The 253937-nt window shown below is 43.6% G+C and overlaps 11 protein-coding genes and 1 long non-coding RNA gene across 17 annotated transcripts; 5 read left to right on the forward strand and 7 right to left on the reverse strand.

Moving 5' to 3' along the window:
- Positions 1-13307: 13307 nt before the first annotated feature.
- ca7 (carbonic anhydrase VII) lies at positions 13308-21070 on the reverse strand. The gene is made up of 7 exons (XM_062381932.1): positions 20935-21070; positions 19965-20162; positions 17940-18058; positions 17398-17493; positions 16659-16721; positions 16411-16566; positions 13308-14742 (listed from the first exon to the last, which is right to left on the reverse strand). Exons 1-7 carry the CDS (start codon positions 20969-20971, stop codon positions 14623-14625), a joined length of 789 nt encoding a protein of 262 aa, XP_062237916.1. The 5' UTR covers positions 20972-21070; the 3' UTR covers positions 13308-14622.
- A 7238-nt stretch (positions 21071-28308) lies between these two features.
- nae1 (nedd8 activating enzyme E1 subunit 1) lies at positions 28309-34702 on the forward strand. Its single transcript, XM_062381946.1, has 20 exons — positions 28309-28404; positions 28834-28937; positions 29026-29086; positions 29176-29206; positions 29317-29388; positions 29630-29709; positions 30013-30122; positions 30350-30459; positions 30560-30622; positions 30740-30803; positions 30897-30988; positions 31136-31195; positions 31789-31922; positions 32398-32473; positions 32660-32699; positions 33319-33405; positions 33522-33614; positions 33931-34045; positions 34140-34189; positions 34291-34702. Exons 1-20 carry the CDS (start codon positions 28355-28357, stop codon positions 34398-34400), a joined length of 1602 nt encoding a protein of 533 aa, XP_062237930.1. The 5' UTR covers positions 28309-28354; the 3' UTR covers positions 34401-34702.
- Positions 34703-57210: 22508 nt separating this feature from the next.
- si:dkey-56m19.5 (calphotin) lies at positions 57211-62157 on the reverse strand. The gene is made up of 2 exons (XM_062381957.1): positions 61966-62157; positions 57211-59502 (listed from the first exon to the last, which is right to left on the reverse strand). The coding sequence occupies exon 2, from the start codon at positions 59490-59492 to the stop codon at positions 57819-57821; it is 1674 nt and encodes a 557-aa protein (XP_062237941.1). The 5' UTR covers positions 59493-59502; positions 61966-62157; the 3' UTR covers positions 57211-57818.
- A 7061-nt stretch (positions 62158-69218) lies between these two features.
- On the forward strand, positions 69219-83159 carry dync1li2 (dynein, cytoplasmic 1, light intermediate chain 2). Of its 2 annotated transcripts, none has more exons than XM_062381980.1 (13): positions 69219-69408; positions 70189-70262; positions 70719-70835; positions 70939-71169; positions 74413-74576; positions 75967-76060; positions 76215-76350; positions 76498-76609; positions 76734-76793; positions 77354-77398; positions 77535-77652; positions 78734-78880; positions 79735-83159. In XM_062381980.1, exons 1-13 carry the CDS (start codon positions 69332-69334, stop codon positions 79749-79751), a joined length of 1392 nt encoding a protein of 463 aa, XP_062237964.1. In that variant the 5' UTR covers positions 69219-69331; the 3' UTR covers positions 79752-83159. The 2 variants fall into 2 exon arrangements, with proteins under 2 accessions (XP_062237964.1, XP_062237955.1); XM_062381971.1 differs by having other exon boundaries at positions 69223-69408; positions 79730-83159.
- Positions 83160-84310: 1151 nt separating this feature from the next.
- Positions 84311-99943, forward strand: cmtm4 (CKLF-like MARVEL transmembrane domain containing 4). The gene is made up of 4 exons (XM_062381990.1): positions 84311-85175; positions 91108-91284; positions 96928-97026; positions 97894-99943. Exons 1-4 carry the CDS (start codon positions 84990-84992, stop codon positions 98056-98058), a joined length of 627 nt encoding a protein of 208 aa, XP_062237974.1. The 5' UTR covers positions 84311-84989; the 3' UTR covers positions 98059-99943.
- A 944-nt stretch (positions 99944-100887) lies between these two features.
- Positions 100888-108145, reverse strand: cmtm3 (CKLF-like MARVEL transmembrane domain containing 3). Of its 2 annotated transcripts, XM_062382002.1 has the most exons (6): positions 107912-108145; positions 104102-104257; positions 103894-103989; positions 103681-103798; positions 103082-103150; positions 100888-102898 (listed from the first exon to the last, which is right to left on the reverse strand). In XM_062382002.1, the coding sequence occupies exons 1-6, from the start codon at positions 108029-108031 to the stop codon at positions 102870-102872; spliced, it is 588 nt and encodes a 195-aa protein (XP_062237986.1). In that variant the 5' UTR covers positions 108032-108145; the 3' UTR covers positions 100888-102869. The 2 variants fall into 2 exon arrangements, with proteins under 2 accessions (XP_062237986.1, XP_062237993.1); XM_062382009.1 differs by lacking the exon at positions 103082-103150 and having other exon boundaries at positions 107912-108137.
- Positions 108146-108391: 246 nt separating this feature from the next.
- On the reverse strand, positions 108392-117781 carry LOC133945260 (chemokine-like factor). Its single transcript, XM_062382022.1, has 5 exons — positions 117631-117781; positions 117131-117195; positions 109375-109465; positions 109164-109259; positions 108392-108750 (listed from the first exon to the last, which is right to left on the reverse strand). Exons 1-5 carry the CDS (start codon positions 117718-117720, stop codon positions 108640-108642), a joined length of 453 nt encoding a protein of 150 aa, XP_062238006.1. The 5' UTR covers positions 117721-117781; the 3' UTR covers positions 108392-108639.
- LOC133945419 (uncharacterized) lies at positions 109477-117093 on the forward strand. Its single transcript, XR_009917208.1, has 2 exons — positions 109477-110090; positions 117000-117093. It is a non-coding gene; the product is annotated as an uncharacterized LOC133945419 (long non-coding RNA).
- A 376-nt stretch (positions 117782-118157) lies between the features above and the next one.
- Positions 118158-138675, reverse strand: galns (galactosamine (N-acetyl)-6-sulfatase). 2 transcript variants are annotated; one of them, XM_062382043.1, is made up of 14 exons: positions 138544-138675; positions 138269-138392; positions 137291-137365; positions 137059-137161; positions 135596-135739; positions 134787-134853; positions 133318-133445; positions 133050-133189; positions 132471-132574; positions 129117-129259; positions 128665-128767; positions 124144-124265; positions 119482-119599; positions 118158-118529 (listed from the first exon to the last, which is right to left on the reverse strand). In XM_062382043.1, exons 1-14 carry the CDS (start codon positions 138646-138648, stop codon positions 118443-118445), a joined length of 1563 nt encoding a protein of 520 aa, XP_062238027.1. In that variant the 5' UTR covers positions 138649-138675; the 3' UTR covers positions 118158-118442. The 2 variants fall into 2 exon arrangements, with proteins under 2 accessions (XP_062238027.1, XP_062238036.1); XM_062382052.1 differs by lacking the exons at positions 118158-118529; positions 119482-119599 and adding an exon at positions 122800-122934.
- A 423-nt stretch (positions 138676-139098) lies between these two features.
- On the forward strand, positions 139099-141300 carry trappc2l (trafficking protein particle complex subunit 2L). The gene is made up of 5 exons (XM_062382077.1): positions 139099-139186; positions 139495-139667; positions 140461-140548; positions 140986-141065; positions 141146-141300. The coding sequence occupies exons 1-5, from the start codon at positions 139154-139156 to the stop codon at positions 141189-141191; spliced, it is 420 nt and encodes a 139-aa protein (XP_062238061.1). The 5' UTR covers positions 139099-139153; the 3' UTR covers positions 141192-141300.
- A 31-nt stretch (positions 141301-141331) lies between these two features.
- On the reverse strand, positions 141332-144833 carry pabpn1l (PABPN1 like, cytoplasmic). Its single transcript, XM_062382065.1, has 6 exons — positions 144639-144833; positions 143310-143433; positions 142731-142798; positions 142545-142651; positions 142349-142436; positions 141332-142033 (listed from the first exon to the last, which is right to left on the reverse strand). The coding sequence occupies exons 1-6, from the start codon at positions 144711-144713 to the stop codon at positions 141704-141706; spliced, it is 792 nt and encodes a 263-aa protein (XP_062238049.1). The 5' UTR covers positions 144714-144833; the 3' UTR covers positions 141332-141703.
- Positions 144834-149810: 4977 nt separating this feature from the next.
- cbfa2t3 (CBFA2/RUNX1 partner transcriptional co-repressor 3) lies at positions 149811-188227 on the reverse strand. 3 transcript variants are annotated; one of them, XM_062382096.1, is made up of 12 exons: positions 187299-188227; positions 164853-165008; positions 162276-162517; positions 162096-162185; positions 161098-161279; positions 158256-158539; positions 157321-157406; positions 156115-156250; positions 155442-155510; positions 154641-154694; positions 152801-152991; positions 149811-152324 (listed from the first exon to the last, which is right to left on the reverse strand). In XM_062382096.1, exons 1-12 carry the CDS (start codon positions 187498-187500, stop codon positions 151941-151943), a joined length of 2076 nt encoding a protein of 691 aa, XP_062238080.1. In that variant the 5' UTR covers positions 187501-188227; the 3' UTR covers positions 149811-151940. The 3 variants fall into 3 exon arrangements, with proteins under 3 accessions (XP_062238080.1, XP_062238073.1, XP_062238089.1); XM_062382089.1 differs by having other exon boundaries at positions 155965-156250; XM_062382105.1 differs by lacking the exon at positions 187299-188227 and adding an exon at positions 179520-187217 and having other exon boundaries at positions 155965-156250.
- Positions 188228-253937: the final 65710 nt, after the last annotated feature.

Here is a 253937-nt window from a genome sequence, read left to right on the forward strand (position 1 = left end):
CCTTCAAAAAATGAAAAACTGCATTTTTCCAACAGCTATTTTTACTTGTCATAGCCGGAGAATGCAGGAGTTTGACTAAGGATATTGATGTTGACTCTTTTCTTTCCAAGTGTCCCAGTAATGACAGTGGGACAGTGAGGGAGGCAAGAACAGGACCCTGAACCTGAAGGAGCCACATGGAAAAAAAAGCCTGTTGTACACATCTTAAGACATCAATTAAAAAATTAGGACACTGACTGTAGAAAGAGCCAAAGTGTGTGTTTTTTCTGTGATTTACACAGTATTCAATCAGGCAGATTTGGAAATAGAGTCATGAATCAGAGATTGGAAAAGATGACGTCCACACTTCCACAGAAGCATCCTCATCTGTGTGGTGCTGAAACTACCACATGTTAGCTGCTCGTGTTAAAGCAGACGTGAAATGGAGGAGCATTACTGCAACAATAGTCGATAAATCTGAAAAGAACTACATTTACATATTCAATATTAAATGTGAGTTTGTCGAGACTAGATATCCCTTTAACTGGACATTCCAAGTGATATGACTCACCAACTACAGACAATGCTGCTGATAGCCTACGCACCCACTGCCCATTTATATTAGGTTATTTATATCTCCGCTAACTGTTCCAATCAAAGCAGAACATGTATTTCCAAGTAGAAGGAAAATACACTGACAAGGACCCTGAGGGAGATGAGAGAGCATAGGGGAAGGGATTAGCTTGGGACCTAAGGTCAAGCGTTACATTTGGGAGTTAATGAGCCTCCAACTTTAGCCCTGATGTGTTCCAACAGATCCTCCGAGGACAGAGATGGTTCAGCTGGCCGACTTGGGATGCAGGGCCACAGAGAGAAATGGGATTGAGATTTCCAATCACACCAGGCAGCTTGGGAAATGAGAGATAATTCGCCACATATAGAAGGACGCTAAGGGACGGACACATGGAGCAGTAGCCGGTCCCCCACCACCCCCCCCCCCCAAGTGCCCGGCTGGTTTTCCACTGCTCGGTTACCGGCAGACACAAGTGTTTTTTCCAATCTGTCGTCCCTCTGTACTGAGTTTCCCCACAGCTTTGGCTATTTTAAGCTTGCTTTAAGATGGAGTACTTTCACTTTGGCTCCAAACTTGACAGTTTCTCCATCTCTAGCAGTTGGAGGGTTGTTGTGTATCAGTCCTACTGCGAATCAGTCTTCGATTATAAATACAAGACATAACTAATTCCTGGATGAAATACCCACAATAGCCATTTGTGCACCTGAATCTCATAAGACAATTGAAGCAGCTAGAATCAACAATAATATTGAATAAATGACTTATTGAAATTGATTGATCATTCAATTAAACTTACAAACAACTGGAGCCTCTGCTGTTCCCATCTGCTTAACTGAGCCTTTTCGAGTGTTGTTTTTGTTCACTCTCACAACTCAAACCATCTCACATTAAAAAGGCTCAAGAAATCCACTGCAGTCTACTTGCTCGGCAACAAATGACTGATGGTTTTAGCAACTAGCAAGTGGAGCTATTGTTGAGAAATGGAGGAGACCAAAATTGGAGCTAAAAAAACAGATAGCATTTAACTCAGATGTTTGAGGTGCACAAAGTTTGCCTCATCCACTACAGAACATAATAATGTCAGTGTCACGTTTCGAGTTTTTTAGACAAAATATCCTTCAAGAATCATCAAAAAATGTCTCACAACATATTCGTCTCCCTGAATGAAAAAACCGTTGGTTCCTGCTGCAAAATCAAAGCAGAGATATCCCCTATTTCACAGTTGTGATCACAAGTGACAAAGTATTTGTGAAAGTCAGTCCAGTGAGACCCCCCTCCCCCCAACAAGATATTTTCCCCTCTTTCCGCTGTTTGTTTCCATCCATGTAATATTTGAGAGTTTAAGCTTGAAATCCAATTTGCATTTGTTGTGATACAAACATGCTCAGAGACTGAGGGAGACGTATTGTATTTGTGATCAGTACTTTGTCTCATCTCCGTATATTAGAGATGTCGTGACGCGGCACATATGCAGTTCTCATTTGCATTTTGATTGCAGTATGTTTAATTACATTTCATCCGGAGGTAAACACATCTGTATCACCTTATGCATTGCTGCGAGCAAACAGGCCAATTTGAATATCAATAGAATATAAGCCCCCACAAAGAAAGGTACGATTGTGTCTGCTTCCTGTTTTAATGGAAACTTAAATAGACAAACGCTCACCCTTTGAAATGACCTCAAGGCATGCTGCAACAAACGCCCTGCAGAGTGTGGGAATAAGCTTAGCTCTTCCAGCATCTCCTGCTCTTTCAGTAAATTCTGTTTGACTGATATAAATTGCCTCCAATTACTGGCAGTGGAGAAACGTCAGGGGCTGTTAGGGTTTTCCATTTGCGTGATAAATTGATTCGCTGACAGGAGTGGTGCGACGTGGCAGCGGCACAGCTCACTGGTGCGTTACGCTGCGTCACTGTGACCGACGTGCTCCAGCCGTCCACTTTTTACAGTAACCGCACTTTGACGGTCGGCCGGGCAGAAACCACGACATTCGCTGCGGACGTTTGACTAGCAGCGCTCGTCTTAGCGGGGCAATTGTGAATGAAAGCGCTGAAGTATAAGCAGTTTGCATGCACCGCCCGACCTCTTTATTTAAAACCGGGCTGCGTCAAGTTGACCTGTGGTTTGTGGGAGTTTGCGAGGCTGTGTTGTTTCACATAACACTGTCAGTGGCAGCGTGAGAAGCTGTTAATCCTGTGTGCTACAGCTCCGCTCCAGCAGTGCTGGAATGTAAACAAGTACTTTTACTCAAGTACTGTACTTCTGCAAAAAAGTCCCTTAAGTACTTGTTCAGAGGGTAATAATTAACTTTTTACTTTGACAACTTTAACAAGCAGTTGCTTCATAGATATAGAGTTATATAATGCACTTTTGGAGATTTAAATGAGAGGGTAGAAGATTTGTAAAGAAGGATTCAATTTTTTGTTATTCTTACAAGTCAAAAGTTGATTTCTCAGCAAAGTAGAGGGGGACTGCCCCCTTATGATACCTCATTTAAATTCACAGGTTCCAGTTTTTATAGCGGTGGTGGTGGTGGTGGTGGTGGTGGTGGTGGTGGAGATGAGCAGACACACCATGCTCATCTCATTTTACCACATTTGCTTATGTTGGCTAATGTTAGGCATAAATTAGATAACTCACAATACAGAGTCACTGCTCTTATGAGTCTTTTCTAATCGCGACACACAGGCGGATGATTTCTGCCTTTGTTGGACAGTTTGTGGAGTGAGACAGAAAACATGCAGAGTGAAGGAGCGAGGGACAACATGCTGCAGGGGCCACTGTCTGGAGTCATATGTTGTGGTTACATGGAATACAACACTAGTTTGACATTTAGCCTTATCTTAAAATTGTCCCTCGCTGCCACAGCCGCGGCTGCTCAGAAAAGTTACAGTTTAACATTCAAACGTCATCACTTATGTAATGTGAAGGTTGGATATGTGCTGGTCGGATCATTGTAGATGAGAATAAACAGATGGATGGAGACAGACAACTTCACTGTTGTCCATCATGGCAGCTCGGCAACGGATTTGGACTCAGGCAAATTCATCATTTTAACATTTTTAAAGACGCTGATATATATAATCAAATATGTTAACATGTAAGTAACAACGTTGAGAACATGAAATTGTAAATATTTAACTTTGTTTTTGATGCATTAACTCAATATTTTATATTAACTCAATTTACCTCACTACTAACCCCAAAAAAATATAAACCAAAAGTCTAATACAGTATAGAATGGTTACTCTCACAGGCATACTGGGTTTTTACTCTGAACTTGGTGATAAATTGATTTATGATATTTAAATACTTTTAACCTGCATAAGTACAATATTTCCTGCGTGACTTGTACTTTTAAAAGGAACTGGTAGCAGGGTGTTCTATTCCAGTAATCCTGTTTTTTACAAGAGCAGATGATCTGAAAACTTGATCCACAAATGGGCTTCAGATTGAAGACAAAGGCAGATTTTTGTATTAATTTAAAAACCCTTGAGAGGTCACCTGCTCTATTGATAATTGCCTGTAAAAAGCACATTTCAACCTCCGCATGAAGAGGATGACGGTCTGATGTGAAGCAAAATCTCTCATTTAAACACATTAGACCTAAAATGTTCACAGAAAAAAAACACTAAAAGCCAAGAAGGTCATGGCTCTGCTCTCTTTTTATTCCACATTCAACACAGTAATTTGATGTTCGGAACAGGAAAACAACCTAAATTGCTTGTCACATGAAATGGACATTTGACAGAGTCTGTGCGTCACTCCTCTATTTCTGGCATTTCAGAGACCGTAATCACTCGCACATCTCAGACTATCAAGACAGGAAGCTGGAAATCAACAATTTGATTTTGCAAGCAGCTGGAATATATGCACATGGAGGAAAACAGACCCTGCTGCCCTGCACTGCGAAGATGTTACCCTCGTTATCTGTGGAGGGGGTTGTATTTTAAGTGTTCAGAGATAAATCCATTCGGAATTGGTATTCATGCAATTCTCGGTTGGATTTATTTATAAAATTCATATATTGGGGAGGGACTAGGTTAAGATGTTATCATTGGTTTATCGATGAGATATTTTGATGAGACAATTTGAGTTTGAATCATTATTCCAAAATATAAAATGTAAAGATTAAATTGATATAAGGACAAACTACTCAATGAACAATTAAGCCCTATCTGAACAACATGGTGCAATCCTAAACAATATTAATAAAATATATATATAAACTTTGCAAAATGATTCACCATCCAAAGCGGATGCACCTCTTTGTGCAGGTGCATGTTCATACATTCGATTCCTTTAGTCCCTCCCAACATGTAGAAATCCAGACATCTCCAGCTCTGATGCAAACATGAGACATGATCATTCTCCCTCCTCCCCTGCACTGTGACGTCTCTCCGAGTGAACCAATGCTGAAAACACACCTGTCACCGGCCCACCTAAGTGTTATTTAAGCAGATACTTACCAGTTACACTTCATTTGGGCTACACACAGTACGGAGATGCTAAAGAGGCTAGACAAGGCGTCGCACACGGAGCTGCAAGAGCACACGCCATAACCCGACAGTGTGTCTCCCACAGACTGGAACCCACCAAGAGGACTAGACACAACACGTTCATTTTACCAGTCTGCATGGCGGCTAAATGGATTGTGGTTTTTTGGTTGTGATTTTGTCCGATCTGAAACTGAAATGTATTTATGGCCACAAGGGAGGCACAGAGGAATAGGCAGCATTAGACCTAGGCAACAGATATAACACTGATTATGACCAATTCAGTTTTTGTCTTGCCATTCGTTGACAATGAGAAAAACGTAGACTACAACCAGACTCATCCATTAATTCATTAAAAATTGCCACACAATTCCTCAAACTGGGGAACAACAGAAAAAAACCCATCACGTAAGATTTTAACTGTGAAAAAGGGTGAAGTGTGTGAATCCACAAAAACACTTCTGGAGTCTTAACTTGAGCATTTGTGTATATGCCACTTAATATGTCCACGTCAAAACATTTCAAGAGCCAATATATTTGTTTTACTTCACCACACTTATTACTAATTGTTGATACAATCAATAATTGTCATATTATTCCAGTCAAGCTGCACCACATTGCACACACTCAGAGATATAAATCCCCCAAATAGGCCAGATTTTTTTCACAGAGATACAGGAATTATTCCAGAGGTGACAAAAGTCTGGTTCTGCCCGCCTGATCCAGATCAGAACCAAGATTTACTGGGTTCTTCCCTGACACATACCTGCACCACATTCATACAGGTAGAGGTAAATATATGATGAATATAATAAAATTTGATAAACTATCATATTTGTTGTTAGATCATCTTGACCGGTAGCGATAATTCAGCTGCAGCAGACAAAGTATTCTCATAATAATTGTGTTGACTTTTTCACGTATTGGACCTTAACGAGGGAACCGTTGTCGCACAAAAATAATCACAGCAAAATAATCACACCAAAATGCTCCAATCGTTCATTTCTCTCAGACTCACTCATCCCACACACAACATCTCAAAGCGCTGACACATTTCCATCTTGGCACAGACATTTGCATGATTGCGCTCCTCAGACTCGACGCGGATCAATGCATGGCTCAATAAGGGATATAAATAGAAGAGACGATCGCCTTTCCACCGGGCGCTTGACAATTCACGGAGACACTGGAGGAGCAACAGGCGCTCGTAAATGAAGACATGGCGGCCCCCGCGTTTGGACGCTCTAGTGCTTTGGTGTAACAATGCTTCTGCTCTTGAGAACAGAATAACAAGCCCACAGATGCAGACGCGCACACAATCACACAAACACACACACACACACACACACACACACACACACTGTCCACCTACACCATCTCTGTTCACTGTGAATCCGGCCTCTGCCATCAGTCATGAACTGCAGCTCGAGTGGGATGAGACCTCTCTGTCCTTGTGTGGGCAAACTTGCTCTGAAACAGTTGCAGCGCAGTTATAAAGGAGAGAAGAAGAATGAAAATGACAGAGGAGGACTCACTTTTTCCACTGGGAGGGATGAAGACACATTGACCTCCTCCCCGGAGCTTCCTTTAATGTGAAGTATTCACGGCTGATTAAGAAGAGTTTCAGCAGTTTAAAACTAACTCACAGTCATTAGGCACATGTACTGGTCTACAACATCTCAGTTTGATCGGTCACTCTGTAACTTCAGTGTGTTTCAACGTGTGTTGACATGTTTGTTTAGCAGGTTACTTGAGCTGACCAGGTCATTGACACAATTAAATAAAACATCAAAGCAACATCAACAAAAAGTTAAATCAAATTCAATAAACAAGACTTTATCATTTCTGGACAACGTCTCACAGATATTTAGGATTTAATCTTGAGATTTAGTGCAACAATAGAAAAAACTGACTGATCTCAATTATTTATTTTATGTCTTATTAAAATGTAATGAACGAAGACTGTTCCACAAGAAAAAAAAGGACAACAGTTTTATTATGTAACAATTTTTCGTTATGTTTCACTAACCAAAGAAATAGAAAAGAGAGTTGTTGTTGTAGGTTTGGTGTTGTGCACCTGGAGGTCAGACAATGATGCTACAAGCAAAAGTTCAGTCAGAAAAGACTTGCCCAGTTCATGCCCTCTTGTCATCCAATCACAGCCCGGAACACATGCTTTGAGCCAATCCCCTGTAAATGGTCAGTGTTTGAAAATGCTCTCCCTCCCTCGTGTCACTCAGCTGTTCACTACAGTACCACAATCTATGAGTGACCCACCCTCAGGACTGCTGCAGGGCATATTCCTCTGTTCACATTAAAATAAAATGTATTCTAATTCACACATTCTCCTTTGTTTCAATGGAGAAATTCACACTTCCTACTTTGACTTTTATACTATGGAAAAGAGTCCCATTTAGCTGGATTGGAAAAATGATGTATGCATCTTGGGCAAATTGACTTACCGGCAGAGGACTCTCTGTGACTCGACAGAAACAAATATTGTAAATTGAACCTTTCAGTCCGATCACAATTATATTTTTGGCAAACAAATCAAACCTCCGCCTATCCAGACGCAAACAAGATGGAAAATCTATTTCCTTTAACCAGGTGTGATGAAGAAAAACACTGAGACGCACTGAATGACTCATCAAACCGTTTCTATATTTCCATACCATTCTTTTTAAATGCGCTCTGCCTATTTGTACTCTGCCTATATTCATCTGTTTCATCTTTGTCTGTATTGATCCTGCTCTCATCCATTACTCTTTTCATATCTGGTCTTATCATAGAAACCAAGGATACTGATAATGCTTCCTGTTATTGTGAACTCCGGTTGCATTCTTCAACGGTAAAAGCCGGAGGGGCCGAGGCGCTCGCTGCTAAAAGCCGGGGATGAGCATTTCGTGAAGAAGTTAGGGAAGATACAGTGAAGTGTGACCTACATTGCCCGAATAAAGCCACAGATATGGGTCTATTTTATGGGTCTGGTGTAACAATAGTTCCTGTAATGTGACGGTTGTAATAATGCCAATTATCATTTGACAATAGTGGACATGCTTATCTGTCAACAGAGGCGAGCTCCATAAACACTAAGTGGATGGAAAGAATCTGAGGGCAGGAATCATCAAGCGGTTAACTCGGCAGCTGTTAGGCGCTTGGTTTCTGAAAGGGGCGCAGGCTGTCCGGCACAGTGGGCCCACTGATTACTGCTTTTACGCGACGGTGCTTTCCAGCAGTGGGCCGAGGCCTGAGCACACATGTGACCTATTGAACGGTGACTGGAAAGCTTTGCAAGTGGTGCTGTCAACACCAGGACATAAATAAAGCTAAAGATAGGGTGATGTGGCTTCAGCCCAGGTCTCTGCTCAGCCAAGGGCTTTTAATAGAAACTATCTGATTTATAAAAGGCTAACGGGGACTATTTTTGAACCAGTGGGCTTGGGGGGGAGGGGGATCTCGGAAACTTGTGACGCTTCTGGGTGCATGACTGACCCCTCTGACTTGAACGTGTCCGTGGTGGTTGGTTGTGGGAGTTGCAGCAGATAGCAGATGCGGCGGGGATCAAACTGGCCAAAGGCCTGTGATGTTTTTGGAGACGATCCAGGGAGGCAGACTGATGATCACATGGGTCTTTCCCAGTCAGACCCATTAGGTTATCGGATCACTCTGTAATGGTTCTGTCTGGGGATGGACTTTAAGTAAGCTTTTGTTCAGTCCAACCCATTTGAATTAAAGGTATAATATGGGACGCTTTATTATACTGACTAAAAAAACAACTAGACCTCAGTTGGGTTGATGTATTTGCTTATTTAACGTTTCTGACAGACATTAGTTTTTAATTGCATCATATCTGCTTTCGCTTTGGCTTTTCCTGTTTAAACTTCTGGGACAAATGATGTATGTCGATGGACAAACACAGGACTAGCTAGTTAGCCAGTCGGCTGTTTGTTCCTTACACTGTTTGTGTCGGTCATTTGTGATTTAGATAATTTGTTTATTCTTTTCGGTATGCTGCGTAACTTGAGCAAAACCGTAATACATTACCTCATCCATGAACAAATCTTATTTGTATAGCCCATATTCACAAATCACAATTGTCCCATAGGGCTTAACAACATCCTCTGTGCTTAACCCTCGACAAGAGTAAGGAAAAAAAACATGTAGTACATTTAAAATTCAATTCATGATTTGTCCCTAATTTCAATAATAATCACTCTATATACCTCAGTGTATTAATCATAACTGTTTTAGGCTGTGGATCATTAGGGTTATTACTTAATAGTCAGTTAGTAGACCACACTACATGTCTAATGAGACAGTCGTTGCAAATAAACGGTATTATTCTGGAACCCCTTAAAAACTGAGAAGATAGTGTTACAGGATTTGGCAATAAAACAATATCAAGAATTAGTGCAATATGCTTTTTTATCAAAAGCAATATAACAAAAGTCCAATACAATGCTCATACATTGTGCAAATACGGTGAGGAGGTTTTAGACATCATCAATTTACCACAACCCTCTATCAATCAAAAATCAGTCCCTATACATTTTTAAGAAATAAAGATTTGACACTTTTGGTCACATTATCCAGTCCTAGGTTCTCATACATGCATGGATGCCACAGATCAAAACACTTAATGTGACTCCTTTGTTCTGCACTGTGGTTTGGTCTCACATCCAATTATAACCCATGTTTATTATGATAATGGTCTTCTGGAACCACCGGTTTAGATCAACTCCCCTCAACCTTGACTGAAATCGGTCCAAATGTAAATCTCTTGATTGTTACGCCTTCGGGATTCTGCGAGGCCAAACGTCTCTGACGCTGATTTTAAACAGACAGTCTGAAGGAAACGAATAGGGTCTGACCGAGCTGTGATGCAGTGCTGACCGTGCGTTGCTATAGACATCCAGTGCAAACAGAGGATCTTGGGTTGACTCAGAGGAGCTTAAAGAGTCCCTCAGTAAAGTCAAGACGACTTCCCTGAGGAGCGTGTCTGTTGCCCACTCATGGTTCAATGCTCTGTAACCAAGCTCCGATTTCAAGGATCAGGATGTTACTGTCACACTGTGTCTCCATCAACTTTTACTGTAGGTAGACAGAGTAACTTAACCATGAGGCTAAAAATAGAACATCAAGGCCACGGGGGAAGCTAACGCATAGTTAGAGGAAAAATAGCCGATAGATCAACGTGTGTATAGTGTTTGAGTTGACGGCCAAGTGTAGGATTACGGATCGTGACCTCTCCCATGACGGGGAAGCACTGTTTTATTAAATTATCATAATAGACCACCAACAGTGAGCCCAAGGCCAAAGAGACAGAACCTCATCTCTTCCTCTGCTTTGATTTATAACCCACTCAGTGAGTCAAGGCCAGCGCCTGACAACCTTAATATTATTTGCTGTGTATAACCTGTAAAAGCTGTATATTGTCTAGCAAGTTGTTCTGGTCGATCCCGAGGCCCCTGAACCTGGGTGAAGGCCAGACGTCCACATCCGGGGAAGGACAGGTGGCGGGTGAGTGGACGGTTTGGCCGGACTAAGTCAGAGATCACTTCGTGTTTGCCGAGCCTCCACAGAAAATAGATAACGCGGCTAAATAAAGCGCCGTAATAAATACCCGACCGTCCACGTGTCACCGTACGAGAAAGACACATCAGATATTTCGGCGGTACGGTTTTATTTTCTGACAGCGTGATGCCGATGGATCACTGGCTCATAGACAAGTAGGTGGGGGGGGGAGATATGAGCCGGCCAAGCGTTTGTGTTGTGTTACATGTGCTGTTTGTCTCCATGGCAACTGCACATGGCCGTGTCCCCTGATTGCCAGATAGAGTCGCTGTCCTTGACAATATGGAGCAACCCAAAGTGATTTAGGAGCGGAGCGTCCTGTTTCTTGGCCGTTACCGATGAGCCTCTGCGTGGTGTCTTCAAAACTGTGAGATCAGAAGATTAAATGCACTGGTGTGGTCGAGCGTAAACGGTGACTGTGTGGTTTAACGGCACATTTGGTTCGAGCCGCGGCAGCTTCACGACTGTCAAATAAAGTCCTGTGAATTGTGTAAGAATTAGATTAGACGATGTAGCTTCACTTACAGAGGCTCTGAGCAGTTTAGGAGAGTCACAAGGGACATATTGGACGAGTCCAAGCACAGCAGAGGAGAAGTTACTCTGACTTTTCATCTCTCGAGGCTCCAGCAACACAAAGTCCCACACCTCCCATCATGCAAATTGACAGAATTGTTTATGTCAATTCCTTTTTGTCTGGTAAACTCTTACACCAGGCATAAATATTTCTGGTTTATGCAGCTTCACGCTTCAAATGTACCAACTATCAGAGGGATATATCGTCCTCCAACTACATTCAACAGTTGTTGTTGCTATTTACTTTTCAGATTCAGTAATTAAATACAAAACCTTTTGAGTTTATAAAATACAGTGCTATAAAAATGTAAATCTTAATAGTATATGAAGCAACATTAATTTGTCGGGTCACATACATATGCATTAATGCATCACTTACCGTAATCCAATAATAAGTAGATGTACTGATTAAACACTGTCCCTGTGTTAACCCGAGTACTTTTACGTATAACAGAATGCTTTTGTAGTATTTACAGTTTGATTCTGGGCTTTTACTTCAACCTGGAGAATTTTTACACCATGGGACATTTTCTCGACCTTGAGTCAAAGAGGACATTTGTGAGACGGCTGATAGTTACTCCTCATGATAAGTTGACTTTCACATAATTAATGTAGTGCCCCTTTGAAGCAATACACCATATATGTGCATTTGATTGTAGAAAAAGGTTACTCAAAAAAACAAATTTGTTTTACATTCGTAATTTAAAACAAATCAGGCTTGTGATATTTGCTTTATCATGTCATTCTTTAAGCTGCATAAAGGTTCTGGAGTCTCCATCCAGTAACTCATACATGTCTCTGTGGTGTCATCATTAATCAGACCTCCACTGTAGCCTGCATCATTCCCCATGTTCCCTCAAAGAGACAACATGATATGTGTGACCAACGACTTCCTCTGCTGCAGGTTTACGTTTCAAAAGTTGCTCAGATGTTGCTGTGTCTGGAAAAAATACACTACAACAAGCAAGTAGATCTCCTGATGCTAAAAATACATGTGACTGACTCTATTTCTGAAGCCTGACTGTGATATCTGATTACATGGCACATCGATCGTGGCTGAGGGTGATGTGCCTCGCTCAGGTATTCTCAGTCTCAATGAAGCTCCCAGGATGCTATGTTGGAAGGCTTATTTGGTACACTTTAAATATAATTCTTACACACACACATATAAAAATACACACACGCCTACGCAGAAATCATTCCATTCATAACCATCAGAAGTTCGATGGAAATTAAACCAGTCAGGGTGACACAACCTCTTGATACAAATTACATTTACACCTTCCACACTGGACAAGGCGGGCGATCAGAGGCAAGGTCAAGTGTAATTGATAGTAAAAAGAAGAAGCTCGGATGTATGACGCGTTGTGCTGAAGTCTGCCATTATATATGATATAGATCCATACATAACACTCCTGTAGGTGGTTCAGTTTTACTGTACGACTAAATCCTAAAAAGACATGGATTTTGTCGTACAGTACAATTGTGTGTGATTCAAAAGAAAGTAGATGCCGCCACCTACAGGATGACCCAAAAGCTGCATGTATGGTGCACATGATTTGAATTAAAGTGAAAATATTAGTCAATTTCATAAAAGGTGTAAAGTGCTTTGAGTTTGAAAATAATTATTATTCTGCTTGGTGTACATGAAAGTTTTGTGATTTACTAATATGTCTGTATTTTCTTTTCTTATCACCTGAAATTAATGTGGTGACCTTTTTTTTCTCTAAATTCTTTATTCACTACCCTGATATGTTAAATCCTATTATTGTTAATAGTTATTGATATGATGTTGATGCTTAATTTGATCATTGTTCTTTCATTTGACCCAGTCAGAATTGAGGGAAACTCCTTTCAAAAAGAGGCTGTGGTTACCTTGTACAAGGTTCAGGCAAAGAAGCTTAATGTGCTTGGGAGAGATTCAGCTGACTGAAGGAATATTACACAAATGTAAGCGTTCATGCTCATGTATTCAAACACAGACAATAATAATAAATATGAGACAAATGTGCAGTGTTGGATTATTTGCAAAATCTTAGAAAACCAAATGATTGATGAAAGAAACACAGAAAAAAATATTGACCTTTAAATTTGATGAGACCACCTCAATGTGTAGGGAAAACAGACTAGAAATATTTTATTTATTATTTAATTCGGCAGCAATGGCAAGATTCTGAATGCATTACAAAAATATTCAAACCACCCATAAAATACATCTGTTTCATGTTTTTTTTCCACATCAACAACATCAAACAATCACATCTGAGGCGTCTGTATTCATGTGCGTGTTTCGTTGTATGGGAACAACATAAGTTTATCCCCTTCCAAGCCTCTGTATTAGTAAAATCCGAGCCCATCTAAATAAGGAGCAGCATTACACAAAGCTGCCATAAGTCACCCAAGAGAGACACCGGGGCCTCTGTCAGGCATTTACATACTGGACTGTGCATATATTGTTTTTACACAAATGCAGCTTCAGGGCTGAGCTGTTAATAACAGCGTGCATCACCTCCTGTAGAGACATTAGACCAGGACCCGGGACACTTCAGGCAGGACGCAGTTTCAGATCAGAATCAAGATGATGAAAACAAAGACTTTGATTAAGAAAACCAAAACCTGCGCTCGTTATTGCTGCTGGTGTTTAATAAATCCTGTATGGGAAATAATGTGTGGACGCAGTTTTTGTTGAACCTGAAGACCAGCCTAAAAATAATAAATCTCCCTGCTGGGGGGCAGGGGGGGATCTGAAGTCTGAGTTCTAAAGGATCTGAGCCTTTCACGCCACCCAACCCTCCTCCTCCTCCTCATGGTTAGAGCAAATGCAGCTCTAATCCAATCCCACCTCCAGTTGGCATTGCTGGACTGGAAGGGCTCTGGGGCCAAGAGGACTGAGAATCCACCAGCGATAGGCTGGATCAACGGGGGATCACTGTGGATCAGCAAGGAAGCCGAGGACGTGAATCTGCAGAGGGCACGGTGGTGAGATACCAGCCTGCAAACAGCCCACTGTACTGCTGAATGAATTTGCCTGTTGCATAGAACTGCATGTTACAGGATTATGTTAGCTGATGGATAGCACCTTGTTGCCTCAGCAACTCTTGTCCTTGAACAGTCTACGGAGATAAAAACACACCTTTGAATCTTCAGTATCGCTCAGGATAACAATCACTAAACAGCACATAGCAATAATAGTAATCAAATAACACGATTTTAGCTAATCGCTGATGTGCTTTTCCATTTCCATGAGCTCCTTCTATGCTTCCTACTCTGCATCTGAATGTGCTGGCAGTGGTGAGAATTGCTCCTTGAACTTATTCTGTACATATCAAACTTCCTCCTCAGGACAAGCTACCATGAGGTAAAATACAAGTACACTCAAATTAATGCATTCACTGTCATCTAGAAGAGCTTTAGTTTCGGTCCCGTTAATTAGAGGAGCGCACTTTCCTTCCCTGGAGAGGCTGGGGAGGCCTGAAGTTGTTTTCCATGCGTTTCCTCTGATCCTCTTCCTCTCCAGAGAACAGGAGCAATCGAAACTTGCCCATCTGCAAGTGAGAGAGTAAAAAAGAAAAGATGTGTTCACAAGAAAAACAATCATAACCACACATCATACCTTCTTTGTGCTGCAGCATTTTTTTCTTTTAGCCCCTTGTTATTATGTGGAGAAATGAAAAACAAATATCCTGTTACATAAGGGCTTTTCCCTGTTGGGTCTCCATGCATGCATTTCTCAGTTGAATCCTTGAACCCATGCAGTTATCCATCCATCAGGATAATCAGCTGCAGGCGCTCAAAGGCTTCAGGACCTGGAGTCATGAGTAGCAGGGCCCGGTTGCGTGGCTTACACCGCACCCCCAGCTAAGCTACAGCCAGACACCCTTCCTGACTGCACATCGCCATCAATGCAACTTCTGTTTTCTCTGACTTCAAAAAGACCAACAAAGTGCGAGGGTCTAATCCGAACACTGGCAGCAGCCGCCACGGGTCCAGCTCATGGGGAGACCAGGAGGGAATCTGCTGCAGACGCCCAGTTGAGTCAGCTCAACTTGTCACAGCAACCTGGAGTTATTAGACCTAAACGTTCAGTTCAGTTCTTAGGGCGGTGCATTAAAAACATGTCAATCCACAATGAATGATGAGCTGCTCTTTGTTGTGGCCTCTAAATATAGTGTCACACGTTGGTCACACACTAAGAAGTTCCTGAACCCCAACCTTCCACGGCTAAACCCGCCGTACTGATCCGTTGATGCTGAACTTTTGGTTTGTAAAAAAGAAGGCAATAGATCCTCACAGGCCAGCGGAGCACAGCCATTAACATTATGCAGGCCAGGAAACAGGAGTTTCACAATTGACTGATCCACTGCTGCATCAGTGCCTTAAGCTCCACTTAAAAAACATGTTATTCCTTTCCCCAAGTGCCGAGGGCAACCGTGAAAACAAAGGGATAGACAAAACATCACACCTGGGATTAGAGATCTGCAGATCACTGGAAATGTATGAAACAAGCAATGTGCAGTCTGATAACAGCTTACTTGTTATTTCAGATACATATGCTAACCCGAACCCCTCTTACAATGTTAAATTAAGTGGTAAAACAAATCCTGGATCTGCACCAAACTTGTATGAGTTCCTCCCTGACCCAAAACACATCTTTCCACCAAGTTTCACAGTATTCTGTCCTGGTGATTTTGCGTAATCTTGCTTATAAATAAGCAAACAACATTCGTGGTGTATACATCATGACCAAGGGAAGTTCGGTTTACACACTTTTGATGCATTTGTCACAAGATCTTGTTTATCTTTTCATTGATTTAACTAGAAGATCTACTGCTTTAAAACAATCATTGACATTTCTCATTACTGGTTTGTGGCTAAGAAAGCTGGACTTTGGTCAAGGTTTTGTTTTACTGACTGGGCCAAGTGGTTTCACACAATGATCTCTACATGCAAGTAAATAAAAAAAAAAAGAAGAAAATATATAATTTTGTTGTAGATCAGTCCCTCACAAAAATGTAAATATACCACTACCAAAAAAGTGTTTGTCTTGATTAGCCATCGTTAAAGTGAGTGATCTTCTTCATGATGCAGAAGATCACTAACATTAACCCTGACTACGGCCCTGAAACCAAAATATTCCCAATGCTTCAAAAAGTCTTAAAGTTTTAAGCAATATGAAAAATGGCAACTGTGCTACGAAACGCTGCAACATGCACCTGTTTATCAGACACGATGATTGGCTCCTTCAGGACGATCCAGGTGACGCTCTCGTGTAGAGGGGGCGTGGTCAGTGAGCCCAGGTAGGTCCAGTACTGGAGGCTGCTGGGTAACAGGCACTTGGGGTTGAAACGTTTGAAATCGGTGACGCTGCCCTGCGATGGAAACACAGCAGACAACAGAGTTTACATCAGTGCAACAAGGTGTGTCGTAAAAACAACACACAATAACAATCAATAGTACTTGCCTTAAACTTCACCATGTACAGAGCGTCTGTTATCGTGTGGAGCCATCTGTGGTCGTCACCTGTCTTTCATAACACACACACACAGTTTTGTGAATTAGTCAGATATGAACTCCAGAAGATTGGGTCTGCACATTTTCCAGAAGTTCGCCTTTCCTTGAAAAAGGAACACTGCAGGAGATTGTCTGAGTCAGACGAGTTCACAGTTAAATGTGCGGAATATGAATAGAGCCTTCAGCAGGACATGAAAAATATTAATTTCGCTGCAGATATCAAATCAACCCTGGGATCAGCTCCAGAATCCGGTTGTCTTTCCAAGTTGACACCTTCGTCGGCATCTTCTGCGTGTACGACACCTGGTTTTCATCCGGAAATATATTAGTATTATTTTTGCTCCCTCCGATATTTCCTGCTGTATTCTATCTCTAACTTTTTCACGGGGAGGAAAGGTTGTGGAAAAAGTCAGGGAAAAACTGGCCTCGGACAATTGTGTTCTCATACAGAGCCGCTCGCAGCTTTGTGACCAAAATAACTCAACGTCTCTCACAACCTCTACACACAAATATTATGTAATTGGTGGTTTGAGGGGGGAGGGAACCGGAAATGAAATCCTGGGTTACAGTCTACAAACAACAACAAATGATACACTTAATGCAGAATGCAAAACTAATGCAATACAAAATGGAGAGGAGAGGGGGCACGGGGACAGAAAACTGGACTGCACTTAAGTAAGACATCGTACCTCTAGGAAGATGCCGAGGACAGCGAGGCCGTCGGGAGCTGCTGCCGCTTCACCAAACGTCCTGTACTTCACAGCGTTCCAGTGAACTAAATGAAGCTAGAGGACGGAAACAAGAGGAAAGACAGGACAAAATAATAAGAGGTTTTTTGTAGATAATAAACTAAAGGTCATGCATGCTACTGTACATTATCGCCATCTCAGTGAGCTGAGGACAACATCCGGAATTTCCCTTATCCTGCTCTAAGCTATCGCATATAATGCATATCATCTTTAACTGGTGGTTTTTAAGTTTAGAAAGTTGGGATGAACAAACTCAAATATCTATCGTTATATTTCATATATCGTTATTTTGCAGTCATATACAAATTTTATGCACACCCAAATGTTGGGTAATCTTTTCAGCAATTAATGAGTATTTTGACTGTATCCAAGGACAAAAAATACACAAACTAGTATTATTTTACTACACACCTGAGATAAACTGTTATGGTCTGTGTTTTGTTTATCAAACGATATCAATATTCTAAATCCCAAACACTGACCTCAGAAGCGTAGCTATTTCCTGCTACAGTGTGCTCAGAGCCGTGGCAGCCCTTTCCGCCCCAGTGGAAATGAAACTGTTTCAGTCTGTAGGGGTTGTCGAGAGGGCCCCCCTGGATCACTGCAGAGGAGGAGAGGAGGAGATGTCAAACCAAAAAGACAAGAACATTTTGGCTCATGCATTCACCGCCCTGTGGGTGTTATGATACACAGGGCAGCTAGTGTGCAACACCCAAACTACTTTTATTAAATTTTTCTCTCTGAGCTTGAGAACCTGCTTCACCAACAAATCTGTTGAAGATCAGCTTTTGGTTCGAGATGCAAAAAGCGAACAATCTGCCGTGAAGCTGAGATAAAGACGCACTTAATTTCTATTCCAGGAAAACACAGATCCACAGTCAAATCCAGCCCCTTGTCATTAAGTGAGTACAGACTGTTTTCTGAGCCGGTGATCTGCACTGCTGCCTGGGTTTAGTCCTCTACTCCAGTCTACTCTGATCGTGATTCATTGTGATGCTGCTGACATCTTTCTGACAAACAGGCTACAGCACTCCAGGTCAGATTAAATAGGCAGACAAGGCACCATATAAAGCGCTCATCTTATTCATGGCACAGAGTTAGGACAACTACTATGTTATCTTTTTGGGGAAATAATTACTTAAAAAAATCTATGCAAAAAATGTGATAGTATATTTCAATAATGCTATATTTAGACATGCTATACTATTGAATGTCAATAAGGTGATTAATAGAAAGCCACTTCTGTACATTTATTTCAATTAGGATTTATTAATAACCCAGTTCTAAACTTCCCAAGTAGTTTAATGGTCTCATATTATGTTTTTAGTGTAATTTGTCTTTAGTCCCCTCATCTGTTTAGATTTGTGCTCTAATGTTTTCTAATGCTGTGTGATCTTCAAATTGCTTAAATTCTTAATTTTGATCTACAGCACCTTGTAGCTTTCTATTGAAAGGTGCCATATAAATAAATTGTGTATTAATATTGTTATTAATTCAAAGCCAAACTATTGATATATCATAAAATTGAAATATTATTAATAGTTAAAAAAAATCTATTGCATACTGTACGTTGGTCTGCTTTGTTTTACTCTGCCCTGCTCTTCTTAACAAAACAACAGTGACACAGAACACCGGCATCTGGGATTATAACCAGGAGTATTCCCAGACCGAGCCGCACACACTGAAAACTGACAACAGCAGGTTTCAGGGGAATTGTGCACTCACTGTGAACTATGGAAGAAAAACACTAATTAAGTGCATTCCTACGGGTCTCCTCGTTAATTAATTGTTTTTTTTACCGATAACCACTTGCCTGCCCACGGAAACTGTCTGAGCCAAACTGCCCAGCATCTCTGAGCTGATCATTCATGGTAATGATGGGGTGGTAAACATGGATCCACCCAGTGATAAAAACCAAATAGGATCATAATAACCATTGAGATCACCTAAGGTTATTATCCCTCTTGTCCTGCAGACAGATGCTCACACACATAACTGCTGGATGCACTTTTCCCGCAGCATAATCACAGGTTTATCTGCAGCCTCCGATTATGGGCAGTTATGCACATGGTTTGCACTTTCTGGAAAATGAAGGTGATTTCACCGTTCTTGTCATACGTCTGTTCTTGTTCACAGACTTACAGTGCAATGTGGCCGACAGCAAATACCACAACCATGATGATCAATGAACAGTGAGCTGTGTAGATAATTGCATGGCAGTAAATATGTTTAATATGTTTAGATATCATAGGTCATGTAGCATCAATGGACACAGTCACTGCTAATACAGCTCCGAGGCTCAGGAACATCCTGCCTGAGGAAAGACGACGGACTGAGTCTGTAGTTAATCAAAGCTCTATTGTACCGCAATGACCTGATTTGACCCAAATCTACATTTCTGTAACACATTTGGTGTTTTTATTTGTTAATTTTAATGTGTTTTTACTCGTGTGTTTTATTTTCATGGCACTATGTGCTACACACGTAAAGATATTATAGTTCCTCACCTGAACGGTCATCCGAGTCGTCGAACTCCACAACCACAGAGTGTCCGTTATTGGAGATGTTGGTGGAGGTACACTGATCATAGTTGAGGATGATCGGGCCCAGACTGGGGTCATGTGAAGCCTGCTGGGGTATGATGTCGATGGGAGACTGCCGCTTGCCCTGGGCCACAGGGTAGTTGTTGTGCCATACAGAGGGACCTAGTCATATAAGCAAGTGAGCAATAAAAGACAACATTTTGTCTGTGTGATATACTAATTTGTCCTTGTGTCTCGTGAGAGTTCAAACAAAAACAAGATCTCACTGCAGGGAAAGTTCTCTCAAAAAGGTAAAGCTTTATATTTTTTTAATATAATAAATAACATTCCTTCGGAGGCAACATTCAGGTTAATTTAAAAATGATTAAATATAAAAAAAGGAAATCAGTGAGAAGACCCTCTTGTTTCTTGATCACAATGAACAATGGAACAAAGCACTTGATTTATTATTTACCATTCCTTGGAGGTTCCTCCCTTTTCTCTCAAGCAGCATTGATTCTATATGGCACGCATTACACAGCGTGTTGACATAATCACGTTAACTGAGGCGTCTGACCTGCATCTGGGACATTTCCACGCATTGCTCAGCTGATTGGCTGGCTGATTGAAAAATTGAATGGAGTGAAAAAGCAGGTGCACTGAGGCGCCTGATAAAACAGCTCAGTGAGGAAACTGACACAAAGCCACGTTTTCTCTCTGAGGGACAAATCAGGGCAAAAAGCCATGTTGAGGTTACAGCGGTCATCCCTTTAAGCTCGGGGCTAATCTCGCATTAACAGCCATTTTAACATCTAGGTTGCTCCTCTGGATAAAACACGCAATGCAATAAACCCCCCTCCAGCAAAACCAAGGAGCAGCAAGAATCCATTGTGCAGCCTATACACACAGAGGGGATGCATGCCTGGAGCTGCGGGATGCATGTGTGAGACCTTACCGTCCTCCTTTCCATATCCCCAGTGGTTCCCTGTCATTGTCCCTGCTTGTGGAGACAAGTGTGACCGAGCTGACCGTCGCTGCTTGACTCGTGCACTCCGCTGCGCACTCCGAGGACGGACACGAGCATCAGCCGGTGGAGCTGTTGATGAAGTTTATGTAGTGAGCAAAGGGGAGGGCAATTATCCCCGTTCTGACACGCCCCCTACACACACACACACACACACACACATACACACGCACACGCACGAGACATGCACGTCTCTCTACGATTGTGAGGACACTCATTGACAAAATGCATTTCCTGGCCCCTAACCTTAAAGGTCCAGTGTGTACGATTTAGGTGAAATGGATATATTGGCAGAAATTGAATATAAAATAATCCTAGTGATGTTTTTGATATCGTGATTTTTTTTAAATTGCACAAATTGTTTTTTCTCTACCCTAGAATGGGCCTTTATATTTAAATATTTGATATGTACATCTGGAGTGGGTTCTATATACATGTTTTTTACAGTAGCCTGAACTGGACAAATGCAACATCTTTTGAGTTTTTATAAAACTGAAGGCTACCACAGGTTCTCCTTTCACGTTTGGAAGGGGAGGGTGAGGTGAGGGGTATTCAGCTGCAGCATGCAATTTCACCACTAGATGTCAACAAATTCTACACAATGAACTTTTAACCATGACAACTAAATGCCTAACGAGAACAGCAGCACAGCACCGTGGTGTTCTCACGTGATTAGCTCCAAAAGCACAAAGATCCCTGGGGAGCGGAGAGTTAGGAGACAAGGATCACAAGCAGCAAGGATGGTGAGGAAATATGAGGATAGACATAAGATGGAGATACAAGTCCCGTCTCGTATGGATGAACAGTATCTGTAGTTTTCAGCCGCCATCGTATTTACTGTCACCTCCCCCAGTCTGTCCCCCACCACGCCCCAAACTACCCCTGAAAATCAAGACCAGCCAGGTGAGATGACAGCTCACCAAAACCAGGATGAATAAGACTAGAGGTCCCGACAACATGGACACCAAGGTCTTCAAGGTGTGTGAGAAGCAGCTGTCAGGTGTGTTTATACATCTATACCAGCCTCTCAATGAGGCTGGTATAGATAGAAAGATATCCTGCATCGTCCCTGTGCCCAAGTCGGAGCGTCCCGTTCTGTGAACAACTTCGGACCGGTGTTTTTAATGTGACCTATAAGAGGATCATTCCTGCGCACCTCCGACCCAAAGAATGGACAAATCGCACATGAACACAACTCTGATCCCATCTCTTTATTGCCTTTTTTTGCTAACTAGCCTTATGTATATATGAAATTATCCCTACTTTTGTATATATTTCTATATTTACTCATATTTTTGGTCTTACTATATTTTCCACTTGAGCTGCTAATTTCTTTATTAACATCTACCTGCAGGGATGGAGAGCCTCAGTTCTCCACCATTTTAGACCTACGCATGCACAAGTTCCAAATCCACGAGAAGTAAACTGAACATCTAGTATTCATTCTAACATCATCAAGGCAGAATATTAATTCCAGCACTCTATCGCAGACATATAAATATACTGGTGGCATAGTGAACAGCTTTAAGTAGCACTCTATATCTCCACTCAGATTTCCATGGCTGTGCCCAAATAAAGGTCTACAAAAGCTCTTCAGGTTTATGTTTCCTTGAAAAAACACACAGGATCTGTATAAATAAAAATAGAAAGCGCTATCTATATCTATATCTACATAGATATAGATATCAGTGTCTATATATTTGTTTTTGCATGTGTGCAGGCATACAGCTGATAAATGTTTATTTAGTAGGAATATGGCTGTGTTAACTTAATAAATGTTTATATTGAAAATAAAATCTTTATCCATGAACATTTTATAGAAGAGATTAAAATGTGATATATATATAGAGTCTGACATATGCATACCTGGAAAACCACGCAAACCAAACTGGTGGTGCTCGCACAGGCCTAAACTGTGGTTCCATGACTCTTGCATGTGTCCATCTGGAACCGTTCTCCGGCTCTGCAGGAGGATGTATCTGATACACTTTCTTGTGCTGCTGTGTCATATGTGAATTTCCTCTACAGAGGACAAATTAAGGTACATCTTATCTCATCTTATCTTAAATACATCCACACATGCAAGACATTTAGTTTTTTATTGTTTTATTTGGTGTGCAATACTATCATTGTGAGGACATTATTATTTTTCATGATGTTTTGAAATCAAATTGTAAATCCCTCCATTAGACTTGACAGTCCTCAAGGCAGGTGAAGAAGGTAAAGTCAGCTCAGATGCTGGGGGATGTTGGCGCCGCTGACTTCTTCAGCCTCTTTCACAACCCCACAAGTTGGCGGACTCTCTTCAACGATGAAGCATTCTTTGGTTTCTCTGTCTTCTCCAACCCCTTCTCAGGCAGCCCTGTCTCCTTGGGTTTGGGATCAGGCACAGACTCGTCCTCAGTGAGCTCAGTTCTGGAAACAGGAGGTTTATATCTTTGGAAGACCTCATCAGAAGTAACACTGGGAGGCTGGACTGATCTACTGCGCTGTCTCAGGGGTTTGGTGGCATCTCGGCTAAGGATTGAACATGCTTAGTTTACACTGACGGACAATTTGGAGGGCTTCAGGGCTGTGTGGGGTGTTGGACAGGTCCTGTGCTCACTGAGGGACAACCAGTCTCTTGTTTTAATTGTTTGGCAGAACATTTGTTACTTTAGGGTAGGTGTATGATGTGAGTGTGCTAGGAATGTTTCATCCTTTCTTTTCCACATAATTGAATAATTAAGATTTATTTTGACAATGTGTCATAAATGAGGTTATGTAAAAATCAAAAGTCTTCAATTGCTCCTGTAGCTTGATTTTTAACATCTCCTGGTTGTTTGAATGACTTTGGCAGGCCTCCTGATAGGAAGCTTTGAGCTTCTCCAGCTCTTCTTGGAGAATGTTCTTCTTCGTCTTCTCCTCCTGGAGCTCGGTTTTCAACTTCTCCTGGTTGGTTGTATGACTTTGAGAGACCTCGTGATGAGAAGCTTTGAGATTTTTCAACTCTTCTTGGAGACCTTTGTTCTTCTTCTTCTCCTCCTGGAGCACGGTTATTGCCTTCTCCAGATCGATTGAATGACTTTGGCAGACTTTGTGAAAAGAAGATTCGAGCTTCCCTACCTCTTCTTGGAGAATACTCTTCCTCTTATTCAATTCCACCTGTAGCTTGATTTTTAACTTCTCCTGGTTGTTTGAATGACTTAGGCAGGCCTCCCGATAAGAAGCTTTGTGCTTCTCCAGCTCTTCTTGGAGAATGTTCTTCTTCCTCTTCTCCTCATGGAGCTCGATGTTTAACTCCTCCTGGTTGTTAGCATGACCTAGACAGACCTTGTGATAAGATGCTTTGAGCTTGTCCAGCTCTTCTTGGAGAATGTTCTTTTTCATCTTCTCCTCCTGGAGATCGCAGTTGAACTTTTCCTGGTTGGTTGTATGACTTTGGCAGACCTTGTGATAAGAAGAATTTAGTTTCTTCAGCTCTTCTTGGAGAACGTTCTTCTTCTTCTTCTCCTCCTGGAGCTCGGTTTTCAACTTATCCTGGTTGGTTGTATGACTTTGGCAGACCTTGTGATTCGAAGAATTTAGTCTCTTCAGCTCTTCTTGGAGAACTTTCTTCTTCTTCTTCTCCTCCTGGAGCTCGCTGTTGAACTTCCCCTGGTCGGTTGTGCGACTTTGGCAGACATTATGATAAGAAGCTTTGAGCTTCTTCAACTCTTCTTGGAGAGCGTTCTTCTTCCTTTTTTCCTCCTGGAGCTCACTGTTGAACTTCTCCTGGTTGATTGAATGAGTTTGGCAGACCTTGTGAAAAGAAGATTTGAGCTTCTCCACCTCTTCTTGGAGAACTTTCTTCCTCTTCTTCTCCTCCTGGAGCTCACTGTTGAACTTCTCCTTGTCGGTTGTGCGACTTTGGCAGACCTTGTGATAAGAAGCTTTGAGCTTCTTCAGCTCTTCTGGGAGAACGTTCTTCTTCCTCTTCTCCTCCTGGAGCTCACTTTTGAACTTCTCCTGGTTGATTGAATGAGTTTGGCAGACCTTGTGAAAAGAAGATTTTAGCTTCTTCAGCTCTTCTTGGAGAACGTTTTTCTTCCTTTTTTCCTCCTGGAGCTCACTGTTGAACTTCTCCTGGTTGGTTGTATGATTTTGGCAGACCTTGTGATGAGAAGCTTTGAGCTTCTCTAGCTCTTCTTTGAGATCGTTCTTCTTCTTCTTCTCCTCCTGGAAGCCAGTGTTGAATTTCTCCTGGGTTGTTGCATGACTTTGGCAGACCTTGTGAAAAGAAGATTTTAGCTTCTTCAGCTCTTCTTGGAGAACGCTCTTCTTCCTTATTTCCTCCTGGAGCTCACTGTTGAACTTCTCCTGGTTGGTTGTATGATTTTGGCAGACCTTGTGATGAGAAGCTTTGAGCTTCTCTAGCTCTTCTTTGAGATCGTTCTTCTTCTTCTTCTCCTCCTGGAAGCCAGTGTTGAATTTCTCCTGGGTTGTTGCGTGACTTTGGCAGACCTCGTGATGAGAAGGTTTGTGCTTCTCCAGCTCTTCCTGGAGAACGTTCTTCTTGCTCTTCTCCTCCTGGAGCTCACTGTTGAACTTCTCCTGGTTGATTGAATGAGTTTGGCAGACCTTGTGAAAAGAAGATTTGAGCTTCTCCAGCTCTTCTTGGAGAAGGTTCTTGTTCATCTTTTCATCCTGGAGATCGCTGTTGAACTTCTCTTGATTGGTTGCATGACTTTGGCAAACCTCGTGATAAGAAGCTTTGAGCTCTTTCAGCTCTTCTTGGAGAATGTTGTTCTTGTTCTTCTCCTCCTGGAGCTCGCTGTTGAACTTCTCCTGGTTTGTTGTATGACTTTGGCAGTCCTCGTGATGAGAAGGTTTGAGCTTCTCCAGCTCTTCTTGGAGAAGCTTCTTGTTCATCTTCTCATCCTGGAGATCGCTGTTGAACTTCTCTTGATTGGTTGCATGACTTTGGCAAACCTCGTGATAAGAAGCTTTGAGCTCTTTCAGCTCTTCTTGGAGAATGTTGTTCTTGTTCTTCTCCTCCTGGAGCTCGCTGTTGAACTTCTCCTGGTTTGTTGTATGACTTTGGTAGACATCTTCTAAGGACGCTATGTGCTCCTCCAACTCTCGGCTCAGTTGGATCCTCCAGTGGTACTCTGTACTAAGGTTTGCATTCTCCTTGGCCAGCAGGTTTTTGAGGTGGCTTATTTGTTGAGACATACAAATAGAGCTCTGCAGAATCGTTGCTGGGTCTTGACTAGCCCCCAAGTTTTGGTAAAAAAAACCTTCCATCACTGGTTTAATCTTTTAGTTTGAAATAGAGAGTTAGAATTATACTGGACAGATTTCTGCGTCAGTAGAAGTTTTCTCTCAATCTCAGTGGGTTGTCACTTTCTGTAATCAATATCACATTATCCTTTGTACGGATGGGTGTATAACCTTCCTCTGATAGTTGCTATGAAAGACCTATCAAGGGAACATTTAAGATTGAAGAGCATGAGCCTTTGATATATAGAACATTGAACGTGTCTTTAATCTTTAACATTAAATGTGTTTGTGATCTTAAACAGTCTTTTTTTTATAACCTTTATTTATTTGCTTTTATAGGACAGAGGCTTAGTAATGAAAGGGGGACAGAGAGGAGGGGGGGGGGCGATGGGGACATGCATTAATGGCCGCTGTTTGGAATCTAATGGGCGTCTACAGGTTGAAGGCTTTCCTATTTGGGGCAGCAGCTCTACCAGGTTGCTGAACGCCATCCCCAAACAGTTCGCTTCTTCCTAAATATTCCATTTATTCCTTGATTTCTTCATTTTTACACGTTTACTTTCAATAATCATATTTCATCACAAAATGTAAAAATCTAGATTAATAATCGTGGATTCCACCAGTCCCCTAAAAGTTTTATTATTCTCATCAAGATCAATGAATTATTCTCTGTGAAATCATTGAAAATGTAAAATAAATCTTTTATCTCACATTGTTTAAGACAATGAAATATAACTGTGAATCCGCAATTACTGCTGGTTGGACAAGTCCTAAATACGCAAAAATATTACATAGAAAGTCTTAATTATGTTTAGCTATCTCTGAATTATTTTACTGTTCATATATATATATATATATATATATATTTGCCAATATATTGGTATTGGATTTTTTACTTCCCACTATCATCTTCACTACAAGTCCACATAGGACGGGCTCTCAGGTTTGAGTTTTTGCGGACAGGACAGGGCAGGTAAATGAGTCGGTTTGGGCCTTAACCTAAAGCTAAATCTATTCCTAACCTTAAAACCAATTCTCAACCTTCACACAGGCCTTTGAATTTGTGAGGAACAGCCATAATGTCCTCATAATTATCGTATCTGAGAATAAATTTCGCCTCAAAACTATAGGTAGACAGGCACACGTTTATCATAATGATGAATCTAACCCGGGACAAACAACATCCCTTGAAATTTCCACACGGGAGGAGGCAGAGCAAGATTTGAGGCTCCATCATTGCCCTGTTTTTCAAATAATCAGTTTTCTCTCTAAAATCTGTTTTATTTTTTTTTGTGTCAGAAATCATGTCTTGCCTCTTTTGGTCCACGATTAGTGTTTATGCTGGAAAAGGTCTTGAATAGGAAACAAAAACCAAAACACAAACAAGCTAAAGATAATATTTACTCCAGTGTTACTATATAGGACACATTTTTGAAAAATAATTAGAAACATGATAGAGTCACACAACTAGTTTTCTCTTTTGAAATTATGTGTTATATTTGTAACACATAATATATTTGTACAACCAACGTACACATCTGATAGTCCCATAAACAAAACAAATAAACAACTGAGACATTATTGGTTGTAATACTTTAAAAGTATGACATTTAGATGTTTCTCTTTATCTCTTCCTGTTTTATTGTCCCATATTACATTTAAGCTATTTTATTTTTACTGTCGATACTTTTCAATATATTTTCAGTGTACGTTATGTAAATATTATGTTACATTAAATACATTATGCAGAGACACTATTATTTATTGTTCTTAATTTGTAAATTGTATATTTTTTTATCTACACATTGGACTATCCACAATTATCAACTAAATGTAGGCCTGGTTGGGTAAAAACAGCAGCATTCGCCTCATTTGTAGTTGATGTGAAGTTATGGGGAAATAATTAAGCCGATTGTTAATCTGTACTGAAGTGTTGTTTTTTATTAAAAACAAAATAAATCATAATATTTCAGTTTATCATCCTCTGTTTTATTTCGGTGAGAATTTGTGTAGAAAGTGCTAGTCTTGACATCCGTTCTGGACCTTTTTGCGTCGAATCTGCTATCGAGGAAGTTCAAATGCGTCCATAGATCTCAGTCGTAAAGAAACCATGGCAGCAACACAAGCCTCCAAAGAGCAGAAATACGACAGACAGCTGAGGTACGTTGGAAACCACGCCGCAGCTCCCTTGAAGAACTGGTTTAATCCCCTGGTAAACTGCTGCAAATGGTTTCATTCCAGTGCTGAGAACACCGAGGCGGTGAAGCTAACAACAGTGTTAGCTAGCGTTAGCTTGTTCCGTGTGTGTCATTTAGATGGAAGACGTATACGGTTAAAGGAGAGGGTTTCTCTGTTGCTCCCTTCGCTGTTCGCTTGTCCATATAAATGCCACGGGTGGGCCTGATGTTATATTTACACGAGCACAGCGTGTGGGGGTTAAACTGCTGCTGCAACCGGACAGCGGATGCTATAGAGGCTGTCACAGCACCAGCTATGGGGCTGTGTATGTGTGTGTTTACAGCGGCTGAGGGTGGGATTGTGTCACTAGATGGCAACACGTGTCCATGTTGTGATGTGTGCTGCTTCCAGGTTGTGGGGAGACCATGGTCAGGAGTCACTGGAGAACGCTCACGTCTGCCTCATCAACGCCACAGCAACTGGGACCGAGATCCTGAAGAACCTGGTGCTGCCAGGTATAAGCGATGTGCCTCCGTACTGGTGACAATGCTGCAGGAGCTACTGAAAGCATCTCCCTGTTGGATTCATTTCTGTGTTTTTCAGGTATCGGCGCATTCACCATAGTCGATGGGCACACAGTGTCTGGAGAAGATGTTGGAAACAAGTGAGACAGCGATTGTAACTGTGAAAGTTGAGAATAATATATGTTGGTTTTGCTTGTGCACTCATGAACCTCGTCATCTTGTCCTGCAGCTTTTTCCTGAGCAACAACAGCATTGGAAAGGTATTCTTTGCCCAAATAAATAAATGTATAGCTTTTAATCTTGTGCTTTTTTGTTTAGGAATAAACGTGTGATATTTGTATGGGTCCTGATCTTAGCTCTCATGTTGCAGAACCGAGCACAGGCCGCCACTGAGCTGCTCCAAGAACTGAACAGCGATGTCTCTGGGAACTTTGTGGAGGAGGTTGGTTTTGTTTAGCTTGTGTTCGTTGTCACAACAGGTTTACAAATATCTAGTAATGTTGTAACAATAACAATACGTCACACGAAAATGCCCGAAAACTGTTACAATTCTTCATAAGCTAAAAGAGACCAGGCCATGTGCAGACTTATTACGTGTCTATAAGTCAAATGGGTACAGCATAATCAATTTAAATTTGTAAATGCAACAATCAGTATTTGTCTATTTTCTGTTTGTCCTGCAGAGTCCAGACAAACTTCTTGACAACGATCCAGAGTTTTTCCACAGGTTTACCATAGTCATCGGTGTCCATTTGCCAGAAAGGTATGAGACATACACTTTGAAAACAAATAGCTTAACTCCAAATGGATGGTCTTTTAGACTTTTTTTTTATTTAACAAATAAAATTAAGCATTTTGTGTTTGAGGAAAAATTGTATGCACATTCTGCAAGTGCAAGAGCTTTAATCTGCCTTTTCGTTTAAGGGGGTTGTTGGTTCCAATCCAGCCAAAGATAACAAAACATTTTGTTACTGTTTACATCTTGTGCAGAACGTGTTTTTGCCTGATTTGTTATCGTTTCTTTTCTGTCCAACTAAACTATCAAATTATCTCAATAACTCAACAGCACGTGTTTGAGGCTAGGCTCAGCTCTGTGGAGCGCCTCGGTACCTTTCCTCGTCTGTAGAACATACGGCCTCATCGGCTACATGAGACTAGCGGTGCAGGAGCATACAGGTTAGTTCTGATACTATAAAATATTGACTAAAGTTTATTTTGTAACTTTTAATTGGTATTATATTTTTACATATATAAGGCTTTCAGTGAACCCAACAACAATGTTGCTCTGGGATATATACATGGTATATGGATTTTTCATTGTGGCTTGTTTCTTATACATGTTATTAATGTTTTTAATGTAAAATAATAAATATTCTACAGCATATTTGACTGTCTCTCTTCAGTGATTGAATCTCACCCAGACAATGCGTTGGAGGACCTGAGGTTAGATCAGCCTTTTAGTGAATTGAAGAAACACATTCAGTCCTATGACCTTGACAAAATGGACAAGAAGGTATCTATTTTGGTTTCAGCACATTAGCAAGTTTGAATAAGTTTAATCCCGTAAAGATTTACGAAAAGTGATAATGTCTAAATCTTCATTTATTCTGTAGGATCACAGTCACACACCATGGGTCATCATTGTTGCGAAATATCTGGAGAAATGGCTCAGTGAGGTACAGTACATTTGTCTGTTTAGTATTTGTCTGATAAAGACAACGTTACTCAATGTTTACTCATGTGGTTTGTTAATGTTGCTGAACGATAAATGTCCTCTTCCTCTGTCCTTGTAGCACAACTGCCAGCCGCCAAAAAATTACAATGAGAAAGAGGAATTCAGACAAATCATTCGGGAAGGTACCGGTGGACCTCTAGATTGCAGTTCAGTCAGTGACTTGTCTGTGCAACTCAACCCCGTCTGTGATCGATTATTATCTTGTGTCTCTTCAGGGCTCCTGAAGAATGAGAACGGTTTCCCAGAGGATGAAGAAAACTTTGAGGAAGCTATAAAAAATGTCAATACGGCTTTAAATCCAACCAAGGTGCCAGACCTCAAATACTCATTTTGTTTTTCAAGAGATCTCTGTCCCATGCAAAATATCTAATCTTCTAAACGCTCACACAGTCTGTTATGTTTAGATGCAAAGTTCGTAGTTAGAGTGTTCATGTCACTTCTCTTTTTCCTGCAGATTCATAGTGCTCTTGAAGACCTCTTCAACAGTGAGCAGTGTAACAACATCACCTCACAGGTTCGGGACTTCTTCATAAAAACTATTTTATCAAAACTGCATCTGTCCCTGTCTTTCGGAGGTGCTCTGGGACACACATGGACACACATTCTTTTAAATTGGTGAGCACAAGGGATTCCTGGGTCTCATTGAAGGACTCTGACCTGCTGCGGGTCAATATTCCTAAAGATTCTCTGTGTTTCCCATACACTATCAGCGTCGGTGGCCACATATTGATTTTTCATATCGATTTTTTCCTATTTTAAATGGGTAGAGTTTGATTTCATTGTGGAACTGTTCACAGCACATTGATTTGCTCAGCCCCCCCCCCCCCCCCCCCCCGCCTGGCTCTCCCTGTGTTTCTCACTGTTCCTCTCCCACTCACACAAATACACATTGACAGTGGACTCGTCTGCCGTAGCCCGACTGGCCAAAAACAACTGCAGATTTGGTTTCTGCAAACAGCAATCATGTATGCGTTTATTTGGAGATTCGTTCTGATGTTCCTTGTGAACTGAGAGATTTGGGTCTGACTTAGGGCTACAGTTATATCCCACTTTCATATAGGAAGTAATTTGGATGATTGCTTACTGTGCTGTGTGTCTGTGCTGCAGACTCCGACCTTCTGGGTGATGCTGCGAGCGGTCAAGGAGTTTGTTCACAGTGAAGGCAATGGAAGCCTCCCTGTGAGGGGAACCATTCCAGACATGATCGCAGATTCTCAGAAGTTTATCAACCTTCAAAATGTGTAAGTGTGGAATATGGGTCTGTTTGTTGTTTAGAATTTGTCGAGAGGAACTTCCATGAAAAGTGTCCCTGTCAAACAGTAGTTGTTCTTTACTGTATGTCGACACTATATTGATATTCACTTCAAATATTCCACAAACATTCCATTGGATCCAAAGATTCTCTGAGTAAGGGTTTAGTGGTCAACGGTCATGGTCACTGTTATCACTCAAGACCAATTTTGACCATAATTCAAGAATGAATGCACTTATGGCAACATTTCACACAAATGTCTTATTATTACAAAATGAGTCATGACATTTTATATCCCAAAGTCAACTTTATTGTGACATCATCATTTTTCCACGAAAACACTTTTCCTACCATAACCTCACATCATAACTGAGGAGGACAAAGGGGTTTTGTGACCATGTTTCCTGAAGCTCAACTGGTTGTCTGAGGCAAAGAGATAATTTTAGGTTTCTGTTTAATTTCAGTTACAGGGAAAAGGCCCTGCAGGATGCAGCTGCTGTTTCGAAGCACGTAGAACGTCTGCTGCAGTCCGTTGCAAAGGTACGGTATAAAAACTTTGTACTCACTAAATAAGAGTGTTTAGGGTCAAACCTGTGCTCAAGAGTGTCCAGTGGCCCCAAAATAAGTGTTTGCTCAATCAGATGAATTAGCTGAGACTTGGAAAGTCTTGATGGAACGGGTCCCAGCATGCACTCTGACACAGAGATTCCCTTTCCTTTCCCCCAGCCACCAGAGAGCATCTGTGAAAAGGACATCAAGCTATTCTGTAAGTAAACTTTCCCTTGAACAACAATCCATCACATTTTATATTCACCTATATTTTGCTTTCCCCACGAATTTGATTAAAGCCAAACACTGTCCATACCACAGTGTTTTCTTTTTTTAGTTTTAATGTTTATTTTATATTGAGATGTGGAATTTGAGTTTTACTTTTGTTGCAGTTCTGTAAGAACATTCTCAAATATGAACCGTCACGGCCAGAAATTGATTTAAACATCTTTTACTTGAAATAACACATCCTTTAGTTACACTGCCTGATCTGATTATTCTTGGTAATTATTATATTATCCATGTAATCATAACCACTGAGGTTCAATTTAGATATACACTACTCTACATGCATGTAAATATATAGGAACATTGTGTAAATTGGAACCGTCTCATGCTATTCATTCATCAGTTACAATTTTTTGCCGTCATGAAGTAGTGCTGCCTTTTCCGAAGTCACAAGTTTTTATTTCTTTGTTGCTGTTCAGATTTGTGACGTTGTCACTGCTGCTCCTGGACTGAACATAACTCTGACTAGTCTACATGCAGGAATCACATAATCTAATCTGTGGCTCATCCAATTATTCCTAACTGTAGTCATCTGTGTGGACATCTAGGTAAGAATGCCTCCTTTCTGCGGGTGGTGCGCTGCAGATCTCTGGCTGAAGAATATAGTGTGGAGTCCGTGAATAAAGATGAAATCAGTGAGTTGGAGGTTCATTTTGTTTCTGTTGTCGTTGGTTATGTTTAAGCTAACTCTAATAGTGGTTAGCAATGTATTCGTCACCTAACGACCAGATTGTCTTTTCGTGTCTCTCAGCCTCGAGCATGGACAGTCCAGACAGCGAGATGGTCTTCTACCTCATGCTTCGCGCTGTTGATCGCTTCTATCAGCAGCACTCCCGCTACCCAGGTCCGGGCACACTTCATACATCATTCTTTTTCAAGAATTGAACCAAACTCAAAACAATTCCATGGAACCAAGTCATATTTGCGCTATCTAGTTTTCTGCGTTGTTGTTTTTGCAAGTTGCAGATTTTCTTTTGTTATTAACAGGACAGACTTGCTAAGTCATTGACAGACTTTGCATTCAACATTTTTATCACTTGATGGGTCTTTGAATTAGATGTGATGAGCTGCCTGCTGCAATACTGCACACTTCATAGTATGATTTTTAAGAATCATGTTGATAATTCCTCCCTATGCTTCTGTATTTCATCTCTTACCAGGAGTTTACAACTACCAAGTTGAGGATGACATCAGCAAACTGAAGCTGTGTGTAAACAGCCTTCTGCAGGAGTACAGCCTCAACGTCAATATCAAAGACGACTATATCCACGAGTTGTAAGTAATGGTCACTGCTGAATTTGACATTTAGAGCGGACGTTAAAAACTGTGCCAAATAATGATCCAATCCCTTTTCTTTCATAACCTGCAGCTGTCGATATGGTGCAGCAGAGCCACACACAGTTGCAGCATTTTTGGGAGGTAATGCTTTATCACTCATTCTAATGCGCAGCATGTCTATCCCAAACAGTGCTAATAAATCAGAAATGTCTCTTAACCTCTGTTAATATGTTTCCCTTCAGGATGTGCTGCTCAAGAGGCCATCAAGATTGTGAGCCACCAATTTGTGCCCTTTAGCAACACGTTCATTTACAACGCAATGTCACAGACCTCTGCCACCCTGAATTTGTAAAGAGTTTGCTCACAAATATATCAGAGAAAATAGGGTCATATTGGAAAAAGCATTCCTTGTACCAACTTGCTGAACAAACAAAATGGAAACTGGGGGTTTGATAGAAGACAGAATTGCATTTTCCATCACTTTTGAATGGGGTTATGACACTAATGTGTGCACTTAAAGCTTTAAGTGATTCCCAGGGTTACCTGGACTTTTAAGACTAAATATTACGTTGATCATAAAACCTTGTCCTGTGGTTTGAAGTCTTTAAGGGGAGAACTGGTGTCAACAAACATTAAACGAAGCTGAAATCAAAATCCGTGTAGTATTTTCATGTGAGAAACTCGATTCAACTCAACGTAGCAGCACTTTGTGAACTTTAGTTTGTGTTTGGAACAACGAGGTCAGATATTTTGGGTTAGAACGAAAACTTTACACACTCATTGATATCATTCCCCTAAATGGGCATGACTTTGTTGATCAAGATCCATTAACTATATTTTGGGAAATCAGTGAAAATGTCGAAAGAACTTACTATGTTAAAGAAAGTGGGGAAAAAAGAGACATTTGACCTTTTGCCCATGTTTTTATTTTTATACACCAAAGGTAGGACATGTGTTTGTGGTTAAACGTCTGCTCTGCCTCCTTTTGGGCTTTCAACTGTTTCCCCCCCACAGTCCAGATACAGTCTGGTAAAACCCACAGAGCAAATTGTCGACTTGTTCAGAAGTTGAAACAAGGATGACACAGTTATTAAGCCGAATAAATGTGAGCTGACAAACATGTGAGCTTCTTGATCGGCCTGTAGTGTGACTCGCCCCCTGGCAGGACTCACCCGCAAACCAGGTTTAGAGGAATCTTTACTGAGAGCTGAGGACAGTTTTTTTTATCCAACACAAGAGGGCACCCTTCCATGTGTCGCCCTCCACAGGTGAACACACAGTGTGTCGTGCATACCTGCTCGGTGACCTATTCCTGGAAGCCGACCCTTGGACACAGACGTTTTTTCGTTGCAGGATGTGAACAAAAACTTACTGCAGCGTTACTCATTGACCAAAATGTTTCTCAATAGCCGTGTCTCAGATGCACGAAGAAGACACTGGTGTTGGTGGTGGGTTTGATCTAACATGCAGCACAGAGCCCTGTCGGAGAATCATGCTGTGAGGCTCATTGTGATGTAACTGTCGGGCAGAGGGGAGAGATTTTTCATTTGCTGTCTCCTCCCAGACTTGGCAGAATGAAAATTTGCCCTCAGCAGATGTTTTTTCCTTCCTTGTAAGACTCTACCCACCCCCCCATACAGATATCTGTCCCACAGTCTAACACAAACACACACTTATACCCCCCCCCCCCCGTCTGAGAGTGATGGAGCGGCTTGCCAACGAGTCATCTGGCCATTTCCTAAATGAAGATTTTGTCCTCTGAGTCTCAGAGATTATCATGTGTCCATCCATCCACCCGCTAACTCTTCAGACTGCCGTAGAGCAGTGCCAGGGTTTATCAGTCCAAACCAGACAGTGTCTTCTCTTTTTATTTGAGAAGTTCCTCTTGGCAATTTCTACAACCCCACCTTAACAGCGAGGAACAAGAGAGAAATCATTACTCTAATGCTCAGAGCACGGTGTACGCGACACAGGTTGGTTTGTAACATGCACACCGATGGGGAAAAAGTTACAAAGGGTTGTTACAAAGTCAAATGTTGGGATCTTCTGATCACATGAAAACAACAATGCCTTAGTTAAAGCATCAGGCCAGGATTCATTCAGTAGCCCAGAATACAGCATGATCAAGGTTCACATTGTATGGGATTCAGTCATGATCAATGAAAGGGGAAATAAACATGATTATATTGTGGTGGATATGTTACATTTCCATTACAAGTTAAAGTGACAATCCACTGACTACAGTAAGAAAAAAATTATATAATATTAATATTATATAATTATACGTGTGAATGTAGCTCACATTGTTATTATAGTTATTGTTCTTGTTTCTGAGTGAAGACATATAATCCACGCTAGTGACTGCAGCCCTAAGACAAATCATCTGGTCCTCTGGAATATGACACATTGTTGAGTTAATGTTGGTTCCACAGTGTAGAGTCTGGTGGATGAATGTGCTCAACTTAGTGAATTGATTTGAGTTGAGGTCGACTTTAGGGAGACCACTTCTTTGCTGGACCCCTAATACTGATCCTTCACACACTAAATGGTCCGATTGATATGATCTTTGGGTCCTTTAGGGTTTTATAACATCAGAATCAGTGTGTCTAAAATATGAATTGGTCATGCTTAAATACATTTTATCAGAACTCCAAATAATTTGATACTGAACAGATCTATCAATTTCGAACCAAACCATTATATATCTTGTGTCTCTGACTTTTCTCCTCTAGTTTACTTCATGTTGTGCCAACATACGTCTTATTTATCTTTATGTGTCGTGGAACATACACACACCCTCATGGTTGCTGCATGAATGCAGGTCATAACATGGACATGTCAGGGCTCATGCTGTGCACATGTACCACACAGAACATTGAGTACTTTGTCATGTTCCTCTTCAGGTCTCACAATCTCCTCAATCAGCATCACAGTCTGGGGCACACTAGGGAAGTTTGGATGTATTGAAAGATTTAAATAACGGTGAAGTTTTATTGTGTAATAACTGTCACTGTTTTTTTGGCCACCTGGGGGCAGTGTTCTGAAAACAACACTCATATCATTCCCTTTCTAAGTTAAGTTGACTTAATTGTGCATCCATCTGTTGCAGAGGAACTGTATCATTCATTTGAAGTTGTTTTGGCTGATTTATTCTCCTCTATGCTCATCAGTGAATCAGTGAATCATTGTCTTTCTTGCTGTTGTTTGTTGCTGAGCAGGTATACAGTGGGTTCTTAGAGTTTTAATGCTGAAAACAGCTGCCTGCTGCGGACAGAGACCAAGTGAGAGTGAACCAAGTGCAGAGCTGCAGGCCGGACATTTAAATAATGAGCTAGAATGTAATATCATGCCCCATAGTACTGAGAGGAGCCACAGATTTTGGTGATAATTCTCTGTCGCGTCTTTGTTTGATGCAAATTAATTGTTAAATATCAATAATAGTCAATTAAAGGAGATATTATCATCCACCCCTCTGCTGTGTACACCTTCAGATTTTAGATTCTATCAAATTTTACATAAGAAAAAAATGTAGACACACTTTCACACACACACACACACACATCTGTACTCTCTGTTGCTTCCCTGCATTATCTAGAGTTCAGTGTCCAGACCCATGCTTGGATCTGTGTTATCTTGGAGCCACAGGAGAGGCCTGACAATGGACAGAGTTGTGTGTGTGTGTGTGTGTGCGCGTGTGTGTGTGTGTGTTTGCTCGGGAGAGCTTGGAGGAGGGGCCGGTCGTAACTGCTAAAATCAATCACTAAATCAGAAGCACAGCCTGCAGAAAGGCCACAGTGCCAACGATGACGCTCACTGGGAGCTTCAAGCAATAAAGGGAGAAGGGAGGAGGGGTGTGGGGGGGGGGGGGGATAAGGGGGTATTGGATGACTCAGCTTTGGGAAACGAAGGAAACTGCAAAGTAAAAAGCGGCAGATTGGTTTGTCACAGCGTCCCCACCCCCACCCCCAGAGGTCGAGGGCTGCATGTGCCCCCTGTCACAGCCCTCTCACAGGATCTACGGCTGCGTTTTGCTGAGCACATCAGCAGCGAGAGGTTAAGGCACGAGGAGGTCGTGGGTGATGTCTTTCTGATGGCTCATGGCTGTTCGCTTTGAGCCGTATTCCTGGCTGCCGTCCAACTAGTTCACCTCCACATGAGGCCCGGGCTGAATTAAAGTCGGCCTCTGCCAGAGAGGAGCGGAGTGGAGTTTTCAGCATGTTTGCCGGGGAGACTGCAGGAGGCCGGCATACTTTAAACCTCTCAGGGGTCTGCCGAGGGCCTCTCCATTCTTCCTACAAACAGATGGAGCTGTGACTGATGAAGGCACATGTACAATACATGCAGACTCTTGTGGGGATAGAGGGAAAACCCACAGCAACAGTGGGATCAGTCCTCATCAATCTGAAACCATAATAAATGAAAGACAGTGGAACTACTCATCTGTTAAAAAAACAATCTGTCTTTGGGAGTTAATGCCATGGAATTAGTTGATGATGTGTTATCAATAAACCCAAATATGTTTCAAGGGTAAACTCCAGTATTTAACAACTTGTTTATTGCAATCTGTGATTTTAACACTCAGTCTAGTTCAAACCAGCCAGAGTATGTGAGGGTGGAGCTGCCTCGGCTTCCAGAGCCTTAATGGTTGTATGTGTTTCAGATGCATCATTAATGAGTTCATGTAACACACGGAGGCACATGACAGTCGGCCTCCAATCCGCTGGCGGAGGAGGTGCTGTGCCTAAAGTGCAAGGTGTCCATTCGGATGTATCAGCACACCTCATTACCTTGGGTATGAATACTCTTCAGTGTAGTATACGCACGTGCAAACAGGAAGGGGGGGGGGACTGAGGGGTGTGTCTGCAAATAAGTCCCCTATACCCTCAAAGCAAAAATAAGATTAGTTGAGATAGAAGTTCTCAAGGAGATGCAAATGGTTCCATAAGAGTTTCTGTTTTTCTGTTTTTGTTAATAAACAGGATTGTGCAAAAAATATTGGACGGATTACCACCACACTCAGGGAAGGTATGGATCAGGAACGGAGCCATTACATTTTGGGGCAAATCCAGGAATCCTTTTTATTTTTCACTTTCTTTTCCATTTGCGAGACAGGCTGTTTGTCATTGTTTTTGTTGATAACTCAGAGAGTCATGTGTGAATCTTGTTTAAAAGAGTCGGATTTAGGCAGCTGCTATTTCCTGTTTAAGCCTTATGGTAACAAATGGGACCAGAAAGCTGTAACAATCACCATTAGTTTAATGTAATGTAATGTAGCCTTAGCTACAAGGCTTGTTTTAGTGGAATTTTCTATTTATTTCTTAGTTTATTATTATCTAAACATTCCCCTTTACTTCCAATGATACAAAAATAACCCCGCTATATTATTTTCATGTCGCACACATGCTACTCTGGCGTTGCGGTGTTAAATTGCTAATTGTCTTGCATGCATCCGCCAACTATTCATTTGGATCCTTCTTCCATTTGCAGCCAGGCCCTCGGAGAGTCTGGACGTCTGCATCTCCAGATGGGTCAGAGGCTCGGCACCCCCCACCTCCGGGACCTAGGTGTCACATTACACTCCTCAAAGCACCCCCGTGTACGCACAAAACACACCATCAGGCACATTTGTACATACTGTACACACACACACACACACACATACAGAAACACACACAGAGACAGGTGAACTGTCCATATGTACCTTTAAGAGGAAGGTGGATGAGAGTAGTCTTTGTGAAAGTATGTTTGCTCATTTCTGGCATATCACTTCCGTCAGTACATTCTGCAGGTGCCATTCTTATCTCAGTCGTCGCTCTCTGACATTCTCCTCATCGCTCAGATCAGTCGGAAACCAGGCGGCTGGAATTCCATTGTGGAGCGAGAGAACAGCCTTTTTTTGCTCTGAGGCGGCCATGTCTGTGTACGTCCCGTGCTTTCTGTCAGATACACAGCCACCCCCAGTTGAGACATGGACGGGTCACCTCCGTACCTCCACACATCGTATGAATCCGGAGCCGAGCGGAGATGGGTCGCAGCGGGAGAGGAGGAGGTTTTTGAAACTGCTCCGTAAAAAGAGTTTCTCCTGATCTGATGTCTTTCTCATGACTCGGAGAGTAGAGTAAAAAAAAAACAACACAACCCTCCACCATTAAAAACCCATTGTGAGAGGAGCTTGCATGTGTGCACCCCGTCTCCACTCGTTTCCTTTTTTTTCTTCTTTTCAAGGCAAGCATTAATGAGGACCACCTGTTTGCCGAAGCCATGACATTAAAAACATGAAGACGGGGGGGTGGGGGGGGGGACTATGTCCGCTATGTGAGCGCTTTTATGGAGGTTCCAGGTGGCGTTTGTGGGCCGTGCAGGATTGTCATGATGGATATTGTTTTAGTTACACAACTTCTTGTGTACATTGTGGTCTCTGCTCTTCGCGAAGCTAAACTCTCGGGCACACCGTGGAGATCCAGAGGGCCCAGAGTGCATGTGTGTGTGTGAGAGAAGAGAGAGAGGCAGAGATGTGCTCCACAGGGGAGTGTTTATGAAGAGGAGATGTCCAGGGTGAATTCCTCAGATAAGTGACATGACCTCTATCTGTTCTGGATGAAGCAGAGCACAGCACACCCTGAGCCCAACAGGCTAGACCTCAGAAACACACATGCACACTCGTGAGCTCGGAGCGCACGGCGAGAGAGGGAGTTATAGAGGGTTCTTTTCTTTTGGGCTCTGCAGGATCAGCCTCCAATAATTATCCTGATAATAAGCAACTTCAGTGCTCTGCGGCCTGTTTTGTTACATTACAGGAGGTTATAGACATGTGGAAAATGTGTCATTTACACACAAACACACACACACACACACATACACACACACACACACATACTGGGAGAGGGTAAATCAGCTGCATGGGGCCCTATACATGGTGTCAGACTCAGTCCAGATCACAGCATTCCTCAGATTCCTGCCTGTAATTATACTGCCAGGTCTGATTCAGCTTTATATTTTTTTATCCACGAGCTGGGAAGATGGTGCTGATCACCCTCTGATCCGTCTCTGTTCACACACACACACACAAAACACACACTCGCATCAACACTAGGCAGAACAATCAACTTTTCATTGCAAAACCGAGGCTGCTCCATTTGCCGCCCCGTGGTCATTTAAAAAGCAGTTTTGAGTGGGTGTAAATATTTCCTCTTCTGCGTGTAGCCTTGTAGCCTTGTTTTGTGTGTGTGTGTGTCTGTTTGGACAACGTGAGTTTCTGTGTCCTCATGTGTGGTGTGTGTTGCAGGCGTTTGGAGGTTGTGTTTGTGCTTTGTGTGTGTCAGCAGGGCAGGAGATGCACTTAAACGGCAGAAACCCATAAACGCAGCACTCTGCCCGGCCGGAGTGGAGGAGGAGACAGGCAGAGGGAGAGGAAAGGGTAACCTCAACAAGGGATCGTAACAAATATGTGGAGTCTAATCCTCTCATTAGACAGCAGGGGGTGCGTGGTGCAATCAGACTCGAGTGGAGCGCTGTGCCGCCGATGTGGGGAGACTGAGGCCTGGCAGAGCACCGGGGGAAGATGGCTGTGGCTGTAAGAATATTATCTGCTGCGGACACACACACGCACACACACGCACACACACACACACACACACACACACACACACATCAAATCAGTACAAAATCCTCTGTGAAAACATCGGATACACATTTGCAGACACACACAACAAGAGAATCTGAGCCGCTGATGCAACAGTTATCATGTTTTCACAGCAGCCTCTCCATCGTGATTTTCCGTAAATTCTGTAAAACTCCACACAGCGAGGATTCGAACCCAAAAACCTTCTTGCTGTGAGGCGCTAATTACTGCGCCACTATGCCGCCCTATTAAACTAACCTGATGAAATATATGAATTAAAGAACTTAAGGTGTTCTGGGTTAATGTGTCTGTCTTCATGTCAACCATAATGAGTTGTGCCCTCCTAAAATCTCTGCAGGAGAGCAAGTGGAGTTTATCTCTCCCACAACTCGAAGCCCTTCCTGTGTGGGGATCATTTTCTGTTGGGGTCAGGGCTTAGATTAAGTTATGGTTAGGCATTGCAGCAGCTGGTTTGGGTCAAGGCTCGGTTCAGCCTAGGTTCAGGTAACTGTGTCCCCTTCACTCCCGAGCGACAGACCTCCCCCACCCCGACCCTTCCTTCCGTCTCACAGGCACGCTTTGAAGAAAAAACATCAGACTCCTCACCTCAAAGGAGTGTTTTACATTCCACGTTGGGCAGCAGGCCGCATCCGCCGCTCGCAAACAATAGAACATTGTTTGTCGAGTTCCTTACAGTAGGATCCTATTAGCGGTTAAGACGCTTCATTAGCCGTAAGCTCATATTTGAATGGACTTTAACAATGTGTGTGAATGTGGAGGTCGAAGCTGCACGGCCGGTTCTTTGCACACACGCATGAGCAGAATAACATCATCCTCCTCTGTGTTCAACAGGAGATGCAGCAAGGGTCAGGAGGAAGTCAGCAGCTTCTCCTTGTGGCTGTAGAAGTCAAATTAGGAAGGATAACTCACTGTTGTTTTTTTGGAATGAAATTTATTGGGAATCTTTCTGGGAGGTTACCTCTTAGGAGCTCCATGCACCCACACACACACGCACACACACACACACACACAAACAGTGCTGCCCCCCTCCCACCTCGCTCCCTCTCTGCTTTCCCTGGAGCCTAAGCAGGTTGACTTTCTCGCTAAGGTAGTGCCAAGGAGGTATTCACGAATACTTTGGATGGATGTTGGGCCCAGACCTGTTTTGCCGGCCACTTGTCCATCAGAAATGCACAGCAGTACTGGATCTGGGCCACGTCACCGTGCTGAGTCACTCTGCTGGCTCTACCTGTTCCAGCCGCTCACCAGGCTGGTTTTGGGTGAAACCATAGAGGCCCAGTGTAATAGAGAAAAAAAAACATGGATCACTGAATCCATCCTTTTCCCTTCTGTGTGTCAATCATCTGAATAAAATATCTTTATTTGTCACTGACAGTTGAGGTGCAAAACTAGTTTTCAATTTCAGATGTGTCTGTATTCAAGCACGTTGTTAAAAAGCTCACGTCACTCTTTCACACACAAGTAACTCCCATATTGTTGAACAGGGTTCTACAAGAGGTTCACAGCAACATTATATAATATATTTGAAATCCCTCCAAGCTAAGGAAGGTGAACTACAGCTGATACCTAACAACTAAGGCGAAATGTGCAACAACACTTTCGCCGACATGAGATGTGAAATGAAATCCAGAAGCTATATTGTTTTGAGTTGTCCTCTCAGAGTCACTGTGGAACCAGGCAGCTTCCTGCACCTTTCACAGACATCTCCAGCAAGCGAACAGGACAACCTGACGTACAGTGGGTGGAGCATGAAAGGACGGAGGTGCTCAGAGTACAGCTGTACCTCTGCTGACTGAAATGTCCCAGAAATGCCTGGAAACTCCCTGATAAAGAAAAAGGCGAATGCTCAACTCATCTGACTGATCTTTGGAGTCTTCTACTTTCAGGAGGCAGCACGGATACGTGTGCCTGACTAGGCCATCAAAACGTTAACAGCTTGTCAGTTCTCATCTGAAGCAGATTCAGTGAACACAGAGCTACGAGTCCTTTCTCACCACTTTATTTCTCCCCTCTTCTTTTCTTCACACTTCACAAATCCTCCTTGACATCTCATTGGTTCATTAAAGAGCACAACTTTATCTTATTCATGAAAAGATGGTGATTTTCTATCACTATGCTGTTTAATAATATTATAGAATTGGGGCTAGTTTCCCAATTTTTAAAACACGCAATGTAGGAAGTGCTTTACCTGCAAGCTGTGCATGCATCACACAGGTATCTGCAGTTTCCCATGTTACAATCATTCCTGAAATAAGACACTGTGACCACTTGCGTAAGACCCGCTGCAGCTAACCATTAACATTCTGAACTGATCACAAGGTGTAAAGTAGAGTAACATTACTGAGAAAACAAAAAAAAACGACTTCATCCTACTTTAAAGCCGGATCCCGAGTCTTAAGGCTACATATACCGGACCCGTGTCAATGTTTACCCTGACCTAGATGATAGAGAACCAACAGTCAAATGATTACCTGCTGTACTAAGTAACCCAACCCACACTGCAGCGATTCTCACTGTCATGTTACAGAGCAGTAGAACTGGCTCAGTGAGGGGCTTACACACTACACCAACACCGAAGGCTGTCAAGACCCAAGTCATCACATGTCAGTGTGAGGACTTCTCTGTGCAGGGAAACACATTTTTTGCAGCAGATACAGTGTTAACGACAAAGACATCTTGTTGCTGTCAGGTAAAGGAATCTTTGTCAAAAGCTATTTCAGGTACTCTATTGAATATAATAAAGAACGTAAGAGCCAGTAGATATGTCCCTAACCATAAAAACGGAACATAATAACATTTAAACAACGGAAATAAACTAATTCAATATGTTGGGGAGTTCTCACTGGACAACTGCGTTACTTCACTTTTATGCGTGGACCCATTTTAGGACCGTGAAGTAACAGTGAGAACATCTGAATCAGCATCTTCTCGAAGGCCTAGGGCGTATGTTAGTCGCCTGCATGTGTTTCTGCAGGGTCTTTTTCACATGTTGCAGTAGGTTGAAGTGTGTGTGTTTGTGTGTGTGTGTGTGTGTGCCGAGTACAAAGCATGGAGGAGCTGCCAGTGTCTGTGTGGTGGACATATGGCAATGCCGTGGGCCAGGGGCACAATGGGGAGGGGGGGGGGGGTTGGAGGCACAGGGCACAGTGTGCATTATATATGTGTGTGTGTGTGTCTGAGTGTGTATGTTGCGGTGAATCTGTGACAAAGTTAAAGGATTTAATGAGGCGTGCGGGGGGGGGGGGTCAGCAACAGAAGGAGGGTCCTGACACTTGCCTGGCGATTCTCCGTAAGTGCATCTGAAGGAGGGAGGGGCCAGTTGGAACTCCTTGTTATTCTAATACAATAAGAATCCCCCCCATCCCCCCACCCTTCTTCCTCCACCCACCCTTTATGTAACCCACACTTCCTATCTCGGCTCTTTTGTCGACTAGCTTCTCTTCACTCTCTCTTCAGTGGACACACGTGCACACAGTGCAACACATTTTATGAGCCGGCGAATGCACAATATGATACCACGACTCTGTGATTAATATCCACAACCGAGCAACGTGGGGCTGGAAAAGACTGCGGTTGTGTTTGTCGGGGGTTGGGTGTGTTTTTTGTGTGTATCTGCTGTGTGTATCCAGGCTGGACAGATTCCCTTTTTTTTTTTATGAGCCCTGCTTGCCTCATTGTGAAAACATCAGCTGGAATTTAGTCGTGTGCACAAAACGAGCCTTGCGCAGAATGCCCATCCTCTGCAGACGGTGGAGCAAATTGATGGTGTATGGTCGAACGTGGGGAAATTGCATTGCCGTAAAACACGGCGTAATTCATATGGAGGCGAGCTGCATAGGGGCGCATGTGTTACTTTACAAAGGAGCGCTGTGTCCTATAGAAAGAAAAATGTCCGCAATGTTCCCCGTCCGCGGTTATGCTGCAGAAATATGTAACCTTCCAAAAAAATGCAGACATTGTTAATGGATGTGATCGGTTTTTAAATGCACTCGAATGGAGTGGAATCCAATCTCTCTCTTCCCTTTCCCAGTCTCCCTCTGCGTTGACGTGACTGGTCGTGAAAAGCTGGTACGACGATCTGTCAGGGCACTTTATGGTCCTCCGCCGTTAAACAAATGCTGACAGGCCAAGACAAAAGAAACACAAAGAGTGCAGCGTGATGCGAAACAACATCGGTGTTCATCGCGACACGCATGTATTCAGTCTGAGGGATATTACATCGTGTGTTTTTCCCAGACGTTACGGAAATTCACCTTCCGATTAGAAAGCTGGTATTTCTCAGCCATTGTGCAACAGTGTGAAATCCGAGACTTTGGGGAGAAAACTGATCACAGAGCAAACACGACCACGGCATCCTGAACAAAGAATAGCCGTTCCTCCGTCTAACCCTCGTCGTGTGTTCACATGACTGCCGTCCATGTGCCTGAAGCAGCTGGGCAGTAGGTGACAGATGCTTCATGTTGCTATTTCCAGTTGGCGGCTGAAAGGCACCTTTTCACATCTGCCTGCCACCGAACGACCATCGGCGTCCGATACATGAAACTCAACTGGAGGGACGGGGGGGGGGGGAGTGCACTGGCTCTGATTTGCACCTGAGGTCGCTCTGTAATACCTCTACTTTTCCACATTGTGAATATGTGTATTTCTAACCCGCCTAATGTGCGTGTGAGATGGGAGAGGGGAGCCGAGGTGGGTGGGAGAGGAATGTGACATTTCAGGCTACCATACCTGTCAGTCACTACCCCCTGTCAGCTGACCTATAATAACGTTGTCCCCCGCCGCATCATTACATTTCGGTTCACGGTCGGCTTCCTGTTGTGTTTCTTGCCCGTTGTCCTCATCATGCGACCTGCCAGACTGTTTACCTGTCGAGTTCACATCTCGACCCAGAGTGAAAATGCTTTTTTTTGACACGTTCCTGTGTCAGGCTCAGTTTGTCTGCGCGGAAACAAAATGAAAGATGTGGGCAGCTCTTTATATTCAGCCTGTCATTCAAGTAGGTTAAACAAACACTGACAAGCCAGCCGCTATACTTAGCTGTCAGTTCATTCAGGAGGTTTGCAGGTTTTGGAAATGATGGATGGAGAAACAAAGATCGTTCTTCCCGTCAAGCACTTTATCAACTTTGAATCTCCATAGTGTTAGTAGTGACATTCAGGTGGTGTCTGCAAAGACACATCTGCCAGGGCCCATCCCAGTGTGACTCTGTATTTTGAATTAAAATTTGAATTAACAATTTATTTCCATTTTCAGCAGCAAACAGAACCCTTAGTTTGACCATTTTCAAATATGTCCTATTTTGATATGTTTTTGTTGGACCACTGGCCATTTATTCATTTTTTTTTTTTTATAATAATTTAAACATTATTACGCAAAAACCCCTCCTCTTGATGAATTATCACGAAACTAAGATATGGATCAGGGAAGAACCCTATTCAAATTTAGCCGGGGGTCCAGATCAGGGGGCAGATCCAGGAACTGTTTTGGTCGAGGTAAGTGCTCTACAGAGTTCTATTGTAGTTTGCAAAATACTGAGTAAACATTGTGCTTCCTGGTTGATCTCTTTCACTTTTCTGTACTAGACAGACCTCTTCTCTAATATGTCCTTATTTGTTTCTCACGCCCTTATTGACCAGTGACAGTGCAACATGAGATGACATGAGACATGACATGTTGGTCTCTGCTCACACGCAAGCTGGTAATTTATAATCTGTGCCTGAGCCCTGAAGCTCCATATGCCCTCCCAGTTATTTTTGTATATATATATATACGTGAATTATTACAGTGTAGAGTACACAAAACACCGACCAGAATGAGACCCAAACACAGGAATCTAGAGCCAAAGGCAGAGGACTCCCCCCCCCCATCCATCTCCCTGACCTGTCAGTATATTTCACTGAACTGCATGAACCTCCTGCTCCGCTACTGACCGAACACTGACTCTCGAGGTTAATCACCAATGCATGATTGTGTATGAGTTGAATTTGCAGAAGGCAGGACTGGTCTGTATTTTCTGAAAGCATGTATGTGTTCCTGTGTTGCATAACAGAATATCTTGCTCGAATAGCTCTCAGGTGGATGTTATCATAGTTGACAAGCCAACACAGGCATGTTTGTACTGCTGTAACTGCAGGACACTCATTAACGTAATGTATTCTCTACCTAATCCCTCGCTTTAAACTTTACCTAAAACAAATCTTAACCTTGAACTTAAAACTAAGTCTTGAACTTCAAATGTTCCTGTGAAGAAGTGAGACTTTCCATAAACATCCTTTTTCCTGGCTTCAAATTCATATCGGTCCTCACAAAGACGCATTCGAGATGACAGAAACATACAGAGGGAGAGAGAGAGAGAGAGAGAGAGAGAGAGAGAGAGAGAGGGAGAACGTGTGGCTGCTCCAACAGGTCGGGAAAAACCCTCAAACATGAACCCCTGCAGGCTCCTACCAGAGCTGACCTATCTGTTTCCATCTCTCCATCCGTCTCCATCTTCCCACCTTACTGCACGTCTCTCTCCAGCTACTCCCTCCACCCTTTACTCCATCCATTTTGTCCTTGTCCTTCCCATTACGTCTTCAAAGTGCCAGAGGTCATTTCATTTCATGTATAAATAATTCACCAGGGGCCGTGCAGCCAGTGCACAGTGGCTGTCTTAAACAAGCAGCAGCTTTGATTTAGCTCTGTCACCAGAGGCACAGTGAAGGTCACCTCTCCCCAATGGACACTCCTCTGCAGCCATGGTGTCTAGAGCTGAAACCATTTACAACAGTAACTAAATTATGAAGGCACAAAGGCACTTTGGTATTTTATTTTTGATAAAAAGAGAAGGTGCTCTGTGTTTTTTCAATATATGAATAACTAGAAATAACACACTGCGGTTGTGTGCCTCTGCCAACGTGTGCAGTTTCAATCTACACACATTCTTTTCCAGATTCATAAGGGCTCACTAGAATCTAATCAGTTCATCTTTAAACCCAAGTGACAACTGGTGAGATTTCTGAGGGCAGATCTGAGATATCATGTTCAAGAGGCCAGAAACATGTTTTATGAGATCCACCATCCCCTTGATATCTGATGACGCAATTTGAATCAGTTAAGCCGTGTCTAAGTAAACATTTGAGCCAAATTTGAGAGGATTCTCTCCAGGTAGTCTTAAGATAACACGTTCACAAGACAAACTTTTTTTTCGTTAGGTCACAGTGACCTTGCTGTTTGACCTCCTGTCAGCGGACAACACGGAAATCGAATGCTTCCAACCACTGGCTATAGCTGACGAAGAAGCATAGACATTTAGGTTACTCTAGCTCAACCAAAAGAAGACAGCACCTACAGTGATTTCCAAAAGTAAGACACCACTGTCAATGTGCATGCTTTTAATCAGTCCCTGTTTTGGGTCTAAATAGTTTATTCTTGATGGAATGATTTTGCAGTTTATGGGACATTGTGACATGCTATTTGCCAACTTTTCTAATGGTGTAGGAGGAGAGTAGAAGATTCTGACAGAACTGCTTAGGTACACAGAGAAAGGAAAGACATCTAAAGGGTTCAACACTCCAGCAAATTACTGTGTAAGGCAACATTTTATTGTTAGACCAACGGGTTTTGGCTTCATCGGGGTCATCAAACTTCATTAGGGTCGTCAAACTTTCCCGAATGGTCCCAATTAATCTTCAAGTAAAAAAAACATAAAAACCCAGTATATTGCTGAACTGTGTATGGACATCCTAACTGAACATCCAACCCTTCATTTCCTCTTTTACATATCGACAGAAAGTTGGCGTCTGGGTCACAGCACGGTTATGAAATCCTCCCGCTCCGTTGAAAGTGTCTCCTGCTGACAACATTGTCAGCTGGTATTAATTTGGCATCACACCGGTAGTTTCCACTTTGGCTGCACGTGTTCCCACAACAAGGATGCAGTTCTCCGCGAGCAGGCAAAACCCAGCGTACACATGGCACCGGGGGTGAGAGTATCGGGGCGGCCGGGAGGAACGAGTCGCACTCCCTTATGACATAATAGCACTCACAAAATCATATTGAAGGAGCAATGACCAATGGGAGAAGGCCAACAGGCGGCCGGCGGACCAATGGCGTAAACATTGTCAGCCGATCGGTTAGTCAGTGACAGACTCTGCTGTCGAGGTCCAGCCAAGAAGGTTAAACATTTGAAGGAACAACAAGTGTGCCCTGTTCCCTTGAGTTTGCTCCTTACATCGTTCCTTTGTTCACCGAAATGAAATGACAAGTGCTGAGTTCAGTGCATGAGCTAATAAGATACGCTCAGCATCATTTCCAACATAATGGAGTGTATCTTTCACTATGGGATGGAATGAGCTTAACCCTGCATGTTACCGTGGAGCCTACAGGGCCTGGAGGCTGGATGAAGGTGGCAGCGCACAGAATGAGTTTACTTCTCTAATCTTAAACACACACTGAGATTATTCCCTTCATGTGAGCAGCCATTCTTTCACCGACCAGGCTGAGATAACAAGTAGACGAGTCGCTCGTTCAGTGGGAAACTATGTACGTGGAATTATATGTCTTTGCTGTGAGGATGGGTTTGAAGACTTCTTATAGATTGTTAAAGATCGTAGCCGCACTCCTGCGCTCCTATACGATCCTATAACTGCATCATAGATTGTGAATAAAGACGAGTCTCCACTTCCTCCCACTATCTGGAAAAATATCCGTAAATGTTTATACTTGAGTACGTTAGCCGCTATAACAAGAGGGTGAAAAGCCAAGAGATCACAGCGAGTGATGAGACGTGACTCTTCTTCTTCTGTTTGGTTTATTGGCGGGTGGCGACCAACGTCTAGGTGCATTACTGCCCCCCCACCCCACCCCATCGTGTGATGATGGTAGGCCTATGCACCTATGACAATTACAGCAAACATTTTCTCTCCTCAAAGAGATTCATAGCGTCATAGCGTTGGACTTGCTTGTTTGTTTGCGTTGGACTTGTTCATAGCTTCAGTTTAAGGTTCTCCCCCCCCCCACACACACACAGTATATTTCAGAAGTTGTTGGGCAAACATTTCTTTCTACTGCACAAGGGTTGTCTATTGTATCCAGATTTTAAAGAATGATGGATGCAGTGGGAGTTGGCTGAACTTTCCTTTTGGTGCCAGCAGACACTGCGACATTGAAGAGTTGCTGATCCAACTGCCTGGCCACTGGAAATCTCAGCAGGTGTCGAGCCAAAGTGAAAACTGAGATGAAATCAGCTCTGCTACCTGCTGCTACTTTTAGTGTACACCACACCAGGTATGCTACCACAGCAGCTTGTTTCCTTGTCTAGGAATTCATGTGGGGACCTGCATCAGTGTACAGAGTTACATTTTAAAGACTCGGCTTCTTCATCGGGTGTCTCAACAACGAAATCATTAACAACGAAGACATGTTATAAGATTAGTTTAAGTTAGGGTTTCCCAAGTAGTGTGTGTGTGTGTCTGTGTGTGTGTGTGGCTGTTAATCCCTTAATCTTCTGATTGTTGTCGTTTTACTAGCCTGAAATGATTGGTAAAGAGAAATACATGTAGATAGTACAACATAAATAATAATGCTCAGCATTACGCCTCTCTTTCACACACACATACATACACGGAGAAAATGCGCAACTGTAAAGTGCTCACTCAGCTCAGCAGCTGCATCAGCAGACTGAGACAGAATAGAAAGCAGTTTCTTTGTTTGTGCGTGTGTGTGTGTGTGTGTACGTTTGTGAGTGACTTGGAGAGGCATGTGCGCATGTGTGAGGAGTTAAGGGAGATGGGATCTTTGAGCAGACAAAGGGGATTCAGTGCCACTCTCAGCGTCCATTAGACCAACCGTGCAGATCAATATTGATCCTCACTACCACCGAGCTCGCTCTAATAGGCTCCTGCCTGCCCCGATACAATGACAGCATTAGCGTACATGACCAGATGGATGGATTCAGGGGTGGGAGGGTACACCACAGACCGAACAAGAGAATAGAGAGAGAGAGAGAGAGAGAGAGAGAGAGTGATAAATAGAGGCTAAAAAAGATTTACTGGTCCAGAGGAGAAAAGAATGGAGGCAGTAATTCTGATAATGTTTGCAAGACAGACACCGAGAGCGAGAGGCAGAGAGAGATCTCAGACAAGAAAAGCAGAACACTCCTAGTTTGCTGATGCAAGCAGAGTTTGATCCGAGCAGGAGATGAATCCATACAACACTCACCTCCTTTTACTTAATGCATCTTAGTCGGTTACTTAGTGCATCTTCTCCTGAGCGACCACTTTAGAGCATGGGGAGGCAAAGAGAGGAAGTCTTTGTCCAGCAATCATAATAAAAGCATTGGACATTAGTGAGTGTGTTTGACTCGCTCTGTCTGGGGCGAGGGGAGAGTGAAAAAAGGAGGTTGTTTGTGCTCGGCCGAGTCTTGTGTGTATTTCCCTGTCTGTACATGCTCCGACACCCTCTTGCTTGAATAATAAATAGTGATCAGCTGTTGCTGTAATTTGGCCACCTGACTCCTATTATCCACTCCGTCAGCTGAAAGGATGGAGCGGGGGAGTGATCTCCTCCATCAGAAAGCATTGCAGAGCTCTGAGCTGTCTCACACACTCACGTCCTCCATGTGTGTTTATCTCAGCGGCGACCAAGAAGGAGCCAAAGTCGTTTTCAGCATAAACGCCAGAAAATGATCCAGAGATTTTTCCTTTCAAGTGTGAACAACACAGCAGGAGATGGTCGGGATCAGACGTTGTTCGAAACATCAGGAAAATGCAGAAATCATGTTTTTGTATAGAGCTCACATCTCATTGTCTTTCCAAGTTTACAGCTTCGTCGGTGCCTTCTACATGAATGACACATCTTTTTTTATCCTAAGATATTTGCATTTCTTCTGTTTTTTTTTCTATTTTGCATCAACAGCATGATAGAAACGTCCTGAACTCTCCCAGAGGGGCCTCGCAGGAAGAGTTCCCAAAAAATGTCCAGAGCAACTGACCATGCTGAACATTTGACAAACAGCCCCCTCTGCGAAAATTCACAAAAAATGTCCAGAGTGTGGTACACGTCTGAAACCAGCCTTTCAAAGATTCCTTTTGAGAAGCTCACAGGGCTTTGGAGCCATTTAATATGACTGAGCTCTAAATAGGGAAAAGGAATGTAAATACACACTGAAGTTAAACATTGCGTCAGGCGAGTGTGTCAAGAGGAACAGTCGGTTCAGTGCAGGGTGAGAAGCCTCGTTCGTCTGTGTAACAAAACTTTAAAGGGGCTGAAAACACATCTATCAGCTTCTTTCCATAAGTCACAGAGTCACACATGAAAAGAGGAACCTCCTGCCAAAGTTGCCTTTCACATGAGTGTGTTTTTAATCTTCTACTGGTTTGAACTGGGGAAGTTTCACTGTGCTTCCTGTTCACCAGACCGAATTAGGATCATTATTTCATCCAAATCTGATGACAGATGTTTTTGCTTATGTTTCCAGGCCACTGTCATTAGTCCTGATGATGGAGTTTTTGAGTCTTAAACTCTTAATAATAACATTATTTATTTAAATCATGAAACTGTATTGTTACTACCTCCACCAAGATGCTTAGTCAGTTTAAAAGATAAGACACACAACTTACAGGACGGATTACCACAAAACTTGTTGGAAGGATCTGATATGGGTGAGACATATCTGGATCAGGGGCAGAAATTTATTAAACTTTCTTGAACATTTCAATATTTTGAGAATAATTAATCAATTGATTGATTAATTGATGGAAAAAAATTCAGGCAGGTTAAAGGGACTGATATTCATAAGTTTGTGCAATTTTGCTGAGGTCCAAACAAATCAAGTGCATTAAAATGTGGTCCAGAGTGCCGCTCTAGTTTTGTCATAATTGTGGTCAGGTCACTCTCTCGTTCATACTTTTCCTACTTCTACATATGGTGCACCATCAGGGGTGGAATTTAACTATTTACCGATAAGTGTATTTTGGTGTAAGCCTGTCTATAAGACAGGCCGTGGCTCGGAAGGAGGGGGAGTAGAGCGGACTGAAGGCTGTGCCAACACTGCATGAATGGTGTGTGATAAAAAAAAAAGCTCTGCAAATAGAAGTGCTCTATGAATAGTTTAATTCTACCGCCGATATTCTGTGAATCGGTGAATGTGACTTGTGCTCTATAGCACTTTGAGTGGTTGATAAGACTAGAAAAGCTCTATACAGTCAATTTACTGTCCACTAACTGGACATTTCAGAGCTGACTTTTCACTTTTTACTTTTCCGACAGTTTGTAGTTTCTGATTAATTTACGGATTACACAGAAATGATAAGTTGACACGATGCACTGTCAAACACAAGTGGCTCCCTTCTTTTTGCTTCCTGATCCTCTGCAAACAAGCAGCCTTCTTGTTCTTCCTCCTGTTCATGACTCTATGACTTTCTAGTGAACAGTTTCACTGCCAGTGTTCTCAGATGGATCCATTTAAATAACTGCTCCAGGCAGAAAGATTAGAAAGATTAGACTGTAATGGAGAATTTTTGAATTATTGTATTAAGAAGAGGATGTGAAAACGCCGCCGTGCAATCCACAGTAAATAGTGAGAGTGACTCCTGACACCTAGCAACCGATAAATTAAAACCAAGTTTCAAAGAGGCTTTATCAATGAAGAAAAATTATTGAAGCAGTAATAATAAAACCCTTTCCCTACATTTAACTAGAAATAAATAAACATGTCGGTGCATTCTATGTTAAGATTTCGGATGATTTTATAAGTGTTAGAAATGTAATGAGGGATTATACAGAATCACTTGTTGATATTCTGCAGGATATTGGCTTCATTTGTTCATGCCGCTCTTGTCTCTTTCCCCATCCTCTTCTCATTCATGCCCAAACGTACTTATTGACAATAAATCCATTTACCGTTTCTGAGTATATGAGCTCGTTGAAAAGACACAGCACCGATCTCCAGACCTGTGTCTTGGAGACGGAACTTGAAAACCCGATCTGATATGTTGGTGCCTCACACATTTCCTCGTAATATACCCTCTGGATTTCGTTCCTCGTAATATACCCTCTGGATTTCGTTCACGTTTTCGCTCTGCTTCTCACAGGCATCAGTTGCGGACAGCTAAAGCCTGCAGGCAAGTCATCACGCAGGGAGAAAAAGGAGCCGAAACACAGTCTGAGCTTTGTGCAGGGGCCTTGCATATAGAGCACATAGTGTCAGGGTAACCAGGCAGTGCAGCTGGCTTTTCACAACTATGCAACATTAAGGCAGTGTTTAAATCAAAATCCAAAAGACAAGGACCCTGTTCTCCCACAACGACACATAAAAGGGGAAAGAGAGTGAAGTAGAGTGAAAACAGGGGGGATGTGGAAAAGATGAGCCGTCGGGAGGGACTAAATGTTAATGTTGGCTAACTTTTAAAAACGTTCATTGCGGAAGTGCTCTATAGAACTGCTCCTGGCACTGCCATTCAGATCGGTCTGTATGTGTCCCCTTTACCGACAACACCCCCTTATAGCTTCTATTCTGCGACGTTGGCAACGAGTCGGTCATGTAGCTGCCAAACTGACTTTTTCAGAGATACAGTCCTGCAGATGAAGACAACATCCCTTAGATTAAAACTGTTCTCCATTTGCATAGGTCAGCTGTCGGTTACAAATAATGAAGGGCATGCAGTGTAATTTTGGCGTTTAGTGGGTAAATACTATACAAAGCTTGGTGTGTTGTCTAACTGTCTCCAAATGTTGGTCTGGGTCAGCAGATCTGGATCAGTAGATCTGGATGATAGGGGGGGTTTTTTCAACAGTTTCACAGATTTCTGAGAATAATTGATGGATCTGTATGAAAATATCAAAAAAATTGGGACTGGTATTTATGAGTGTGTGCAATAAAATGCGGATCTAGTCAATTTTTGAAGCCCAACATCCCCCTTAGGAAATGACATTTAAATTCTCTCTCCGAGCCTTATCACGCAATTTCAAATAAAAGTGAAATAAAATACTGGATCTGCAATTAAATTCTGTGAGTTCTCTCTTGACATGAATCGCATCCTTCCACCAAGAACCTAAACAATTTCACCGTTTTCCGCGGAAATAAGTCATGAATCATTCAGGCTAATGAAACTGATATGAATGAGTGTGTATAATTTGGTGCAGTTTGAGACTGCCTTGGCAGAGATGTGTGTGTGTGTTTCTAGTTTTTCAATCAAATGGTTTTTAATAACCAACAGCCGGTGGCAGCGACTCACAGTATTAGCGACTGAGCTCTGCAGAGATAAAGAGGAAAGACTTCATGTGCGTGTTCATCCTCCTGGCCCCCCTGAAAACCCCTCTCCACAACATTCCTTTCATAAAAGTGCAGCGCTGGAGTATTTTCCTTTAAGAAACCGGAGAGAGCTGGTATGTGGATGGGCCCATTATGGAGCTACTTCTGCTGGAGGTTTCTGTTATCTCGATCAGATCTCCTCTCATGATCTGACCCATGGTCCAGTAGGTATGTCGAGGTTGGATGACTGTACTCTTACAAAAAACGCCAGCCCCTCCACCTCTCTCTCGCTCTCTCATACGCCCGCACACCTCCCCACTGTCCATATATATACGTAGATGCACAGTCACGTTCATTTATCACTTTGCTGCCTCCTGTTAATGTTCGCACGCTGGCACCTGCACGACAAAGACCCTCCGGTTTCTGACATGAGTGTCAGCAGCAGGCGTGGCAGCATTCTACAAGGAGGCATCAGGTAGGTGTCAAAACATGTTTGTCCCCGTTCGGCCACCATCCAGCTCCACTCATCCCCACCGTGCATCTAATTTCAGTCTGTAAGATGTCTGTCGCCAGAAGAGAAAATATGCTTGACATCTTCTTTTTTTTTTCCTCCTGCGCGGCATCGTAGCAGTCGCTTTCATCCCAGGCCGCTCCCCTCCCCTAGCCCCCTCTTCTTCTTTCCTTTTCTACGCCTAATGGAAGCATTCCTGCCCCCACCCCCCCCCCCCCCACCCCCCTTCCTATAGGTCCCCCTCTGCCGGTATGGATCTGTGAAATGTTGGCAGGGGGTGCTGCTATGGCACAGAGGCTCGGCAATAGGCACTGCGATGTGAGGGAGAGGAGGAGGCGAGGAGAGAAAGCAGATTGATTCCTCTGTGTACAGTGAGATCCTTTTCATTTGCCCCATCCTACACTAGCCGGTCGTGTTGCACCAACCAAAATATTTGTCAGGTGGCCGGTGACCAACAGGACATTGCTCTTTGCAGATATCAATAATCAGCCAAAACTCTGACCCGTGGGAGCTGATAGGAGCAGTGGTGCCAGTGGATGTCAACAAGAGGTTTTGAAATTAACAGACACGTGATGTTCTGATGTTTCTCCTGCAACTGCAGAAGGGAAACTGTGACTTTTTATGGATTTTATGTTTAGAAAAAATGAGTTCCCTTCGAAATGCAAAGCCTTAAGCAACGAGCAATAAATCTTGTAGTGAGTGACCCAATGCCTGCAACTATTGTGACATGCTTGATGCTGCGTGGACGCATGAACAGAAAAAGGAAATAAGATCACTGTGGGCTATAACAATCTCTCTTTATTCTCTATTCTGAACAATCAGCTTGAAATTAACAGTTCTCACAGGTACCATTATTATAAAAGGCCAAAAACATTTGTTGTCAGGTCTCTCCGCGTAGTAATAGAAAGGATATATGAAATTCTAAATCAGATAATATACTAATAATAATAATGAATGCTGTTCCGATAAAACCACTTTGTAATATTCACTTGGCTCACACACAAACACAGATTTATTCATGTCATTCATTAATATCGTCGTTACTGTCCAGTATCTTCACTCTCCTGTCAAAGTTCCCCTGTCTGTCTGCACTCATCGTTCAAATCCAAACCTCAGTCTGCATGCCATCTCAACCGCTATCTCCCCCTCTGTCTCTCTATCACTCTCTACCTCCCTCCCTCCCTCTCTTTTAACCTTAAAGTGGTTGCATTTCATTTTTGGTCACTCAAAGGAAACCTCCTTTTGCCTGAGTTACCACTATAGACATTGCGGTGGTTTACGGCATTTCAGAAAAGCCTAGCTGTGTTTGTGATACCTTGATGACTCTGCCGCGCCATCGGAGGATTAAAACTGAATTCACATTGACTTGAATGGCGGCGTCCCCTCAGACCGCCTGGGTGACCTCGGTGCAGAGACCATCCACCATGTCGGGCACTGCGTCGGGAACTCCCTGGACATCCCCGCTCAGGCTCATGTCCTTTTTGAGTTCAAAGTCACTCTTCTCCTTAATAGGCATCTCCTCAGGCTCGTCACTTCCGTTAACACACTCCTCCTTCAGCGTGACAGTAGTGGCAGCGGAATCTGTGCACTCTCCATTCACAGCTGGAGTTGCAGGGACAGAGGGGCTCTCTAGATCTCCGTTCTCCATCTTGGTTTCGACCTCGGGCTCAGGGGCAGGAAACTCATCCACAGAGGCTTCAGCGACCTTTTCAGACTCAACGGTGATATCGCTGGCAGATACAGACTCGGAGATTAAGATCTCAGGGATGGCTTCTGCTGCGTGTGGCTGAGCTGCGGGAATCTCCTCTGCTGCAGTCTCCAAGATCTCAGGTACTTCTACCTCCACAGTCTGAGAGGCTACGATCGGTTCTGGCTCAGCGTCTTCTACTTGTTCCTCTGCTGCTGGTTCCACTGGGAGAGCCTTTTGCTCAGGCTCTGATTTTAGTACTTTCTCTGGTTCTGCGGGCTCTGGTGATTGTTCTACCTCTTGCTCTGATACTTTCTCTGGAGCTGGGGCTTGCTCTGGTTCTGGTTCCAGCTTGGGAGCTTTCACTGGCTCCTGCTGGAGTTCTGGTACTGGCTCTGGGGCTTGCTCCTCCGGGACAGGGGCAGCAGCAGGCACCACTGTCTCCTCCACAGTCACTTCAGGCTCAGTAACAGTCTCTGGGATGGCCTCTGGCTCTTGTTCCTTTGGTGCTTCCTCTGTGATGGCAGGAACAACCTCTATTTCTGGCACAGATTCCACAACTGCAGCGGGTACTTCTACAGGGAGGACTTCAGGTGCAGGTGCAGCTGCAGGCTCAGGTTCAACTTCACTTTGCACAGGTTCCTCTGGTGCTACTGCGACGGCCTCTGGTAGCTCTACTGGGGCAGACTCTTGCACTGCCAGAACCATTTTTTCTGATGCTGGAACAGCTATTACAACAGGTTCTTCAACTACTGGAGCTGTTTCCACTGCTGCTGCAGCAGGTTCTTCTGCAACTGGAGCCACTTCCACAGCTACTAATGCGGGTTCTTCTATGACTGGAGCTGTTACCACTGCTGCTGCAGCTGGTTCTTCTGCAACTGGAGCCACTTCCACAGCTACTAATGCGGGTTCTTCTATGACTGGAGCTGTTACCACTGCTGCTGCAGCTGGTTCTTCTGCAACTGGAGCAGATTCCACTGCTACCAAAGCGGGTTCTTCTATGACTGGAGCTGCTACCTCTACTGCAGCGGCAGGTTCTTTTGCAACTGGAGCTGCTTCCTCTGCTGCAGCGACTACTTCCTGTACTGCAGCAGCCTCCTCTTGCGCTGCAGCAGCTGGTTCTTCTGGAGGTGCAGTTTTGGGCTCTTCTGGAGCCGCTGCAGCTTCAGTTACTGCTGCCACAGCCGACGCCGCAGTTTCCTTCACCACATTGTTGGCCTCAGTTATCACCTCGGCTCCTGTGGCCAGGGCTCCATCCTTCACTTTAGCCGATTCCTCTGCACGAGCAGCCAACGCCGCGATCTCATCCTTCGCTTCTTTCGGGTCGCTCACGTCATATCCCTTCTTCTTCCGGCTAATTTTGTTTCCCATGATGTGTCTCCTGTAGGAACAAGTAGAAGAAGATGTGATTTAATATGAGGAGTGCCACTTTGTTTAATGTTGGCCTGACATTAATCATCGATGTTTAAAGATGTTTAAACATTCTCCAAGAAGAATGCAATATCTCTTTAAGACACAGTCAGACAAACACATTCATTCCTTTCATTCCTGGCCAGTGTGTCTCTGGAGTGTGGTACAAAACCCATGCCACAAGGAATCTCCTCACAGAGAGACCCCTGGAACGTGTGCTAACCACTGAGCCACTCTGTCCCCCATGTTTGCTGGTGATTTACACATGTGTATGTTTACTCAAGCAGTTGTTGCAAAGAAACTCTCTTACTACAGATTATATATGTAACATCTAAACTACATTCCTTGAGTCATGGAAATAATTAAGTATTTGTTACATGTTATCTAAATGTCCAAAATGCAGCATGGGTCCATGCAGATCCTTCAAATGTAAATTCTTCAGAAAGGAGAACTGAGAGAAGTCTATTGTCGAGACGTGAACCATAAGTTCAATTAGGAGAGTGTTCTGTGCCAAACACTTTTTGGCAGGAAAAACAAATGTAAATGCATGGGAACCTCGGTGAGAACAACTCCACAGCCTCTCGGGCCATTCAGAAGTGTCTGGTTCGGCTTGGTGCCAAATGAACCCACAGCTGAGTTGAACATATATAGTTTCAGAACTAAAGCTAAGTCAGCGTTTTAACCCTAACCCGGGAACTGTGAGCGGCTCTCACAAGACACATATAGCAATCACAAGGGGAAGTGTCATTACCATAAAAAATCTAAATGACATATCTGGATCGTATGCACCGCAAATCAGTATAAAACCACAGATATCTCACTGACACGATCAGTGAATGGAGGAAACGCTGCAGACATGTAATTATTTGTGTTATTGCCACAAAATTTAGAGGAAGATTGCAACACATGTTAACTTCCCTTCAGGGGCAAAAAAGAGAACTGGAAGTTTATCTTGCTGATTGTGTTTCACGCCACCAAGAACAAATCCACCTGTTTGCCATTTTCGCAACTGGTGATAGTTTCGGGTTTATATGTATTTGATTAGTCTAATCCACATTGCCCGGGGATATTCAACACAAAAGCAAAGAAATCTTACGTAACGTGTTTTATTTTTCTACGGGGGGAGGGCAGTTACCCTGCAGGGCAGCATGTGGTTACAGGTATACGATCAATCCGGGAACTGTCCATAGTGCTGCAATGGAGCAATTAAGACCGGATGCAGCACACACCAGGCATGCTGGGATATTCTGCTTCACCATGACACAGATTTACACACCATGCATGTGCTATCCGTTGGCATGAAGAAGAAGAAGAAGAAAAAAAAAGCAAGATGTCGACTGTTACAGCCAATTCTGCTATTAGATCCACTTCCACATCGTTGTAATTGGTTTTTATTGCGGGTGACATCTTTTTTTTTTTTTTTATGCCAAACGCATGCACATGTCCCCGACCACCAATTCAGACGAAGCCAAATCTACAGTTTCAGGAGGAAAAAACTCATATTTTCATATCTAATTATTGTTCGTCGGTTTCATCAATTTGTCAGAGAATTCGAATGGACGGTGGACGTGATGCGTAATGCTGATATTTCACGAGACACCGGCAGCAGCAGCAGCCGCAGCAGCAGATACCGGGTAGCATGTGCCGACCGGTAACAAAGGATGGTGCCTCCTCTCCAGCGGCTTCTCACTGACCACAGGGTAAAACGGGTTGAGGGGCTGCGTTGGCTGCAGACACCGATGCCAAGCTGCGGTCTATAGTGGACTATAGGCTACCACATATGGTAATTACACCAAGCCCATACAGTCATTCAGCGGCCACGAACACTTGAGATAAAAAAGCTGCCTCCATCCCCCACCCACCCACCCACCACCCACTGCTGCTGCTGCTGCTGCTCAGCCCTTTTTGTTTCAACGAGCCTTTTTCCAAAATGTCCAACTGACACAGGCACAGGGAGACAAAAGACACGACATCCAGGACAAAATGAGTGGAGACACAACTTCGGAACTTTGTCGTTGCTCCTCTAAAAAAAAAAATGAAATGTGAGGTTGCTTTTAATCGCCGAGTATTTGCAATTATAAATAATAATAAAAAAACCTTGCATGCGCTGAAAACCCAAGAAAAAAACGCACAGGGCTTCATTACATTGAGAACACTGAACCCTGTCTTTATTAAGGGAGACCTGGTAATTAGCATATTTACGTAATAGGATCAAAAAAGAGAAAAGACGGAGAGAACAATAGCTACAGATTAAAGGCATTTTTTTCTGACTCAATCACTTCACGTCTCTCTCTCTCTCTCTCTCTCTCGCTCTCTCTCTCTCTTTCCCCTTCCTTCTTTCTTTCTCACACAAAACCCCAAATCGTGCACATGTTTCAGCTGAAATACAACAGGCTGTGATAAATAAAATATACAAATCTGTGATGTAACCGACCTGTTTGTCTATGTAGTGATCAGCAGGACTTGTTCTCCAGGCTCCCTCTCTCCCTCTCTCTCCCTCTCTCTTCAGGCAGGCTGGATGTGATAATGGAGGTAAACCTTGAGAGTGACAGCTGCAGATTCCGCCCCTGCTCTCTCTCTCTCGCTCTCTCTCTCTCTCTCTCGCTCTCTCTGCTCGAGGTGCAGTCTGGGAGGTTGTTGCAGCCGTGGAGCGCCCCTCGCAGTTTTCTCGACATCTGTCGCTATCTGAATGCAGCCTATACCCCACCACTGCTCGGGCTGCAGCCCACACCCTCCCGGGCTGTGACCCCTCCCCTGCTGCACACACCCACTCCTCTGCATACGTCTCTGCTGTTGACTATACACAACTGGGGATGTATATATACAAACTAAGCTCCGTAGACAATTACAATGGTTCCTTGGTGGGTTTGTCTGTGACACCTTATAAGTTATCCTAGCAATCATTGGTTAGGGCAGGAGGATGTGGCTAAACATCACAGCAAGATTTAAAAAAAATTAAAATCATGTCAATCGATATCGATAATTATCACAATAAATGTCTCTACGTTTAAAGATTTATTTTTATCCTGACTGAAGGTGGTTGGTTTTAAACTCTTCTAATCAGAGAATTTACAAACACTCTCTAAAAAGGAAAACATTTTTTAAACATGAAGTCAATCATTTGTGTGTTTTACCTCCTCGCTGCATTCAATTTATATGAATTCCTATTGTACTTTTGTTTTATTGATATTGATGAAGAATGGACTTCAGTGTTTGGACTCTGCTCGTCTGTATAAGTCATTTTAATCATGTGATGTTACAAGTTTCCTTAATGATGTTAGTGTTTTTGTTATAGATACAAAACAGTGTTTGTATGGGACCAGCTAGTTTTGGGTGAGACTAGATGAGACTTGATGTAATTCAACAGTTGACTCTTTCAAGGCACAAATCATCTCAAGGGACAAAAAGATCAGATGTAGTGTATCAGCTCAATTGTATCCACTTGTAGAGTCTGTGAAAAGAAAGGTGGGACTGGGTGTTTCCCTGACAGATTCCCTTACAATCACATCCATTTTTCATCCAGTACCTCAACAGCTTGGAATATAAAAACCATCTAAAAAATATAAAAAGCAAAAAACAAGTAAAACTGTTCCAAAAATGTTTCCTTACAAACACAATGAGGGCTGGAATTCCCAGTATCAGTGCATTTGCATTCACTTGTAGAGTCTGTGAAATGAGAGGTGAGAGTGGGTGTTTCCCTGACAATCACATCTTCTTAACAGTTTCTCTCAGTGAAACTGGAGGAAAGAAAATCACAAAGAAATCACTGATAATCTGATTACATCACTCAAAACTAACCAGCCTGGTATTTAATAACAAACGATCCTGACAAGCAACCAAACCGGTTATTTTCTCCTGGTTTACGCATATTTGAAATTTAGCTTAGATGGAAGGAAGAGGTATAGGCGCATGTAAGAAATACATTTTGTAAAAAGATCTTTATATATTTATAATATATTATATAGGCCTAATTATACATTTTGATTTAGTGTACCAATGGAACAAAGTCCCCCTTTGTTGGATTAACAAAGGATTATCTTATTTTATTTGGAGTGTTACAGATTCAGTGCTGGACGTCAAATCATGGTCCAAATGGTTTTGGTAGTTAAAGAGTTGTGTTTCTTTACTTTTCTTCATTGTACTTTGCTTAAGTCTTCTTTCTTTTCCTTTGTATTCTTTTCTTTTTTCCAGATGGGGATCTTAAAAAATATTATCATTCTTCTCAGAAGAATTAAATACTCGAGTATTAATTGGGGAGACAGCGCCCTCTCCTGTTACTAATACTGATAGCACAACATAGTATCTCAGTGACACTTTGTTAGATATTAATTTGATACTCAACCAAATTTATGCTAATATTGCTTATAGTACTTATTTGTTTTTGGTGATTTTTTAATGACTTTTGGATAAAATCGAGCTACATATTTTACCACAAAAAAATTACCCCTTTCCGTTGTTTTGAGCCCTATATGTCATGATTTATTTGAATGCTCTGTTTACGTTTCTGTGTCCAATATATCTGTTAGAGAAGAGGGGGGCCATAAAACAATCTTTGTTGTTTGTTTTCCTTGCTGACAGCACAGCTACATAGTGACAAATGATCAGCACAGGCGGAGTTTCACATGATGTAAAATCTCTGGAATGCATTCCCAGGAGTCCGACCTCCATCCCAGCCAACCACCCTGCTCCACACAGACAGACGACTCACAAACGTGAAGGGAGGCCTTGGAAAAACCCTCCAGAGTTCTGATCCGGCTGATGTCCAAAGCTCATTTGTCTGCGGCTCTGACTCAAAGGCTGTGGAGATGGAGAAGTACAGAAACAGGCGCTGGTGCTACAACAACCTATGGGCTAATTGCTCTCCATCAAAGTGCAGGAATGTCTCCAACTGCTTTGGCCAGGCTTTTATTCCTATATAGAGAGAAGAAGGGTAAACACTGGGCAGGTTAATATGTTTCATGGATATATAAATGAAATGATGATAATCCGGTTTCAAACAAAGCAATGTGATTGATATTTGAGGTTCACTTTTACATTTAAATTGGTTAACTCAACTATCAAAAAGGGCCTGAAACCCAGTCTGTCCTGAAATAAAAAGTACCTGCACACCAACAAAAATAAAGTATCACGTTGAAACTCTGTCTCCTAATGAATAAAAAATCTTCACTACATTATGTAAGGGAGATGTAACATTTTGACCTCAATATAATCATGTTATTTCCCCTTTGATTGATCATGATTGAATCTCATACAATGTAACCTAGATCATGCTGTATCCTGTACTACTGAATGAATCTTGGCCTGTTTGCTTTAACTAAGGCATTGTTATTTCATGTCAACCTTTGACCTTGTAACAACCCCAACCAGAGTGGCAGGGGTGAGCCAAATGTATAAAGACAAAGAACTGTTTCCCATCGGTGTGCATATTACAAACTAACCTTTGTCGTATGAACCATTCTATGAGCATTAAAGTGTGACAATACTTAATGAAGAGAATTGTGTCTCGTTCCACGTTGGTAGAGTGGGATTGTATAAATTGCCACGACAGTTACCATCTCTTTGTTATCATATTTCAAACTTGTGTGGTATAAACAGATAGTTTACAATGTTACAATTCAGTGAATGCATTGTATCAGAGTTGAGGAATAAGTTAATGGAATGAAACCATGATCAGTGGTCGTGTCAGAAATGCCTGCAGTGAGAAGGCTTTGATTACATCATGGTATCACTATAACACGTTCATATTGTAGCGTCCTCGCGTATAGACAACAGGAAACCGTTCTTTATGTGTAACTTTGTTAAAGTCCAGCGAACACGACACACTTCTTGTTCGTAACTCCGACACTCCTATCATCCACCACTGTATTCTTCACTCCCCTTCCTCATTCACCCTTGATACGCCATCTCATCAGCAAATGAGAGCCTGCCATCCCACAAAACCCTACAGCCATTGGCCAAGAACTGTCACGTGCCCCACCTCTACCTGTTCACTAAGGGTTAGGGTTTGGACATTTCAAAACTTTCTCCTCAGGAGAGACGCTGTCTAAATCAAATGCTTTCCCCATGTCGTTGCTCAGTGCCCGTAAAATGTCCGCGATGTAGCCTAACCGAAACCAACTAACTCGACTTCGCACTACGTTACCCATCACTCATGGCACACATATGCAGACCAATCAAGAAAACACTTGGAAAACACTTTTCCAAGTGCTTTCTTCTCTGGCCAGTGTATTGGCTCCGAACCGTAGTTGGAACTCAGCTCACTGCAATGTTGGCGCCCTAGGCGAGATTTAAAATGAATCTAAGATTCCAGATTCATTCACTAGACTGGCACTCAGTAGAGCTCAACAGAGCCGTATAGGTTCATCTCTGATCCATGCAGCAACAAGTTGTGTGGTTATTGGTCCAGCAGTTTATTACATAAACCTGTTGACTGACAAATCAGAGATGAAAACATAACTTCCTTAGCAGAGGTAATAAAACTCCACCCATTTATCAAGGAAATGTCACCAACATTAATAATCATTAGAATCCCAACAGGAAATTAAAAGTAGAATGAAATGTTTCGAGAATATCTAAATAGTTGATGGGTAATTTTCTGTAGGTCGACTTATCAATTCATTTATTAAAAGCTAATTTCCCCCTGCTACTTAGTCTATAGTGTCTTTATATTGTGTTTTATTTACATTGTTTGTATTAGTTTATTTTTGTTGTGCACTGATTGCTGGTTGTACATCAAATTGCCCTTGAAGGATATTAAACATTTTCTTTTATGGACAACTTTAGTTAGTCACAAGCTGCACAAACCAAGCTAGAGCAGCAGAGGAACCCAGCAGCCAGCAGGGGGCAGCCTGAGGACATCACAAGCAGACTGTGATTCTTGTAAGGCGTTCAAAGACAAGGTTGGAAAACTTACTGGGTTATTCTCTAACAATCATCCAGTATCTAAAAGGCAAAAATATAAAAGTAACTTTTAAGTAAGGCTGTCAAATGTATGTAGTAAGTACAAAATATTTTCTCTGAAGTGTTTATCAAAAGCAGCATAACATGACACACATGATAATTTGGCCATTTTCTTAATGTGTTTAGTTCTTCACGGAAATCATCAGGCGGTATGGCCTAGTGGATAGAGTGTTGGTTTCACAACCAGAGGGACCCGGGTTCGAATCCCTGTCCTGCCCACCTTTAAATTGGAAAGATAGTGATATCGTAGAATTTCACTTATTGATTGCAAAATATATTGTGCTATGTAAATTAAACTTAATTAAATATAATAAAAGGGGAAAAATTTAATTGAAAAAAAAAAAAAAAAAAAAAACTGCGCGCGCAATTTCTGCGCAATAGGCTACTGCGCAGGATGTGCGCAATGGGTTTCTGCGCAGATGTGCGCATATGTGCGCAGTAGGCTCCTGCGCAGCATGTGCGCAATGGGCTTCTGCGCAGATGTGCGCAGTGGGCTTCTGCGCAGCATGTGCGCAATGGGCTTCTGCGCAGATGTGCGCAGTGGGCTTCTGCGCATATGTGCGCAGTAGGCTCCTGCGCAGCATGTGCGCAATGGGCTTCTGCGCAGATGTGCGCAGTGGGCTTCTGCGCAGCATGTGCGCAATGGGCTTCTGCGCAGATGTGCGCAGTGGGCTTCTGCGCAGCATGTGCGCAATGGGCTTCTGCGCAGATGTGCGCAATGGGCTTCTGCGCATATGTGCGCAGTAGGCTCCTGCGCAGCATGTGCGCAATGGGCTTCTGCGCAGATGTGCGCAGTGGGCTTCTGCGCAGATGTGCGCAATGGGCTTCTGCGCAGATGTGCGCAATGGGCTTCTGCGCATATGTGCGCAGTAGGCTCCTGCGCAGCATGTGCGCAATGGGCTTCTGCGCAGGATGTGCGCGCGCAGTTTTTTTTTTTTTTAATTTAATTTAATTGTTAATATAATTTTTTTTATATTTAATTTTATAAATTTTTTTTTTTTATATATATTTTTTCATCATCATATCTCCGTGCCGGTTCAGGGGTAAATGATGCTGGTCTTCACAGGAGATTATGTGTGTGTGTGTGGCCACGGAGCCTCCCGGCTCTTCCCGGTACTACGCTGCCGGAGCGAACAGCCCACGTATTTAACATGGGCGAGGAAAGGAAGCGGAACGCTATTCGCAGCGCTTCTACCTCCGGTGAGTCCCCCGGGTTAAGAGAATGATGGCGTGCATGTGTCACGTCATGATAAATCCGTCTCCTAAATCGCCTGTTCCAGGAGCCGCCCCTGTCACTGGTTATCTTGGCTCGCTGTCTGGCCGGTAACCAGCCGCCCGGACCGCTCTGTGAGTAAGGAGGACGACATGTTTCTTTACTTGGAATACTGCCACTTTTTTTTCGGATATACAGCAGGAGCAACACTCGCATAACCTCCAGTTGGTCCGTCACTTCTCGTTATACACACATAAACACACTGTTAGCATCTTTACCCACAATACCCTGGTGCACTACGTCACTCACTACAAACTTTCCTTAAAGGGGCAGGCCACACCTGCGACACAACAGCTCTCGGTCTCATACACAGATGCCAAGAGAAAGCCAGAAAGCAGAGAGGGATTTTTACACACGGTCTGATAAAGATTCCGACAGTAAAGGCAAGGGGTAGTGATGGATAAGGTTTTCTTTAACAAGTTAAGACTTTCATTCTCACTTTCCACCATAAAACTATGACATGAACTGAACTATGAAATAGTTTAGAATTTAAATGGTGAACTATGAACGTGAACTATTCATGTTTACTTGTATGAACTGAACTTTGAACTAGTTCTTGAGAGGTGTGAACTTGCACAACACTGAATATCCCTTTAAGGAAAATTATATATCTCAGAATTAAATTTCAATCAGTTGATGCGTTAGAATGCCAGATGCACAAGAGTTATTAAAAATATTACGACAGTGAAGTAAAATTGTTGCTTACAGATTTTACTAAAAGAAATTTTGTTTTTCCCTTTCAGTTTTCAGCCAGAAACCTCACCATCTACTGGACACTTTAATCATAAACTGGTATAAGAAACATCAGAGTCGCATCTGAATGAATTGGCTTAAATGGACCAAAAAAATTGTAAAACAAATAAATAAATACATATTACATGTTTCTGACCATAATAAATAAATAACAATTACAGGTTTGAGCCTCTCCAAAAGACATAAAGTGCTTGTATTCTCGGTGGAAGTATGTTGAACTTCTGACCACAATTAATAAATAAAAATCACAGGTTTGATCCCCTCTAAAAGTCAGACGGTGTTTATACTGTTCGTGTACGTTTGTTGAACTTCTGACCACAATAAATGAACAAATTAATTAATTAATAAATATATAAATTTAATAAATAAATAAAGGTTTGATCTTCCCTGAGAGTCTGAATGTGGGTTTATTCTCTGGTTGTGAGTGTGTTGAACCTCTGACCAAAGGTAATTTGTTATCATCTTCTTCTTCGTCATCATCAGCTGTTAAAGGAAAAACTGCCATGATGTCATGTAGTGGCATGTGGCGAGAGGGGCGGCTCGATTATTTGGTGAACAAATTGAACCCACTCTTACACCACAGTCCAATACTATATTCTACACGTGTATAGATTAGTACATAACTTTGTACAAGAAGCTGATCAACTCCTGAAAAGTGATCAATAGCGGTCGCGAGCGCAGAGGGTCGCTGTGTGCCCGGCGCGGCGTGGCGGTGATCGAATGTAGCGCACCCCGCTGGCTACTTGAGGGAGGGCGGTGCTAGCGGTGCCCAGGCAGCAGCAGGGCCTCGCCTTTGTGGTTGTAGGAAGAGAAGATGGCTCCCGTTCTGGAGAAGCAGCTCCCGGGCGCAGGCGACAACAGCAACGAAGACGAAGAAGGACAAACCCTCTGGTGAGTCCCGCTCTTCTCGCAACAGCCTCGTGCTCCCCTGGGCGTCTCGTGTCCGAGCCCAGCCGCCACGGTTCTGCTTTGTCACTGCCGGGTTGGTCAGACGCCGGCCCGGCTAGCTGCAGCGCTAGCATCGCGCTCAGGCTGGGGCGGTCAGTGTGTTAGCTCCTCTGCTAACGTCAGCTAGCCGGACTACTCCTGGTTAACAACACCGCGCCACTGTTAGCGGGGTTTACTGATACAAGAAGTGTTGTTGAATTGACTTGTCAGGTGTGAGAGGAGCCGTTCGTGGTGTCAGGGACATTGACAGTGTCACTGCAGTAGCCGGTTAGCTCCTTTTTATGCTGATAAAGCTAGTTAACATAAACATGAACGTAAATGGGAACAAGCTAGCACCAAATCTGACAAACCGAAGCATGCAGAGGAGGAACAGTGGCTCCAGTCAATGTCTATCCATGAGGCTCGAACTGTGACGAAGCTTCAACTTTTAATATCAGGATTCAGATCGTCCGCTTGGTTTTACTGCTTAACTCTAACGTACCACAGATGACCTGTCATTTCCTGTTTTTGTGATACCGTGGACCCATCGACGGGATAAGAAAAAGAATAATAATCCTTGTTCAGATCTTAAGTTATTGCCATGAAACGCCAGCTGACAAGTTAGTGTTATAGTAGCAACCTGAACCTACAGTATGATCCTAGCTGTCAATGAACCACTCGACTGTGAAGCTAACCTCTGTAGCCGGGGTTTGTCTAACTGTACGTCCTGTTATTTTCTTGCAGGACCTCGATACTGAGTGAAGTTTCCACCCAATCGACCTCAAAGTTGCCATCGGGAAAACACATCCTGGTGTTTGGTATGTATTTTCTCAAGCCACACGTATGGAAGCCTGTGCTTCTGCAGGGGGTTTCAGTGCACTTGTATTAGTCAAGCTTAAATCAGGTGGAGGGCCCGCAAACTGCAGAATAACAGTGAAGTTACTAAAGCTTGTGACTCCACATTTATAAAACTGCCTGCTCTCTTATGTGGCTTTCTCCCAAGGGTATATAATTTATTCTGGGTCATTTTGATTTGTGTGTACCCTGTGAAACACTGCTTTTAACCCAGAAAGATGTGTGTGAGGTGTTATTGCCTTAAACTGTTATGAGTAGATGAGTATTGTGAAGTTTAGATGTGTTTTTTATAATAGAGAGCACAATTATTTATTGGTACATTTGCACAGCATATTCTGCAATAATCTAAACTATCATATTAGCATGCATGTGTCAATACTGCTACAACTGACATACGACTGACATAAAATATCTGTCAGGTGAGGATGGATCAGGAAAAACATCGCTTATGGCCAAACTTCAAGGAGCTGATCACAACAAGAAAGGGAGGGGGCTTGAGTATCTGTACTTAAGTGTCCATGATGAGGACCGAGACGGTGAGTCTACCTGCTCTGTTGTTGTTTTACATCAGTAACCTTTAGTAAATAACATCCATAAAAAAATTATGTATGTAAACTGGATTTGGCTTCTCTTTTACAGACCTTTCCCGTTGCAATGTGTGGATCCTGGATGGGGATATATACCACAAAGGCCTACTCAAGTTCGCTGTTTCAGCTCAGTCGCTACCTGACTGTCTAGCTATATTTGTTGTGGACATGTCACGGCCCTGGACCATTATGGATTCTCTACAGAAGTGGGCCAGTGTGCTGCGTGACCACGTAGACAAGCTCAGGATCCCTCCTGAGAACCTGAGAGAAATGGAGCAGAGAAGTAAGTACTACATGACGTTCTCCACCCACACGTGTCTCTCATTTTGGAAGGTTTTGGATATGAAACATTCAATGGGTTTAACCTTTCCCCAAATCCTTGTTTCGGTTCAGACCTAGTTTTTCTGTTTGAGCCCTATATATATATATAACTGAAATATGTATGCACTGTGGACATGAATGTTCTCTGGGGGTCTGCAGTCTCAGGGTTATTATCCATCATAAGCCAACTGAACTAGCCTGTTGCTAACTACAGACATGTACAAAATATCTAGCTTACTCCTACTTAATAATGATTAAGTGTTTAATGTGCTACCCTGGTAATTGTAAAATGAGAAATGATTCTTGCTTCACAAGTTAATTACATAGTAACAGCCAGACTCATTGCCGACCAGCTGGTGGGATAAAGAAGAGCTGGCTCGCTGCTCTGTGAAGGCGAAGCACTGTACAACATTACAGCCTGTCATGGATTGTTTCTTGCTCATCAGCAGAGAGGCCCATGATCCTCAGCTGTGTGTTCTGGCTGCAGGCAATAACTGCAAATCAATGCGTGTGATGCACTCAGATGTTGTTCTCCTGTTAATTTTAGAATTGGTTATCTCTCTTATGAACAGATCTTTTATGTTGGCTGAGATTGTTGCTTTAAAGACGAGCTAGGTCAGCCTGCAGGATTGTACAGTGGGTCCTTTTTCTGCTTCTAAAGTTTGCTTGCTGCTGCTGCTCTAGAAGTCTGAAATGATTTATCATTAAGTTAACTTGCCGTTTTCATTTTAAGTGTTTTGAATGTGACATATTAATACAGTGACAAGTGGTAACACGTAGCTGTGTGAGATGGCAAGTATATGGAGGAAAAAAAAGTGGAGCTTGTGGCCAAGTGATGACTAAAGCACATTGTTAACTGAAAACACTTAATGATTTTAAATGAGTGCACATTAAAGTTTCCCTTCCTGACATTACAGAAAGTACTGCCTGGAATCTATACAATCCAGTGTCTTTTGAAGATGTTTGTGTTCATCAAGTTGTAGTTGTACTTCAAATTTTGGACCATTTGTGAGGCTTCATTTCATTTCAGACCTGTTTGTCGGATCTCTTGAGCGCCTGTCCTCCTTCTTCTCTTTGACCAAACCCCCGCCCCCCACTGACACAGTCAGATTTCCAGTTTAGCTGAGACACAACATCCAGATAAAGCATCTCCCAGCATATCCTGTGATTTCAGTAGCGCATTGGTGAGACCGAGTCAGACTATGTATTTGTGGATGTGTGCATGTGTGAGGGAAACAGACAGACTGGTTGTGTTGGCTAGAGACTTTTGTCCAGAGAGTCTTGCAGTCGTATTGCATCATTGTTCCCTCCCCTCCAACAGCAGCGTAAGGAAGGGACGTAAACTGAGTCTGAATCAGTGGGCTGGACGTTCTGACTGCTTTGCTGTAACTGAAGTAGGCTGGCTGCTGAGCGGTCTCAAGTCAAATTACAGATTCAGCATGCTGCTGCCAGCACCACAAGTTGAAATGAGAGACATTTCACTCAGTGTCCCCGGTGGTAGTGACGGGATGAGGATTGTTTTTAGCTGCAGTGTTTAGGAGTAGTGTGTAAGCAAACAACTTTGATATTTTGTTTTCACTTGTCTTTTTCACCTAAATTAGAGGAAGCAAGTAATGTGACAGCTGTCAGTGTTTTAACCACAAGACAGCAGCAACCACTGGACAGTTAAACACTGGTGTACAACCTGGGTTTGTCTTGAAATGCTCACTGAGACCATATTTGTTTTATTGGTGTTAGTCAAAGATGTATTTGTTTGTAGCTAAAGATTTGTTTTAGCTTGTTCAGGCATCTTTGCAGAAATTAATGTAAATAGTTCAGCAAAATCACTATCTTTGGTTTTAAATATATAATTGTTCAGTTTAAGCACTTGAGAAAAATGCAGTAAAATTTGCATAAGGCCAAGCCATCATATAAATTTTGACCTCACCTTTGTTTGTGGAGCAGATAATAAGGTGTTATAGGGCAAAGTCTGTCTGTCTAAAGCACTTTCACTTTGTATTTTAAAGTTTCTCACCACCCAAATATTATTTTGCATCACTTGAAATCACATGAAATCAGAGACTCATGTTTTCATGTCAAAAACCAATCATCCGAATAAACCTATCCTACTTTGTCAAACACCCTTGTGATAGATACAGGGCCCAATGAACAATGGATGACAGTGAAAGTAGTGGTTGAGTGATGTTTTTCACCATAAGTCACTTTCAATACATTACAATACAATACATCTTGAGAAAATATTAGTAAAGTAAACATTGTCAGGTTTGGATGCATTTTTCATTGTTATGGTCTGTTGTCTGTGTTTTCCGTCAGTAGATCTCAGATGCCTGCCTATTAAGTCTACTGTAAGGGATTAGATGTCCTCTTGTATATATTTCAGTGAGGGCAGAAAAAGGCCAGAGATGTTCCCAAATCTAGCTTGTGGAAGGTGTCAGCACGTCAAACTCCTGTCCTTGTGTTGAAAATGTACATATTTGTGCATATGCCCTGGATTTGTGTAATCCTGTATCCAAGGAGGGCTGCGTTTTGGATTGCTTGTAACACCAGTTCTCGGCCCATATCTTAAATCCCATGTCTGAAAGTAAAGGGCTTGGCTCTAAGCAGCAAGTCTGTCTGGCTTTGTGGGCTGTCCCCTATTGCATTCCCGAAGCTCCTGAGGAAGTAGGCCAGGGCTTCCTGCCTATAACCCCCTTGCATCTCCCCCGCAGCTTTGCAAATGTCTGGTAAGCGGCAGTAGCACAGGAAAGCAAAGGATGCCACGTATTTGTCTTATAGCTTTCACTTATGGCCTGTTATAGAAACTGTCAACATTTTTTAATAACTGTTAACAATTTCCAATGATACTAAAATATTACTATGATAGAAATGACTTGTTAAGTGTGTAGCATGTTACAAGAAGCTCCCTAACTTTACCAAAGGTACCAGCAAAGATGACATGCACAACAAAACATTAACCAGTTTTGGAAGAAATGCAGTGTGGACGAACTTTGTTGTTTAAAGGACCTTACTCATGATGTATTTTTTTTCCCCCAGGCACCATAACAATTTTACATAATTTTATACTCGTCACTTAAACTCGTCAGTTACACTTCTATTAAAGGCATTTTAATATGTTTTTATTGTGCTGCTCTGTAGATTCCCTAACAGTAATGTATAGTAAATAATTTATACATATTTTTTTTTATACTCCCTTTTTCCCCTCTAGTGGTAAAAGCGTTCCAAGAGTACACAGAACCAGAGGATACCAACACATCCTCCCCACAGAGACGGGCTCCAACAGCAGGGGAAGACGAGGCTGTTGTGCTCCCGCTTGGGGAAAACACACTCACACACAATCTGGGCATTCCAGTGCTAATAGCTTGCACAAAGGTAAATCTTTCCTACAGCCTCGAAAGCCTGAAGCGTGACATTTCTACATTTAACTGAGAGACTAGGTGGTGGAAGCGGGTCAATAGTCATACTTGTTGTTTACGTAACTCAAGAATTCAAGTAGTAATTATGACACAATCAAACACAAATGTCTATAGGATAAAACGATGTTGTAATTGTATAGCATAACGTTTAAAGGTCACCTTCACTGTGACGTAATGATCTGCCAAAACTATTTTCTGACCGTTTTTCATCGCTTTAACTTGAGGAACAGATTTTGACCATATTTCCTGTGACTTGTTGGCAGAGGCATACGACTGCAAGGTGGCAATTCTAGTTCCCTTCTTCAGCCACAGCCGTTCTCACTCGTCAGTACGTCTACTTAGCGCTGATGCAATCTTGACTGGATATCAGGACATATGGACTCATAGTGTCTGTCCACTCCCCGCTGATACATTTGTGTTAACATTTATTCATGCTTTTAGTATTATGTTGTGTTCTTTGTGAGGCAGTATCGTCTAATTAAAAAGCTGGCATTATACGTGCTCCTTCATCCTCCAGGCAAAGATCAGTGCTGAAAAACAGTGTTGCCATCAGCAGAGCTTCACATGTTGGCTGTGGCTAGAAAATTATGAAAGTGCCTTTTTTCCTTTAGTGCCTCTGTCTAGCTCTTATCACACTATTGAGAAGATTGTTGAAGGGCCTTATTTGATGTTTATAACTGTTTGGGCTTTTGAAATATAATTCCCAAACTGTGCATTTCAGTCTTAAATTAAACCTCATCTCTTCTGTCATGACTAATGGGGAAAGCTGCAGTAGGAATCCAGGGACAGGAAGTACTCTTATTTCAACGCTGTCACTGCCACATCACACCCACATGCACCCACCCCCTCTGTCAGCAGACAGACAAGTATCACGAGTAACAACTAAACAATTTGTGATTTTTAACGACATCTAATAATGCAGAAACCTTGGAATATAGGTGCTTTCATTACTGCTTCTTTTTCAGTCAATGTGGCCTGACTTGACGGTTTCACTGGTTGTGTTTTCACCATGTCAGTCTGTGTGCGTTTGTCATGCTGAAAAAATGTGGCCCTGGAGACACCTACTGTCATGGGAACTACAACAGAGGTGGTTTTGTGTACTTTGGCAGGTGTTTGTCCGTTTGTGGATCCCTGAGAACTGAGTATTCATGTAATGGTGCAGTATAATCTCCTAGGAGCTCTAGGAATCAAACCTGTTTGTTCCTACTAGACACGGCACAAACACAATTATTGTCGGCGGGTTTTAAAGATGCAGAGCACAGTGTTATCTTGTTCACATGTAAATGCTGACATTTTATTGTCTCATGAAAACATTTCTTTCCCCCTCTCTCTGTTCTTCTCTCCAGTGTGACTCAATCAGCGTACTAGAGAAGGAGCATGACTACAGAGAGGAGCAATTTGATTTCATCCAGTCCAACGTCAGGCGATTTTGCTTACAGTGTATCCTTTTCATGCACATTTGTTTCGAAACATGGCCGTTAGATTTACATTTTTCTGTGTAAACATAAACAGCCCGTTCATCAGTTTGATTTGGCTCATGTTGTTCTGGTTATTATCAATCAGTCTACATTGCTGCCTTGACTGAACTGAACAGATGGCGCTGGCCTGATCTACACCTCAGTCAAAGAGGAGAAGAACCTGGATCTGCTTTACAAATATTTAGTACACAAGATTTATGACTTCCAGTTCACCACACCTGCCTTAGTGGTGGAGAAGGATGCAGTTTTCATGTAAGTGCTCTAGTTAAGTTTGTCATGGCTTGTTTAGTTTTGATTCAGTATTACTAGCAGCCACCAGCAGCCGTGCCATCAGCTAATTATCTAAAGCAGAATGTACAGTTTGCATTTCCTTTAATCTACCTTTGTCTTGTATTTTAGTCCGTCTGGATGGGATAATGAGAAGAAGATTGGGATTTTGCATGAAAACTTCTCAACAGTCAGACCCGAAGATCCTTTTGAAGATTTTATCACAAAGCCTCCAGTTCGGAAGGTATGCAAATACTGCAAATACAAAATGTGACAATTATATTTTAAGCCAATAAATAAACACATGCAGCATCAACTATTTCAGAGCTTCCTGCCATTCTCTCTTTCTGTTATGCTCCTCTTTGCAGCTGGTTCATGATAAAGAGATAAATGCAGAGGATGAGCAGGTTTTTCTGATGAAGCAACAGGTAAGAGTCTCTTTCCTCCATATTTAATGAATTCTTTCTCCAGCAAATGAGAATTTTTCTTAGTCAAATAAAAATTTGGCTAAAATTGTGTGAACAACTAGATAGCTGGGGATCCTCTCAAGGAATTTTGTATGGCAACAAATGTTTATCGTAATCATGTTTTGGGGAACATTTGAAACTTCCAACTGATGAGTAATGTTGCCTTTGCTTCCTATTTTGTGGATAAATATACCAGGAAGGAAGTTAAAAAACACATTTAAGCGAGTCTCTGGCTTCTCCTCTGTTTAAATGCACCAATTTTAATTTATCAAAATTAAAAGATTGTACTGTAGTTGTACAGACGTGAATAGATGTGTTCAGTTCCTGTCCTTTTATAAATGTGTCGATTTTTCAAAATTAGATAAATGGTAATTACTGTTTGAATAAAATAAAACTTCCAGAAAATTCAAAATTTGTTCAATTTGGCCTTGTGCTTTCCATTTGACTGTGAATATAAACCTATTGTTGGAATACCATTCCTGAGACCTGAGTGAAACTATGTTCTGTTTTTTTCTGTCCAGTCTATGTTAGCAAAGCAGCCAGCCACACCAACAAGAGGGGCAACAGTAAGTGTCTTAACTTCCCTCAACCGGTGGATTATTTTTCTCCTTTTCCTCTGAAATGTATCATGTTTCCTTCCGGATACTCAAACTGAGCGATTTGTTTGTGGTCACGGTCTCACTCTGGGTTTCTGTGTTGCAGGAGTCTCCAGGACGGCCATCGTCTGCGTCTCCCAGGCCTGCAGGTCGAGCTGGCCAACCCACTGCGACCAGCGGCTCACCAATGGCTGCAGTCAAAAAGCCTGACCCCAACATGAAAGGTAGGATCTCTTAGTGGTCATATATTTCAACATCCAGTGACCCCGTACATTACACTCCAGTGCTCTGTAGTTTGTCTCAGTGGGTGACATAATTACCTCGACTGATTTCAAAACACTATTTCATCTTACACAATTATTTAATTAAAATACTTACAACCATGCAATAGAACTGCCTTGAACACAATTGTTGAAGTCTTGGATGTTTTGTAGAATTAACCCATTTCTTTGAATTGCTGCTCTACTGCCCCCAAGCGGTAAAAGCTAAAATATTATACACTTAACATTCCTGCACTCCAGATGTTGCCATACAGAAATATTGACTTTATTTCCATCATTTAGTTTAAAAGGGGGTTTTACATTCCATCTTGAATGTTGGCTGTAACTACATTTATTAATGGTCAGTTTACCTTTACTACACTTAACATTAAATATTCTAAGCTTTGCTCTCACTCTCTCAAAACTTTGTCAAGACATATTTGCCTGATAAAGGAGGTTTTATTGAATGTTTTCATATCCTTATCAAGCACCTACTACTTAAGATAGAGGGAGTCGTATGTCTGTGGGACTGGAAATCGCCCTGAGACAAACGTGTATCTGTAATGGTGAACCTATGAGAGTCAGTGGTCACGTGGACCAAATATTTTTCCATAATTGACTGAATGTTAAGACAAAAACTAATGTTAAGTTATTAACACACAACACTGTATATAACCACATTTGGACAATCTGCAGCTGTCCCCCTTCGTCTTGACTTGGGTTTAGTAAATCCTGTCGTCTTTTAGGATCAGAGCACAGGCTCAGATTTCAGAATAAAATTAAGATCACCTCTGCTTCAATCTGTCTTGAAGCATTTCATTATGCTTAAAAGAACCCTCTGTTTAAATCCATGCAGACTGGGAGGAATGTTCAAAGCAATAAAAGTTCAATTGTGTCTCATTTCTTAAGTGTTGTGGGTGATGGTTGTTAAAAATACATTTATAAGTTATAAATGTATCCAAGTTGTTTTTGTCATCTTGTTAGCTTTAACAATTTTAAAAAGAAAAGCAGGTTTCATTTAAAAAGCAATTTTTTTCTCATGCAGCGGGGGCTGCCAGTGAGGGAGTGCTGGCTAACTTCTTCAACAGTCTGTTGAGTAAAAAGACCGGGTCCCCAGGAAGTCCAGGAAGCCCTGGAAGCCCCGGAGCTGGAGCAGTGGGAGCTGGAGTGCAAGGGTCTGCCAAGAAAACAGGTAAAACCTTTTGTATTTAATGCACCTCGCCTCCGAACCTCCTCAATTCTAAAAACTTGTTCCCTGCAGGTCTACAGTTTTCCTATTATCGAAACAGTTGTGTTATTGACATTCTGTGCTTTTACATCCATCTCAGAGCATTGACAACATGCAGTCTTAAAATAACAGGAGTTAGAAACAAAGCCTTTTGTTGATAGTGGAGCATTTTCCCGTTTGGAGTTTTATCTCGGCAGCCTGAAAAAGAACGTTAAACAAGGAAGAAAGAAAAGTTTTTCTCTTTGACTGAACTTCTGTCGACCGAGGGAACATGTGACAGGCCTGTATGCACAAAACCTCAAAACCATGAGGGTCACCATGAAACTAATGTCACTCACTCCACACCATGTCCCACAGCTTTTTGCTCAACTAATTCTTGTCAGTAACCTGGGCTGTTTTGCACGTTTTGCCCATTTTTGAAACGTTGTTATATTTGGTAAATATAACAAAGTCAAATACTGTTTATGATATAGCTGAATCTACCCAGGGAAATATCAAGGAAATCATGTTATAACTCATCTCTGTGTCTGAGACCACTGATATGACTTGTTGTTCCAGGGCTGAGCACTGTTAACATCTCTGTTAGACGCAGCTGAAAGGATAATGCATGAGTACATGATTCCTTTGTCCGATGATTAATTTTGCATGTGTGTTAACTGTGGCAGGGAGCCACCCAGCTCCAGCATGGGACCGCATCATCATCCAACCCCCCCCCATCATCTCTCTGCTTGCTGGCCATAGAAAACTGTTATTTATGAACACACAGAAGCTACAGGAGATTACCTTTGGGCTTTGTCTCCTATTTTTCCCAAGGGCAGAAGCCGGGTTTGACTGACGTCCAGGCCGAGTTGGACAGAATGACTCGCAAACAAGACTCCATGGTTTCCGCCAACAACATCCCACCGCCGACAGAAAACGAAGCGTGAAGGCAACAAAAGCGACTGCATCGTCCACTGCGTTAATACTTTGGAAAAAATACATTTTTTTAAATAACGACCAAATTCCCAATGTCTATATCAGTCTGCACACAAATGGGTGTCACCGAAATGAGTTTGAGATGCTATCAGATATGCTGGTGTTCTGGTGAGTTTGGAGGAGAGAGAGATGACAAAGATGGAGGTGTTAATGAGATGGAACGCGTTGAGGGCTTGGCTTTATTTCTGTCCTCTCTTCCAGTGTAAATGTTCTTTTGTGAGGGATGTTGGGATGATGGAAATGTGTGCACACTCCCTGGCAGACAGCCTGGTGTGCTCGGCTGCAGGCACCAAGGGTCTTGGGGGTAGAAAATGTTCTCCTCATGGGTTTAGTGGAAATATACTGGCCCTGTGGCCTCTGGTTCAGATTATCTGATGGAAGGAATTCGGTTGCGATTGGAAAGGTATTTAAACAACAAATATATTCACTGAAAAAAAGCAATTAAAGTATTTGCAGACATATGTAGTATGTAAAAAGCAAAAAATGTTGGATATGATACTGATGTATTTATACAAAGTTCTGTCTTATTTTATTTTGTGCACCATTTATCGGTTTAATGAAACATCATGATCTGCAACACCTAACGCGATAAAATGCCACTCACGTCATGACACTAATGTGACAAGTCCAGATAGCTGACAGCATATCATATCATTTGACCTCGGCATCCTGAAGGATTCTGTAAATATAAAATTATTTCGTTTAATCTGGATTTTGTATAAAATGCAATTCTGTCCAAATTCTGAAAATGGCTTCTTTAACTATATGAGACTCGTAGAGGTTGCAACAGAATCTCTTCTTTAGCTACAGGTATGTATATTCGGGGAGGGGGTGGGCAGCATCTTTCCTACTATAACTCCTAAGTGCCTCGCACAGTTAGCTGTTCGTGTCTTAGTAGAGGTGCTCGTCTGCGGAAGAGGAGAGGCCCTGTAGCGCAATCGGTTTTTGTCCATTTCTTGTCATCCAAATAATTTATTTCATTTTACATTTTTGTTAATGTACAACAAGCCTGTGGTCACTGTTATTTCTCAGAATGAAAAGTTTCTGTGGCCTAGTTACTAGTGTTCAATAGAGCAATAGATTGAATGCCTTCATAGAAAACTGTAAAGGCTGCTGATATTAAGAAGAGACCACAGGGTGGAACTTTTTGGGTCCCTCAGAAGAACACTCGCTGTAGTTGAAACCACTCGCTTTGCAGCCGAAACACACACACACACAACACTTCTCTGTGGTTTGAACAAAATGAGATATTGTATAGTTCAGTGTTTGACGGCACTGTCCTCCCCTTTTGGCTTCACGTGGTTTATTCACACTGTACTTCGCATGTCAGTTACAACATTCCCCGTTTCTATATGAAGTCGTTGTAGAGACACATCCCTGTAGGAAACCAGTTCATTTCCCGACAGATCTTTTTCGTTCCGCCTCTTTCGGTGCCCTTTTTAAAACGACGCCCTTTGCCTTCAATGTACAGCTAACACTTTGTCACACTGGGCGCCCTGCCTTCACAGGAATGCTCCTAATTCATTTGTGTGTCCTTAAGGGGGTTGCTTAATTGTGTTATGTAGTTTCTTTTCGTTTTTTAAAGTAAAACCATTAACTGTACCATATCAAATCATCTGTAATAATATTGATGGTTTCATGGAGCCATGTTATCATACTTGAGTTTTTTATGCAAGGCCCTGCTTAATCCAATGGATAATGAAAATCAGTAGCTTTCACAGATAAATGGGATGTGTGAAGAGAGCAGCTGTTTGTTATTCAAATAACAGCAAAAAGGAGAAAACGGGAATTGGAACATGGAACCAAAGATACTTAATCACTGCTTTTATAGATGATAATCATCCATAGGATTAATCTGTGGCTGTTTTTTTTTGTCCTACTGTTGCATGGAGCTCTTGCATTCCACATGTCAGACCTGCCTTTGATCTCTGTTTTGACTAACACCCTAAAAAATGCCTTATTTCGACCATATCTGCGATGTGAGAAGTCAAAAAGAAAACCTGCCATAATTGTGTTCTGATAGAATCGGGCAAATTCACTGAACTGGTACACAAATGCAATTAGGTTCAACGTCATTTACTCTGTAAGGGAATAACCACAACATGCATGATGCTACTCAACTATTATGATTTACTTTTGATCCCAATTAAGCTCTTATTATTTTAATTCTCTTTATTTCTTGTGACTGGGTGGGACGTGCACCTGAGGGTCTGTTATCCGAGGTGGATAAAGCACAATTTTCAGAACAGCCAGGAGCAGAACCACCACATGTTTATTTTCGCACTTTTCCATGGACACTTGTATCATTTCCCTGTTGCTACAGTTGAAAACACAGAATGCATATTTTTCTCTCTTGCCTTACCTTTTTAGATCATTTAGCGAAGAACGTAGAATCTAACCTACACCTTAAAACTGCATTGTTTATCTGCATTTGCTGCTTAAGTTATGGAAAGTGCCCCTTGTGGTTAACCATGGAATAATTTCTTTCTGCCGGTGATATTGTATGTTCAATGTCAACCCCGTGGAAATGATTGTCATTACACTTTTGGAATGTTTTTTTCGGGGGACATCTTGAAGTAGATAAACCAAATAAATGTCCATTCATTTTCAGGGTCGTCCTTTTTTTTTATGCTCATGAAACATCCCTTCGTATCTTTTTACATCTTACACAGGCATGTTTTGCGTCAGTTTTTTTTAAATATATATAATTTGGCCATTTTCACCTTTTAAAAATGAGTTTTGTAATGTCACCCTAACCCCTCTGACTGCGCTGATTTGTCCATACAAAACAGAACCACACTTTTTGAATTTGGAATTTAGCCGAGTGGAATGAAGCGCTCTCATGCTGCTCTGTCTCAAAGTTGCACTAAACTCTTCATAAAGATTGGATGTTGCTTCTAAGATGGAACAATGACCAGATGATGGTAACTTTTGTACTCGGACGTCAGTTGACAGCAACTGCCTCCTCACGTCCTAACTGAATGGCCTTCGACCACTATCGACAGTCTGCATCGATGTGAGACTACAGAGCTTCTGCTTCCAGTACTTTTTGTATTCAGGATATCATGATATTGTAAACACGTGGCTGGCTGCATTCTTCTGTGTCCTGAACTAATTAAGAAGTTTGATTGTATCACTTAAAACACAATTGTGTAGCCTCTGAGCTGCCGCGTGGATTCTCGCTTCTCACACCGACAAAGATAAGGAATATGTTTATCAGACCCCTGGCTTCAATAAAACCAAGAATCCAAACTGTGGTTGACTAACATTTTTGTGTCTTGTTTTTTTGTTTTTGTATTTTTTCATGATATAAAACCTTTACCACTTTCATAGCTTCACAACCCAAAATCCATCTCATACAATAACACTAAACAAAATTACTAATCATTAATGTTATTGCCCTTAAACAAATGCATTCAGCTCATTTTCACATGTGATAAATATCATGAGCTCCACCAAAGGTATAGACGCTACATAGTGATGTCGATTTTTATTTTTGCAGCATCTCCAGCCCTCAGCAATTAACCTGGGCAACAGTTTGTTCCCACTAAAAACCATATGAGGGCAGTAAAGCACAGGGAAGTGGAGTTGCATCAGTCCAGCTAAGAAAATTTAGGTTTAACCTTTTTTTTTTATTTTACAAACTGTTAATCCCTGAAAATGTTTCTCCGCTCACCCCGACAAGTCGAAGCAGATTCTGCTGGAGGCTTCTTCTTGTAATAAGGGATTTTGTAAGTTCTCAATTTACAAATACAATTTAATTGCAATCATATTGTAATAGTAGGCTAATGCCCTTAATAAGGCAGGAATCAATATGTATATTTCATATTTATGGTTTATATGGAAGCCCATTGCTGCCACTTTGTAAAATAAATCCCCTAAGTCATTATAATGAGAAACTTTCTCGAAATAATGACATACCAACTGAAAACAATGAGTTACTAACTCCGAAAAACAAGCTAGTATCTCAAAATAACATCTCAAGATATCATTAAAATATTGTTACACTAACTCAAAATAGTTATTAAATAACTAAAAATATGACTTAACTTGATGTGTTAGTATCTTAAAATAATGTCAACCCTGACTTAAAATAATACATTAACATAATGACTTAGTCATTAGTCATCTTAAAATGATCTAACATGTCATAATTCTGACTTATCTTATGAGTTCACATACCAACTAGTAATTTGGGCGTATTATCTCGTATATGACTATATACAAAAACTGCCTTCACCCAATAATAATCATAATCATAATATTAATTTTAACAATAATCACTAGAGGAGTAAAGGGCTCGTTTCCTCGGGCCTGGTGGGAGACTGGTGGGACAGGACCCAGGTGACGGTGGGAAGAAGCTTCCAGAACCGCCGGTGTGGCCCCTGCTGGATCCGGGTTGCGGGGTTTTGTTTGCGGACACTTGAAACTTGGCGCAGAGCCGACACAAAAATGTGCAGTTTCCAGAGGGGCGGAGACAAACCCGCCCGGCCGCCCGCCCCGCAGCTCCGCATCCACCGCGGTCGCTGCGTGAGAGCAGGAGAAGGCAGCCTGAGCCCGTGGGTCCCCGCTGGTTCCCACCGACCTCATCAAGTTTACAATAGCGAACAGAAAGGCTCCCTCTCCGGCCTTCTCTCCCACAATGCCTCCATGTTTGTCCGGGTCCGGTCACGCAGCGGCTCGCGCACGGTAAGCATTTCTGTTGTTGGTTAACCAGAACCGTCCGCGGCGAAGTGACACCGGGACTCGAACAAGTGACCCGCCTTGCAGAGTTGTAAGAGCGGCTGTTCGGAGGGAGACACGCAGCGTATGTGGCCCGGAGGCAGCACCGCAGGGAACACGGACACCAGACGGATTTTCCTGCGCTTGACGTCCGGGAGCAGGAGGAAGGGCACCCGCCGCGGCTGCCGGTTTTCTCCCCCGCGGGGAAGGAGGCTATGAAAAGTGGACTGTCCGGTTCGTCCTCTCCATCCACCGCCTCCTCCAGCCTGCATGGAACACAGTGTGCCCTCCGCCACACAGCCAGGTTCTCGGTGAATACATGCCGTAGCAGTCCCCGGTCCAGAGTCCAGCTTCCCCCGTGAAAACCATCAGCATCATGAGGACCACCGAGGAGACCGAGGGCTTCGACGCCGAGGCCTCCAACACGTCCATGATCTCCGGGGCCAGCAGCCCCTACCAGCCCACCACCGAGCCCGTCCACGCCAGGAACGTGTTCGGGGGGATTCGGTGCGACGTGCACTACCTCAAGTCCTACTTCGGGATCCTGAAGGTGGTTGAAGTGGTAAGTGAGAGCATGATCACACATAAGTGCATCTTAAAAGAGTTAAAAACATGCACCAACTTCCACCAAGCAGCTAGAAACAAGGATAAAACAACTACCGTTAGAACTAGTATCACATCTAACTTAACACTCTTAACTGCTGGACCTTATTTGGAGCTTTTAGCAATTTCACTCTTGTCCCTGAAAGTCAAATATGAGATGGATTATTGTAACGAGTACCCGCAGAAGTCCTGGTTTGCCCTGAACCACATCATAAATAGTGGGTCAGACCGGTTTCATGCTAAAAGTGTTTACCTCACGACATGTGAAGTGGAATAAGCTCAGTTGTTAAGTTCCACAGTTCTGTGCTCAGCCATGCATTGCACAACATGCCGGTGTTTCACAAGCAAACCTTTATTTTGAAGGATGCACATTGGCTCCCCTACATTTCATTGTTATCCCCAACAGTGTCTTCATACTCTACTCTTATTGATTTTGTCTGCTTGTTGTGCATAATCTGTGTCTATCGAGGGACATAAAAGTGTGTATTGCACACGCTTAATGAAATCAGTCCTCGAAAAGCTATCTCACAATGTTCAAGAAAGCGATAAAAAAGAAAATTCCTGGATCCACCCACTGATCCGGATCTGCAGGCTTCCTCCCTGAACGATGGTGCATTCTTCCACCGAGCTGCGTGGTCAACCGTCCAGAAGTATTTGTGTAATCTTGGCTATAAACAAACAAACGGGACAGGGATGAAAACATGACCTCCATGGAGGAGATATAAATCACCTTCTCAATGCGTGACTGCGTTTATACTATTCCACTGATACCTGTGTATTTGTTCAGGTCCTGAAAGACCAAAAAAATCCAAATTTACTTGTCTAAGGAAAATACACACATTCTAGCTGATATTTCAGATCAACACACTTAAACCAGATGTCTGAACTGGGAGAGGAGGCAGCAAATAAGCACAAGAACTCGGGCTCCCGAAGCTCTGACAATCCACCAGAGGAGGAAATATCTATCAAGCCACAACCATTCCTCTTCTTCTGGTGCCAAGAACTCCAGACACAGGCCTGCACACTCAAACACATGAAGTACGTGCGTCCACAACAGGAAAAGCCATGGAGCTGAGGAAACTAGCAATTACCTCTAACAACATTTGTGGGTTGCACAAGCAAAAACTAAAAGTCCAAAGCTGCTTGGAAGATAATGCTGCATAGTTCTGGTCTCTCTGCTTTTGTTTTTAACTTAAACTTAACTCTTTATCATCCAAGTTGTGGGTGGCGGAGTTTCCCAGTGGTGGGACAGAAGTGCACAGTCAGCCGGAGCTGTCGCAAACACCTGTGATGTTTACCTCCGCGTACGTGGGAGGTTGGAGAAAGAAGCCATCTGTCACAGGACTTGGGAGAAGTTTGAAGAATGCAATAACCAAGCGCGTTCACATTCACACTTCTTCTGTTGTTTCAAAGCAACGGCTGCGATATTCTCTTCGACATGGCTGTTGGAAAAATAATTTTACATCTTTAAAGTAGAATCAATGTAAAGGTTTATTTGTGTGTATGTGCAGGCTAGAGATGTTTCTAAACCGATTCCGATATCTGGACATGGCAGATGAAGGTTTGAATATCTGAATAATAGGGATTCATCTCCTGTAAAACCTCAGTGCTGATACCTGATAGTAACGCTTCAATGGTTTCAGAAACTGTTACACCTTTACCCACACACAGAGAGAAGAAAATGAAACCTGCACCTGATGTATTAAAAGAACTGATGCCAAAATAATTTAAATGTTGCGACAACACTTTGAAACACAGGCCGATAGTGAAGCCATGTAAATATGGATTTAAATGCCTGTTAGTTTTTTTTAAATACTTTTCGCATCAATGCAGTAGAATTTACTGACTATTGCTCAGCTCAGATAAGACAGGTGTATGAGCATTATCTTGGTGCAGATTAGGAATCTTATATTCACGCTTTCTATTTACTTTAACGGTTTGTCCTGCTCAAATACAGACTTTCCAGTTGGAACCGGTCGTATCTCTTTCACCGACAAGGGCAGGATGAATGAAAGTCATTGAAGTTTACGTCCAGTATCTTAGAGGAGCCTGCGAGGTGCTGCCAACCTTTTAATAGCTTCAGTTTTTACAGCTCAGTCCTCCAGTCGCTGAGACTTTCGTTATGATCTTTTAGAACTGATATATGACGATGATGATGCAAAAAATCGTACCTGATGTGGAAAGATTTATGGTTAATCAGTAAACAATCCTCTGCCAAGAAAGTAGGCCATGTTGGTTGTCTTGTGACTGAAAGGGCAATACTCGTGTGTTGTGAATTAATCATCTCTCTACAGAAATCCGTTTTTTATGGAGTTGGCATCTGTGCATAATGGAGTGGTACTGTGCAGCACTTCATGATGCATTGTTGCTCATGCTTTTCTCAACAGGCACCTTATCAGTCCAAAGTTAAAGAGCTTTAACGCCTCGTCTACCCCCCTTTGTCCATACTTCCTTTTATTCTGCCAAGGAAATGTTTTCAGGATTACCTCGACGCCCAGGTCTCGTTTGCACCAAGTAAATCGTTTTAAATGGGTCCTGACATTTGCTATGACCCCTGTTTACTGAGAACCGCTTTGTTATCCTCTGGTTCTGTTTGCTAATAGACAAGTGTATAGTTGTTTCTCACCACAGCACTAACATGCTATTGCACGGGGGCCTCTTTAAAGAGCCCACTCTGCTCATCAGTCATTGGATGAATGGATACACAGGTCACTGTTGACCCTGCACTGAGCAGACACAACCCCGCCTGTGGGACGTAACCTGAGCGAGGTGTTTCCACCCTGACAGCAGGTTTGTCTTTGTCCTTTTGTTGTGACTGTGTCCACACAAAGTCCAACTGATATTTGCCATGTGCTCCTCTACACTGACAGGAATTTGATACCTTAGGACCGATGGTTCACCGTTTAAACTCTCAAAGTTTCCTAATAAGCCTTATAACGTCACTGTGAAGTAGGACGCTAATCAGTAGAGCACATACCTCTGCCAAGTTCCAACAATTTCTTTAGCTGACTGCGTTTCAGACGTGCACTAAAGTATTGATATTCTACTGAAACTTTCTGGAGGGGCTGTGAGAAAACAAATGTCTGTGTCAGTTGCTCTGGAACTCTTTCTGCCAGCCACCTTGTAAAATGTTCGGAAAAAGTCAGAGCGAGCGGAATTTCTATGTCTTGACTCCTGCCTGCTCGACCCAGACATCGCTCCTCGCCTGAGTGTTCTGGACGTTTTTCCTGTTGTTGTGAACGCGTCTGACCGAGACAATCTCCTGCTCCTTTCTTTAAATGTCACAGACAAACTCTGTTTTGGACCCCATTTTCCGGACATTTTCTCATGTTCATGTGTGAAAACAGCTTCTTATTCCCAATTATTTTTTCTAACAAAGTCGTATAGTTAAATGTTATGTTAGGGTGTTTTGTTCTGTCAATGTTCTTTAATGAAGTTACCAGGTGCACCCAAATGTCACGGAGCACTTCCTGCTCTGAGAGAGACACCACATGCTCCCCTCTCTCTTCTGGTTGAAACATTACTTATTTGCGGCGTGTTGGGAGACATTAAGACAACAAGAGAGCCATGCATACATGTGTGGAGGCGTGCAGGCCCAGGCTGTTTTTCGTGTTCTCCGGGGTGAAATGTAACCTGCATTTAGGCCACATTTTCCATCACATAGATGACTGTGGGCTGCTGCTGAAGCATTTTTTGGTAATTTCTTTTTTGAGCATGAAGTCCCACACGACTAGAAGTGCAGCGTATAATGTTGACTAGTTTCTGCACCGAGGCTTCTTTTCACCCGGGTGAGTTTTGTGTCGGCAACAGATGGCGTATAAGAAGGGGATCTGAGTCCAGGGGATCTCTGAAGGCAACTTCTAATGTGCCTAATCTCCAAGATAAGGATATGGGCTCATTCGGGGGAGGAAAGAAAAAGAGTTGAGGATAAGCAGGTTTGAGAAAAGGGCTGACGTTTAACATAAAATCATTATTACAAGAATATATATTGTGATGCTTTGTGAAACCCCGCCTCTTCCCATGTGGCTGCCTGACACCTGCTACAAAGGGACTTGGGGAAATGCATTATGCTTTCTTTAAGAGACATGACATCATCCACCAGCACGAGCAGCCCACCACTCCTGTTTGGGTGTAACCACTCTGGCTGAGTCGGAGCCACAGACACACTGCTGTCCAACAACAGTACAAGTGTCTAATGAGGCTGCAGCAGCTGCACAAAGCAAAGGTTTTCTCTTAATGATGCTCAGCTCGTGGATTTGTTCTTTTTTTGTCTCTGCTTTAGTTATTTGGAAAAGTCCACAGTCTGTCACAAGGAGACGAGTTCTCCACACGAGTCACCATGGACGAACAGTTTACTTTTCAGAGCCGGCTCACTCTGCTCATTCAACTGGACAAACACCATCGGCTACGGAGCCGTTCTGGGCTTGAGGGATCTGCCGGGATGGTCTTGTGCAAATGAGACTGTTTGGGGTTGTTCTCAAATGCTTCTGTTTTCAGCTGTCTCCAGCAATGAGCTACAACTGGGTGGGCGGGAATCAATTCGGATCCAGATCAGCTGACAATTCATACTGGGTTTCAGAAACCATTCAAAGGATGGGATTTTGAGTCTTTATCCTAGAAGAATTCTTGGAAAGAAGCTCTGCTGTACATTTGGTGAAATTCAACTACTATCCCCCACACACGTACAACCATGTGACTATTTTCATTAGTTCATAATAATAATAGTAATTCCCTCCCTTCTCTCACTGCACACCATTTCCCCCCCCCCCCCCCCCCCCCCCCATTTTTTATAATCTGACCACATTCCTGAACTCAAAACCTAAGAACTTCCAGTTGCTTTGTTGCCTGGTGACTCGCAGGAAGCAGATTTCAAAGAGGTTGGCGCTCCTAGTTTAAAGCTAGACGTGCCACAGAGACGCTCCAGTTTAATCAATGCACTTCTCCACTTTTGATTCTATGAACTGTTGGGGGGAAAAAAATCTATATTGTCACAGAGCAGATCGTTTCCTTTCAACCCTTGTATCGAGTCTTTGTAACAAAGCGGATCAGTGAGACGTGAGGTGCTAATGAAGCAGCACTTCGGTTCACACAGCTGATTGTTTTTACGCGTCTATTATTAGCGTTGCAATGTAAATTAGATGATGAGCGGAACAGAAACTGTTTGAAACATACTGTTTTATATTTTATAATGTTTTTAGCTGTCAAAGGATATTAGATTTACTTTGCATGATAATAAACTAACAGATATTTCTAGAAATGGACATAAATTGACACCTATGTAAAAATGTTAATCTACTCATACAAAATGGTGCCCTTGCAGCTTGCACGAACATCTTTAAATTCCATGCAATCACATCAGCATTTAAAGGAGAGAGAAACACAGAGAAGACAAAAGGCTGAAAGTCCTTTTGCCATTTGGAAAAGCTGTTGCCATTTGCCTTTTTTCTTGCTCCTCAACTCAAACCCCCCATTATTTAATATAACAACATTTAATAAATGTCAAACAGTTCCAGACCGAGCTGATCTGGTCCGAACTGGTTCTGCGATCTGCTGCTTCAGGTCAGTAATGTGTCACGGTCTCATGGCTCTGTTACGTCTCTCAGTTCTGAATAGCGCTGAGCCAATCAGTAATCTGTGTGTGGTTTCTTCGGGGTCTCGATGGCAGAGGAACACCTAAATAGCAGAATTCCTCTCATACTGTGTTTTGCTGATGGATGTTGGGTGGAGGCAGGCGTCGTCACAGACCGCCAGGAGTGGGACTCATGAGATGGGCTTATGGCCTCCGCTCTATTCATAGGACAATCAATTCATCATATGGAGAGCAGAACTTGGCCTCCGCGTCCTCTTCATCTTCTCCCCCTTAACTCTCGCTGTTTCCCCTCTCTCCTCAGGTCCTATCACTCATCGGATTCATCTGCATAGAGACCATCATGATGTGCTCCCCCTGTGGAGGCGTCTACTTCTTTGAGTTTGTCAGCTGCAGTGCCTTCGTGGTGACAGGAGTGCTCCTCCTGATCTTCTGCCTCAACCTGCACACCAAGGTGCCCCATGTCAACTGGAACCTCACGGTACGTAAAGGGCCAGACTCCTAGCGAGCTGAATAACTAACATGAAGGTGATTGCAGGTTTTTGACAATGAAGGTCACAAATCTAGCACGTGTTAGTGAGTCATCAGACTACTGTTGACCTATGTGTATGTACTTGTAGAATGTACTACACATAAAGTTAGTAAGATAAGCTAATGCCGAACGGAAATCCAAGGAAGCTCTGTCAATAACAAGACAACTGGAAAAGCATTTCCAGAAACTTCAGCATTGCTTTGTATTTTGTGCTAATTAAGTTAATGGTAATTATATGCTGTATCTAGATTTGATTTTCTGCCACCAACAGGAGCTTCTAGATGTGCTGGTTTTTCGGGGTTGGCATGGAGCTCAAAGCTTTGCTGTGCTGAACGTTATAGACGTCTAGACTCTCTGTGTTATTCCTCTGTATTTAGAGTTTAAATTGATGGCATGTCTTTATATAATCAAAGAAAAGGTCCATGGAAAGTTTAATGCTTAAGTAAGAAATGTGTTGACACGCTGTTTGTGCTTGTCATTCACAGCTTAATTTTTCTCCCTTAATTATCAACATAATCATAGTTGTCATATATTTTGGGGCTTTTCCTGAATGTGCCGTTCGAGCTCGGCACAGTTCACTTTTGAAGAATAACATACAGAAGTATCAAGAGTAAAGCTCAACGCAAACTCATACAAGCTGGAAAAACTTTGAGTGTGGAGCTGAGAACATACAGCTTCAGCATTACCACCAGGATAAGTGCAATGTCAGCACCTGTAAGCAAATGAGCTGCTGGGTGTTCTCCAGCAGATACTGGTCGACTTCCAGTATTTGCGTTTACACACACGCTGGCAAGTTCTGAAGCTGCAGCCAGCTCCTTTGCAAAGAGGAGTGAAATAACAACTGTATTTCCAGGGCCCACACAGCTTAGCCTTAGAGCGTACCTACCGTACAGCAGTGGATGTTGAGCCATATGTCCAAATACCACCATAGCTATCAGATTGCTTGATGGTATCCTTGGTACAGTTTATTCCACCTCAAATATGAAGAGGGTTGAGCCTTTGGATTTTACTTCTGGCAGAATGACACCAAATGAAAGTTTTTTTACAGTCTCAGAGACCCGAGCTAATTTAAGAGTGCTGATCAAGGAACTTTTACCAGATTCCTGTGAACAGTAACAGTCCAAATGATCAAAAATCTTCCAGTTCAGTCTGCTCTGTTCCTTTTCCTTTTCTCCTGAGACTCACTGGCCTTTCACATGTCACTGACTAATTAATAAGTTTCCACTCCAGTGATCAAAAGTCTTATGAATTTGTAATTTAACATATGGCACATAACATTTCTACATTACAACTAGGACTATTATAACAATGTTCAATATAAGACTCTAGTTTCCTGTGGTTTAGCTCATTGGAAAGGTTGGGTATTGTTTGGGAATTTTTCCAATATCGATACTTTAAATGGTGCCAGAACTAATACCTTCTTTAAAAAGGCACAAAAACGACACAGATAAGAACAGAAATCTTTTCCTTTTTTTTATTGCTAAGGCAAATTTGAAGTTGAAATTTGTCTTTTCAAACATTTGCTACATGTCCCAATGTCAGAATAAGTTGATTGAAATACAGCCACACTTTCCACCTTTTAGCTTTCGGCATTTTGTTATCTTGTCACCTTGAGGTAGCTGCTAGCTACTAGCTCGGTCTGTATAACATGTGTGCCTGATTGGTTCTGGATATCAGTACCCAACCCGACTCATTGGTTTTTCAAGGACTCATGCTGTGATGCACACAAAATTAGAAGTCTTTCATAGTTTGTGAAAAAAGTACTGTATTTGGCGGACCTTAAATTCTGTGTGATTTACACAATAACCCCCTGCTGGTCATGTTTGTTCAGTAATGTGTAGCTCGTCTCAGAGTAGGTGTTGCCTTCACAGGTTCCCAGTCTCTGCTCTGACTCTACTGTGTAGAGCTGTACTTTTCAAGTAGCTAACAAGCCCATGATGCTGCGTGGCTCTTCACAGTGGAGCCTCTACCCCCCCGCTGTGTGTGTCTATCAAGTTCAAAGCTGCTCCTGTCAAACTGGGCCCCAGGGAATGTCGCCATGAGTAAGCACTTCTGCCTGTTAACCCTTTTGCTGCCTTCCTTCCATTCCCCACCTCCAAACTGTGAGCTGACACTGACATTGCTCGATGGAGTGAGCTTGTTTTAATGTCTGCCCTCAGAATGAGATTTTGATTGTACAATTATATGCTACATGATCCCATCTCCTCCGATTCGTCCTCTATGATGACTTTGGCAGCGATGAAGGGGGAAACACTGGTCCTGACCTCACTCCCACTCCCACATGAAATGAAAGCAGCTCTGGGACCTTGTTGCGAAGCTGCTCGGTGACTTTCAGTTATTTAGTTGAACTTCACGGCTTATTTGACATGAATTAGCTTATGTAGCACAACAGAAAGACAGATGAAGGAAGACCACGCCTAATTATCACAGCCAAATAACTGTTGGCCATGTTTTCAGGCAGATTTCTGCAGGCTGTGTCTCATCAGAGTTAATGCATGCATGAATGAGGTACTTCATTACATCTGTCACAGCTTCACACACCACTACTGTCAATCTGTTTGCCAGAAGTTTCATATGTAACTCACATACAGATAGATTAATATACTAGTGCTGCAAGTAGTCACAGCTTGTACTATACAGTAATTTCCTTCTGTCGTTTTTCAGACACGAACTCCGAGATATGTCTGGACCCAGTTTTTTTGTAGTTAGCCGTTTTCATATGAAGCAGGAAATTGTCCGGGTCAGATACCTTCACAAACAAGATGAGGGGTGCCTCATGGGGGTAGAGATGGTTTTTGACACCTTTTATTTTCTCGCCCTTATCGCCGTTTTTACATCCGTCATTGTCTCGCATTCGCTAGCTGTGAATTTTGTGGCCATGCTCACTCTTATATTTTCCTAGTGGACTGGACTGGAAGGAAAGATTCAGGTGAATGTGTTAAGCACAGTTTAATAATGTATTTGTGTTTGTTCACATCCCTATGACAGACACACACCAGGGTCAGAGCATCTTATTCTTCTTCACATGAAGTTGCAGTGTGTTGTCTTCATTTACAATGTGTGTATGTCTCACGCTGTGTTATTCTAATGACCGACATCTCTTATCCTGAATATGCATACGAACCCACTCACCCACACAGCTGTGGATAGTGGTTATTATTGTTACCCACAGTCATTAATCTATCATCAGTTCAGACCAGAAACCACTTTACTCTTCTTCTATTTACCTAACCTACAAGTGGATTCCAATAAAAGCATGTTTGGTTTTAAACAGCTGAAACTTACCACCCAAGTGACGTGAAATGCATCTCTACCAGCTTTATTTGTCTTTCAAAGAGAATCAGGCGTAGATGTGAAAGCTGGAGAGAGATTTTATTCTTGCATGAAGCTTCCTGGCCCCGTGTGACCTGCTACAACTGTCAAGGGCATTGGCTTCATAATTACTTTTCCACTGCATCCTCCAGGGTTTCCATAGATGCAGTCCTATGAGTATTTCTAGCTTCTACCTTGAGAGCGCAACTGAAATATTGAACCACACACACACACACACACACACACAGTCACATGAAACGGCATGTGTTATTTATACTACTAACAGGCACTGCGGATCAAAAATCCCCCTTTTTTTTGTTGCTCAAACTAGAAATATAAACTGCAGAATGTGTCAGATTTCAGTCCTTCCTCTTTCTGGATGCTGGAATGTTCACTTCATTACTCTAAATCATGTGCTGAACATTTTTAGGATCTTAAAATGAACTAAGGTTCACTCTGAGACTGAAGCAGACCTCTGTTGTGGCTGATTCATTACTTAATCACCATATCCTGCATTAAGATTGAATAAGCCCAGATCTGCACCAGACCTGTTCATAGATATTAGCACGCATTACACATATCCAATTTCTTTCATCAAGATCTCTGGATTATTTCTTCAGATATTTACAAAAAGTAACAACCCTGCAATGTTAAATAACAGTAAAATGTTATCGTTTCTTCTTTGGGTCATGCCCCACCCCTCCACAAACTATCATTGAAATGGGTTCAGTAGTTTTTGTGTAATCCCCCTAATGAAATGTAACCTCCTGGGACGAGTTAATAATAAATCCCTGAAATAGTGGTTTTTGGTCCTGTGTGTTATTTAAGTTACAGATTGTCAGTCTAGTTAAAAGGTAAAGAGTAAAGTAATGAGGCTGCAAACAGGAACATGACACTGGAGCCTTATTATACAGTTTAACCTGTTGAACCAGTTGAGCAAGATATCCGAGAGTTTGTTTGCTGGAAATGTCAGCAGTGTTTGTACTGTGTGCATGAGAAGAGTGAGTATGTTGAGGGTGTGTGAGTATGCGATGGATGGGGTTATGAATTCAACTGAATCATTCAGGGATTAAAACACCGGTACCATTGACCGTGACGGTTAGTTCGAGTCCATATTAATGTGTAACTGATTAAACCGCAGGATCAGTGACACATTATCACAGTGTTAACCCTCCTCTGATTCTGCTTCATGCAGTGTCTGCATGTGTGTGAGTGAGTGAGTGTGTGAGACATTGCTGTTGTATGAGCCCTGTGTGTCATATGAGAGGCCGCGTGTGCCGTGATCACAATCACGCATCTGATCACGAGGGCAGTGCCCCATTCAAGCTGAGCACTTCATTATTAACCCTTTCCTCTGAAAGCAGGAGAGTAATAACATCAGAGGGAAGTGTGTGGAAGTTCTCTCTCTCTTGTGTGTGTGTGCGTGTGCGTGTGTGTGTGTAACACCTTCTGTGGTTTTAAACTCACTGTGAAGACCGGCCATGGAATCAGCCTTGTTGCTAATATTGGTTTAATAAGTGTCAAAAGGCCTCAGATGTTTTTTTTGATTTGTTATACATTTCAGATTACATGTTGATGTGCTTTGAGTTTACAGGCTCATGTACTTCTCCTCCCTGTTGTGGCCAGAAGCTTTAAGTCTGTGGGTCGTCTCATTCTCATGAAGGCGATTTGTTGGGAATGGCTCCAGAGAATTTCTTTTAATTTGTCTCAAACGTTCACTTGGACTCAAATATGAACTGATTTGATTTTATTCGGTCAAAGGTCAAAGTCATTGTGACCTCACATTCTTCTGAACATAATTTATCAGGAATGTCCAGGGGAAATTTCATTACATCAGGAACAACCTTCTGCTTGGACTCAAGAATTAACTGATTAGAATTTGAAGGTCAAAGGTCAAGCTCGCTCACTTGACATGTTTGTGGCCATAACTCAAGAATTTATTCACTAGTTTGGAAACATTTTTAGACAAATAAACAGTTGGTTAAAATGAAGAAGTGATAACATTTTACATCCAAAAGGACAAAGGTCAACTTCACATGTTGCATCAAATTGTTCTGCAAAAACCCAGAGGCTGTCATTCTGGTTATTATTGATTTAGTGGATTTTAAGCACTGAAAACAAAAACATCAGGTTCTACGTCAAGTGCTTTGAACAGATTATTTTAAATAAACATTTGACCTATTTCACACTGTATTTTGTTATATTTTTGGTATTATGCTTGTATGAAAAGTTCACCAAAGTGATCCTGTATGTTTTGTGTGTGTGCGTGTGTTCCTGTAGGACCTGGTAAACACGGCTGCCAGCACCTTCTTCTTCTTCTTGTCGTCCCTCGTGCTCGCCTGCATGAACCACAACAGTGGAGCAGAAATCGCAGCAGTGGTGAGTTTTCAAAACCAACCGGCCAACCTGTAGTTTTGTTTTGTTTTTGTTTTTCAGTGCCAACAAAGCAAACATCTGTAAACATCTGCCTATGTTAGCCTAGCAGCATCCTGCAGGATCATCAATGATTCATGTATGAATATAAGTATACTGAATTATCTGAAAACTATCGATTCCTGTCAGATTCAGTTGCTCAGATTAGTTTGACTCACACAAAAAGACCAGAGTTAATATTTCTTAAACCAGACAATTTTTGTGTAGTTAAATGAAATTAAGTTGAGGTATCTATATTTGTCTATTCATATACTTGCATAACATGTTCATAATAATTTTCACAGTTTAGAAAATAAAGAAATATGAATATTTCTATAGAACTTATCTAAACTTATCTAAAGGTACACTCCGCGAATGAAACCGTAAACTTTTAAAATGAGTTAATGATTTCAAAACAGGTAAAGTGCTGGTAAGTCTAATTTCATCAGGCAAGGAGTTCCAGAGCCTCTGGGTCCTGATGGCCGAAGCCCAGTCACCCTTAGTCACCCGGCTTTAAAAACTACCAGCATTTGTTGGAGAGTTAGTTGCTCTGTGATATAACTGTGGGCCAGACTGCGCTGAGCTTATAAATCTATTAAAAGACTCTTAAAATCCAATATTGAATTGAACTGGCAGCTCATGACGGGAGGCAGGAACTGGAGCCCTCATATGCTTGGTGTTGGTAAAATGTGAGCAGCTGACTTTTTTAGGTTTATCTCCAGCGGCCAAAATCAAGTTGCACTGACAAGTTTGCAATGAGATATCTTGATACTTGCAGCCGATGGTGTATTGTTCCACGTTTAACAGTTTTTTTCTGTTTCGTGTTTGCACCAGATCTTTGGCTTCATGGTGACGGGTGCATACGGAATCAACACCTTCCTGGCCGTACGGAAGATGCGCCTTGGCAACAGCTGTCCGAGGGCGCCGCAGACCAGCGAGTACATGAGAGCGCGCACGGCATCTCGTGGAGAAGTGGAGGCACGGCCCGAGATCGCCTGAGCGCCGGCACACGGTCAAAAGGAAGACCAAGAGGAAGCCACACCACCGTGGTGGCAGCCGAGACACTTCTCTGCCTTCAGAACTGTGAAGTCTGTGGCAGCACGGCCTTCTCTCGCTCGCCAAGCGCTTTTTGACTTCTCATCACACCACTTGAGCTGAGCTGTCTCGCTGCTCAGCTGCTGAACACATCTTCACTTCACAGCCGCGCTCTGTGGAGTGTGTGTGTCAGGCTGCAGGTCCACAGAGAGAGAGTCTAAACTTTTCATCCACTTGTCTTTCTGTCTGAAGGACGATGTCCACGAAGAACCATTTAAGGTCGACTTCACTCCGACTGTGCATCAGTGACAATGGTGTTGATATATATTTTTATTTTTTAGATCGGTTTGGGTTTCACTGTGAATGAAGTGAAGTAGAGGAAGGTCAGCTTTTGTACAGTTTGCTTATATCACGCTGCTGTTAGTAAAGTCTTTGGTAATAATAGATGAGGTTGTGGATCCAGGACGCCCCTGTACCAGAACCCCACGGCAGCCTGCAGGGAAACAGAGGCACCACGACTTCACTGGTCGCTGTTTTGTTTCCACCTGTGACGTTGAATATTTCAAGATCAAACTTTGAAAATGCCTTTCAACATGACCTTTTAATGACCTTTTATTTGAATTACTATTGAGATCTCTGCCATTGATAAGCGTAGAGTCACAGTACAGGGTCTTTCTTCACTGTAATAAAGACAGGAAGTGAAAGATAAGGTCCAAATATCGGACTGAAACAGAAATCCTGTTCAGACCCGGCTTACATCCGTCCTGAGGGATCTGATCACAAGCTCTCTCTCTCTCGCTCTCTCTCTCTTGCTCTCTCGCACGCGTGTGCGCTCTCGCTCTCTCGCTCTCAGGACAGATGTTAATAACACGTCTGAATAGAGACAGATTTACTTATTCATAAAACAATCTAAAACAACGGGTTTGATTCTATTACGAGACCAAAGTAAGAGTTCATAACACTCCATTCCATGAATTTGATCCCAGATTGTTGTAATTAATATCTATACATATATATATATATATATATATATATAGCCTCACTAGAATGAAAATAAATTGATAATTGAAGTCTATGTGAGCCAGGAGATGAAAGGTAACCATATTTTCCTATCAGACGTTTTAAGCAACTAAATTTGTTGATCACCAGCAGGGGGGCTGGTCCAGATCGATGCCCTCGGCCTGAACTGAACCTCAGGAATCGAACCCTCTCCGTCATTCTAAGACTATATTTGAAATGTAATCACAGGGTGCCTCGACCTGAACGCTGTATTTCCCACTGCCTTCTAAATTATCACATGAGATCGGACCATTGAGAAAAAAAAAAGCAAAGGAAAAGTACAGGTGGAGACGTTAGGATGGACATATGGTACATTTAACAGCATTTAACTCTGTATTTAACTCTTTGAATTAAATGTCAGTGTATCTACAGTATATTATTACACATTTCACTCGTTATGAAGTCTGTCATCCCAGATTGCAGCTCGTACACAGATTGCAGAACATGGTTTTATTCCTTCCTGTTCGACCAGTGTAGTCGACAAGGAAACAGGAAGTTTAAAAAATAATCTTTGCTTATTTTTTAGTTTAAAGGAAGAAATGCTTATTTAAGTTGTGTCATCTCTCATCGTAGTGATGTATCGAAGCAACACTACAGTTACACATGGTTGTGTTTTCTTTGTTGTGTGAGACCCCTGTGTGTATATTTGGCTCGGGTGAGTTTGTGCAGGGTCTGAATTACTCTGTGGCTCCCTCTCCTGGTCGACAGCATTGTGTGTGTGTATATGTGTGTGTAAAAAGACCAGAAGTGTAATTGTGTGTGAAAAATAAAACTGCACGTGCTTTTTAAATAGCCTCAGAGGTTTTCACATTACACAATATGTTTGAATAATCAGACTTTTCTCATGTTTTCAGATAATTTATATGATATCTCTTGATCTAGCGACTGATGGAATTGTACGGAAAGACAATCACGTTTGTATTTATATCCGTCTCTTAAAGGTTCAGTGTGTAAGATTTAGGTGCAAGGGATCTATTGGCAAAAATTGAATATTAAATAATCCTTGTGATGTTTTCACTTGTGTGATTTATTTAAATTGAACAAATTGTTGTTTTTCTTTACCCTAGAATGAGCCCTTTATATTTAAATATTTTATATTTACATCAGGAGCGGTCCCTCTCTATGTAGGCAGCCATGTTTTTTACAGGAGCCCAAACTGGACAAACTTAACATCTTGTGAGGTTTTATGACAACTGAAGGCGACCTCAGGTTCTCCCTCATGTTTGGTAGGGGAGGGTGAGGTGAGGGGTGTTCAGCTGCAACATGCAATGACACCACTAGATGTCACCAAAGTCTACACAATGAACCTTTAACATTGATTCATATATAGATTGTTTTTGAGTGACACTATAACAATTAATCACCTAAACTATTGAACAGCAGAAAAATCATTCAAGCGCATTTTACTATTTGATAATATAACCTGACCATTGTGTTTTTTAAAAGCTTCTTAATGTACCAGCCAATGCCAATGTATGTTATGAGAATTTGTATTTATGGAGAAAGAAACGTTTTGTTTCCAGGTTGTGATATAAACAGTTTACACACATCAGGTGTAAACGAATGAATGTTTGAATGAAATTAAAAGTGAGATGCTCATTTTCTTCCCTTTTAATAAATGTTAATAAATCCAACACAGTCTCTCCTGTACAGCACAGAGCCGTACTCAGCTGTGTCTTTGTAATTAAAAACACTTCACTTCAGTTTATAGTGATCAATAAATAAAGTGATATGGACCTTGTTGAAAAATGCTCAGTTTTTATTCAGAATTTTTTTTCACAAAAGACAAAAGAGCATAATAGTAAAAAAAAACACACACTTTATATTTCACCGACAATTGTTCAGCAAGGTGCCCGAAAATGACCCTGTGTTGAAACTGTGTCTACACAGTGAGATAATAACTCAATTGTGTACACACAAGTTTTGTTGTGATAAGGTGAAGGATTTTTTTTTTTTTACAGGACAGTGATAACACCGTGAATAACATCAAACACTGTTTAGCATCAGTTCTGGTCTGGTTCTTTTGCATATGGCGTGGATTTTGGTTTATTTTTTTCATTTTAGACCAAAATCATTCATGTAAAATTCTGTATATTTCTTCCAGGACACCATTAAAGCAGAATTTTAATATAAATGGAACCAGTTTTACTTTCCCAACAAACCAAACTCTCCCATATAAGGCACAATGGTGAACAATCACTATCGAAGCTCAACTTTCCCACATCAGTTTAAATCCCAAATGGAAAGGAGAGGTCACTGACGGCAATTTTAAATCAAACTTCTTTCATTTCTGTTTTACAACACTCATTTAATGGAGATGTGTTTTACATAAACAGTCGCTGTGGCATTTCTAGTGCATCTGATTTCTCAATAGTGGCAGTGGAGGAACTGAAGAATCAGACAAACAAGCAGAAACTGGAAATAACGATTCACATATTTGACATTTAGCATTAAAGAAAATAATACTGCATTAAGGGGCTCCAATGCATTATTAACACACATACAGCAGACAAGCTGAAAAGGCTCTCCAACTTTGTGTTCACTGAATAGATTTGCAATGCAGTGACCCGCAGAGGGAACAGGAACTCTGTTCATTCAAAAGTCAAATTTAAAAGGAATAGAAAAATTATTCTGAAATTCTGAACAAATCACTCCTGTCGATCTGAGACGACTGGACAGAGGTTGAAACCAGCCAACCTGCCACCCACTAGCCTGTCTATATTCTGTACAATTTCTTATAGTAATCTGTAAATGCTGAGTACACCCTTCTTACCGACAATTTATTAGGTACACCAAGCTAGAACTAATGCACGCTGATACAACCGACAAATTCAAAGTGCCTCCGTGCCAGCGACAGCCGGTGGATGCACGGGTGGAACCATTATGTTTTCAGGTTGGCCACATGCATGCACCTGTTTGACTGAAACTGCACTGGTTAGCATTTAACCACAGGACAATGAGTCTATTTGTAAGTGTGTCAAACTGTATTCGAGTTGATTGAACTGTTAGATCTTTTGGACGTTGTAATTCGAGTGCTGTTACCATTATTTAGCCGACCCTTGTAGATATAAATGCCGACAGAATAGCAGAAACACTTTCCCTAGCTTTAGTGGGGTGTACCTAATAAACTGACAGGTGAGTGTAGGCCTCCTTTCTTACTTAAGATGCCATTCATAAACAATAATTCACTAAGGACATTAATTTAGTGTTAAAGATGTGTGTAATCAAGGTCACACTACAGACTCGAAGGTCAATATCAGTCACAATTTCCGGTCTAGACTGAATGACCTCACACGTGGATACAACCACAGCTTCTAACAATTCAGTATAATGACACCAAACAAGTTCACAGCTTTATGGTAACTGAAGAATCAGGTCGATAAAGACATTTCATATTTTACCAAAATCGACGGAGACACAGAAAATGACTGTTTTTCAAATTACTTCTAATTAGCAGTGAATTATGAACTAAACAGAACAACGTACAGGATCCTGTTCCTCCCCTTTAAACACGTTTGACCCACGAGGACCGATCAGTGAATCCCAGATGAGAGGAACCAGGACACAGTCTGTGTGTAGATGGGATTTCTACTGCACCCCCACTAATAACATAACCTCAAGGCTCCACGAGACAGATTTCAGCACAGCAGCGGACATTTCTACTGCACAGGTTGACTTGTTGTAAGAGTATCCGCTGGTGAAGATCCCTCCAGGTCTCAGTCGGAGTCAGAGTCTGAAAACTCATCTGGAAAATAAAAGTGACAAAACACGTGTGTCAGTTGTCCTTGTGTGCTTCCTGTTCGCCGGGCGCTCACATGAGAGAGACACTGGAAAGTGTGCTGACTTCAAGGAGAGAAGGTGACAAAGTGAAGATATCACTCGGACATGTGGAAACTAACTGAGTTATAGTGTTGAAGAAAACACTTACACGTTTTATTTCCCTGAAGTGGTGCAGTTAACTTTGCTGTGTAAAGGGTTGGTTCATATTCACTGCCCCCTAGTGGTATCAAAAAGTTTTGATTATGAGGTCACTGCAAACTGCTTTTATTACATTAAACAAATATCATTAAATGATTGGCAATGATTCAATTCACTCCTTGTGTATATTCTTTATATTTATGAGAGGTCACACCTTCATTTTGTTAAATAAACCAATACAATAAAATAAAACATGTTTTCTGTTCTATTCTTACCAAAACAAACGGGGCTATGTATGTATATCCATATTTCTTTATAATATAAATAAAGGATATCTAAAGTAAATATTTTATATTGATGTGAACATGGGTGTGCATTATGTAGCACAGAATATTCAAACAGAATATAACTATTTATATATCTCTATGTATTTTTAGATATATATTAATACATGTATGCGTATATACTGAATTATCAGACATAGAAAACTATTTCTGTGACATATTAGAACATTTACTTTAAGATATAAGAATAAGATATATATCAAATCACAAATGTGTCTATATTCAGTATAGATGTCCTCATATAGATTCCTATTTGGGCTCTTACCTTGCTGCCTTGACGGCTCCTCTGTGGTCTCCCCCCCCTGCTTTAAGAAAGTAGCGAGCTCATTGAAGATGAGGTAAAAATCTAAAGCGAACACGATGGTGGCGATGAACCCAAACACCTGAGAAGAGAGGGAGATATGAAACGAAGAGTCAGAGGAGGTGAAGTTGTTGGACATCGGTTTACTGAGTAATAAATAAGAGATGTTGACTTTACCCCTGCTGCCTTCGAGGACCCGTCCACATATTTGGAGACCGCCATTATTGAGACGATGAAGAAGATGACAGAGGCGGTGACACATCTCATGAAATCCTGTGAGAGAAAGGAACTCAAACTTATTTTCTTCTTTCAGTACTTGAGGATATTCATGGGGTTTATCCATTTAGAAAGCTTTGTATTTCATATTTCAAATGTGTGATCTCACCATCAGAGGCCAGAGGAAGCCCTTGAACCTCTCGTTGAATTTGGTGGAGTAGGCAAACAACAAGAAGAGAGCGGCCAGGAACTCCAGCAGCGGCACGGTGACGAAGGCCGCCGCCTCGGACGCCGCGAAACACACGAACGAGATGAAGGAGAGAGCCTGAAAACCAAATATCAAACAGAGAGAGCTCAAGACAAGTTGAAAAAAAGAAAAGGCAGAATCTCTCTTTTTTCAGGGTAAAATGTGTGTGTTTATTCATTTCTCAGTAAGATGCTCGAGGGCACATTTGCATTCTTTATCTGAACAATGAATAAAATGGAATCTTTTCCCTTCAAGGTGTTACACTGCACCGAAGCTGTGAGCCGGTGTGCATCACAGCTCCGGGGCCACTTCCTGTAAGCAGATACATCTGTTAAAAGACAATGTCTATTAACAGGAGGCTTTTACACCGAACCCACAAACACACACACACTGATGTTTAAACCCGTGCTGGATGTGCAGTTAAGCAGTAAAGCCGAGCTTGTGTTTGAAGCTCTGCATTGGAGGAGGTGGACGCACCACGTCGGTGCCAAATGAAAGCAAGTCCAGACACTGTAATCTCTAACAGGCCCGGCCATCTTGTCTTTGTCTCAGTCAGTGATCCCACAGCAGCCTGAGGCCAGGAACTCCCCCTGACTCGACCAGAACTGCTGCTGCTGCTGCTGCTGCTGCTGCACTTCAAGGAAAAAGAGTCAAGATGGCGAAGTGGGATTTTTTCTCTGAGGGTTCTGGGGGAAATCCTGGTGAATGTTTGCTTCTGAAGAATAATCTGTGGGATGTCGGGAGGATCGCCGTGCAGCAGTGAAACACGACACATCAGTGTGGGGGGGGGGGGGGGGGGGGGCAGCAGAGGACATCATCCTTCATGTTCATACTCCACAGTTCCATGGTATCACACATTTGAACTTTGTTAATGCTGCGAGAACAATTATTATTTTAACTGCTGATTCCTTCTGATTATTTTATGACCAACTTGGTAAATTAAATCACTTAGCTGGAAACAAATGTCTTGTTGTGAACAGCCTAATATCCAAATATGTTTAATTTCCTCCACCAAGGAGAGTGTGTTTTCTCCCTTGTTTGTTTGTTTGTTTGTGTGTTTGTTGTGTAGACAGTGTAGGGCACAGACGGATTTCCACAAGACTTATAGAAGGATGTGATTTGGGTTCAGAAAAACCACCTATTGCATTTGAATGCAGATCCGGATCAGGAGAGAGATCCAGGAATTATTTTCCCTTCTTTAAGCTTTTCCAGATTGGGCGTATTTCATTGAGGTTTCATGAGGGGACTGTTAGGCCTTCAATTCAATAGATCTGGATTTTTTTCTGGATGCGCATCAAAATGAAAACCAAAATGTTGAAAAACGCCTTTCTGTCAATGCTAAAGAAATTGAAAAAGAATATTCACGGTTCTGCCCCCTAATGTGGATCTAGACCGAAATTGAAAGGCCACTTCCCTGATCTACACCACATCCTCCCACCAAGCTTCATGCTAATCTGGATAATCGTCTTTACGTCATCTTGTCTAAATAAACAGCCCGACCTCATCGGCTGACAGAACGACATAAAGCCACGAAAACACACCAGAACCTGTTTGGCTTTTTTCACGATACCTGATTCATAGGATGAATCGCCGGACTTGTAACAGACGAGTCTGTCAGATAGTTGCACATTTAATCAACATATCATTTCAACAACTTTGTGTTATCATTAAAAACTCTGACATTAAGACGTCTGATCCTTTTGTAATAGGATCGGGAGGAAAGCAGCATTTTACCGCCTGTAAAAAATTAGATGAGCAGTTTGAAGAGTTATAAACTCAAAAACATCACAGCTCCCCGAGGCCAGAAACACATTACAACCTGAGGAAAGAACTCTAATCATCCTTTCAGTTTATACCACATGAGGAGGAAGAGGAGGAGGAGGAAATGACACACTTTTCACACATTTACCACAACACGTGCCCTTCATCAAACGCTCGCCTGTGTTTTGGAAACATTTCAAAACGCTACAAAAATGTGCACTTTCCTTCTTGAGCTCGCTGCTGACGGAGACTTCTAAAGAGAAGTACACATCGGTCTGACACTCTGTAGAATAGTGCACGCTCAGCAGGATGCGTGTCTGATTGACACTCTGCAGGCGGGTGAAGCCCCGAGCTGTTTTCTCTCTGCTGCCCTTCAGGGACTGGTCTAACTCGGCCTTGAGGAGGTGCAACAGAAACACAACTAAACTGTGAGACGTACCACTACACTTAATGATATTATACTGTACACAGTGTGAGTTTATCAAACATTTAAATCTAGACCATTGATTTTGCAATTCAGGAACCAGGACTACAGTAAGGCTATACTGGATTTTAATTAGATTTTTCATCCCTAAAAAAAGCTTCTTCATTTATTTTTTCAAACTATATTTAGAGTGTCACAGTGACAGACTGTGGGGCCTCGAGCCGGTTTGGATTCGCAAGATTCAATAAAATATTCTTCTCTCTAATTTCTTTCAATCTTTTCCTTTCATTCTTTCATTCCTAAGGTTTAATCAACCCATGTCTTTAAACACTCATTCTATAAATTCAAACTTTTACTAGATATATTCATTTTTGTTTTTATATATTCAAACTTTTCATTCCAGTCAAACATTTATTCAAGCATATCGAGTTACTGGAAAGAAGCAGTGCCGTCCCCTCAGAGATGGAAATATCAAAACCAGCAAGAGGAATTTAAACCAAACAATCTGCAAAGCCAGATGCCACCAGAGGAAAAACAGAAAACGTTTGAGATTTTCAAGCAGAGGCGATAAGACACAAACACATCTCGTCTCGATGATCAGGACCTTACAAACGTTTGTGTTCATTTCAAACTTTGTCATTGTTTGTGTGGAAAAAAACATCTTGACCCAGTTTCTACAGTTTTAACGGGATAGGAGCTCCACCAAATACACACAAAGGCTCATTTCCTCACATATTACACTTATAGTCCTATAGATTGATATTTAAACCGTGCATCATATATCACAGATCTGAAGCTTCAAGTCTCTTCCTCCTGAACCAGAAGAATTTAAGCCTAGGGGTGATGATCACAATCACTGTGAAGAGGCAGTAAAGACGTTGTATAGTGTGTGTGTGTGGGTGTGTGTGTGTAGGGGGCTGCAGAGTTGTGCATTCACACACAGTGGGCACTGTACTCTCGGCCTCATGTTATGGCAACAGGCTGAAGGATGTGACTGTGGGGGAGATAACTGCTCTTATGGGCTGAACGTCACATGACCCAGATGTGAGGGTTCATGCTTCTGCCAGCAGCAGAGCCTTTTCCTGTCAGTGACACATGATGCATCACACAGTCCCTCAGTTCCTGCTTTGTTGGAATCCACTTGGACTGCTGATAAAACAAGTTTAGATCGAATGTGCACAAAGTGACACAACATCACTGACAGTGAAAAGGCTGCTGATGGAGTAGTCTTCGCGCGCTGTCCATAATCCAGATGTTTCCACACACGTTTATCCCAAGTTTGCTGTAAGATCTCCCTGCTCCTCCCTCTACTAATGGAAACCGTGTGACGGAAACCAGACTGACCTATATCCAAAGTGACACAGTCTCTTCTAGTTGTTTCTAAATGTGCACTTGGCTGCCAAAGCTGCACAAATCTTTAAAAGTGCCCAAAACGCAGCGCGCAAAGGCTCCAGTGCGCACAGGGCGAAACTCTGGCACAGTTACAGCTCCTGCTCCTCGTGTGTGGCAGAGGAGATCCCCCCCCCCGCCCCTAGTCAGTTTCTTACCACTTCAGCGAGGAGCAGCATTCCTTTCTTGGAGGAGGCGAACTCCTTACTCGGCAGAACCGAGAGCAGGGCGTTCTGGGGCGGCGGCGGCCGAGAGTCGGGAGCCTCGATGTCCCCCATAGTTCCTCAAGGCGATGCAACTCTCCCCAAAGTTCACTCTCCTCAAACTGCGCGTATATAACGGGCTCAGTGTAACAACTGGAGGAGGAGGAGGAGGAGAAGAGAGAGAGAGAGAGAGAGAGAGAGAGAGAGAGAGAGAGAGAGAGCGAGAGAGAGAGAGAGAGAGCCTGTGCGGAGGCAGCTCGGGGTCGGAAACGGAAACAATGACAGCGCGGAAGCGAGCTCCCAAAAAGAGCAACATCTGCTTTCTCCAGATGTGAAATGAGATGCCCCCCCCCCCCCCCCCCCACACACACACACATATACACAATAACTTAGTGGACACGTTAAAGAGGAAATAAATGTAGACGATGGTTTGAATGAGTCACAGCTTTATATTTGTTTATTAATATATGAAATCACTTAATGCTCAATACTTACAGCAAGAATCTGAAATATGCTGCAAACTCTAAAGTAAACCTTCAAAACGTATTATCGTAGCCTGCAGAACAGCATCACAGTACATTCCAATACTCATAAGTAGCAGTACCTGGTGGTGTTAAACGTTTAACATATATTTAAAGTACAAATACATGATCCGCTGCATTGATTTGATGTGATGGATTCCCTCATTGATTGTCTGGACTCTGGCTTTGACCTCTTGGCTGGTTGAATGTGATGTTCCTGAGGAGAATGTAGCCGTCTGCACTGAGCAGAGCAGCCAACACGAGGGCGAATATCTGCAAACAGAGCAGATTTGAAAAGTTAATAATATAATACAACACATCAGGAGTTCAGTGCACGTTTATCTCTCACGTTAGAGACTCAACTGTAAGTGAGCAAGTAAATCTTTGGACGTTAATGAGGATACTGAGTCTTCCAGGTTATGGAATTCTCCTGAAGTTTGGACACACTTGTACATTACAAACCAACTCTGTATAAAACTGCTTAAGAATTAGAGTTGAGGCAAGAAAACTTTATGATTTTGTTAAATCTGCAGAAAATAGGCTCAAGATTGAGTCACATCCTCTGCAGTGGTGCAATGATTGAATTTAGATAACAAAACATTCAGGGAAACTGACATCCTCATGAATTAAACAACCAAGAATGAGATCATATGTATTAAATAAATGTTAAAGAACGTATATCTCACCCCTCCAACCAGCGTGCCTGTGACGGTGTGTGTGGTCATAGCCAACAGGCTCAAGACCAGAAAGTAGACGACTGCAAAGACCGAATTGCAAACGTCCTGAGGAGAAATAAGAGAACAACTTGGGACAATGCAACATGTAGAGCGGCTTGTTCTCCTCTCACCAGGTCCAGGAATACTTCATGACAATAGTGTGCCGCAGAGCAGGACTCACAACTAAAGGCCAAAAGAAGAAGGTCAGCCTCTTGTTGAGTTTGAACAGGTACAAGGACAGCAGCAGTGACGTGATGAGGAGCTCCAGCACCGTGGCTGTAAGTGCCGGTATTTAAGTTCATGAATGAAAAGGTTAAAATGTAACTGATACAGGCAGTATTTGTATTATTCGCTTCTTGAGGCGGAACTAATGTGCTTTGTTCGTAGCCCCGGGGGCCAAGATCACTGTGACACTGCAAACGGCAGGTGCACGGTGCGCGTTTTGTCACCAAAGCTATAAAACTTGTAATGCACATCAAAACCTCTTTTTACGGCAAGCGGCCAACGAGGTATGTTTATATTAATGTCGACACTGAGCGTCATTTTGTGTTCGCTATATGTGTATAATGTGCTGCGATATGTATGGAAATGTTTTGTACTGTGTTTTTACATACTTTCAGTTCTCACGGCGTAACGTGTAAAGCGTGATGGTGTTGATAAGATGGAGAGGGAGAGAGGAGACATGCCACCGCAATAAACGCCCGTTCAAAGGAACCGACCTGTGTCTTGTGTCGTCGTAAGAGGAGCTACAGTGAGAACTCGACTGCTCGGCGCGGGTAGGCGAGACGACGAGACCGCAGCTGTGTGACGACGTGACGGGATCACTCGGCATCGCAGCAGAGCGGAAAAGCAACGCACTTCAATCACTGTCGCCATAGCGGCGGCAATATATGGAAGGTAAACTGTGTCACATGCGCAAGTTTCAAGGCAAAGCCAAGAAGTGCTCCACCATCACCTTCAAGTGAAAGCGGTGTGAGAAGTGGCTCAACTAACTTAAAAAGGACTCAGTTCTGTACATAATGTGTGTTGATGTGTGTTACTCCTCTTAAGCAGCTTATTGTATAAGTGCTAAGTGAATGGGAAAGTAATACTTGTAAATTTTGATTTATGAAAATAGCAGTGTTTAAAGGGTGACTGAAGTGAAATTTAAAGGGCCAGTCCACTAATGTGAAAACCTTTTCTTGTGTGAAGTACAAGTATATTTGAGATTTTTGTTGCATTTTTACAAAGGTATTTGTTTTGCTTTTAAATTTGAGTGAAGTGAAAATACTATTTTATTTAATGCAATATGAAAGTCCATATTCAGACCTGCATGGCTACTTTACTGAAAGCCTTCTGTAGCTTACATTTATACATAGCCTAATCTAATCCATTTGAAGCTCAATAGCTACACACATCCCATAGCCATTCAAGTCATCTCAAAATGTCTTACAAAAGTTCAGAGACCTGCCACAAGAATGCCGAATCACCTGCTCAACATGAAGCTACAGACCCTGACTTCCCAGAAGAGGAGAAAAGCCTACGAAGAAGCGAAAGAACAAGAACCTTAACAGAAAAGGGTAGAGAACTTCAAGAGGAAAGGCTAAAGGGTATCCAACGTCGATATAGAGTAATCTATGAGAGGTGGAGGTGTCAGGCAAGAATAGGCAAGGATATATTGACTGATGAGGCATCCAAGGATGAATTGGGTGAGCTTATTGATAACATACAAAGCACATGCACAAAGGTAAAGAACATTTATGAAGAGTTGCGGGAAATACAAACTCCTGAGCCAGACCTGCGGCGCAGAGTTGACACGTGCGTATCGCTTTCAGGATTTATGATTGAAAAGGCAGAAAGGCAGCTTAAAGGGCATACAGCAGAGGAAGAAGAACCCTGGCCTGATGTTGGATCTGTACTCGACTCAACAGGCTCCTTATCAAGACCACTATCTCAAAGATCGAAACGTGGCTCCAACTACACCAGTGTCTGCTCAGTAAAAAGGTATGAGGCTGCAGCTGAAGCTGCTGCATCCCGGGAAGTTTTGGCGGTTTTGGAGGAACAAGAAAGGGAAACAACAGAGCTTCGGAGGCTAGAAACTGAGAATCTAGCCACACAACAAGCAATGCAAGACAGGCGTAAAAGAATCGAAAGGTTAGAAGAAGTTAAGAAGTTTAACGCTGCTAGAGCAAGAGTGAAGGTCTATGAACAAATTGAAGAAAGGTCTGAAGCAAGCAACTCCCTAAATGAAGCATTACGATTAGGAAAAACTCAAGGTCTTCACACTTATGCCCCAAACCCCCCATTCATTCCTCAAGCTCCACCTACTTCAATGCCCATGCCTCAAGCGCAGAACAGCTCAGACTTGGTCAACATGCTAGCAGAAGCTATAAGTGCCAATCGTCTTCCAACACCAGAGCCTGCATTATTCATTGGAGATCCCTTGAAATACAAGGACTGGAAACTCTCCTTTGAAACATTGATAAACAGGAAAAACATCCCAAAGAACGAAAAACTGTACTACCTAAGAAAGTACTTGGGTGGTGCTGCGAAGAAAGCTGTTGAAGGATTCTTCCTACTGGGCACTGAAGTAGCATACGACTCAGCCTGGCAACTGTTGGATAAACGTTTTGGAGACCCATTCATTATTGGGAAGTCCTACAGAGACAAGCTAAGTGCATGGCCAAAAATAAGCTCTAAAGAAGGTTTCGAGCTAAGAGAATTTGCAGACTTCCTCGAGAGCTGTCAAGCCGCAATGCCCCATGTCAAGACATTGGAAGTTCTCAATGACTGCAACGAGAGTCAAAAAATTCTCCTTAAATTGCCAGATTGGCTGGCATCCAGTTGGAACCGCAAGGCAATGGAATACAGACAAGCAAATGCTGAGTACCCTCCATTCAAAGTATTGGTAAACTTCCTGTCAAAGGAAGCAGATCTTGCTTGTGATCCCATATCTTCAATACAAGCGCTCAAGAGTGTGGAAGGTGAAAAACCAAAGCATCCAAGAAGCCAAACCATTCAAGCAAAGACACTGTCCACAAACACAACAGAAAGCAGCATCTCAGAATGTGTATTCTGCAAAAGGAAAGGACATGTACTCGCCAAGTGCAGAAAGTTTGGTGAAAAGACAGTTCAAGAGCGTAACAAGTTTGTGCAAGTAGAGAAGCTTTGCTTTGGATGTTTAGGAAGTGGTCATATTTCAAGAAAGTGTGACAACAAGAGCATATGTGAACGGTGTCAGAAAGGACACCCAACATGTTTACATGATGACAAATTCAAGGATCATCAATGGTCAATGACTCCAAAGGTGGACACCAAAGAAATAGCTGCAACAGCAACTACTAACAGAATCCTACAAGACGGTTCGAGTACACAGACATCCTCAATTGTACCGGTCTGGGTCTCATCCACAAAACAGCCGAATCATGAAGTCCTTGTCTATGCACTCTTAGACACACAGAGCGACACAACTTTCATTCTGGATGAAGTTGCCCAAAACCTCAACACAACCAAAGAGAATGTAAGTCTGAAGCTATCCACAATGTCTACAAGGTCAGCAGTCATAGCTTGTCAGAAACTAACACATCTACAAGTGAGAGGATATGATTCGGAGAAGAGGATTTCATTGCCACCTCTTTTCACACGAGAGTTCATTCCAGCAGACAGGTCACACATTCCAACTTCTGAAACTGCTCATAAATGGACTCATCTGGAGCAATTGGTAGACAAAATTCCACCACCATTGGATTGCGAAGTTGGCCTCTTGATTGGCTATAACTGTCACCAAGCCCTTCTCCCAAGAGAGATTCTGTCTGGAAAAGAGAATCAGCCATACGGACAGTTAACAGACCTGGGCTGGAGCATTGTTGGCTGCTCCAATCAAGCAAGTGACCACGGTGATTCAATAGGAACCAGTCACAAAATGATGGTACGGCAAGTGACCCCTGATGCACAGCCGTCTGCTAGGCTAAAGAGGGAGGTGCACTTTGTGTGCAGAACACATGTTAAAGAGATCAATCCAACAGACATTATCAAAGCTCTCGAATCTGATTTCACAGAGCGTACCACAGATGGTAATCCAATCTCGCAGGAAGACCTCCTCTTCTTGTCAAAAGTGAAAGAAGGTGTAAAGCAGAAGGAAAATGGTCACTATGAACTCCCACTTCCTTTCAAAACAGACAAGCCCAATCTTCCAGACAACAAACAGTGTGCAGTTCACAGGCTCATGTCATTAGAGCGACGACTAAGGAAAAACGAGCAGTATTGCAAGGATTATGTCCAGTTCATGAACGACATAATCGAACGAGGAGATGCTGAGAAAGTTCCACAGTCCGAACTCAATGACCAACCAGCATGGTATATCCCGCATCACGGTGTCTACCACCCCCACAAACCCGGGAAGATCCGTGTGGTTTTCGACTGTTCTGCACGGTTTCAGGAAACCTCTCTAAATGACCATCTCTTGACTGGACCAGACTTGACTAACACCTTAGTTGGAGTGCTTTGTCGATTCAGAAAGGGTCCAATAGCCATAATGTGTGATGTCGAGAGAATGTTTCACCAATTTCACGTTGCAAAGGAACATCAAGACTACCTCAGATTCCTCTGGTGGGATAAAGGCAATCTTGACACAAAACCCTCAGTGTACAGGATGAGAGTACACCTGTTTGGGGCAGCCTCATCCCCTGGCTGCTCCAACTTTGGCCTCAAACATCTGGCATCGCAGGGTCATGGAAAGTTCAGCGAAGAGTCCATCAAGTTCATACAGAGAAGCTTTTACGTTGACGATGGCTTAACAGGTGTAGAGTCAGCGGCGGAAGCCATACATCTGGTGGAAGAGTCAAGAGCTTTATGCAGAACAGGAAACCTACGGCTGCATAAATTTGTGTCCAATGACAAGGAAGTAGTGGAAGCAATACCACTTGAGGAACGTGCGCAAACCAAGGATCAAGACATGGCTCTTGGAGAACCATATATAGAACGAGCACTCGGAGTTCAGTGGTGCGTCGAAGCGGATTATTTCCAGTTTAGAGTTGTGGTTAAGGAAAATCCACTGACAAGGAGAGGTGTTCTTTCAACTGTTGCCTCCATCTATGATCCATTAGGGTTTGTGGCCCCCTTCATCCTAGTCGGCAAACAGATTCTTCAGGCGCTATGCAAAGACAAAGTAGGCTGGGATGAAGATCTCCCTGAACACATTCTTCCGCAATGGGAGGAATGGCTAAGAGATTTGCCTCAGTTGGCAGCGCTGAAGATTCCAAGGAGCTACCTCCCATCAAACTTCGGGAAGGTCATAAGATATGAGCTTCACAGCTTTTCAGATGCAAGTTTTCAAGGCTATGGTGCATGCTCGTATCTTCGAGCAATAAGTGAACTGGGACACATCAGTTGCTCTCTTGTCATTGGGAAGGCAAGAGTAGCTCCTGTCAAACTAACGACCATTCCAAGACTTGAGTTATCTTCAGCTGTGACATCCGTCCGCAACGCAGACCTCATCAAGGGTGAACTTGAGATTGAAGGCCTGCAAGAGTATTACTGGACTGACTCACAGGTGGTCCTCGGCTACGTGAACAACGACGCCAAGAGGTTCCACACATTTGTAGCCAACAGAATCCAACGCATACGATCCAGCACAAGCCCTGAACAGTGGCGACATGTCAGGTCTGAAAGCAATCCAGCCGACCATGCCTCCAGAGGGTTGAGTGCAGTTCAGCTGAAGGAGTCTAATTGGCTTAAAGGACCCAACTTCCTTTGGCAGCAAATTCCGCCATGTGAAGAAGAGAAAGTAGAAGTAGAAACGACAGACCCAGAGCTTCGCAAAGCCTATGCTCATGCAGCTAAGACAGAGGAGGCGAATGCAATGGCAAACCGCTTCACTAAGTTTTCTGACTGGAACAGAGCTGTGAGAGCCATCGCCAGGCTCAAGAGATATGTCAGAGAATTCAAAGGACTTCAACCAAGAACTAATGAAACAACCAATCTCGAAGAAAGAAGAGAAGCGGAAGTTTTCATTATCAAGCTGACGCAAGAAGAAGCCTTTGCTGGCGACATTCAAAGAATCAGGTTCCAGAAAGGAGACATTCGGAGCAAGCACAACAAGTTGCACAGGTTGAATGCCTTCCTGGACAAAAACAATGTTCTCAGGGTGGGAGGACGGTTGTCAAAATCAGCCTTACACCACGACATAAAACATCCTGCAATTCTTCCACGAAAATCTCATGTGTCAGCCCTCCTCATCAAACATTATCATGAGCGAGTATTCCATCAAGGAAGAGGCATGACCATGAACGAATTGCGTGCAAATGGAATATGGGTCTTGGGATGTGGGAATGTGGTCTCCTCACACATTTATAAGTGTGTAAAATGTAGGAGATACAGAAGATCTACAGAGGTGCAACAAATGGCAGATCTGCCGCAAGAAAGGGCTGAAGAATCCCCCCCCTTTACTTACTGTGGTCTTGACTGTTTCGGCCCCTTTATCGTAAAGGAAGGAAGAAAGGAATTAAAACGCTATGGGTTGCTGTTTACCTGCTTATGTTCGAGAGCAGTACACATAGAAACACTCGATGACTTGACAACAGACGCATTCATGAATGCACTTCGAACAGTTATGGCTATCAGAGGACCTGTGCGCCAAATAAGATGTGATCAGGGAACAAACTTCATGGGCGCTAGGAGAGTCCTTTCTGAGTTGCTCAAAGGAATAGATCCTGAACGTCAGCGAGCATTCGGCTGTGAATTTGTGCTGAACGTCCCATCAGCTAGCCACATGGGTGGGGTCTGGGAGCGTCAGATTCGGACAGTCCGAAGCATCTTGATGGTTATGCTTGACCAAGCCGCAAGCAGACTCGACACCACAACTTTGAGAACGTTTCTTTACGAAACGATGGCTATAATCAATAGCAGGCCACTAAGTGTTGAGCATCTTAATGATCCTACTGGTCCGGAGCCCCTCACTCCAAACCACATACTGACCATGAAATCCTCAATCATTCTGCCACCTCCAGGACAGTTTTGCAAGGAAGACCTGTACCTGTGCAAAAGGTGGAGAAAGGTGCAGTTCTTAGCCAATGAGTTTTGGCAAAGATGGAAGCGAGAATACCTGCTGAACCTCCAACAACGACGGAAATGGCAAAAAATATCAAGGAACTCGCAAATAGATGACATTGTGATCCTTCAAGAAGATGGCTCACCAAGGAATGAATGGAAGCTTGCTAAAGTTGTGGAAGTGTATCCCAGTGCAGATGGCATGGTACGGAAACTGAAACTTCTAGTTAGCGACACTACATTTGACAAAGGCAAACCACTCACTAGATCAGTTCATCTTGAGAGGCCTATACACAAGGTAGTCACCTTACTTGAGGCCAGCTCAATCACATAAGGTCACTTTCAATGATGCTTAAGAACATTTTTTTGTTTATTCCACTTATATTTTGTTGTACCGGAAAATCCCACATTTAGGTGGATGAGTGATTTGGTGGGAGTGTAAGTGCCGGTATTTAAGTTCATGAATGAAAAGGTTAAAATGTAACTGATACAGGCAGTATTTGTATTATTCGCTTCTTGAGGCGGAACTAATGTGCTTTGTTCGTAGCCCCGGGGGCCAAGATCACTGTGACACTGCAAACGGCAGGTGCACGGTGCGCGTTTTGTCACCAAAGCTATAAAACTTGTAATGCACATCAAAACCTCTTTTTACGGCAAGCGGCCAACGAGGTATGTTTATATTAATGTCGACACTGAGCGTCATTTTGTGTTCGCTATATGTGTATAATGTGCTGCGATATGTATGGAAATGTTTTGTACTGTGTTTTTACATACTTTCAGTTCTCACGGCGTAACGTGTAAAGCGTGATGGTGTTGATAAGATGGAGAGGGAGAGAGGAGACATGCCACCGCAATAAACGCCCGTTCAAAGGAACCGACCTGTGTCTTGTGTCGTCGTAAGAGGAGCTACAGTGGCTGTGATGTACTTGTGTCCGGATGCGACCGTGAAACACACAAAAGCCGCAAACAGAGTCACCTACAGCAGGAGAAGAGACACAACACGCAACAGATCAGCTCAATGATAGGAGATATGAATTTCAACTGTGATATCCTGAGTAGAGAGTCACTGGTTGTTGTCTGTCACTCAACATGTTGCAGCTCTGGCAGAGAAAGAGGAAATGGTCAAACTTCTACCTGAGTTTCCTCTTCACATTTTCAATCTACAGCCGCCGATTCCGTTTCTGCTTTAGCCTCTAAAACGCTCTCACAACACACGTGAGTCATTACAAACTAGTTCCAGTAGAATTGTTAGTAACTGAATTACACAGCAAACTTGTGACTCCTCTTGGTTATTTCCTCATGCCCCTCGTCTGTTCCAGTTTGCTAACGTTTGTTTCCAGGGCATGGTCGCTACAGTTCAGCTGTTTCAAAGCCACCACGACGATGAAGATGATGATGAAGACTATCTCACCAACTCTGCTGCTTTCAGGATTCCCCTCTTGGATTTGAGAAAAGCCGCGTCCACGTCCATGGAGATGATCGGACCGTTATCCGCTGACATGTTGATGCAATAAACGACAAATCGCTCAGTTTCCTGAAACAAGTCATTTCCTTTGAAGGAGATGACTGTTGGTAAAAAATATGGTGTTTCACATTGGCTGCTGCCAAGTAACAGACGACTACGTAACTACTGATTTTCACGTAAGATACAGAGAATTAAATTTATATATCATATTCACTAAATGATCAGATGTCTTACTGTTAACTCATTAATTGTGAAATCATGTGTCATGTGTTCTTTTTTAAACCATGAGCAGGACTACAGTAAATGTGTTAATATCCCCCCATCCCGTTTTTTGTGCTTTCTTACATCAGCCCCAAACAGATGTATGATACAATTGAATAATATTTATATTTTCTGTATATACATATATATATCTATATATATAAATAAAAAATAAAAACACAAAGTAAAGAGAATCAATCCATGAATCCCACTTATAGTAAAGAATAGTTTATTACTTGAGACACAATGAAAATAAATACATTTCCCTGTTTGCTCCAAGTCACTGAAATGAGTCCTGATCCATTTGCTCAATTCACTTGTTGGATCTTTAAAATCACAGCAGTAAAAGTTATTTCCACAATCAAATCAATGTTGTTGCACAGAGATGATTCTCCTGGTGCTATTCAACATTAATATTTTGCAGAAAAGGCACCTAAAACAAAAATAGAAAAAGGTTTTGCTTCCTTTTCCTCTTGTCTGGCTCCTCAGTTTTGTGGTCAGTGTGGCCAGTCGCACTTCCACGGCTCAGACTTTGGGCCTTTGAGACACTTTCCTAACTTCTCGCAGCCTGCGGGGGCCCAATTCTGCAACAGAGAGCAGCCGTCACAGTAAAACACCAGAATAAGAGTTCATCAATAATGTTAAATGTGTAATAATTTAGCTTTTTGTTACTCAGGGGGACAAGCACAAAATCCTGAGTCCTCAAGGTCTTATTAGTTGGTTTCTAATCCTGTGTCCTTTACATTCAATTCATTTCCAAGTCTTTAATTCTTGCTTTGCAATATTAAAAATCTTTTATTGATACAACCTAAGATGCCATTTATTTCAGGTTCATCACAATGAAACTATATGCAAAGATTTACCAACACAAACTTTAGTCTTAAAAAAGTTGTCAAAATACCAAATATTTAAATTCCTCAAACTTCAAAAGTCTTTAAAATGAGAAACATGAAGGAAGAGTCGTGGACTTCAGACTCTCACATGGTGCAACAAATGCTACTTATGTTTCCATATGAGCTGATTATATTGTTAATAGACGTTTTGACTGAGGAGCAACTTCCTCTTGACACAGGACGTTGCTTCACAGGAAAACACACAACAACCCTAAATAAAATTGTGTTTATTTTGTTCACCACCCGGGGGCAGTGCTATGACACAAATAAATCCAGAGCAGCGTCGTTCAGTGTGTCGGTGAGGAGACAAAGCCACGGTTACATTCAGCTGCTTGAAATAACCCAGAGGGAAATGTTCAGATTGGAGGACAATTCATTAACGACCTCATCAAATAGGATTCACATTATACAATAGTGATAAACAAATGTGAAAATAAAAGCTCACACTGTTGAAGTGGAGGATGAAGCTGGATGATACAGATGTAAACCTATAGCAACTTTTGTTAACTTTTCTAACACGCATTATTCGCACAAACCAGAATTAGATGCTACCGAAACGGGAGTTGGCCTTCGTTCTGATTTTTGTTTTAATAAAGTGCATCATGAAAGTATTTTAACTTATTTGAGTAAACGCAAATCTCACCATCACTGAGAGGTCACACATGTTGAGCTGAGGGATCCCTGGCACCAGACTCTTCTGGTGCTGCTCCACCACTGGAGAGATCCTGTTCAGCACTTCATTGTACTCCGGATTAAAAACTCTGCAAACACACATACACACACACATACACCACAGACATGGTCAGTAACTAACACTTAAGAGTTTGATCATCAAATCCAATTTTTTTTAATAAAAAAAAAAATATATATATATATATAAATAAAATAGAAGTTGACATCTGTTCTTATCATATTCATAATAAAACTATTGATAATATCTGATCTTGTTATGGATGTACTTAACTCCTTTTTAGGCTTTTCGTTACTTTGTTTGAAAGGTGCTATATAAATAAAGTTATCACTATAATCTTCAGATGTCTTGATTTGCCTTATCAAGTCCAAAACCCAATGATTTCTCTTTTTACAGCAAATCTCCACATTTTAGAAGCTATAACCAGAGGATACTTTATAAATAGTTGATTATTTCTCTGCCAAACAGCCACTCGATCAATTGACTTTAATTCCAATATTCAGCATAAAAAATGAGTTCCTGCCAGAATATTAAAAAAATATATCACAATTTAAATCTTAGGCTTAAATAACGTAGATTAGTCTGATAACACTGAACGTTTAACCCGTTTGTCTCGGGCCGTTTTACTCCAAGTTGAAATTCAGTGCGAGCATGTGTCCGGTAATAAAGCCACACAAAAGACTTAAGTGTTCAAGTCATTATATTATAGCGGGGACATGCTGCAGCTTCTCAACAACAAAAACAAAACAGGCCGTCCACTCGCCCGCCCTCTGGGAAGGCGCGCTCGGCGGGGGTGAACTATGTAACCTCTATCCCTTCCCCTGTCTCTCAATTACTGCTGTTGGACGCCGGCGAGCGCGGGCACCTCTGTGCATTATTATATTCAGTGTGTAAAACACAGGGGCCCAGAAGGCTTTCAAAGGAACGCTGCTCTCAATAGGACCTGTAGGGTTAATGGGCTGTGTGTCCACGTCTGTCTGTGTGTGCGTGTGCGTCGGCGGGGGGGGGGAGTGGGAGTCGGGTGGCGTGACACACAGATAGACAAATATCAGCAGTGCAATTACACCCTCGATACACTCGCCGGCAGCACCTGTGCCAACCCTCCATCCTCCCTCCGCTGCGAGCCCGGCCCTCTGATTGGCCCCTGGGGAACATGTGCATGTGTGTGAGGTGAAGTGTCAATTAGAGTAATAACCCCCGGCTCTGTCCAGCTCACACCTCCCCCCCCCCCCCCCCCTCTCGGATCTCCCACAGGGCAGCAAGGCTTCCTCCATCAGCCGGCACCTGCTCCTTCCCTCCGTACTCTCAGTCTTCACTTTCCCCCAGCAATTACTCGACTGCTACCCAACCCGCTGCAATTAGCCCCGTGTATATTCGCGTTGCCACATTCGTCATGAGCCAAACTATCTTTGCGTTGTGACCCCAAACTGAAAACAAAGTAAAAAGCAGATTATCGCTCCCCACGGTTCCAGAACGCAGACGTCCAGATTAAATTGCTTCGGCTATCTCAAATCTCAAATCTCAAATGCTGCTTCCGCCCGATCTGGATCAGCGAGAGGGATATTTCATTCCCCCTCATATCTGCGCCCGCCACTGATTGCTGCGATTCATTTTGCCGATAAGTGATGAAGCAACTTAATAGAAGTAAATGTAAGGGAGATTTATCAGAGCGCTGGGAGAATTCCATTTTCCCCGTGCGGGTCTGCAAGCAAAGCAGGAGGAAACTTGCACGAGACACAAAGTTGCCTATTGTTTTTCGTGGGCGCCCCGAAAAACCTTACAATGCAGACCTCTAAATCAAAAAACTAATAATATCATTTGTTTATGCCTCCTCTGCAAACAAATAATGAAAAGCCCACAGTCAGCACACCTCATTATCATGATTATAACCCTTAGCTTTCTGGTGTAGAGGCAAAATCTGGAATAATAAGCAGGCTGTATGCAAATTGAGTCTTTTGATTTATAATGTATGGCACCCAAGGGGGATGGGGGCATTGCTCAGGTGTGTCACCACTCTGATTACTGATTCATAACACTATTGCTGGAACACACACACACCCACACACACACCCACACACACAGTAGCAGAAGGTGGGGGAATTGAGGAGACAATCAAATACATCTGTCCTGCCTACCCCTCCCCTCCACCATCTTCTCCACCCTGGTGGAAATTGAGCACTTCAGTGAGGACTATTGATTGGGGACACAAGAGCGCGGTGGCAGGCAGCATATGAGGCCAGGCCGTGCGGGGGGGGGGGGTGGAGCTGCCTGCGGTGTAGCGGCTGGGTCTCCACTCTGGTTGATCGGGGGGGGCACTGGGGGCGGGGGTGTGTGAGCTGAGGTAGGTGGTGAGAAGGGCAGGGTGTGTTAACCTCGAGGCCTGAGGTCACAGAGGTGGTGTGTGTATGGGGGGGGGGGGGGGGGGCTACGGACTTCAAACTCACCTCTAGTGGTGCAGACCCCGGACAGGAGGACCACCAGCACAGACCTGACCCTCCTCCAACCCCCCCACTGTACCAATCACATACATCCCAACCAATGGCAGCTAGGCCTCGGCTCGCAGCCATTAATTAAAAGACACTAGAGAAACAAGTGAAAGTAAAAGCGACTGGATGATTGTTACATAATTATAATATACATTGGTGTGTGTGTGTGTGTGTGTGTGCACTCTTTGCTGTATCACAGCCTGCGACAGTAGTGAAGGTATGTGTTCAGACAGGCCCTACATCATCTTAAGTGGCTCTTTAGGTGTCGACAGAGATTAATGATGGCCAGGCAGCCAGTCCAGCTGGGGGACCGAGGAGCACACGGACAAAACTCCCACATACACATGTGTACGCTACACACACACACACACACACACACACACACACACACACAGATGCACACAGAGGCTTAACTAGGATGGAGTAGAACAGTCCCAGTGGATGCAGAGGGACAGAGGCTGAGCGGTGAGGAGGGAGCTGAGATGCATATCAGTAAGTGGGGAGGGAGAAGTAACAAGGGGGGGGAAAGTAAGACAAACGTTTGGGGAGAACGGTGCAGATCAGAGAGGAGAGAAGAAGAACGGAGGGTGAGCAGTGAAGAGGTCACGAAGCGGAGTGACCTTGTAGAAGTACCCACTGACCCCTCAGCGTGGGAGGCCACAGAAATGAGCATGCCTCTCTCTCTATGTGTGTGTGTGTGTGTGTGTGTGTGTGTGTGCGTGCGCACATCCAAGCACCACACCTGGCTGCATATTGATTGTTTTTTTTTTTTATTCCCAGTGAATAGCAAGGCTAAGAGGTGGGCAAATGAAAAACAACATTAATGTTTTATCATCCAATCTCACCACGCCGCCACCGAGAGCGGTGTGAGCGCGAGGTGAAGGAGAGATGAGGTCAGAGCCGAGCTGGAGGGGCGGAGCTGCAGAAGGCAGGAAGAGAAAGGTCAGTCCGGGAGCTTCCAAGGCAGCGCGGGGGGGGCAATAGGAATATTCTCTCATCAAAGCCGTTTTGAGATGATCTTGATGTATTAGTCATGCTCTCTGCTTGCGTCACTTTTTCTTTAAGAGATCAAATCAAAATGCTATTGTGACAGCGGGAAGTAAAAGGTGATGTCATCTCTCTTTGCACCATTATTTTGCGTACTTACATTTTTTGTTTGAAAAACATCATTTTCAAACTAAAACAATCTCCGTCCACACAAGTGTTTTTGACTCCATCTCAGTTTTAATCCCTCTTCGTCCTCAAACCCCTGATAATACCTGCCATGCACAGGAAGCATTCGGTTGTTCGTTGCAGAAAGAGCTAAGCTACAAACAAGAGAATTCAAGTGCACAGCAGCTGTTAGCATGGACAACAGTGTCATCAGGGAGGCTGTTGCTGGTTATTTTAGGAGCCTCACAGATCAGGAGCCTGACGGAGCAGCTAAAGATACATCTTGACCGAAAAGACCCAATCAACACGCGGCTGGAAGTGTCTACCTCATCGATTCCAGTCCTCCGTTTCTGCCCATTCAGACTAAAAATAAGAGTTTTCAAACTTAAAAGGGAACTCGCAGCATTTCCATACTTCTCCATTTAGCTGCTCTAAAACACCCGAGTAGTTTTAGACACCAAGCGTAGCCATTGCAGAGTTGCTGTGTTTTCAAAGGAGGAGCGGAGTCGTGTGGATGTCTCCTCCACCATCACTTTCTGCTCTGAGCTTCTTAACTCTCCTGCGAGCCGCGACACAGACACACAAAACTCCATTAAACAGCACTCGCTCTCAATTTAGACATGAACAATTTATCTTGCATTTATAACCCGTAGTGGTGCGCCAGAGGCTCGGGGGGGTGGGGGGGGGGGGGGGGGCAGATAGTAATCTTTAAGGAGCTGTTTGCGATCACAAAGAGAGGGGTGTAATCAGGCGCGCTCTGGCTGAGCGGATCAATCCGCCGCCTTCTTCTTCACGCCACTGAATCAGCATTGATCTCATTCACAATCTGTGCGACCAACAGGCAAACGACCTCCTCGTTCTCACACCTCGCCTCCTCGTTTCCTAACATCTCTTCTCTCGCTCCCGGTTGACTTCCCTCGCTCGTTCTCCTCGGTGTCCCTGGAAATCAAATCAATTTTCTTTTCAGGAAATTCACCTGATTGGGAACTTTTCCCCCGGATCCCGTCCCAGGTGGAAGAGGATTGGATACGGCGAGTGCTCCCTCTGGTCGTGAGTGGTCACTTCTGGGACGTTCTGACCCGGACAGAAGTCAATGCCCTAAGAGAGAAGACAGCCACACGTCAACGTTAACTTATTTTCATATTTGAAGCCAATTCCACATTGGATAACGATCAAGTCAATGCACAGAAAACAGCTTTAAGCAGACATGTCACACGGGTGAGGGGCCTTCCAAGGCGAGGACTCCGCCTACGTTGCACAATAATACACAATCTGATACCTTTATAAAGCTCTAATTTAGACTGGGCATTCAATTTACTTTGCCTCTTTGGAAGCAACATTTACATTAAGGGGAATCAAACCAAGTCTGTTTCTAAATCCTCTGAGGCCATTTTACAGGCCTTCAGCACGTCTGTCCTGAAACCACAGGGAACAGATGAGCTCCCAGTCGGAGCTCTGTTGCTGGAATACGAATTATGAGGATCTTATGAGAGGAACGAGCAGAACTCTCCTGTTTCGGCTACAAAAACATATTTACTTTTACTGCACCTCACAGGCGCATATCCCTTAAATAACCAGGTAAAAAAGATACACAAAAATCAAGAAAAAACCTGGCCAACAAGGCAACAAAACATTGCGTTAAAGGTAAACAGGTAAAATCTTAGAACGGTTGCTAGTTGGCAGGATTACTCAAAAGTTACTAAATGGATTTCTATGAACTTTTTGAGAGGTGGTGGAGTATGACCCGAGGAAGAACCCATTCAATTCTGGAGTGAACAGAGTTTTATCTTTCTCTCGTTTGAACTAGGTGAGATGAGGCATTAACCTTGACGGAGGCATTCCTCTACAAGTGAACCTCTGGTTAATAAAATATTTTTTTGTTCTTCGCATTTCTTCTTTTTTGACTTCCAGTTTTAGCCATGACAAGCGTCAAATATGGTCTTTTGAAGTGGCCTTTGTTCAATTATTTTCGTTCAGACACACACAACAAATACGTTCCTGTGTGTTTTATCCATGTGCCACTTGTCCGTCGACTGGACAGGTCGGCAGAGTATCACAGGACTGACACTGAGACAGACATTCACTCACGTCTCCGGTTTTAAAAGAAATGTGCTAAACTCAGCCGGAGAGATCTCGATGTTTCGATTTAGTTTTGATCTATGACTCTGGGGCTGAATGTTAAATCTTTGTACTGTCGTCTATATGCACGCTGTCGTCTGCGGGTGTGTTGTGTTATTTATGCAGCCAGTGTCGACACAACACAGTGAGGTTCAAGTCCTTTCACAAAATATAGGACTTTTCCTGCCTCCCCACTTCAAATCTCTCCACGTCTCCGCTGCTGCTCCCGGACTCCATTCTCATGAGCCTCGCAGTGATCTTAGTCTGATTGAGTCCCACTCACTCCTCCAGAACCCCTGGAGATCGGCCCCCTCCATCAACACACACACACGCACACGCACACGCACACACACACAAACAAACAATTTTTGATGAGCACGACAAATATTGAGAAAGCATTCATCTGTAAGGCAGTGCTGCAGCCCCCCACTGAGATCACTCAACGGAGCACCTCAAAATACATATAGAGGAGAGGGGGGGATAGATACCCCCCCACCCCGCTGAGCCTCCTCTGATCCAGACGTGTCCTGTCTTTTGAAGCCAACAGCTTAGAAATGCAGAAAAGAATGAAAAAAAAACAAAAATACCACACAATCTCAGAGGAGCAGCGGGAGAGGCCTGCTGTGAGCACTGTATCTCCCCGACTCCGTCTCCTGTAGCCAAGACATAAGAGCGAGAACTCCATATCTGCTCTGACATTAATGCTATAGATACAACGAGGCTGCTTTCAGACTGGAGCAGAGACGTCACCGTTACAAGATAAAGTGCAGGAGCATCCAGGGGTTGCAGCGCGGATTCTAAAGACAATATTGATTATGGGGGGGGGGGGGGGGGGGGGGGCAGTTTTCCATTTTCTATTACTTTATATATCTCTTATTATTACCTATTACCATTATGCAAAACCTACTGAACAGATTTCCATGACACTTAATGGAAGGACGGTGTCGGTTTTGAAAGAACCCATTACATATTGATGCAGAACCTGTTTAGGGGGCAGGGAGGTTTTCACTTTATGGTTCTTGATAAAAAACATACTTTGTGGAACTGATATCTATGAGTGTTATGCACTTTGGTGCAGCCTGATTGAATTTGAGGGGACTTTTGGGCCTTGGTGGTGGTAAGCACTCTAATGAGTGTTTCTCTACTGTTGTACATTTTACTACCACATTTATTTAACTGCTGTAGTAACCACTTACTCTTCAGGCTTAGATCTCCCCTGATATGGTAAGTTCTTTAAATATGCAGCATTTCTTATAATAATAAAAGTGTAAGTGTGAATAAATATATTGAATATATAAAATCGAATCAGTCACAGTCTTTTAATGGAGAGCGAGGAACTTTATTGATTCGTTATGTACATTTTGCTGCAATCTTTGTGAACCTATAAGTAGAATTACAATATAAAATGCATGAGTTCCACTTTTACTTTGATAGTTTTTCGTAAGTGAAGGATCAAACTACTTCTTCCACCTCTGTGAGCCACTCGTTGAAGGAACTTAATGTTGATTGGTCGTATGAAATCTCAAATGTACATCACACATCGTGCTCTCCAGCAGTTAGCCCGTCTCCCTTCTACCATAAAGTCAGTGGATGAGTTAATGTCACGAGTTTCTCTGTCGCCCAGGAGTGCAGTACAATACCTCCGGCACCGTCTATTCCATTAAACATCAGGGAAACACGTCCCGTTTCAGTTTTCATCACCGTGTGAAGTCGTCAACAAAGATTACAAGCCGTCATAGAGCTCCCAGTGTAGCACGCGTTTCTCAGCAGTCCAGATACAAAAGGAGCCACAGCCTGGGCAAACTATATTTGGCAATATTAACGTCACTGTGCCGCCTGAGGAGTTTGATAAGAGCCATTTATGCCTGTGAAATTTCTCATTTTCCTCATGGCTGAGCTTTGTGCGAGGCCAGGACAGAGCAGTACGTCTCCCACCTGTTAACCTGTTATTTCATTCCTCACATTTTCCCTTGTTTATTTGTTCACCTTCGATCGGATCATGTTTTAGAGTTGTAACTATAAACTGAGGAGCAAGAGGGAAAAAGATTCCGATTTTGAATTTCTGTTTCAAGACGAGTTCAATTTGAATCTTTAAGGGACTTGTAAATGATCTGTATTATAAAACACTTTTCTAGCCTTGATGACTGCTTCACAGTAGTTTGCCATTCACTCACACACATTCACACAGGGCATCTATGTGCAGCCCTTCCTCCATCACATCCATCACACACACCGTGGATCGTTTGGATCGTTAGTCAACTTCAGCATGCAGAATGAGGGAGACTGGGATTAAACCGCCGACCTTCTGGTTAGTGGACGACCCGCTCTATCTCACGAGCCACAGCCGCAAGGGTCAAGCTATTTTGTAAGTGGATGTGAGAGTAGACGTGATTGCATTTCTTCTTGAACGGTTTTACAAAACATTTGACTCAGTGTCTGACAGTGAGGGTATAAGTAGTTTGTGTGTTTCATGTTTATGGAAAGAGCCGTAGGTTTTACAAGACAAACTGTTAAAAGACTCAACGATAGTGGCGCACACTGAAGCAAACTATACGATTTAATGCTGCACCATAAAGCAAACACACACTCAGACATGCAGAATCTGCACGGCGACAAACGGAACACACATGTACACGTTATCTGTTTCCCTCCCTTTCTCCCTCTCTCTCTCATGTACACACACCGAATCGATGGGCAACTCACAGGCAATCAGATGCCATTATTTGTGAAGTTCCACTTCAGTTCACATGAGTTGATAAAGGAGGCTGCTATTGATTCAGCGGCCCTGAAGGAGAGAGCAATTTAAGCGACCGATGGGGCATAAAACAAACCGGATCGCAGGAAAAAGCGGAGCCATGGAGGGAGGACGGGAGAACATGCTTCTTTTTGGTTTTTATGAACAGGGGAGAGAAAGATGGACAATACTCAAACCTCAAGTGTCGGATTTCACATTCATATCAATGCATTTAATCAGCGCTGAGTTGATATGATTGATGAGATACTCGGGGCGTCTACCTCTCTTCATTTTAAGCTCCATGGTGCCAAAAGGAAAAAAATCCTACAGCGAGGAAACGATGGTGTGTAAATGGGGAGGAAGACAATCTCCACTGGAGTTAGAACAAACAAGGCAACTGGCTTGATGAATGATGCAAGTTCGCTGATGTGGGGGCTCTTCATTAATATTCATTACGCTCTGATGTACACAGCAGTCAACTGATGAGCCATTTTCAAGATAACACCAACACTGAGAGTGTTTGTGTGTTTGAGGAAGATTAGAGGGGACAAGGGGAGGGGGGGGGGGGGGGGTGCGGCAGCGTAAATGGAGAACTGACGAAACGAAGGCGGGACAGAGTTGCTGTGTTAAAAAAACGACCCTTACTTCTTTAAATTCCTGCAATGAGTTGCTCCAGGTCCAGTAGTGAGCTTTATGCTGGCCCAGCCTCACAGCCATCAGCTCGTTGCCACGGTAGTAGAAGATGGGCCTGTTGATGATGAGAGGAGGGGGAAGAGATGCTGAGAGACGTTACTTCCAAAGTGAACACAGGAGCAAATGTTTGCACCAAATGTTTCACTCAGAACCACAAAGAGGAAAAAGTGATTTTCCCACTGTATTCTCACATTGACTCATTCTGACATTTTACTAGAGGGGCTGAGCATTTTGGGGGAAACTGTTTGGAATTCAGTGCATGTCTGAAAACTGCTTTGGTTAAGGACTGTGCCTTGTTTACCTTACACACAAACATAACATAAAGTGTTTTTTTAATGAAGGGGGGATATTGTTCCCAAAACTGGCCACACATCCCAAATCCTGCAGTCAGTGTATGTACGCACCTGTCCTGGAGTGTGTGGGGGCGGCTGAGCAGGACCGGTGTCAGGTCCAGTCCATCCAGGGTTCTGTCATCAGGAGGGCTGATGCCGGCCAGAGCCAGACTGGTGGTGAACAGGTCCATCACATTGGCCAACTGGAAGTTCACCTACACAAAGAAAATACTAAATGCAACCACTTTCTGCAGCGTGAGACACACAGAGAGAACAAGTCACGCAAACCGTGAGTTAGAATTGGAGAAAGTGAATAAACTCAAATTGTTCGGAACGTACAGTTTCTATTTAACGTCAAAATTGTGTTTCCATCTCTCGTTCATCTCGCCGATTTTGCCTTTTGTCGCACAAATCCAGAATAATCCGTTTTACGCTGGAGGACAACGACAAGCTTCCTCTTTCCTCGCACAATTTTCTTTATGAACAAATAAAGGCAATAACGCATGGTCACGATGGGATGTATGCATGTGTAGTTGTGTGCACCCATGTAGGAAAGAGATGCATTTCACCAGTCTCCTCTCTAATCTCTGCTTGCAGGTTTATTATACAACCTCCAAAAATGCCTCTGTCTGAATGGGGGATTCTTTTCGGTGGGGGGGAGGAAAGGAGAGAGAGGAGAGGAAGTAAGGAGAGGACAGGGCCGGGGCGAGCAGGCGGCTGGGGCAAGCTGGTGTTTTATCTCCTTCTCCCAGTCCCGGTGGAAAGCTTTATTTTATTTATAAACTTTGAACTATTTTCAGATAAAATGCCATTTTTTCGCTGTCATCCTTGATCTTCCGTTCCATTCTCTCCTGAGCGAGCCTCAGAGGGCGACGGCACGCTCACAATCAGATAGCGCTATCAGGCCTCTGCAGCTGCACCGCCGTGTGCCGCTGTGCTCCTATCGGCAGCCAGCACACATGCAGACACAGGCGCGCACACACACACACACTCACTCACACACTCACACACAAGCTCCAAAGCACTGAAATGAATTCCCTTTTCTTCTGTATCCACAGAACTAGCCACAGAAAAGGCTCCGCAACACATTCCATGATCTATCTGCACATCCAGACACTCTCCCTCACACACACACACACAACACACACACCAACAGATTTAGTCCCTCACTTTGTTTTCTTTTTTAGAGTCCGCCCCTCAGACAGACACACACAAACCATTATAGAAGACAGGACAAAGAAGCAAAACTGACATTTACTTGTTTCTCAATACCAAAAACCAAACCTTTCAAAACTCTAGCTCTAATGTTGCCATCTTTCATTTCTTTCCTTTATTAGCTCAGCACCATGTTTGCAGTCCACACTGAACTTCATTGTTTCTCCACCCTTTGTTCTTCTCCTTTTTTGTCTGACTCATCACTCTCTATTAAAGTCAGGGTCCTTCTCCCTCTCTTTCTCTCATTTCTTCCCGTGCTGTGAGTGGTGATGCTGGTTATCTGAGGAGGCAGTGCCTCTATCCCTGTCTCTGCCACTCCGCCTGTGTGTCTGTTGCCTGATAAAACACAACAAAAGGGATTGTGACACTCGACAACAGTGCGGGGCCGACACCCCACCCACCTCCGCGTCTTTGTTCCTGTGTACAGCCACCACCCGCTCATCATCCCGGCTCCTCGCACCCCTCGGGCACTGGAAGAATGCTGAATGTGCACCTGTGCTCACACCACCCCCGCTCCTTCATTCCATAACACGTATCTCCATCCTCCTGAACGCGAGTGGATGACCAACCAGTTTCCTACACGCTCACACGAGTCGGGTAACCGTCTATAACACAGATGCATCAACAGAAAAATAAAATGGGCTCATCTCTGTTGAAGATGTAAAGTGTTTTTTCCATAACTGATCCAACACCCACCCCCCCCCAAAAAAACTCTCCACACCATTTTAATACTATAAAGATAGTCTGTGCTCAGCTGCTACAATAAACCTGCTTGACAAAGGCTTGCATGGCTGTTTGTTGTCTCCATTATTTTGCTCCGAGAGCTTATGGACTTTTCAATGCGCAGATCAACAGAGATTTCAAAATAAGGCGGGGGGCGGGGGGGCAACCCTGCGTCTGGTCTGTCGTCCCTCCCACGCAGCACAAGAGCGGTGGACCCAGAGCTGCCGAGTACAGTGGCTCCAACAAAGCCGCTTTGTCATCACAACCCCAGAGAGCTTCAGGGAGGATCCGTGTCGACCCTCGTCCTCACAGCCAAGCCCCAGCTGCAAATCATAACTCAGCTTTTCTCTTTTTTTATCTATGTCTCTACAATAAAGTTATACAAGCAATCTCACAACACAGTCCAAAGTATGCCTAACACGCTCAGCACATGCATACATAGACACACTGGCTGGTTATAATGTGGCACAGGTGCAGCAAAGCCCCGCAAACACGACAATGTCCCCGGCAGCGCGGCAGTGCCAGCGTCTTTAGCACTCATCCTCCTTTTTCCCCTTTTCTACACCAGTCGCCTCTTTTTACTTCTTCCTTGCTTCCTTCCCTGCACCAAGCCCCCCCCCCCCCACACACACACACACACACTCCTCCCGTTCCTTTATCCTGAGCGCCTGGCATATTCAGATACTGAAGTCCTCATTACAGCTCAATCCAACCTAAGCAAACACACAAACAGATTAGCCGCTTAAGACGCTCCCAATCCCCCTCTCCCGCGCTATTCTGCCACGCTATCAGGCCCCAGCACACCCCTGTGAGATGAGCCAGGGGCAAGGCTTACTGCAGACTGCAGCCTCCGCTCGCTCCTCCACCAAATCCCTCTGCGTCACAGCCCCGTGTCACAGCTGCCCCTAATACAATTAAAAGTCATTTGCAGAACGCACGGGCTTAGGGGATCACGGTGTGGGTGGGGGGTTTAAATTGGGGAGGGAGAGGGAATAAGGAGAGAGTGAGAGAGAGAGTTGGGGCATTAATTCCAGCCCAAAAATATTTGAGGAAACGGTAAAATAATTAAAAGTGCCCACACTGTTTGAGGCCGAAATCACAAAGTCTATCGTCACTTTTTCTGGAGTTAAGTACCTTGATAGAAATGTAATACATGAACTAGATACTGCGCCAGTTAAAGGGTCAGAATGTGCACATGAAAGGAGGTAAAGGATACAGAAGTGAAATAAAAAATAAACAATCATTCAAAAGAGGGGATTAGTGAAATAATTATTCCATTATTCTCAGCCTAATTCTCAGTGCTGTGCGTCGCCCGCAGCCCTACAGAGAATATTACAGCTCCTGGAACCTGTTGATAGGCAGAACATGACGGAGCAGCAAGACCGAGAATAAAAAGGACTAACAAATGGTCTAACAAGTCCAGCCTCAAGAGGAGATGTTGGGGTTTTCGAGATTGATCGTCTTGCAAAAAGCTTGAAGTGTTCTTACCGTGCCTTCTTCAATGGTTCCAGGCCACCAGGCAATGGCGGGCTCCCTCATGCCCCCTTCAAAAGTGGTCTGCTTCCCACAGAGGAACGGCCCGTTGCTGCCACCTGAGGATTCAGCAGCAGCATCAGTGTACAAGGACACACACCCACATTCAGGGCAGATTTAAACAGAGTCAGACCAAAATGGATTTACAGATGTCACGTGACCCTTTCCTTTGACCCATGAAGTCTTAGTGAAAACGGGTCAAATTCTGAAGAAATTCCCCAAAGGCAGACTTGAGATATCATGTTCAAAAGGCCCAAAACATGTTTTTATGAGGCGACTGAACCCTTGACCTTTGACCTCCGGAATCAAATCAGTTAATCTTTATGTAAATCAACATGTGTGCCAGATCTTAAACGATTCTCTTCAGGTGTTCATAGTAAAATAAATAATGCATTTACAAGTGAAAAGTTTGTACCAAATTTTTTAAAGAAATCCCTTCAAGGTGTGTTTGAGAAATGAGGCACAATACTTACACAAGTCCACCGGCTGTCACCAGCACAGAGCCAGTAAAACAAGGTGTGTGTGTTCACCTACCTTGATGTGGGGCAGATATAAGTGCGGCTCCGTTGTCTGAAGTGAAGAAGACAAACGTGTTGTTGTCGATGCCCAGCGTCCGCAGCTGGGACAAGATCTGACCGACGCTGTAGTCCAGCTCCATCACTGCATCTCCATACCTACAGCACACAGCCAATCACAGATGAGGGCCTTCAACATGGGAAACACATCCATTTTTGACCTCATGCATCTTCTGTCAACTGTGTGTGTGTCAATAAAAGAGTCAGTGAGGTAGAATATAACGTACCGGCCGCGCTGGCTCTTCCCTAGGAAGGGTCTGGAGGCGTAGACGGGGGCGTGAGTGGAGTCAGGTGTCCAGTAGAGGAAGAAGGGCTGTCCAGCCTCAGCCTGACGGAGTATGAAGTCAAGGCTTTCCTGTAGAGGAAGGAGGTGTGAGAGGCGGTTACAACACTGTCAACACAGATGACAAACCACTTGTCACAGAACTGCTGTGAAGATGTATAAAGTAAATAACCTTTTTCTCACTTGAATACTAATTCTAACCATATTTTGAGTGGGTGGTAAACTCAGCCGGCTGTTTCTTGAGGACACCGAGTTCAAACTGATGATAATTTCAGTGGCTGCACTTTGTGATGCTGTTAAATTATACCGGTATGCTGATATGATTTGTTCAAGGTCATTAATAGTGGACCAAATATAAGAAACACATCTTTGTATGATGCAAAACCTGGGTGTAGATAGTTGTAGATTAGTAAGAGGCTGCTGATTGTACATCTATCTGAAATAAATGAATTTCATAAAATAATAGAAAATACGTCTATATGGGAATTATTCACCAAGAAGGCTCCAGTTGACACAAACCTTACAGTTGCTGTATTCTAACTGGGCAAAAAACTCATTTTAACATCTGCCTTTGCCACATTTTCCAAAAGCAGCCATATTAATAACTGCACGACTAACACAAGTCAGTTGTCTAGTCTCATAAGAGATACTACAACGAGCTTCACAGAGCCCCACTCGACAGATCCATCCAGCGTCTTCTTGTGATGACACATTACACCTCTAGAACACCCTGTGCGTCTCTGCTTGCTGCTTCTGATCCATTTCAGAAGACAATGGGAGGGAATGACGTAGGCAGCAGAGATAATCAGCTTGAGTGTGAGCAAAAGTGAAAAATCCACTTCTGCTTGTGAAAGGAACAATTACAAATTTTTAATTTGTTATAATAATGTTGACATATAGGACAATGTTTGACTCTTGTGGACAATTTTTTGTATTGTATAATAATCTACTCCATAAATTACTTTACAAAGGAAGTTGTGAAAGGAAATTGGGTTTACTGAAATACTCTGCTCCACTGAAGCACAGGTATTATTTGAGATCATAAAACTGTGGATAAAGACGGACGACATGGCTGCTCCACAAAAGTGAAGCAGACTGTCTCAGTCGCCGCCTGGTGGCTGGCTGCCCTACACGGCAAAGTACATTTCAAATAATATTTTCTCAAAGGTGGTTTCAGTCATTTCTTATCACACTAATGTCCAAGTGTTCATTTCTTACAGTAAGTTTGAATATTTTGATTTCGATTGGTTGAGTGTGGCTATCGACGGGACCTGGCCTCCACAGGCTACATCCCCTGAAACCAAGTGCACAGACTCAAAATGCACAAGATGGCGGCGTTCATATTTGGAATTATAAACAGTCCTTGTTTGAGATAGACGCAGCCATGTAAAGAACGGATGAGCCTTAACATACCTGTAAATAGATCTGTGTGAGGTTGGACTCCCCAGTTTTGATGTTAATCTCAAACTCCTCATAGAATCTGAAAAACAAGTGGATTGATACGATTCATTAAATGAACCTACATCTGGATTCCTGCTAAGGTGAAGCCGTGCCCTTGCTCCTCTCCTCATTTTTTCCGTTTGCAATTATCTGATTGCCTCTAAATTGACCAAAACCAATGTAGACAATCTCATTAAGGCAATGGAAGCTCATTTCTCTGAGGCAGATTGTGTTTGTAGATGTTGGTGGAAGACATATTTGGGACGTCTCAGTAGAGCCGAGCAGAGGGAACTGTTATGAGGTGCTGCTGAAGCGTGGCACGACGAACACAGAAGCAGTGACAGGCATCTCTCTTCTGCAACGCTTCACTTCCTCCAGGTGTCCTCGCACACAGCCGACGCAACCTGCCGTCTCTTGAGGGCGTGTGTGTGTGTGTGTGTGTGTCTGATTGTATACGTGTCTTCGTTTGTGTGTACGTCTGTCCAGGGCCCAGGTATGCAGCGCTGATTAAACCCATGGCTAAGCGAAAAACACGCCCGGCTGCCAGTTCCAATGACCCTGAATACACATATGGCTGTTTTGGGGAAAACAAATGGGCGGAAAATGGAATACACAAGCACAGCTGGTGCAGAGGAGGAAGAGGAGGGGAGACAGTCAACTCATCCAGAGGAACACGCAGCCAAACTATTCCACTGAGTCACCGGGAGAGAAGGTTTTTATACATTTTCTTCTGTGGCTGCCGTCGTGTACCAGGCTGCATGTGTGTGTGTGTGTGGTACTACCTGCCGAGCATCTCAGAATTGTTGTAGACTGGGACGTTGGGTCTGAAGCTGCTGTTGTACGGCCCAAAGTGGCAGTTTGGTGCTCCGAACCATTCATCGAAACCAGTTTCCAGAGGAAGGTGCTGTGGTCTGTGGCCCAGATGCCTGTGGTGACAAATGAAGAGCGCTCACTCACCGTGACGTCAGTGGGACTAAAAGGATCACGCTACATGTTTTTACATTATTAAATTTAGACCAGCACAACAAATCAAAAACACTTGTGGCACGGAATGATTTTTAAAAGCACAAAGTACTTATGTGGATTATTTGGGGAGCTGCAGCTACAACCTTTAGGCCGTTGTTGGTTTCAATTCATCTTAGTGTTTTATCTAAGTCCAATTGCAGAGGCATGCATTTTGTTGGATACTGGGAGGTAACCTCTCACTGTGAGAATCAGGTCAAAGGTAAGTTTGCTGGTGATACCAGACAGATGTTTTCCTCCGTTTGTTTGTTTATTATATGATCTTTCTAATGAGCTCTGGGTCTCTGCACAAAGATCTCCATACCAACAGAGAAGAAATGCAAATATCTGGAATATATATCAGGGACAAAAATATGTACAGTAGAAAAGACTTGTATAGAGTGGAAAATGGTCATTAAATTCTGTATCAGAGTTACAAATAGCAAATATGCATCATCCTTAAAATGAAAAAAAAAAATGTAAATATTCTATGTTTACATGCATGTGTTGTAAAGTACATTTGTTTGAGTACTGTACTTTGGAGAACTGTTTTATTTTTTCCTTCATGACTTTTATTTTTTGCGACTTGATATAGTGTAATACACTAGATTTCAAATGGAAACCCTGTACTTAAATATTTCAAATTATTCAAGGTTATACTCGGGGAGAGGGTTACTAGGGGATAGAGCGGGTGCTCTGCAACAAGAAGGTTGCTGGTTTGAATCCCACTCTTTCCCATCTGCATGCCTAAGTGTCCTTGGCAAGATACTGAACCCCTAAATGGCCCCTCATAAATGTTGAGTGTACTAAAAATGTAAGTCGCTTTGGACAAAAGCGTCAGCTAAATGACATGTAATAATGTAATATACTCAAAAGAAATATTAACAGTTGATGAAATAGGATGCATTGTAACATATTAGTGGGTGGCACGGTGGGGCAGTGGGTAGCACTGGCGTCTCAGAGCTAAAATTATTCAGAGCTCGAACCCAGTCATGACAGACTGCAGAAGTGTGTGTGCTCCAAATGAGGATGATGCATTACACATATGAGAGTTCTCGATGCTTTTAAATCAAAACACATTTATGATTCCGTGAGGCTCGGCTGCACTCAGAGATTTGAATCCCAGGTCGTCCGGGGCTTTCGTTTATTGCTGCTATAAACTAACTTATCGGAATACTTCCTCCACCGCTGATTGAAACCTCCAGGAACCTCTAAAATCCTGGATTAAAGATGAGGAGCTCACCACTTTCCAACTATCTTGCTGACGTAGCCCTTTTTCTTCAGCAAACGCGGTAACAAAATCTCATCCTTGGAGATTCCTCCCACTATCTCCTGCGGTGTGTATGCTAGAAAAAATAAGGCAAAAAAAATAAAATGAGTGTACAAACTTTCCGTCATTTTACTGCTCATTGTAGGTAATGAGAAACTGGAAAGGAATTATTTTCAGCATCAGGACAGACAGGATGAGACGGTACCGTTTCTGGCGTGAGCATTAGTGGTGTAGAAACCGTTTCTGACAGGCAGCCGGCCGGTGAGAAGAGAAGCTCTGGCTGTGGTTAAAATGAAAAAAGGTAATTGGGAAAACACTGATTAGAATTTCTGTGCTTTGATCGGAGTTCTCTTCAACTGTCAAACAAAAACAAAACAGTTGAGAATGCTCTCGCCCCGATTCGGACACAAACACTCTATTTATTAGTATTACAATAATTCAACTAATTGAACATTTATCTATGCTTTGTTGTGGAAGTTAACAGAAATAAGGATTACTCTGGTATTCATCTAAGTTTTGATATTTACATTATGTTCTTCCAGATTTGAGATTTTTTTGTTTTCTATATCTACCAGGACCAATACCGTTAATCGATCAACTGCCGTTAAAGGCTTTGATTCAATTCAGGTACACTGCCTAAAATATTAAGGGAACACTTCTGATGAACACATCAGATCTTGATGAATTAATTATTCAAGTTAAAAATCTTTTCTGATGTACATTCAATAATTTGTTGAAAACAAAATTATGTAACAACGGTCAATGGAAACCAAAATCCATGCAGGGCTGGAATTATAATCAGGACGAATATCAGAGAAAAAAACAGAAATCACAGTGTGATCCAACTTTTTGAACGAGAGGCATCAATGGCGTCAGCGCCTTCGTCATCAAGGGCATTGACCAGGGGGAACCCAGGGGCCCCTGCACCAGCGTAAGGTCTGGCAATCTCTCTGAGGATTTCATCCTAGTATCTAACAGCAGTCAAGGTACTGTTGGCCATGACATGGAGGTCTGTGCGACCCTCCAAGGACATGCCTCCCCAGACCATCACTGACCATCCGCCAAACTGGTCGTGCTGGATGATCTTACAGGCGGCGTAACGTTCACCACAGCTTTTCATAATCCGATGAATATGTTGAAAAAAAAACCCTGTTGTGTTGTACCACACTTGTTGCTGACTCACATGGGGAACAGAGGGGGTTGGCGGTGTAGAAGTTTGGAAGCAGCATGCCCTGAGCTGCCATGGCATCCAGGTGGGGGGTCTCCTTAGAGGGCTGGCCCAACACCCCCAGGTCCCCCCAGCCCATCTGAAGACAAGTCACACACACACAGACACACACACAGAAAAAAACACACTTAGAAAATGCAAGCAGGAAATACTACAGTTCTACCTAAGACATGAGGAGGAAACAAATAACATCACAAACGAAGAAAAGGTACAAACAGAGATTAACTCACGTCATCCATGAGCATGATGATGATGTTTGGAGATGAAACATTTGCCGTCTCTCCTGTAAACGAGCAACATATCAGAGCAGTGATCAGAGTTAGAACAGACATCATTCAGTCCTGCTGCTGCAGTCACGTGATGCCCCAGAAAGAAGGAAGTGCTTCCTTTTCACACTAATGTTTACACGATACACGGAACAGTTGAAAACAGTTTGTTTTCAGACGTCTGATTGAATTCATTTATTTTTGTTATTATTATTAATTAAATATAACGTCATTGGTTTTTCTTGTGTTGATAAATGAGCGTAGCGGCGTCACACGTTGCGCTGAAAAATAATTGTAAAATTGTTCCTTAGTTTTGGTGCATTCAGGGACTTTCTGAAAATGTATCGTGCAACATAAAAGCCAAGACAAAAGTAAAAATGTAGATCACCCAGCAAAGATTATCGGAAGATCCGCTCATGCGTTTAAATAATTATTAAATGTATAATTGAAAACTCCAATTAACATTAAATTATATATAAAGATCCGAAATCTAATTTATTGTCAAATTTTCTACTGTCTGTGAACGCGGCGTGTCACGTGACAGGCTGTGACAGCTCAGAGAAGGAACTCCAACATGGCGGTGTGCATATCAGTGATAGCTAAAGAGGTGAGTGTTGTTTTTCATGTTAAATGTCTAATGTTTTATCCGCATACTGTTTTTTTACCTTGCAGATGTTTGACTATTTCTTCTATATTCTCTGAATCAACTGTCAGTTTCCCGTGAGAGACGGAAAACACCCCGCGGCGTCAAAAATGCACCAACAACAGAGCTAATAGCGCTAGCATCGTTAGCTGCTACTCCAGTTTAGTGGGTTTATGGTGGTTTTGTGGGGGTGGTTTTAAAAGACGTGGTGCTTCTAATGGGTTCACTGTGGATTTATTGTGTTTCTACATCGTCCCGTGTCCTTTCTCCAGAACTACCCGCTGTACATCCGCAGTGTGCCCACTCAGAATGAGCTGAAGTTCCACTACACAGTGCACACCTCTCTGGATGTGGTGGAGGAGAAGATCTCAGCTGTGGGCAAGTCCCTGGGAGACCAGAGGGAGCTGTACCTGGGTCTGCTCTACCCCACTGAAGACTACAAAGTGTATCCTCTGTTTAATCATGTAACTAGTCACTTCTACTGCTTAAAGTTTAATAAGATCATCTTTCTTTTTTGTTTGGTTGGACTGTGTCACGACTTGGCTCAAGTGGAGATCACATGTGACTCATTACAGTTAAATAAATGTATTTAAAGGTTCACTGTGTAAGATTTAGGTGAAATGGATCTATTGGCAGAGATTGGTGTTTCACTATTGTGTGATCATCTAAATTGTATCTATAGTTGTGTTATTTACCCTAGAATGGGCCCTTTATATTTAAATATTTTGTATTTACATCAGGAGCGTGTCCTCTCTACAGAGGCCACCATGATTTTTTACAGTCGTCCAAACAAAGTAAACTCCTTTTCTGTTTTTATGACAACTGAAGGCTACCACAGGTTCTCTTTCATGTTTGGGAGGGTGAGGTGAGAGGTATTAAGCTGCAACATGCAACTTCACCACTAGATGTCACTAAATTCTACACACAGAACCTTTAAGTAACCTTAATTAAATATGCAGTCAGTTATCAGTAGTGTGGGTGTGCAAGAGTAAGGGAACATGTAAATGTATAGGAAACTCAACTAAAATCAAACAAAACCATGTAAACCAGAGAGGAGAGACTGACTGCCCAGTCACCTAAACACCTATACATATCTCCATGTGGACCTCCATGTACAGGTGTATGCAGTTTGGTAAATTGAACATAGATTTTTTTAGTCTTATGTTTATTGTGTTTAATCTTTAAAAAATAGGTAATTGTGGGAACTCGACAATTTGTATCCTTGACTTGTAAAATAGATATGGATATGTAACTAACTCCAAGGTGAAATTTGTTATCGTTGTGGACTCATCAAATACATCATTGCGGGACAATGAAATAAGAAGTGTAAGTGGATTCCATCGAGCACCGAAACACCTTTAAACACAGTCAAGTGAGTTGTAATGTCAGTGCCACATTGCTTATACAGTAGACCTGTATAAAACGCTCTATGCTCTAGGTGATATTTACCAACAGATGTTAATTGATACATTATCTCATAGATTAACATAGATGAAGAGCTTTTGTTCATTTATCACTACGATCAGGGCAAATCAGTTATCCTGCCCTTTACACAACTCTTACAATCAACATTTAATACAAAAGACTAGAAAGCCTGGATTTATTGAGCATGTATATCCACAGAACTTCTGACCACAACAAATTACATGTTAATCTCTTAGCGTAGTAACTAGACATAACTGTCAGTTTAAAACAGTCTTATGAACATTCATCTTAATAGAAAACTGGTTGTTTTGAGTAATTCAGTGATCTTTTTTTTCCAGATGTTCAGAAAATTGCACAACTCTTTTACTGATGTAATGTGCAACCCGTTTCACAATCCTGGGGACACCATTCAGTCCAAGTGAGTTGTGTCTTGCGAAGCCTGTTACTGTTTAGTGGTTATTTTCAATAGTTCTAATTCGTTTTTGAACTCTTCTTCAGGGTCTTCGATGGAATTGTTTCAGGAATGATGGTGCAAGCTGGCTGACGGCCCTTCCTACCCTTCCTGCTCAGCTACCTCTGTACATAATACCCCTCCTCTTTTGCCTCCAAATTTGAAATGTATAACTATTAAATTTTGTTGTTGTTGCACATCACCACGTGTGTTTCATTTTACCACAAGTGGAGCAACACTTCATTGTTTTATTTATTCACTTACATAGCAAAAGAAACAGTTATACATGGGGAGGCTTTAAACTTTACATTGCAGGCAGCGACACAAAACATTCAGTTTTATAAAAAACATTAAGAGATGCAACTGCATAACGATTTGAGGATTGTCCATGCATTCACAGCAACTTAAGCTTATATGCAACATTGCTGATCCCAGGTTTCCATTCTCCGCTTCTGTAGTAACTGAAGACTGATGCAGGGGTTGAAAAGTCATTCTTGCTGTCCGTTCTGTGCCCGTCACATAATGCTTAACTCAGTAATGCCTGGAAATATTTGTCAAAATGATCATTTCTATGCACCCACTCGCGATGTCGGGTGTGGGTGGTGTTAGCGCTGCTGGGGGTAGTGTTGTCCACTCGACCCTTCCCCTAACTCCTCAGATGGTGGAGTGATAAGTAGAAGACATGGGTAACGTTTAGGCATCTGTTCATGGTAGTCCATGTGTCCCCACTGTCTCTTCCCCACTGAAGGGCCTCCGTAATAGGGGTGGGGCGTTTGATGTGGTGGCCTGGTTGACTGGTACCGGAACCTGCCTCGTGAGCTGTTGTGATATCTGGGGGGACGGAAGCCTCTTCCCCTTCCTCTGGTGTGACCTCCTCTGTGTCCTCCCCTGTCTGTGGTGCTGATGCCTGGCATATTGGTCCTTTTAGGCATTACCTGTGTGCCAATTGGAAACGTGTTACAGTTTAGGGTGAATTAGATTTCAAAAGACTTGCTATTCAAGAGCAATTGAGCTGAAAAAAAAAAAACAGGTTGCAAAAACATGCAAAGAAACATAACTGGCTGCACTATCGCTGGCCCACAGTTTGCCTAAAACTGAACTAGTGAAACTGTTATTTAGTGAATTATTAAATTATTCTACTTAGGTTAGGTTTTATTATAGTTTAGTTATGCAAGTTTGTTAAGTTTTGCACTCATTTATATTTGTATATTTGAAGTATACTTAAAATAATGTAGTGTGATGCACCTCACCTTAAGGACTCTTCCTCTGAACAAGGTCTCATGCAAACCAATGGCAGTCTGCACAGAGTCTTGCTCAGTGAACTCAATGTAGGCAAAGCTGAGCAAGAGGGAAGAGAAACAACAAATAAACTTGGATGTCAACACTTAAAGATGTGTTCTACAGCGGCAAAGAGTATTTAAAAAAAACTGCAAAAGTTGAACATACCCCTTGGGGTGGCCGGAGAAGCGGTCACACAGGATGGTAACTCGGTTCACAGGCCCACAGCCGTTGAAATGGATCTCTAACTCATCCGCAGTAGCTCCATAGTCTACCTGGGATTTGTTCAACAGTGCGTCAGATCCCAGTTGTGACAAACCATGCACAGTATGACAAAGGATGTTCATGTCTTACATTTCCTACATAGACTGATCTGTTGTCAGCGTCTATCCTCTCCTCAGGAGTCATGTTGTAGAACGGTCCTGGGGAAGAAACACCAGTTTATGCACCGCTTGCAATATATGAAAAAGTAGCATACAACCACTGCAGGTGAAATAAACAGTGATTACTTGACCCAGCATATCCATTTATTGTGTCATCACTGACAACACAAATCAGAATATCCTCCCTGATTGTAGTTCTGTTCTGAGGAGGAACCAAAAAGAGAGGATGCGAAGGGTGAAATGGATAGGGAGACGCACGCAGGCAGAAAATAGCCACAGGCAGCACGGAGGACCCTTCTGCTTCTCTGGGGCTCACTGCTCCGTCTCATTGGGCAGTGATGAGGCACATGTGAGCGCTGTTCTGACCACAGTGAAGCGCCCCAGGTGTTGGCCAGATGGTGAGCGACGCGGTTACCTCACCTGGCCGGAGGCTGCGGTGCTACACACCTGGCTAAACATACGACGCCGAGGCTTCCCGAGTTCAGGACCAGTGTTAAGCTGTGCGCCAAACAAACCGTGAGATGGTTAAGACTCTGCGGGGCTGTCTCACCAGGCCGAGGGCTGCTGGTCAGTAGCTGCATCTCCGGGGCGTCACACCTCTCCTCCTCCTTCATTCTCTCCGTCTCCTCCTCCATCTCCATCTCCTGAACCCTGGCCTTGATGGCCGCCAGCTCCTGAGACAGAGGAAAGTAAACAAGGACTTAAAGCTCCTGGGGTACACTGAAGCTGCAGATGGGGGACAAAATTAAAAGAACCTGAATGAGTGCAGTAACCTGAAGCACAATTCATGCTTATGAATCGAAGCTACGTGTAAGTGAACCCTACACTTAGACATGTACCCTACACAGAGCCCTACGCCATACCCTGACATGAACCTCCCCAAAAACGTAGACCGAAGTAGCTGTGATTGGTCGGCTTGGTCCCACAGACTTCCCTTTTTTTGAATTGAGTCGAAGGAACAAACCCGGACGTCTTTCTTTTCTTCGTGGCTGCTCTTTCATCAAGAGTTCATTTGATGAATGAATTTAGTGCATTCCATCAGATAACTTCAATTGGCCGGTTAAAGTTTCCGAAAAGTGTTCATCCCCTGGGAACAGTTCTATCATGTGGTGAGTATACTACATCAGGTAGAGTACTGGAGTGTTAGTATTTGTTTGGGCCCTGCGAGTATTGTTTGGTACTGCGCTGCGAGTATTTGGCTCCGTGTTTACTATTTACAACACATGTTGTCAAATTGATGAAAATGTTTTGCATGTTTCGACCATTAGCACACTTACTTAAATGTTACTTAAATGTGTAGAGCTCTCAGGGCCACCGTACATTTGCCTTTTTGACTGCATTGAGACAGATCATCATCGCATCCTTATCAGAATTAAATACTTGTAGATGCATGAGTTATTTGCATGCTAAACATTTGTGCATCCGTCATGATGTCCGGCCATAGGCTATGAGGGTCCTAGCCATCACCATAACCCGGCCACTGCCCACATGGAGGTGGTTTGGGATTTCCGGGTAAGAGATGGGAGACAAGGTTTTTGACCATCAGTTATTTCAGAGCCTTCACTGTACAAGACGCAATTTATGAATCACACCGCGGCTTCACCCTGGAACTGCGGACATCCAGAGCACCTGACCGGCTGCATGACGACCATCCCTCCCGGCGTGCGGTGCGATGCGGGATGTGTCTCACCGATGTCTGCTCACATTGTGATGTAGCGCCACCACAGTGTGTGCGGACATGTCGGTCGGTCCCCTCCTCTCCCCTCCTCTCCTCTCCCCTCCTCTCCTCTCCTCTCCTCTCCTCGGACTCGCGTGACAAAACAAACACACGCAGACGATCCGGCCCCTGCGCATCCTCCGACCCCCCGCAGATACTCACTGGGTCCTCGGTGTAATGCTCCTCGATGGACTCGCCCTCCTCCAGGTAGACGTACTCCAGATGATGTTCCGCCATGCTCACTGCTCAAACATGGCATCTGCGAGGAAGCACCGCAGCTCGCCCGCCGACCACCGGAAATATGTCCTGCGGGGAAGAGAGGGCTGTGGGACGGCACCTGATCACGCACAGATAATAGACATCACCTGTGTGTGCGTGGCATGACGCGCCGCTTTGATTGACAGGCGGAGAGCACGTGAGACACGCCGGAGGAGGGTGTCGCTCTCCCAGTGCCGCATCAGCGGGACCAGTATTCCCGGGTGCCCCCTGCCCCAACCGCTCTGGGGCCAGTACCCCTCCCTGCCTTACCAGCAAGATTTAGTCGGTAATACTAGAACTATAAAGATGCTGCTGCAAAAAAACTTAGTTAAAGTGAAACCTAAAGAAGAAAGTTGTAGCTTTTGGTTCTGTTTTGAAAGGTGGTCTATTGGGTTTGGACTTTGTTGAGTTTTTCTGAGAGTTTACTTCCAGACAGGGAGACACATGTAAACCACTAATGCACTGAAGAGACAAAGATTCTTGATCCAAGTGAGATCAGTCAAATCAAAACACTTAACAATTAACATGCAGACACAGAAATACATAAATGTAGGAATTAATAAATTAATGGATACATAAACACATAAATAAATAAACTTAGAAATATATTAATTTATTAATATATACATGTGGAAATGATTTAATAATAGAAACTAGAAATAGATGAATAGCCTTTTTACCTCACAAAACTAGCTGATTTTGGGCATTTAGTTATTGACCTTTTTCTTTATTTATTTCTTGTTTATATGTCCTGGATAATAATGGCGTGTTGATGACGTTACAAATAAATCTCGGGATGACAAAGAGGAGCCCGACACGTAGAAGACGTAGACAAAGATGTCGACTTGAAAAGACGACGAGATCCGAGAGCTTTAGGTAATCAAAGTGTAAAGAGTTCTAAACTAACAATGCCTACTAAAATGTCCGGGGCTTATTTAACTCACTGCAGATAAGGTAATAACAGCTCGGAGGTATTACAGGATTATTTCGCCCGTTGGTAATGCAGAATTTTCTTTTGTAAGTTTGTCATGTTATGTGACGTTATAGCTAACATCAGTTAGCAACGTAAAATGAAACAGGTGATCATAGTGCTAGTGAGTTTGCGAGCTACTTCAAATATTTCAAATGCTAGCCAGGTGGCAACACGCTTGATGTGAACCAATGTCAGCTGACATTAGCAATATAGGCTAACATTTTCAGAACTAGGTAATATTTCAAAGTCTGTATAATTAATCCCTCTATTGGGGACATCTCCAGCTCCTTTGGTTTACAATGTCTCTTATCAGCAAGATGTTAATTAGCATGCTAATTAGTCTTTGCAGACCAATGCTATCTTGCAACCTATGATTTTATAGTACTGTATTCATTTTTCATTTGCATTAATGCTGTGTATGCGTTAATTTGCACAGGGTTAGGGGTGAGCTTAAAACCACTTAAAACCATTTCAAAAGAAAAATGCTTTCTATATCAAGCAGTGTTCTGCTTATTTAGCAGAGATGTTGGTCAAATTTTCACTCTGGAAATAAGAAAAGAGTTCACTTTGTCCCTGTTTGAAGATTATTCCCCCATTAAGTTTTTCCCTTTAATTTCCCCTCATAACTAAATAATATGATTCCATCCATTCCACCTGCACCATTCCATCAAATGGGAATATTATAGATTAATCTTAACATCAAATTGAAATGTTAATTGGTTCAGAAGAAGATTTGTATAACTGGTACATTTTGTATCAATATATATTTTTAGCATCTCTCAATGTGTTACTACTATGAAAATAAATTGATCAAAGACATGTTGTGAACTTTTTTGTGATCTCTAACGTATGAATAGTTGGTTTATGACAATTGATTAAATGTTTCACAAGAGCATTTGGGAATTTTAATGTTTTTGTTGTTCTGTAGAAATGAATGAATTCCATTATATGGTACGAGGATATATGGTATGATAGGTTCACTTTCGTGTTGTTGAACAGATCATTTTCCTTTTCTGAGGGTTTTTGTCTTCGACTCTTCCTGAATTTAAAGAAGAAAAGCAATCAGGGTAATGAATACTTAATTTCATGTTTTAATTACACTGTTACATTGTTCAACACAGACAATAACCTGAATTAGAATGTTTTACAGCTTCACACATCCAACAGAGCGAACAGTTAAAGAGTGGTATTAGCAACAGGGAGGAAAGCATGCAAGAAATAAATACAAATCAGAATTTAATTCTTCTGGCACAGTTTACTTCATCTAAAAACGGCAACATGACTTTCTGAAGAGGAAAATAAAACAAAAGAAGGAGAAAGATCTTCAAAGCGCCAACCTTTCCCACAGAAACTGATTTTTCTGTAATAATGTATTGCACAATACAGTATAGAATGCTTCCCTACACATAGAAAACCATAAACCTTTTTTTCTGTTCATGTAAAGATAAAAACAAGACCATCCTGAGCCATGGCTTTTGGGAAAACTAGTGCTGAATCCACTGTTATCTTTCTACTGTAGCTGTTCATCAGTGCCTGTTTCACAGGAAGGACGTGTCACCAACACATCAGACGAGCCTTGAAACTTCATTGGTAGAGTTGATGGATTGGGTAGGGAAGGGACGAACGCCAACCTGCTAAGATTCGTCTTCTCTAATCATGCGTTTTGCCCAAATCATGTACATAGTTGAACAGACAGAAAAAGTGGCTGATGTGAAGTGTTTGGAGACCCTCGGATGGTACGAACGAAAGCAGAGCCCTTATGAGTTTGCCATCTAAAAATATCTTCACAGAGAAACGTACGTGACACCTCAGCACCAGTCTCATTTGTTCCATGACTGAACGAAGCTGAGCGGAACATCGAATGTATCCTCGTCCGATCGGAGTCAGCGGAGGACAGATTTCTCTCTCCTCCCGCTCACAATGGCGGGACGTGACGTTCTCGAAAGCTGGGACACGAGACAAAAAACCTGAACCAAACAGAAACCTAAAGAAGAAAGTTGTAGCTTTTGGTTGTATTTTGGTCATTTAAAAGTGGTCTGTTGGGTTTGGCTTTGTCTGGTTTTTCTGAGGGCTTACCTGCAGACAAGGAGGCACATGCAAAGCTCCGAATTGAGCTGAATGGAACTGCCATTGAAGTGTTATTTAATGTGTCGTTTGATGTGGATATCATGCGTGAAACATGGTGTCTGACTGAACAAAGCTGTTGCTACATATTGCAAATCGATCTGCCAGGATAGTCTGTCTGGGATGTTTTATTAAAGCTCTGAAGGTTTCAAGTAGTTTGTACAGAGACACAAAGAAAAAAGGATTTTTCTTTTCTTTTTTCTTTTTTTTTTTACAAAAACACACACCACAAATTCAAACACACACACACGCACACACACGCATTCATTTTTTTATCTCTGCAAGGCTTTGTAACTGTAAGAACACGCAATCAGGAGGCTTTTTCCAAAGGAGAGGCCTCTATTGTCTTTACAGAAGCACTATTCAATATGTAGACAACAAGCGCTTTGATTGCTTGAATAGGAATTCTACACATTTCAAAACTAGGCGCTTCCCTTGAGCATGTTCTTCTCTCTTGTGCTCCGAGTGTGTATGTATTTCAGACACTTTGGTTAACGGCTGTAACGGTGGTCTAACCTTATTATATTACGGTCTGTCGATACACACACAGTGTCAAAGCCTACTATGGCAATGCAGAAGTACTTTGGTCTGTGCTTTTATTGGTTTTTGGACGACAAATGTACATGTCATGGTGGATTCTATGTGTCAGTTTGGTACCCTGCAGGTAATGTATTACTAAATTCCTTGCAGCATCAGTTTGGTTAACGGGATGTCATCAAAAAGGTGAAGTTTTGGTGGGAGTAGATATATTTTTTCCACATCATGAGGAATGGCAGTTCCTTTCAACGCTCGTTATCAGACAGATTTGTATGATAGGGTTTTCAATGTGCACCTCCATGTCTGCGCTCAGCCAAGCTTCTTTTTTTTTTTTCAAAGTCCAGGTCAACCTCTCCTGGTGGTTAGCTGTATGGTCACAGGAGGTAGCTAGTGTGAGGGGGGGGGGGGGGGGGGGGTCGTGTAGAGTGGTCTGCGGGACAGTCGTAGAAGAGGCGGACATTTGAATGGGGGGGGGGGGGACACACACACAAAAAGGCTGAGATCAACACCACATTAGTTATGATACACCCATAGAGTACAAAAAAATGCCACACACAGATGCAGGGGTTCCTTGCAGCTTATCTCATTAGAATTATTTGTTTCACAGAGTCAACATAAAGTTTTATCCATGTGTTGAAAATGTCAAGTGTGTATGAGGGGCCATAATTTAAAGGCCTTGAGCCCTGTTTACAAGAGGGCTGTCGTATTGCTCCAGCACGTGAGGAGGGCTAAAGCAAATAAAATAACCTGAACCTCCCTCGATCTCAAGTTTAAATGCTATCGAAATTAGCTTTAGAGTTTTACTGTAGCTTAACACTGGCATTTCAAACCTACACTGATGGTTTGCCCTGCACCTTTTTGGGGGGGGGGGGGGGGGACAGACACAAACACACATCAACACAAGTTGACGAGGACCAAGAGAGAGGGTCACTTGGAGAAAAAACTGAATGCTTGATAGGATATATCAAGTTTGACCATTTCTGCATTTGGAGACACCACCTTTTTTTTTAGTTTTTTTAAATATTGACCATACTGGGGTTTTCTAATTGATAGTAGGATAAAACACACACAGTTGAGTCCCCTCCTGCAGGATGTAAACAGACCTGTGGTGGATGAAGCACATGACAACAGCTGTTTATCTATTTCATTTTGTGTCACATATTATTTAACTTTGGTGATTTTCTTATTTTTAATTGTAAATTAAGGCCGAATTATTTAAAAAGAAATGCAACGGAAGTCTGTGCTGTCTTGTCTTGTCCATCCACCCTAAATCTTTTTTCATCCATTTTCAGCAACATGCATCGTGGCCTTTTACGGAGCCACTCCGGGTGGCGCTACACTTTTGTTTACAGGTAAAATTGAAAGTGTTTAGCTTGAGAGAAAGAGACAAAATAAAAGAAATTGATAAATTCGAGAAACAAATGAACCGGGAGAAAATCATATTCTGGACATTAAACTTTAAAGGTTTCTGTTATTTGGCAAACACATTTTTGGACCTCTTTAAATACTATGTACATTCACATTAAGTTACTGATGTTACTTTAAATATATTTATATGTATCTATATTATATGACACCCTATGGGCAGTTGCTGAGGTTCCATTCAGTAGCTGAATTCTCTTCATATTGCACCTCCGTCCTCTCACTGTCTTACAATGCGAGCAATACAAAATATTCTACAAGAGGGGGTTTCATCTCGTCAATATAGATACAAGAAATCAAACAATAAGTACAATGGGGGACTTCCTTTCGTAAACAAGTGTCCTTGCTCTGACTTCACTGCTCGGCCCGAACTCAAAGGAGGAAAATGACAAAAAAAGAAAAACGGAAACCGACACAAAGTCCATCTTTCTGGACACACACGAGGGCAGCACATGTGGACAATCAGCGACTAGAGACATTATCAAAATATGGAAAGAGGAACAATATCTACAAGCAGGTTTGAACCCTTCCCAATGCGGCTGCTCGGAGGCTCCGTCCGAAGCAGGCTGTGTGGTTAGGGAGCAAACGTGAGTCAAGTAGTCGGGGGGGGGGGGGGGGGGGAGGATAGCAGGGGAGGTGTGGGGTGAGGGGAGGTAGAAAGAGAAAGGGTAACCAGGTCTACACCACCCTTTTACTCGGCTCGTTTGTCTGTTTATCATGCTTTGGAAACGGAGGAAGCGAATGTAAAGGAAACAGCAATTCCTTTTGAAATATCAAAAAAAAAACACAAACATATAGAAACAATCTTCCCATTCGTCTCTGATGTATGCCATGCGTTCTCGGAAAATGTTTTTCAATCTTGTCTTGAGGTTTTCCCGGCTCCTCTGAGGCCGTGTAGCTTCTCCTGTCCTCTCTGTCACCGTTCACAAAAAGAATCACACTGTGGCAGGGTTTTCTATTCGTCTCATGAAGTCTTTCTCTTGTGGGCAAGTTCACAGCATTGTCCATGTTCACTAGTCGGGGCCATCGCTGAGGAATCACTGTCTTTTTGTCGGGGCTGCAGGAGGCGGCTGCAGATCAAACCAAGTCACAGTTTTTTTTTTTCTTTTTTTTTTTTTTATGTCTATCTCTGGGTCCCGCTCTGCAGCTCCTCTGCAGCCTGGTCCTCTCAGGGCTGGCTTATCTGCTGAGGAGGTGATGTTGCTTTGCGTTTGGTTATGAGTGCTTCTCCTTATCGCTTACTTACTCACTTTGGCAGTGTAATACAAAGGTTTGGATCATGTTGGTTTTTTCATCTTTGAATTCATTTGGGTTCACAATGGTGCAGAGAGGTGAGTCCGGTTTAGATTTTCTTGGCTCGCTAGCAAGGTAGTTAGCAGTTTTAAAATTAATTTATTCTCATATCATTATTGTTAGCATCAGCATCACTGTTATTCTTTAGTTAGAATATTTGGACTTTTCTCTTTATTTTTCCCCTTAAAGCCAGAAAGAAACATTTAATAAATACTAAGCTGTGTTTCTGAGAAATGAATCGCATCACAGGTTTTTTTTCCCCTTCCCATCATCCATTTGAAAAAAAAAGGTATTATGTTCCTCGCCTGTTTCCATTAGGACACTGGAGGAAAAGTGCCACCTCAGTGAACTGTCTGGACTAGTAGTGCACATCTCAGGGCTGGGTACTGCTCTCTCATTGGTACTTAATTAAAGGGAAATCCTACCCAAGTGCTAATCGGCTTAGTCATCCCCCAGTCGATGTTGCAGCCCTTGTCTTGTGTCCTTACATGGACACTGTTTCCCATGCTTACATTACATCCAAGTTCATGTTCTCAGCAAACCCATCTGATATGTTTCTGTTACAGAGATAGGAGACACTGCACTATTCATGCTTTACACTACACTGAACCCCAGGCTGGAATCTTTGAATGTGGTTGGGAAAAAGAGAAAGAGTATTTTTTTTTTTGGGGTGGGGGGAAGGTTACAAGTTGAGTCTGTCATCAGGTAGTGAGACGATTTTCAGAAGAGCTTAGAGGGAAGCGGGGGAGGAGGAAAGGGATCGGTGTGCAATGAAGATTCCTCAGTTTGGTTTTTGTGTGGAGTGTGGGCACTGTCGCATCAGTATGCAGGGGGAGGGGGGGGGCGAGGGTCAGGCGTCAGCGAGAGGTGGCCTCCAGGAGGGCGGGGGTGGCTGGAGTTGTGGAGCGAGAGGCACTGCTGGAACTGCTCTCCTTGGGGCTGGCAGAGACGCTGCCGCCGCCGCTGCCCGCCCCTCCCGCAATGCTGCTCTGGCCGGCCAGGGACAGGGGTCCTGGCGGGGTGCCCACCGAGTGGGTGGGGGGTGCACCGGAGGATGCCGAGGAGCCGGAGGAGGGAGTGCCGAGGGGGACGCTGCTGCCCCCTGGCAGCCCCTGCAGGCCTTGACCGCAGACGTGGTGGTGCTTCTCCCAGTCTTTGTGTTGGCAGAAGGAGCCGCAGTAGCGAGCCGTGTTGCAGCCGCTGCACGTCTCACTGGCTTTTCTCCCGCAGTTCCAGCAGCTCTGTTGAGACAGTGGGGAGAGTGGGTTGATAAAAATAAGTCTCTTTCTTGTCCCAGGGAATCAGCAAAAATGTTCAGTCTCACATACACAGCACATACTCATGTTACACTTTAAATAAATCATTATTATAAACTCTTGTATAAACTGTCATCTCTGCAGAGGGCTTTGATTTTAAAGCTGGGAGCGCTGCACCAGCACCACTGGTTAGAGTTGCCAGCAGGTGGTGGTCAACTGCTCTGTAATGGCCCCGGCTTGGCTCTCTGCTCCAGCCATCTGGGTCCGTCTGCTTTTATTTACACAGACAACTGGACTGCTTCTGCTATAATGATGACAACCTGGTGCCGCACCAAACCCAGAGCAGCCAGCTGTGTGGATTACACAATACAAGACGGCCCAGCTAGGTAGAGCAGTGGCAGAGATGGGAGTTTAAAAAACCAGAGGAGAAAGTGTGAGTAGAGGAAGTCTGTGATACTCACTTCACTGGAGTCCTCCTGTTGGTTGATGACTGTGATTGCATCCTCGGAGGCTTGCCTCTTGGCCTCGGCCAGCGCCCTCTCCATTTTAGAGCGCTCGGCTGAAATCATCTCATGAGCCTTCCTCTCGGCGTCCGACACCGCTTTCTGCAGCTCTGACATCGCCTGTCGCTTCACCTCATTCACGGCCTCCTCTACAAGAGACAGGGACAAAGAGAGAGAGAGAGAGAGAGGTGTGTTAGTGCCTGTGACCGTCGTTTCATCCTGCCTGCTCTGTCATCCTTTATTAAGGCCCCTTTAAGCTGCCATCTTGTTGCAGCTCGGCGAACAGATGTACATCATCCAAGATTTAAAACTTTCTGCCAGAAAAGGGAAACAGCCAGACTTCAATAATTAATTCAAACACGTCTGGCCACAATCATTTTCGGTGTTGACAACAGCAGATGTCTCCGGAGTTTTGTCGCCAACTCTGCGGTTCATCCAACATCCTGGGATTCCCTAGCTCGCGTGATTGTCGTCTTGTCATGAGGATTGTTTTAAGAGAACATGTGAGACGGAGTTAAACTGTGATGGGAATCATTTCCCCAGCAGCAGACATGAATGCCTCCACTGCAGGGCTCCCTACAAAGTATATATTCTTTATCTCGGGTCCCTCGGTTTCATCCAGCACAAGCGCGAGCTGTGTGAGTGAGGAGGCTGTGTTTTTACAACAGGCAGGTGTGTAGACTCCTTTTCCAGATGGCAGTTCGAAAATAGAAAAACTTCCCGCAGAGGCGCGAGTGATTACGTTTTGCCATCTTTCATTATTGGCCTCGCGGTGCACAACAATTTCTCGCAGGTCTTTTTGTATACCTGAGAAATAGGTTGAAAACATACACTATTTATTAATCAAACGCTAATGGGGTGTGTCCTGATCACGAGACACGGATTCCCCCCCCCCCCCCCCCTGCAGTATCGTTTTCTCCTGCCATCTATGACAGTAACACTTTTAAGGATTAAATGATTCTTCTCTCCCTCCTGCTCCACCTCCTCCAGATGTGCCATGAAGACAGTAGTGGCCCCCAGGATGATGTGTTAGCCCGACCAAGGGGGGGGGGGGCACTGATATTGTTCCCTCAGCTGCTCGTTTTCCTTCAGTCAGTGTTTGTTTAAAGAGAACTCATAAATATCTGTCATTTTTCCTTGCAGCTCTGGGGGGGGGGGGGGCGACCTTATCCAGTCGTTACTGTGTGTATATGTCTGTGTTTGATTCCTCTGCTTTTAAGCCCAAAAAGTTACTTTTCTGTCAATCCTGTCAACAACCTGTCTCTGTACCTGCCCTCATCCTCCCTCTACCTTCATCCTTCATTTCATTTGTACCCCCCCCCCCTCCCCCGTCCATACCCCTCCTCCTCCTCTTTCTTCTTTCCCCCTTGCAAACAATATCTGCATTATCCCGGGCTTCTCAATTATCTGGCCCTAATGCATGCACCGCTAAGATTAGTTTGCAAATTTAATTAATTCTTATCAAGGAGACTGCACAGCAGATGCCGGGGCAATTAGCACTTAATGGAAAACACGGGGGCAGCAATATTAACGTTTTAATTCCACGGGGATTTTGGCAAGTCCCTGAAACGTGTTATTTCTGTCTGCCTTTTCACACTTCAGATCTTGTTTTTTCAAAAGCGACCGCAGTCTCTCAACCTGAACCAGACCAGAGGAGTACGTGTGTAGTTTTTAATTAAAAGCAGGAGGTGCGGCGGCTTCGTCGGTACCGGGCCAACCAGCTCGCCGAGATGGAGGTGACACGCGTAAACACACACAAACACCACAGAGGTGCGATGCCCGGAGATGCGTTACTCACCCTGCTTGTTTTGGAGGTGCTTTAGTGCTGGGGAGAGCGGGATGCTTGTAGTTCCTGTATGAAAAACAACTGCAATTAAAAAGAGCTTCCTTTTTTTTTTTTCTTTCCTGCTGGTGAAAATGCAGCACAGTATTTTGCCAACAGCAGCAGCATCTCAGCCCCGCAGGGCATTGGAGTATGACTGCAACATAATAGCGCTGGGACTGGTGGTGGAGCAACGGCTGAGTCAGGTGACTCCTGGGATGGGCTCTATCTAGCATGCAGTGTAGGAGAAGGCCCAGACAGTGCAGCACTCCCGGCTGCTTTCCATTTCTCTACAGAATGAGTGGAATCCAATCACCACGCTTCAGATTTGTTTGTCCGTATCGATAAGTGTCTGTGTTTGATGCACTCCAGGGATATATTTTTGGTTTCTTGCTCGGGGCTACAAAGCAAAATTGAGAGATAGGTATAAAAACCGGATAGCATGTGCGTGTCTCAGGACAATGGAGACAAGTTGCGCTCCAACTTGTGCTGCTCTGCTGCGGCAAGCCTCGGGCCGGATGACTGTATTTTCACTGCAGTAGCCTTTGGTAATGGTGACTGATGGAGGGCGCCTTGCCCAATAATGACACGGTGTCTCCAATCCTCTGGCCTGATGGACCTACGGCTGTTAGAGCTCTTCTCTGTGTGTCTCGGTAGCCAGAGCGAGGGCCACGGAGACTGATGATGGTGATTGTGTGTGTGTGTGTTTTGTTCGTCTGTGTGTGAGGTCAATTAGGAAGACAGTAGAGAAAAAAAGGGGGAAATGTTGGCTCTTACCGGCTTTCCTCCAGATTTCCTCTGGCAGGTATCCTGAGGGAGGCCTGTGTAAGAAGTCTCGGTGGATCTCTGAAACACACACATGCGGGGCACACACTGAGTCTCAGATACACACACACACACGGTGACAGACACACAAAAACCTCCTCTATAGTTTCCAGGTTTCAATTTGGAATCGATAAAAACTTTGCATGGCAACATCAGTAACTAAGCTGTCGATAAACTTTTCCATCCGTGTCTGGGAAGGAAAGGGAGTTAGATGTGGATATAAATCCTAATTATGAATGAGCATGCAGGAAATGTTAGGCTGGAATCAGCTGTTTAAAGATCCCGGATGTTGCAGCTAATTTTGTATTGCTTCACACTTTGAGCTAGAATTTGGCAATTTGGAGAAAAACCGGATCATTTCACGACTCTTTGTGTTTAAATCGATGCATTAAAGCATCTCCAGCATTTCAAATCAGCCCCACCTCGCCGTGAGTGTTTTGCTTTTGCCAAACATGCCCTGCGTGCGTTTGTCTACCTGTCTGTCTGCCCGTCTGCCTTTCGACAGCTGAGGGAGTTCCTATGGGCAGTGGCTCGCTGCCGCTAGCTGTGTTGGAGGAGGAGTTGTGGTGAGGAGGAGGAGGAGGAAGAGGAGGAGGAGGAAGGCAGTGTTGTCCGTTGCTCCCACCTTTTTTCATCTCCTCCACGTCGCTGTACCGCCGAATCCAGTGGTTCATCTCCTCCCGGTCGGCCTCCTGGCAGCGGCGCAGCACCGTCAGCGAGCGGCGCGTCTTCTCCACCATGTCCATGATGCAGTTCAGGAGCTGAGGTGAAGCAATGGTAAAGTTAAAATTCAGAATTGGATAGAAAATAACTATAACTCCAGTAGTAGACTTTATGAAATGAACCAAACGTCATAAATCCGGATGAACAAATCTGATTCTAGAGGAACAAGCTACTTTTGGAACCACTGTGCTTGTGTGTTAATCTACGCACTATTTCAATCTGCCCCAAAACACATAGCGCCCAGCAGATGTTGTGTGTCTGTGTGCAACTATGTGTCACTGTCTGTGCCAATCGGTTCATGAATCGTGTGTTTGTCAGTGATTTCCAGTGTCTTTAGAGTCTCACGGCAGCGATAAATTAACAGCTGGACTGCTGATGAAATAGTTGAGCCAATTCCTTCCACCCTTCTGCTCCGCTCGCTGCCAGCTCAGCAGATTCCCTCTGCTTCCTCTCCGTGCACCCACTGTTGTAAACAATGTCAATTTCTTTTTTTTTATATTCCACAGCGCCCTGTGTTTCCAGACCTGGCCGCCCTTCTAGATGGGTTTAGCATGGTTAACATTTAATCCATAGCATTATTTCCATTCATCTTTGCATCTCTCTCTGTCTACCCCCCCCCCCCCCCCGCCCCCCCGCCTCCCTCTCCCTCCCTCCCTCCCCCCCGGAGTTCGCTATATTTATTTCAGTGAAGTGTTTCTAATTTGGCTGGGGTCCAGGCCTGGCCGGTTCTCTCCATGACTGCAGCTCTAGTCTCAGCTGCTCTCCCCAGCTGGAGCCGCTCTCTGCTGGGTCTTGAGCTCCATCTGGGGCCCTGTTCCTGTGCGCGTGTGCATGTGTGTGTCTGTATCTAGTATACAAGATTTCTGTCTACATGGAGCCGGGTGCCAGGAAGCACAGATAGGTGTCTGTGTGTTGTTAGTCCATCGCACGGGCGTGAACCTCATAAGGTCGTCTGTCCCTCAATCTGTCAACTCAGATGGAACGGAGGATTCTCCATCTGTCGTCAGTTCCTGTTTCTGTCATCTAAACTTTTCTCCTGGCAGCGTGAGGATGTTCATGATTTAAGCAAAGAGGCGGCTGACGTTAAACTGCAAACTCTGATACGTACATTATCAAGGTGCTTCCATTCCTCTGCCCACTCTCTGTCTGTCAGGCGGTGGTCGATCACCTCCTCTTGGCGAGCGCCGTGCACTGCTGCAACAAAAATCACACGGGAAATATCTCTGTTAGGATCATGGACCGAACACTTTACATTACACTGTACTATTACCTGAGCAGAACAGTACATGTTGGATATATAACGATGTGTACAGTTGACTAAAGGAAGCTTCCCTACTGCATTTCTGTTTTGTTCAAATTTTATATCAAAACCAAACCTGGCCCAATTTGATGTGTAAACTACATCTGAGTGTTAGCATTTTGTACGTCATTATAGCTAGCTATTCTATTCTATTCTTTTATTTTATTTTAACTTATTTCATTTGATTTGATCTTATCTTATCTTGTTGTATGGCACTATGGTCAACTGCAATTCTTTTCAAATGTGCTTTATGAATCAATCAGCCTCTCACGTGTTTAACATACAGACCTGGTTTAATGCTTAATTCATCCACATAATAAACTAATAACTTATGAATTTTGTCAGACTTGTTATAAGTAACTGTGCTTACATGAATTAATTTTGGTGTATTGTTTGTATTTTGTTGTATTCTTGTTTACTTTTTGCTGCAGGCCTTGTAATTAGAAGCACATCAAAAACCTTGAGAACTCAGACTATATGTGATGAGACTAACAATTGATCTCTTTCCTTCTGGGAAAGCAGACGGGAGGCATATATGGTTGCCACAGTTGTAGCACACAGGCATGTACGGCTGTGGGCTTTATATAGATGCACCGCCACAAGGATTATCACAACGGACTGACAACTGGCCTTTGTTCATCACATACACCCCGCCGACATGTGCACGGGCCCACTCAGCGCTGACGATATAAGTGTGACCCACGTGACCGTGGATGTGTGTGACCGTGTGACCGCTGCTCTACCTGTCTGCCGATGCCTGTCTCGAGCGTCGCGGTGCTCGTTGTGTCTGTAGGCGTCTCTGTACTGGTGCGCCAGGGCCATGTCTTCTAGGCGGTAGTGCTGGGGTCCCATTTGGGGGTTGGGCGGGTGGGGCAGGCCATTGGGAGGGTGCGAGGGGAGGCCGTTGGGAGGCGGGTGAGCAGGAAGGCCCGTGCTGGGGCTGAAGCGTTGGCTGGGGCTGATGGTGCAGGGCCTCTTAGCGAGGTGCTCTGGGTGCATGCCGTCCCTCTCTGAGCTGTCTTTGGTCCTGGAGAGGAGGACAGGGGAGAGGATTAGCACATGACAGAATGGCGAAAGATACAGTATACCTCGACCAGAAAGGAAAAATGCCATAGCTTACTATCATACTAATTAATGTGGCCACTAATTTGTAGGAGCTTGCAAATTAAAAATGCTTTAAAGAGGGTTTTTTGAATTAAAGAAATTCAAGCTGGAACAATCCTTGTTGCACGATTCCATGTTCACTTGCTTATAAGTAATGGCCTTGCACAGCCACGCTACTTCTCAGACGCTCTGTTTCCATTACCACATTTACCAGTATTCCACAAATCCAATAAACTTTTTTAATTTCAACCAGTCAGATGTTGGTTTGAGGTAAAGTCACCAAAAATCTGCAACTGCGTGGCTCCTTTCTCACCCCAGTTTTAATCTAAAACAGATTTTTGACACCATGTTAATGTCTGGAGGAAGACAAATTTACTTTTGAAAAAAAACCTACTTCATCTTTCCCAGGCTCGTTCATCCATGGCTGTACCAGACCACAATGAGTCATGTGAAAACTGGATGATTTTGCCAGGTTGAATGTGCATTGCTGCTGAACTACTTCATAGTTCAGGAAAACATGCCCCAGAAAGGACCTGAATGCCCTTAACATCAAATCCAGACATATACACACATCATGAATCAGTCACATATTTGTGTTGCAATTTGCTGGTATTGTCAACATTACCAGTGCAGAGTATCTGTGTATATGTGGGAAACCAGTCAAGATAAGAGTAGCGCCAAATTATGATGCACAAAGAAAACTCAGACGTGGAAATGATCAGCTGTGCTCCAACTTTCAACAAATCAAGACAAATTCAAAGAGTCGGGATGTGTCTTCAGCTGCACCTCTACATGCAAACAAAAGAGCTGCGGTATGATGCAGTGATGTAAGAATGATGTCACTACATGTTCTGAGAAAAATGAACAGATCATCTGTCGACTGAGAAACAACAGTTTACCACGAACTGTCGTAATCATTTATTTTCAAAGAATTACAACATCTAGTGCTGTGGATTGTGTTCGCAAGACGAGGCTCTAGTGAGGAACAGCAATTTGGGTTTTTAAAGTACACACACACACACACACACACACACCCACACACACACACACACACACACACACACACACACACACACACATGTGCCTGTGTATTCCTGCTTAGAGCTCCTTGTTGTTCAGTTACAGTAAGACGCTACCTCTCTCTCGCAGCTGTGCACCATATGTACCAAACAAGGCCAAGTCCAACTGCACACCCTGAGTCTCAGGCTCTTAATCTGAGTTCCCCTCAGCCTGCCCTCAGCCCCCCCCCCCCCCCCCGCACACACTGCTCTCAGGCTTAAAGGGCAATATGGGCCGAATGCTGTGTATTTGGCAGATGTGTGGTGAGACTCATTTGTGTCCATGTGCTTTAAGTGTGTGCGTGTGTGTGTGTGTGTGTGTGTGCGTGCGTGTGCGTGTGTGTGTGTGTGTGTGTGTGTCTGTGTGAGAGAGAGGTTGTGTTTGTGAGCCATCTGGACAGTTTAAACGGGAGTGTTGATATTAATCTGTTTAGCTGGATGGCAATAGCCAGGCATTCGGATGGAAATCACTCTTTATCATCCAGAGGATCAAATGCTACACTGTCCCGCGTGTGGGTGTGTGCGAGCGTGCGTGTGTCCGTGTGTGTATTTGTGCATGTCGGACGCACTCGCTCTGGTATCTGACAAATCGGGAGGAACAGCTGGCCCCGATGTGCACCCCCCCCACATCCACCACCACCACAAAGCCCCGCCTGTTTATAAACCAGAGGTCGGGAGGCGGAGGTGTGCGGATTACAGTGGGATTGCACGTTCAACTCCAACCTCTAGTCCCGTCCAAACCACCATCAGCCACCCCCCCCCCCCCTCCCCCCTCCCCTCTCAAAGTGTTACGGTCAGCACATCACCATCTGGACACATCCCTGACATATGGACAGCTGCTGGGAGCCCGCAGGTCAGGCAGTTGTGGAGAGAGCGAGAGGGGGAGGATGTAAAAGGGTGAGGAAGTAATCAGGAAAGCTCGGGCGATGCCAGGAAGAGAATGAGGAAGAAAAGGGGACGAAGAGGAAAATGCCTTTTAATTCTCATGTGTCGTCGTCTTAGTCGGGTGAATAATGGAGAGCGGTGCTTTGGGAGAAATGTGGGACAAAACTAAACCGCAGCCCGCTGTCGCTCTTTGTGTCTCTGGGTTGCACTGAGGACATCTACTGTACTTCCCTCCCTGCTTTATTCTCTGGCTCTCTCCTTCTCTCTTCATTCTCAACCTCTCTCTTTATTTTCCTGCTCTACATTTATCTCATCCCTCCCTCTCAGACAGCTGGCAGAGCCGGCCTGGCATCAGGGTTGTCCAGACATCCGCCTCCCGCACAGAAGGATTTATAGCCTCCCCTTGTCGCCTGGCTTTCTGGAATACCCTGAAACAATTCACTTACAACACTGTCTGCGTGAGAGTCTGCAAGCGTGTGTGCCCGAGCTCGTGTGTGTGGATGTTTTGTATTTGCCGTTGAAAGAAGAGTCGCTGTACCTGTCGGGGGTCCTCCTCTTGCCGTGTTCGTTCATCTCCAGCATGATCTCGGAGGAGTCGAGCGGCGAGCTGGCATTGGCGTCCAGGAGAAGCTGCTCGTGCTGGGCCAGATACTGGGCTGGAGTCTGCTTGGCTAACCTGGCACAGTGGAGCAACTCTCTCTGCAGCAGGGGCAGGTTTGCCTTTAGGGGTAAAGACAGAGGGGGAGGACAGACAGATCCTGGATTATAGGACGTTGTTGAAAGAAGGCTATACGAGAGATTTAATGAGACAATGTGCGTTAATGTCGAGAACAGTGTTCAGTGGACCAGAGATGAGCCAGAAACTCATGGTGGAACAATGGAGAGACGGGGTGAGGGTGGAATAAAGCGAGATTAGGTTGAAAGAAAGTGATAGATGAAGAGACAGGATGAGATAAGACAGGTCGTCTGACACATTCCTCTGCCATGTCTCTCTTCCTCTCTCTCTCTCTCTCTCTCTCTGGGGTTGGCTGGTGTGTATATTGTATTTGTGTGTGTCTGTATGTGTGCGTAACATTGCTGTCAAATAGCGCTCTCAGACCTGTCTGGTTGATGTAACACAGACAGTGCTGCAACGTCCCAGATGTGGAGGATCATTGCACGCCAGGAGGTCTGACAAACACACACACACACACACACACACACACACACACACACACACACACACACACCCTCCCCCACATCAACACACAGACGGACACACAGAGGGACACGCACACACCACCTTAAGTGGACATTCACAAGCCCATTATACCACATTTAAGTACTGCAAACACAGTATAAATGTTATAAAGCTATAGGTTTCTGATCAATTCAAGCTTTTCCTCTTTATGAAAACTTTCAGGGTCGAAGTCAGACGGATCAGAGAGGACGGGAATACACATCTGCAATAAAATACCCAATGTTGAACACTGGCCATATGTAAATCTAGGTGCAGTTAGCTGTGTGCAAGTCAATACATCAGGCATAGACACCTACCTTCAGGAAGGGAATGACGAATGGCCTCAGAGGAAAGTTGGTGGCCTCGTGGAGTTTGGAGTGAAACTCTTCGATGGTGAGGGTTGAGTTCTGTCCGGGGGAAACAGGCAGAGTGAGACCAGAGTGGGCACAAGAGTCAGAAATCAACAGTAGCTCCATGGGAATGTAATGGGAACTCACCACCAGTCCCAACACCAGGCTGCGCACTCTCTCTCCGATCTCGGGCGATATGTCGTTGCCAAACTGCTGCAGCGTGGTGAGGAAGCGCTTCAGCTTGCAGAGCTGCCGGGCGCCGCAGGCCGGCGGGAGCTGCTGGTTGGACAGCGAGGCCGTGGAGGACATGGCCGGCCCGTTGCTGAAGCCGTTGGGCGTGGACGGAGCACCATTCAGCGATGTGGGAGAGTGGCTGCTTCCGTTCAGCACTGCGGAGAAACGGACAGAGAGAAGGGGAAAGAGACAACGTGAAGAGGGTGAGTGTGGAGGGGGGCCTGGGGGGGGGGGGGGCACCCGACAGATCTGAGAGCAAGAGGGGAGACGCACTCACACGCTGCTGATAGAGGAGAGGGTGCTTCGGATCAAATCGAAGTTAAGGGCACGATGGACTCAATAGTAGGTGACGCACAAAGTGCCTTGTGCGCTGCACTTTTGCCCCAGTTTGATGGAGCCCTCTTGAGCATGTGTTTGTGTGTTTGCAGCGACTTCAGCTGTCTCACAAGTGGCACCGCGGTACATCTGACCCCTTCCACCGCCCCCCCTCCACCCCCTCTGTATCAGTCTATTCCACCCTGCTCCTCACCCTCGTCCCCCCCACTCACCCACTCACTCACTCACTAGGACACAACTATAAGAGGAACTTGTTAAAGAGCCGCCAGAAATAGTCCTGCGGCCCATGTTACTTTTATTCCAGTAGCAGGTGTGTTGCCAAATTTGGACCCGCACCTGTCCACCAGCTGAAAGTAGCTTTGCAGCTTTAAGGTTCAGAATAGACTCAGCACTCATACACATGTAGAATCACTCACATCGCCTTCTTAATTCAGGCACCAACAAACTCCTAAATACACACAGGAGCTCACTCACACTCACAACTCACGTTTGACCTTACCCCTAATTTCACGTTTTTAATTTCCGAGGCAGACGGGAAAAAAACAAATGCGAACTATATTGTCAGCCTAAGATTTGATCTGCGGATGAAATGCTCTTTTCAATCTCTACTCTCTCTTGTAATTGCATTTTTTAAAACATGCATTTACACGCATCGCATCTGTGTGGCCGCAATAATCTTTACTAAAGGTATCTGAGCCTGGACAGTGAGCCACCGGGGACCGTATAACGCTCCGTCTTGAAACTCAAGCTTGAAAACAAGAGCGTACGAGTTGGTCAAAAGTTGAGTTGCTGCTGCTCCTCTCCGGCATGCTTGTTGCTCTAATCTGTGGGTCGAGGGCCTCAACACATATGGACTGACCCATGTGATCCCCGACAGGCAGCAGAGCTTGTGTTCTGGCTTTGGAGGGGAGGGAGAGGTGCGAGGGGCGAGCCACACTGCTGACCGCCGGCCACAACAGGTGAAACAACACAGCCTGTCATTGCTATATAGGGAAGAAATCAGTCCACACACACCGCAATAGAGCCGATGTCCCCTGTACCGCCGGCGCTGCCGCCGCCGCCTGACCAGCTGGTAAACAACACAGACACACTCGCACATGCACTCAAAGACACTTGTGCCACCAGCAAGGGCATTCTGCACACAAAAAGACACACACGTACACACTCACACACAGTGTTGCCTGCAGAAACGCACCTGACACACAAGTGACTTCAACACTTGCTCAGCAGAACAGGGAAGAAACACATATTTGGAATTTCCCTTCATGTTTTACATATTATCAGACATTCCCTTCATATTTGGAATTTCCCTTAATGACAGTTGACCAACAAAGAAGGTGGAGTTCATTGTAAATGTCCTCTGGTGATAGAGCATATTATTAAAAAAAATTGTTGGGTGACTGGTTTTAATTTATGTAGCAGGTCTTTAACGACACAATGAAATATCAAAATGGCCAAAGTGCTGCTCATTGTGGGAACTGTCTAACTACCTTTCATTTTAGTTCATTCATTTTTTGCCATGGACCTTTTATGAAGCACTTTGTAACCTTGTGTAGATAAGTGCTTTATTATATCAGGCCTAGACTCACTTTTATTTTGGACTGATCTTTTGGTTTGAACTTAAGCTAAACTATATAGTTTTGATTCAATTTGACAGTGGAAGTGAAACAATTGAAGCGAAAGAATATGCAGCAAAGATGCATATAGAAGCGCAAAGATATTGCAATAACAATATGCATCTTAACACCTGCATGTATAGGCCACTGGTTGCCCAGTATAGAACAGTTTTAACCTGAAGATCAAAATGGGAGTCAAGCTACAACATATAACAGGCTAAGATTTTCAGTCAGTGCTGTAGAGGAGCATTGTTTGCAATGTTGTAGCTCTGGCTATCTTCCTCATTGCTCACTATGGAATGAAATACATATACTACACTATGTTTACTAGCTCACTTTTTCTTCCAGCCGCCTGTAAGGGCCTGCTGACGTGACATATCAAAACGAAAGGATCATCTTCAAGTCAAAGGAAACATATAAACTGAATAACTGTGGAAAAAAATTGACTATATGGTGCTGATACTAAATGCATATTGTAAAATGTGCACCTATAACACCGTATAAAGTTAACTTAGAGCACAATAGAAAGGACCCTTACTTGATTTACTGGTGGTGGGGGTGAACGAAGCGCTGCGATTGGTTGCTTGGCTGACAGCCGGGGGTGGTGGAGGCATGGTGGGTGGGGTGGACCTGGGCTGGGTTTTCACATCCGCAGGTGAATCTGGCATTGTTCCAACCTTCTGCACTCTGCTACCTGAGATGTGAAGGGAGGGAGAGACAGAGAGGAACAGAGAGAGAGAGAGAGAGAGAGAGAGAGAGAGAGAGAGAGACATCAAGATGGGGCGCAGGCAGAAATCATACTTTCAAAGTGGAAACAGCTGGTTAAGGAGCAGAGCACGGACATTTTCACCTGGGAACCATCGATTGTTTCCTTAAACCCCGAAAAAGCCCCATAAAAGGAACCAAAACAAATCAATGCAGAGAGTGGAAATGAATCCAAACTTGTATTGTGTTGGAGATTCATGGGCCTGGGAGACATACAGTAACACCTGCTCACTCGTTCAGCTGCTGCTGACTGAAATCCCCTCCTTCGCTCCCCTCTCTCTTTCTCCTTCACACAGACACACTCCATGTAGCTCTGACATCCCAATCAGTGCCCCTTCACTACAACTTCCAACCCCCAAACACACACACACACACACACACACACACACACAGGCGCACACACTCCTCCCCGCCTGTCCCCTCTCGTCCCCCTAGTTCAGACAGCCGGCTTGACAGCCAGTGACAAGTGCAGCTGGATCTGCTGCTGTCCATCACCGTGGACCGGCTTTCAGCAGAGCTCCGTGCTGCTGCTAGAGGCTCCCCTGTCCTCTGCCAGACACCCTGCCAGGCCCAAACAAGGCAAGGCCAGGCGCTGCATCGTGAAGGGGATGGATGGTACGGAAAGGGACACGAGAAGGAAACAAGACGCAGGGTGGATGTGCCCGGGCCGCAAGCATGTGAAACGACTCCTGCCTCTTATCATCGTCTTATTATTTGTAGGAGAAATACATCAGATGCACTTTATGGATGGGGTGTAAAGCACAAGACCACATTCACTGAGACCAACTCGTGGCTGTGTCTATTATTTGATGTATCGGCGGAGTGTTGACGCTCTCTCCCTCTATGAGACGGACTGTCAGTGCAGCTGTTGGAACCATATCCTTCTGCAATGTCAACCTGAGCTGAGAGGTGTGATGACTTTTGCAGCCTGCGAGCAGATAGCTTTTAGCCATGTGTGCATGTGGAAGTTTGAATTGTCTGAAGCCTCCTTTCTTCTCCTCTTCTTTTTCTCTCTTTCAGCAAATGTATCCGAGAAAAAAAAAATCATTAAAATAACAAATCACTCAAGGAACCTTTCAAAAAAATCTGACCTCCTGTGTTTTTAGTATAAATATAAGTGGAAATACTCTCAACACCCCTGGATTGAAACCCAGTTTCCAGCTGCAGTGTTAATACATCGTAGTAACTAACATATTAAATCACTGTCACGTAGCGTGTCTTTCATTTCCCTTCTCCCGTGAGCCAACAGTAAATCCTGTGTTTTCCTCCGCGGCACATTTAGCCCATTTCTCAGAGCTCGCGTTCAACAGCTGGTGTCTGTATTTAAAGAGTGGCACTCTGGAGTGCTGCTGCACGAGGGCCATTGACACAGTGATCCTCGGAACACGAGGGGCACGCCGCTGTTTGCCCCCCCGCCAGACGCTCCGAACATAAACACATAAGGTTGTAGATGTAGAGGCTGGTTGGTATAAATAGATGCAGCCATTCTCCTGTATACAGAGCCCACAAACACACAAACAAGCTCGCCGGGCTACCGAATTGCCGCGCCGCTTCCTGTAGGGAGGCCGCCATATGTTCCAGTGAAACCTCGTCTTTGATCGAATTGTAGCGTGCCGCTGTGTGAAGTGTAAGCTGCAGGACGGTCACACAGTGCGACCGCAAGCTCATACAGCAAACGCCTTTCTAGACGGTAACTGAGTCTGTTTGTTCCCTGTAAGTGTGAAGATCCAGCTCCATTAAAACGAACCATAGGTGGACTCGTATGTAATCAAAAAGACCGGGGGGGAGGATGTACAATTAAACACGCGTTCTCTCTATTTGTATCACTTCTTGGGAGGAGTGGAGACTGGAGGCGAGGAAACATGGGGAGATGAGAAGCAAGGAAAGGAGAGGAGATGAGAGAAGGGGATAGGAGACAAGAGGAGAGAAGAGGAGAGGAGACGAGACGAGACAAGAGAAGAGGAGACGAGACAAGACAAGAGAAGAGGAGAGGAGACGAGGGGAGACAGGAGAAGAGAAGATGAGAGGAGATGAGAAAAGCACAACTACTTGTGTCACTTCTTAAGGAGAAAAGAAGGAGAGAGGAGAGGAGTGGAGAGGAGAGGAGAGGAACCGCCCTGCCCTGTCCGTCCATCCGTCCGCCTAGTCCCACTGTGGGATTATACACAGCTGTTTAATCTGACCAGCTACAGGGACAGGGACAGGGCACACACACATACACACCGCGCCCTGGATTTTACTTTTTAATACATTAGAAAGTCTGCTAGGTCCTGCAACCCCTATCCGCGGCCATCTGTCCTCCCATTGTGTTTTGACGCTGAAGGACAACACACACATGCCAAAAAGAGGGATGAAAAAGAAGAGAGAGGCTGATGAAAGTCGACCTGCGGTAGAGGTTCAGGTCTGCGACCGAGCTCCCGTCTGCAAGCTGCTCCATTTCACCCCAAACAGGGTTTTTTATCTGAGCCTCTGAAAAGGAGCCACTTTGGGATCAATACGGCTGAGAATAGATACAGAGATGCTGCTGTCGGTCCCAAACGGCCACTATTGAATATTTCGCTGAAAACAGAGCGATACAATCACCCCAGCTACCTCCCTGCCGCCGCCTGCCTCTGCTCCTCAGCCCGCGGGTCGGCACGCTTGACGTAACCGGGGCTCAGAGATTGCTCACCAAAGAAACAAGTCTGTCGTCTGTGAGACTACTGTCTTATCCTCCCCCCCCAGTGTTGCAGTGATGAAACAAAGTGAAAACGAAAAACAATTCTCTGTGAGACGCACAAAAACCCAACACCCCCCGCAGTGTACTGTGGGCTGGGACTGCACACACTCGGTGGTTTCTGCAGCCATTTCGGGGTCTCGTCATAGATTTAAAGAGGTTTGCACGGCGTCATCAAAGCCTCTTAAAAGACACTCACGTACACGCACAACAAATGAATAGCCTCTCACACTGACAGGCCATTAGAAGGCAGTTCAGAGGCTGGTCTCCCTTCACACTGCCATATGTCCGTGCGTTGCATATCTGCGTGTGTGTGTGTGTGTGTGTGTATGTGAACGTGTGTTTGTGCTTCCCCTGGAAATACAGCTGCAACTTATTAGCCTGAGCTAACCACCGAAGAACAGTTCCCCCCTCAGTCCCCCCCCCCCCACCACCGTCTATTCAATCTTGCGGACTCCACAGAGACTCTTCCCAGTGACCACATAGCCCTAAAACTCTCCCTCTGTCTCTCGCTCCTTACATCCCTCCCTCCCTCCCTCCCTCCCACTGTAATTCCCCCAGTCTCCAGGAATGCTGTTGTTTTTAATTTCTCCCAGCTGCTCTGGCTGGCTGCCCAGCCTCCTGCCTTCCCACATCTGTTCCCTATCAGGCCGCGGAGGAGTCCACACAAACACGGCCTCAGCCTCTGGCCCCCCCAGCCCCCCACCAGGCCTTCATATCAAAACATGGGGCTTGGAGCCCTGTGCCTCGGACCTAAAGGACTCAGGGATACAGCACTTAAAACTCATTGCGCTCATACTAGGAGCCCAAACAGTATAAACAGTGTTGGCATCTGTAGCGTAAAACACATCGACCTCTCCGGGTCAATCCACTGGAGGACGTTTCATGCCAACTAGTTCTGTTATTTCGATACACGCCTTGTTATCAGCTTGAGGTACGACGTCACAGGTAAGACGGGAACATGTGTGTGTGTGTGTGTGTGGGTGTGTGCGTGTCTATGTATGCGGGTGCACACGTGTGTGTATTTGTGTGTCAGCGCTTCTGCAGACAGATCCCAGACTCCACTTCATCTTAAACTGATTTAGAGCTCAGAGGCTTTAAAGCCCTCACTAATGACAGGGTGGGAGACAGGCATGTACAGCGCCTGCACACACACACACACACACACACACACACACACACACACACACAAACACATTTAGACACACAGATGCATGCACACACAGCCCGCAAGTTTGCAGAATGCACACGTTGTGGACACAAACACATATTTTTCCCTGCGTTTCTTGAGAATCTCTGTGATCGTGCCCATGCAGCGCCGGCTGAACAAACAGGCTGTACAGAAAACAAGTGAGTGGAGGATTGTGTAAGTGTGTGTGTGTGTGGGGTGTCGGTGGGGGGGGGGGGTCTCCTGATAAGCACTCACAAAAGAAATGATGTCTCTGTTCAGATTACCATGAACACATCGTTGATAAGTGACCATTTTCCAAGTCAAAAGCTTTGCAGTTTTCTTTCTAAACTGTTAACCTGGCGAGAAAAGCAAGGATAACTTGAGGACAAGCGGGGAGTGAGGATGGATTAGACCATTTATCCAGGGCCAGAGGTGCTAAGGGTAGAGGAGTTGTATTTCGGTCTCTCTGAGCTGCAGGGATCCTGTCATACAGTGCTTATATCTGTGAAAGCTGTTATTGATGTAATTGTATTGAAGTTCCAGCGACCATCTGTTCTCCTCTGGGAGGGCCTGGCTCCTCTCGTCGGCAGTGAAGTGGTTATGTGCGGCGTATCACTGCTGCCGACGTGCTCGCAGAGAAAAAACTTCCTTTTCAGATTTTCCCAACGGCTGCTAATAAAATCCAGATGCTAGACTGGAGCCGTTTCTGCCTGGCTCCCTCCTGCTCCCTCCTCCTTCACTCCTCCCTCTCCATCTTCTGTCCCTCCACATCTCTTCTCGCGTTGCCCCGTCTGCCTCCTTCCTCCCCTTGTCCTTCTACTCGGCTAATCACTCATTCTGCTCTTTTCATCTTCCTTTCCTCCCTCGGCTATACCTCCCTCCTCCTCCGTTCACCCTCGGCTTCTTCTGTAGCTCCAGCCACCAACCCAGAGCCCATTCCTAAATAAAGGAAAGTATTTGTGACATTCAGCCGAGGCGGGCCGTGCCAAGAACAACTCCCTGGCTAGCTAGAGACATCTGGAGTGTGTTAGGGCTGCACTGGGCACTGGTACCCAGACTGGCTCTCCCACCACACATGCACACACAGAGATCGGTCTCTAACTGCACCGTGTAGGAATCCCGCACGTTTTGTCAAAGCTTTTTGTTTTCATACATCGAGAACTGTGTTTACTGACGCCCGGCAGACAGCCCAGCAGCTCTAGACACAATTCCTCTGTTGTACTTGTTACTGTATTGTTAGCATTTCTGCTCCGAATCAATAGAATATGCAGGGTTGTGTGCATAATTGTGCGTATGTGTGACTGTGAACTCAAATCAAGAGTGCGTGCCTGTATTGTTCTTCTGCGTGTGTCAGAGTGTGTGTGTGTGTGTGTGTGGCTCCAGGGTCTCTGTGTGAGAGGAGTCGAACACCTGAACATCAATAACTGTCATGTGGGCCACCTGGGACCCCACAGCCAGCTTGCACCATGGGCACACAGCCATCACCAGCACAGCTGCCACAGAGAGGAGGAGGCGGGCGGGGGGGGGGGGGGGGGGGCGGCCGCAGAGAGATGGGGAGGAAGTAAGAGACAAGAGAGAGACACACATATGCGGAAGTGACTGTGCATGTACATCTGGGAACGGGCCAGAGAGACAGAAACGCAGGCAGACGCGAGCGGAGAGCAGGATTTACGTGGAGCTTCTGCTCTGCATGATAACTCTACTTTGTTCCCACTCGTCTACATCTTCTTTCCCTCATCCTGTCAGCTGGGTGCCTAATTTTGCCAGCTGAGAGCTCAGCCCCGGGCTGCCGCGATCCAACAGAAGATCAGACCTTTTCTCATCCTGCTCTCTTTCAGATGAGCTCCATCACACGTCACGTAATTCATCTTAACATCTCTGGAAGCTCTGCACACGAACCTAAAACTCTACCCACCTCTTTTAGACACGCCCTGTGTATATCTGACTCAAGCTTGACCTGAGACATGGAAGTGTAATTTGATTTCTTTTACTGACTGTGAGCTCACCAGGTAGGTGATGCAACCCACTGGCTCTACACTCTGTCTCCTTGCCTAGTCCCAGTGAGCATCACGTCTGAACTTGTAACACACGGCTGAAGATGAAAGATAGAGAGAAAGATGAATCTTTAAGTTAAAATTTAAAATAACATCAAAATAACCTTAACCCAGTTGGGCTCATCGGCAAAAGAGAAAAAATGATTTTGGACGCTTGTTTGTGCATTTTCTGTGCATTGTTGCAGGTTTTTGATGATGGGAAATTCAAAAATAAATTATAAATGTTTCTTTTACTTTATTTTTAATATCTTAATGAGGAAATAAACTCGTTTTCGGCAGTTTGTGTGATGTGCTGCTCCGCTCATATTTAAATTTTCATATTGCTCGGTTGTGCACTACTTTTCATGATGCATTGTGTGAAACAATAAGTGCACTAGGGGGAGGGAATCAAAAATGACCACTACCCATCATTACATCACAAACACATACATTGGATCGTCCCCAATCTGCCCTGCCCCCTCACGGGATGTTCACCGTGCAATTACATCAATAAGATCCAAACACCTGCAGCCTCACCCAGCACCAATTAGCTCATCAGGCTTTTAATTACTCTGTTAATTGCATACAGGCAGCATGAAGGGCAGCCTGGGAATAGGGCAAGGGGGCCTCCCGAGGACCCAGCCTGACAAGCCTGACAAACAACGAGGAGGTTTTTTTCTACCGACGGCAGCAACACCAGCGCGGCTCTGGAGGCCGGGCGGAGCAGCGGCACAGGAGACAACATGGGTCCAAGTGCTTCATCAGCAGCACTGCAGTGATGTCACTTCCTGTTCTGATCAGTTCGGGACGGAGACAGAGAGTGATGAGAGACGCTGGTGGGAACGCAGAGTCGCCGAGAACACGTAGAACACAAAGGCGCCGGGCCGTGCAAAGAGAGTTATTCGCACATCTGTGAGCAGCCTCGCTACATCTGGATTAGTTGATATTGGTCACAGGGGGAGCGGGGGGGAGCTGGAGCTGGGTGCGTTGGGGGTGGAGAGGGGTCGGGGGGGGGGGGGGGGGGGCGGGGCGAGGAACAAGCGTGGGAACGTCCCACCGTTGGGTTTCAGGGCGTGCAGGCTCATTGTATTTGTGGGAGAGTTGGACTGGAGTCTCAGCAGAGTGACCTGTCTGTCACAGAGCGCCGCGGTAACACAAACATCCTCTCGACTGTGCACGGTCTGGACGCGCACACACACGCACACACACGCACACACAGGCAGCTGATGTGAGAAGGGGCGACACAGTCCGTGAGAAACCGGGCGCTCGTTCCCTCCTCATGTTATTTGGCATTTAGCAAATCTCTCCCGTCTATTGATCGGCCAGCGTATCAATCTGGCTGCCTGTCTGTCTCCCCCCCCCCCCCCCCCCCCCCCCCGCAGCAGATGTCCTCCCTTCATTTCTTCCCCGGAGCAGTGTTTGAGGAGGTGTATCCAGGAAACAGTGGCCGGCGCTCACTTCCTGTGTGACAGGTGTGCGATGGAGGCCTGACAGCTGCTGTCCAGCGCTCTCCTTCCCTCTCCGTAGCCCTCGCTCCTGTTTTTTCCTCTCTCCAGCCAGCTGCAGCAGAGAGCAGCCCTGTTTGCTCTTACGTCACCGCTGCTGCCTGCTGATTTATGGAGCACAAAAGACTTCGATTTAACCCTGGCAACAAACGCACACACGCCAAGGCAACTGCACCATCCGTCCTCCTCCTCCTCCTCCTCAAAAAAAAAAACAAATCTTCTGCGTTCGTCTGTGCGTCTGTCAATTTCCCCACCGCGTCTCCTGCTTTTGTACTTTGTTAAAAACCTGACACTGAGCTGTCACTTACGGCTCCGATGGGAAAACAAACAGCAGATTAGTCTCTCTCTCTCTCTCTCTCTCTCCGACTTGATGTCATGTATTTTCATTTCATTCAGTGTTTAACGTCTGCTCCGTCACTGTGGAGCTGTCAGCGGAGACACAAATATCTGAACTGCTCCACGGCCTGCCAGCACCCTCATACCTCTTCATTTGGCCCGCGGGCACGGCGACAATGGCTCCTGACATTAGCCAGACACGGAGCAGGGTGTTGTGCATTGTCCTGCAGGAGCCCGTAGGTTTCACACACACACACACACACACACGCAGTGACATGAGCACACACAGAGCACTGGGAGAGGAGGGGGAGGGGGGGGGGGGCATTCATGTGACAGGTTAGAGAGAAGCTTTGACAGTTTCTCCATTTAGCCCCCGCGGCCGGCTCGTGCTGGAAGCTGCCGAAACAAATACCAGCGAGTCCTCTGGGACGCGAGCCGACTACGGGACGCCGCCGTGAAAACAGAGGGAGGCGGAAGAAGAAAGAGAGCGACCCGCGGTGCCAACAACATGCCGATGACGTGAGCTAATTGTCGAGTTAAGCCAAGTCTGCCGCCGCGCCATTGGTCAGAGTGATGCACTAAACGAAACTGTTCCTTTCTGAATCGTGAACTTCATCTGAAATCGTAGTCATTTTTCACCCCCTTTTCAAAATATGTCTTGTTAGGACAAACAACTACACTTAACTTCACTGGTTTATGATGATCATTTTTCATTTATCAATGAATTTCGTGTGGCTGGTTTTGAGGCCGGATGTCCAAAAGGTTTCCATTTTAGTTTGAACAGTCCCTTTAGAGCAGCCTTTGGTTTCCCGCAGGTAAACAGTCTGTGTGAGCGGTAAGAGGCGGAACTACTTGTGTTTATATATATATACAGAAAGCTGCCAACAGAGATGAGTCAAAAAGTTGCGTGGACCTAAAACAGCTTTTTTGTTTTGTTTGGAGAAACGTGACCAACAGAGGCTAATTTGCTGTTAGACGATAGCTGCAGGGCTCCATCAGGACCTTCTCTTTATGCCACTGATTCTGACATCATTTCGTGTCGGGGGACTAAAACAGGAAATATTTGTGTGACTCCACCGTAATCTCTAAATGAAAACCGCTGGCAACTTGACGCAATTGTCCTCCTTTAGAGATACTCAGTCTTACCGTGAGGTCCGAAATAATACCTCACAAACCTGTACAATGTATACTCAAGAAATATGATCTCCTGTTTATCCTAGGGCCTGTAAAGTCAGGGTACATTACTAATGAGATCGTCTCTCTCTCTCTCTCTCTCTCTCTCTCTGAGGCAGGGCTTGAAAGACTGGAAAGAGTGGAAAACCATCAAACGCAGCCCCTGCACCCTGCCGAGGCAACAGGGTGACTTTAAATGCCAGACGATGACTCACGCCTCATCGTGACCGGCGCTCGTCAGGAACACGTCTGACCTTCCCCTCTCCGCATTTTCAGATACTCTGGAGAAGCTGAAACGTGGATTTGCCAGTGAAATCAGTACTTCACACAAGCAGTGCTACTATCTGAAGGGATGGAGTCGGCCTGTGTGTTTTGTGTGTGCGTGCGGGTGTGTCTGTGCAGGGAGAGACACAGTGAGGCAGAGGAAGGAAGGCTGGAGCCAAGATTAGGGTCTGTGCGACTAACTGGTAACACGACCGCACTCATTGGCTCAGCCTCCCATTTGAAGAGGGACGGAACCATCTGTGTGGCACAGGATCTGTTTCCAGGAGATAACGGCCTTTTTTTTTTAATTTCACAAATGCTGCGCAGACAGAGAGCGAAAGGGCGACGGAGAGAGAGAGAGAATGGAGTGAGTCTTCTCTCCCAGAACCTCGGCCTGAACGCAGAACTTCCCCCAGATGTCCAGAGAGGACTGCCGGGGAGAGGAGGCCTCACTGGCTTCAGTGTGTTGTTCACTCCCCGCCTGTGATAACGTCCCCGACACAGGGCAGACGAAAGAGGGAGGGATTCATTATATCAGGTGGCGGTGGCAATATGAACTTCCCATTCTCCCCTGTCCGTCCGCCCGTCCGTTCGACTTGATTAAAACAGAGCCCAGCGCTACTGTAGATTAGCCCAGCTGTTTCCTGTGTCCGACTCCGACGTGAACACACTTCCTACCGCGACGAGGTGAGGAGGTGCCACGGGGTGGGGGTGGGGGAACGGGAAGGGGGTCAGGAGCGGGTCAGAGTGCAAGCGAGGAAGTGAAAGGTGAGGAAGGAGAGGAGGCGGAGGTGAAATAGGCACAAGACGAGGAAGGGAGGAGGAGGAAGGTATTCTTTTTTTGTCGTTGTTTCGGCCGGAGCTGTCAAGAGATGCAGCTATAGTGTGCGTGTGGATTCTCCGATGTTGTGTTTTCTTTGTGTTGTGATGACTTGTGTGTTCGCTCGATTGTGTTCGTGATTGCGCTGGAGACGTGCCTCCCCTTTGGAAATGCATAATTGAGGGAGCGATTTTGTCAGTGCTGTATGTTGAAGTCATTTCAGTAGAATGAAGAGTCAATTGAACAAATTGAACAAATCATTTCTGGGAAATTCTCTCAACCGTAATGGTGTGTTTTCATCTCTGAATGCCACAGATAAGGTAATTGGAAGATTTCACCTGCTCCACATGCGTCTAAAGAAGAAAACAGCAGTTAATTCCGGTGGATGCAAAACAGCGTTATGAGCAGCATTGAATAAACGGTAAATGTGTGTGTGTGTGTGTGTGTGTGTGTGTGTGTGTGTGTGTGTGTGTGTGTGTGTGTGTGTGAGGGTGTACTCTGTTATTCTTGGGAATCTGTGGATCTGTGCACATGTAGGGAAGAGAATTAGGGAAAAGGGCACGAGGGGTGATATTTCACACACACATTCGGGGTTGTGCTCGGCCTCCACCCGGCGCTCGGCTCCCACGCTGTGGCGTCGGCAGGCCGGGCCATCCAGCGAGTGCGTTTCTCATTCCATCCGATGTTGGGAAGCAGCTCGCTCCTCTGCTCTAGTCTCTGACATTCTCCATCTCCCCAGAGAGGCGGGCCAGCCTTGTCACAGTAATGTCAAACACATGTGGAACAGACCAGGGGCAGAGCAGACACACACACACACACACACACACAAACACACGCACACAAGCACAGGATGGGAGCAGGAGGCGTCCACAGCTCCACTGGTCTTTCCCACTATATATTGGAACAAACAGCAGAGGAACCATAGAGATTCAGCGTCACTTGCTCCCATGTTCGCACAAATACACACGCATTTGCACACGGATCTCATTAAACCCACTTTATCCGAACAATACGCACACTGTGTCTCTGCTGGGAGCATCGATTCTGCACAAGACGAACTGTCTTTCATTTGTCGGCCTGGCCTACTGTAAATACCAAGGACCCAACAAAAGTCAAGAAAAGCCTCGTAACTCTCTGTGGCACTTCATCGTCTCCTCTTTTCAAAACCAATCACAGTTCAGGTCTCCACCGTTTTTCAACTTTTACCAACGGTTGGAATACTTTTAAATTGTGGCGTGTCCAGCTCCTGCAGGTTTTTATCTCACTGTATTTTGTTCTTTTTTACAGCGAAACACGTTGAACAGAGGGTGCACTTTTCCCTCTTATTTGAAAAGTGCCCTTATCCATTGGAGGTTAACCTTCTCACCCTGGAGACAAGATACTCGCTGATCGGAAAAAAGAAAATAGAGAACTGGTCTTGAGTGACAGCTTGGATCACGAATAAATGATTTTGGACGGACATAAACACGTAACTATGTAGAATTTCACACAAAGGACCTTGTTTTGACTCATTTGGTTAAATTTTTCACGAACCAAAAGATGACAGAAATGCATAAATTGCACCAGCACTTGAAATGTCCACTTTTTATGTTTTATTTGCTACGTGGATGATGTGTCTTAAAGAGTGTTATGTTTTTTAAATGTGACCTATAGCTGTAGGTGTAATACAGAAGTGACAAATGAATCTTATACACAAAGCCTTTTATCTGCAGGACCACCGGACTTTGAGGACGCCACACACATACAAACACAAATAAGTAAGCAACACACATTGTGTATCTTTGCGTTATCGTCGGAGCTTCGTAACAGCAGCAAGACGACTGAGTGGATAACAAGAACAAAATGATTGTGTATATTGTATATACTCTTCCCTGTATAGCATTTCCTGTTAAACCTTTCAGTTCGGCATATTGTTCCTTTTCATGGGAGGACATTATATCAGATATAACAACACCACACATCTAATTGTTGACTCACATAGACACACACACACATACACACACACACACACACACAAGCCTGACGTCTTTGGCTTTTGTCAAGCGCTCGGCTCGTCTTGTTTGTGGTGGCCCAGGTGTCTGTGTTGTGCTGACCACCTGACTGGCTCGCTGTGCGCCCGCCGCTCCCGCCCACCTGAGGCCATCTGCTGCGCTCATTAATGAAGAGACAGCCAGCTTCACCTGCACAGCCCGCGTTTAGCTCACAATAATTACCACACACACACACAGACACACACACACACACACACACATGAGAGGCACAGTCACAAAGCCCACACACTCACACAGTAAACACGTCAGCTGTACCCAGACCCTGCAACATGGAGTCACAGCACAGACAGAGGCTTCTCACCTGCCCCTGCATGACACACACACACGGTTACACGGAGAAGATGAAAACAAGTGACGACTTTCAGGAATCTCTTGAAACAGCTGCTGTGCAAGAAACTGATATCAACACATATATAACATTGTGCCTTTTTTAACCCTTAAAGGTGCAGTGTGTCGAGTTTTGAAATATTTAGCGGTGCAGTTTCAAGTTTCAGCTGAATCCGCCCCCCTGTGGTAGCCTCTAGTTGTCATTAAAAACTCAAAAGGTGTTTAGTGGGTCCAAAAAACATGGCGGCCTCCGTAGAGAGGACCCGCTCTGCAGATGTGAATTTAAAAGGGCCCATTCTCGCGTAAAGAACACAACAATTCCTACAATTTAGATGAAACACACTAGATGAAACATCACCAGGATTATTTTAAATTCAATTTGTGCCAATAGATCCCTTTCACCTAAATCTTACACACAGGACCTTTAACGCATTAGTCACGATGTGCCTGAATAAGCAGCAATGATATACCCCCAAAAGTAAATGAGACTCTCTGCTGGCCTGTGGCTTTCCATGATGCTGACTCTTCAGACAAAAACAGGTGATCATTTTCATGTTTTGTGGTATGTTCTCTCCTCTGCATATTAAAAAAAGAAGACACCCCGTCCTTGCACCTGTGGTATAGATGGGAGGTGAATAAACCCTGGCAAGTTGGGGGTCGTAATAAATGTGCCTGACTTTTTACGAGAGCCGCCTGGTGATGAAGTGGGAACGTCTGCCTTCGCAGGCCGGGCCCGAGCCGGGCTGAGCGATGGGATGGGATGGCCGGCGTTTCGGAAGGAGAAAAGAGGAGATGCCCACTCAGTGGTGATGGAGGTGGTGGAGGTATAATGTGCGGTGAGGCAGGGTGTCTGCACTGCGGTTTCACCTCCGCAACCCCCTCATCCATTGTTTCGAGACTATTATTAGCTGTTCAATAATTCAGGTGATATTTACCAGGGCCAATTATACAGGGCCGCGTCCTGCAGAGAAAAAAAGGCCAGAGTGTTTTACTGTTGCACTCACGGGCGGAAGAGTGCGCTGCTGAGGCTGTTCAAGTGGAGGTGGAAACCTTTGGCTGGACTTGTTTCTTCTCAGGGAGTGTCCCACTGGTCCAAATCAGACATCACGATTCCACCTTTTCATCGAATTACCTCTAAATTGTGTTTATAGCCTCCGTTTGCCATAGTATGTCTTTAAACGTGACTCCTTTAATGTCCTCATAGATTATATCACAACATGCACCCTTCACCCACCAGGAATTGGTCAAGTGTCTAATTGCTTCGCTACACAAAAGGTTTGACACTGCTGCTGTGTCACACAAAAGGAAGAGGGGGTCTATTCTGAGGCGCCGCGGAGTTCAGGTCGAGGCGAAGCGTCTAAATTTATCCCTTCACACCCGTTTACCTCCTTTCAGTGCAGGTGGACGCCGGGTTCACAGACACCAAAGATTTTGTGTCATCACCTCGGTCTCAATCATCACTCTGATGTGCAGCACAGGCTGATGGAGCAGACAGCACACACACCCTATCTCTCTCTACCTCTCTCTCTCTCTCTACCTCTCTCTCTCATCTCTCCACCTCAGCTCTCAAACCACAATTCAGAAAAAGTAAACGAAAGGAGATAACACACAACAACAACATAACAGTGCTTCGGCTGTGGTTTCCAGTGCTGTCCACATGCCTCCGTTTCTATTAAGCGCAACATTTACTTAATTAGAAATGTGTTTATAGTTAAATAAAAGACAAACTAAAGAAGAATGAATATGTAAAGGTGAAATCAAATTGAATACAGATACAAAATGAATATATATCATTGTAAAGTAAAATATAGAAAGAGTATAAAGACAGATGCAACAGTAGCCTCGTCTGTCTCCACCTTCACATGATCAAAAATGTGACTTTCAGCTGAGGATATTTCAGCAAATTGATGATTTAAATATGAAACGTAAAGGACTATTACAACACATATACTCTAATAAACTCCCTGTGCGTTTAAAAACAATTCACACCATAGGACAAAATCGAATGATTTGCCTTTTGGGGATTTTTGCAGGTTGTACTTACTTTGTGAAGGTCGAAGTCAAGCTGAGGTAGCGGTGATAATCCACACCAGAGAGTCTCTGAAACACCTTTTATATCGTCTTAATCCTCATTATTTTTGGGGAAAAGAGGGGATAAAGCGTTTTGGTAAATAGTGTGGATAACTATTCCCTTGTTTAGTTGTTTGTTTTTGAGATATTGGGAAGAAGGAAGGAGGTGACTCAAAAGAGAAAGGTTTATGTTTCCTTTGGAAGTTCACAAGGTCTCTTGACTTTCCAGGTTTAATAAATTATGAGGTGTTTCTCTTCTCGGGTTTTATGGAAAGAGAAGAAAAAAAAAAGAAAACTATGCAGGGCTGTTGGATCCTTGTTGTCTTTGGTTTTGCAGTCTCGTGTTTGGTGATGTGTGGAAAATAAATCACAACTCTCCCCAGTCATGTAAATCCTCTCTCTTGCTCATTGTCACCATCCGGAGAGAAGGAATAAATGAAAACAGCGGATATGCAATTAACGTTGCGTAAAAAAAACGCACTTTTTGGTTCGTTTTTACGCAGACGAAACTATAAACCGGGTTATATTTTGTCCACAAATCGACTCCTCTTGGCTCCCATGTAATAAAAAAAAAGATGCGGATCCTGTTGTCTGCAGGGTGCGTCTTTATTCCTCCTGTGACAACTTTCGAACCGTCCTCTTGAGTTGAGCCACAGTCCGCGCGTCAGGAGCAAGTCGCATCCGACGAGATGGATGTAGATTCGTCTCCTTTGTGGAATAAAGATGAGAAAAACAGTTTCTTCACAGTCTCCTCTTCCTCCGCCACGCGTCTCCGAGCTGTTCTCCGGTGCCGGTCCTCCTCCTCCTGCTGCTCCTGCTCCGACGCGCCGATCTTGCGCCGAGGCTTCACACTTCAGACGGTGTTGGAGAAAAAAAGACTCACTTTTCTTTTTATTTCCCCGCAAAATAAAATCACAATCGGCCGATTTGATGTTTTCTCCTCCGCTGATTTCTCAATTGTTTTAATTCTGGGACTTGTTTTGTCTTCAGTGATGAGTAGAGCTGGCGGGGCCACCGTGCGCACTATCCACGGCTCTCTCCTCCTCCTCCTCTCTCTCTCTCTGTCCTCGCTGTAGCCTTCTGTCTGCGTTTAAACACCATCTGGAGCTCCTAACCTCTCTCTCTCTCTCTCTCTCTCTCTCGCTCTCTCTCTCGCGCTCTCTCTCTCTCTCGCTCTCTCTCTCTCTCGCTCTCTCTCTCGCTCTCTCTCTCTCTCTCTCTCTCTCGGGTACCATCAGATGCAGGAGCTGGCAGCCACACATGCAGGAATCCGTTTTAAATTGAAGAAGATCCCAATTCAAAAGTACAAAAGCACCACAATGGTTCATTAGTTATTATTATCAATACAATCATCTATGTTATTACAGAATGACACGTGCATAGCACTGATAATCCTTTTTTATAGGCTGTAAATATAATACGCCTTCAAATTCCCCATATAAATGTTATTAATTATGTAAATTTGTTTTGTTTCATTTCTCAAATTATCGCCCTAAACCTAATTTGATCATGTCCAGTAAATTCAAACCAGTCGAATACAAAAAAATACAATGATCTCAGTGTCACTGTCCCGTTGTCTGCCCATGGGGGGCGCTGTTTCCTCATATCAGGGCCGACGAGGACAACAAGGGCAGGCAGCAGTGAGTCCATTGTAAACTGTAGATTTTATTTATTTTATTCATAACACTTGAGGAAAACAAAATGCACACAACAAGAAGAATTAATGAAAAAAAAAACACACTCTGCCGGCGTGTGCGAACACTCACCAGTAAAACAGTGAATAGCCCGTAAAGTGTGTAGTTTTCTTTTGTGTTGTCAGCTGTTGTCATAAATCGTCAGCCGCGTGGAGTGATGTGAAGATGGGAAGATATGAATAGATGGAAGACAGTGTTTGTCTTGCAGAGTCAATAGTCCCATTATCACAGTGATTAATGTTCCTTTTTCATACGCGCTGCTTGTATTTATGTGCTTCTGGTTGTTGACGTTTCAATTAGCAGCTCATACAGTAGCCTAGTGTTGTGCTACTTTTTATAGTTAAAAACATGTTATCTTTATTTATTTATCAGTCAATATTATTTGTGGTTTAGTTTATTAATGACTTACTTTATAAAATGCTGGAAAATAAGTGAGGGGGCGTCTTTAAATTGCTTTGTTATACCATCCCAAAGCCAAAGGTGTTCAATTAACAATGTTATTAAACTGTCTTACGGCTGTTTGGTCATTTTTATCAGCAAAACCAGTTTAAAAATTAATTGATTTTCAGATTCGTTGTAGGTTAAATTAATTTGTATTGATCAATTAATATTTCTACTAATTGCTTCAGCTTCACAATAGATAAAAATAGACTTTTGGCCGACTTTGGTGCATTTACAATAATGTTCCCTAGAATGACCTTTAGAAGTGAGGCAGACAGATAAACAGAGAGGCTGAGAACGAGGCAGGTATCTGGTGCGTCCATGGTGAGAATCCTCCACCTGTCCACACTGGTCTGTTAGCCCCTCTGCCCCACCCACCTGCCCTCTTTCTCCCTCTGCCGGACACACACACACGCCCACACACACACACACATGACCATGGAGGGGGACAGAAGACAAAGCTGACACCCACCTGACCCCTCCTGTGTCTACAGAACAAACAGGACCAGCTTGTAAAGTACACACAGACAGCTGCTCGTCCCCGACTCTCCGCAGCCTCGCCAGCCTCGAACATGAACGCAGCCTTCTGATGGAGCTGTGAGGACCTTTTAACAAAAATGCTCCAGGTCTGGTTAAATATGTGAAAACAATTTTACAGGGGGAAACCCCAGCTCTCGGTTTCATGCATGGCCCGTGGGAGGAAATAACTTCAGGTGACCTGAGGCCCAGCGCCAGAGTTTTAGCTGTAAACACAATACAGTACATCAATTCAATGTAAGGCTGCTGCTGCTGTGAGCGCGGTCACACACAGTCACACAATGAAATACATCAGGTTTACATATATAAACAGCTGCACAGGCCATTACAGGCGGGCTCTGTCAGAGGCAGAGTGTGTAGCGTACCGTGGTGGAAGTACAGTTGTCAAGGAGATGGATGGAGTGTTAATGAAATCCACTCTCTATATTTCTTTTTCTCTCTTTCAGAGTTATGGCCTGAGGTTGCTCCTCTCATTGTATGTGTGTCTCCTTAGTATCTTACTGTAGGTGGATTATTTGTCTTCCTGTGCAGAATACTGAACAGGGAAGAACCGTGCCACTGTGTGTCTGTGTGTGTGTGTGTGTTGTGTGTGGCCTTGAGTGACAGAAAGGTTGGCGATGGGGGTTGCATCCAAAGAAAGGATTCCTGTCAAGGTGACGGATCCGAGATTGACAGGATGCGATTCTCCTCGGGAATGGCGTCAGTCAACCTGTCAGCCTTCCCGTGCGACAGCCTCTCACTCCTCTTAATTTGGCCTTTTGTTGCGCGGTCACTGGGTTAGTGCCGACACTCCATGTGGCCGGCCTGATAAACTGCACAATGGAACGCGCACAAGGTGGGAGCTCGCCTCAATGAACTCCCCGCTCCCATAACACTGCGACTGGAAGTCCCTTTGATGGCCTTAATGACGGAAAAACAGCTTTGTCCTCTCTTTCGCACACTCCTCTATCTCTCTGTCTGCTCCTTTGGTCAGCTGACAAACACCCCACACCCCCATCGACACCCGGCTCTCGACTCTGTTCTCTTGACAGCATCTCCGAGGTACAAGAACCAGGATCGGCCATTGTGCTGGTGTGCAAAATGACTATTTCAGTGCGTGTTTGCGTGCGTGCATGTCGGCATCAGAGCAAAGAGAGAGAGAGAGAGAGAGAGAGAGAGAGAGAGAGAGAGAGAAAGTTTGCAGCATTTCCTCTCCTCGCACAATGTAAATCTTTTCCTATAGTGGCAGTCAGAGGCTAGTGTGCTGAAAGGAGATAAGGCCCTGAGCCGAGTGAAAGGAATGCTAGACCCTTTGTGTTCACGCGCTCTTCTCAATTCTCCTCTCCTCTCCTCTCACACGCACGGTGAGCAGACGACACTGCCATGGACTTACCGTCACAGGCACCAGGCCTCACGAAGGGACAAAGAGAACAGCCCACTCAATTAAAACAGAAAGAAACAGTACCTGAGCTGTCTTAAGCTGATTTAAGTGTCGATGGAGATGATCGGGGTTTGTGTTTGAGAAATTTCCTTTTGGACTCACGTGCATCCTCCCGCACCAAGTGTTTGGTTATTTACGCACGTGTCTTTTTCATTGTGTTCAAGAGGATGTTGTTCTCTCACTTTGGGGCGTTAACATCTTTAATGTGTGTACTGTATGTCCCCGAGCACCATTATGTTATGAAAGAGGATGAGACGGAGAGAGAGAGAGAGACAGAGAGAGAGAGAGAGCGCCTTTCTGTAATATGGCGTGGTGTAACGGATCATTGACCCACCCACTCAAGCACGTACGCTGGAATGCTGCCTTTACAAATTGCTCCCATAGACCCGTTGACATTTTGTTTGCAATTGAGCAGCAAAGTGTCAGTTGTTTGAATCATCCAGACATGATGGGAATTCAAAATTCAATCCGTGGTCTTTGGAAAGAATAATGGCCTTTGAAATACTTGACTTCCAGGGTCGTCTCACCCTCACCGTCTCGCCACAGAACAGCTTTGATAAAAGCACTGTGGACAATGCACAGCTATTGCTATTTCATGTCCTACTATCTTTTTGCAATACCTACATTAAAATTCACTTGCTGTAGCCTTCATTCCTTTTTTATCTATTTTAATTCCGTTTCCAACATCTTGTGAAATCCATGCAATTAAGAAATGAGACTATTTTAGAAGCAATGAGAGGAGCTACCCAGACTTTTAGCAATTAAGCAAATGTTTGAACTTAAACTTAAACGCACTCTGTTACAGCACAGAGTGCGTTTTCTCCGGCCAGAGTGAGTCTGAGAGCACAGCTGACCAACAGAAGTGCAAACAGACAGAGGAGGAAGTGGCACCTGATTACATCAAGTGTTGACTCAAGAGCAGGATATGCAGCCTGAGCACAGAGGGAAATGGACAATAAAAAAGTCCTCAGTCCGCAGGTGAATACGTCCCTCATACGCTCACATGACAAAGTCGCTGCTCTGCATGAATGTGTGTGAGCGTGTGTGTGTGTCTGTGTGTGTGTGTGTGTGTGTGTGCGTGTGTGCAGACAGTTGGTGGTGCTGGCATTGGAGATAGTGAGAAGAGGGGGATGAGGCACTGTATCAAGTTGTGAACATCTGTTCCTCATAGAAACCACAGAGCTGGTGCTGAGGAAATAGAGAGGATAACTGCGCTCTCTCTCTCTCCCTCTCTCTCTCTCTCTCTCTCTCTCTCTCTCTCTCTCTCTCTCTCTCTCTCTCTCTTGCTCTCTCACACACACACACAAACACACACCTCATCACCACCTTGCCTCTCCTCTCAAATGTGCCCTTCACTTTCTTTTCCTCTTTTACTATTTACACATTTCTTCTCTCCCTATTCTTGCATCATCATCATCATCATCATCATCATCATCATCATCATCATCAACTCGGGTTGCTCACATTTACGATGATATTCTTTTTATGTTTTCACTTGGATCTGTGCCACAGATACAGTGATGTAGTCATTAAGCAATGCATGTTTTAAAACAGGACGCTGCACTTTCACATCAATGGTGCGGTTTTAGCATTTCATTACATGTGTGTAATGAACCTGTCTGCACATCTTTTGCACCATCGTCCTGTCGGTGATGACACTGTCCAGCAGCTTCACTGCTGATATGTGGTGACAGAGCAAAACTGCTCGAAAATGTCAAGAAAGAGATACAACTTATCTGCTAAATCTAAAACCATGTCTGTTTGTTCACTAAACTACAGTCTGGTAGATCTTTAAGCCTCAAATTAAAAAATAATATAATGGATCTTGTAATTTGTGTGATTGTTAAGTCTCACAAACTCAAGATATAGTTGAAGTTATGCCATTGTGCAGGTATATACAAGTCATTACTGGTGTCATGCCTATTTTTTGTTAGAGAAAGCTGTAAAGCATAGCCTATTCATAGCTACAGAGGATTAGGACTGGCACCAAATTATGAAGTCTATGATACAGCAGACATGAGCCAGGGCTTTGTTGGGGATTCACTGCACCTTTTCCATCAGAGTCCCTTGATTTAGTCCTTGCTCCTTTTTCTTCCTCTCACCATCTCTCATTGCCTTCCTCCCTCTATCTGGCCCTGCTGTGAGGATATGCTAGTGCTGGGTGGCTGTTACTTATTTCCTTATTGTAGAGTGTCTATATGAGTGTGTGTGTGTGTGTGTGTGTGTGTGTGTGTGTGTGCTGTGTGCGGCTGATAAGACCCAGGGAGAAGAGCCAGCGTGCCGACATATTCTTGCCACCGTGGTTATCGCCCGTCGCAGCTGTGCCTGAGCTCTGCGACATCTGCTCCCTCACAGGAAGCCTATGCTGCAGCTCACAACACCTCTCACACACACACTCACGCTCACACTCGCGTGCACGGACACACACATAACTACTGCTTCTTCACACAGTGTAAACATATCGTTGGACTATATAACCACACACACACACACACACACACACACACACACACACACACACATCCAGTACATGCAGCTACACCAGGTTAACTACTTGAGACAAAGAGCAGTGTTTACATTTCACATTGACACACATTTTGATTTCCTCAGCGTTTGCGTCTGCGCGTGTTTGTGAGACAAATGGGCCGGAACACCAGCACCGGAGTTCTACTGGGTTTTTATCACAGAACTACAGGGAGCATGCTTATGACTAAGCCTAATTATAGAAGCCTTATCACTGCAACGTTCACAAAGCTCATTACAGCCAAGAGACGGCAGGCGCTGCAGGTAATTCACTACGTCGGGTATTAGTCCTCGCGCTGGCTTACAGTTTCTACATATATATATGTCTATAAAATTAGGCCTTAAATGTCTGACTCTTAACGCATCTGTCTCCCCTCAAACACGTTGCTGATTTAAGTGAGGGTTTTCATTTTTTAACCTAAAGGCCATACTTCAGTGTTTTAACTCCTCTAAGAATCAATTACCCCATTTTTCCTCTCTTTCCTGAATTTCAAGTATCACTCATCCGCCCGCGAAATGCCCTTTTAAAGTTTCAGCACCATTGTTACCTGTGATGCACCCTGGTGACCTCCAAGTGTATTTCGAAGGAACTGAGGCACGTCAGTGAAACCCCAGGACTTACTTCTGTTCCCCTGCAGCTGCATGGGGAAAACCCAAAGGAAGACGCCCACCAAATCCTCCCCCCCCCCCTGCTTTTTTGTGTTCTCATCTATATTTTGGAGAACGAAAAGTCGTGTAGACAGGCGAAAATATCTGCTTCATAACTATCCGCAGTAGTGTAGACAAGGCCTCAATGTAAAAAAAAAAAAATTCAATCAGTGCCCTGGGAAACAACCCTTTAGCCATGTTTCATGTAATAACTCAGAAGAAGAAACATAGATGGTAGTGGCTGGTGTCTTTTTAACCTTGAACCCTCTGCTTCAGTCATCACCTAACAGCTCAACTAGCAAGGAGAAAAAACAAAACTCACATCGCCCTAATAGCAAGCAGCGCCAAGTCAACACAAACTGATTATCTGTCAATCACTCCAACTTAATGAGGAGACCAGACAGCGGCGGGACCCTCCATCACTCATCAAGATAACGCACTGCCAAAAGATTTCCCAGAGCAGATCCTTGAAGACACGACGAGCTCTTACCTTCGCTGCATCGGTAGTGGCTGCTGGCTGCCGGGTTGGGATCCAGGCTGCCAGGCTGGAGTCTGCGGCCGGCGTGTCTGTGCTTCAGCTCTCGGTGGCTGATCAGCGTGACCGTGGGCACATGGGGAGCAAACGCAGAGGCAGAGGTCCCGCTCCTCAGGTCAGCCCTCTTCTGCCGCTCCAAATTGATTTCAGCAGACATGATCGAAGGTTCAGATCACACGCTGAGGTCTCTGCTACGACTTCCAATTTCTTTGGGAGGTGTGTGTGTGTGTGGGGGGGGGGGGGTCGTTGGAGTTTAAGTGACACACTGTTGGTGTGAAGCTCTCCGGTGTACACACTGACAGCCCGTAGTTCCAGATGTGGTGGCAGAACGACTCTATAGGCGGTTAACTCCACAAACCGCTCAATTATTCTGGGTAGTTTCCCAAGTTAAATGTTTTTGTCATGAAGTGCGTTTGAGGTTCTCCATGTTTCTCACCCGTGACACCCCAGTCGATCTTTGTATGAACCGCTGAACTGATGTGCGAGGACGAGGTCTTTTCTGGAGTTACAGCCCCAAATTATGAAAAAGGAGAAACAGTCAAGGTTTGATTCTTCTTCTTCTTCTTCTTCTCATGTCCTCATCATCGTTTATTCCCTCAATCCTCCGATAGCTTGTCTTTGCTTTGCATCTGCATGAAACTTTGCTTTAGAAACATGCATGACAATCACATATGAAAACCCACAACTAACCGTCTCTGTCCTCAGTCACAAGCCAGTCTCCTGTCGGTGAACTTGACAGATCCTCCTTGTGCATCTCCCTTATTTCTTCTTTTCGTTCCCCTCACAGCCGCTCTTCTCTCCAGCAGAGTGTGTGTGAGGCCACCAGGGCTGTGTGTGTGTTTGTGAATAAGTGTGTCTCAGTGGCAGGTCAGCTTGCCTCTGGGCTCTGGCTGAGGGGCTGTGCTCTCATCTGAACCCTCCTCCCTCCCTCCCTGTGACTGAGGCTCAAAGGAGAAGTGTGTGTGTGTGTGTGTGTGTGTGTGTGTGTGTGTGTGTAACAGTTTGTGTGGGTTTCAGCATGTTGCAGGGCTGCAGCTCTTGGAGGGGACAGGCAGCCATGTTGGTCTGTGGTGATAGCAGCAGGCCACAAGACCTGGGCCTCCTCTGTCAGGAACCAGCTGTGTCTGCGGCCAGCAGCCACCGCTTCCCTGCCTGCATCCTCCATCCTGAGTTAACCCCCCCACTCTCCTTCCCAGGATACTTTGCTCCTGTACACCTTGACCAGTCTCATCTTCCTCATGTGTTCATCAGGCGTTGAGTGTCTATTTGTCTTTCCAAGTGCAACTTTCGGTTTCTGATATTTTTTAATCAACTCGTTTTCACTGGTATTTTGTGTTTTTCACTTTATTCTTTGATATGTTCTTGTGTGCATGATGGTTCTTGTGTGCATTGGGTATCATGATATAATAAAGTAATGGCTTGATAGCCTGGTAGATGATTGACCTCAGCAGCTGCTTTGGCTCTCAGTCAGTTTGTGCTGGACAGGGACTGTGGCTTGGTTAAAGCTAGTTTATTGGAAATGATAATGATTTGTTGGACAACATTACTGATGTAAATGAGGACAGCCGTGAGAACTTTTCAGTCTAATCAAAGATCATCTCACTTCACCTTCCTAATGTGATGTGGCTCTTGAGCACAGACTTTCATTCAACCCCCATCACACGACACCATGTGAGGAGCAGTGAGCAATCACCTATAAATAGAGAAAAAGGATACACAGCAGCGCCTGGTTCAGGAGGTGACGGGGAAACACATGTGGAAACGCTGCTGTCGCACACTTGGAATCAAAGATTCAAAATAAACTTTACAAAGTTTGGACAGCTGAGTGCGACTCTCATGTGAAACTCTAGCTACTTTGTAACCATCAGCCTCTTGACCCCTCACCCCCCCCCCAGGACTCATTAACCCTTTAAACCAGACGGAGTGGCCGGTCTGCTGTGACAGCAAAACTCCCCACGGCTGCACACAAACACACACACACACACACACTCACACACACACATATTTCTGTTGGTGCAAGTAGTGCACAGATGAGAGAAGTGAGAGGGGATGTGAGTACACAGATGTGCCAAGTGCCTGGCCGAAACCAGCACACAGATGGTCACCAGCAGAGAGGAAGTGAGAGAGAGAGAGAGAGAGAGAGAGAGAGAGAGAGAGAGAGAGAGAGACATCCAGAATATGAAATTTAGGTGTTTTTCTTTTATTTTCCACCAGCTAATCTAATGGGATTTCCCACATTTACACGTGTTTATGCATAAAACATTCAAATTACTATATTAAGCGATGCAGAATAAATTTTATTCTAAGGTTTGCATTCCAAGATTTAGACGTGGACTGTTTTTGATTTCAGTGGAAGAGCCTGGTACCGACACTAATCAGCAAACGGAAAAGGGAAATGAAAACCTCATCCCAGGTGAACGGGCAGGTGGAGAGTGGCTGCTCTTGTTGCGTAAAGGCAGGTTTTCACCTCATGTAATTGGATGATGTGAACCCACAGGAATTTGCTTCTGCAGTTTGAAACTGATTAGATAATCGTGGCAAGAAGGAGAAAAAAATGAAGAGGAAGAACAAAGAGTTGTTGTTAAACTAATTAGAGGGAACAAAGAATGACAGAGGAGAAGCAGCACAATTAAAACCGAGGAGCTGATGATGAGATGCAGATGACAAGATGAAATACAAATGGTTGTTTTGCTTGAACTCAACATGGCATCAATCAGAACATCTTGTCATTGTTAGTTTAACCTCAGCAAATATAAATTGGAATAGAGTTTTGGATGATGAGGTCACCTCTTCCCTCATGCCAGGTTGTATGAAGCTGAAAGCAGGCGATCAGCCATCATCATATAGAATCTGTAGCTTATCACATTTGCATCAAATTCAAATCCTACTCAGAAAAAAAGGCCGGAGGTGTCGTGCATGTATTTGTGTCTGCGTATCCCAGCCTGCTCCCCTGATACACAGACGAGCACACACAGGATCTTCTCTCTGTTACCTGTTATGGACGCCTTTGCTCCTTTGCCCCCTCTCCCCTCAGATGCTGGCAGGTATAAAATGAGTTTTTGGGGAGAGAGAGATAATGATTCCCCCCATAATCACCAGAGGCCAGCTCTGGTTCTGGCAGGTGCTATCACAGCAACGACCCAGTGGTGCCTTCTCCCCTGAGATAAGGTCATAGGGATGACGGGGGGGAGGGGCAGGGGAGGAGAGCGGAGCAGGGCAGAGAGGGGGGGAAATGTGCGTTACAGGCGAGCTGCTAGCCTGGCCTTATCTCCCCCCGGCGGCTGCGGCAACTGGCTCCCAGATGCGGCGGGCCAGAGCAGCCGTGTCACAGAGATCCCTCTATCAGCGACACACAGGCGCCCCTCGCCAAATGTAAACCCAGCAGGAGGACAGACCAGGACTTCATTACATCTTTAAAACTCCAATCAGCATGCAGGAGAGTAGCGGAATAATCTGAAACTTTGTTGCTGTATCAGAAATCCTGAGGAGAATGCATAAAATCGGTGTCTCTTGTTTACGACCCATGGTTATTGTCGCGTGGTCATATCAAGACAATGTCCTCACAATGATGGAACACGTTTCTCTCCAGCGAAGGCAAACACATAGCGGTCAGGGTTTAAGCCAGATGCAACTTTTCACCTTGTATAGCAGAAGTTAAGTGTGTGAAAGTCAGCGTCTGGTGGTGAGAAGCGACCATATGGCGAAGCGTCTTGTCTGCCTCTGAGACACCTGGTCACCACTAACTGGATGAACTGTTCAACTCCTCCACTGCCCTGAAAGCCCTCTGAGCCAACGCATACGGCACAGTAGTACAACGCTTAAAGGTTGTGGAAGGTTTGGCTTGTAATTGAGTTAAAGTGATCACTTGCATATTTTAAAAAGGCTTAGGGGTAATAATGTCTGATCCTCTGATTGGGCCACATGGCTTTCACAGTGCTGCCATGCAAGCCAGAAGCCAGTCAGATTTACCTTTAGCCTCAGCGTACCCTCCAGTTTGGCCTGTATCAATGATTCCAAGGCAAAAACACTTGATGACTCTAAGATGAACAACTCAAGTTACTTCCCTAACATCCGTTGGCAGCCTCTAACACCTGGTTACATCTACTGGTAGTTGGTAACTTAAATTGTGCAAAAATATCACAGGATTTATCGATGACCTCTGGACGTCTGAATTAATAGAAGTCACTTCCTGCTGCCCTACAGAGCAACTCGTAGGTCTGCAATCACCTACTTGAACTTAATCATTCAAGCTTTTGCTTCATGTTGGCCTCTCTAGCCTTATCTGTCAGTGCCATCCATGAACACAAGGTAATCACAGACCAGACTGTTATTATTCGCTCTTCCCCGATGGTTGAACGAGCTCCCAAATGCCACCACTGCAGTGCGTCCCTCTCTATTTCCAAGAACCCCTCAAAATATAGGCTAATCTCTTTCGTAGAGCGCCTCATCTCCAACATTAACACCCTTACATGCCAAACTAGCACTTTCTCTGCACTCTGTCCCTTAATCTCCTACATGTTGTCTTTTTAAACCGATTCAGTGCTAAGTGCCAACATCAAGGTTTCCTACGGTACTCCAGCTTAAGTGCTGTCTCTGAGTTGTAAGGTGGTTCAAATAAAAGCAATAAAGAGGAGTAAATGTAATGTTGTGTTTGGTGCAAAATAACTGATAGTTCCAGTGATGGATTAGAAACTTAAGTTTTTAAAACCTTTTATTCGACAGCCTCAATTAAACGGTTACCTCGCGAGCTTCAAGAACAATTCATGGAAGACTTCAACAAAGCAAATTGATGTGGCTGGAGTTTGTATTCGTCTCCACTCGCCCACAGTCAGGCGGGAGAAATGAGAACACTCAAGGATAATGTCTCTTCAGACGGGAGTTACTGCAACACACTTGGACCCACATCAAGACGAGAACACAACGCAACACAGCATGCCCTGGCATATTCCCTATATCGGTGGAAACACAGCCACGAGACAAATAAGTCAGTCGAGACTTGTTCACCTTCCCTTTCTATGGAGAGTTTAGAATATACACCTGTTTGGCAAAGACAGCTTCAGAGAAAAAACCTCCAGATCTTAACAGAACTCTATAAGTCAAACCGTCCCCATCTGTCCCAGTCGAGCTGCACACAGATGCACACGGAGCGCCTCCTCTTTCTTATCCTTTGTACAGCAAACTTGGCACTCTTTCAAGAACTGTCAAAGCACACCTGCTAAATTAAGCCCGTTCTCATACTTGCATAGCCACACACTCGCATACACACACACACACACACTCACAAACACAAGTTCAAGGATATACAATGTATACACTCATGGAAAAATGGACTCACATAACCCCCCCCCACTGACACGTGGAAGCTGATATATAGGCTCAAAATGTTAATATGGATCGATAGGGTTACTCCGGGTGTTTTTTTGAAAATATATTTAGCAATTTATGACGTACATGTTTAATTAATGTTCAAACGAAAACTGATGTTTAAAACTTCAACAGTACACAAGCTGTTCTTTTAGAATCCACTTGCTGCTTGGAGGATGAACATACTGTGTCTGGTAAGTTTTATTTTATTTGTATAGTGTAGAATCATAATATACATTATCTCAAGGCACTTTACCGCCTCAACCGGTTCGGGTGAGCGGAGAAAATGGGAAGGAGAGGAGAGATGGGAGGCAAATAGGGGAGAGAAGAGAGAGAGATGGGTAAGAGGGGACACACGGATGACATCAGAAACTAGAATAGCACTCAGTAGAGCACATACCACCGCCAAGGCCCAACAGTCACCTTCAATTCAATCAAGCTAAATCTGTCTGATTTGTTTCAGGAAAGATCCCTGAGTTAATTTGTGGGAAAATGGGGCAAACGGCAGCCCAACGCGAAATCCCAGAACGCTATAAAACAGATCCGCATCAAAATACAATGGCTTCTCTCCTGACCCACACTCTCCTTCCAACAAGTGTTGTGGTCATCAGGTTAAGTTGCTTTTGTGTAATCTTACTGACAAAACAAATCAATTAAGAAACAACCGTGAAAATATAATCTCCTTGGCGAAAGTAATGAAACGAAAAAAACACTATGTTGGACCTGATGTATTTATATGACAGCGTCCTATAAGACAGGTTTATTATTCATCTGTGAATTACTGTATAATCCCATAATCTTACTGCCCCTGAACTCCAACATGTGATCAGTGGATGCCCACTTCTCGTAACCTCCCTAAACTCTGCCTCTCTCTCTCTCTCTCTCTCTCTCTCTCTTGTGGCTTGTGGCATGCACAGCCGCTCAGCCGCTCTAAATAGGTGCCACTGTGAATTGGAGACAGATGGAAACGAAGGTTCCCCGCAGAGTGGTTCCCCTGCAGCTGTGATGTGTACCCGGTGCCAGGGAGTGATGACAGCTCAGCGAGGGGGCACCCAGAGACACAGAAAACAGCACCATCTCCCTCTCACCCCGTCACACTCACGCACACAAACACACACACAAACTTGGCTATGCGAAGGTGCAAAGAGGAGGCGTGTTAGCTCCAATACTAGCCTCTAGGAATGTGAAAGGAGAGATTTAGGTGAGGAGACAAGCGATAGACGGCTACAACACATCTTCGCCACAGCCACACAAACAAGCAAGCTTACACATGCCTGCAGAGTCATCCATTAAACATTAGCCCACTGTCCTCCAGCAAATATTAATTACATGGGAAATTGAGTTAGGTCTACAGTCTGTCCACAGTGGTTTTCTACAATGAGTCTCCCATTGGACCGGTTGCAGGAAGGTGAGAGAAAGCATTAAACAATAGAAGGAGATACAGAAGCTGAAGGAGGTTGCAGGTTTGCTTTTAGTCTTCACCTCCAACAATATGATGTTTGAACAAGGATCTTTGCAATACGACAATGCTATTCCAGCAGGACCAAAACAATACAATAGCTTGCCAATGTCAGACACAAGTAAATGTGGACACATTCCACACAGGTGACGATGACAGGATATGTATGTCATACAAAAGTCGTATGTCCTGTGTTTAAATTACAATGTAAAACCAAAACAAAGCAGAGCAAATGTAAACCAAGGTCCTATCACACTAAATATGGATTGATCTGTAAATGTCTTCATGACTGTCTCATGGCCGGAGATTTGAGCAGTTCTGTTTGTTTCTGTTTTTCAAACCTTACTTTTGCTCAAGATACTGACACATCTTGAGAAAAAGATACAACTTAGCTGTGACTCATCAGTTTAGTCATCACAGCCGAATATGGGATTAAATTATTTGTTTTGCTTGAACCTTGAGACGGTTCAGTACAAAATTTACGAGTATAACAAGCAGAACAAATATAAAATGTATGGCAATGTCACTTGATACAGCTTTGACCAAGGTGTGTGTGTGTGTGTGTGTGTGTGTGTGTGTGTGTGTGTGTGTGTACATGCGTGTGAGAGCGACAGAGAGAGATGGGGGAGAGTGGGCCCTTCAGAATTTACCTGCAGCTAATTAGCCTTGTCTCGCTGTCTGACATATTGTGTGCAGGGTCATGTATATTTCATTAGTCGGGGCCTCCTGTAAAGGTCATCGTGGAATACCTTAATGAAGAGACACCTGCTTTATTCATCTCATACAATCGTTGGAGTTATCAGTTTCTTGCCCATAACTTTCAACTGTCTCTGGAGAAAATGCAACAGTGGAGCCTCCCCTCTATGAGCAGCATAATTCTCAGCAATAACTTCGGTGTGGTGAGGATGATTATTTGTGTAACATTGTCGGAATCGTCAAAATGGCTTCTTACAATAATTACTGCTGCTGCTGTCGTGTGGAACTATTGTGCGTGAGCGTGTGCACATGAGTGTGTACGTGTGTGTTCACATTTGCGTCACTTTGTGCCGAGAGACAGAAACACAGGGCGAATGGGTGGAGGTACAGAACGTGTCAGGGTGCTCCTGCTCATTAGAGCTGTATTTTACACATAGAAGCGAGTCCAGGGAGTACTTCTGTTTGATCTGCTTTGCATAACCCAATCCAATCTAACCCCGCTTGTGAAGAAAAATCAATTAAATTCTCCGTAATTGGACTGACAGTGCACTCCAAAGTGGAACAGCAATCAATATTAAAGATAAAAAATTAAGCCAAAGGCCATCTCGCGCCATTGATTTGCACTGCGAGGAGGAAGGATCTAGATATTACTGCCACATAGGAATATGAGCTATTGAGCTCCATAATGTTGTTATTGTCTCCGTATTGAAAAGGAGAGGCTGGAAGTGAGCCATGGCCGACAGCATCAATTAAAGCTCACTGATCTGTAAACAGCCCTGGGTCAAACAATATTTGGAAATACTTTATATTCTTTGTTTATTCTTGTTGGGAAACACGTGGTTTGCTTAATGGGATAAAACACTGATATAGAACCTGATCAGATGCTCAAACACAACTCATCGTTGGTGTTGGGCAAACAGTGCTGGCAGGGTTACTTCTCAAGAATGTGTTTCACTACAGATTGGATATATCTCTAAAGGTATATCTTTGATTAGTCGAAGTGAGCAATGCATATCAAATAAATTTGATCACTACAACATTGTCGTACATCATTATTGTGTGCAACACTCTGAATGAATGTGGCACAGAGCTTGTCTACTTCCTACTGATGAAGTTATGTTTGGCTGCAATTCACCTAGAGGGCAGTCGCAGGATGGTCCTCAATGATTTGGAGTACTTGGAGGTAAAAGGTTAAAAAATATATTGGCTTCTTCAAGACATTAAGGCTGATATTTCCATCAAACATCAGCGTAGTATTGATTATAAATCACATTTTAAATGAAAAAATCTAAATTTAACCTCCACTTTTCCTACAAGAAGGGGAGTTTGGCTCATATCATGCTAGCTGAGGCTGAGGATTTAAGACCGACACCTTCCTCGATGGCTCTACTGATATAAGGATCTAAGGAAAGTGAATGAAGTGAAGCAGCCAACTGTAAATCTGGCTTATTTAGCAGCTGCTAACTGGTCGTGGTGCTTTTAATAAGTATTTAACAGGCTCTGGTGAAAGCATAAAGACACTTTGTCGTCTTGCGTGACATCCCCAATACCTACAGAAGGTATCTCAGTGAGAGGTTATAAAGGAAATGGACTGAGTTTATGTCTTATTGAGCACTCAACTCACTGGACATTATCGGTTGCAGTCACCTGTTCACACACTCATTCATACAGAGCTACTGAAGCTTCTCTATCAATCGACCACTCACACACCGATGGTGCAGCCATCAGCATCAGTTTGGGATTCAGCGTCTTGCCCACTTCAACATGCAAACCGGAGGATCAGACCATCGACCCTGCGATTAGTGAACAGTCTGCTCGTGCGTCCTGAGCCACAGCTGCTCTCATTGGCACCAGTCGGAGTCATATTTCTTTAGATAATTGGAATTGAGCATTTCAGGGCAGTGTGACTTGACTTTGTGTTTGTGTGTTATGTGTCTTCTCTTGTTTTTTTTTCCCTTCCATCTGCCTCACTCTCTTCATCGTTGTCTCTCTTCTCTCTCCAATGCTCCACAACCGGATGTTAATGTTGCCCATGTCTCACACACCTTGGCTCCAGGAGCTGGCACACAGACAGACGGACAGATGTGGACTAATCAGCTGACAGATGGACTGACCGACCATCAAAAGACGGGCAGATGTTCACGTAGTTAGATGAAATGAAAATACACTTGAGGGTTGTGCAGGATCCAAAATAATAAAATGAAAATGTTTCCTGTAATATCCCGAGTGGATTTACTACATGACGTTTATCACATGTTGGGCTGCACAGAGTTTATCTGCAGCACTTTATTGACGTTAAATTCGGGGAGAGAGGGGAAGAGATGATGTCACCTGATCTGAGAAAGTTTCTTCTCGTAAAAATGCATTTCAAAGATCACTCATGTGAATCTGTCCTGTTTTATGAGCTCCGGCTCCAATCCACAGTGATGAAAACATGACACGCAGGTGAACATGCACATTTTTCTTCTTCTTTATTTTGGCAGTCTAGACGCTGAAGCTGCACTTTTTCTGACGCGACGTTTTGAAGCACAATCATCTTGAGGCATTGACACGTATGAACATTTGTGTTTTCATTGTTGTTTACATCTTGAGAACAAAACACGCAACATCACTAAAAAACATAAAGGCAAACTCCTTTACTGGCGATGGTAAAGGTGTCCATTTTTACCCAGGATTAAGAAATATATACAGTATACCTACAAATTCTGGTTTAAGTGATATAACAGTTATATTAGAAGTGATAATAGAAATGTAATTCAGTTGTAATTATTACTATAGTTATAACAAGTGGGGTTCAGTTACTGCCTAGTTGCTCTCCTACTGGGAGTTTGGTGGAGGATTCCCTCTCCTCAGATTTGTTCATGATGTCATGTTTACGTTCATTACAGATGGTGAAAAGTACCTGAAACTCTTATCTCCTCCCTATATGAAGAGGATGACAAACACGCTTAGGTACAATGCAAAGCTATAAACTGCCAGTGCATGTACTTACACCCAATGTACAGTACATGTATGCTGAATGAACAGAGTGCAATACACTCCCATGGTCTCATGTCAATAATATAAAAAATATTTTTAGCCATTTCAGGAAGACATGAATGTGCAACTATGTTCCTCTTCCTCCGGGTTGTGAAATAGGACTTTTGCAATTTAAAAAAATAAGTCTTCGGGGCTTTTCATCGTGTTCACGGCCATCAGTGCTCAGGGAGGGAGGGCACCCTGCGATGTCAACAGCCTTTCGTCCCCACAACCGCAGCCCACTCCTTGCCCCTCTCGTTGTCCTCTCCTGCCTGTCAGCTTATCAGGACCCTGGCAGACACTCTGATCAGGGTTTCTAAAGCTCTGCTCATGTGTTTGCTTGCTCCTTATCCCACCTCGTGGCATGGCATGCGGCACGGCGCGTCCCAAGCCCCTTAGCGTACCCTGCGTGGAGGAGAGAGATAAAACAAAAAAAAAACTGCCAACAAGATTGCAGTGAGAGAAGAGGCCGTCATCACCGGAGGAATCTGCGTGGCCTTCCCTTAGGAGAGGAAACGCGAGCAGAGGAAACAATAGTTTGTTTTGAAGGTTATTTGTTAATTGCAGTAAAACTTTAATGAATGATTGGCTGCCAAACCCGGTTCCTTTCTGTTTCACTTATGTGGTCCTACAGGTTTCCATGCAGTTGAAAGATGACAGTAAACTACACCAGATGGACAGAGGGTACCGTGTTTATAGGAAACAGTAGGATCATATTTTACATGACAAAGTTTTTATCTCTTCAATCCTTTATTGACACTCTTTTCCAAGAAAGTTGTATAAGTACTAAAATATATACTATGTAAGTAGTACATAGGAGAAGTATTTCTTCTTAAACAGTTTTTCATGTACAGAAGCAGTGAGTGTTAATTTGTACATAATGCGAGAAAGTGACACAACTGATTGCTTGATGTCTAAAATGAATTGATAAATTATTTTCAACAATTTCATGTTTAACTAGTGCAAAAAGTATAAACATAAATCAATATTAATATCTCTGCACAGAAGTATGTACCCCTCTTGTATAAGAACTTGTTAAGAAGCCGAGATCCCAAATTAAATATACTGTGATATAGTTTGGCCGTCCTCATAAGTAGAGCTTGCTACCTTCTTTGCTTTTTTATTACCTGTTCCTTCTGATCAGCTCTAATCGATCCCAGTGTCCTCTTCCAAACCTACAAGGTTTTCCAAGTCCTTCACAGATATCTAAATTCAGACCATTTATCATGTGCTCAAGGTCTGGTCATGTTTAAGTGAAGGTCAGGACAACATTACCATTCTTAAAAAAAACACGTTAACTGTTGAGACGGCGAATGAAGAGTAGACTTTGATGTTCAAATCCAGCAGTTTTCATTATTTAAGGTGACTGAACACATGGTCAGTGTTCTGGTGAGGACGGGCTCCCACTGTGCAGGGTGTCAGACAATCTGCCTCATTATTTATGTAATATCTGTATGGAAGTAACCCCTCAGTTCACAGACATTGACTGCTTGGTCAGTGAAACCATGTCTAGAACTTTATGTCATGGTGAAGGTCAGAAGTAGAAGCTGCCGAAAAAGATGTACTCTAAAGAGAAAGTGAAAAAAGAGCTCGATAGGCATAGCCGAGAGAGAGGGAAGGAGAAAGAGGAGGAGATGAGAGACAGCACAGTGCCCAGTGGAGGGAGAGGAGGAGGAGGCAGTGAGTAAATAGTCAGCGGCTCTAATAGGAATATCAAGCCAGTGAAAGGTAAACAGGCTTCTCCAGGCAGATACAAAGGGAATGTGGCGGCTTTGAGAGTGCTGGAGTGCCGGCACGCCACTGTGGCACGGCGATAACGGCCCCGGGCCCGCCTGCATCCCAGAGATAAGGCCGAGCACTGGCATGTGTCGACCCTGATCCCAATTTCACAGTCAATATTCATCCAGCCCGACAAACAAGCAACATTTAAGATAAAAAATAAATATAGAGTCCTTCTGCTATTACCTCCTGTTTATTAATCTGCACACAGCAGCCACTGCCTTTTAAATGGTAGTAAACACCCGGCCCTCCCCACCTCGCCCCCTCCCTCCATCACACCCCTCCCCTCAACCTCCCCTCCTTCCAGGCACTCCACTCCTTCTCCCGGTCCCCTCCTCCTCATCTTCCCCCCCTGTCTTCCTGCACATCTGGGGATTTGCATGGCTTCGCTTATTCTTGTGCGATCGCCGCAGGCATGTGTCTCCCTGCATTTGTGTGCGAGTTGCACACACCTGTGTTTGCGTGTGTGTGGGATATTGTTCCCAGATAGCTTACAGATGCGAGCGCATGTAGAGGCGCATGTATGGCTGCTTCCTTTGATCGCTGCAATATGTGTATTTGTCTGCGTCTGTGTGTTCAGGCATCTTTCCCTGCCGTGTTTTTTTTCCCTCGCATGTTGACACATGGAGTCGGGCCCCAGCTGTAAAACTAGAATCTCTCTCCGTCTCCCTCATAACTTCACCCTTCTCTCACCTGGCACACACTCGAAATGTAGGAAGACGTCACGCTCAGTCATTCACATGCGTTCAGTGTGAAAACCTATATTAGTTCACAGCTGGGCAGCAGAAATATAAGAAATTGTAAATATTCTTCACATACTTACTACACAATATCAAACAGTATTTCTCCATTAGAATTGCATTTTGCTCAAAGCAGGAAGGAGAACAAAGCCAGCGAGGATAAACATTTTAGCTGGGATTAGTGAAATTACCTTATCTTATTGGACACGTTCCCAGTGAAAATAATGCTGGATTAAATGACTCGCTAAGATTGATATTATTTTGAAATGTTTGCCTTAAGCTGCATCCAACGGGCCAGCTGGGCTCTGATTGCCATCTGCAACAATCACAGAGCGGAGAACACGGAGAGACGAGCAGAGCCACTTGGCCCGCAGCTTGTTCTGTGTCTCTGTTGCTGGAGTAAGCACGGAGCGCTCACTTCAGTTGTCTTCATCGGGTTTGTGACACAGTGATGTGATGGGAGAAGGTGCCAAACCTGTGAGATGTGTAGTCTTACACAACCCAGGTGTGACACAGGTACATGTTCGATACCGCAGCGCAGCACAGTCGTTTTCACAGGGACATTACACTCAGCCTGTTCTATTATTTGCTGGCAGCTGGACTATAATCATTCTTACCAGTGCTCTTTATTGCTCCCTGACCACCAATCCTCCGCTCCCCCTATCATCCTCGCCATTACACCTGACCTGCTTCATCACGGCTCGCCCGCTCACCCCCTCCCTTCGCCGTGGCCTTCTCCTGCACTTCCTTTCTCTCCCCGGTACAGACCTGTCCATGCCTGGCCAGCTGGCCATATCCCTTTAAATCTGGCCTGAGCTGAGCCGCTGTCTCCAGGAGATTACTGCACACTCTCTGAGGCTCCACAGATGGGAGAGACAGGCTGCCAGCTGGCACTGGGACACCCACTATCCCCAATGGAAACTGGCCAACGGGCCTGGCTCTCCGCTCCATACTCTGCCCATTCACACTCCGGTTAGCTCTCTGACTTCCCGCTCTTACCTTCCCTACTCTCTCTCTCACTTTCTCTCTTTTTTGCTGCCCATTCTCTTTGGCTCTTTTCCTCCATTACAGTGATTGAACATGTTATCAGATGTTTTTTTCTGATTGTTAGTAAAGGTATCTAGGCCTGGATATCACATACACTCAAACAGGTTAAAGTAAATTCCTCTACTTAAAAGTCCTGCTTTAAAGATACTTCAGGTTGATTATCACTTGGCTGTGTAGGCTCTTTCCCAATTCCTCTCCATTGGCCCTACCCCTAGATATGAAGTGCACTTCACTGGGAGTGTCCCCCTCCAAACAAACCAGATCCAAATTGGGACACCACTCGCTCCGTCAACCAACACATCAGCTTTATTACAGTGACAAACAATATAAACGCTTTTATATGGACAACCATTATCCACAAACCTTTTAACAGAGATACAAACGTCCTGTCCAAAGAAAGTTCTACCCCGCACTGAAAACATATAACATTCAATCAAACCAAAAACAACAAGGTCAAAGTCAATAAAGACAATGTGTTTAGAGAACATATTTAGAAACTGTCTCATTGTTCCGTCACCTGCAGATATTCCCTCATCCTCATAGTGTTATATCCAATTAACCTAGTGCACTCTGGTTTATTTCAGTTCAATTCAATTTTATTTTTACAACGTCAAAATTATAACATACATTATCTCAAAGCAATTAACTCAGAAAATTACAGAGAAACCCAACAGTTCCCACAACGACAAATACGTGCTGTGAACTGCAGGTGGTCGGATGTCAAGTGTCCTGTTTTGGATTAATGTAGTACTTTTAATCAATAGAAGAAAGAATTGTAAAAAAAAAATATTCACCATATTTGTAGGCTGCAGCTTGTATATATATATGTATATGGAAATAATAAATACAGTTACAGAAGATGAAAACTCTACTCGAACAAAGTACTTTTGCAAAATCTTACACCTTTCTTTCTTTTTTCTCCAACCACTTTCCCTCTCATCTCTTCTCAGGTTTCAGTTTCACAATTTTTCATCATCTCCCATCAACCATCTCTCCCGTGCAGACGAACATACACTCACAACACAGTCTCTTTATCTCTACATCTCTCTCTCTCTCTCTCTCTCTCTCTCTCTCTGTCTCTTTGGAGAGCAGAGGAGAGAAAGCTGGGGACTGAGGGTTATTGAAAGGTGTCACATGTGCAGATGTGATAAGGGGCGCCAGGTAGAGATAACCAAGCGCCCTTCATCACCATGTACCAACACACAGGCTGTCCTCTTGAGTTAAAACAGAGCGCACACACACACACACACACACACACACACACAGGGTTATAATGTGCCAGGATGGGACAAGTTCATTATCCTCGTGTGTGGTGGTGGCTTGATAAGGCACCTGATTCCCTGAAATAGCTTTACTATTGAGTTAAGACCTTCCAGGGCTAAATAAAAAAGAAAGCAGGGGCGGAATATGTAGAGCATTATCCTCCCCGCTCTGTTATCTGTCACTTTCCATTACAGAGGAATCAGGTGTCCTCGTCCCAGAGGTTACCAGCGATCAGGAAATACGTTTACTGATGCAGAGAGGACACACTGTTGTACCTCATGCCGTAATGAGGCTGTTGTCCCTGCTTACATGCACCCCCCGCTGTATTTCCTCCTTTCGCCGAGCTGTCCCTTTGCCTCTGTTGGCGCTTTCCACATGTAGCGAGGCCGCGGGGAATGTGTCAAGTGCGCCGGAGCCGGGGACGGCGCTGTCAACACCACCGTCTCACTGCTGCGGATGGTAACGTGATATGAAAACTGCTCATCTATCTTTAGATACACGGGCGATTCTCTAATCTCTCCTCTTTAATCTGAGATTTTGATCCTCCATCGCTCCACACACACACACACACACGTGGGTTCAGGAGAAGTGTCATGCTTAGTCGCACGTGTCACGGTCAGTGAGTGTGTGTAAAGCAGAGTGGCATTAGCTGGTGGAGGAAATGTGCAGAAACTTCTCTCCCCAGCCTTCTGCTGGACCACCTGCTGAGCACCGAGATGATTACAGTACGAGATTGCTGTGCCAGATTACTGTGACCCCAAGGACCCCTCCAGATGGACACACACACGCACAAACACACACACACACACACACACACACACACACACACACACATAACACCTGGCGTCGCATTTTAGGGACACTATCTTGCAACCATAGCTGCTTGTGATGATTGCACACATACTGCATACAGTACATACTTACAAGCACTCAATCATCTGCACTGGCCTCTTGCCACGTGCATGAGCAGAGGGAGATGTGTTGGCAGTGGGAAGCGGCCCTCCAGGAACTCACGCTGCAGGGGCCACATGGTAGAGGTGTGGATGAATTAAAGGTGTGTGTGTGTGTACAAATAGGGGGATGGTTGCGTGGTAGAAAAACATACAGTGCAATCGTGTCTGCTACTGGAGGTATTTGTGTAAACAGGCAAAATGTATGTGAAGTATCGGGCTGTATTTATCCAGGGGTTTGGGTTTTTTATTTACCTTTACAGCTCAAGTGGCATTCACAAACTCAATCATACTCTGTCATCATCAGAGGCAATTTGGGGTTCAGGAATTTGCCAAAGGACACTTCGGAAATGCAGGTGCCTGGAATTGAACCACTGACCTTCTGGTTAGTGGCGGAATAGTGGATAATGATTTTCCTCGCTGCATAGAGAAACTGCACACACAGCAAGAACAAGTGCCAGTCAAAGTTGAACTAAGGCCGTCTATACAGTATATCCTTTCAGAGGTCATTTCTGTAGCTTAATTTACCCTTTGCATTTATCTTCTTTTCCAAACACCTTTCACCTGATCCTCTGACGCTTTGTCTTCATGACTTCCCCTTGTTTGATAAAGCTGCACATAAGCCTTTTTCACAGCAAACGATTCATCTGAAATTACAGTTGTTACTGATGTCATTATGAAGGGTTTTCCTTTGAGTCAGTGAGCCAGCATGCACAATATCACCGATCCTCATTCTAAAGCGACTAAATGAAATTCAGTCTTTGTGAAGGCCTTCAAACGTACAAAGGATAATCATCAAATTGTCCTATATTCTAAAATGTAATATGTCATGACTGCCTTCACTTTTGAAGAGACTGTTGAAAGACTCTGTTGTATGGTCTCATCCTGTTTCGATTTATAATCTCCCAATTTTGAAACTTCTTTCCTTGTTTCTCTCTTTTATGTCACATCCCATCTTTGTCTGTTGTCCCTCTTTTGTTGATTCCCCCCCCCCCCTCCCCGCCTTAATACTTTCACCTGTGTCCAGTTGTCCCATCTGTTTTCTTTTAGATACATCTGCCGACCAGCTTACTTTGAAAGTTTTATTAAATTCTTTGTTTTGAAACAAAAACAAAGAATTTTTTTCCACTTGAAACTTTCCTCAAGTGGAATCTGCACCTGTTCCTAGACATGAAAATTTACACCTGTGATTCACTTACTTTAACATGTAACCAGAGAAATTGGAAAATTGGAGGCAGCACTTTTCAGATTCAGCAGATTCTTAAGGGCCAAGGCCTTCGTGTGAGAGGGGAGAGAGGCAGAGGTCGATGATAACTGACATTACAGCGCATCGCTTTGGATCAGAGGTGATGAACTGTCATTACGCTTCACATCCAACTGCACGTCTCTCTCCACCAGACTGTGGACGTCACATGATATCAGTGGAATGGAGAAGTTAACTTGAGGCCCTGTCCCCTTTCCCTCCTCTCTCTCTCTCTCTCTCTCTCTCTCTCTCTATATACATACATATATATTTATATACGCTGCCCCCTCCAACCCCCGTCTCTCACCCCCACACCCACACCCCTCCACCCCTCTCCTCTCCTGCCATGCTTGCAGGAGCGAGGGCTCTGGAGGGTGGCACTCTGATGGCGTGAAGCCAGATGGCAGCCACAAGGCAGGCGACGTGGCGCAGAGCAACCGAGGGTTTACACATACACACACACACATACACACACATGCACAATCACTCACTCACACTTTCTCTCCTTAATGAACAGCCATGAATTATTCATCGCGCACACTTGCCCAAACGCACACACACACACACACGTCTCTCGCAGGGCACATACACAGCTCCTGTCAACAACAGACGGCACTGCGACTTCTCTATTTTATTATCATTTCTCTAGGCATTTTCCTTGGTTGTAAAGGAATACCAGGTGGTGCTCAACCCCTCAAACTATCAACTCCTCCTCCTTCCTCCCTCCTATTTCCTCCTCCGTGCACCCTGTCCCATGCTCTTTCTCTCTGTCTGAGTCCTTGTCATCCCCTCTCTGCTTGTTTTTTTCTTTTTTCAGAGCCTCTTCCCCTCTTCATCGCGAGTGGGGGGCTTTACACAACTATACACAGAAGAAAAGAGGAGGAAACCAAACCAGGAAGTGAGAGTGGAGGTGAAGTCTTGCACATGGAGACATGTCTCCCCGAATGAAGCCCCTACACCTCTCGTCCGGCCTCGGCTGCTGTCAGGGGAGTCCATCCTCTCAACTGACTCAGTCAAGTGTTTTTAAATTAATTCAAGTAATTCAAGGTTAATCATTGATAATGTTATTGTTGAGCAGATGTTTCTTAGTCCTATTGTTTGATACATACCGTACACCTCCAGAATAAATAATTTATGCTCTTTATTTTCCCTCCTAATATTTCAGTGCACAAATGAATATTTGCCTTTGCAGAAAAGTTTAAAAACTGTCCTGTATTATTTTCAGGGTCTAAATATTTGTTTGCAATTGTATTTATCTTTTAATTATTCATCAATATTAATAGTAATATTAACATCATTATCGACATTAGCCTCTACATATCAGTCAGGCTCTGCTTGAAAATGAATTAGTCCACAACATTGTTCATTCATCTTTTTGAATTCAAAAACTCTCTTATGAGTGTATGCCAAATAGATTCAATCATATTTACAATTAGCCTGGATAAGTTTCTTATCTAATAAAATGTTATGCTACTTGTAATATTCCAAAAATCTGAATATGATTTTCAGCAAACATGAATGTGTCCATCCACTGATTCAGTATAAATTCAGAAACATTTTAAATGTGAAGCTACATTAAAAGCTTTAACGTGCCATTGTTTTCCATTCATTTCTGTATAAATTCATCTCGCACAGGCATGAAACGTTGAATGACGGAAGACAGTCCAATGATTATATCTTGTTTGATATTTGTCGTTTGCTACGTTGCACTGAAAATGCAAACTCACTTATTGAGCTTTCTTGTGCAGATGCAACCTCAGATTTCGAAATTCTGACTGACTCACATTGTTAAAGCACCTTTTAAAGAACTCTCCACATTTGTGCAGTTTTAAAACTGGTCCTTGTTGTTTCCTGAGCTGGTGTTTAGAATATATGACAGTTTGTAACATGCACAACAGTTATTTGCTGTTCAGCTTGTCCTGTTGTCAACATGCGGAGGGGGGGTGGTGGGTGTAAAGTGACGGTGACATATATGACAGATGGATAGAAGAAAAACTTGCCCTCGCTGTCACAGAGGTTCAAAGTATGAAACGGAGATGTGAAGGGGACGGCGTGGGGTTTGGTGGAACAGAGGGAGGAGCAGAGCTCTCTGGGGAGACGGGAAGGAGGAAGTCTGATAAGGTGCATGTGGATGAGAGGAGCGATGGAGGGGGGGAAAAGGGAAAAGGGAGGAGGGAGGAGGAAAGGGTCGGCCACGCTGCTGTGGTAAAGGTCACCAGCCTCCACTGCGAGGTTGAGTGGTATTTGAACCTAACGTCTTTGGTTACAATGTCTATCCACAGTGTGTGTGTGTGTGTGTGTTGTGTGTGTGTGCCTGTGTTTGTCTGGCAGGGGACTCAGACAAGAACTGAGTTTAATTGTCTGTAACAAAGAGCTGACTCCTTCAGGAACCATTGCTGTGCTCAGGATGGGATCATTTGGGAGACCGTAATAGAACACACACAAACACACACACACACACAACACACACGCACACACGCACAGTGCAATACAAAAGCCTTGATACCAGGACTGTCTGTTTAATAACACTTAGGGAGGCACAGTATATCCTTAGTTGAACAAAAAAAAAAACATTGTAGAATTGTCTCTGCACAAATGAGCCGAATTTCCTTCAGGTTCATTTTCCTCACAACAGTTTCTACAGATTCACCTACACAAGAACAGTGGTTTCCAACTTAACCTCTATCAGATAGATCCTGAATGATGAACCCAGAGCAGGGCTGTGACTTTTGGCGTTATCTATTGCTTTTCTAAATTAAGATTATTTGTTTTATGTGTAGGGCAAGGTACATTTATATAGTGCAATATCATACAGAGAAGTCCTTTAGTGTGCTTTGGATTCAAAGAAGCATAAAAGTGCAGACCAGATGCATTAAAAACGGTTCAAAAATGTAAAACATTAATGTCTTAAAAACAGTGTAAAACAGTGTAAAATGTCGGTGACTGGTGAAGGTAAAAAAATAACTCAACAATTAACTCTTCAAACAATTATTGGACTAATGAAATGGTCGATCAACATAAAAGAGTTCTGATAATCGATTAATCGTTGATCAAAGTAAAAAAAGGCCAAATACTGATCAGTTTTAGCTTCTCAGTTATAGGGATGAACTGAATGTGTTATATTGACTTATATTCAGTTATGTTACATTTCATACACTAAATGATCAGCCCGACCTGAAACCTCTCTTTCTCAATGTCCTCTTCCATTTGTCTTCCATTTCATTAAACCACAAACACAAGTGTAACCTGCTTTTTCTTGTAACATTTAATATTTCAAGACTATTTTTAATACACAAAGGGGGGTCCAGAGAGAGAACACACTGGTTCCACACTCTTGCGGCTTCGGTTCATGTAAACTCATCAGCGTTGCAGTGACAGATACAAGTAAAAGCTTTCTCTGAGCACTAGAAGTCTAACGCAAATGATGTCTCATGTAAAGAACAATGACAAATGTTAATTGTTAATACTAACATCTCTAGATGTGGATTCATGTTTAACAATGTACTTGTGTTCCGTATAAAACGTGAAACCCAACATTAGAGTTTCTGGGTCATTTTTTGTGTTATTACATCTCCAGGGAGGGACCTTTAGTCATCTGCGTTTGTTTTTTAGTTAGAAGGATCACGCAAAGACTACTGGAAGGATTGTTACAAAAAATATTTGTAGGGAAGAACCCATTAGATGTTGGTGAGGATCTGGATCTGGGGAATGATGCTGATTTGAACGATGTCATGGCGCTTTATCAAAAAATGTCTTGATATATGAGTGAATAATTGATTGATCTGGATGAAGAAGATAAGTTACCTTTAGGTTTGGTCTGTAGCTGATCATATATTTGAATCATTGACTTTCTGATCAGGATCATGACTTGACTTTAGATTTTAATGACGCGAGACCAGGAGGGCGAGCGAAGACGTCCACGCTCTCTCTCACCTGGGCCTCGCTCCGTCGAGACGACCCCCTGCGCGTGACTCACCACCAGCGCCTCATTATCTTACCCCACTAATCAATAGATCTCTGGTCTGACTGGTTACGACTGAGTTCTTGAAGAGGAGCCGGCGGCTGTGGAGAAGCTGATGAACTGCTTGTTTCATCAATTGACCTCACGTTGCTATCTCTCCTCTTCATCCTTCTACTCGCACACATCGATATAAACGCTGAAAAAGGCTTTGAGTCATAATAAAGTGTTTCTCCATAGTAACAGATCCCATATGATTTCACTGATATGTTTGATTCAGTGACACGTTTACTGAAATATTAGATGTATTAATGTTTGTGTGTTTCAACTGACAAATATAAGAAGGTTTAATGCAATATTTATCTTAACAACATTAATTCTAAGGGTTCACTTTGAACTGAAGGGATTATAAATAGGTACTTTAGTATAAAATAAAGGTTATTTTCTTATGTCAAGTGACAATAAGACACATAAGAGAATATAAGCTGTTTGTATTCACAAAAATTTTGAAGGAGCCTCAATGCTTCCTCTCTTATTTCCTTTAGCATAGGAACTTCAGACCTGCCTTTAAGGAAAGGAGAAAATGCAGCCCCACAATTCACTTTGGCTTTAGAAGTAACACAACCTCATAGTTGCATCCAAAAAAATTACTGTTTCCACAAACTAATTTCACTTCACAATGACAGTTCACCACCCAGACAATATCAGGACAATCTGATGTAGAGTTTCAAAGTAAAAGCCCTTGGGAATATCATATCTTCACTGTTTTGATTGTGGCAGCAGAGGAGCTGATTCTTATAGCCCTTGAAAATGTAATTGAAATAATGGCAGAGGGCAGTGGGTTACTACGCATCCTACTTGTTTACTAGTCTGGTAACTGCTACATCAACAAAAGGGTCTGGTGCTTTGCATGAAAAGTGTGGCGGATTGAGTCAAAATCCCCGGCCTGAATTATTGTACCAGTCCGCCCCTGAATACAGCATCTCCTTCACGTCTCTCTTGACCCCCCCGACGTGTTCCATCGGGGTCAAGTGGTTTGGAAGGGGATTATTTGTGCTTACCGATCGCAGCCCTCGTCTCACCGTGAGGGAGCTGGATGCTGCGTGGTGAGGCAGCCTTGATGCCACATTGTACCAGTGACCAACTGCAGCTCTGAATCAAAATAATCCCCCGAAGCCCAGAGAGCCTTTTCTTTCCCCTCAGGGACTAATATTGATTTCAAAAGACACCTCGAATTGTTATTGAGCTATTCATTGCATTTTGTATTATGAATTTAAATCAGTAAGAATTCATATTTGGTGGAGTTGCACATCATGAAACTGACTCATCAACGTTATTTTGGAAGGCACAGGATGCCGTCCTGGAGGCATCAGATCAGAAGAGGCTTGAAGCATTGACAAGGTCAATTTCGTAGTTGCAGTTGTAACATAGTGTCGTTCAATTAAAGGATGTCGCTCATTTACTTTGTGTTAATTCACTCTACAATGCGGGACCACCTTGTTTAAATTTTTTTGTACGTCTCCTTCTCCTCTGTAACATGTGTTGCTGGAGGGAGTTTGGTTCAAGCTGCAGGCTGCACAGCTGAATGCGGAGGTTCAGGCCTCCTCCCAGTGTCTGTCCTAAATGGCTATGTAATTGCAGGGCTGCTGGTCGTGGGGCCCCGCTGTGTGGAGATGAGAGCTTGACTGCTTCATTCCTGACCCCTTGACCCCTTCCTCTTGTTCTGTCTTTTCACTCTCTCCCCTTTTTCTGTCCTCGTAGTTTTTTTGTCCCCCCCATTATCCCCCGCCTGTGTTACAGTGAAACCTGCATACTGACAGCACGGATGCATTTCTGTCTGCTGGTAAATAGTCAAATCTTTAGCCCAGCGGGGGGGATGTGGACCCCTGCAGGACTGCGGCTTGTCAGGCCAGGTTTGTTAATGCACGGGAGTGCGGGGGCCTAGCAGGTGCCATCTTTAAAGCCTTAACAGTGACATGGACACAAAGCGAGAGGCAAACACATGCAGCATGGTCCCTGCAAGGGGCTGCTCCATCAGCTAATGTGGCAGCAGGGATTGTGAATGGTTCTATGACCTACACTGCAGAAAACAGGAAATGGTTTGGATACAATGACAACATCATTTTTAATCCGTAGTTCATTGGTGAATCTATAGTTTGATTGTCTGATTGTTTTTCTTATCAGGGGCCATAAAGGGGCCAATATGTCCACTATGCACAATTCCTGATGCAGCAAGATTCATATTTAAGTCATTTTTTGTTAAGTGCTAGCTTCATAGCTTTGAGCAAAGCAAAAAATCATTGAACATATTTGGAAATTCTGCTTTGTTCAAGCACATTATCTACTTTAAAAAAAAGCTTTAAATAGTGCCATATTTATTGTTAGTATTGTTAATCAATATTTAAGACTTTTAACGTACAGGGACACTTCAATCAGATTGCAGCTGGGGCCAGTGCCCCCTGACCCTGACCCCAGATCCGCCCCTGCACACAACACTATCAGCGATGACATTACTGTTTATCATTGATTGGACTAGACTCGTTTCTTGGTCATTAAAAAAGAATATTACACTAACAATTAAGATTCAGTGCTCAGTGGCTGACGGACAGCTGGAGGAGCAGATGGATAGAGGGACAGTTTTGTGGTTTAGTCAGACTGAAGCAGGGGATACTTAATGATCAATTTCTTTTTTCCCCCTCCCAAACATTAAATCCTTGCGAGCTTATATCTGAAATATTGCCATAGTGTTGTGTGTTTTTTCTCCCTAAACTTCAGAGGGATTTAAAAGACACCGACATTAAAATTCATGCGTGCAGCTTGGCTTCACAGCAGCTGTTGACATAATTACAGAGAGAGAAAAAAAAGTGTGAAATTAATTTCAAATTTAATGTAAATTATAGTGATTGGCAGAGCTGCTCTAATCGCCATTCATGTACAAAGAAAATATGCATGCCTCGAGCTTGTGCGAGTGCACGGGGAGCTGCTCGGATAAATAGGCCATCAGAAAACGGACAGATGCAGACGGGCACAAAGATGAATGTCAAACGCGTGAGCAAACGTACAAGACCTTGAGCAACAGGAAACCAAAAGTAAACACACCGTGGTAATGGTAAATCCAAAAACAATAGAGTGGCATGCATTTTCACAGTTGTCATTTTTTTCTGATTTAGCAAAAATTCTTGAATATTAACCTATTTTAAATTTAAAGTTGAAAATGCACGTTTTTGTACCGCGATGAGGTGAAGAACTACAAGCGCCAACTATACAACCTTTTTTTTTATTTAAAGATCAGATTGAATTTGTATTGTATTTAAACTTGTTTACACTTTACACTTGAACGCCTCCTCGTCATCATATAATAAATTGTTTTATTAAAATTTCTCAATTTTTCTTTCACCAACATATTTGAATGTAACTATAAGTAGACATAATGGCATTTTAATTGCTTTAATGTACAGCAATTTCTATAATTATGACATCTGTATTGAAGATATATTCCATCCCATTACAGCTTGTGTTTATTATCTTTTCATTCATTATCTGTTTATATACTAGCCTGCAGTTAAGGATCCTTACAGGCGGCAGCCCTGTATCACATTTGAATAACACATAGATTTTCTCAAGTCATTTAGTGTTTTATCACTCCACAGTTTATTACTTTATTATTATTTATTGCTTTTCATGTAATTTCAGGCCACATCATTAATCGTTAAATGACACAAAGGACTTAACAACATTAAATAACTGGAGAAAAGCTTAAAATATGTCGACATCGCACACAAATGTTCTTCAATGTATTTTTATCTAATCCAATGATGCTACACAGCAGGAGGACTTACATTTGTTGGCAATTAGATAAATACACTGTTAAAAAAATAGCTATTTACTTAATAATAAAGTTATTTCCTTTATTTATTTAATGATAATGTACTGCTTGCTATTGATAAAAGTTGAGTTTACACCACTACAATTTCTGTTATGTGTTTAGTTTTATTGCAGTTATATGTGATCGTCAGGAGCAGCATTAAGAGCAATGTGTTCTGCTTGATGTAACGGCAATAACCTAAAGGCAGAAATTTAAATTTCTGTTGTAATTTCCTGACCTCCTCTTTACCCCTGTTTGTGTGTCTTTAATCTAATTGATCATATTTAATCAAACAAATCCCCAGTTCTATTTGCTGTAAATGAAAACATCTAAATAGAGAATGACTTTGAAATATTTCCAAAACATCTGCAGACACACGTTATGCTAACATCTGCCACAATGGCAAACACCCACCGACTCATTGCTCACATCAATCACCATTGTCCTCTTTAGAACGTATTAAAATGCATTAATCACAACTGTTCATCATATTCAAATGAAATCATGCACAAATTTACCATTTACTGTACCATTTAAATGACAAACTTTAGTTGTGTTGTATATTACAGTCAGATTATGGAAGAAAATAAATAATGCAATGGGTCTATTTTAAAAGTAAATTCTGTTGATTTGTGTTTGTGTTTCAAAAGAGAGTTCATATTAAAAAAAAAGCTTAAAGTGAAATTATAACATTGACGTGATCAATTTTTAATTAATCAATGAAGAAATGGTGCACATATGACTTGGACCAATCAGCAGCATCATAAATTGTTAGACACCAAAATGACAGTTTAACAAATGAAATTACACAAATTGATACACCCCAAAATGTACTTTAATGTATAATCTCAGGATATAATCATACCTCTGGATGATGTATCACTATAACAGAATGAACACAGGGATCATGTGAACATTTCAGACGTGTCTGTGTGGAAATGTATATAAGTATAAGCAAATTTACTCAAGCCTGGTTTCATCCTGATGTCAGTGAGAATCCTGTGGTGAAACCACATCCAGAGTCTGAAAGCTTCTACTCTTCCACTGTTTGAACCATACGCACTCTTGCTGAGTGTGCTGGTCACGTCAAAGGGCAAATGGTCAGTGTGTGTGTGTGGGTGTATATGTATATATCAATATAGGCTAATGGACTCATGCAAAGTTGCTTTTAAACGTACAATATGTAACATTGACCCCAAACAGGGTCTGTCAAAACAAAAGACAGATAGTTTGATGATGCCATGGGGTCACAAGGGTCATTCTTTCTGTGACAGAAAATGGCATGAAGACCCGTGATCCATTACGAGTGACCAATACGGAATAAAAAAAAAAGCGAACAGGCTAACGGGCTAAGAGGCTAGCGGTTTGAAATCTGTCTAAACAGTAAAACCTTTTGTGGATTCAAGTCTGAATCCCCCCACGCGAGTCAACTTGATAGAGCTGAAGTAAAAAAGAAACAAGAAATGAGCTACAGCAGACCTGTAGGCCGCTCCTCAGCTCTATTTGAGGCACCTACAACAACACATCAACACAATTACTGGTGGTCAACTTGCATTGTCCGTAATGTAGGCACCAGGTTTTGGCAAAGAAGAGGAATAGCAATGGAAGAGATTATCTGTGTCTGACGTAGGAGTGCAAACACTCAGATGCACATAACAGCATATTTTCAACACCTGATACTTGTCAACATGATCATCCTGCTAAATTGTGTTAAGTCTTATTAGTTATTGACATTACAGAGTGTATATAATAAAATAAAACAAACAGGGAAACAGAAATATGCCTGTTCTTTCCCGGAGGCCTGTCACTCAGCACGTCACCCTGGCATCTGGAGCGTACCCACCTCCACCCAAATTAAAACAAGGAGGGCAAAAAGATATTTTCCAATTCGGCAGATGTGAGTCATTTCATCTTGTGATTCAAATGAGTTTGGTGTTTTGTGTGAACAGATGTCCGTACCCCACCTCCTTTATCAACATTAGCTGATTGGGTTTTAGCATGCAGCTTGCCGTGCCTCTGCCTCACAGGTACTAACACACTAATCTGCCTCTGCACAGCTGTGCAGCATGGTGGTAGGGGGAGGAGAGGGAGAGAAAAAGCAAGAGAGCAAGGGCGGAATGGAGAGATGGAGAAAGGGCTGGGAGGGACGAAGGAAGAGATGGTGAGGAGAGATGGAGGGAAGGATGGTGAGAGAGAGAGCCAGAGGGCGGCCCCGGAGACGGGATGCTGGTGAGACAAAGAGACGATTGGAGAGAAACAGATGCAGGAGGATAAAAAGGAAAGAAAGGGGGGAAAACAAAGGAGCGAAAGAATGAAAGAGTGAAAGAGTTGTGGGAGACTGGAACCACACTTATGGCACAAAGTTTTCATGTGCGTGTGTGTGTGTGTGTGTGTGTGTGTGTGTGTGTGTGTGTGTGTGTGTGTGTGTGTGTGTGTGGTTCTGTGTTTGGCGAGGGCAGTTGCTCTCAGATAATCCCTCAGTGGCTTCTTGCCCTGCAGCAATTCATACAGAGAGCACCTGCAGCACAGGGAGGGTCACACTGTGGTGCCACACTTTCTGCTCTAATAGTGTGTGTGTGTGTGTGTGTGTTTACAGGTGTTTCTGTGTGTGTGCACGTATGTGTGTGTGTCTGTGAGTGTGTGGCTTCCTCATTGTAATGCCGCTTCGTGTGTCCCCTCAGCCATCTTAAGATCCATTCGACCCTCTGAATCCTCTGAATTGAGATGTTAGATATCCGGGAGTGTGCATCTGATTCTCGTGAATATCTTGGTGCGGGTGTATTTCTCTTTCAGTGTGTGTGTGTGCGTGTGCACGGGTGTGTGTGTGCTCGCAACATCATGGCACGGACCTCTGGTGGGTTTGTTTACCCAACCACCCTGCCACAACAACGGGACCCTTTCTGCCTGCGCACCTGTTCGGCAGCCCTGACATCAGCAGCACTCAGCACACAAAGACCACCTCTGCACCCCAGAGGGGAGCAGCGGGAGGGGAGAATGAATCGGCAGAGAGGAGAGGGGGAGACACAGAGAGAGGGAGAGCGTGTGCATTGATAAGAGGAGGAGGTAAGAATAAGTGGGAGACGGTGAGGCGATGAAAGAAAAGGAGGAGGCAAGTTTGTAGGAATAGGGTGAGATGATGGAAGAAAACAAAAACAGGGTCTTTAACAGATTTTGAGTGGATGGTGGCCATAAAAAAAAGGGAAAGAGCAGTGTTTAGGCGGGGGGGGGGGGGGTGCATTTGAGGATGGGTGGTGACAGTGAGGTGAGGCGGTTGGGTGCTGTGTCCCTTGCGTCATTCTCCTCTACCCCGGGAGTTGATCGGGTGCACCCAGCTTGCGAGCTCATTAAAAAGCACCCATTATCCCGACATTTGCACGCATCGCATGCAAAACTAATTTACTTGTAAGAAATTAAAAGTTCATTTTAATTGAGCTCGCGCTGCAGTATGCAAATTAGGAGTACATAATGTACACCGATGCGGAGCAGACAACACACTGAAAATGGACTTAACCCCTTCGTCGCAATATGGGGAATCCTTATGTTGAGATTAAGAACAAAGGCGACTCCAGATCAGAAACCCACATTGTGATGTGTAAGGATCAAGGATGTCTTTATTGCAGCATCCACATAAACCAGAGCCTCAAAAAGCTCTCGCTGAACATAAGAGGCCGACGTTAAATACAGTATAAAAGACTTAAAATGAGATATAAAAAAAGCAGGGACATAAAAAACAGCAGGGTCTCAATAAATTCAATCACAATAAATGATTTATTTATTTGTCCTGAATAAAGGCAAACTGTATCTGTGGCCAGACAGACGCAGCTTCAACCTGGACTGAACAAGGCTCTGGTCAGCCAGATTGTGCAATTGTGTTACCAGCTGACAAGGTAGTACATGTTTGGAAAGGGCAGTTTCAATAAAACTGAAATAAAGCATTTTCATAAAAGTATTGTGAGTGTTCAAAGGAGGAAGTTTACAGTAAAAAATACAGACGCTGGTAGGATAGTGCAAAGCTCAGAAGTAAGCGTATATATATCCAATTGTAGTGCTGAGACATTTCTATTTCAATTTTCTGTATAAATACTTTTACATATACTTACTTAATTCATGAGAGTGATACTGTGTGTATTGTTTGTGATAACACATTAACACAGCTATGGTTGCATTAGTCACAAGACACAGTGATACACTTTGATAAGATCCGCAATCCTGTTGGATGTTACCCAGATAAACAAATATGAATTATAAGCACTTTATAAATCATCCTGTTATCCGTGAAGTTACCAGCAGCATCATTCCTATGTGCTCCATATGTTTATCTGCTGGCTTTTCCCAACCCTCAGCTGCTGTTTTACACATGTATTCAAAGTAGAGCTCTCTATTACAGATAGTGTGTTATGCACGTGTGGGTGTGTGGGTCAACGTGTACGTGTCGGCCCGTTCAGCCGGAGTTTTTACAGCTCAATAAGTCAGTGATGCTGGGAGGATCCATAACTGTATTCCCCAGGTAAGGGTCAAAGGTTAGACACAAAGATTGGGGTTGAGAAGTAAATAAGATGGAATGAGCTAACATCCCCTCAGTGTGTGTGTGTGTGTGTCTCTGTGTGTGTGTTTGTGTGTGTGTGTGTGTGTGTGTGTGAGAGCATCTCCCAGGAGTGTGTTAGCTCAACCTGAACCCTGCACTCTGACCTTCCCGTCCCAGCCCCCCCCCCCCGGACCATCAATAGTCAATAACATGCCAATAAAATGGCCGCGTCACTTGGAGCGTTCCATTAGAGGCGGGTGGTTCTCTAGTCATGTGACAGTGAGGTGCAGGTGCCTGAGAGTATCTCTGGTATGTGTGAGTCACAGAGTTCAGTTACTGTTAAACCAAGATAAGCCTCTAAGTCCACAGTGTCTCCGCCAAGTGTGAAAGTTATTACTTGCATATGACATTTTGTCTTTTCAAACACTTCCCAAATCTGAAACTCGTATTCCAGCGTGATCAGAAAAAAAGGAAACCAGAATCAGCCTCCTGATAATTTACACTTCCTGTCTCCAATATTTGTAACGCTGCAAATTTTTGTCATTTAATAATTCGATATTTTACGTGCTTTAGAGTGGATGGAAGATGAGCTGACATCACGTGTGTCATTCTCACCTATGAAAAGCATTGTTTAGATTTCACCCGCTTTGCAGTTGCTGATGCACATGAAAGAGAGAGAGGGTGAAGTAAAACGTACATGGCTGCAGAGGGGTGAGGCATGACGGAGGTGGTTGGGGAAGGTTGGGATGTGTGCAGTTGGCTGAGGACGTGAGGTTTGATTCTGGGTGAAGCAGGAATGGTGCGGGCGGGTGGGAGGCCGTACGTTGGTAGAAGTGGTGGCGGAGGACTGAAGTATATAATGGGGGAACAGGAGAGAAGAGGATGGCATGATGCTGTTGTCTTTACGATGCAGTTGTAAAGACAACAGCATCATGCCATCCTAAGTTTCATATTTATTTGAAACTTATAACTCAAATAAATATGATTTATAAATTTCCCCTCCGCAGTCTGAGTTAGATGAAAGCTTGTTGTTCGACCTTCAGACATTTTTCTTCATTTCTTTTAACAGTCTGGAAAAGTCATTTAATCATATTTTCTCTTTTGTAATTATCAGTTCTAATTATTATATTTTCAGCCAACACAGAGATTTGTAACCATATCACCACACGATACTTTGACACACTGTTTACTTTTACTTTGACAGATTCACACAGATGTAGCAAGTTTTTACAGGTTTTAAAATATTTATTGACACTTGCAGTAACTGTATGATTATACGTTATAAACGTGGATCAATAACCTAAATTGGTCTGTAACTATGTGACTATAACAGTCGTCTGTTCCCTTCAAATTCATTTGCCACACAGACAAATGTGACATTTACCGTGTGATGAGGCGCCGCTGACTCAGCGAAAGGGTCGGCGTGCCCCCCCCCCCGGCGTTGACAGGTGAGTCTGGCGCTCACAGGCCATGGCTGCTTGGCACAGAGGGTCGACAACAGAGAGGCATGGAGGGCGGGCACATTGTAAGCTGGCATGCGCAGCCCTTAATGAGCAAAGTGTTGATTTGGCGCAGATCCTAATAGGATCAAAGCTGTCATTTGGCTCCCTCGATGGCTGACAGGAGGCCAGGCCTGGCACGCCACCAAGAAGGAAAGAGAGACGACACCACTTTCCCAGGCTACGTAAGTACACATAGTCGAACGCCCGCCTCCTCGCTAGTCGCTGTTTCTCTCTGTGGTATGGCTCCCCACTTTCCATCTCCATTCTTCCTTCTCTGTCTGGCAGGTTTCCCCTCATTTTGCAGCCGCTCTGTTCCCACTCGCACAGACGTACTAATGCAGCTCCAGTTCATTATTGAAATGTAAGTTAGGAATGTGATATAGGCCTGATGCATGTTCATTATGTGTCTGGGCGTGTCGTCAGTCCACCAGGATAAAGCCTCAAGGCCTTTATTTCCCAGCAAACTGGAATCACCCACAGTGAAGGCGATAGCAGCGATGTTTATTGAAAGTAGATGATATTGTAATGCAATAAAGAGTGTCTCAGCTGGCTTCAGCTCATTGAGAAGAATGATTTATTGTGCAGGAGTAAGTGGGGTTTATTTTGGCTTGGGAGCACAACGTGCCCTAAGGGCTGGTGAGGGATTTGCAGACACATGTGTGCATTGTCATCTAGACACACACACACACACACTCACACACGCACACACACACACAAACACACACACCAAAGATCAACTTAAAGGCAATCATTACGTTCAAATATCACAAACATATATCGTGCACACAATAGAGTGAATAGATGAAGAGATATGATGGAGGGAGCAAGGGCAAGAGAAAGGAGACAGAGACAAAGAAAATAACCTGATAGGGGGAAAAAACAGTCCCCCCCCCTCCACTTCCAAATTAAAATGCAAATGTTTTTTTTGCGTCTTTTTTTTTTTGTTATCATTATTTGCCTCATCCTCTTCATCCCACATGCCACCCCCACCCTTTTTTCACCCTCCTCCCAGCCACCCCCCCTCGTCTCCTCCATCCTTTTGTCTCAAAATTAGTGAAGCAGAGTGCTCGGGCGGCTAATTATGTATTCAAATGAAAGAGGCTCGTTAATGTTGCACTGGGGAGAGGCGAGATGATTGGAAGAGGGTGATGGAATTGAAATGAGTGCCGGGGTGTCGCTCGCTCCCTCACTCGCTCTGGTGGCGGTGGCGGCTGCGGCGGAGGTGGTGGTGGTGGTGGAAGAGGCGGTGGTGCATCTGGAACCAGCCGAGCGCATCCCGGCAGATGTCACCTCCCGGGGGGTGATTGGGAGGCAGGGTGGGAGACTGAGAGAGAAAGAGAGAGAGAAAGAGAGAGAGAAAGAGAGAGAGAGAGAGAGTGTGGATGTGTGCTTGGGGACTGAGGGGGGGTTTGGGGTAAGGTAGGGAGGCAATGGTTGGGGGGGAGTGCACAGGGAGGTGTGAGGTGGGGGTAAGGAGAAGTGGAGGGGGGGTGGAGTTTGGTCAGACAGGAGACGCACACTTTACAATGACAGGATGGGTGGGGGGAGTGCAGGGAGGGGATGCTGTGAGGGAGGAAGGGGTGATGTGGAGGAGGGGTGTGCTCGGGGCGGGGGGGGGGGCACAGGGCTTTGTTTCTACAGAGGACACAAAGAAGAGGAATGGGATGGTTAATTTAGCTCAGTGGAGACAGAGAACAAAACAGAAATGAGCTAATGAGCCCGTTGTTGTTGTTCTTGTTTGTCGCTCTGTACGGTCTCTTTGCTGTGTGACCTGCTGCAGCTCGTGTCTGCCAGGAATCACGGGGGGGGGGGGGTGATAACAATGATGCTAATTCAGTCTAATAATGCTTCTCACTATACATCTGATCCCAAACAGTCCAGAAAGTTCTCAACTAGGCATTATCAATATCAATATCACCCAGGGAGAAGGGACAAAAGTGAAAACCTCAACAGACAACCTGCCTGTGGGTGCATGCACTGAGTTTGTTTGTGTGTGTAATGGTGGATTTGGGATTTTGTGAAATGTGCAAAGCAGTGAGACACTGGTAAAACATGCAGCAGAGGTGAAAGCTCCTGAAAAGCCTGGATGATGCAGGGAGAGATGAGGTGTTCAGCTCCAAGCAGCCATCTGCTCACTGTGTCCTTCATCTGACATACTTCTCACCCATAGTGGCCCATGCAAGCGCATACACACACAGACACACACCCGACCTGGACTTAACACACACACACACATACACACATGTGCACACACACACACACGGTTTGGTCCAATCTGATGCTGTATTCATGAGGGCCGTCCTGCCAGCTCAGTACCCTGAGGCCCCTGGCCCCGTGGCCTGCAGCTATCATTAGAGAGAGCCTGTACTCTCATTATCGATCCCCTGCCTGATAATGCTATGCATGCTCCGTCCCTAGGGGGCACCACTGGGACCGGTGGCCCCCACCAGCCCTGCACCGCTGCTGGAAGGGTGTTCCATCAACGACACATCAGTACACACACATGCACAAACACACGCACACACGCACACGTACTGGTTTTCCGGAGGCGAGTGATACGCATATCTAAACAACACATAGCTGCGAGTGTGGCATGATGGATGTTATCTGTCTGTCCATCCATCCATCCATCCATCCATCCATCCATCTATCCATCCATCCATCCATCCATCCATCTATCCATCTATCTATCTATCTATCTATCTATCTATCTATCTATCTATCTATCTATCTATCTATCTATCCATCCATCTATCCATCCATCCATCCATCCATCTATCTATCTATCTATCTATCTTTCTATCTGTTCATCTATCTATGTACGTCTGTCACTCTTTCTGTTTCTTTCTCTCCCTCCATGCCTTCCCTAATTTTTTTCTGCGAATCTCTGACGGAGATGCATGGTGTTTCTAATTTGGCATGCAGACATTAATTCCAGCACAGCTGCTGCCTCCTCCTCCTCCTCCTCCCTCCATCCTCTACCCACCTCCGCCACCCCCAGCCACCCCCTCAACCTCACGTCTCCTCCTCCCCGCTCACCCTCCCTCCCTCCCTCTCTCCCTGAAGGCTTCTCTCTAATGTGCAGCTTCAGAGAGGCGCGGCAAATTAACACCATTTGTTCTGCAGAGCATGCCTTCTTCTCAACACTACAAGCATATCTTATGAGGTTTGTCTAAATGTGAGAGGGAGCAGAGGAGAGACAAATCCACAGAAATGTTATGTTGTTGTTTTTTCCCCCCCAGCCCATTCATATCCACAGCTGATACAGTTTTTACACAAGAGATTGCAGAACCCTGTTACTTTCTTATACCCTAGCAAAGTTGTGCCTTCAGCAACAGACAGCGTTTTGCCTCCACTCACCATCACTGTCTGAGATCAAAATGTACAAATTGTCTCTGTTACAACAGCCAACATCTGTGCAGCCGCTTGGATCCGTGTTGCTTGTGAGAAAAAAAAATGCAGCGGTGGTATAATTCATCTATTAGCACGCATCAATGATCTCTCGAAACAAACTTAGAGCGCCATTAGAAACAAATACCAGTTTTGTCGGAGGAATAGCACGAGAGACGTCGGGCCATATGTGCGAGAGGAGCGAGGGGAGGGGAACCGAGCAGAGGAGGTGGAGGAGGAAGGTGCGGAGGAGAGGCGGGAGCATCTGGACAGGTTGTTTTGGTATTCTAAGTCCAGACTGACAGGAATATTGAATATGGCAGACTTGCCTTTGCATACTGCACACAAAGGAACATATCCACGGGCAGGGATGCACAAACACACACCCCACGCCCTCCAGACTGCCAGACTACACCCAGCAGGGCTCTCTCTCTGTGGGCACGGCTCCTTTTGAACCATGCGCTAATTCCCTCTTGCACTTGTTGTCCTCCCTCCGCTCGGCTTCCCTCCCTCTCAACCTTTCTTTATCTTCTTCCGTGTACTTTTATTTTCTCGGTGCACCTTTCCCTCCCCCCTCCCCTCTCCGCCCTGCCTCCAAGATAACAGCGTTATTAACTGGCCTAGTTGACCTACACTCCTGATAAAGTCATCCCGCTGAGGATCCCTGCTTTTCTTTGCCTGCTGCTTTGTGGGGATTACTATCTCCAGGACCAGAGGAGAGCATCAACATCCAGTGATCAGAATAAAGTCCACCTTGAAAGAGATGGTAGATACAGATACACGTGCAGAGACAGAGAGGAAATTAAAGTACAGGAAGGACACAGGGGCATTTATTTGGTAGAGTATTCAAAATGTAGAGTTTAAAATAATTGAAGAACTATATCAGCTGCTAATTAGGAGAAGATGTCAATGCAATTTGATTATCTGGAGTGCACATGGTGGTGGATGTAGGCCAGAGAGTCGTCAGCTGTGCCTCAGCTGGGAGAGAGCAGAATTACCTCTCTAGCACAGGTGCATGCTGGGAGACTGCGGGATGATCAGTGTCAGTTTTTGGCATCACAACAGAGTCATTATAAACACAAACCTCCTCTTGTTTTGGTCTTTCACTGTACTCACTGGCGAGGGAGGAAAAGGAAAAGGGGAGAAGATGTGCAAATAACAAAGGTGGAGGAAGTAGTCACGCAGTTCACTTAAGTAAAAGTACAAATAAACAGACGATAATTACAAACAAAAGAACCATATTTGCTTTTAAAATGTAATGAAGTACAGTAAAGTAAATGTACTTTTTTACATTCCACTACTGCAAATACACCAGGAAGAGAGAAGACTGATGAGAGAGAACACAAGCAGTGTGAAGTAAAGGAGGAGGTCGAGGCTATCGAGTGGAGGGATGAAGTGTTGCTGCACTTGGAAAGCTGCCGCCACATCTGCTCGTCCATGATGTCTGTGCAGCAGCAGTCAGCTGTCATTTTGGACCGCATTCAAGTGGAGCAGAGGTACCGCCTGGCTCCCTGCCTCCCTCGCTCCTTGTGTACCCACAGAGCTGGCTCGTCTCCCCACTGCTCTCTCAGTCAGCCGTCCTTTCACTCTCAGCCCTTGACCCTGACTCCGTTAAATAGAGACATCAATTGAGGGGGCCTGACCTTTCACTCCGGTTGATGGGAACCACAATGTGTCCACGTGCATCCGGGTTCCTCCTGCCACTACTGGGCCATCGTGGCAAATCCAAGCCCCTAAAATGCTACATGGGCGAATAATGGCCCCTGAACCTCTGTCCAAACAACAAGCCGATCCATCATGGAAAACATGCCACTAACGGCCCAACAGGATGCATTACTGTAGAGCATTTAGCCCAATTATCACCACCAAACAAAGAATTTAAGTGTCCCAATGCATTAGGCAGGGTTGTAAATAATGGCATTGTATTTAAGCACTACCATTAGGCTGCGCAGACAAACATCAGTTATTCAACAATCCATTCAGTCCCCATCCATCTGCCTAATAAAAGCGAGGGAGGCAGAGAAAGAGAAGAGAAGGAGAACGAGAGGGCCAGAGATGGGTGGATCGTGGGGGTCCGCCCGAACACCCAGCGACAAGGAGCGAGGCATGTTTGCAGATGAAGGAAAATAGAAGAGTGGTGATGGAAAACGTGAAGGTGAGAAGATGCTGTTGTGTGTTGAACTGTTGTTGTGCATTAGACAGCCCGGCAGTAGAGTGATGAAATAAATAAATAAATAAATAAGTGGTCTCTGGTCTGCGCGGCGCGGTGCTGTGCTGTGCTGCGGTGCCTGGTTGCCCATGAATATTCCATGAGGCGGAGAGTGGGGAAGTGTGCTGCCTGGAACATCTGGTCCGGTCCACAGGGACCCTCGTGGTGAGAAAGCTGCAACTTCAGGAGGAAAAAGACGGAAGGAGGGGACGAGGAGAAGGGAAGGAAAAAAAATGCCAATAAAAAAGAAGGGAAAAAACAGCAGCAATCAGCAAGCCTGGGCATTATATGGTTGATTTGTTTTGCTAATTTGATTTTTTAAGACCAGCAGCCGCAGCCAGAACAAAACAAACCGAGTGAATGAATTCAGTGGGAAAAAGAAATCCTGCGCCACCCTCGCCAGAATCATTCCTGTTTGTTTTTTTTATCAGACGTGTTTTTCACAGGGTCACTTGTTTGCTTACAAATCAATTATCATTCAAACTGGCGACAAGGCTCGGCATAATTATAAGTTGATAGTGAAAGATTGGTTCAGTGTCATGCTGCTTTTAAGTCCCCGATTCCTCTCTTAATGAGCATATTGAATTTTAGGTTGCGTTGATGTTCTCTGAGCTGTTCGCCTATTGCAACATATTAGTACGAATGTGAACAGGCAAAGCTGCGATCCAACACTGTTCATTGTGATGAAACCTGATGAAAGATGATGAAGAGCCGAGCGACACAGAGAGGGACTGACGTGGTCCTCGTGTCTGCAGCAAAACAAAAGTGACACGATAACTGTGGCCTTGTGCCTGTAACTGTATCCAATTCAAACACTTTGGTTTGCTTGTTAATAAGAGTCACTGTCCTGACCAGAGAGATCAATACAAACACTTAATGTCTAATACCAGCATTTATAAAAATTCTTGATCACCACTCAGAAAAACATATTTCTTTAAATAGTTTTTTTGAATGTTCTAATAGTTCTTCCACAACCTTCACAAGTTAAGGGTTCCTTTAATTGTAAGGATACATAAGATAAGAAGATATGAGATGAGATAAGATTTTATAAAGGAACCTTTATCAAAAACTGTTAAATATATGTTACAATATGTTTTACTTTTATTTGAGTTTTTTATAGTGTGTTACAAAATAAAAGGAACATACTCTTCTTTGTTTGGCGTGGTCGGCTTCTGTCAACAAACCAATCCATCAATCAGTCAAATTTTTGCTTCATTTTTGTGCATCGGGAGGAAGTGGAGACCTGTCATCCATCATTGTATACATCCATGTACAAAACCATTAAAAGAGAATACGGTCAATGGTGAATACACCTTAACTTTATGAGTAGAAGAGAGTGCTCTTCATGATATAATGAAGTTGCCTACACACATGCACCTCAAGGTCTCCTGCTTTAGAAGGCGTCTGCCGTTCCTACTTGAGAACAGACATGCCAAGGCCTTCCGCAAAGCAGTAGGTGCAAGGTTAGTTATGATAGATTGCCTCTGCGCTGAAAGCAACTGTCTCGCATAAGATAGCGTGCTGAAATTAAATAATTTGTGATTCCTCCTGTATAGCTTTCAATGAAAAAACGTGTTTGTTTGTTTTCAGGTCTTGTAAATCTGTGTTTATTTATACGGATGTTTTTTTAATCACTCTTTTGTTACTTAAGTCTGCACTAATCTGGGGACTCGGCGTAAAGGAGGGAGCTGAAGAGACACACATCCTCATAAACATTTAACCTGCTCCTCTCAAGATCTGTCAGCTCGAGTTACACAGCTCCTACATGATGTCGTTCTGAATGCTGCTGTATTCAGGAATATTGTCAATTATTTTGGGGGGGGGGTATCTTATCTTATCTTGTCTTTATCTCATCTTAACCTATCTGATCTTATTCATGATGATGTTGTTTTTAGAGCAAGAATATTGAAATATTGATGAAATTAATATTTGGCCCCATATTGAAGCTACTTTGAGCAAAAACACTTGAACTCACAATCAAAATACGATTTGAAAGGGAAGGTCAAGATGATGCAACTCAAGCATGTGTCCTTAGTGTTCATCCTGTGCCAGTAGGGAACCGCTGCAGCTGGTGCCTGGAGCTGGGAGGCCTGGTGGATGAGGGTCGGGGTACCCTGTCCTGGATACTGGAACGTGGAGATCCCCTCATTAGGCAGAGCCAACCCTGTGATGATTGGCCTTCGCCACTGAGCACCTGAGCACTAAGCCAGACTCACTCCATCCTACACTGCTGCTGCCATGCTGTCTCCTACTAGGCTTCATTGTCATGACAGCATAGCACTCAACATGCTTCTTTGTTGTGACTAGACTATGTTGCCCTGAAATCAAATAAAAACCTAAAGTGCAAAAGGCTTAAACTGACGGTCTGTATGTAACAATGGTATTAGTGATTTCTACAGAGTAATCTCCAAATCTCAATTCAATATCTTGGAAATCAAAATCAAATATTGTTTGTCACATTTGTGTTCAAGATATGGAGCCATATGCAAATCTTACTGGTTTGGTGTTTGTATATATATGTTTAACAATGGTTCACAAAAAGGGAATGCTTTAAAGTGTTTTGGCTTCCTTGATCTAACTGTCTGTCTCACACATCTCAAGAACAAAATATGTTCAGTACTAATGAAATTTGAATAAACAGTGGACCAGCGCTTGTTGGCAGTGGTGGCTGGGACTCACCAGCACAAACAACCTTGTGGATCGCAACGGCGCATTCATGACAACGGCAACGACAACTGAATCTCCGGTTTGGGGCTCTGTGTACTGAGAGGAGCTTCACCGAGCCTTGAATCATCAGATGAACAGCTCTTTGTGCAGCAGCGGTGGCTCAGCTTCAGGGTTCTATGAACTGGGTCCAGCAGCCGGTCTTCATTTGCCACAGCTAAATTACTGCAGGTCAGTTTTACAGTTTCAGAAAGATGAGCTGCAACCAGCATTACTGCAAACAGTCCATTCCAAACAGGGACGTTTAAAACCAGCACTGTACAAACAACACACTTGTTTACTGTTTTCTACAACTTAACTTACTTACTTTGCTCTCTTCGTAATAATCTCCCCTTGAAAATTATAACAAAAAATATGAAACAATGAGCCAGTGCATCTTTTGTTGAGGTGAGTATTGTAATTATTTTGGCTCCATCCATTTTTGGTGGCCTATATTAGCATGTTCCCATCATGTATCTGTTGGAAACAGAGAAACGTTTGACAAACTGTACAGTTTGTATCACTCCTGCAGAGGAGAGCACAGTGTACACGTCTGCTTGGTAGTGCAAAGGATGGGTGGGAGTGGAGGAATCCTCTGGTCCAATATGCACTGATGGATTGTCTGTTTGACCATAATATCTGTGGTGAGAGACCACATGAGCACACCTCATCCATCACATACAGACAGACACACACACACACACACACACACACACACACACACACACGCACACACACACACAAACATGCACACACGATATTCACCTCACCATCACTCCAGCCCACATATTCCTTTTTCCACCTGAGACCTTCACACCCAGAAAATAAACACACACACACATACACATACACACACGCCGCCACACACACATCTGTCCTTAACCCCTCCTCCACAACAGCAAGGACCTCTCCCTCTTCACCTCTACCCCTTTTACTCCCACACACAGCAGGGCAGAGAAAATAGCTCTGCTCCCAAACCCCCCCATGGCTCTGCCAGTGCTTCAGAAGACATCTAAGCAGTGTATCGACTCCAGAGCAGTTGGAACCATGTAACCTTGAGCTATTCACGTCTCGCTGTAGATAATAATTACAAGCTGTGGTAGTGAAAGAAAAAAAATTGCGAATTTGATCGGAAAGGCCACAAAGCCAAATTTAATTGGGTAGAAACATTTGTAAGAAATTCTCTGCTTCTTTTGTTGTGGATGTTAATGTTAAAATCTTTCAAACACATTGGTTTAGAAAATCCTTTCTGGCTCACAGTCAGGAAGATACATTTGAATGAGCAGTATTCATGGAGAGATGCATTCAGAGGTCTCCACACCAGGCTCTCAGGAGCAGCGTTTGACCTTGTAACGATATTTGCATTTCTGCAATTAGCCACCATTAACATGCATTGCAGTCCTGGTCATATACTGTTAGCTAGACTTGTTCCAGTATTGATGAGAATCATTGAGTCTTATATATAAGAAACGGCTGATTTAGGTAAGTAAATAAGTTTGTGTTTATTATACAATCTGAGAAAAGTATGAAAAATATATATTCAGTACTACTGAAACTACTATGACTGCCAAATTTATCTCTAATAATAATAATAATAATAGCAACAACAGCAACGATATAATAATAATGATGATAATAAGCTTCTGACTTCACTTGTTTTTCTTCAAGTCTGTTCAAAATCCGCTAATAAAACTACAAGTTTAAAATAACACTGCAAAAAGGTGATTTTTTTACACAGCTTCCAATGTATGAGAGGTTCTGTAAACTTGCATCTGTGTAAACTGGTACTCTATAGGATCTATGGCGTGCACAACACAGACTGTGTCTACTGTGCAGTGCTCTTCTTCACGTCTCGCTATACTCCCTCTATCAAATCAGCAATTTAGATAGGATGTTTTCACAGCAGACGCAAGGAGTAAATTAAAAGCAGTGTCTGACGGAGAACCATATGGCACCGCTCTCTGCAAGAGAAAAAAACTCAGCAAAGATTAATTGATAATAGCTGGCATTTCCACCACCTCCAACAGGGATATTAGCGTGCGTATGCGTGTGTCTGAGGGTGCCTGTGTAAATGCATGCACTACATGTGTGAATGCAGGCAGCTTTCAAACAGCATGCTTATATTGAAAGGCCCAGGAGGGGAACCTGTCAGACAAGATGGTTTTTATTGTCTGTAGCATCGACATGCCTACGTTTTTAGACTTGCCATCTTGTAAGAGATGCTGAAGACTTAAACAAGCAACACATTACTCAAGTATGAGAGTTTCAGCTGCACAGTTGGATTCTATTGTTAAATGTGGGCTTCTCTGACTATGTCTGTCCACGTTTTTTTGAAGCATGCGATCCATTCATCGTACAACCTGGTGTTTTCTCCCACAGTTGCTGCTGCAGGAGGGAAAATATGACATTAACTCATCTATAGAGCATGATTAAAGGGCTTCAGCTGGCAGGCTTGTACAAACAATTTGCCACACTGTAAATATTGCTATGTGTAAATCAGGCCCTCAATCATATCTGCACCTCCTTTTGTACAATCCTGTGATTAGTGACCCTTCCAGCTCAGGATTGGCAGGAATTAAAACCTTTCAGACATGCACTGGCTTCAACTGATCCTCTGTATTTTGTCCGGAGGAGGTGCATGTGTTAGTGAAAATGTCAAAGTGAGATGCTCCATAGTTTTTACGGACTCCGGAGAAAACAAGGAAAAGTTGTTGCTGACCACAACAGACAAAAAATGAAAAGACAAAAATAAAAAACGAATGTCTCCTGGTGAAAAAACAGGCGTCACACATGTGAAAGACACAGACGAGGATGTAAAGAGAGTTTGTTGTGATAGGAGCCGACGATGTTGTCAGGGAGCTGCTAACATCACATGATCTCTGCGGTGTAGCTAGTACGTCACTTCCTGCCTCTGCCTGCTGCGCCCAGCTGCTCCACCTCCCGCCTGAATAGCACAGAGGATTTGATGCTGCTCTGAACTCGTCAGTGCAGAGAACCCCCCATTATTGTGCATATGTGAAAGGCAGACTACGGGTAAGCCAATTCTCCGGGTATTACCCGGAGGTCATGTCTGAAATCAGCTCTGATGTCACGATGGGTGAAGCCCCCTGCAGGCCTGGAGAGGGCTGGGGGGAGAGAGGTTCTCTTTGTTTGGATGGACTCATGCAGAGACAAGAAACGAAGAAAAGGCGTAAGAGAAAGTGAGAGACAGAAAGACCACTCAGGGGAAATCATCTCGCTTCACTCATAAACAAATTCATCATCAGCTCTGATAAACCACATGCTGCATAACGATGAGCTTAAGTGCACAGAGCGAGACTAAGGGGTGGGTGAAAGGGAGAAAGAGATGGATAGCAGGGAAATATGTACAGTAAACACATCTGCATGCTGTTTGTATATGGAGCAGTGGTAACCATTATGAAACCACACTTGGGCTACATCCATACTACTATGTTTTCGTTGCTAAAATGGAGAAGTTTGGAAATGCCACTGGTCCGGCTTTAGTTTGAAAACTCTGGGGCTGGGTTTTATGACTTAGACACTGAAAACGGTCGTTCATTCGTATTTCACATGACCCCCCCCCCCCCCTCGGGAAGAAACCAGCCGCCATTAGCCTCGGATACCAGCGCAGAACGCAACATGGATAATCAATTGCAAGCGTTGCCGACCCTGTTGTCCTTGCTAACAGCTGATGCACAGTCAAATCCTGTATCTCACAATGTTACAAATATTTTCATGTTGGAGACAAGTTATTATTAGAGCGATTCGTGTTAACACGGCCCCACGAATGCCCAGAGTATACGCGAATCATGTGATATACATTTTCAGCCGCAAATTTAATGTGGAATGAAATGTGGATGAAAAGGTAGCAGATGTACTGTACGTGTTATCATTTCAATCCAGATGTTCAATCCACTTCAAGTATGTTATCAAACTAAACTTCTATGTCAAGATAAAGTGCTGATCAGATCACGTATTTAGCTTTGAATTATAAAAAAAAAATTCTAATGGGCAATCTACTGATCTGTGTTATAATGTAAGATGTGAGATGTGTAAGGGGGGATGGAGGTCAGTCAGGGAGCTTTATTTCATCTGATATCTGTATTCATTCCTTAATCTCTCCCTAGCATTAGTTTCAAGATTTTATAATGGTCTAATAATGGGAGAGGGCTCTTGTGCGGGTGCACTGGGCAACTCAGATACATGTGATAAGTAATGATGGTAAGTGATGGCAGTCTGGGTGTGGTGCAGCAGAGCGGAGGACATGCACCCATGAGATGGAGGAGCAGAGGGGGTGCCAGGGGCTGGACTGACAGCCCATAATTATGGCTCATTTTCAGTCATTAAGCCATGGAATGTGAGCAGCTCTGACACTAAGGGAAGGGTCCTGATTAATAATGAAGCCCCCCCCTCCCCTGCCTCTAATACACATGCACACAGATACACTAACACACGCGCACAGACAAACACTGCAGGAGGAGCGTGCACGTGGGGGCAACACACACATGCACGTACGCATGCTTGTCTAATTCTAATGATGTTTCTCTCACTCCATCAATTAGGTAATTATTCAGAAAAATACATGAGAGGTGGGTTTAAAATATTCCGACAAAAAAAAGCAACACAACTTTCTGTTTTCCACTTTGGTGACGACTGAGGGAGCTGTCCAGGAAATTGGTGGTGCTGAATTTAAACTGAGCACGCAGCACTGCTTCCCTCCCTTGTGCCCCCCCTCCGCACTCACCTTCTCCTCTCTCTCCCCTACTCCTGTCTTACCCCACTGTCTCCTCCTCCTCCTCCTCCTCCCCGAACCCCTATGCTCTGGCTGGCTGTCAGAGGGGCCCACAGTCTCCTTTGAACTCCTACACCGGCACCCTGCGATGATCAAACTTCGAGCTGCTCCCCGCCATGAAATATTTACCACACAGAAGGGACATATTCAGTCAGTGTCGGTCGAGAGGCTGGTACAAAGGTGCGACATGAAAGATGGAGAGAATATGAACGGAGGGAGAGGAGCATTGTGAAGCTGCAGTTCGGTCATTTCTGCCACAGAACTGCAACGGAACACGACGACTCAGAACGCAATTTTTAGCGTGAGATAATATTTTGGCAAAAGATAAATAATGCATCTGTGAGAAGAGGAGGGAGAAGTTATGTGGATGAAATATGAAAGGGTTCTCACTGTCATCCAAACAAGACTCATGTGTGTCTCAAAGTCAGATTCTTCAGTCTGTACACGCACATGTTCTGAATTCTTACTGGTGTAGTGAGTGGATCCTGTCAGGGTTATGTTTTCTAAAATCAAACACAGCCATTGTGCACCAATGTCAAATGAAAATATAATCTCTATAATGTGTTTTTAATGTTGATATGTAGAATAGGTGGGCAATCATTTTTTGGGGGGCTACCGGCCTCTGGTTTTTGACCATTCACATTGTAGAGGTTCAACATATTGACTGAACTGATCTGCTATTGGCTTTATTTTTCATTAATCTGCTATCTTATAAAAATAGTCGTATTAGAGAGCCAAATTATTGTCTGGTGTTTTTATTCTGTGTGGAGAGACATTCGACTCGGACTAGACACGAATGGAAGATAGACTCTTGTCCTGGATATTCGCTGTCTACCCTGGAACCACCAAAAAATATTGCCCGTTGCCTCCAGAAGATAATTTGTCATCAGACCACAGCTTGAGAGATTGCTTAAATGTGACCCTAATTGTCCCCCCGCACAAATATCTGCAGACTATTCTGCTCACTTGACATGAAAAATGAACATTTCACTTTCTTCTGTGTGCCTCCTGTGTCCTATCAGATAGAAACAATGCAGCATTGAGGAAGGGTCCGCCTTCCTCAGCCGTCATTTTTAGACATTTAAATATAGTTTTGTTGTCCCTCCACTTCCTGCACGTAGCTCAGATGGTGACTGTCAGACCTCTGCACTGGAATATGTGATCTAAGACACAAATTTGCAAAGGTGAGTCCATCACTACTCAGGTTGTGATGCCATGAACTTCTCTAGTTCGTCAATTCAAGCGTCAAATATGTATGCAAATCTTGAATATGAATCTGCAGACTTCAACCCTGCATCTTTCAAAGCTGTGACTCAAAAATAGAACTTGAACACAGCAAACAAATCTGCTATTCTCACTTTAACCTTTTGAAAAACGCAAGATGTCGCCGAATAACGCCGAGTTGTGAAAACCCATCTCTGCCATATTATCACTGTTGTTTGCAGGTGTCACCATCTCCCCAGTGCTGCCACCGTCATTGACACATATGCAGCAGACTCACACACACACATACACACACAGTCGTACCCTCACCACACACACACACACACGCCAACACCAGCAGCACCAGCAGAAAAGGGCCGGGACAGAGCTGGCTGGTCCCAGCTGGTCCCTGCTAACACATTCCACTGCACCCTAATGACAGCGGGCCCCCCAGCCTCTGTGACCCTGGCCCTAACACCCCTTCATGGGCCCCCAGGGATCCCACAGGACCAGGAGGGGTGAGGCGGAGGAAGCACGGGGAGGAGGAGGGGGGAGGAGTGACACAGATGAGGGAGGACATTCCAGGTGGTGGGACAGCTCTGAGGGAATTGGAAGTCATGAATATATTAACTGACAGGAGGGGGAGTAATGAATTCAAATTAAATTATATGTGCCGAGCACCACACGAACACGGGCGAACACGCCGGGGATATTTCAAGGGGGCCGACATAATTACACCTTTCAGGAAATTTGATAAAAAGGAAATATGTGTAAGACAATCAGAGATGCCAAAACACAGCTGCTGGTGCCACGCTCACTGAAAGTTAGATACTATCACAAAAGAGAAGTTTTTATTGTGTATTGATTCTGCTTTGTGTGCATTGTATTGCTTTTTTTTTTTAATTCCTCCCTCCTCCGTGAAAGTCTTTTGTCTTCTCTTAACTTATATCTTTTTTTTTTATATATCTTATCTTTTGTCGAGGGCATAGAAATCAAACATACTTAAAAATGTTCATGATATATAATTTGTATTATTTATTGAGCAGTTGCAAATCAATTATAACATTGTAAACAACAACATGCTTATATGTGCAGATAAACGAGTGACCTCTAGAGCTGTAGTTTCAGGTTTCTGTGTGATCTGTATTAACTGGGCTGTGGTAGTAGGCCTCTCTGCTGGCCAAACCTCACAGACGTTGGTTATGTTCCAGGCCAAGGATTTGGACCTTATGGCTGCGGTAACAGGGTTGACCTCCACAAGCCGGGAGGTGAGAGGGACTCCAGCTGTCTCCCAGGGCTGGAACCAACTGAGGCGGCCATGTAGCCCCTCATCCCCCACCCCCAGCGCCTCCCCCCTATATCCCATCACCCACTCTGTCCCTCGGCCTGTGTTTTTCGCCTCGCCAGGGGCAACTGTCATCCCAAAAATCCCCTCTGCCGTGGTGTGGGGCCGGGCGACCAGAGGGCAAACAGCACTGGAGGATGATTGGTCTGCAACAACATTCAGGACGAGTGGCCCCAAGAAAATGGCCCTGGCTCCAAAAAAGAATGAGGGCACGTTGTAGGGAGAGCGCAAGAGGACAGGAACAGAGGGTGTGAGGCCGGAAGGGAGAAGACAAGATGAGGAGAAGTCATGGATTGAAGGAGGTGGAGAGAGAAGGGTAGTGCAGTCCGCTATTGTGCCTGGGGCAAAACAGAGCTGGAGTAGACGAGCGCTCCCCTGCCTATTGTCCAGCTGATCCTATAAACAATATCCCTATCCCTGTGCTCTGCTGAGTATTCATCTGTCTCTACAGGGGCCTCACAAGTCTAACCAGCTAAATGTATTCCCTCTTTATTTCTGCATGGGTCATCATTGATATCAAGTTTAAAACCTCACATGTTCCTGACACCTCCTGCTGTCACTTTTACACTCATTTTACCATGATTCGTTTATTTTACTTTGTGGAAAATTGTTTCAAATCTACTCATCTAATTAGACAGGGCACTAAGTGAATTGTGGGTAAATCGAGTGGGGAGCAAAATTAATGCAACATCCTAGATTTCCTTCAGAGCAGAGAGTGTTGAATGCAAAAAACTACACAACAATCTGCGAGTCAGGAAGGGTGTTGCGTGCACGGTGAGGCGCTCTGTTAATTACGGATTCTGAAGACCAATTAAAAACCACAGTCACACTGGGCTTTGTTTTTCTACGGTTTCTATTATTCGGTGAGACTCAGAGATTGGGAGAGATATGGCAAGAGGCAGACAAAGATAAACGGAGAGCGAGATGATGCGGGGATAAACCGGTTATCTCTGCCTTCACATGCCTTCAGCTTTGTCCTTCCCTTACCCTCCTTCCCACTCTCTCTCTCTCTCTCTCTCTCTCTCTCTCTCTCTCTCTCTCTCTCTCTCTTTTTCTATCACTTTAAGATCTCTTGCAAGTAATCTGTTTTTCCTCAAGCCCGTGTCCTCATGCCCTCTTTCAATATAACATGCTTATTTTGGAATGTGGTATCCGATATCCCACCATCTCCTCCCTCCTCCTTTCACTGTATGATGTGGCTTACTTTTCTTTCTCTCCTCTCGTCTTCCCCTTCACCTTCTTCATCTATCGTTCCCACAGACAGCGCCCTGCCTCCATTCAACGCGGAAGAATAACAAGTAAACTATCGCATTGAGCCGAGCCCTTTCGTGCAAATTGATAAAAATGAAGATAGATGCAATTAACATAGATCTTTACTGTCTACAATCAAAATAAAAAGTTATGGCAAAACAGCGTAGTAGACAGAATGGTGGCACCAGTAATGGCTTTGTGTGTGTTTGTGTGTGTGTGTGTGTGTGTGTGTGTGTGTGTGTGTGTGTGTGTGTGTGTGTGTGTGTGTGTGTGCGTACTGTGTTGCAGATTAGGAGGTGCGAGACAGCAGATGGGTATGTCTAAAAAAGCCCCAAGCTCCCAACACCAATCAACGATTGCGGGTTGGGATTGATGTTGAGGTGCCAAATTATTTCATTAGTGCAGATGAAAACTGATTACAAGATATCAAATCCATGCCACGGTGTATGTTTCAAACAAGTAAAAACATTTCTGACGAGTTACACAGTCCCTTGAAAAAGCAAGATGGCTCATGATCGTGGAAACAAATTTTGAATCGGGTGAGAAATTCTGTTCAACATTTCGACAAGACAGCTGCTCATCCAACCTCATCTCTCCCTCATAAATAAGTGTATGACCATATCTTGCTGTGTCAGTGTGTGTGCGTGCACGAGTGCGTGTGTGTTTGTGTGTGCGTGTGCGCGCGTGTGTGTGTGACAGATGAACATGGACTAGTGTATAGCAGAGTGGCTGATGACAATGACAGGACTTGATGAGCAGATATAGCCCGCTGCTGATGCCCTGACCATATGGTATTGTTGTGCCTCCCCCTCACCGCCACAGATGGTGCCCGCAGCAACACAACAAAACCTAAGCCATTGTTTTACCAGTAGCAATCATAATAAGGGGAAGGAGGGAGGAAGACAGGGAAAATAATTACTTCTGCAGCCAGGGAAAAAAAATCGGTCCTTCTTCAGAGCTGGTGTCCAGAAGGGCAGATTCCTGAGAGAAAGCCGCCAGAATGGTTGTTGGTAATTGACTGATATGGTAATGAGTGCCTAATTATACCCGGTACACGGGCGCAGAGGGCCGCCTACACAGTGACTGCCCCATGACCCGCTTTCTGACAAACTGTCACTTCATCTCGCGACATCACTCAAGGGCTTATCAAATATGACCCCAAAATAGACAAGCGATAATATAGGTACTCAGAGTTGGACATAGGCACACACACACACACACACACACACAAATATGTACAGTGCCTTTTCAGGCCCGGTGAACAAACAGACATATGCTTGCACTCTGCAACACTAAAGAGTATGTGTGCGTGAATATCATGACACACAGTCAGCCTCATAAGTCGCCAGCGGCTGCAGCAATAGACTTCTGTGTCAGTTAGTTCATGATATCACTGTGTAACCCAAAATTTACAAAACAGTTAATATGTTTCCCCCCCGATCGGGATTTTCAATTGTATGATTATTATAATATTTATAATAAAGTTTATTATTTTTATTATTATTATTATTCATAATAATGTATGTATTTACATTGATGGGTCAAACATTTGAAACATTACAGTCCTAATATCCTGTATCGGATGAGTGAAAAGTTTATTTAAAATTGGGGAACACTTCAAAGTCATAACATTGTGCTCTTCATCTCTCCCAAAATATCCAAATATGAAATAGCAAGACCTCCACATAACAAAGTCTTCTTTTCATGTGCTTAACAGCCAAGTCATTACCACCACTTCAAAACAGAAACTCCAGCCACAACCATTTTCTGGCACTTTCATTCAAATCGCTTTCACAAGGTTCACAAAGCCAAACATTTGGTCTCATTTTTGACAGCGATCTGAGTGGTATTCAAACCTACACAGTGGGGATGCCCAATTAAAATCCCCATTGATCGAAGCATTAACTCAACTGACTTTCAAACAGTCTGTCAACATCACAGTAGCTGACTTAAGTTAAAACATAGATTTCATAGATCGTATATTCATTTTGAACGTGGGGGAGTTGGTAGGCAGGTTTTTAAACCGACAGGCTTGCTGTTGTATAGTCAAAATGCTAGGCTAAGCTAAGTGTTTCCTGGCTGTTATTTCATATTTAGTTTGGGACATGGGAGCAGTATCAATATTCTGATATAACTTCCTTCTCCAAAATATTGTACTTTCCATTGTGTCAGTGAGATAAGAATATATTTTCATTTATTTGGAATAATAGCAAACAAATAAAAAAGACTGATTTATAAATAAAGTAAAAAGATGAGAAACTACATACTATTAAATTACATTAATTACAAATTTTCTTTCTGCAGTTGCACCGGATTGAATGCTATGGATTTTACAAATATATAGGTCCTTGCACTCTAGATTTGATTCATAATGCATGTTGCTAATATATTTTGAATCTGTATCAAAGCCAGCTTTTGCATCAGAGAGAGAATTTCACAGAGCAAGATGTAGTTCACTTCAGAACTGTTTGCTATTTCGTGTTGTTTCTGTGCGTCCTCATTGATGTGCAGAGGCGTTGATGGTTTTACACAATATGTCTGTACATATGAAGAAAAACACCAAATACTGGGAGAATTAAAGGGATCGAATTTCAATTACACTATAAAGCCCAAAATAGCTCAGGGGAAACATCAACTTTTCAATTAAAAAAACTAATCTACTCCACAAACCAAGCTCTCAGCAAAAGGAACAAAACAACAAACCGTTGCATGATTCCAATATATTCTCCAGTAATTTTCTCAGCTCCCACCGATGTTCTCAAAGTTCTACACACACCGACTGCAAACGCAATTGTTAGAAATACACACCCATTTTTTAAACACTTCTGTCAACCATCAAGGCAGATTCCGCTCCCTCTGTCTGTGAGAAGTTTCCATAATCTCCACAGCCTGTTAATATTTCCTCTCTCCAATCTGGAGTGTGACGGTTTAGTTGCTGTAGGAAAGCATCACAAAAGCAGATGAGAACATACCATGATGGAAAATAATGCTTTTCAGTTCAGCCGCCGCCTTCGTTCTTTTCAATTTACAGGGGAAAGAAACAGTAATAGCAAATATTAATTTAAATTTGAATAGACAACTGTCACAATTATGTGAATACAGCTGCCTTAGGTTAATGATAAGGAGGTTGGTGATTCTTCTGGTGGACGTTTTTTGGGATGGATGAATATTTTTCTAAAGTTGTTTTCTGACGTGCACTGAAGTCTAGACAATTTTTGGGATTTCACCTGTCAGTCCCCTGGTAAAATGTCAGGAGAATATGTAAATGAGCCCATTTGAAGATACAGTAGGCAAATGGCCAACATGTTCATAGCAAGTGAGCAGGCATGTTGGTGATTTTTAGAACAAGTGACGGACACAGAACTGAAATAAATACATTTGAAGACACAGAGGTGTTAACTAGAAAGACAACAAGATCCGAGAGCTAATGACGACAACGACCAAAGTATGTATGAATGTAGAGAACATGGCCCAGTTGATAAGTAGTAAGTATATGTAGGATCAGGAGACAGACCTGAGACTGATGCATAGTTCCATTACACCTCGGAGCTCGGATCTCAGAAAGACATCTCACCCGAATAACCCCGATAGAGTTCCAGCTGCACAGGAACAATGTTTACGCTAACTTAGCTAAATCCATTCGTGATATCGCATTATGCTGCATTTCACACAGACTAACGGTCTGTAGTAAAATGTCCACAGACAGTGATTGGGCAGTACTAGGTGTACGACAGAAGTGCTAATAAAGTTTATACTAATGTTGACATACATAGGGGCCATCTTGAATTTCGAAGTTGGCGATGGTGAGGCTCCTCCGACCTTCTGAGTCGAAATTCCGACTTGAGAGCCATTCCAATTGGTGCCTCTGGGTTGGAAATTGCAAAATGAGGTTTAATGGAAAGCAGCATTATAGCCCACTGCTAAACGTAGCATGGACAGTTATGTTAAGCCATAGAGCTCAGCTAAACGACCGCGAGAAGCTACTGTCACGCTCTCTGTTTCTCCACTGTAAAGTCTGGTGGAGGTTTCACGGTCTCATTGCGGCCATTTGAGAGAGTCACGCTGCGAATAGCTGTGTTGTAACTAAAGCTGTTGTGTTTATTTCCAGATGTGATCCAAAAACAAGTAGACCCTGTACCTGTTAGGACACTTCATCACAGTTTCTTTTCGGGGCTAAACTCAGCTCTCAAATCCAGATAGACACACTCAAGCTAAGTGTGAGTAGAAAAAAACTGTTTTACACACATGTGTTTGAAAAATTGTTTTGTCCGCAAGATTTTCACGAGGTGTTAAGAAGCGTTAGCACCATGAGACAACTGTGTGTACTCCGTCTGCGGCTGCACAGTTCTCAATATTTCCATTAGATTGGTCTGACATGGCTACATACTGTGCATAATGCTATGGTGAAGGACCTTATAAAAGAGTAGATGTAATTAAAATTTGTATGTAAGATGCAGTTATGCACCTTTTTTGAGTTACAAAGATTTTTTCCATCAACTTGCGTCTGTACTGATAGAATAATGGCCAATTTTTTAATACTATATTTTTTGACATTTTTGGACGTACGTTTGACAGAAAGTCCGTCAGGAAGTGCATAAGTCAAATAGAGAAACTAAAGACGTGAATGGAAATGGACAGACAGAGTGTAAAGACGGACAGACAGAGAAGCAACAGACACATGGGACGTTTCCTGTCATGTGGTGCGATCATGTATCATTGGTCAGCACGCTGGGTCAGACCCCTCGCTCTATCAGTCCGCAGAGATAGCCCACCCTCCAGATGGCCTTGGTCCAACAGGTGGTCCCATAGTGGGGGTGGGGCTGAGAGGTCTGACATCTGCCTTCCGAGGCTAACCCCTCACACACACACACACACACACACACACACACACACACACACACACACACACACACACTCACACACTCACACTCACACACAGTAACACACAGTAGTTTGTAGCAACACCTTTTCCTCCCTGTTCTACATATTTTCTGCAGTGAGATCTCGGGGCCCTGGGGCTCCGTCTCCTACTGTCTGTCTGTTTCCTCTATCAGATTTCACACTCATCTCACACGTTGCAGCTCAGTGTGTGCTCATTTCCATGGCTCAGGCTTCAGACAATGACAGCTCATTAGCATGTATTGTGCGGCCTTGGATTGTTGGCAACGACTGAATATGGATTCAATGCACAGCCTTCTGTTATACTTTATTTTCATTGGCTCATAATGTGAGTTTGTTGTTTACAGGACTATACAGTGTACAGCCTTGCACTTGTAAGATCTGAACTGATGTTTGTTTAATTGCTTATGTAAGAGTGATGCTTTTCCATAGTCAGAACTGAATCACTACGGTGAGCAGGTTTAAGGCCTGTACACTTTTCACTTAAATATTTGTGACAGATATTATAATTTCCCATTAAAAGGAGTCAGCTATCCAATGTAAAAAAGTTGGACTTCATGTCAAATCAAAGACCTGGTTGAGCAAGTTAAAGTCCATTTCAGAAAATAATAAAATGTTTGTAACAACAACAGATTTATAATTTATTGGACTGACTTATCTGTTGACTCATGATATCAGCCAATCATTGTCCGATCACTTTATATACACGTGAATTTGTTTTACTCCTCTACGTTACTCACCGTCAACCCGCCAAAAGCAGTTTCCATTCTTACATGAATATTAGGATTTGTTCTCTACACTCTACAAAAGCAGAAATTTTGTTTTCAATACTTTTTCCAACATTTAATCTGGGAACAGTATTCGATCTAAAATTTGAAGCTCACTTAGACTGAATAAGTTAAAATTAGAGGGTAATATGACAGAAGACAGAAGCTGAAACAGCTTATTGTTGCAAAGCTGAATATAATGAATGTGACAGAACATCCTATCAGCTGTTCTGTGAACAATTACTGTTTCACAGCATCAGGTTTTGTTTGGGAAGGCAAAGTTTTGCTTGAATAAAAACATGTTTATTCAGTTTTGCAGAATTGAAGATGGTCGATTTCCCATACAAAGTGAATTACTTGTACTTTTTGAGGCACAAAGGGTATTTTCGTATCATTGCTTGACAAGAAGGTGATGTCTGTCAGAAGGGAGTTGAAGCAATGACAACTGATCTGCAAGAAAGTTGTTAAAGTCTAAAATCAGACGAACAACGTTGTGTCCAGGTGACAGGATATGTGAGATGCAGTCGTCTCAGTGTGAAGGTTCAGCAGAACTTGCTGTTAAAGTTGAATTATTCATCAGATGTCATTGCCATTATTTTTCTACCTTCAATTGACAGGTACCTGTGAGTCCATATGGCATCTGTGCCCGGATACATGCACACACTAAACCAGGAAGGGTGGGAGGTGTCAGGGGTTGAAAACAGATGATTTGTAGTACATTGTGAGTGTGTGAGTGTGTGTGTGTGTGTGTGTGTATGTGTGTGTGTGTGTGTGTGTGTGTGTGTGTGTGTGTGTGTGTGGCAGAGGTCTCGTTAGCACCACAAGTGTACGGCTAAATTAGTCTCCTCTATGCCTCCATCACACCTGCTCACAGACCCTGCAGCTGTCACTAAGCCATGTCTGTCTTTCTATCCATACATCATTCATTCATGCATTCGTCCCCTTCAAAGAAATAACCTAATTGCCGGATTCAACAATGGTTGTGATGAAAAACATGATATGTGTGTATCAGACTTAAATCTTAAGAACTCTTTTTATGCCAAAATGTTTGGTATTATATATATTTTTTTTTTCAAATGAGGCCCTGCAACTTCTAATCAAGAATGAGATCAGAATACTTGATTCAGCAGTGATAACAACAATTACTGCCGGTATAAAAACTATTATTATGACTGACAGTGAAATATGAAGGCAACAAGACTATAATTGGCATCAGTAAACACATTTTAAACAATATGGGAAGGCAGTTAAGACAAAATGCATTTGCTCGGGCCCGCTCAGTGCTGCTTTGCAGTCCTAGAAATTTTAGAAATTGTATTTTATATTTGGTACTTTCAAGGGTTGAGCAATCCTGGTTATATTATTATTATTTTTTTTTTATTATTATTTAATTTAAAAAAATGCAGGAAATTAGTTGTATTTCTTTTCTATTTTTCCTTTTCTTTTAAATGTCATTTTAACATGTTCTTCTGCTACTTTAAATTTGTTATCTTATATTCTTTATTTTGTTTTTTGTTTTAGAACACTTCTAATACTGAATTAATACAGCAAAAATGTTAGAAGAATTGTATATAAGTAATCATGTGCTGAATGTATTGCTGATGCAGAGTGTGACAGTCTGACATTTGTGTGCAGTCTAGCACCTCTGAGTGCCACATCCTGCTTTGCAATAAAAATAAATAGTCTCATTTTCTAACTGAAGTATGTTTCTTGCCATATAAGGAACTTGCCTGGAGAGACGTGAAGGTCAAGACGGATTTCACTTCTCTCTATGTAAATGTCACCCCACCTTGACCTTGTGTCTGAGCTTTTGAATAAATACGCTGTGAAAGGGAAGTACCGTCGAAGTTGGCTGCGACCTATTCAAAGGTGCGGACTTCCCTTGCAAGTAAAAACGTACGAGTGTATGTGTGGTGTTTGATTTGTGGATTCTTACAACATTGATACATGTCTGGGTGAAATTCCCTCGACAAAAAATAATGTCGAATACAATTTATTTTAATATAACATACAAAAAAGAGAGTCTAACTACTCAAATAGAACAAAAAACAGTGGTGTCCTTCATATTATTACTCAAATCACATTACAAAGAGAAAATAGATTGAAATTGGATGAATTACAAAAACAAAGTGAATTCATCCTCAAATATAAATAATAATAATAATTTTCTTTGTTAAAATACCAACATTTTAACAGCTTCCAATTCCTGCAGCTTCTGCACTTGACTGTCCTCACTCTCTCTCACCTTGAATTGTTAAATTGCTGTATTTTATTGCTCGGGCCTTTAAGTCTTGTTTCTCTGTCGTCTCATCAACTACAGTGATATGTCAAGCCATGCCCCCCTCCCCCCTCCCCATATTGTACAAACCCCTAAACAAAAGAAGAGCCAGAATGAACAAATGGACTAGAATGAAAGTGGACAATGGGCCGCAGGAGTGAAAAGGTCAAGAGGTCGGCTTGGCCACGACCCCTCTGGTCAGTTAGTATCAATGTGGTCTGTGCTGCCACCACCTCAACAGCTTGTTATTGCTGGTCAGGTCACTTCTGTCTGCCCTCTTCTTTGGACCCTCACAGCAGGCTTACAAATTACCAAGACAATATATGTACTACAAAGTGCATGTTTAAATGTGTTTCAATAAAATGTGTTTTCTTCAGTCTTCTTGTTACTTCTCTTTAACTTTCTGTCTTTTCATCCCCCGCCATCTATTCCCTTAAACTAGGTGCCACGGTGTGACCTCCGTCCACTTCACAAGCTGGACTCCCACAGCCTGCGGAGACCTTCACAATATTGCTTTTGAACAGGGTCCATAAACAAACAATTACAAGAGAAGAGGACGTATCGGGCTGAATTGCTTCACGATGGCGCAGCGTTTAATTTCTGATTTCACAGTCTTTTGGAAGAGGGGACGGGGGGCCAAGCCAAACAGCAGCCACTTTCCCAGGGACTCTGATACACACACACACAAACACACACACATGCACACACACACACACACACTACCACACACACACACAATGTTGTTTTCATGCCCCACTGTTTTTGAGCGGCCTGTAATTACGCCCAATCGCCCAATGTCATGGCTCCCATTTTCCGTTTTATGTATAGATGTAATGCATTGTGGCCCGAGCACATCCATCTCTATCTGGGTTTTTACATGCTGTCTCATAACTGAATTGCATATTGAATAATTCAATTTGCAGCCATATATAATCACTACACATTGTGGGGAGTGACCACAGTTTCAATACTCACCTAATGGATTGATTCAGTTATAACAGTGGGCAGGAGTAAGTAGCTTTCCTACTGGCTTGTCTAACCACAGCCTCGCCATAAAGACCAACGTTAAGCAACACACAGATCAATACGCACCACTGGAAGAGGGTCTGGGGGCTGGCGGTGGAGGGCGAGTCTTGAGTGGGAGCATGATGAAGCCTTTCCATCGAGAAAGTTACACGTTCTCTCCATTTTAAAAAGCTCTTAACTCCATTTCCTCCTGTGTGACTTCTTTTACAGCGATGAATAAGTAATCTATCAATATTTATATCATATTTTACACTGTTTCAGTCTTTAATTTGATGAATTGAAATCCATAAGAACATTATTATATCAGGAGTCAAACACAGTCGCAGTGTGGTTTTACATCCCCTCTGTCACACTTCTATCTAGAGTTCTATCGGAAAAAGGTTTTGGTTCAGTATGTGTAGCACAACCAGGCCAAACACGGGTTGCCTTATACTGTAGTTAAAACTCAATGATAAATGCAAATGGCGATGGTCAGTCAGCTTTAAAACAGGACAAACAAATGGTGAAATCTGGACTAAAATGCTCATTATTTCATAAAAAATCAACTTCAGCCACTGTACTATAGTGTTGCTATCCTCACGGAAGGCTGTCCATTAATATGTTGGTGCCCTAACATCCTAAATTTGCATTTAAAACAGCAAAAAAGGTCATAGCAATCATGTGAATAGTTCCAGAAGATTAACAAAGTTAAATGCCCTTTAAGGCCACCTTTCATGCGTATTGAGCATTTTTGTTGGAATTTTGGTATTCAGTGTATTTCAATAGCTTATAGTTCTGCTGTCTGATGGGTAAAAAACTCCAGCATTCAAACTTACTGACGTTTTAAACTATTTAGAGAATAAGTTTTTATATAAACATGAATAACATAAACATTTAACATGAAAACATTGTTATCCTCATTCTTTTCTCTCTTCTATATGGCATAGTATTAATGAAGTTGTAAAGTAGATTTACTGCATCATCAAATGTGGGGTAGTGGTCATGTATGGCAGGTGACTATTCAGTATTACAGTCTTCATTCTCCCGCGGAAAAGTTTTGTTTGATCTACTCTGTAACAGTTACATTTGCTTTATGATAAAAGTTGGCATTAATACCTTTAATTTCTTAGTCATGATGTAAAATATGGCTGCATGAAATTCTCACAAAAGAGGAAATGTTTTTTTTAATATAATTCATTCTACAGTAAAATCTGTAAGTATAAATAACTTTTGATCTCATGAATATTCTCGTTACTTTCTCTGTGACGTATTTTTATCTCTTGGCTCTTTTAAGACACACACACACACACATACGCTCACACGTGCGGCAGCCTGCACCCATTGTTCCTGCACTATTGTTCTCAGCGGCTCATCCACCCCCTGATACATCTGCCAGCCCCGATCCATTGTCCAGCAGCGTGCCACACAAACAGGCATCAATTAGGCAGGCTGTCCCTTTCTGTAGCAACGTGATTGTTGTGGCCTGGTCTCCGTCACAGCACCTGTTTCAAACATGTTGGAGGCCTTTGATGGTCTGTAACTTAACCCCTGCTCAAATGATCCGAGGGGTAAAAATAGCATGCGCCACACAGGTCAGGTTCAGCTATTGATCAGTTAAGAACTGTGACACATTGACACAGTGTGCATGAACAACCCCTTTTTCCTTATTGGTTTATAATAATTATTCATTCTATTATCATTATTCATACATATAAGAGACACATCATAGTCATATAGTGCAGCTCACCTGACTTGACTTGAAATGGTGACAAAATTTGTGGTCAGACACGGGTGAAGTTATAGCTTTGTCATCTGAACTTTGTAGGAGTAGGCAATGGAAAAAGAACATGATTTACCAACTCACCACATCTCTTCATTCGGTAACAAATAATATCATAAGTTATCAATCCTACTAATGTGACCCGATAACTTTGATTTGAACAAACTATATTAATAACTGTGCTAATAACTCAAACTTTCTTTTTTTATTGCATGTGGATGATACGTAACGATGTTCTTTTTTCTAGAAATTTTACTCTATTATTCATTAGGATCAGGTCTATTAGAGAGTCGACGAGATGGCAGGAAATGAGGGAAAAGAAAGATGGAAATAAAGTCCTCAAATAGACTCAAAACTGGAGAATTGAATATTTAGTTCTACTAATACAAGTACTTGTACTTGGCTGGTGTATTCCACAGTTTATTTTCTTGACCACTGCTTTGAAGAATATTATTTTGGGTCTCAGTGGAGACTTTTAATCCAATGTAAGCATGCTGTTTCAGAGGATACCAAGGTTAGATACAGTATTGCTGACTCCTGCGGTCTTGGTTTGTTTCTGTTGACAAAGCAAACATCTACTGTAAGGAAGCTGAATATTGGCACAAATATTAGAGGCAGACTCAAAAAACACGAATCAGTTATTGCACTCCTTGCTTTCCTGAGGAAGCTTAAGACGTTTTCCTGCTTATGGATATTTCTGTGTCATAAATGGGCTTTTCCCATCAATGTGTTGATCCAGAATCACAAGCTTTACAGATCATTTATATGTGTACTGAAGCCTGATGAAATGTTCCACTAAGGATTTGAATAAGTAACATTATGGTAGGTTACTGTATTTTGGTTTCACCTCTATTGGGACTGGCCAGGAACAAACACTGCAGAAAGCGTAGAGCAAGTGATTGGACAATGAAAACCAGAGTAGAGTTACCAGACAATCATAAGAACACATGGAACTATCTGACTCATGGTGTATCACATCGGCCGTTGAACTGTTGTACAGTTATTGATCCATAGGTCAAGGGTCATTATACTCCTAACAAAGCCTCATTAAGGACCCTTATATTGGCTCCATGGAATAAAAGCCGATAAAGGGTCATTGATGGAAGGCTCAATACACCGTGATAAAGAGTTTTGAACATACAATATGTAACTTCTGCCACTAAGGGTCTCATTAACGAAAGACCTGAAATTGTGAACCAGTGATGGATCATCGGAGTTGTTGATGAAAATCTATCTGGCGGGAGTCAGGTACAAATCACGTTCACAGATGAGGTTAAGTATTTAAGTTTTTTTTCACGTTACAGAGTAAAAGTAATGAATAATCCTGATCCACGAGTGTCCAAAACTAACATAGGATCAAGAAAAAACAGCCGACTGACTGGATAGGGATGTGTTGCCTCTTTGCCATACGCTGTTAGTCACAGGACATTATAGCAGAGACAGACAATTATGAATTAAGCAGATATGACGCGATCAGAAGGCGACAGAATAAAAGGTACAATTACTTTGACTAAAATTGTGTATTTCTCTGGGTTTGAACACTGAGCATTCGTTGGATAATGTTAGTACACACCAAATTTATGACATATGTCTACTTGTGTTTTAAACATTTTAATACAGGATTGTTGACTATTATTTCTTTAAGCTGTTAAACTGTCCAAACCACGACTTTATTTGGACCTGAAGTAGTTAAACAATAATTGACTGTGGTTATTCCAAACCTTTTTTTTTTTAAAAGGAGTGAATGAATAATAAGGTTAACAGCTTTTTAGAAGAAGCAGACACGGTACTAAACTTACTGGAAACACACAGTTTCCCAAATTCGCACCAGTGGATCAAATGCTAGTTTATAAACATTTCATGCAAATTTAATGCGGATCCACGGTGAATAAACATAGAAATATACAAATTAAAGCAGTTGTAGAAAAAGTCTGTGTGTCTTTGAGACATAAGCCACTGTAACATGATAAAAGGCTTTATTGAAATACTAAAGAAGCAGCAGTACAAAATAGAATCATTGTCTCCATATGTCAACAGACTCTGATACGCCTTTCCTCCACGTCTGCACGGACGGAGCAGAAGTAAATATTATCTTGTGTACGAAAAGAAACTGTTAATCTGTTCTCAAACTTCATGGTTTAAAAGAACCGCAGCTAATTAACCGCATACCAAAACAGGAATACATTTTAATATTGATCCCCTCACGTCCCCGGTGCATTGTCTGTGTGCATGTGTGTGTGTCTGTGTGTGTGTGTGTGTGTGTGTGCGTGTGCGTGTGTGCGTGCGTGTGTGCAGGCAAGAGTATGATTATGAATATTTTAAGAGCACATTTAACATGGCGAAGCCGGAGCAGGCTCGGTGAGGGATTTGCGCCTACTCTTCAGCTAATGACCCCAGGCGCTTCCAGCAAAGCTTCTTCATATTTTAAAGAAAGTCGATAGAGCTGCAGCCCAGTCAGCAGCATTAAGATTCATACAGACGCCACAGGGACCCTGAAAAAATTAATAACACGCGTGTCTAACAATCCTTCCTGCGATTTAGTGGAGCACCCACGCTCTCTGCCTGAAATGCAAAGTAGTAATGAACACACAGATAACATAAATTCCGAACACGCTTGCCGTACCCCTCAAGTCAGGGCACAAACACACTCTTACACCCACTCTTTCCTTCATCCCCTTCTCGGCAAACACACCCATCATCTCCTCGCACTTGTGGCCAAAGGTAAACACACTCTTTTCATCACTCGGCACTCTACGATTTAACTGTCTACTTTCCATCTCTGTCTCTTTTTCTTTCAAAAAAAAGGAGGAGATGAAGAAGAAAGCACAAATCCTGGGGCTCTACAAGACCCAGGATGGCACTACGGAATAAAAGCATCATTTTGTTTCCACTTTTCTTGGCTGTAATGAATTTTTCGAGACTTCTTATCTGCAGATGTGCCAAGGCATTGACAGGTCCTCTCACTGCAAGGTTAGCCATTGTCTGGAATCCATGTCAGCAGCTCTTTGCTTGTTTACAGTTTGGCAGAAGTGATGACACTGCTGGTACTAGTGCCTGTCACCCAGTAAGAAAGGGATGCTGGTAGTGCCAACATCCATTCTTATTGTGCAAATTCCGTAATCATAACAATAATGCTAATAAACACGCACTAAGCGGCGAAGGGACTGACAAAAAATGTGGCAACTTTATAATTTTTTAAAGTGCAAATATGTCCCACTTATTAAAAAGGGTTCTTGTTTCTTAATGTGAATAATGGTTGAATGAATAAATTATGGATTAACGACACATCTATTCTGATTAAAATCTGAACTTTTTATACCTTTATAAATATTCATTTTAGTTCACATAATAAACAATGATTCACTATCTCACTGACAAATAAGAGCCCTGTTTTACCAACAAGCAGCAATTTATAACACTTTTCTGAAAAATTCTGATAAAGTGCCAACTTGACACACTGGTAAAATGGGGGATCTTGTTTCAGTGTGAATAATCTCTCCTGATTAAAATCTGAATTTTTAAAACCTTTTCAGTTTATCAAAATTAAATATTGTTCCCTTTCCAACTGTGTGTAGATGCTGCAAACAGTTTAAAACCTAGACGTCAGCAGGTTAAGCAGTCAATTAAATAGAACAGGTTGAGTTGTGGGTACTTGAGGTTTTGTTCTGCTCTGGGGTTTCCTTATAGTCAGGAAGGACAACAGTGCAGCGGCAGGCCCTGCTCTCCCTGTGAGGCTAGACAGCATATGGCACCGTCTCCCAGAGAACAACACACCACCCGAGCAGCCTGGCAGTCTCAGAGTGAGTGTGTGTGTGTGTGTGTGTTTGTTTGTTTCAAATATGTGTGTATGTATGTGTGTGGCTGCTTATAATATGTGAATCTTTGCAGGAGACAAAGTAAGAAAGATGGCTGCTTAAGAAGAGAAACAACTCGAAGGAAACAGAACAAAGAGGACGCACGGGAAATTGCTTTTGTTTCCATGGTCACATCAACCAAACAGATGTCGAACATGACAAACCGTCACAAGGCTTCTGAAAACAAAGAACCGTCTCCTGATGTGAACGAAGGGATTTAATTCAAGCTGCATCATGCACATGTTTGTTAAAAGAGACGGGAGATGTAAGAACAAAACATTTCACTTTACATATGGATGCACTATAAGGGAAACTAAATGCTTGTTTGAATGAGATGCGAGAAGCCTCTGGATGTCCAGTGAGGCAGCACATCGATGAGGATGCAGGACGGAGTAAGTGAGCTGAGTTAGACTGAGCGGGTCTGATTGTCTATCTGACAGAATAGTTTCCACTTCCATATTTGAGTTAAAAGGGAAAGAGGAGAATCAATAAGGCATTAGTGGAAAGCCATCAAAAAAAGAGCGATCCAAAGCTTATTACAGCCAGTAGGTCAGGAAGTTGGCTATCATTTATTTAGGGTGAGTTACCTTAAGACTACAGTTAAATCAACTTTATTCCATCCATTTGACCACGCCTCAGTTATTCAGGGAACGTGTAAATTACAGCAGCAAGTTATACAGTGTGGGTGACCGCAAGGAATTTGGAAACAATTTTATAAGAAATCGACTCAGCCCGAATAATGCACAGCCTTCCTTCAGATCCTCTGCTGGAGAGATCCCTCTCTCTGAGGCCATGATGAGAGGCTCATATAAAGCAGCTCATCAGCAGCCTGCTTGCCCATATGTGCCTCACACCCCGAGGTCCCCAGTGGGCCCTGGCTATGTGCAGTGATATCATCTCATCTGCCAACATGGACCACTTGGGGGAAAAAAACAGTGGTTCTTATGGTTGTCCTATTTTGCCTTCACTGGCTATTGTCACAAGCTGCAGAGAGGGAGAGCAGCCAGTCTAGGGCCCAGACAAATCAGTCAAAACAAAACAAATAAGTGTCCATACTAAATAAGAGAGGGTAGCCAATGATTGAGATGCAGAGTCATGATGGGAACTGGAGGCCAAATGAGGGCAAACACGATTTACACAACAATAAATACACACTAAATAAATAAAGAAAAACTGAAATCCAAAAATGATTCACAAACAAAGGCAAACATCCTCGACTCAGAGCAGGGGCAGGAGAGGCAGTCGTAAAAAATTGTGTGTTGTCAAATCACTAAGGTGTGAATCCTCGGGGCCAATATTGATGATGACATATGCTGTGGGAAACAGACAGACAGACAGGGAAGCAGGGTCCAGTGTCATATCGGCGGAGTGTGGCTGCGGGTCCCGAGCGGCGGCGGTTCCCTTATCCCCCTGCCACCGCACATATGTTTGGGACATGGAACAGTTGGACGTGGCCGAGGGCTAAAATGGGTCAGACCGACACAGATGGAGGAAAAAAACTCCCACTGGGTCACTGTCAGATGACTAACACTCACAGAAGGAATAAAGGGGAGTGATAGAATACGTGCACGTGTGGGTTTTTATGGGAGTGAGGTAGTTAGATTTTGACAGATTTGAACAGTTTGCCAACTACATTTTTGGAAGTTTTGGATTAAAAATTTGTTTGAGCAGCCCTCTGGTATGAAGAGCAATAAGGAGAGTCCAAATGTCCAACATTAAATTTGGTTTCCTGCTTTTTTAACCTCTCTTCCCTCCAGTGCTTCCCTTGACCTTTTACCTCATGTATAATTATATGATAAGAATATCATGATCAATAACTGAAATGATCAATAACTTGAGTCGCAGCTCCTAATGTCACGTGATAGTCTTCAGTGTGATCACAATCTAATACACTATTTGGACATTTGGACAGACGGAGAGAGCTTTTGGTTTAGGGGCCTAGAAATGTCCCATGTGAGAGATTCTCTACAAGAGAGATCAGCTGCAGGAGAACGCAAACATATTTCGAGACTGATGGGAAAGAAAATGTACCTCTGAGATGACGTGGAATCATCCAGACCAGATTACACGGTGTGTTTCAAAACAAAAAGGTAAAAAGGTCACTGGATATAATCAAGAATTAAGCATAGCACAATAACTTTCTAACATCTATTTAGCTCTAATACAAGAAATGACAAAACACACAAAGATGCATTTGGTAAGTCTCCTCCGGTATGAGAGGAGTCTTTACACAAAGCTGTCCTCCTATCTTTCAGCAGTCCCATGGTGTCAGCGGATACGTATTCAGAGCGCTTCAGGCAAATGTCCTTGGTTGTCAAAAAAACTCCATTAGGGAATAGAATGTGAGGCAATAATTGTAGAGTTGAAAGGTCACCCATCCATTTGTTCATTATGTATAAACCAGAAGGGAAATTCCTTTCAGTGTAATCCTTGGCTGCCTTTTGATTTGATCTTTCAACACCGCTTCTAACAAAGAGATGGACCGATTCAGCACTGAGCTCAAAATGCATTGCCACTCTGAACGTTGTGTCACAGCGTCTTTTGCTGAATGTGCTTTTGTTGATGTAAATTCTTTCCCCCCCCAAAAAAATCACTTTGCCAACAGCTTCCAGGTGTCGAGGAGTCGTTTCCCATGAGGCTCTTGAGAAGCACTTGCATTTAATATATAGATACAACAGAAACTTCCTCCCCGAGCATCTTTCACCTCAAGTGAACCATGACATCACACAGAGACAAACAAATCCCTTTTGCGCCAACCGGAAGCCATGTTGTCCACCATGCATTAGTATGTGGGTGGCATGTGCTCCGCGAGGCAGTCATATGTTAACAGTGGATCTCTTGGATGGAAGTCAAGTTTGCAGCTGCAGCCTCGGAATAATTCATTGCTTGCCTTTTTACCCAGGAGGAGCCACAGGTAGTTGATGAAGTGGCAGTGCCAAGACTCCCAACTGGCGAAGACGAAGCGCAGCTGCCAGGAGTCAGTGCAGCCAGATGCCGCTGCTGATGTACCATGTGTTCCAAGCAGGGCAACAGTGTGTTTGTGTGCGAGCTGGGGTGGGAGGGGAGAGAACGCAGCGCTTGCCAAGACATTCGCACATTGATGCCAACCTGACACATGCTTGGGCACTCCCCATGGTTTGTGATACCATCTCAGCCTCTCGCACAGATCTGTGGGGGGTCCCCTGTCTCCCTTTTCCCTCAGATGCAATCCTCTGCCAAGACGGGAGTTGGCGCCTGCATGCGGCCATCCTGCCCATCGGTGGCGAGACCCTTTCAGGTGGTCTTTGCAGAATGGTGCGCTGGCAACAGGCCATTGCAGCAGAATGCAAGCTTCTGCTTGCTAGATATTCTGTCTCATCATGTTTCCGCCATAACCATAATGATAACTCCTTATGTTAGCCGTGTCCGGTCCTCTCACCCCTGACGGACATATACGCGATGCCCTGATCGTCCTCCACTCTTCATCCAGCTCCAGCAGGTCTCCAGGAGCAGTAAATACGTTTCTAAATGGCTCCGGATTACGGTCCCCATACGTCGCATATCAAAAATATGGCCATCTTCCAGGAAACAAATCCCCAAAACGTGGGTCGTCTGTGCCTTCTTTCGTTCCATCGGAGATGACGTTTGGTCATTTTAATGTGAAATCCTCCGAAAATGTGGCGGTGGCATAAGCATAGAAAAAGACTAAAGGCTGTGTAAAGTCCCCACG

The sequence above is a fragment of the Platichthys flesus genome, chromosome 1 (assembly GCF_949316205.1).
Source record: "Platichthys flesus chromosome 1, fPlaFle2.1, whole genome shotgun sequence".
NCBI classification, from domain to species: domain Eukaryota; kingdom Metazoa; phylum Chordata; class Actinopteri; order Pleuronectiformes; family Pleuronectidae; genus Platichthys; species Platichthys flesus.

Coding starts and splice junctions, on each gene's coding strand:
- ca7 (XM_062381932.1), bottom strand. CDS start 20,971: ATGACAGGGAACCACTGGGGATATGGAAAGGAGGACG. Junction 16,567..16,658: donor TGTACATGGTGAAGTTTAAG/GCAAGTACTATT, acceptor TTTCCATCGCAG/GGCAGCGTCACCGATTTCAA. Junction 14,743..16,410: donor TCATCGTGTCTGATAAACAG/GTGCATGTTGCA, acceptor TCTCACTTGCAG/ATGGGCAAGTTTCGATTGCT.
- nae1 (XM_062381946.1), top strand. CDS start 28,355: ATGGCAGCAACACAAGCCTCCAAAGAGCAGAAATACGACAGACAGCTG. Junction 29,087..29,175: donor GGAGAAGATGTTGGAAACAA/GTGAGACAGCGA, acceptor CTTGTCCTGCAG/CTTTTTCCTGAGCAACAACA. Junction 33,615..33,930: donor GCAGCACTCCCGCTACCCAG/GTCCGGGCACAC, acceptor ATCTCTTACCAG/GAGTTTACAACTACCAAGTT.
- si:dkey-56m19.5 (XM_062381957.1), bottom strand. CDS start 59,492: ATGGGAAACAAAATTAGCCGGAAGAAGAAGGGATATGACGTGAGCGAC.
- dync1li2 (XM_062381971.1), top strand. CDS start 69,332: ATGGCTCCCGTTCTGGAGAAGCAGCTCCCGGGCGCAGGCGACAACAGC. Junction 71,170..74,412: donor GAGAGAAATGGAGCAGAGAA/GTAAGTACTACA, acceptor TTTCCCCTCTAG/TGGTAAAAGCGTTCCAAGAG. Junction 76,794..77,353: donor TTTTTCTGATGAAGCAACAG/GTAAGAGTCTCT, acceptor TTTTCTGTCCAG/TCTATGTTAGCAAAGCAGCC.
- cmtm4 (XM_062381990.1), top strand. CDS start 84,990: ATGAGGACCACCGAGGAGACCGAGGGCTTCGACGCCGAGGCCTCCAAC. Junction 91,285..96,927: donor ATGTCAACTGGAACCTCACG/GTACGTAAAGGG, acceptor GTGTTCCTGTAG/GACCTGGTAAACACGGCTGC. Junction 97,027..97,893: donor GAGCAGAAATCGCAGCAGTG/GTGAGTTTTCAA, acceptor TGTTTGCACCAG/ATCTTTGGCTTCATGGTGAC.
- cmtm3 (XM_062382002.1), bottom strand. CDS start 108,031: ATGGGGGACATCGAGGCTCCCGACTCTCGGCCGCCGCCGCCCCAGAAC. Junction 103,799..103,893: donor GGTCCTCGAAGGCAGCAGGG/GTAAAGTCAACA, acceptor CTCTCTTCTCAG/GTGTTTGGGTTCATCGCCAC. Junction 102,899..103,081: donor ACTTCAGGGAAATAAAACGT/GTAAGTGTTTTC, acceptor TTTATTTTCCAG/ATGAGTTTTCAGACTCTGAC.
- LOC133945260 (XM_062382022.1), bottom strand. CDS start 117,720: ATGTCAGCGGATAACGGTCCGATCATCTCCATGGACGTGGACGCGGCT. Junction 117,196..117,630: donor TCCTGAAAGCAGCAGAGTTG/GTGAGATAGTCT, acceptor CTCCTGCTGTAG/GTGACTCTGTTTGCGGCTTT. Junction 108,751..109,163: donor CAGGCACGCTGGTTGGAGGG/GTGAGATATACG, acceptor CTCTGTTTGCAG/ATATTCGCCCTCGTGTTGGC.
- galns (XM_062382043.1), bottom strand. CDS start 138,648: ATGATGTCTGTTCTAACTCTGATCACTGCTCTGATATGTTGCTCGTTT. Junction 129,260..132,470: donor GAACCATTGAAGAAGGCACG/GTAAGAACACTT, acceptor TTCTTTGTGTAG/GTGAACTTCCAGTTGGCCAA. Junction 124,266..128,664: donor CATTGCAGGAATTTAAAGAA/GTAAGGGTCGTT, acceptor CTTCTCTCTTAG/GGCATTGACTTCTGTCCGGG.
- trappc2l (XM_062382077.1), top strand. CDS start 139,154: ATGGCGGTGTGCATATCAGTGATAGCTAAAGAG. Junction 139,187..139,494: donor TATCAGTGATAGCTAAAGAG/GTGAGTGTTGTT, acceptor TCCTTTCTCCAG/AACTACCCGCTGTACATCCG. Junction 140,549..140,985: donor GGGACAATGAAATAAGAAGT/GTAAGTGGATTC, acceptor TTTTTTTTCCAG/ATGTTCAGAAAATTGCACAA.
- pabpn1l (XM_062382065.1), bottom strand. CDS start 144,713: ATGGCGGAACATCATCTGGAGTACGTCTACCTGGAGGAGGGCGAGTCC. Junction 142,652..142,730: donor GATCAGTCTATGTAGGAAAT/GTAAGACATGAA, acceptor AACAAATCCCAG/GTAGACTATGGAGCTACTGC. Junction 142,034..142,348: donor TCAGAGGAAGAGTCCTTAAG/GTGAGGTGCATC, acceptor ATTGGCACACAG/GTAATGCCTAAAAGGACCAA.
- cbfa2t3 (XM_062382089.1), bottom strand. CDS start 187,500: ATGTCTGCTGAAATCAATTTGGAGCGGCAGAAGAGGGCTGACCTGAGG. Junction 162,186..162,275: donor GCCTGGTGTTGGGACTGGTG/GTGAGTTCCCAT, acceptor TCCCCCGGACAG/AACTCAACCCTCACCATCGA. Junction 152,992..154,640: donor GCACCTCCAAAACAAGCAGG/GTGAGTAACGCA, acceptor TGTCTCTTGTAG/AGGAGGCCGTGAATGAGGTG.